Source organism: Panthera onca, chromosome B3 (genome assembly GCF_046562875.1).
Source record: "Panthera onca isolate mPanOnc1 chromosome B3, mPanOnc1 haplotype 2, whole genome shotgun sequence".
NCBI lineage: Eukaryota > Metazoa > Chordata > Mammalia > Carnivora > Felidae > Panthera > Panthera onca.
The window spans coordinates 138,074,929-138,363,286 of NC_138344.1; the positions used below are offsets into that span (position 1 = coordinate 138,074,929).

Consider the following 288,358-nt stretch of genomic DNA (forward strand, 5'->3'; position numbering starts at 1 on the left):
GGGCTTTCCCGAAGAAGCGAAGACCTGTGGAGAAAGGGGAACAAGTATCTTTAGTGTGACCCCAATAGGACCGAAGAGGGAAAAAAAATCCTGAGAAACACATTCTGGCTGAGGAAAGAGCTCTCTGATACAGCTGTCTCACGCGAGCAGGGGAGACTGAAAAGAAGAGAGGTCGTTTCTCGGTAGGAGACGTGTAATCCACAGAGTCTGCCTGGGAGGAGTTCAGGAAACAAGGGGGTAACAGAGGAGGTGAGCCCGAGCTGGGTCTTGAAGTGAAACAGGACCGTGAGGGCGTTGACCACCCCCCAACAGCCTTTGCCTCGTGTAAGATGTCAGCCAGTGAGATCAAGGGCAAGGCTCGAGATTATCGCAAGGCTCCGAGGTCGGTGCTCCCTCTCGGCCACGAGAGTCCACGGAGCCTCTAAACAGGGGAGTGTCCCGTTCAGACCCACATTCTAGAGAGATCGCTCCGCGGGAATACGTGGAATAGGGACGATGGCCTGCAGGTCGTATAAGCTATGTGTCGCCCCCCGCGAACCACCTCCGAACGTACAGAAATAGACCCACCTTAGCTCACAGTTGTGCAGTCGACCACACGGGCTCCTGCCGGGCTGGGCCGCGCTCACGCGTGCACCTGTCATCGGCAAACGGCCAGCCAGCTCTGCTTCCGGGGGTTGAGCGGAGGGCACGGCGGGCACGGAGCCGGCCTCAGGTAAATTAAACATCACCGACAGATTAGGTGCGTTGCTGCAAGGCCGAGGCCCCCAAATCTGACCTCCCCCGTCTAAGACAGAACCAGAGTCGCTGAATCGTCCACTGCTTCGACTGCCCTTACTGGGTGTTTCATACACGCCGGGGATTGTGGGAGGCGGGGGTACAGGGGACAATGAAACACTGTCCTTCTCTTAGAGAGGCCGCAGGACGCGGAAGAGACCGGCTAGGGCAGGCTGCTCGGTCTATGGACGGGAAACCTGAAGCCCAGCATGCTTTGCCCCGTCATGGGGTGACACTGGTCGGTGTGAGGTCTGGATGGAGGGCCAGCTCTCGTACCCCGTCTAGCCCCCTCGCCCCGTACAGTGGCTCCCCAGAAAACGCTTCCTGACGATCTCACGGCTCGTGGGTTCGAGCCCCACGTCGGGCTCTGTGCCGACAGCTCGGAGCCCGGAGCCTGCTTCGGATTCTTTGTCTCCCTCTCTCTCTGCCCCTCCCTTGCTCCCACTCTGTCTCTCTTTCTCTTTCTCTCAAAAATAAATAAAAATATTTTTAAAAATTAAAAAAATAAAAGAAAGAATTAAGAAGCCCACTGATACCATATATCTAGGTGACATCACCCAACCGTGCCCTCCTCAGTCAGGAAGGTGACATCGTGGCCCCCATCCCCTGACTCCGATCTGCCTCGCTTAGTTCCAAACAGGCAGGAAAACTGTCCTCAAACCCCAGCTCCTATTATCTTGCCCATCTCTTCCTCCAAGGGACTCAAATTCCAAATATCCGTTACTCCTTGGGCAAAACCATGAAAGCCCGATGGCGAAACGCCAATCCGATTCCCGAGAGAGTGTTCACAAAATCCTTAGTAATACCTTAGCAAGTTTTGATCCGGGGTTTCTTGGCGATATGGACGTTTGGGGCCACACAGTTCTTTGTGGTACGGGGGAGGGGGGTGGCTGTCGGGGGGCATCGTAGGGTGTTCAATAGCATCTCAGACCTCCAGCCTCTACCACTCGATTCCAGAAGCCCTCCCCCAGTGCGACAACCAAAATGTCTTAAGATATTAATTACCAAATGTCTTCCGGGAGCGAGATCGCCCCTACCCCGAGCTGAGAACCACATTTTAATTCGCGTGATCTAGTTATTCAGCAAGGGCCTCAAGGAAAGGCTGGTGATCTGGGGGGACTGCTCGGAGGTGGTGGGGCTTCAGCCCTCGTAGGACAGAACAAAGGGAAGGGGGGAAGCCACGGGGCCAGGTCCGCGCAAACAGGTCAGAAAGATTAAATAGCCAAGCATATGAAACCACTGAGAACCACCTCTGGCATGCATTGCACACACAGTAAATATTTGCTGGTATCATTACAGCTGTCTCTCCTCCAGCCCAAATAGTGACACGGGTTTATAGCAGCGCGTCACCGATCTGGGCATCATTCCCTGGTGCTCAACAGTAAATTCCTCCAGTCAAGCCCTGTGGCTTCTCCCAAAGTCATTTTCTCTCCATCAGCCTAGAGCCAACCTTGGGGTGGGGGGAAGGCCTGAGGCCGGAAAAGGGGAAACAAAGGAAGCAAAGAATGAGATTCAATTATAATGTGAGAAGGATCAACCCTTTAAGTAAAGACAGGATCCGACAGGACTTGGCCAAGGGTTAGGTGATGGAGAAGAGCTTAGAGATGCGGAACGTGATCTTTATTTAAAGTGCTGATATTTGGGGGATGGCTCGGTCGGTTGAGCGTCCGACTCTTGATTTCAGCTCAGGTCGTGGTGCCGGGGTCATGGGATCGAGCCTCTTGTGGGGCTCTGCACTGAGCACAGAGTCTGCTTGGGATCCTCTCTCTCCCTCTCTCTCTCTCTGCCCCTCCCCTGCTCACACACTCTCTCTCTCTCAAAATAAAAAACATGTTTAAACATAAAGTAGAATAAAATTAAAATACAGTGATGATGTTTCCGGGGGTCACCCGGATGGCTCAGTCTGTTTAAACGTCAAGACTCTTGACTCAGCTCGGGTGTTGATCTCAGAGTTGTGAGTTCCAGCCACGCCAACAGCATGGAGCCTACTTTTTAAAAGGCTAATGTTTTGAGGTGCCTGGCTGGCTCCGTTGGTGGAGGACCCCATTCCTGATCTTGAGTTCAAGCCCCATGTTGAGCACAGAGCTTACTTAAAAATATAAAGGCATTACCTGTTTAAAAACTAAAACTAAAATGTCGATGTTTTGGTGATCACGGATGTTGGTGCATTCATTTGTGCTTTTTAAAAGCATTGCACTAAATTATTATCTTGATTACTCATGCACCAGGGCCGGCGCATCCCGCCTCCCAGCCCCGAGGGGCGGGGTGACCAGGCTAGGGGGCTGCGTTTCCAGCAAAGAAATGAACCTTAAACAGGCTTCTGTTTTAGACTCACCCTTAGATACCCCTGCGGGAAAAACAACCAAAGATCTTTATCTGAATATAAAACGCATTTCCATTATTTCATGCCCTAAATATTCCCTTATCAGCCTGTGGTGACAACCACACCAAGCCCCGGGCATTGACAGTTGGCCCTGGTGTGTTCTACCACCCAGGGGAGTATTTCCAGGGAGAAATTGTGAAATAAAAAGCCATTTTCGTGTTTAATTTAAGCAGTGCCCTCCACCAAGAGGTCGCCTGCCACAGGACAAGCCTGGCGAAACGATTGGGATAGTTAGGATTTTTCCCAAACCTTCCCACGGGGCGCGGGGGTCGGACTCCGCGCAGGCTCAGATGCGCGGCCGATGCGGGCTGGCTCCGAACTCGGTAGTTGCTGAACCGAAGTTCCACTCGGGAAGGGAGCGGGCGCCCCCTGCTGGCCGAGGGGGAGGCTTGCTCTTTCCCCACAAGGGATCCTGCACAGATTTCCAAAGCCATTAAAAAAATTTTTTTTTTAATGTTTACTTATTTTTCAGAGAGAGAGAGAGAGAGAGAGAGAGAGAACCAGCAGGAGAGGGGCAGAGAGAGAGGGAGACACAGAATCCTCAGCAGGCTCCGGGCTCTGAGCTGTCAGCACAGAGCCCGACACGGGGCTCAACCTCATGAACGGACAGATCATGACCTGAGCTGAAGTCAGATGCTCAACCGACTGAGCCACTCAGGCGCCCCTCAAAGCCCTTGTTTTAAAGGGTTACTTACAACAGATCAGTTCCAAAGCGTAACAGAATATAGAAATGGGAACAGGCAATGATTTCTCTGGAACGCGGTTGTTTAAAGACGTCTTTGGAAGAAAAAGATGTTTTAATGATTAACCTTGCTAGCGGGTATGTTAGTAGGTACCACTTCAACCAGACAGCAATTGGCAAACAGACACCCAAATTTTAAATGGGTATATCATTGACTCGGTTGTTCCCCCTCGTCTGATGTGTTGAACAGATAAGTCACGGAGAATCTGAGACGCAGCAAAGTTAAATAACTTACTCAAGGTCAGTCTTTGGGATGGAGAGTGGCTAAAACCCCGATTCAGCAAGTAAGACATAAAGGCTAAGAAAATGGCTTTCAAAGTGAAAGCCCGTATGAAGATTATTAAGAAGGGTTTTGAAGGGACCTCTGGATGACTCAGTCGGTTAAGCGACCGAGTCGTGGTTTCAGCTCAGGTCATGGGCTCACGGTTTGTGAGTTCGAGCCCCACCTCGGGCTCTGCACTGACATCGACGGGGCTGCTTGGGGTTCTCTCTCTCCCTCTCTCTTTGTGCCTCCCCTGCTCGTGCTCTCTCCTCTCTCAAAATAAATCAATAAACTTAAAGAAAACAATAAAAAGGGCTTTGAAGAAAATTGTATGTGCTGAAGGGGAAAATTTTAAAAAAGTAAAACTTTGGTTCATACTGAAATGGAAAAGAGAGGTGTTTATGGGGCTCCAGGAGAGTCCCTCATAAATGAAGGGAGATTTCTCACCGTGGAGTTGTTGCCACTGATACTGAAATGAAAATAGAGTGGAGTGGAGAGGGGGATTGTGCCTAACTTGTCCCAAATATTAAAGGCATTCTGGAGTAATAGCCTTGAGGTCTCCAGCCCTCTAAAATTAATTGGGCCACATCTGGGCTGACAAATGCTCCCATTAGGGTTTTGGAAGCAGAACCAGAACCTTGCAGGGCACCCGGCTGGCTCAGTCGGTTAAGCGTCCGTCCAACTTCGGCTCAGGTCACGATCTCACAGCTTGTGAGTTCAAGCCCCTTGTCAGGCTCTGTGCTGACAGCTTGGAGCCTGGAGCCTGCTTCCAATTCTGTGTCTCCCTCTCTCTCTGCCCCTCCCCTGCTCATGCTCACTCTCTATAAACATTAAAAAAAAAACAAAAAAAGCCTAGTACCTTGCACCAAGCGGTCCTGTTTCCCTTTATACCTCAGTGGAATCTAAATTTAAAAGCATATTTTGCCCCCTGCTGAGAGCCTAGAAATTCTTCCTCTAAGGACGTGAGAGGTTTCATTTTTCTCGGCTGTCCCCAAACCCGAAAGACTTTGACTCCAGCACCCTCTTTGACTTTTATTTCCAAATGCTACCCAGGATGCACCCCTCAAGTCAAATTCCCCTGTAACCAGGCAATCCTGAACACGAGGCTAAAAAGGAAGCCGGCTCCCCGTAGCGATCCCGAGGCTTCCCCAGATCTGTGTTTAATGCCTGGAAAGCCAGGTCTCTGAACGGCTGTGGGGAGAGAGACCCGAGTGGTGTCTTCAGAAGCGGGTATTCCAATTCTAAAACCTCTCTGGGTAGCGTCTGCTCCTTTCTTTGGCTTTGTGATATATTACTTGATTTCTCAAGAGCAAAACATTGATTTCCATTTGATAAGGGGCAAATGGCTGGAATGATTGTGTCTAATCGATGTCTTCCCACTGGGTTCTGAGCTCCCCAAGAGCAAGGGGACATCTTTCATCTCTAGCCTGGGACATTGCACATAGGAGGCATTCAGGAAACATCTAATGCTCACATGATACTTACACAGTGTGTGAGACACTATTCTAAGCACTCTGCGCCTATTAACTCACACAATCCTCATAATAACCATATTATTATCGCTGTATAGGAAACTGAAGCCCAGAGAGGTCAAGCAACTTCCCCAAGGCCACACAGCTAACAAGTACTGAAGCCTGGGTTCGGCCCTAGGCAGCCTGACTCTCTAAAATCTAGATTCTTGAGGAGCCTGGGTGGCTCAGTCAGTTAAGTGTCCGACTCTTGATTTTGGCTCAGGTTAAGATCTCACGGTTTGTGAGTTCGAGCCCGGCATGGGGCTCTTTGCCCTCCGCACGGAGCCTGCTTCGGATTGTCGGTCCTGCCCCACCCTCTCTCTCTCTGCCCCTTCCCCGCACGTTCTCTCTCTCTCAAAATAAATAAACTTAAAAAATAAAATAAAATCTACAATCTTAGCCACTATACCAGTGGCTCCCAAACTTGCCTGCACACGAGTCACCCGGGAAGCGTCAAAAAAAAAAAAAAAGCCCCAGGTGTTGTGATTTTATTGGTCTTGGGTGTGGCCTGAGTTTCTTTTAAAAGTTTTAAAAGATCCTCCAGTGACGCGGACGACTCTGGAGGACGGTGACGTGACACCATCCTGCCTCGTTACTCGGCACATCTTTCTGCTGAATTCAAACTGCACCACGTGGAACCGCTTTCAGGAGTGTAAACAAGCCAGGGAGGAAAACAAAAATCCAATTCTGGTGGCGGCAAATTAACGTTGGAACGCAACGAACTGCTTATAACTCCACTCGGTAGGCGCTAACAGCACGGGTCCGCAGCCACATTCTTGCAGCGGCGTGGCCAGCACCCCCGCCCCCAGACCCCGACTTCCTTCTACCCTCCTAGGCTCACAGCAAGGCCACACTGCCAGGGTGGCTTCGTGCTGGGCGTGGTCACGTGACAGGATTCGGACCAATAGCCTGCGGGCAAACGTCCCCAGCTTCGAGGCTGGCCTCCTCAATCCCCGCCTTGGGCGGGGGGGGGGGGGGGGGGAGGGGAGGCAGAGCCACAAGATGGGGGGAACCTGGGGTCCTCCAGTACCCTAGAGGAGAGCTGCCAGACATCGGGAGCACCAGCTGGACTTGATGTGAATGAAAAGCGGTTGGGATTTGGGGGGGGTTCATCTGTCATTAGTGACCAGTGTTCCCGGACTAGCAGATGGTGTGCCTGTGGGTGGGTCACTTGTCCTAAGCATCGGTTTCATCACCTGCAGAGCACGGATACAGGTGAGAGGATGCTGGAAAGCCCGGTGGCTCACAGCTGCCCCCCACCCAGGGGCTCCGGCAGCAGATGGGAGGTGGGGGGGGGGGGGCGGGGATTTGTCCCTCTGGCCCCTCTGACTACTTGGCTGTGCGAGGCCACCGCTGTGTCGGGCACCCCCTCTCCTTCGGAGGCAGGCTCTGAGAGCCTCTCTCTCCCTCTTCCCTCCAGGCCCGCAGTGAGGCTTAATGTTGCCTCGGTGTTGCTCAAAAAGCGAGAAATCACCACCGCCTCCTGGCTGAGGCCCAGGACAGACCCAGAGCTGAAAGTGAAAGGGACACCAAGGTCCCTGTGGGTCTCCCCAGCCCCCGCCCACCTCTGCTGAGTCAGTCCCTTCCTTACAGCCTCCTGGGCGCCCTGAGTGGCCATCTGCCTCCTGCCAGGGCCCCGGCTGATGCGGAGTGTGGACGCCCCATGGTTGAGTGAACACAGTCGGCACATAGTGAATACCGAACAGAAATTGCATTTTCATCTATTTTACATATAGTTATAGATTTGTATTGCTTCTTAAATACTGCTAAAACCAGGAAAAGAGTAAAATTGCATCGAATAAAGGACTTCAAGTACTAAATCGTGTGATCCTGGGCGCCTAACTTTGCTTCTCTGGGCTTCGTTCTCAACGGCACAGTGACCGGAGGGTTATATGACCCCTAAGGTTCATTCGGTCGTTCGCTCGCTCATCCATTCACTGGGCCCTGATGCCTTGGTTCTGGGCAAGGCCTGTGCCAGGCACCAGGTGTATGCGCACCCTGCCCTCACGGAGGGGGTCAGACAATCAGGAGTGAAACAAGTCCATTTGGGTTCGTGAGAGGGACCACAAACGTTTGTTATGTTTTAAGGAGGGTGTGCGGGGACAGAGAATGAAGTAGGTAGGGTGGCTGGCCCGGTCTGAAAGTGGTAACCTTTAAGCTGTGATCAGGAGGAAGCAGGCAGAGCATTCTAGAAAGGAATGTGGGAAGGCTCTTAGGCCCTGTTCTCGCTCCAGGCTGCACATGACCTCCCCGTGGTCTGTCCCAGGCGGGTTCTGCCGCCCAGGGGACACTTGGCCATACCTGCAGACGTCTTTGGCTTTCACGACTAGGGGGCGGGTGCTACTGGCATCTACTGGGTCAGGCCAAGGATATTGCTAAACACCCTAAAATGCCCAAGAAGCCCCCTCGACGATGGATTATCCAGCCCCAAATGTCAAGATTGCTAAGGTGGAGAGACCCTGACTTAGCCCCTTTCGCAGATTTTTATTTAATTGGTGCAGAGTGGAACCCGAGCTTCAGCATTAAAAAAAAAAAAAAAAATCTCCAAGTGGCTCCAACCCCTGCAGCCAGGGATGCGACAGAACCGAATGACTAGCACGGCCGGTGCTGAGCCAGGCGAGGGGAGAGAAGCTGGCAGTGCAGGGGAGAGACGGAGAAGCAAGTTGTCCTTGCCTTGGGCTCAAGTCCTCGAAGGGTCGTGGATCTCCATCTTCTAGCAAAATTCCTTTCTTAGTTTCCTAACGAGTGACGAGTTCTCACTGACTCAGACAACTGTGCAAGTTCCCCTGCAGTGATGTCTTAGGATGGGCATGGGGTCTGGGAGTCAAGCCGTGTGACCTTGGGAAAGGTTCCCTGGACTTCTCTGAACCTGCTTCCTCCTCTGGAAACCGGGGACTGTAACAAGCGCCTCTCCGAGGGGCCCTGAGGGTGACAGAGCGCCCAGGCGCCACGAGCCCTGGGTCACAGAAAGCATCTCACAGAGGCTGCCGGCCCTCCTTCACAAGAGCCCTGTGTGGAGCATGATGGGACTTTCCCCTGGCAGCTCAAAGTGGATGGTGATGTAGTGACATCTGTCACATCAAAACCTCTTTTAAAGCGTTGCCTTTAAAAGCGTTTAACAGGACATCTGGGTGGCTCAGTCGGTTAAGTGTCGACTTCGGCTCAGGTCATGGTCTCACAGTTCATGAGTTCGAGCCCCACCGTGGGCTCTGTGCTGACAGCTCGGAGCCTGGAGCCTGCTTCAGATTCTGTCTCCCTCTCTCTCTCCCCCTCCCTGGCTTGTGCTGTGTGTGTGTGTGTGTGTGTGTGTGTGTGTGTGTCTCAAAAATAAACATATCAAAGTGTTTCTTTAAAATATCTCTTTTATAAAGCTAAAAATGTTCCTCCAAATAGAACAGATTTATCAAGTATTTAACTAGGTCCCTAAGACCAAAACAGCAAGCTATGTTTGCCACAAGTCCACATTGTAGGGATAATAGAGTGATTCATGCCCTAAAGGGGGCAGGAGTGGCACATTTTAAAATGACATGCCCTGCATATCCGAGAGCAGGTGGATACACGATTTGCTATCGCGAGGACCCAGATCATAGGAACACTGTTTCTCGTAAACAGGATCTGACACAGACCTACACCCCACCCCCAAACGTATTTTATACAGGTTTTGGGAACAGTTCTTGGCGAAAGACAATAGTGTTTAAAGCAAACTCCAAAGAGTAAATGTTTTTCTTCAAGAGTTCTCTTCATTTCATAATATTTTCAACAGTCACACTGACAAAAAGTTACATTTCCACAAAAATACTCATACAGCATCGGTATTCTTAAAGTACTCACATCCAAAATTACTTTAGGGGAAACTAGGAAACTTAGCAACGAGTACACAACATTGCGGTGAGATTAAATTCAATCTCTGAAGTCGGGATGGATTCACAGAAGAGCCGAACTTGGTGCCCCTTCCAAATTCCACCATCAAAAAGCAACCAGTCCTGGGTGATCGGCGAGTTCTATAGAAACGAGAGAAGACGAATCCAACTAGAAACTAGAAGCTGCCATTTCATATATACAAAATACGTGTCGAACAGCAAGATAAACACATTTCTTAAAGCGGGGGCTGCTACGTCAACAACGCACTGCCCTGGAGAGAGGTCACGGAGCCAGCCAGCGTCACACCTGCCACCTCCTGACCGTCAGCAGGGGGCACTCGAAACCAAGGTGCCCATGGTTGGCCCAGGAGGCAAAGATCTCGAACACCAATGTTTTTGAAAACTGCTGACATCTCGAAATGGGAATCGTTGGCACTCAAATTTCTCATCCCCAAAGCAGCCCATCGTGATGGTGTTAGAACACCTCTACCTCCGGTGTGCAGACTACAATGAAAGGAAAATACTCCCCGCGTAAGCGGGCTGATGACAGCTGTGTTTATGAAGTCTACTGAGGGGAGCGGTGTGCCTGGCTGACCCCGACGATAGGGACTTAAATTGGCATCAAAGCACTCAGCTATTGTTATATGAAAAGACTAGCAGAAATGGGCTTGCTCGACAAAAGATTTTTTTCCCCTACATTAACTCTACGCTATATACATAACCTTCCTCGTTAACACCTAAGACTCACAAATTCGTATTTGATTTATTCTACTTGATATCAGCTGGCTTGTCTAATCCACCTGCAGATACAAAGAGGGTCACGAGTTTTTGACAGTCCCTTCCTTTCGAGCTTAAAGAACTTTCTCGACCTGGTCCCTAAGGTCCCAAGCAGGTTAAGAGGATGGGAGGGGAAACAGAGTAACTGCTCACGACCCCTGCCACGCTTCCTCCCCACAATTCTGAGGGAAGACGCCCAATGCAGGTGTAAGAAAACGGAAACAAAGGCCGGTGATTCAAGTCGAGGCCCGAAGCTCTCCACAGCTGTCAACCCTGAAGCCAGTTAGCGCAAGTGTTCTCGTTGCAAACTGCCGGACTCCGACACTGCCCGCTGTCTCTGCGCTCTGGTGAGAGTGCGCACAGCGCACAGAACCCGAACCAAACACACCGGGACACGCGGCCCCCGCACGGGAGAGACAGAGTCGTCTAGACGGCTTAGAAACTGAACCGAGGCCCCAAGCCTACAGAACACAGCTTTCAAAAGGGGACGATTACAAAGTAAACAGGACTTTACTGGAAAAGTGACACACACAGCAGGAGGCAGGAAACACCGGTGTTTAGTATTTTTTGCCATTTTAGGCACACGGCTGCTTGGAAAGATTTCTTAAAGCGAGTTTTGCGTTATAAAAACATCGATGTTAAATATGTGCGCGTAAGCGGGAATCCAAATTGGACCCAAACGTGGCTAAAATGGACGTTTACTGCTCTAAAAGAAACACTCGGTCTATCCTAAAAGGCAAATCTTAAAGTGGATGTCCTACTTGTAAATAACAGCAATCTGGGGACAGAGAGGGCAACTGGGAGTGCAAGTCAGTCCCCGTTCAAGAGAAGGTACCGCCATGGACTTCGCGGTCTTAACCGAGTGGTCCTCACACGTCTCTGGAACACTGTCTGTCCTAAGACTCGCTGACGGATCTCGGTCAAGCTTGCTCGCTGGACTCCTTGGGGAGATGCCCGTTTGGCCGCCAGGCAGCACCAAGCAGACGGACGCAGTCCACTCCGTTCAGAACCGCACCTCAAAAGTCAACCACGCGGCCACCGCAGCCTCTCAAATGCAGCACTCGGGAGAGATCCCAGATCTAGGGGAGCCCACGGCTGCCGTGGGCGCTCTCTTTCGGCGCCATCAGCGCGAGGTGTCGCAGGACTGGGGCCCTCTATCAAGCGCTACATCCCACACCGCCATTCACACACACGCGCACACACACGCCCTCATCAGCCAAAAATCTGTTGGGCTCTGTCACCCAAAACCCCCTTAGTTTACAGGCAGACGCTGAGACTGAAGAGAAATCAAATGTCTTGGCCACATCACCTGCCTAGTGAGTGCGGACCTGGCAGCCCAAGGGCCCTGCCCAACGGTCTTACTGCGTCGTTGCGACATAAAAGCTGGAAGAGACATTTTTTTTTTAAGAGAAAAAATAGAAGATACTTAATAATGCAGAAGGGTTCAGATATGACCTACATAAACATCTCCAGCAAAGACCATCTGGATTAAAGAGGCAACGAACAGAACCTCGACACTGGACCTTTCTGAGGCAGGTTTCCGGTTCCCAAACAGAGGCTGTGGACAGCAGGTGCAGGAGCACAGGACACAGGCCGTGGAGAATACGTTATGGAGATGTAGGTCAAAACAGGATTTATAAACCGAATGTGTCGAAAAACCAGTCTATTTACAACTCAGTACAAAGAAGAGGATGGTTATTTCTCCCTATGCTGTATCTAACTGAACTTAAATAATCAGTGTAACTACGGAAAATGTAAAGCTCTTTTATATTTTAAGTTGAATCCAGTTTGTTTGATTCGTCATCACAGATAACATACACAGTATGCTCTGTTTTAAGGAACCTGGAACATGGTGGGGTCGGTGAGCAGGGTGGTCGGAACATGCCCCCAAAGCAGGCTGAGGCTTCGTGGTGATGAACGGGTGTGGCTAGTGTTTCCTCGGGATCCCATTTTACACAGACTGCATTTTACAGGCGCAAAGTAAAAGAAAGTTCCGTGACACTTAAACAGGCGCTTCTCTGAGTTTTTTCAACAGTACAAAGGAAAACAGAATAAAAATTAAACACTGTTTAACACAACCTTCATCAATGTTAAAGGCCCAGATTTTTGGTCTACGTTGCCCTCTTGTTCAGAGAACCTAGAGAATGAAATCAATTCCACATCATTTTTCAAACCCCTGGCTGAGAAGCAGTTCTGAAATCCAAACTCACATCCGAGACGTGAGTCTCCCCACTCTGGGAAACGAGAAGTCCCATCATGCAGCTGTAAACACTGGACAAAGTCCCCCACTTGCTTTCTGCCAGATCAACCGAAAGTCAAAAATGGAGTTCTTGCGGACAACTTCCCTCTCACTCCTAGGTAAGGATTTCCTTGCTATGAACCAAAATCAGTTTTGAGAAAGTGTCCCAGGTATCTTGGGATGGATCCTAGTACTGCATCTATAAATATGCTCTAAGACAAGCAAAATATTCATGGAAGCATAAAACAATTTTACCTTTAAATAAAAATACTTTATTCATTCCTGACAGGTTATCAAAACGTACATCGTTAACCAAGTAAAAACGGTATACTTCGAAATAGCTGATTAGGGCATATTTGGAGGATTTTTGGTTAATTTCACAAGAGTAAAAATCATTTCCAATCTCCCTCTCCACACAGTCCTAACAAGCCTGCACTGTCCCTGCTGAAAACTGAACATATAAACAATCATATGGGCCCCAGTTCATTATAGAGTGCACATTTTCATTTACACTTCAAATAAATGGAAGTCATTACGTTTGAGTTATTAGCTTCCTTCGCCAAAAACACTCAGTTTACTCCTCTTTATAGTTTGTGAAAATCTGTAAATTACATAACGAATGTATCTCGACTTGTATTAACCTAAACGCACACGCACACGCACACACACACAGAAGATAAAGTGCAACACAACAGAACACGTCTGCGACATTCACGTTCTCAAACTCCCACAGAAAGGTTTTCTGAGGAAATGGAAATCGTGTTCTCAAGTGCACGGACACTAACTCCAACCGACTAGGTTAGTTATTCCTCAGTGATATTTATATTAAGATCCTATTTGCTTTGCTCTCCCTGGAGCCTCGGTCTCTCGTTCTCCATGAAAGTCTCGAAGCTGTGGTTCTTTTTCAACCTTGAGAAAAATCAGCTCCTCGGGGCAACATAAATGGCCCTTTCAAAGCGACAGGTTTCCGAACGCTCCACTGTAACAGGCGGCTTCCAATGCTCTCTCGTCTCCAGCAAGGAGAATTGTAGCCATTTCGATAAAAGCAAGCGCTTCACTCACTCAGCAGCCAACGCTTAGGACTTCTGACGCCAGCCGCCAAACGTTTCTACAGGCAAGTACCAAACGAGCCCTGAAACGTCACAAGTTTTTGGTTGCGTGTTTTTTTGATATTAAATTATTCAACTGAGAAACGCTTTTGTTCCTGAGATGAGCACAATAAAATTAAATGAGTTCCCTCTGAAGCTGCCGACGGGACGCTATGCTCCTTGTTTCCCCCCCCCCCCCCCCCCCCCCCCCGCCCCGCGCTGTCTTCACGAAGAGTCACGTCTGAAAAATCAGTCTTCCCCGTGGCGCCATTTCTGGGACTCGTCCTGCCGAACATCTGGTCTAATTTGGTTTCTCATGCCACCTAATACATTTGATGTTGCTTCTGTGGCAACGATCAGAGGCTTCACCACCGCGGGAGGAATCTGGCGCAGGACCTCGCCCACGGCGCCGGTGACCCCTCTGCTCTCGTGTTCTCGAGCTGCAGTTTCGTAAATAGTCTGAGCCGTGTCTGTAAGTCCCTGAGAGGGAGAGAGGAGAGAAGGCCAGAAAAATCTCTAAATTTTCCCGCAGTACACAGCTTTAGCAGAGTTCATCAACAGTATGCTTGCAACTAGACCAAAAAAAATACCCACCGTGCTTTTGAGATAACCCAGGATAATTATATTAATGACAAAATTCTAAGGGAAAATAAAAGGCAATTATTATGATTTAGTATTTTGTTGTGACACGTGTGTGTAAAAAATACAGCTAAACTACAATTTCACATAGGGAAGCTTAAAGAAATATTTAATGATCCAAGAGGAGCCCTCCTGGCACTATTAATCACTCTAGTTAAATCAAACTTAGCAAACAAAGCTTCCGGAATAACATAATCTCAAAAGAAATATGGTGATAGTTCTTCCGATCCAACCATAACAAGAAAACCTAATTCTATGAAACTCCAGAAAATTACTTAATTTGTTTTAAATTATCGTCTATTTACTAGAAAATATAACCATGGAACATGCACTTAAGAGAAAAGGCGAAATACAACATCTTACTGGGTTAAACAGAAAAAAATCTGAGAACATAAAGCAGGAACATGTTTAATAATTTTCTGTAGCATGTTTTCCTCTTCTAACTGTGTAACATTAAAATATAATGACTGTTAACCTTTAAAGCTGAATATGTAAAGGTGTTGACCAAACCGAGCTGGTAAAATTCAGGCATGACTTTTGACTTGTCTAACTCCGGACCCCTCCCTGCAGGGGACACAAGTCCCTGTTCCGGTGTGGCCGTTTCAGGAGGGGCACAGCGCAAGGAACTGCGGGCTCTCCGGGGAAATCAAGGAAGCTGTCTTAACCCAGAATCCTGCCATCACTCTGACGGGCGAGCAAGAGTACCCCTCCCACCCGCCACAGCAGGCAAAAGCATGGAACACCGGAGAAGGGAAAGTACAGAAGAAGAAAAAACAAAAACAAAAAACCAACCATCTAAGTGCCATTTTTTACAACCATCTAGTACATACAAGAGAGAAAAGGCTCCGTTTATCCATTCGCCCCACCACCTCCCCGCTCCTCCCTCGGCCCCCCTCCGGGTACTAGCTGACGTCACCCGGCAAGCCCCACCAGCAAGTGTGGAGACAACAGAAGTAAATTCCATCTCAGCTCCGGCACTTAGGCGCTGCCTTCAAGTCCTTCCGATGGGGAATTTCCACGGTGTGGGGACTGTCGAGATTAAATGCCACGACGCGCCTAACGACACCAGCACGGCAGGAACCGCGTATTCACTAAGCGTGTTCCGGGTCACCACCACCACCCCCGCCCTCATCACAGCTACCTGCCTCCCGCGAGGGGGAGGTACGTAAGCCGGGGTCGGCCGACTTCCTCGGGAAAGGGCCAGAAGGCAAATGTTTGTGGGCCACACAGTCTCTACCGTACATGCTTTTTCTTTTTGTCTTCTTTTTACGATCCTTCAAAATTGTAAAAATAACCCTGAGCTAGAAGGTCCACCCAAAAACGGGCCGGGGCCAGATCTGCCCTACAGGCTATGGTGCGCAGAGCCCGGATCTAGAGGAGCAGCCTTTCTGTGAAATACACGGGGTGTGTTCTCTCAATCTTTGAGTTACTAACATCTAAAAGGGAAAAGACGCGTTTATCGCCATGTAGGTGCCTCTATTTAAAAAGTTTTTAACACAGAATTGAGATCCGTCTACAGGGTGCTCACTGTTCACACCCTCCCTCCCCCAGTCTCATCCTGACAGTTTGAGAGAAAGAAGAGGACGTGGCAGAGCCGAACACCCAGGTTCCAATCCTGACCCACTCTGACCTGCCCTGTTCCACTGGGGAGCTGTTCCCACAGAGCCGGTCCTCAGGGCTGAGCAAGGAACGCCACCTACCTTTGATGGTCGCTATACAGCTGGGACAAAGTAAGCACATAAATATTTTTTTTAATGAACACAGATTAAGTTGGTCAAGCTTTGTGTAAACTGTAAAGTGCCCCATAGCCAAGTGCCATTACATCTGGCTTTCAACGGCCCCCACTAGGCCTTGAACCCCAGAATCATTTTACAAACCTGATTTCTAACATGACTACATGTTAGATAACTAGCCCATCCTGATATCTGCAGGAACAGGTCTGACCAGTAATTCTCTCTATTCTCCCAAATGAATCTCCTCTTAAGAAAGGCAAGTGGTCTTACTTATTCCACTAATACATGTCCTGGGGGCCCTACCTCAGTGGTCATCCGACTGTTCGGGACCAGAGGCTACTTTGTCAGGGAAAAGACCGTCCTAGGCACCTGTGCCTGTCCGAATATGATGGGAAAAAAAGATCTTTAATGAAATCCTAATATATGCATCATGAGTACAACAACCTCAAACTTCATGTCATATTAAAAAGAATGTCCCCAACAAGGCCCATAAAGAACCGGGATTCACTGGTGCAACTAAACTGCAATTTGGCAATACTTAATAAGGGTCAGGATTCGAACAGCTACACATAACCTCTTGCACAAATAAAGGGACGTTTACATGAACATTCCTAAAGCAGTGTTTTATTTTTTTATTTTTATTTTTTTAACATTTATTTATTTTTGAGACAGGGAGAGAAAGCATGAACGGGGGAGGGTCAGAGAGAGAGCGAGACACAGAATCCGAAACAGGCTCCAGGCTCTGAGCTGTCAGCACAGAGCCCGACGCGGGGCTCGAACTCACGGACCGCGAGATCATGACCTGAGCCGAAGTCGGATGCTTAACCGACTGAGCCACCCAGGCGCCCCTAAAGCAGTGTTTTAGGGCAAAAATGGCAACTGTCTACCAACAGGGAAATACGGTCATACAGTAAAATGCTGTAAGACAGTTTAAATTAAATGTACACATACCAACATGGATCGATCTTGAAAGGCAGACGTTACACAGCGATACATACACGGTGATGCCATTTATGGCGACTTTCAAAATATAAACAACAGTACGTGTTGCTCAGGAATACATACATGATAAAACTGCAAAAACGTGTACAAAAAACCACGTACCGCCTTCAGGACAGTGGAGGCATGGGATCGGGACGAGAGTGAGCGGCTCACCTGAAAAGCTGTAAAAGCTGCACTTCTCAACAAAGCTGAGCAACTACAGCGCAGTGTGACTCCCGTGTCACAGCCGGCTGCGGAGGGCACGCGCTGGTCTCCGTGACCCAGCCGGCTTCTGCACGTAAGGAGAATCGGTCTTTCCTCTGGATCATGACCCCTCTTGTGAGCCCATCACTACGTGGCCCCAGTCTCTGACCTCATGCAGATATCTGCACTCGCTACTGGGAGCAATTCGAAGTCCACTCTCAGGGATTGTCAGGAACAAATCCCAACCATGGAACGCTCGTTAGACAAAAGCCAGGAAAGCATGCCAGCTGCTTCCGCCTCATCCTCTCAAATACCACTCACCTCTTTCACAACACTGTAGGCCTTGGCCACACCTTCCCGCAGGTCCACTGGCTGGTGGGCCAGGCGGTGATGAGGAAACCTTTTGATCTTCTTGGGCTCGATAGAAAGGGTCCCAGGAGACACCATGTCATAAGCAGTCTCTGCTGCTGCCTGGATCATTTTATCAGAAAGAATGAATCAGAGGAAAAGTCTGCACACGCCCCAATGATGTACTTGGCCAAAAGAACACAGGGACCCACAGGCTCTAACACAGGCACTTCTGCAGGGGCTGAGTGCTTTACAAAAAAAAACAAGAACATGAAAGGGCACATTAAGAATTAATTCCTAGGGGACGCCTGGGTGGCTCAGTCGGTTAAGCGTCCGCCTTCGGCTCAGTCATGATCTCACGGCTTGTGGGTTCAAGTCCTGCGTCAGGCTCTGCGCTGACAGCTCAGAGCCTGGAGCCTGGTTCGGACTCCGTGTCTCCCTCTGTCTCTGCCCCTCCCCTGCTCCTGCTGTCTCTCTCTCTCTCAAAAATAAACGTCAAAAAAAATTAATATCTGGATTGATCAGACTTTTTCAGTGGCTCCTCTGTCCTCGGAGAACACTCTCCATGTTACCAGGCTACTCAAGAATGCCCTGTCTGTGAACAACCAGACAAGGTCAGCTAGAGCTCAATACTTAATGCAACAAACCTTAATACATCTGCTATTTGATCTGCAATGATTTCTTTACGTTTAGCTATGATCTTTTCATATAAAGGAGGCAAAATAAATCCTCGACTAACTTAAAGGTCATAATTTAACTGAAACAGGCAAACAAATTTGACACTGCATTCCACTTCTTTATTCTACTAATTATTTAACACCGGAAAGCTAAGCAATAAAAAAATGAAAAATTAACTCATCATAAATAAAATACCTACTCCAGCATTTTGTATAGTTTCACAATATCATTTTAAAAACAAACAAAAAAGAACCCCAACCATTTTACAATAAGTCCTCCTCTCTGTACAGAGGAAGGCAGGCTGTGGGGAGATACCTGTATGGTCTGAACCATTCTGTTTGTGAGTTCCAGAGCAGCCATCGCTGTGGAAGTGCCAAAGGAGGCGGCGCCTCTCTGAAACCCTCGGACGATGCGCCCGTCCTTCCGGTACTGCTCGATGGGTAACCAGACCAAGTCCTTCAGGCCTTGCACTAGAACGACAGTCGATACAGGGAAATCAGGAGGAGTGATGGAGCCCGGGTCTCTGCCATCACTCTCACCCTGGGGTTTTTAACCTGAAACGGGAGGCCAAGTGTTCTTACAGGTGTGCATGACCACGCATGTGAATTTTCTAGAAAGATGGTCCGCACAAGGACTCTCAGAGGCATCCACGAACTCCAAGAGGGTTAAGAATCACAGATCAGGCAAAAGAAATCATCTTTTGATTAAAAAAGAAAACTCACCTAATTGTACTAGAGAGTGCATAGGCCCAACGCCTCCCAAGATCCCCGGTAGCTGGTTCTTCTTAATGTCCGTGAGCCATTCGGTGATGGCATACGAAAACAATTTGTCAACACCTAGCAAGCTAGAGCAAATGACTATTAGTGTACAGAAAAGAGATTTGCAGGTTCAGATATTGTAGACATTCAGTCTGAATATATTACACACGGATGTATGGACACACGTATAATCTGGTTTAACATCAGTAATTTCTATGAGGCCTAGGTAACCAGTAGAAGTGTGTTCTTCCACTGCTCTTATTTCTTGAGCATCCAGGGATTAATTTTATTCTGGCATCAGGTTAATTCAATGTCTATAAATTGCTACAGGGCTCCCAGCTACTAAGAGCCATCACGCTATGAATTTCCAGTCTTTTTGCTAAATAAACTGATTTACAACTTTGGGAAATTATTTAAAAATAACTATAGCTGTTTTTGAAAAATCCTCCTCTGTCCAAACTACTAGTACTCTCTCAGAATAAAAAGTAGCCCCTAACTGGGAAGCGTCCTCTAAAAACGAGCTCTCTGCAGACAATACTGGAAAGCAATTAAATTATTTAAGAAAACTCAGCATTCAATTTGTTGTACACTAACTATACTAAATCCTCATGTACCGAATCATGTACCGAATGAACCTACCCGTGCCGGTAGAAGAGGCGCTTCAGCTTCAGTTCGGAGCAGTTTAACTGGGCCAGACCGATCAGGATCCCCGCTAGCGTGCCCTTTAGGATTTAAAACGGATTGATGTGTAGATTGAGAGACCTCACATGTAAAACAGTTGCTACTGGGGAAAAGCAAAGTAACATTCATTCACGAATAAAGCTAGAACACTTAAAATATTTACGACAAAATAATACACACTTAATAGGACATATGACACAACTTACAACAACTGTACTCATGGGTTCTTAAATGACGTTTACTTTAAAACCAGAATTTTAAAATCTTGCACATCATTTCAAACACACATAAACTATGACAGGAAAGGTTTAAAAATTAACTCCTAACAAAGAAAAACAAAGAGATAATTAGAAAACAAAAAAACAAAGGAGATAATTTTGTGGAGTATATTTATACAAAGTTTCCAAACCTGATCCATTGACACGTGTTTGCCGTGATAATCAAGTCGAATAGGAACTTCTGATGTGAATCTAAATTCTCTAAAGACAGAGAAAGGGAGTTATTTATATTCGAAAGTACTAACAGCTGAAATTAGATAGAAGTTAAATTTATTCAATTGGAGAATAAAAAACGAAGCCACAAAATGATGGGGATATAATTATCTGAAAGCCTAAATAAAGGGGAATGTTTTTTAGCTCTACCTTTTCTTAAGGTAATATGTAATATAACAACTTAACTGATGTTTATCATATTCTACATTAGATTTACTTAAATTTTCCTCACAAAAATCTTTTCCTAGTTTACTAAATAATGTTCACTTTAGAAAAATTCATTCTGGCAGATATTCTCCATTTATACAGGGAACAAACTGATAAAAGCAACCTTCAAGATTAAACCAAATGATATAATCATTACCAAGAAGTAAAAAAAAGAGAAGAGGTAAGGGATTTAAGCTCCATGGTGAAGCAGAAAGTGCCAGAAAACCCAGCCACGAATTCCAGTTTTACCAGTTATATGTGATGCGGTCGTGGGCAAGGAACTTAAACTCTGAACCTAAACATCTTTGTCAGTAAATTTTTTTTTATTTTTTACTTTTTATTTTAGACAGAGCGGAGCAGGGGAAAGGGGCAGAGAGAGAATGTCAAGCAGGCTCCACGCTTGCCGAGAGCCCGACAGGGTGCTCGATCGCACGACCCTGAGATCATGACGTGAACCGAAATGAAGAGTCGGGACGCTCAACCAACCGAGCCACCCAAGCACCCCAAGTCACTAAATTTTTAAAATGCTACCTACACTGGTGGATTTTAGTGAGCATTCTTGAAATTAATGCTGATAAACAGGGTATCAACATACAGACACTGGGAGTTCTGTGACAATGAAGTCATAATTATATACCGATGGTATACCTCAAACAGAAGAAGCGGACTTCCCCAAGCTGGACTGCACATTGGACTTGAAACACAATTTTTCTACAGAGTTAATGTTTGCATTTATATCCTAAGCCATTCCACAAAAGCCCAGTTTAACCCACAGTAAAACGGGAGTGCTGTGTTTCCACCAGTCACTACAAGGAGCCTGGCACCCCAGGTCATCCCCCGTCTTCCAAATACACATCTCCATTTGGTTTTCTCGGCAACAGCCCCTTGACGCCGGCCTCCTCCGTCCGCACTTTCTTCCCCACGGCACAGAATATGACAAATCATCTATTTTATTTACTCGTAATGTCAACTGTATAGGGATTTTTCTCTACTTTGTTCACTGTGCCTAGGACAAGAGCTGGCATACACAGAGCAAGAGCTCAGTAAGTATTATGGAATGGTTGGGGGAGGGGGAGCTATTAGGCCATCACTTAGAAAACGCACTGGATTTGGGATGAAGACCTGTGTTCTGGTCTTGACTTGGCCACTAACTGTGTGGTCTTGAGCAAGTCAACTCACTTCTCTGGGCATTAACTTCCTTGTCTATGAAGGGAGAAATCTGGGTTATATCACTAACTACCACCCCAGGGTCCTAGGCCCTCTAGGAGCTTTTGAGTGTATACACAGAATTCTGTAAGCAATTTTAAATAGTCTAATGATAAAAATAAACATTTGCTTAAGTAAGTAAGGCGACACAAGCTGACTAAATAAAAAGCATCCAACCTCTTTGCTTTTAGGCCAGAACTGTTAACAATTCAATTTCTTTTGGACCGGTTATCCAGTGTTCACAAAAAACAAACCGGTATTCAAATGATTACTTCGGGTACACAATTTCTTGGTAGAAACAAAATAAAAGAGATCCTTCTTTCATGGTGAAAGGTCTGGAACCACCAGAGATCATCTCTCCCAGGATCTTTCCAATTCTCATATTCGGTTATTTTTTTCCCTAGTTCCTAGAGTACAGAAGATATATAAAACATGAAAGCACTTTAAAATAGTTACACTGCCTGCTTTGAGCCATAGCCAAAGTGTAACCTAAAGTCCATGTGGAATGACAGAACTTGGGGACCATCGATGTCAGCAGGAGTACAGAAAACGAGGGGAGTAGCTGACAGTCCCTCACAACACAGGTGGCCTGGTCATCATCCTCGCTCCTTCCAAAGAGCCAAGGCTCCACGCCCACCATCAAGGGCTGGGAAAGAAGGAAGACGGGGAGAACGAACGGGTCAGGAAGCGAAGGCCAAACTGCAACGTGCGAGCGGCTGGCTGGGCCGTGGGGCAGTAACTCCAGCAGACGGCGGCTGCGCAGGGGACCGGGCTTTCCTGACAGTGCCGACTGAGCTGGGGAGCGAAGGGTCAGGAGAGACAGGACAGTGCCGGGGAAGGGCAGACGGAAAACCGCAGAAAGTTCTCACGTGGGAGGAGGAAGCGCAGGAAGCCAGGGTGTGTAAAGGACACCATGTTTGAGGAGGTGCAAATACGCCATCACAGGGGCTGGGAAGAGGGCCGAGGAGGGGGAAGCGGCAGCTAAGAGGGAAAGGACACTCCTGCTCCAGAAAAGATCAGGAGGAAGGGCTCCTGAGCCAGGGCTGCTGTGTGTAATCAAGGGGTGCGGGATGCGCGAGGCCCGCCTGTAAATAAACACACCAGTCGACGGTCTGGCAGGCACAGAAAAGCTGGCGTAATCTCACGATTAGGGAGTGGTACACAAACACATTCGAGAACAACCTGCAGGGGCACCTGGCGGTGGTGGGGGGGGGGGGACACGGGGAGGGACGGGGCGGGTACGGGGGGAGGCGGGCGGGGCGCTCAGTCGGTTGAGCGTACGACTCTTGATTTTGGCTCAGGTCATGATCTCATGGTTCGTGGGTTTGAGCCCCATATCGGGCTCCGCACTGACAACACAGAGTTTGCTTGAGATTCTCCCTCCCTCCCTCTCTTTCTGCCGCACCCCCACCAGCCTGGCTTTCGCACCCTCTCTTGAAATAAGCATTAAAAAAAATAATAATAATAAACCTTCGAAAGTCTAAAATAGCTTTACTTGTTATCCAAATTAAGTGATTTACCTAAAAAACACAGGCTGATCACTAACTGCTGCTTCTTCAGCTGAGAAGTCCTTCTGTTCCTCCCTGTTAACCACTTCCACGGAGCTGACACTGGTGTTCTGGGAGGGCTGCTTTGGCCCAGGGAAAGAAAGAACGAGATTTGGCTCCTTTGAGGTGCTTAAATGCCTCGGCAAACTGCAGGTGACATCCGCTCCAGGAGACTTCTTAACTGCAAAGGTAACGTGCACATTGAAGATCCGTTGTGCTTCTTCAGAGCACCCGCTTAAAATCCAGGTAGCTGTAACTTGTGTTGCTATGTTTCACTTAATAAACACAATTACCGCTACAGAGAAAACGGACTTCCACCTTTTAAGATGTCACTTTCACATATACTACGTTCGCGAAATATGAAAAACACACACAAAACACACTTCTATAAATTGGAATGAAGACTGGAAATACACTCTCAAATAGGCTTCAGAACAAATCAATCCAAGCACTTGTTACAGACATTTTCAAACTACACATATTTAATACCTTCTGGATCTGGAGCCATGAGAAGCTCTACTTCTGTCGAAAGACTCGTGAAGAAATCCTTCAGGAAGAACAAGGCATCCTAAAGTGAAAAGATGCAATTATAACCAAAGGGAAGGGAAGGGAAAGGCAGATTGATTCTAAAACTAAAAAGCAAAGGGTCTTAAAGTCCCATATTTGACTTCTTATTCATCTACAATCTTTACTGTGTGAGGCGTTGCTCCTCTTCTCTCTCTCATCTAATCTTAAAATGAGAAATCTTAAATGTGAAAATTAAGACACAGAGGGGTTAAAAATTACATAGCTATTTCGGAATCAAAATGAATTTTACTTTTCTTGGAAATACAGCATTCTCGGTCTTCAACACTAGCTCTCACCGCAAACCGGCGGTGGTGGTAATACCGACACGAGCAACAGCTGGTGCCGCTCAAGTTCTCACTGTCTTAACGTTGCCTTTACCGCCATGTTATGCTGCCTTAATACGCGTTCTTCCTGGAACAGGGCACTCAGAATCAGTAAGCCCAGTCAGTACGGTCTCTTCTGAAATTACATAGGAACAAAAATGCACAGGCCTGTCTTGATGTCATCTGAATAAACCGTATTTGCCCATTATTAGCAGCCGCATTTTACCTCCCTCCCTCAAGCCAACAAATCCATTTTGGAAAATATGAAAATGAAATGCCTGAGCCTCTTCTTTCTAATTCTTCCCTTGCCTTTGGAAAAATCCTAAATAAATATAGCACGTTAATATCGCACCAGAAAAAGTGATGTGACAGTCAATTACAGGGCACAATATTTGGTGGCATACCAAAAGTTTGGTAATTCCAAGGGATCTGATCAACTAGTAACCACATTCACCAGAAGTATAAATGATGGAAGTTAGAAAGGTATTTTCCTAGGTAACATGGCATATGGGAGACTGAAGGATGGGGCTGAAGAATACGCAGCTACTTATGGAAATATTCTGGTTCTGCAGTAGGGTAGTCGGTTCATGATTTGTTCATTATTTTATTATGCTTTACACACGTATATAACTTGTTATTTACATTACATAATAATATGCAGATACACGTATGTATATATACACACATTTAATATATATGTGTATTGAGAACTAGATGTTAACAAAGTTAACCTAAATGTTACCTGTCATTATTGGACCACTAGATGGCGATATTTTAACACTATAAATGCTTTGACTCCATGACTGCCTTCAAAAAAAAAAATACTAGTGGGGCGCCTGGGTGGCGCAGTCGGTTAAGCGTCCGACTTCAGCCAGGTCACGATCTCACGGTCCGTGAGTTCGAGCCCCGCGTCAGGCTCTGGGCTGATGGCTCAGAGCCTGGAGCCTGCTTCCGATTCTGTGTCTCCCTCTCTCTGTCCCTCCCCCTTTCATGCTCTGTCTCTCTCTGTCCCACAAATAAATAAAAAAACGTTGAAAAAAAAAAAAAATACTAGTAAGAGAAAACTCTAGGTAAAAATATGCTCTAAAAGGGGCACCTGAGTGGCTCAGTCGGTGAAGCATCTGACTCTTGACCTCGACTCAGGTCACGATCTCGCAGATCCTGAGCTTGAGCCTCACGTCGTGCTCTGTGCTAACAGCACAGAGCCTGCTTGGGACTGACTCTCTCTCTCTGCCCCTCCCCTGTGCTGCGTGCTCTCTCTCTCGCTCTCTCTCAAAATAAACATTTTTTTTTAAAAAAAAGGAAGACTACAGAGACAGCGGCTTTTATCCATTTTTACTACAAATGCACAAAACAGAAAAGGGGTGCTAATCACCAGCGTTTCAATGTTCTCAGAAGTTTTGATTTTGTTATTTATGCTACTCTTTACAACTCGATAAAACCTGATTTTAAAACTAGCCAGAAACAGACCCTTCACAAATAAGTGTACAAATGTCAAAGCAGCACATGAAGAGATGCTTAGCACCATCATCAGGGGAAATCCAAACTATAACCACAATGAACACCAAATAAGACAGTTCAACACACAACACCAAGTTTGGCCAGAGTGTGAAGAAGAGGCAGCTCTCACCTGCTGCAGCGGGAGCATACGATGGTGTAACTGCTGCGGGGAACAGGCAGCTTCTCACAAGAGTCAAACACACATCTGCCTCGTGACCTGGAAATTGTTTACAATACCCAACACGAATGGAAACCCAGATCCACAAGAAGATTCGTACACTAACTTCATAACAGCTCTATTTATCAGAGCCAAAACCGAGAAAACCACGCAAATGTAAATCAGTAAGTAAACGGATACACAAACTGTGGTACAGCCGTACGGTGAGGTCCGTACTCGGCAATAAAGGGGAACAGACTGAACAGAAATGAACAGACCTGCCTCAGCACAGAGGGAGCGCGTGGCAAGGGAAGCCAAATACATTTCCACTCACACGAAGTAGTGGGACAGGAAGGCTGACCCGCGGGGACGGGAAGGAGGTCAATGGCTACTGGTGGAGACCGACTGCAAAGGGGCCCGGGGGACTCTGAAGGGAACAGAAAATGTGCTCTGTTTCAACTGGTGTAGTAGTTACTCACGTGTGTATCTTAGTCAAGCTCCAACGGTACACCTAACATCCTGGCACTTTACTGTATGCAGATTATACCTCCATACAATCAATTTCTTAAAAGTTTAAAAAAAACTTGGTTTATTATTTTTGCAAACAGACTACAGTTATTCTAGCTTTAACGTCCTATGATACAAGACATTAATAGTACAATATGACTTAAAGTGTTAAAATAATTAATTGTCATGTCATACTCAGGCAACCAAGCAATGATGCTAAAAAAACCCACCAATATGCAAACTGGCCCTGCCACGTATTCACCGTTTCCAACCTCAGCCAAGCACAAACTCACCTTACCAGAATGGCCTCACACGTCCTCTCACACCCTGAACTAGACCCTCGATGCCTTTACAAAAAGCTTCGTGTGACTAACTCCACTGCATTCCTTAAGACCCACCTCAAGTGTCACCTCCTCCAGAAAGCCTTTCCTGATTACCCTCCACACTCTTCTAAACTCCCAGACGGCTAAGGAGCCCTTTCTGCTGGGGTGTAACATGCTCTGCCTATCTTTACCACTTGTACTCACCACAGGGTGTTCAAAAAGTCCTCTGTTTTATGGTGGTCCTCCCCCCACCCCCACCGCCTCGTAGAGAGGTCTTTGAGGATGGGTGTTTGCCTAGCTTCGTATCTCCAACATCTTAGCACAGAAGCTGGGACAAGGCTGGCATCCAGCAGATGATCTGGGGTTAATAAGCATGTCTTCCCTATGCAGATTTCCAGGCAGTGAGACACTGAAATGGATCCCAGACTAGGAGAGTCAGGCAATCTGGCCTCTTCATATTTCAGATCCCAAACTGCCTACTTACACGACCGTCGTCATCTACTTACCCTCCCCCAGACGAAAACCACCCCTTCCGCCTGGTATCCTGCCGGCCCTACGGGTACACCGAGCTTTGGAAGCAATGGCACTGAACTTCAACGGCAATGCAGCTTTTTGAAAACGTGAGAAAACAGTGTGTGGCTTTCATACTTGATCCAGTTAATAAAGTCAGAGATATGTTCGCTGAGAAAAATATTACTCAAAGCACAGTCATTCAACCGATTTGTTTTCAAAAGAAAACACAGAGAATGCGAGTAATTGGTTTTCTATCCAGATGACCATTTGCTATCTCGAACTAAGGTGGGGGGGGGGGGGTCTGCGCAGTGAATCCCTCCCCAACACTTGGGAGCATGGCTGTGTTCTCCTAGGGTTCACATCTTGGGGAATTATTTCCGGCTACTCCTCAGTTACACCATAACAGTTATTTGTTTTCTCAACGGTTAATATTTTCCCATTTCAAAATCACAATGCTTTATAGCTCTGAGTAAGAAATTAAGCCCACTATTAAAGAAAAAAGCATATTAAAGGAAACCGGGCTAAGTCTGGCAAAGTCATGCTTTAAAGATGCATCTCGCACAAATTCCTGCTCAGGCTGATGAGTTCCACAGATCAAACTTCCCATAAATACTTCATCGTATTCCTATTCCAATACAGGCCAATGTATGGATGGACCAAATTAAAATACGGGCGTGCAAAGATATTCTTCTCCTAACGAGAGAACATAAATCTCAAGTGCGCATCAGCAGGACCGTCCCAGCTCAGAAGCGAACGGTATTGATGTAAAGCCGTGGGGAACTTCTGCGCTTCACGAGACTTTTCTGAGAAATGCCTGTATTTTATGATATAAATATTGATACGTTATTCCTGAGATATCTGCTACTTATTTAGATAAGTCACCATTATTCAATCCCTACTACTTAAGCAAACCAATAATGCTTCCCACATACTCTCTACTTCAAACCTGAGCTCACAGCAACGTAGGCTGGGACGGGACAGTTTTGTTATTTCAAAAGCAGGCTATTCTAACAACTCCATTTATTTTCTGTTGTCACGTGCTTTGGTTAGTAAGAACAACAGACCTTTAACACCGTGCGCCAGGCACCAAGCTAAATATTTAACGCTCACTATCTTCAATCTTCATTTTTACAACTGAGGCTACATCTATTACTTGGATTTTACCAGCAAAGAAACGGAGGCATGGAGAAAGAACCTGCCCGGAGCCACACAACCAGGACAAGAGAACCGAGATGCAAACCCCGAGCCCGGGCCCCGCACCGCCAGGCCGCACGCCTCTGAAGCACCACGTGGTCGTGCACGTTGAACGAGTGTGCCCAAGAGGTGCCGGCCAGGTTTTACACAGCCGAGTCAACGCAAAACCCGCAATAATCTGATGGGATGCTCGCTAAAACATGGCAAAGTGCATGTCTTTCTGTTTTTCCACAAATCTCTGCTGCGTGTGATCTCTTTCGGTACCAATTTCGTGATCGGCCAGTCTGCCCAGGGCAGTGGGAATTCTCTTCCAGGTGCTGCGGTTAAGACAAAACCGCTCACGGGGCGCCCGGGTGGCTCAGTCGGTTAAACGTCCCGCTTTGGCTCCGGTCATCATCTCGCCGGTTCTTGAGCTCGAGCCGCGCACGGGGCTCTGTGTCACCAGCTCAGAGCCTGGAACCGGCTTCGGATTCCGTGTCTCCTTCTCTCTGCCCCTCCCCCACTGATGCTCTATTTCTCTCTCAAAAATGAATAAACATTAAAAAAAATTTTTTAATTAAAAAAAAATAAAAAAGACACAACCGCTCTTATCTTTCAATCACAGATAGGAGGGAGTCCTTCAACACTCCCTGAAAACACCCGTGCACCTGCACGAGCGTGTGTACGTGAGGATGAGAGCGTGGGAAGCAGGTAGTCAGTGCTGCGGCACGCACGCGACGAGGAGACAGGGAATAACATCGAATGTTTACCCGCCAACAGAGCAGGTCCCAAACGCCTCACGAGTCCGCCCTGCTCCTCGCCAGCAGAACTCTGCTTCAGCTACGCGACTTCCGTAAAAGTGAAATCGTAAACATTTTAATTCTCCTAAATTGAACCTCTTCTTCCGGACGTTGGACATTTTTAAAATCCCGACTCCCTCAAGAATGTTTGCGGTACAAACCTGATCAATATTGAGGCGAAGTGGCATCAGTGACACTCTTAGGCAGCATTCCTGCGGTGACCTGCCAGACTCCGGGCGCACATGTAACGCTTTCACTGTCAACTACGAGAGGAGAAAAACATTCCCCCCCCCAATGATATTACAACCTCGTTTTCATTTAAAAAGGACAAACAGAAAAGAAAAGAAAAAAAAAATCCCATTTGTCTTTCTGACACGAGAACTAGCCGTGGAGTTGTTGACCTTTTCCCTTACAAGCCTGACTCAGACTTTTCTGGGTCACACGCTCCCTGAAGAGTCTCATGAGAGGTATGGGTTCTCCTCAGTGGACAAGACGCGGGTGACGGTGTCGTCTCCTGGGGGTCTGCTGGGCCCCTGAAGCTGACTGCAGCCATACTCCAAAGACGGCTGCTGTGACGTTTTCTTCCGGCGAGCCTGAGCGAATCATTTCTATTCCACTAAAACTTGCAAAGTGTTCGAAATCTGGAACATTTCCAGCTTCCAGCAACACTAAGTATTCTGTGTAGATCACTATGGACTTCTGGTTTTCCTCAGGCATCAATATGCTGGCAATTATAATTAACGGACCCTCCAAGTGACGTGTAAAATAATTTTTAAAACATAAAACTTTAAGCAGCATATTTAAAAGGGATTTTCATATTAAAATGAAAAAAAAAAAAAAAAAAAAAAAAACCAACCCAGCAATTTTCCCCAGTCTAAATCTTCTGCAGTTAGATATAATAAAAACACTTTTCCTTGGGGCGCCTGGGTGGCTCAGTCGGTTAAGCGTCCGACTTTGGCTCAGGTCATGATCTCACAGTCCGTGAGTTCAAAGCCCCGCGTCGGGCTCTGTGCTGACAGCTCAGAGCCTGGAGCCTGTTTCAGATTCTGTGTCTCCCTCTCTCTCTGCTCCTCCCCTGCTCATGCTCTCTGTCTCAAAAATAAATAAACATTAAAAAAATTAAAAAAAAAAAAAAACAAAAAAACACTTCCAAAACTAATATAATGACAGAAAATAGGAGGTCTTAAATCTTACCATGTTGGAATGAGCTTTTCGAGGCATCTCTTTACTGCAATACAGGTACAAAAACTTATTCATTTGTGATGTTGCCAGACGATCTCGAATTTCAAGATCCTGCACGATGAACACCTGCCGGGAGACTGGGTGCTCTAAGAGGCTGGACTCGCATTCCGGCTTGCAAGGGGGGTAGACCTCGTGCTGAAACTTCACCTTCACAGCCAAGAGGGAACACACAGCAATTTTTACTTTTTATTCAAATTAGAATTCCTCTTTCAAATGCAAAACATCCCTCACCATTTTTTGAATTCTCACTTTCGGAGAACATAACAGTTCTTTATTTGTTCACGTATTTATTGATCTATGTGTCCCCGACAAGGATAAGCTTGACTGACATTTCTTATTTGATCTTGGCAAACTCCCTATCCTTTTCAGGCAAAACCCTCAACAGGAGTAATACACACGATCAGCACCTTGCGTACCTATGAAATTGCTTGAAAGTGAATCAACGCATGCAGGGTTCAAGTCCCAAAGAGGGAGGTGGGGGGGGACGATCCTCACCACAATATTCCTATGTTAAGTACCCTAATATATGACACTGGGCACAATCCCAGACAAGCTGAAAGGATTAAATGCATATAATGTCATTGGTGGCCTGAACATACTGGTCCCTGACATTCACGAGGGACTGACAGAGGTGCCATCCAACGGCAGGCCCTCTCACATAGACAGACACTCAAAGGCAGTGGTTCCCCAAGTGTGGGCCTGGAAAAGGGAGTTATCAGAATCGCCTGGGGACTCATTAAAAATGCAAACTCGTGGGCCCCACCTCAGACCTACTGGATCAGAAACTCTGGGGCCCAGCAACCTGTGTTTTAACAAGCCCTCAAGGTGCTTCTGACCCCTGCTCAACTCTGAGAGACACTCCTCTAGGGAAAGCCTGGGAAAACACAAAACCCCTCAAACTTCTCAGAACATTTAAGAAAGAAAAAGAGGTAAAAGTTTTACAGGACCCCTTGCACTTTTCCAATCCAGAGGCGTGGGGCTGGTGGCTCAAGACCACAAGGTGGGGGCGTGACCCCGAACCCCCATTAATGCTCCCACGTCAGGCGCTTTTTTCCTTCAAACTGCCATCTCACCTTGCTTAACTGTATTTCCATTAAAAAGTCATGGTTTCTTCCTTTTCCCCCACACACCATGTTACGTCCATGCCTCGTGGGTGTGTGAGAAGGTGAGCTGTGAGGACTGCTATAAATGGAGAAAAAACAAACAACAACAACAACAACAACAAAACCTTTTATTGCAGGAATATTCAAAGAAAGGCAATGAATGACCTCAGGAAAAACAGTAAGATAACAAGAGAAAACTAAGATTATAGAACCATCAACATGTTGCCACAAACTGTATTTCTATGTGTCAAAGCCAAACACACATTTAACAAGTACTTCAGGAGCCTCGAGCCCTAGCCTAGCACCCAGCAGGATGCTGGAGAGAGTCAAGGGCACACATGGTCCCTGCCCCCTGAGGCACAGGCTTTACTGCACTGCCCTCACCTGCTCACATAATGGTCCTTCTGAATGGAGGTCAGGGCCTGGGTCTTATTCATTTTGGTGAATGTGCCTCTAACACAGGCTCTGGCACAGGGTAGGTGCCCCAAAATTGTGCTGAATGGAAATCACTTAAGTTGCCTTAGTTTGGTAAACATACAAACAATGCGAATAAGTTTACAAATGAAGAGCTTTTATATTAAAGGAGTAACTTAAATCACATAGTTTTCAATGCTACTTTATTAATACTCCTTAAAATGACAAATTCTACGTATGCTGTGAAAAGAACATAGTGGCCTGTAAAAAAAAACAAAACAAAAAACTTCTAGTAAGTTTTTGTAGAAACTTGTAGAAACAAGAAAAATTCTTGTAGAAATCAACTTACATATAACTTTTAGCTGGAGAAGTAGGAGGGACTGTTCCAAAATCCTTTCCTCCATATAGATGCCAAACAAGAGAGACTTCTTTAACAACATACCGGACGACAGGGATGGGAAAGTGCACTGGGGCTTTGCTTGTATCTGTCTTCTTAATGGGCTGACTAAAATAATTCTCTCTTATGACAATTGCATCATCAACCATTATTTTTACAATTGGTTCTTCTTCCTTCTCCTACAGCAAAGAAACGGGGAACACATCCTATCTTGTCGCAGTAGAAACCACTGATTACGCTGCTTATCTCAAGATTTCTTGATTCTGCATTCTTTTTAACAATAATTTCAATATACAAAATGGGGCTAGTTACAATGTAGTAATCACCACGTTGGATACTCTGCATTAACCATAAAATGGACTTTCTGTTCTGTGTAAATCATTCCATAAAAAATTTTTATAGTCTTCAGTTTGGCTTTTACTATTTGTTTGATAATAAAAAAGGCACAGATATAGCAAGTGTCTATCTGTGTGTATGTGGAGGGGGCTTTATAGTTCTCTAATTCAAAGTCAGTATTACATTTCAAACTTAACGTACTTCAACATGCTGACCAAATTACCATGATCCTAATGATAAACTTGTTGGGAGTTTGACTGCTTTTTAATTTTCCAGGATGTAGTAAAATAAATACACTTACCTGCCAAATCACTACCGAGCAGTTTAACACATATATACACTAAATGGTGATGCATAAAGTTCCATTTCAGCACCAATGCTTACCCATTTCAGTAAACTGTGGGTTCATTAAATCCAGACCATCCTTTTTAAGTATGAGCATGACTCTCTGGGGTACATGGGTGGCTCAGTCACTTAAGCCTATGACTCTCGATTTCGGCTCAGGTCATGATTTCACGGTTCGTGAGATCAAGCCCCACGTTAGGTTCTGAGCTAACAGTGCAGAGCCTGCTTGGGATTCTCTCTCTCTCTCTCTCTCTCTCTCTCTCTCTCTCTCTCTCTGCCCCTCCCCAACTTGTTCCCTCTCTTTCAAAATAAACAAACATTAAAAATAAATACATTAATGTGAGCATGACTCTAACATGGAAATGATACGTATCAACCATCCATCAGCCTTCACACAAACCAGATCTTATCTTTCCCAATTCTTGGACTAGCAACTCTAGATAGCACTCCTTTCTGCCACTTTAATACTCTGAAGAGCTATCTTACTACACACAACATCTGCAGCTTAATAATCTATGTAGAAAATTTTGCAAACATGGAGCGTTCTTCTCTGAGTTTCTGAGAAATGTGTCATAGAAATAGTAAAGTATAGCAAACATTTGCAAAGCCTCCATAATAAATTACAAAATGAAGTCATTCTCAACTACAAAGAGTTAAAATAAAACCTAAAGTCTCTTTTTCAGGTCCCCTTTGGTCAATTTTACTTGCAACACTACCTTAAGGCCTCAGTTACATGATCCATTTATTACCTGAAGAGTTGCTCTTGGTGCAAAAAGAATGCAAAAGTCGTCATTCTCAGTGGGAGCACCTGTCATTGCATCACTGATCAGGTGGTGTGTGAACGAGGTGTAAGCAGGGCCGGGCTCCTGAGACACGTTCCCACTCTCATCTGGAAACAGGAAGAGGTCTGAACAACACGGCTCCTGAATCTGAGATTTTTCATTCAAAACACCTAGGTAAAACAAACAAAAACCAAAAAAAAAAAAAAAAAAACCACTCAATTTTGGCACATTTTGAAACATCGACAATAATGCTTGGTAACCGTTTTAACCACATGTCAGCTGCACACTGTGTTGAACGTTTTCACCGGCCATATCTCATTTCTGTCTGACAATAACCCTCTGGCCACTACTAAGGAAACTGACAATAAGTTTGACGTTCTCCAAGCAAACAGTGAATGACGGTCTCATAAAGTCATAGAGAGTCTCCTCCTAGTTATTTGGCATCAGTGAAGCTCAGAAATTCGGCAGCAGCTGACTAGTGTTGACTGGAGGCTCCTTAAAGCCAGATTTTCATATGAACAGCTCTGTCCTGTGGGTGGAGCTCTGGAAGAAGCTTCTGGGACAATAATGCAAGGGGAGGGAAAGTGGTTACATATGGCCGTCCCTCCCCTAAAGACTACAGGAAATCTCTGCTTCTGGCGGGGGGTGGGTTGGAAACAGCGGCCAAGCGGTTTTAGGCCAGGGCGTGGTGCCGTGTGACAGATGGGCTACTTCATCTGGTGCTGGATAGCCCAATGGGACACCTGTTCTCAGGTAGCTCTGTCAATGTGAAGTTCACAAAAGACCGCACGTGCGCCAAACCTGAATGTGAACGTACGTTTCTGTGCGTTTCTCCCACGTATCTTTCCCCATTCAGTCATTCCAGCCACTGGATGGACGGAGAACGCGAAGATGGATAAAGTGCCACTTTAGCCTCAAGAGGCTCCCAGACCAGATTTTAAATTCTTCTAAGTTACTCATCCCTTGTAAGTGCCTGGTGCACCAGAATACTGAAGCTGTCCAGTAAATATTCGTGAAATATTCTTTCCCACATAAGGAGGTTAGCTGCTAATGTTTATTACAGATAATGTAGCACACACAGGAAGCTAAAAAAGTTCCTGTTTGTTTCCTGAGTTCTAATTTATTCTAAATTAGAATGAAAGCAACATTTAACGCTAAACTTTTCTAATACCCGGAGATAATCTTTTCAAATTAAGATTTTAGAATATGTAGAAATGACTACGTTCATCCAATTAGAAAACAAACACTTTTTAGATGGATGCTTCAAAGTATTTAGATGCTTCAGTCTGGCTATCAAGGCTCTCTCACCGGCTGGTTCCTCCCCGCCTCTCCACCTTTACTGGCCAATTCTTTTCAATGAGAAGGGAGCTTGTGCTCCAGTAACCGCCTGGGCTGTGAGATAATTAAGGCTTGTGCATGTTTCCGTGCCTCTGTCAACGTTCATGATCCTGCCAAGATTACCTCCTCTCCCTTCCACATACCTAAACCCCGTCCACTCTTGAAAAGCCAATTCATGTCACTTGCATTGAAGCCTAATGAGATGGTTCCCATCCCTCCTGAACAGCAGTTGGGGGATGGTGACACTTTCTGAAGCTCTTTCTCATGTCGTTTCTCAACCGTTCTAAGTAAGAGCATCAGTTTGGTTTAGTGCCGATCTGTTTTACGAAACTCTACGCCAACAGAAAAGATAAGCTCCGTTTTCCGTTTAATCTGTGTCCCCCACAACACCCCGGCCAGTGTCGTTTATCTACTAGACACTCGATAAACACAAGCTGATTGACTAATAAATATCCACCCAAACTCAGACTTGTCTTTTTGTTAATAAGTTACTTGCTGAAGAATTTATATGCGTACAAATAACGTAAGGCTCAACTACGGCCCCGAAGCTCCCGGGGGAAGAAGGCCGGGCCCATCCTACCGTTAGACTGGCCTTGTGCAGACGCAGTGGCCTGCTGCAGGTCAAGCTCCTCCATAGCATCACTCATCAAATCCCGCAGCATCTGTTGATCTGCTTCTGGAAGTACTGGGCCTCGTGAGGATGAGCGGCCACCGGAATCTACCTACAGCCAAAAAGCCTAATTAAAAATAACCGAAAATGCTCTAAGAAGCAAATGACTTAGCATCATTTTGTCCCGGAAATACACTACATTTTACAAACACACCGGAAGCAGGAACGCAGGCAGCGTTCCACATTCTGCTCGGCAGCGCTTACGTCTTACGTTTTTAGCATCATCACCATCACCCTGACAACTACTGGCAAACAGAAATAAATATGCCATCACGTCCCAGCCAGCACAGTGAACTGGGGTCGTGAAGAGACAGCACATTAGGAGAGACAGGATAAAAATACTGCAGTGAGGCTGGGGGAGAGGGAGGCTCTCTCTGCAGAGTTAAATCTGCTCAGATCTGGCAGCTACAACAAGGCTCGCCCCTTTGACACCAAAAGCCGCTGCAGATCAGAGCCTCAGGTCTCGGGATGAATGGACATCTGTCCAAGGACAGCAGGGGGCACACAGGAGGGGAAACCTACTGAATGGGGATTCTGGGGGCTCATCTCCAGCAGGGACGCTTAACCATTTTGGTCAGCAAACTGTGCATTCATTACATCCAGATCACGCTTTTCAAATGGGAGCAGAACTCTGAACTGGAAAGATCTCATTTGAAAGGGATAATTTAAAGTAACTTTTAGTAAACCGGAGAATGTTTTTAAAAAGAGAATAAACAGTAGAGAGGGAGTGTCATGAATCACCTTCTTATTGGTGGGAATATAGCAGGAGCAAGGAGTCAAAAACAGAAGTGTAACACAAATGAAGGGTAGAAGCATCCTGAACAAAAGAATGCAAGGTCCATCAGGCCCTTACTAGAGGCTCCATCACCAAAGAGACAAAATTCTGTTCACAGACCAGACGATGAAAAAGAATGAAAAAACACTGAACACTTAAAAATGCTAAACACACTCGACACTGTTCAATCTGGACATAAGAGGGGACAGAGAGGTAATGTATGGGGGCATAAGAAAGCACTGAACCGGAAATCAAAATACCTGAATCTTGTTGCCATTTTGGCTACCAGTTTGGGCAACTCACCTAATTCTCTGGGTTTTAATTTATTCACCTATGAAACAGAGGTGATAATCTTTACCCTGTCACACTGGGTTAAGGGAAATCACACAGGAGAACATAGACTGAAAACTGAACAGAATCCCACGTAACAAACATGAAGGAGAACAGAGGCCTCTGGAAACAATATGAACACCTGCATCTCCCCCTCTCAGAAGCAGTTTTACACACGACTTGCACATCACAAGCTCTTACATGCTAAGTGTTTTCTTTCTTCCTGGAGGTGAGATGAAAAGAACTCAAGTCTGGAAAAAAGTATTATGTTGGCCGAGAAGATTAAGGTTTTGAAACAAAGAGTATCAGACAGCAGAACGGTTTTCCAAAAAGGCCCCTGGAACCACCTTTCCAGACCTCATCACTCTGAAGGTAAATAATAGAGGATTTTTCAAAGTTTCTTTTCTACCTCGTGACGGTCATGAAGACCTCACCGACTACACCTGGCACTCGTGTGGCCGCAACGGGTCAGGGTGAGTTAGCTGTAATGCATGATACCGCTGGCTGTACCTTTGTCTTTCTTTCAGGGGCTCCAGGCTCCGTCTCCGCCTTGTTAGCCGCATGTAAGTCCCCATAGCTGGCGATGTACTGAATGAGATTCATCAACGCAGCACAAGAGTCCGAGCATGTTCTGATATGGACAATGTCACTCGAACAGTGTAGCTCAAAGCGCGGCTCAGTCTGGGCGCACACAAGGGAAAATGGATGAAAACATTTTCCAGGGGCGCCTGGGTGGCTCAATCAGTTGAGCGTCCAACTCTTGGTTTCAGTTCAGGTCATGATCTGACGGTTTGTGAGTTCGAGTCCCGCATAGCACAGAGCCTGCTTGGGATTCTCTCTCTCCCTCTCTCTCTGCCCCATCCCTGCTCGAGCTTATGCTCTTTCTCAAAAATAAATAAACTTAAAAAAAAAAAAAATTTAAGAAAACGTTTTCCAAACGAGATAAGAATTTCTTTTGTTGCATAGGTTTACATTAAATAAAGTAGAATATAATTATTCTTGCCACAGGAAATGTGTATTTATAATGACTAAATCCCAATTTTAAAACATTTTATCTACTTCCAACCAAAACTATTTTTACAGTAAATTCAATAGTTCTTCAGTCTCTCCTATAAAAAGGACTTAGATAAAAATTTCCATTTATTTTAATAACTTACTTGCTCTCCATCAGAATCAGATTTCACTGCAGTTATGGTTAATTCCAAAAGCCCCATATCCATCACACGAACATAATCTAAAATTTTTTAAATTAACAAAATATCTGAGCAAAGCTTTCAAAAAATGCTGATCCAACCAACATGTATTAAAACTAGCATCTCTTTAAAATTCATGGCACTTGGTGCTAAAAATATTTAAAATGCAATGGAAATATAGTTTCATCCTTTAAAAGTCCTACAATTCCCTTTATTTAGAAACAAAATTAATCTTTTACTAAGTAAATAGAGTATATATAACTTGATGCACTTAACTGACATTCTAAGGACATTACAACTTCAAACTGGTATTTAACAAGATCCTTAGTTCAGTGGCATCATTTCAGAGTTCAAATGCTTTAAAATATCCATGTACAAAAAATAAAGAGCATTCACCTAACCCCAGATTTTGTTTTTCAACTCTTACCTCTATTCAGATTTATAGTAACAGTATTACACTTGTCAGACAGATGCAAAGCAGCTTCATCCAAGATTATTCTGAGGAAAAAAGATAAAATCAACCTCTAAACACTTAACTTGGAATACCTAACACGTGATCACGGCACACTTAGGTGTATCGTTCTTCTGATACACAAGTCATCAAAGTCACATACAGTTTCTTACAAGTGCCATCTGGCATTTCTTTAAAACTCACTGCTTCTGAGTGCTAGAAATATTTAATTTGTGTAAAGAGTAAGACTGAATCATCTGCTCGAATTGTAAATTTTCAGCATGTTTTAATAGATGCCCAAATTCACAAGACCTAAATTATGAAAATAAAGTGTATTAGGTCATACGGGAAGTTTATATTCTGCTTTAAGCAGTAAACTACCAATCTCAAGAATTCATTTCCTCCCTAAAAATAAAAAACAGTGATAAACAGAAGAGATGGGATGAATCATCTGAAATCTAAAAGTCGAAAACCTGGATAGAGAGACAGGACTATGAGTAAAAGAATGCTGGTTTTAACAAAAGACTGGGACTCTAATCGAGTTTAGCTAAGTATCAGTCAGCATGTTTGGACCAGCTGAATTTAGTAGTCAGCAAAGTTCACATAGACACCTGAGTGTAGATGATGATTTATCCAAGGCCACACTACTCGATACACTGAATGTTTCCACAGTGAGAAGAGATCGGATCGGCAAATAAAGAGGCCTAATACCGAAAAGAAACAAAAAACATCAGTTGGCTACAACAACAGAAACTCCCTTAAAAGAGCAGTGTGAACCTTAATTTGAATTACGTATTTTTTCAAAACTCAGTACCTACTTTGAATAGAATTTTATTTAGTCCATCTGTGAACTAACCTATAATCAAGTGCACAGCTCCAGAGGTGAACGTGAAAAGTTGTAACTGAAGTTGGAGGATTATATCCCAGGACAGGTTCATCAGCAATATTCAAGAAGTATAAAATCTATAATCACAAAAATATTAAATGCCCTGCTTTAGAGGAAAAAAAAAAAAGTTTTGGTAGGATATCCTTAATACCAATGTAAAATAAAATATCTCACAGAAAAAGCAACCGTTTATTGGAAAAATCAAAGCTAAAAGTAGAAAATCAGCATTTTGAAGGAATTCATTTCAAAAAAGTATTTGCAAAACCAGGGCCTGAAATGAAGAGAGAGGCCCATCTGACAACTGCAATGCTACAGAAGTCTTGGAAAAATCCTATCTCATGAAACTGAAGTACGTACGATATACTTTTACATTATTTTGCCAGGGACAATTCTCGAAAAAAATAAATTTTGCTAAAGATTGCTTACGCTCCGCCTGGTTTTCTACATAATCCATTTTTGGGAAGAGTTATCTTTCCCTACATTATACCTCACTCGGTCTCAGTCTCTCTCACCGACATCCATTCTCCCATATTTCCATCTAAATAGGGTTAGACTAACCTCTCCCTTACAACCGAGTTCAGCGCTCACCCCAACTGTCTCTTTCCCCTCACCACACTGTTCTAAGACTCCGTGTGTTCCCTAAATGCTTTTATGAAAGCTCTCTGAAAACTTTCGAGTATGAACTAATTTATTATTTTCAGAGGAAAGGAAAAAGTTCCCCTTTCTAAGGAAAATGAACAAGAGTCATTGTACAATTCTCACATAGAAAAGAAATTGACCAACTGTATTTCATTAATCAAACGGTTGTTGCACTGGAAATTAATTACAAAAATCATTCTAAATGCCTCAAAGCATGTTACTGGCCTAGGGAATCACTCTGAAATCACTCCGAAATATACCTTAAGGAATACAGGGTTAGAAGTGCAAGTCAGGACGCCATTCATCTCTTCTCTATACCAGGTGCTCTAAGATTCTGGGTCACAGAATCCCTTCCGTTAAATGACATACACGATAACTCTGTCTGTGGGAGATTTAGGGTCCAAACTTTAAGGTAAAAAAATCAATTTCGTTCTGGAGTGGTGATAATATTCCACTTCCCGACCTGAGAGGTGGTTATTTGGGAGTGTTTACTCCAGGGAAAACTCAGTGAGCACTGATCCTTTATGATCTGTGACTTTACAGTGTGTGTACTACATGTCAGTACGAAGTCAGAAGGAAACCAATACGCACGTAACAACTCTCTTACCTGTTCGTGCCAGCTAAGCCCAGAAGGAAGCATCCTGTGCTGGAGTGTGGCTCCTTTCAATCCTACAGCAATGAGAAATTCCTACACACAACAACACGAAGAATTCCATTTACCACCTATGTAATCCTCTAAATCAAAACTTGAAAAGTTTTTCTAAGGGAAAAAATGTGTTGCCTTTTATGCAATCACTTGGAGCTAGGAATCAAAGGAGTGGCAAGTACATAACGGTACAAAAATACAAAAGACAAACCTTTGTATTGGACTCCGATTTATCAGACAGTATCTTAACTGCGACAGAGAGCATATTCGAAGGGTCACCTCCGACACCATCCGAAGCAGCTCTACTGAGGCCATCTTCTTCAGAGGAATAAATAGTTGGTTCCAACCAATGCGGGCGGGTTGAACTGGGCAGTCGTGTTTCTGTGGGAAGACTCACTCCATCCACTATGCCTACATCCACAACGAGATGACGACATAACGAAATGATCATCTGAAATTAGTTCAGACTTTCACAACTCAAAACAAAACTCTACATACTTCCATTGACCATAATGACCAAGAACCAGCCTGACGTTAATAATCTGTATGTCTCTGCTAATGTTGGTATGAATGACGGTACTCAAGAAAACAATTAAGATAGGAAATGCTAGGAAAATTAAATTTAAACGGAAAAATCTGATAAACTTTAAGACTGTCCAAGTACTGTTTTCTACACTTAGAAGAAAAAAAAAAAAAAGAATGCTGCAAATATCTTCTGTTCACAAGGTGACAGGGAATGTGCTCACAGGATGGTAAATTCTATATCTGTTACCACAAGGAGATACTGTTTAAGAGAGTAACGACCATAAAGTCTTATCAACTCATCGGTGGATAATAAGATACGGTATATCCGTAAAATGGAGTGTTATTCGGCAATGAAAAAGGATAAAACACCGTCACACCTGGATGAGGCTTGGAAACATCATGACAAATGAAAGAAGCCAGTCACAAAAGACCACATACTGAATGATTCCATAAACATACAGAATACATAAATCCACAAAGTAGATCAGAGGTTATTTAGTGCTGGGCAGGGTGAAGGCTATGGGAGGGGTACAGCTAAGGGGTACCTAGTTTCTTTTAGGGGTGATGAAAACATTCTAAAGTTGACTGTGATGATGGTTGCAACAATTCTGTGAAATAGTAAAAGCCAATGAAATGTGGAGTTTAAATGGGTGAAATGGATGGTACATGAATTGTATCTCAATAAAGTTGTTGCCCCAAAAAACATAAAGTCAACTCCTAATGTACAATAAGCATTACTTTGCCAATGGAATCAGAACACCCCACAGAAAATAATTTCTATTATCAGAGTTCTGTTCTCAATAGATTTTGTGAAATAAAATTTAAACCGGTCTAAACAGAAGTGAACAACACACACATGAAACGTGTCCTACCTTTGTGGTATAGACTGAAACTGCTAGAATGAAGGCAGATGTAGTGCTTCTCATCAAAACCTTCGTATTTTGTCACACAAAACAAGGAACCACTATTGAACTCTAACCAGAATTCACCATGCTTGTTCTCCAACAGATCTCCATTATCTTGCTAAAAAAAAAAAAAAAAAAAAAAAAAGATCAGAAAAACACAGAAGTCATTATTTACATGCAGAAAAGGAAGAACGACCCTTGGGTTGCTCCTTCCTGATTCAGCTTCGAAGTTCCTCCCATGTGGTGGCAAACTGGTCTGATTCTGGAACCACCCACCACAGTGGTATTAAAAACTGAATAATTAAATGCTGGTGGGGGCCTCTTCTGCCAAATGAATCCCTGTACTTCATCCGCCTTTGTAACAGATAAAATTTCTAGCGATCACTGCAGGAGCAGAACCAGCATTTTTGCCAAAAGGACCATGTAACACTTGTCTTCTGATCTGCAGTGACCGCTCGTTCCCCAAAGCTGCGGTCACCAGGTCACCGCGGAGCGAGTGCCTCACAACACTGATCTTCCCCAGGCCCGAGACAACCTCCCACTCCCTCGATGACTGCATGTATGGATCAGGGGAGATTTGAAATAAGATACACTTGAAACACTTTGCATTTGTAAATCCTCACCTTTACTTCTGTGAACACTGCCATTAATCCATGATTAACACTCAGAAGAACTGAGAGAAAACTTTGTGAGTTCTTGTTCTGAGAGTCTAGTTTTTTTTTCCTACGGGAACGATAGTTGGGATCAAGGGTAGAGAAATACTGCAACGTCTCCTCCTCAGATCCACTTTCCTCATCTGCGAGAAACAAATGTCATAATTCTACGGTTCTGACAGTTATTAAAATAAAACAGTAACTGGAACATTATCACAATTCTTGTCTTACAACCTGTTTTGTTCTTTTGTTTTTTTTACCAAGAATCTGGCCTCACAATAAGAACGTACTTACTATATTGTTCTCTTTCCCAATGAACTTAAGACAACGTGTATGGTGTCACTATAAAGGCAACACGTTTCACTGATAATATTCTCAATATGTAGATGAAAGTGGGGAAATACCGTAAGTTACTAAAAGATACTATAAAATATATTACGAGCAGAAAACAGCCAAGAAATATTTTAATGCCAATTGAGAAAGGGTTGCTAATTTACTGATAAACCAGGCATTTTAATTCCAAACAAATTTAAAATACATTACCATAGTGAACTGTAGATTTAAATTGACTACAACTATCTTTGTTGAAGGTATTAATCAGTTGACTGGCTACGGAAAGACCAATACCATATGAAATATTCTCAAATGTCTCCACTGGCGAAGGGGCAGTTGGTTCCCAGAGCAGCAAGTCGTTAAAGATCCTATTATAGACAGAAGTTGAAAAATAAGGACATCACTCGTAGTTCCACTGAAGGCACACGACAGAACATGCCTTTAAGAAGTCACGTGAATAATAATTTTTCTAAATGGTGACACAGAAATTAGACCCTACAAAAAAAAAAAGTTTTGGTTTTTGTTTTTTTGTTTTTTGTAAACATCCATTACGTTCTTTCAAAGGAAAAAGCAGTGGATGGTGCTAGCGCGGGGCCGTGAGAAAGGAATCTGTACGATGCGATAACCTAATCAGCCATCTGCCTAGTTTTACCTGTGTGGTGTGCATACATCTAAATGCACTTTAAAGGAGGCAGTTAATTTAAAAACCCATGAGGAACAAGGGAAAACTGCTCCCACAGGAGAGCACTCTGCAAGCCGCAACACAGCACGCTCTGTCTCGTGTGATGCCCCCCAATCCCACGGGGCAGCCAAGGAAGAACCATCACCCTCACTTCACGCTCGGAGAAGCTGCCTCCCACAGGCCACACAGCTGATCTGCGGGGGAACTGGGGCCACAGCCCACATCTCGTCCAGCTCTCTCCTCCATCGCTCACCGTCCCTAGATAAGTGCGTTCCCTCCCACAGAAAGAGCAGCTTCATTGGGGAGTGTGCAGGAGACCAAGAGCGCAAGTGAAACATGAGACCCTCTCACGAGCTGCGCAGCCAAGTCAAGACCGGGGACTAACGGGTTGATACGTGTCAAGCCAGGCGACCAACACATCCTCCTTTTTCAAAGAAATCTCTGTCCCTACTCTGATGCCCTTCTGTTCCTCCCCCCACCCTCATCACCCATGCTCTACATTTCCATGAAAACTCAGACTTTACAACATCCTCTCCGAAGCCTTCTGATCGATTTGGACCCCCAGCAAATCCTTCACAGATGTAACTCAATCATGGCGCCTACAACACTCTATTCTCTTGCTTCCCCTTCCTAGACTGCAGCCTCTCAGAGAGAGGGACGTAGGTCTTGGGCACCCTTCTATGGGCCTCACACAGTGACTGTCACGTAACAGGCACCAAGGGTTTGATGACTCACACGGAAGGACTGCCAAAAGCACAGACTCATCGTAAAGCCTAGTGTGAATACCAGTTAAGGTGCCAAGCCATGATGGAGCCCTGGCCCTTCCTGTGAGAAACCACTTGTCTAGGAATTTTCTGGGCCAATTCCTGAGCTTCTGCAGCCCTAGAAAGTATACACCAGGATGGAGTACTGTGACCCTCAGTAGACTGAGATCCCCACCCTGAAAGCTCTCCATCTGGGAAGCGTCATAGGTGAAGAATACCAGTGACACAGGCCAGAAATAGGTCTCATCTCAGACACAATGACAGCTGTGCCCCAAAACTGTATGGTACTCATTGGCTTGCTGGCTTCTCTTGGGTATATTACTTATAGGACAAAGAAACGAAAGAGTCTAAACCCTGACCTTACTTTGAACTCCTATGTATATAAATAACAAAGATATAAAAGGGGGAAAAAAAAACAAAATGAAGAATCTTCTCGGGAAATAACTCTTCTCTTACTTATTCCTCACAACCATTCTCTTATCTTCATAGGTTAAAGAGAAACCATTACTTTATCTAAAACCTGGAGTTCCTGGGAGGTGACCTGTAAAGATAAGTTTCATATGATTTTACATTTTCCTTAATTTACATGTTGGTCTAAACACAGTCTTGGTACCATTAATACTGCAAAACATGGGTGATGTTTCTAATACCAAGAAAGAAGACGCCTAAGATATTTAAGGACATATCACCATGGTCCTGTGGCTGTGAGCTTAAAATATAAGATGCTCAAGAAATATCTGGTCCAAAAAGCTAGTGAAAATTCTTTTTTTACATTCTATTCTAAAGGACTTTTGAAATAGAAAAAACGGTCCTGTACCTGAGACTGTGTGTCTAAACAGGGCCCGATGACCCAGGCACTGAGGGAATAAACCAAGATCTTAAATGTGTGAAGTTAAGGCAAAGTTGGTTATAACTCCTGGTCAGAGTTATGTTTTTAGATGTACAAAAATTAAAAATAAAAGTTATATATACTATATAATATATAATACACATTATATAATACATTAATTATATTATAAAATATTATATATGTATTTTATGTTATATATTATAGAATACATAACACTATAATACAGAACATATAATTATATAATCAAAAGGGCAATATTGAAACATTTAGCAAAACTCAAATGGGGTCTGAGGACTAGGTAGCGCTGAGTATCAATGTTCTCACTTTGATGGCTGAGTTACAATTATGTAGAAGAGTGTCCTTGTTTGTGGGCAGTACACACCCAAGTGCTCAGAGAGCCTCAGGCCAGCAGCTCAGTCTCAAAGGATTCAGGAGAGAAAAAAAAAAAAAAGCTCTTTGTGCCATTTTCTGTTAAGCTGGAGAATATTTGAAAACTTTGATATTAACTTCAAAATAAAAATATACATATTCACAGCCAAATAAGGAGCAAAGAATTCACAGCCCGGAGAGCCTCGATATGTGACTTATAAGATCCACAAGGTAAGGGAACACTTCAGTATTTATATAGCTGTAGGCATCTGACAGCAGGAGAAGTGGGCAGAGTGAGGCACGACAGAAATGCTCTTCGGCAACCCCCCACGTAACCCATCCTCAGAAGAACAGATACTCTCTAGCACCCCGATGGGAGCAGTCACCTGCCCCACGTGCCATGCTGACTGATGTCCCCCATATGCTGACTGCTGGCTCCTTGGGACTGCTCTCCAGCACACCGGAGAATGCCGCTCCCACCAGGCGAGCTCGACGTTCTGTGTATTCACCAAGTGTCACTGTGTCTGGCCTCAAATGTGCTCATCCCAGCTGTATTTATTGCTGTAAGTAGATTTTAATAAAATATTGTGCTAGCAGATGACTTTTAAGTATATAGACTGAAAAAATCTTAAAATCCAAGAAGGATTCTGTACTCAGATTACTTTGAAACTGTTTTTTCAGAAATTAAAAACTGCAGACAAAACCTTTTGGGTTATACTTATGTAAATCCTCCAACCAAGGACTCGTGTTAAAAAAAACAAACAAACCTGGTCTTGTATTTAAAATGTGGTAAAGGAACAGATTTATAAATTGAATTTGTTTAAGATGCATATTTCTGTTCTGATCTCCCAATTTAACCAACAGCCACCTACTTGAGCAAATGCAGAAAGTGTAAGAAATGGACTAAGCCCTCTGACCTCTGGGCTGGACTTTGAACTAATCTTTCATTTTTCTGTCTTAGCCTTACGCATCCGTGAGCTCTTAGTTATTTCACAACTATAAAAGAATGGTTGAGAGATCAGTGGTTTCCAAATCTTAGATCATGTGTAAACCCCTAAAAGCTAAAAAAAAAAAAACTGTAAAAGCCTTCTGATGTGTCTATAAATTATATGCTTCAATTTATACATTATGAATATTATAAAACAAATATATAAATTTTATGACTTTTTAAAAAGTTAAACAGAAGAACATTTTCTTCCTGCATCTCAATGGACTGTCCTACGAACCTATCTCATCATCAAGACAACTGAACTTGGTGGATCTTTCTTGAACTTAAATTTTCTAAGATCAACAGTCTTGGTCACGGGTAGGCAATAAGGAGATCCAGAGCTTGTTAGTAACAGTTAAGGAATAAAGAGCCAGGGAGATCTGATACCAAGTAAATGTACAGCAGAAACAAAGGTGGCGCTTCTGAAAATAAAATAAAATAAAATAGTAAAAATGAGAATAGCATGTTTACATATGGGAAGCTAGTGATGACAGACACTAAGAACATCTTTTTCTAGACCATCTTTCAGGTATGCTATAGAAGAGATTCCTTCAGTGTATAGGAACGAGGACAGTGACAAGAGGACTACTGAGTGCTAACTATATGCTAGGCAGTATTCTCAGAACTTTCCAAGTACTGTATCATCTAATCCTCTAAACAACGCTTTGAGACAGGTATAAGTATCACCCACTTTTTTTTTTTTTTTTTTTTTTAATAGATGAGGAAACTGAGCTTGGGGAGGCCAGGTAAGCTAGGAAGGTCTTCAGAGGCTAGGATATTTCAACTCTAGAATCCCATTTACTTCAACATATTTGCTTGATATGTTAAGGATATTTATAATTAAATTGTTACATGCAAACTGACAAGTTTGAATTGTAGAATTCTAACAAGATGCTTTTTTAAACTCTGAAAAAAGATGCTCCTTACACAAAGATTCCAGGATTCTGACTCCACCCTAGCACCTGCTGGCCTCCATCCAGGACCTCCCAACTCTTTTCATGTCACTGCACACACAGAAGACATATTTTCTCAGTACCCTGTGGTAAGGTGACAGAGAGCAGCCAGCTAACGACGGTGGAGGAAATAAACATTTCACACGCAAGTAACCGAGTTACCAGGCACACTGGTTAGGAAACTCTGCTATGACAACAGCCCACTGTAACGTTAAGTTTCATAATCAACAGCACACAAGGTACCCAGAGATGTAGATAATATTAAAGGAAAGAAAAGGGGGAAGTGGGGAAACGGGGAGGCAGTTAGGCAGAACAGTCCAATCCCAAAGACTCAAGTGAATGCGTTTCAACTCACCTATTATACAGCTTCTCATAAAAACTTTTATTAGGTAGTGTTATATGAGTGCTGGGTAATGTAAGTTCCAGCACATAGTGAGAATTGCTGATTGCTTTATCCTGAAACTCTGTCATTTCCACAGGGTCTCCTGGCATCACCATCTAAAATAGAATAGTTTGGGGCAAAAAAAGCATCAAATAACCATTTCGTATTTAGAATTAAGAGTAGCATCTTCTGACCCTATCCATAGGACTTGGTATGTGAGCAAGAAAGCAAACACATAATCACTTTTAACCAAGAAAGAAATGGGTATTATTCAGTCTTGGAGTTAAAAACCTAGTAAACGTAGTATACAAAGTACTTTTTAAAAATAAAGAATGAAAATGACTGGTACGTGACGGAGGCTAATCCCTTCATTGCCTGCTCACTTTTATTTTACCTGCTCATTCTCAAACATGACTCTGCGAGAAGAAAAGGGAGATGGGGCTGGTCTTCGCAGATCACAAACATCCTTTAGGGAATGAGCACCTCCTTCCTCTTCTTCCTGATAGCGGCCATCACTCTCTTCTTCCTCAGCTGCTATCCTCTCCAAAATGGAATGCATGGCTGGCGGATTTATTTTCAGTACAATTCTGACAGCAAAGACAATTTAAAAACTCAAGGTCTCGGTGTGAATTGCAAAGCTTTAACTTTTCTGCACACTGACACAAAAACCACTGACAATAGGATTCAGCTTCTCTACGAAGTCTAGTTATCGACACGTAACCGCTTCGGAGTGTGTTGTAACTTCGAAGTACAGAAGGAAATAAAACAGAGGCATTACCATTTTATACTTGGCTAACAGAAAAATCTGATCTTTTGAGGACACAAGGTGATCTGTAAATTTCACTAACAGCCAACGAATTTTACCTAAGAAGTCTATTTATTATCACGAAATCAAATGCTTCTGGGGTTCTGCTATCATGGAATACTTGCTTACCTAAGAGACCTTACGTTCTAGAAACTGTTCAAATGGAAAAGGAGAGGATGATAAGGGAATAAGCTAGAACTGCAACGATGAAGTAATTCTTTCCTTCAGGAATTTCAATCATGAAAGGCTTGCAGGGTTGCCGTCGTATGGAAGCTACAAACCTGGAATAAAGGAGCTGATGCCCTCGGCCCCTCCTTTCCTCCTCCCTGCTCGTCACTAGTAAAGGATCTGCAGTCTGCCCTTCGACACCGCTGTGAGGAGGCCTGATGCCCTCAAACAAAACAGCTGTCGTGCATCTATAATGGGTTTTCCCCTAAGTAGGTGGTGCCGGTTGGCTCTAGTGACGAACAGTGACCAAGGTTTCCTAATTTTGATATTCTAATATAAAATGTGCTTCCAAATTAACTGAAGTAGATCCATTTCTTATGCTGGAAACTCATACAGTAAACTGCTCATTACCAGGCACGAACTGATCACGCCTAAGAGCCTGCAAGGCCTGATATACTGGTGGCAGGTAATGGCGCTAAAGAAATACCACTTTAATGCTCAGGTTTCAAATATTCAGTTTTCAATATACTAAAAAGTCATTATTTCAAGTAAATGACATCCTTTCAAACATATCAAAGCCCACTATCAGGCCATTAAGTTAAATAATAATCTTGTTCTAATATCTACTGAGTAACGAGTGTGTTAATGAATACAGTAGCCTATAATAAATATAATTATTTTATTAATTCTAAGAAATCCTGAAGTAATTTTTGACATCCACCTGTACACTAGAATCACCTGATGTAATTTTGGACTATCCTGATGCCCACGCTCCATCCCAAAATCTCAGGGTGGAGTCCATGAATCAGTATCTTGTAAAAGCTCCCCAGATTTGTAAAACACTGTCACGGACTTTTTTTGAAAAAAAGAGATCACGGACTAGAAGATTCTTCTGACGACTAACCAAATGATGCCACATGACTCTTTGCCTGTAGCCCTGAACGATTTTTAAAACAGTTAAGGATTCTTCTGTCCCTCTACTTAAACTGGGTAACTTGAGACCAGGGAATACACTTTAAACTTCATCTCTCACAATAAAGACAGACACCTTTCATCATAGAGTAATACACTCAATAGGGATTTTTATTTTTTTTATTTTTATTTTTTTAAACATTTATTTTTGAGACAGAGAGAGACAGAGCACGAGCAGGGGATGGGCAGAGAGAGAGGGAGACACAGAATCTGAAACAGGCTCCAGGCTTTAAGCTGTCAGCACAGAGCCTGACGCGGGGCTCGAACTCACGGACCGTGAGATCATGACCTGAGCCGAAGTCGGATGCTTAACCGACCAAGCCACCCAGGCACCCCTCAATATGGATTTTTAAATTGATTTTGTCCATCGTCCTCTGAGTTCTCGCATTAAGGGTGAGTATTTTTAAATTCATAGCCAAAATGTCAATTAAAAGTACTACAGCAATTTATTCTAGAAACAATAGTCTCACTAAATGTCTATCATATACATCTGGTACTCACCGTGGCCAGTCAAAGTCATCTGATGATGCTGTATCTCCATCTACCCCACTAGACACATGGAAAAACTTAACAGATGACTCTCCTTTATCTTCCTGGAATGACCCTAATAAAACAAGACTGATTCACTAAAATGCATTTCTTTTCAAGTGCTAAGAGAAAAAGTAGTTTCCTCCTTACATAAGCAAAGGTCCTCTGGATGAGGGACACGTGCAACATTAAGTTGTACAGCACTTATTCTTCTGTCCCTGTTTCATGGGTACATGTGGGGAGACAGGATGAGCAGATGAATTAAAGATGATGTTTTCTGCCCAAACTCAAATTCTTAAGGCACCAAGTTTAATGTGTAAGGTACATAATCATGACAGTAAATACAGCAGGTGCCACTTAGTGAGTGTCACTCAATGATTATTCTACACAAAAGTTTATGCAGCTCATCTAGGAACACAGGGATAATAACTATATTTCTTAAACGCTTTGTACCAAGCATTGTAAGAATTCCCTCCGTTCACAATAACCAATGCGTGATTTTTCAGTCCATCTCACAAAGAATGACTTTCCTCCAGAATACTGAGTTTCCTACCACTGTCGATTAGATCAGATAACGCCTAAAGGCCCTTTAATGAAGTCATAATCAGCAAATCAACTGTAAATATCTGTAAAGAGGTGTAAAACTCAGAACAAGGGAAAAGAAACTTTACAACATTCCCCTGTAGAAAAGTACTTTAAGGAAGTGAATAATCATGCTTAGTAACTAAAACAAAAAAATAATTGTATCCTGTATTGGTATACAATACTGGAAAACAGCCATTCCTCTTGTTTTCTAATGGTGTCTAATGTTACTAATATTGTGGACCGTCAGACTCTTTCATGTTTGTTTCAGTAGCGGTTATTTCTGGTCTGGCTCTTACAGGCACGTTCAATCTTACCAACTAGTTCTCTAAAGGTAAGTTCCAATTTAATCTGTTCTGGGGTTGATCCTCCTATAAATTCAGTCTTAAATTCTAGATCTGTGAATGCTAAATGAAGGATCTCCTTCTGAAGCGACTTCTTGAACCACGGTCCTCTTTCCTGATCTGACCGAAGATCGGGTATTGGGAAGCGGACAGAAAGGTTTAATGCCGGTGTGGCAACCTGGACTGATATCCGACAATTTGCAGGACTATGTGAATCATCCAGAAATACTTCGGTGAAAGCCTTGTGCTAAAACACAAAACATCAAAAATATGCCAAAATGTCAAATTAAGTAAATAAGCACAAATGATGTTAGTACTCAACAATATGTATAATCACTACTTCCTCATTCAGTATAAAGCATTAAAATAAAATTCAAATTAACTACTACCATGTTAATTTCTTTATTTTTTATATTTTTTAATTTTTTTTAACGTTTATTTATTTTTGAGACAGAGAGAGACAGAGCATGAATGGGGGAGGGGCAGAGAGAGAGGGAGACACAGAATCGGAAGCAGGCTCCAGGCTCTGAGCCATCAGCCCAGAGCCCGACGCGGGGCTCGAACCCACGGACTGCAAGATCGTGACCTGAGCTGAAGTCGGACGCTTAACCAACTGAGCCACCCAGGAGCCCCAACCATGTTAATTTAGAGTAATGGAATTTTATAAGGTAACAGCTATTGACAAAATTCCAAATTACTGGCAAAAGTTAAATCCTCATATAAAACCAGTCAAAATAAAAACTGAACCAAAGGCACAGGTGCTATAGATGCATACATATATTAGTACAGACTAAAAAAGGACAGTGTGTAAAGTAGGTTATCAATAAGTCCAATACAGTTAAAAATCAACTTAACTTCCAATATGAAGAATTTGTCTACCACTATGCTACTTCAAAGACTCAATGTGAACTTAGATACATTAAGCCAAATGCAAAGGCCCATCCATCCCTGACTCAATTCTGTATTTCCAGGCCGAAGCCCAGAGCCTGGCACAGTGTAAATTCTAAATATTCACCAGATGACTCACCCTAAGCTCCCATCCAACCCAAGTGTATAAGCCCATCAGATGGCTCTTAGAAACCAAGACATGTATGCACCCTTTACTCAAAATCATGTTACAACAAAAGTATCAAAGAACATGCCCTTCAGATAAAAGTCTGTTTTGGGGTGTTTTTTTTTTCTAAAATGCATTGAAGCTTATAAAGCTTTAGTCCAGGGGTGCCTGGGTGGCTCAGTCAGTTGAGCGTCCGACTTCGGCTCAGGTCGTGACCTTGTGGTTTTTGAGTTCAAGTCCCACATCGGGCTCTGTGCTGACAGCCCAGAGCCTGGATCCCACTTCGGATTCTGTGTCTCCCTCTCTCTCTGTTCCTCCCCCACTTGCATTCTGTCTCGCTCTCAAAAATAAAGAATAAAAAAAAAAAAAAGCTTTAGCCCAGACTACACTGTAAGCGAGAACACTCCCCTCTACTTCTAGTCTGACCTCCCAGATTAGAAAGTCCCCTTCTTACCCTAGACTTGGATTTTTAACACACCTATCCTTTCTCTCCCCTATTGGACTTTGTAATACTAACCCCTATTCTCAGCAAGAATAACCCAAGAGATTAAGCCATCATCTTGGTACATCTACGGCCAACAGTAAACACGCACACTAGCCCCACAGAACTTCAAATAATTAGCAATCGGTGACAACAAAAATTAAAGAACGCTGATTTAATGCGAATGCCCACCAGTAACTGAGGGAGAAACAAGTAAGTGGAAAAATAGCTTTTCCCTTTTCTTTTTAAACCAAAGTTGTCTGTATCTGTTCCCGGTCCTTATAGCGCCCGAATTCCAGCCCCAAAATTCCTAACGGATTTCTTGCAAATCTGACTTGCTTAGAAACGACACCAAGCACCAGACAGATCTATAAGTAAAGGTGACCTAATGCGATGCCCAATAACCCAATACTATAAATTAAATTCCCACCTTCACAAGTGTGTCTTTCATCATATGGGCTACCTTTTACAGGTAGACCAAGTAGTTTGCTAAATGCGTGAATGAGTTTTGCACAGATATCGTAACTGAAATTTATAAAATTTGGACAAACACAGAAAAGGAAAGGGAATCTAATGCTACACTCTAACATAATCAATGCTACCAACTGGTTCAGTTCTATCCATTCTTTTTCTATACCTCAAGTTTATTTACACAGTTGTCACAAAAGTTTATGTGGAGTAACACGTTCCACTTTTACTACTCCTTCATGAGCTTTCTTCATGTTGCCCGTCTTCATAACCATCATTCAAAATGGCCACGAAAGTATTTGACTCCATATATTAGCAAAGCGTATTCAGCTAGTCTACCACCTAGGCATTCAAGTCTTCATTTTTCATTATTATGAATGATGCTGTTTTAATAATAGGTGCTATTTAAGCTATTAAGAATACTTAAGTCCAGAAATGATCCCAATAAGCCCATTAGCTAGCTATACTTACGATTAGTATTTGCAATGTTCTGAATACTTACCAGACTAATAGGTTTATTGTAGGACGTATACATGTGAGATGCCATCATTTCCACTGTAGTAAGTTTCTGTGGTTGAAGCAAGGAATTTAATCTGTCCACAATACTGATATCCAGCTCGCAGAACACTGGACTTAACTTAATTTGTAATTCTGCCTTCTGAGGAACAGAACTAAGTCTTGCTTGATTACCCTTAAAAAAAAAAAAAAAAAAAAAAAGGAAAACATTAATATAACCACTAATACCACAAAAGGAAGTGAAAACCTTATGACTGTGACAAAATACATATCAAATGAAAATTTACAGGTGGTAATCACATAAAAAGGCCTCTTACCTGGGGTCCTTTATTCTCAGAATGCTTATAATGAAGCTGAAGACACACAGGGAGATGGGAATCAGTCCGCTCTTTGGAATGAAACATTAAAAGCTTACAAAGAAAGACAAAGATAAATTAAATGTAAGATATTAAACTATCATTAATTTCATGAATTAACAGAGGTGCTAATATAATAGTGGGAAAAGCTTAAGCTTTTTGAAGTCAAGAAAGAGGAGTTTACATTTCATTTTGGGCTCTTACAAGCAGCGTGAATCCTAGACAAGTTAGTTCACTCCTGGGATACTTAGGATCTCATCTGCAAAATGTACCTGAGAATTCAAGTAAATTAATGCCCAAGAAAGTACTCTGAAAATAAAATAACGTACAAAGTAACAACAATAAATGTTATCATGAATAACTTTGAAAAGTTTCTCTAGAACAGGTTTCAGAATTAGAAAAAAAAATCAGACTACTAATAAATGAACAAAAGACATTTTGCTGGTATTAAACAGTGCTTCTTAGCACACTGCAGGCATTCAGTATTTGTTGAATGGCAGAAATCTTCTGAAATTAATGGTACTTGGAAAGTTAGTGAAATGAAATCATCAGTCTCATAATCTGTCTGCCACTTTAAAACAAGTCAACTCTAAATTAAAAGGTCTAACAGACTCTTACAATGACCTTGACTGCCGTACATTAAAATGTTCAACAGGGACACCTGGGTGGCTCAGTCGATGAAGCATCCGACTCTTGGTTTCAGCTCAGGTTACGATCTCACAGTTTGGGAGACTGAGTTGTCCGCATGGAGCCTGCTTCAGATGCTCTCCCTCCTCTCTCTCTGCCCCTCCCCTGCTCGTGCTCTCTCACCCTCTGTCTCAAACTTTAAGGAAAAAAAAAAAGGAAGAATCTAAAGAAAAAGTATCTAGCATTTACCTCTGTGTAGTGAGGAGGAACAGAATGAAAATCAGTTGGAAACAGGCACTCCAAAAGTTCCATTTGCCCAATGGACATATCCGTACTAAAATATCGGGAAGCTGATCTTTGTCTTTGTTCATAGGACACTTTGATGCCAGTACCTATAAATCTATTATAAAAAATGAAGCATTTAAGAGTATTCATGTACTTCTGGATTAACCAACGTGTTAAAGAAGAGTACACAAGTGTTGTTAAAGCACAATTATCCACCTATTCTGACAGGTTCAAGTTGTTAGTGATAACTAATATTCCTAAGGGTATTAACCAGCAAGACTGCTTCAAATTTCCCATTCCCTGACATAAGAAAGCAGTTCCGTCAATAGGAAATTATCCAGGATATATTTATTTCCCAACACTGACCTTTGTTCTTTGACATTTTAAAATTTACACTGCAGTGGACAAAAACTTTCATATCTGTAAAATATACGTAATAGATTCTTAAAATTGTCTAAAAGCCTCATGCAATATTTTTAAAACTTCAGTCAGTGGATCTCAAGTGTAAGCTCGTTTCCAGCTGTTGCTGCTTTTCTTATATTTCCTACTGGCATATATTTGAAACCCTGTCAGAAATGGGGGTGGGGAGAGGTTTTTACAATTTTATTATAAATACTATGGTCCTTACCATAGAGTTTCTTTTGCTATGTATAAAAACTATTCTGTATAGTAACTGTTAATACTTAAAATAAAAGGCCAAACTGTTTTCTAAAAATATTAATGTATGTGCCTAAACTATCATTTACAATATGAAAGATCACTTTGTTAAACAATATTTACATATTAAGAACATCGTACTTACAAATTTAATTGTCTCCTCACCTAGTAGGACTCAACTCATGAAAAGATCATTGGCTATTTGGACGGCTTTAATTTTTTAAAGCAGAAGTGGAAAGTGCAGGATCCAGGCTCAAGATGAGCCTGGGTGCTGTCCCCCTCCCCACGGCAGATGACTGGGGCACATCCCTTCTCATGACCTCACTCCATTCCTACCACCACTGCCATCTCTGCTGAGCCACTGACAGTAGGAACTATTTTTAGGATTATAATGGTGTCACTATTTTAACCAGCCCAATGTGGTCGAAAAAACTTGTCAAGAGCAGAGAAAACTCCAGATTATGTCAATCTTCTATGTGAATGGTTTCACGTGGCAACTAACCTGAACGAGAGATTCTATGGTAAGCATGTCTGCAGCACTGAAAGAAACCTCACTCATTCCCTCGTTTCCAAGTAAAATGGGAATCAGAAAAACAAATGGTGATGGGTAGATACAAAAGCCCACGTCATCCGGTTCTTTTCCAAGGAGCATTAATAAATATGAGAGAATTTACCTAAGGTGATCGTGTTTGCAAGCTTCGGCAAATACTGCTCGGAAAGACTTCAAATCATCTGCTGAAAATCTTGCTGGGTCAATCTTTTCTATGCAAGTGAAAAAAGCTATCGCCAAAGGTGTCAATGGATTAAGGTTCAATGACGTTTCAGGTGGAGACAAAGGATCGATGTGAAGCACACAGATGGAGAAGGTTCCCACAGCTAGTCTAAAAATAAGTTCAGGCCTGGATTCATCCACTGAAACAGATCTAGATGGGAGAGCTGGAACACATGGGTTAAAATGAGATACATAAAATACTTAAAAATAATCCATTATATCAAAATTATAAAACATTTACTCGTGTTAGTTTAAAAAATTTTTTTAATGTTTATTTATTTTTTGAGAGACAGAGCGTGGGGGAGGGGCAGAGACAGTAGGAGACACAGAATCCAAAGCAGGTTCCAGTCTCTGAACTGTCAGCACGGAGCCCGAATGCGGGGCTCGAACTCACAAACCATGAGATCATGACCTGAGCCGAAGTCGGACGCTTAACCAACTGAGCCACCCAGGCTCCCCTACTTGTGTTAGTTTTAAAAAACAGGTGATCACACGACAGTTTGAATGATATTTGATGTTAAACAAGATAAACTGTTAACTCTCTGCATTTTATATCCTGGATCCTTGATACACCTATGGAGATGCCTGGCTGGCTCAGTCGGTAGAGCACGGGACTCAATCTCAGGTTTATGAGTTCAAGCCTCACGCTGTGCAGAGATTAAATAAATAAAACTTTAAAAAACCAAAAACAATGGGGAGTCTGGGTGTCTCAGTCCGTTAAGCAGCTGGCTCTTGATCCTGGCTCAGGTTATGATCTCACGGTTGTGAGACTGAGCCTGGCATCAGGCTCAGTGGAGCCTGCTTGGGATTCTCTCTTCTCCTCTCTCTCTCTGCTCCACCCTTGCTCGTGCTCTCTCTCTCTCAAAGTAAATAAATAAATCTTTAAAACACACACACACACACACACACACACACACGGAAACAAAACTTTTGCAGTGATAAAACTGTATTGGAAAAGTCACAGATCAACCACAAGTTGCTCAAATTTTCCTGTAAGCCTCGTGTCTATTTCAAACCTGAGGTTCTCTTTCAAGAAAAGCATCAGATGGTGGGTGAGACGCCTAAGCTGCGATAATAATATGAAACTTACACACACTTTTTAATAAAAATATTTAAATACACAAAGACTACAAGTTCACATTTTCTTTCCAAATTTGGTTAAATGGCCTAGATCAAAAGAAAATCTTCTGAAGGGAAAGAAAAGCAGCGGCAGAATGGCATTTTCAAGAAAGAAACAATGTGTTTTAATTTTTAAATTTTTTAAAATTCTAGTGGCACTATCAACAAATGTCTTATGCTACGTACAAGTTTTCTGTAAAGCTGGTGGGGGCGCCAGGTTGGATGGCAATGCTGACCCTCTTACTGGCTGTTCTTTATGATGATCAAGGAAATCTCCCCACGTTGGCTGAAGCTGTAAAAGAATTTTTTTTTTAATCACATGAACAAAGCGTAGAATTTTAAATTTTTTTTTTTTTCAACGTTTTTATTTATTTTTGGGACAGAGAGAGACAGAGCATGAACGGGGGAGGGGCAGAGAGAGAGGGAGACACAGAATCGGAAACAGGCTCCAGGCTCCGAGCCATCAGCCCAGAGCCCGACGCGGGGCTCGAACTCACGGACCGCGAGATCGTGACCTGGCTGAAGTCGGACGCTTAACCGACTGCGCCACCCAGGCGCCCCAAGCGTAGAATTTTAGAAGCCACTTTTCAAGCCAAGAGTAACAATTAAATAATACTTTACCACAGTAGCACTTAATGGAGATCCTGCTGGAGTATTTGTATATGTACTAGTTAACGACAACTCAAGGTCCACATTTGGAGGGTCTCCAAGGGGTGGAAGAGAAGAGAGACTATGGGACATGTCCATATCGGCCATGGAGAAGAAAACTTCTTCTTCTAGAGAGAATTAAACCTTGTCAATTGTGTAATTCATGTCTTTATAGTAAGTTAACATGTATTAATATCATATTCTTCCTTCAGATTATCTGCAATACGGCAATGCCCTAAAGTTTACATTACTTCCAGTAGGGTACTTTATTTGGATACAAGATATAAATGGCATAATAAAAACTCGACCAAATACAAGTTAACAAAGTTATGCTATCCTACTGGGGAACTTGTTTTGTGGTTTTTTGGTTTTTTTCCAAATATATGACATGTACTACATGGTATATTTTTAGGTGTCATGTGACAGTTTAGGAGCTAAAACCCAACTTTAAAATAGTATGAAGATCTTGCGATATCTGGTTTCATATGGATACAGCTTTTTCTTTAAAAACAAACCTGAATATATCATTTAGAATTCTATTTACCTTTCACTTTCTTCTTCCTGGAGGTTGTTTCACCCTGAGGCGAATGAAGTTTGTTATGGCCAATATTGCTTGAATACGCTTTAATTTCTTAGTTTTTAATTTATTTAGTTCAACATTCTGTATTTAAAGTGATTCTTCTTAAGGTATTAGTGCTTAAACATTGTAAAACACCTGTAAATGCCAGGTTTACTTGGCATTATATTTACACATAATTGATAGAAGAGTAGAGAAAGGTTCCTAAAGGAATCTGCCATAAATCATTATACAAGTATGTAAGAATTTGACAAAATGAATAATTATCCCCAATTTATCTTTTGTGTATGCATTTTTGTGAATTGACTATCCTTAGAATAAAAAAAAAGAATAAATCATGACTTATGAAACAAGATTACACAATCAAAAAAAGGTACATGTGCCAGTGCATCACTGTAATTAATGACATGGTTAGATCAACTTACTAACTGAAATCTTCTTATAGCACAGATCTTTTGTTCTTTCGTTACTAAACTCCATTTCACAACAGCCAAATTGTTTACTCTGCTCTCTGATGACATTGTAGGAATCTAGTGTCAACGGTCTTAGTTCCTTACCACGGCTAGAAGGTGTCCGAGCAGATTCTGTCTCATAAAAGCTTTGCTCTGAAGATACACCCACGGAGAGGGAATCTTTTCTCAAATAATACCGGTTTAATTCCATCTGAATTCGATATTCGTCTTCCTGCTGCATAGGTCGGTTTTTTCTATCTTTATTACCTAATCCTATTTTGCTAGAATTTTCTGGAAGTATAGAAAGGAAAGCAAAACAGTAATTAAATCTGGAGTTAATCATCTCTCTCCCAAAACCCACTTGTTCAATACTAACAGCAACTTCATGCCAGTCAATTCAGAACTACCACTATTTAATATTAATCAGAGACCTATGCAGTAGTTTTAAGCAGCTAGCTAGAAATCATAGCATCTTTGATCTTAACTAAAAAAATTTCAAAGTTAAAAATAATAACAGAGTAACCCATTGCCATACTTGCCTGGTCCGGCAATAGCTGCTAACATATCCAAAAGCAAGTGCACCTGCCTCGGTGACAGGAATAGGTGAATAGAGTCTATCTGTCCATCAATATCCAACTTCAAAACAAAAAACAAAAACAAAACCACTCAGGATAAACACTCTTAAAACCTCATCACCACAAATCCCAGTATACTTTAATGCACGGAGATCAATACGGATTAGTCAGTCTTAAATTCTTTTACCTAAGATTCCATCCACGAATTCACACAATCTAAATAAAAAGACTTCTAAGCCATCCAACTGTTGTTCTAAGAGGGAAAATCCTCCCGAGAAATTCCATGTTGGCAAGTCCAACGTCACACTTTTTGTCTCTGTGAGCTTACTATAGAGTATTTAAGGTATTTGAGGACTTAAGACACAGCCACTAAGAAAGAATACCAAGTTAGTAGTACAGTTTTCCTTCCCAGCAGGACTTCAAGACTCAAGTCATAATCCTCAAAGCTGGAGTCACACCAATAGCAAATAAAGTTGGCTTTCCCAAGTTTGCCCACTTGCTAGCACAGCACTTGGGGACCCTTCCCTATCGGCAGCGTGCCTCTCCAGATGCGCCGTATTCCACAAAGCCCACTCCCCGCTAGGTAGGAAAGCATAAGCCACAGCAGAGATGCCAACGGAGTTGGGCGATCGGGTGAACTGCCTTGCTCTTTTCCAAGTCTTTGTCCAATTTTCCTCCTAGAAATAAGAGCCCGCCCCGTCCCATCTGGATTCCCGTGGAGTATATTCCGACAAAAACAATTACTCCACTCTCTACACCACATTCTAAAAAGTTGAATGTGCTATGGCCGCCTTACTTTTCATTCACCTCCTCTTAGTCCTAATGCTAACACTCCCATTATCCTTATGCCATTTTGCAATTTAAAAGGAATTCAATTAATAAAATACGTTTATATTTGGAAGATGGCACCTTCCCCAGGGGAAAAAACAAATTTCCTCTGATTCTAAAAACAAAAAATATCGTATTATATAGTAACTCTAAGAAATGTCCATGATCTGAGAATATAACAACATTCTCCAATAATAACAATCATCACTATCACTTTTTGGTTTTGCTTTTTTAAGTGCTGGGGCACTATGCCCCAACCAGCATGGGATTCTCTCTCTCTGCCCCTCCCCCACTCGTGCTTTTTCTCTCTCTCCGAATAAACAAACTTTAACAAAAATTAAAAAATAAAGTCAAATAATTTCAAACTCAATATGACACGGTAACTGAAATGAAATCTCTATAAATTCAATACATACAAGTCCTCTGTGTTCTTAGCACATTCCTGAAAGTACATGCTAAAACTGAGTATGTGAACCATAAGGCTTACGCTATTTGGGGTGGGTACCAGTCTCAGAGAACTAAAATAAATAAATAAATAAATAAATAAATAAATAAATAAATAAATAACATAAAATATCTTTCATAACATTTTGAGCTCACAGTTGAAAGACGTGGGTCTAATGAACATCAGAGGGACTACAGATCGGGCACTTTGAGGACCCCTAGCCAATGCCATCTTTGTCTACACTGTATCGTTTATGAGATTTACATTTCTCAACGCTAATACCTAGAACTTTGATTTCTCCACTTAGTCTTCATTTTCATTAAATAAGAACAATATGGACTCAAAAAATCAAGTTACTACCGCAAAAACAATGACCATATAGGCGAGGAGAGTAAGATCCCCAAATATCAACACTGGCTGACAATCATACCCTCGTGCAGTGATTCCAGGTGTTATTTGCCACCTAATACACAGATGTCCAAAAGCAACGTCGAAAAGGCACTTATGCAAATCAACACATAGTGTGCAAAAGTCTGGGTCTGCTCAAAGATCAAGTATATAAATGCTGAAAACTATATTTAATCAAAACAGAACTATAAAAGTTACTATGGTTCTCCCTTCTTAGAGAAACAGTAAATGCACCCCCCTACCCCTCCCAGAGGCAGGAGTGTGTTAGTTTCCCAAGGATTTTAGCACATCGGGGGATTCCCTGAGGGTTTAAACACACCTACAGCTTTCTTGTGTTATTTTATGAAGAGGCTTTTAAGAACTGGAGAAAGGAGGTCCTAGCACCTAGGGTAGGACAGAGCACTAAACGAAGGAGAGGGAGTCCTCGGAAATAGGAAGGCTGAGGTTCTGATTACCCCATTCCCCCGCCTCCACCTCTAGCCAGGAGTGCCAACCCAAGGATGGGTTGCTGGAGATCCTTCAATCCTCTGAAAATCCTACGTGCATTTACGTGCACTCAGTTGCTCCCTCTCCCATGCCCCTCCCCCCAGCAATCTCTATAGCTCTCATTATACGCTGTATTAAGGCGAAGACAGTACTCCACTCTTCTTTGCATCTCCCTGAGAAGTTGCACAGGGCCTGGCACACGGTACTCAAATACCTACAGCTAGTTAGCACAGTGAGTAAAATGACTAAATCCCGACATCTTCTTAATTTAAACTACATTTTACACAGATTATATAGCAAATTAGTTTTCAAAGTTTGAAAATAACACGCCACAAATACGTTTTTAACCAGCTACAAACACAAGCTTCCTGATTCCCCAGCAGACCGCCCAATACTGCTCCCTACAAAACAGGTGTTGTCTTTACAAGCTCTTCAAAAGCCATGAGTTACCATGGGGGGGGGAGTCAATCTCTTTTCATAAATATTCCACAACATAAAAACAGTCATTCTGTTCAAAACGCACAAAGGTGGGCATTTTTACATGCATACAATTAAGCACCTTCTACGGTCAACTTCTTGCTTTCCAAATCTCTTCTCCTAAACTTACTTTTGTGATAACAGATTCCTTAATAAATTGCTAGTTTCTGAACTAACGAATGTTTCTGAACCGCTCGAGTGTAGGAGACAGTGCTAAACCCAAGCAGCAGCAGAAGGGCAAAGGCATTCCTCACGTGAGCCTTAAGACGGGAGGACAGAGGCCCCAGCAAGAGTAAGAACGCTGACTCCAGGACAGTGGGCACCCTAGTTACAGGACAATCCACAGTGACCAATCGGTGAGAGCACTGCACAGATTAAAGAATGCTTGTACTCTGGTTTGTTTTACTATAGAAAATAAAACGAACACTTACCTTAGCTCCAGGAAGTACTTCATTCTGTTTCAACGTGAGACTCAACTCCAACCTACCGATCAGCCCTCCAACCTGCACTGGGTCAGAGGGTGCCATCTCTGGTAAATTTCTAGTTAGTTGTGGGTGTGGCTCATAGACAATTTTGGGATTCCAGCTAGGTGACAGCTTTGGCTCAGTTTCCTACAATGAGGCAGTAAGAATAAAATAATTCTTGGGAATGCAAGCTGGTGCAGCCACTCTGGAAAACAGTATGGAGGTTCCTCAAAAAACTAAATGGAGTATTACTCGGCCATCAAAAAGAATGAAATCTTGCCATTTGCAACTACGTGGATGGAACTGGAGGGTATTATGCTAAGTGAAATTAGTCAGAGAAAAACAAAAATCATACGACTTCACTAATATGAAGACTCTAAGAGACAAAAGAGATGAACATAAGGGAAGGGAAACAAAAACAATATAAAAACAGGGAGGGGGACAAAGCATAAGAGACTCATAAATATGGAGAACAAACTGAGGGTTTCTGGAGGGGTTGTGGGAGGGGGAATGGGCTAAATGGGGAAGGGGCACTAAGGAATCTACTCCTGAAATCATCGTTTCACTAGATGCTAACTAATTTGGATGTAAGTTTTAAAAAACAAAAAATAAAATTAAAAAAAAGAATAAAGTAATTCTTTAAAATACCTTAGTGTAAATAAACTGAAATGCAAAATACAAATGTCAGCATAAGAGTAAAATATTTGACATGAAAAACTTATTACGTGACCATGAATAAACCAGTATCTTATAGCTGGCATGAAACGGTAGTAATAAAGGCAAATCATGGAAAAGGACTTTATGGAAAAAAAGCACAGTATCTATTCAAATTATAGCAATAAGAAAAAATAGACATTCTGTAATCATGAAAATCTGAAATAATGCAAAAGATAAATTCTGGAAGGACTGATTTATGAAAGGACTCTCTACTCTCAGAAAGGATTAATAAAACGTTCCTAATTATAAAACCCTTTTAAGCTGTAAGTTTTCAGCACTGTTCATTATGTAAGGTAATGTGAACACTGCTTGGGATTTTATCCTAAAAAGGTATTTGCGGTCATCATACCACTTTCCCCCAAAACACAGTATCCGATGTTACACACCTCACAGGTAGGAAAGGCATCAATCGTAAATAGGAGTATTTTAAAAACCCCGAAAGGTAGGCATCGCTGAATATTTGTGTTAACTTCCAGATCAGACGGATCTGTATACCCCAGCAAAACCTAACAGCCCCCATTTAAACCTTTTACAAATCTAGGATTTAGCGTTTGGTTTTTTGTTTGGTTTTTCTTACCCCTGGTGCAGTTGAACACACTGGGGAGGATTTTGCTGACGCGGAAAACTCATCCCAGAAGAGGGCCACTCCGGAGAGCTGCAGCAACTTGTGCGCAAACGCTGTGGGCTGATGCACGTTCATTCCTGCAGACTCGTCAGCAGCTTCGTCACAGTACACGGTCCTGCACGTTCAAAACAAGAGCATTTGCACGACGCTCCGGAGAAAACCTACTGGCAAGCCTGAGAAACACACACAGCCTTTTCACTTAAAGGATTGTTCAAGTGTTAGCACAACTGAGAAAATGAGAAAAGGTAACGTGGTCAGCATTACGGTGCTTTGCTACGGGAAAACGTTTTCACCAAGAGACCTCAGCCACGGGAAGGGTAATTTTAGGGGGTCCTAAGCTGGCGGGGGGCGGGCGGTGGGGAGACGGGATTAATAACTGCCTAAAGTTCGCCTCCAGGAAAACAATCCCCGTGCTCCCTCACAAACCTATCTTGGCTCCAAGTCACGTGTCTGACATGAATGGCATTTCTTGAACCCTTCCGACTGTTCATTCCAGGAGTTCAGTTTAAACGAAATGCAGAAAGTAGTTCTACATGCGTGAGATTTCAGTAGCTTTTTAACGTACCATTTCAGGGAAATGCAACCTAATTTCAAAATTCTGTTGACAAGAACTTTCAAGGGACCCCTGGGCGGCTCGGTGGGTGAAGCGTCCAACTCCTGATTGACGGCTCAGGTCATGGACTCACAGTGGCGAGATCGAGTCCCACGTCAGGCTCTACGCTGACAGCGTGGAGCCTGCCTGGGATTCTCTCTCTGTGCCTCTCTCTCTGCCTTTCCCCTGCTCAAGCTCGCTCTCTCTCAAAAATAAATGAATATTAAAAAAAATAATAACCGTTTCACTAATACATACGATGTTTTGCGAAAGACAGAAACCGTATCTGCTCAAAATCTGGCAAACCCCCCAGCAGATCTGTATACAACAGGGCCGTATACTGAGCACTAAGTGTCTTTGGTGCTCGGTGTACATATTTCCTCCTGTGTGTTTCTGCAGGCATTCGTAGCACATCAAAACACACGCGAACAGTGACAACCTCAAATCAACACTCAAAAGTGTGTACATGAATCATCTCTGTTTCAGAGCTGTTTAGAAGGTTCCAAGCGGGCAAAAACACAAAACTAAGTGCTGGTTTCTATATTTTTAAGGAAATCACTATCACGCATATTGACTTTAAGATACTCTCACAGAATCCTCAAAGAAAACAGCAGCAGCTTTTTCATGCAAAGCAGCACTTAGACCAAGCAAAGGAAAGCAAAAAAGCCCCTCATACTAATGAGACATGCCAAAACAACACATCGCTCACATGAAAAAACTCCAACAGGAGTGCCTTAAATTCAGCAGCGCTCAACTATTCATGATTTTTATTTGATACTAACTAAAAACAGAACCATTTGCTTTGAATTCAGTATTATATACAAATTATACCCCAACTGGCATTTTAAGTTTTCAATAATGGGATTAGAACATATCTTGGACAGCAGTGCTTTACTGTGAAATCATACAATGTATTAACAGCATCACCTCTAATCTCTAAAAGCATCATAAAATCTAATGACAGACTTAGATCTTACCATTTATAAAAGAAAAGAATAGGGTCATTTATTCTCAGAGATAAGAAGTCTTACCTTTCTATTCGAATTTCAAGTGCAGTTCCAGTTTTGGAATTTTCTGGCACGTGTTCGATTCTCAAGACAGTGTCTATAAAAGTGACTTTTACTCTTCTTAGCACTAGAGGAAACAGGTCACCGTCAACATGAGACCATATGTATACTCAATAAAAACTTCTAATGAAAGGAATACAAAATAAAAAAGTTGTATTTCTTTCCTTAAAAATCCCCAAACCTTAAGTTTGGTAATAAATATTTTGTCTTACTGAGCACCTACTATGTCATATCTCAACAGACACTTGGGTAGAGCTAACGCTCTCCGCTGAATTAAAATCCCTTACACAAGCACAATAAAATAAACAGGAGAAACTAGGACACAAAGGACATGAAATTAAATCAGATACAATATTTAAAATAATCTCAATTCTAAAGTTTTGAAGTGAGAACAGTAATTCTGTTTAAAAACAAATCACTCCAACGGATTTACCTTATGTGAGACTTACTAAATAAAAGGTACTAATATACTAAAAACAAAACAAAAATCTAAAATTTTTGAAAATACTCAATAATGCCAAACCTGTTTCAATGGTTTCAGCAAACTTTTCAAGTCCTTCAAAAGGCTGGGATCCTTCTCCTTGTTCATCCGTTAATTTCTGGCTAAGACATTCTTTTGCCAACTGCATACTGCTGGTCATGAAACTTGACCAATACATAGGCTCAGAACCAGTTGCTGCAGAAAATATAGATGAATTCTAAATAACTTCTCATAGTTCCAACAAAGCCATTTCATAAAATGCCACATTTGAAATAAGTGAATTCTTAATCCTCCAAGAGATATTTAGCATCATGATGTTCCCTCGGCACAGAATACTCTAGAAATCGGGGCGCCTGGGTGGCTCAGTCGGTTGAGCGTCCGACTTCGGCTCAGGTCATGATCTCGCGGTCTGTGAGTTCGAGCCCCGCGTCGGGCTCTGTGCTGACGGCTCAGAGCCTGGAGCCTGCTTCGGATTCTGTATCTCCCTCTCTCTCTGACCCTCCCCTGCTCATGCTCTGTCTCTCTCTCTCTCTCAAAAATAAATTTAAAAAAAACATTAAAAAAAAAAATTAAAAAAAAAAAAGAATACTCTAGAAATCACTCTTGCAAGAGATTCAACCACCACCTTATAATAACTGAGAAGAAAAAATAAAAGATCACAGAACACATGTCCAGAGACCTGTGTTCTCATTAAATGATACACATCTGCCAAATGTTAATTCGCGAATTCGTTCAACAAATATTTAATGCATGCATGGTACTGTTTAAAAGTCTACAGAATAGAGGTCAGCAAACTTCTTTGGCAAGGGTCAGACGGCACAGATTTCAGGTTTTGTGGGTCCTTTGGTCTCTACCGTGATGACTCAACTCTCTCACTCTGGTGCAAAAGCAGCAGAGAGAATAAATGAATGAGTATGGTAGTGTTCCTACACCGATTTACAAAAATAAGACAGAACAAATTTGGCCTAGAGGCCAGAGTTAGCCGACCCTGCTGTAAGGGATCCAAAAAATATTAATTCTGCCCTCCCAGAGCCTACAATAGAAGAAATATGTTGCAGTTAAGATGAATTAGTAAGCAACTATGCAGGGTCAACAGAGAACACGGCTGAATCGAGAGGTTAATTCTTCTCACTGACAGAAGGTAACAGGAACTCTGGCAGGGCTGGTACTGGGCCGGGGCTTTGGAAGGGGAGCAGAAATGTAGACAAGACAGAAAAGCATCCTTGGAGGGATATATGAACTGGGAAAAATCCTTTCTAGATCTCCCCTCATCAGAGAGCTGCACCACTCTCTCTTACGTTATCCAAAACAAAGTGACAGAGATCACTAGAATTCTTGCCTTCCAAAAATGGAAGTTAAAAGCCCTTCTCATGGAATATTTTTAAAGTAAGGGAGAATATCTGACTTCCCACAGAGAAAGTATTATTATATCTAGTCATCATGGTTAAAAAAATATTATTGTTAATTAAATGCCATTATCAAGGAGGACTTCCATGCACAGACTACCACTTTTCAAACTACAGGTGCCACTATTCCAGGAAGTACACTTTAAACTTTGGTGTTCCAGACAGCACTTGGGCTTATAATTCGCCAGGTATATCTTGGTAAACATCACTTGCCACTGAAAGAATTCAAATTCAGAATTTAAGATGATTCACGTCACGACTCTATTGGTTTAGAAAATACACATACGCTACACACACACCCCGAAGTAGAAAATCTTAAGATACAACATCACACGGCGGTTCGGAACAGGGACTCCACAACTAGGTTGCCTGGGTTCAGATCCCATCTTCCCACTTAACTAGCCGTGACCTTGGACAAGTCTGGAATCTACCTCTGCTTCGATTCCCTGTTCTGTAAAATGGAGATAATAAAAAATATCTATTTCAAAGAGCTATTATAAAATAATATTTGTACAGCATTTAGAACAGTATGTGGCATCTAAGAAGCACTATACACGTTGGATACGTCGGACAACATCACGCATGTAATTAAAGCTATACCACACACACGTACTTGTAAATAATGACTTACTACCCCTTTAAAGCTTTTCCCTCCCCAAGTTTTCTTTTGAAAATTTTCAATCCTAAGAAAGAGGTGAAAGAATGGTACCATGAACACCCACACAGCCTTCACTTAGACTCATCATGACTGTGTCACACGCACACAAATACACACAAACTCTCATCCTTTTGCTGAACTATCTGAAGGTAAACCTCAGGCATCCTAACACTCACTCCTAAATACTTGAGCATACAACTCCTAAGAATACAATGAACATTCCCCAGCAAAAGCTCAGGAAGGGTAACACTCCCAAGAAACATAACCCTGGCAAAACATTATCTTCCTTACAGGCCACACCCAAATTTCCCTAGCTGTCTCAGTAACATCCTTCGTAGCAAAAGCAAAAACACACGATTAACTATTGCAGTGTCTTAGTCTTTTTCATCTGGAACAATTCCTCCACCTTTCTTGTCTTTCGTGATACGGACACTTCGAAAGACTACCAACCAGTGAGTCTGTAGAATTTCCTTATTTTGGATTTGTCTGCCTTCTTCCTTATAATCTGATTCAGATTAAGCACTTTTAACAGGAACGGTACATATATGATGTGTCCTCCTCAGCCATCACATCAGGACACACACGATGTCGGTTTGATCCACTATCAATGAGATTAAGTTTGATCACTAGCTTGTTGTGATGACTGTCAATTTCTTTCATTGTGAAAGAAACATTTTTCTCTTTGTAAATAATATGTAATCGATGGGAGGTATGCTGATACCATCTAAATATAAAGCTCCTCAACAACCTTCACCAAACGATGTTAGAATTCATTGATGATTATCACCTGTATCAAGTGCTTTTTGTTTTTTGGTTTTTGGGTTTTTTCTGCCATGGTGGCCAAAAACATGGTTATGGTCTATCATCTTTTTCTACTCTATGACCTAGGTATCCTACTGCAATAAAGAGCTTTCCCTTCTTCCTGCCTCTCTTACATACTGATTATTTATTTATAACAATATAAACTTAAAGAGAAATTTTGTTTTAATTTAGTGTGCTATAATCCATTATTGCCATTATTCTTTGTTTACTCAAGTATTCCCAGATTTGGCCAATGAGAGCCCCTAAAGCCCAATCCTGTGTCCTTTTAACATTTCTCCATCGATCTTTGAGCAATTCCTTTCTTTCTGGCACAATACTCCGAATCTTTAAAACACGAGTCACTTTAGATAATCAGTAACAAATAATTAAACCAAATCATCATTATACCAAAGTTCCTGCAGGTAAACAGGGCGAGAAGTAATCCTAAAGGTAAAATCACACACACCCAAGTCCTAATATTTTTATCTACTGAAAAGCTCACAAATACAATGCTAAGTAATAAATTAAATACTGAATTTAATACAATTAGGTTACTTTCCCAATCTCTGAGGAATACAAATAGAAACAAATCAAACAAACACAGCACACGTACCTAGGCGAGGTCTAGGCCGGAAGACCATTTCTAGCCCTTTCACTTCCAGTGCACAATTATCCTGTAGCAAGGAGCCCCATGGAACTGACAGAGAAATTGACTGTATGAATCCTTCAGTGACTTCTAAAGGCGCATCTGCCGACTCCAGGATCTCATTGAGACACTAAAGAGAAAAAACATGTACATTTTGAAATCACAGGGACAAGAATTCAAAATTGGTAACTTACTCAAAGATGCTGAATATGCTCATATAGGTGTCAGACACTAGGGATTAAGAAAGCAGAGTCGAGGGGGCACCCGGGTAGTTCAGTCGATTCAGCGTCCAACTGCGGCTGAGGTTATGATCTCACGGCTCATGAGTTCGATCCCCACATCAGGCTATGTGCTGACAGCTCAGAGCCTGGAGTCTGCTTTAGATTCTGCGTCTCCCTCTCTCTCTGCCCCTCCCCGCTCGTGCTCGCTCGCTCAAAAATAAAATTTAAAAACTATTTTTAAAAAAATGAAAAGAAAAAGAAAGCAGAGTCCAAGATAAAGACTCCCCATCCTCACGAAATTTACTAAATAGCTTACCATGGAAGACACACACAATTAAGATGTGATGAGCTACATGAAAGACGAAATACACTGTAGTATTTGAGCATATAATAGAACCCGTCCTGGCACCAGAGGAAGTACTATTGCAAAGTGAGACCAGAGAAGGCTGAGGCGTTAACCAAAGTGGTCCACACAGACTACGGCGTGTGACAGGATTCAGAGAAAGCAGAGGTCAGAGACGCAAGACTTTTTGAAAAGGAAAGGTTACTCTAGACTCTAGTGCAGTGTGCTAGGGTGAGGAGCCAAAGATAAAGCTACATAGATAAGGGAGAGGGAGTCCAAACAGCCTTGTAATTCATGTTCAGGAGTCTGACATTTATCTCAAGAGCAGAGTGAAGCCATTGAAAGATTTTAAGCAGGGGACCACGATGAGATTGGAACTTTCAGCGAGCCACTTCTGCCACCACACCGAGCATGTATTGGAGGAAAGCAAAATTCAGGCAGAAAGGTTGTTATGAGTAAGAGAAGCCAGGGAAATTGGTTTGGCGAGGACAGTGACACTGAGGGTGGTTAGAAGTGGACAGATTTTTGTAGTTTATTAGGAAGTAGAATTGGCATCATGAGAAATAAAAAAAAAAAAGGACCGAAGGATGACTCCCGGGGTGTTGACCCAGGCAACTGGTTAGACAGTGCTATTTACATTGAAAAAACCTGGAGAAGCAGGTTAGAGGAAGCGGAGAAGTTCAGTTCCCAAGAGCAGACATCTAGGTGGAGACGTCAGAGGCCGCTAGCTATTCTGGTCTCGATTATCAGGGGAGCCATCTGGGCTGAAGCCCTAGGGTGATGAGAGACAGCCTTTGGAAACTTAGGTAGAGTTAGATGACAAGAGGCCTACGACAGAATCCTGATAAGCACCCCAACATTTAAGAACTAAGAATTGGTTTATGAAAGACGCACCTGCAAACTAGAAAAAAGCAAACAGAAGTAGAAGGAAAATCAAGTCTTACGTTCCCAGAAAATCACGGAAAGACCACTATAAAAAGAGGGGTCCTGGGCAACAAAAGGTAACAAGAGGCCAAACGTTTTTAAACGTCCACCGGATTCTGTGATATTTAGGCCACCGGTGATCCCAGTGAGAGCAATTTCAATAGCGTGGTAAGGCAAACCAGATTACAACAGAAGGAAGACAGGATGGATGTAAATATAGGTAACAGAATAATTAAACGTATTTCTCGATAATGTACTTTTGACATTAAATGAAGATAACGCACGTTCACTAAATGCCAGTTTATACGTGTGGCACTTCCTGCGTGCCATGGTAACCGCAGTGTCATAATTCTTTGCTACCAGCCTAACACTGAATGTTGAGATTTGGACTGGCTCGGGTTTTGTCACTGGAGGTTACCACTTCAACAGGCTTTCTTCATGCTGGTGTTTGTGTGACCTTACAGGCTTTCTAAGAGTACGTGGGCATGGATTGTTTTAAGGGAAACACATCCAGGTGCTCACATTCCAAACATATTCTGTGCTCAAGCTGATCGATCTTCCTGAGAAGAGTACTTAACGGTGGCACCATGTTGGATCGCCTCTCCTGTACTCCCTTGTACAATCTCCCTGCCCCGACTTAGCCAGAAAGGCCTACCTTTTCCCTTCCCGATTCCTCCTTCGTGCACCGCCCAGGGTATAAAAATCTCCAGGCAGGACCAGCATTAAGTTTGCTATTGCTTCCCTATCTTATACACATTTTTGGTATGGCACTCAAAGAACTAAGCGATGTTGCTACTGCAAAATCCCTTCAAGTCTCACCTATTTCTTTATGACATCAGCATTTGTCAAGCTTATAACTATTTCAAAAACTTGGAAGGAAATTTATAATGAGCCCCATCAAATTCTAGTTAAGTATATTCATCTATAGATACATAAGCTAATCAGGGAAGAGGGGGAAAACCACCTAGCCACATCATTAAGAAAGGTATTTCCAAGAGAAATTTTTAAGTTTAATTTTTCAAACATATTCATATCGTTTTGATCAACTGCACACTTATAACACCACAATCCAGAGGAAAAATCTTAACACTTAAAGCCTAACGATTACCTGAAGGAAATACTGCTAAGATTAATATGGTAAGGCCTAGAGAACTACTAAGAAGACCACTATAAAACTCAAAAAACAGAAAGTGAAGAAATTAAAGGAATTAAAATGGGAATTAAAAGGAATTAAATTAAATTTAAAAGGAATAAGGAGGGGCACCTAGATGGCCCAGTCGGTTAGGCATCTGACTTCAGCTCAGGTCATATCGTTCTGATTCGTGAGTTCGTGAGTTCGAGCCCCACACTGGGCTCTGTGCTGACAGCTCAGAGCTCCAGCTCAGAGCCAGGAGCCTGCTTCAGATTCTGCGTCTCCCTCTCTCTCTCTGGCCCTCCTCCTCGCACGGTCTGTCTCTCTCTCCCTCTCAAAAATAAATATTTAAAAAACAGGAATAAGGAAGTATTTACTTAATGCAAAAGAAAGCTTGATAGCAAGTTTTAAAATATGATCTCTTTCAGTTTAATTACATGTTTTTATTGTAGAGAAATTACAGCATGATCAATAAAAGACTTAAGCATAAAATACATGTTATGATAAAATTTTGCAGAAGATGAACATAAGAGTTCAATGGGAAAAAAATACAATGTTAAATTTCCAACTATTAATGAAGAGCTTGTTCAAGCATTTTCAAATGCATAATGGTAGATATTTAGATCCTACTGGGTGAAAAAATATATTTTTTATATCAATATTTACAACACAGGATTACTCTCTACAACTATTTAAGCTGTTAAGAAGACGAAAGGCCAAGGTGGCGTCACTCGCCCACCAGGACAGCAAATCAAGACTTAATTGCAGTTTCAACCTCTCCAAGAGTGAAATTTTAAGCCAATCAATCTGGATTTTCTGGTTGGCACCAAGGAGGTAATCCTCTCCCCTAGAGGAAGATGAGGTAATCCACCTAAGACTCTCCCTTCTTCTCCCCTAAGGAAAGAAGTTCTGGCCTGAAACAATCTTTTCTTTTGCTAATAACTTCTTGCCCCAACCTCCTCCCTCCTTCCTATAAAAACCTTACCTTTTGCACAACTTTGGAGCTCCCCACACAAGCTAGGTGTGGTGCTGACTGATTCACGTATTGATTAAAAAAGCCAATTAGATTTTCAAATGTCCTTGGGTGAATTGCTTTTTTTTTAATCAAAATTTATAATGAAAACCTTTTAAGTCAATTTTACTTTAATATTTATTTTGAGAGTGTGCGCGCACGTGCGCGCGCGCGCACACACACACACACACACACACACACACACACACACGGAGTGGAGAGAGAGAATCCGTGCTGTCAAAACAGAGCCCAACATGGGGTTCGACCTCAGGACCATGAGATCATGACCTAAGCCAAAAATCAAAAGTCAGACGCATAACCGTTAAGTCAATTTTAATTTTTTTTAATGTTTATTTATTTTAGAGAGGGACAGAGTGCAAGCAGGGGAGGAGAGGAGAGAGAGGGAGACACAGAATCGAAAGCAGGGTCCAGGCTCAAAGCTGTCAGCACAGAGCCCGACGCGGGGCTTGAACTCTCAAGCCATGGGATCGTGACCTGAGCCGATGTCAGACAATTAACCGATAAGCCACCCAGGGGACTCAAACTGTTAGGTCAGTTTTAAAATGCACAAGGAATATGGTAATTTTTCAAAAATTTTAAGAGAAAATTGGGCAAATGTTTGAAGGACACTCCTTTAAAAGAGCATGTGTTCTGGTCCTAGCTCAATCACTTACTAGTTGGGTGGTCTTGGACAAGTTCTTGAATCTCAATTTCCTCATCCATAAAATGGGATAGTACCTATTTCATAGACTTATTGTGAGCATAAATGAGGTAATAACATGGAAAGCTACCAACACAGTTCCTGATACCAAGTACACACCTTATAAATGTTGACTATTGCTCTTTATCTTCCACAGTGCCTACCTAGCACAATGATGAGCACTCTTAGGGATTCCAAGGTGTCTGACAGTATGCAGACAGAAAAACATCAAGTTATGTTTTTCTTTAATACCATAAGACTAACTAGGAAATATATCCTTATTAGTTTAAACCAAGGCATCAGAATTCAAAGAGATAAAATAGAGCATAAAAATTAGCAAGACCCAACTTGGACCAATTAACACTTGATTAGCACTTATTACATACAGGACACTGCACTATACTATCTCATACCCACGTTATTGCATTAAATCATCACAATAGCCCTCTGAACCAGGTATTTTTGTGCCCGTTTTACAGATATGGCAACTGAGATCCGAAAAGTTAACTTTCAAAAGCTCTTCAATGAATCATTCCAGAAACTATAAAAAAGAAATACAAAATTTTCCATTGTGAAAATATGTAAGAGGCAAATCAAAACAATGTAGTAACACCAGTAAGTCTCAAAAAAACAGCACATGGGCTTAGGAGCTGGCTTATAGAACAAACTTTCTATGATAGAAAACTTCTCAATCCCTTTGTACCAGTTTTTCAAATTTCAGTCAAGGACAATATGTGTCAGACTCCCGCAGGATGCTTCCTAAAAATGCAGATTCTTGGGTTTTTAGAACAAGAATCTAAAGGCAAGGGGCCACAAGTCTGCATGTTACCAAAGATCCCAGGTGAACCCAGTGCTGCTAGTGTTTTTAGAAGCTCTGCTTTCCTGAATCTTTTGAACCAGTGTGATGTACAAAAAGCACATAGGAGTTGGAAAGACTTAGGTTTAAAATCTCGCCGCACTGCTAATCCTAAACCTGAGTAAGTTACTTAACCTCATGGTAAAATGGAAATGGTTGCACCCAACTTAGAGCAAGAAAACCTACATAAAAGCACCCACTACAGTATACAGAGATGGAAGGTGCTTAATAAACGGTCGCTATTATCTTCAGAAGCAGAATAAAATCCCCCACCTTGACTCCCTATGCCCTCTAGTCATCCTCTCTGGGTAGCCAAGGCAGCCATTTCCTCACCACCAACTACTACCTGCCTTCTAACCCTCAGCTCCTGTGACACCGCTCTTAACTCTGCCAAAAAGAACTGCCAACAACAATGAACAATACGCAGTCCTCCCCTCCCCTTGAGTTCTCAGCTCTAACTCCTACGGCCACTTCCCTTTTTGGGATTCTAACTTTACTTCGCTTCTTTACCACTCTTCATGCTTCCTCTCACTCTTCTCTCCAACCCTTCACCACTCAATGTCGGTATTCGCCTAAGTTGCATCTTCAGCCTTTTTGGTTTCTCAGTCTAGTCGACAGACTAACCACGCACCTTGTGTGCTTTCTGTCTTAGTCACTACTGATACTCTGAAAACGTCCAAATCTTTGGCCCCGGCTCTTCCTCAGCTCCATACTATCCATACTGTGAAAAGAAATAAAAGGAAACCTCATTTAAAATGGAGCCGGGAGGCCAGCAGGGAGAGTTCTCAAGTCCCTACTGCTGGTGGTCAGCTGCAGACCCAACAAGAAGAGACCTACCTTCCAGGTCCATTCGGCCTGAGCTACTAAGTCCTGTCCCAACAGGAGGTAGGAAATGTTCCTCCTTTCCCCGCCCCCACAACAGCCCAGCCAGGAAGAGACTTCACAGCTCAGCCAAAGAAGGGCCACTCCACTTTGAACTCCCAGTTTACTCCAATGGACTTTTGGTTTATAAAGGCCCTCCCAACTTCCCTCTCTCCTCTGTAAAACAGCTTACTCCTCCTTTGTTCTCCAGACTTGCCTAGGGTTTTAATGTAGCTTACTTGTCCCAGATTGCAATTCTCTGCTATAAAAAAAAACAAAAACAGAAACAATTTTTGTTGGTAAAGTAACTGGCAGTTTTATTTTTAAGGTTAACAATACACAGCTCCCACCGCCTCCTGAGCATCTCTGTCTGGATGCTCCAAAGTTCCCTTAAAATCAGTGTTAAAACTTATTCTCCCCCCAGTTTCAATTTTCTTTCCTCTCCCATTTGCTCCTCACCCCTACAGGGACAGGGTGGGAAGGAGGAACACAACCTTCTCTACTATTTCCTATTAAACCAATAAACTAGTGCAGGAAGCGATGGTCATTCAAGATTCATGCCTCTACTCATGTCTTTCATATATTCATAACAATTCTAAGAGAAAAATTTAGAATGTGTGACTCTAAAGAGGCCCATCATATAAGACCAAAAAAAGTTCAGAATGGCTTATTTCATGGGTTATTTCCATAATTAAAAGTTTGAAATTTGCGTACCATATTGTTATCTCTGGGAGAGATGAGATTAAGGGCTATTCATACTTAATATATTTTACATACATATGTATATTTCATCTTTCTTTCCCATTTGAATTTTTCACAATTAGCATGTAAGCTATATAATAAAAGTAAACAACTTAAAATATACCAAAGTGTTTTAAACTGTATACAGGCAACGACAGCCTCTGTAACATGGGCATCTGTCAACATTAGACAACTATCTAGGAAATGGATTTTGATAGAATTCTCTTCCCAATAAACACCAAGCTTTGTCTCGATTTTGTTTTAAATAGAACAGGAAGTTTTATTACAGCACTGAAGAATGGTATTAAAAGAAATCTGGTTAAGGAAATAGTTCTAGAGAGAGTAAACAGTTCAAGAATTTAAACAGTGCCACTAAGATACAAAATAATATCCCTAAAAATAAGAGGTTTTAAATAGATCACACTTCTACAGTCTTAGATGCACTTGGGCAAAATCCTCCATATCTAATATCATAAGGTACTTAGAAATTCACTCATTCTATGCAACTCCAAGGTCTACTACAGTATACAACTAGGACAAAATTCTTAGATAACGGAATCAATTTGGCCAGGTAGGCTATCTACTCAGGCAGTATTTTCCTCATTAGCCCATAGAAGTATATCCTTGAGACGGAATAATTCTTAACCTAAAAGCAGAGACCTGAAGTGCTAAGCAAGTGTCTTATAGATTACCTTAGAGTTTCTCTCATCTTAAAGGCCATTTAGCTTTTAGTTATCAATGAGTTTCATGCATATAGACAAAGGGAAGGTAACACTGGTCTACTGGACCATCTGGCAAAGAATTACTAACCAATATTGCTTGAACTGAAGATTAATTTTATTCTTTATACCAGTATAAGTAGGAAAGCAAAAGAAAGATTATTAGGTTGAAATTCAAAGGCTTCAGAGTCTTAATGTCTACCCTCCAGGACATACTGAACTTCCGTGAGGAAAGGGTCTTTATCTAGTTCACTGCTCCACCCCCAGCTCCTCATAGTGGCACATGCTAAGAACTCCAGAAGTGTAACGAACCAACTGATGAAAACACTTTAATTTAAAAAAATATGGGGCGCCTGGGTGGCTCAGTTGGTTAACCGTCGTCCAACTTTGGCTCAGGTCACGATCTCACAGTCTGTGAGTTTGAGCCCAGCATCGGGCTCTGTGCTGACAGCTCAGAGCCTGCTTGAGATTCTGTGTCTCCCTCTCTCTCTCTGCCCCTCCCCTGCTCATGTTCTCTCTCCCTCTCTCTATTAAAAAAAAATTATAGGGGCGCCTGGGTGGCTCAGTCGGTTGGGCGGCCGACTTCGGCTCAGGTCATGATCTCGCAGTCCGTGAGTTCAAGCCCCGAATCGGGCTCTGAGTCAGCACAGAGCCTGGAGCCTGTTTCGGATTCTGTGTCTCCCTCTCTCTCTGACCCTCCCCCGTTCATGCTCTGTCTCTCTCTGTCTCAAAAATAAATGTTAAAAAAATATATATTTTTTTAAATTATATATATATATATATTTATTTGTATAAATAAATAAATAAATAAATAGGGCACCTGGGTGGATCAGTCGGTTGGGTGTCTGACTCTTGATTTCGGTTCAGGTCATAATCTCATGGTTCGTGGGATCAAGCCCCAAGCCAGAACCTGCTTGGGATTCTCTCTGCCCCTCTCCCACCCAAGTACTCTCTCAAAATAAACAAACATTAAAAAAAAAAAAAAGAAGAAAGTCAGGGTTTTTTTATTTTTAATGTTTATTTTTGAGAGACAGGGTGAGAATGGGGGAGGGGCAGAGAGTGAGGGAGACACAGAATCGGAAGCAGGCTCCAGGCTAGAAGCTGTCAGCACAGAGCCTGACACAGGGCTCAAACTCACGAACCATGAGATCATGACCTGAGCCAAAGTCGACGCTCAACCAACTGAGCCACCCAGGTGCCCCAATAAAGTCAGTCTTAAAGAGTTGGAAAAGAATGAGTCATCAAATCCCAACCTCCTCCCCAAGTAGAATTTCCTTCTTTCAACATTTTACATTTCCAAACACCTCCTTGGGGAACTCATGAACTTAGGAGCACATTACAGTTGTGGAATAGATCCAAACCCCCTGCTTCTATTTCTCCCTCCCACTTCAAGCCCTTCTAAGGTCATGATCTCCCAAGTGGGATGTATGAATACCAGAGAGTATAAGAGTTGATCTATAGGTATGTTAGAAGAAAATTAGGCATTCCATATGCAATTTCTCACAGTTTTAGATTTAAAAGTTGTACCACTACTTAATACACAAATGGGCACTGGCACGCTCACTCAGGCCAGGCATCCGAATGGCACAAAGGGAAGAACAGTAGTCCCACAATGGGGAAAAGCCAAGAGTGGCGCCCTCACCTGGATATTCATTCCATGTCAGCATCCTGAAACTTATTTGGGCATACGTTCTACATAATAAAAACAGACCTAAACACAGAATCCTTTTAAAGAGAACATAACAATAACTTTCTGATTTCCTGGTTTTCTTACGGCCAAATATTGAAGAGTTGAAATTAAAGATAAGCAGTTTTCTTCTACAGAAAGGGTTCCAAATAGACTAATCATTTATGAGATGACCCATGGCTATCAGCAGTATATGCTACCTAGCAGGTATATTCCAAAAAACAAAACACGCTTTATATTTGCAAAGTAAAGACATTACTTTTTTTTTTTTTTTTTTAGAGACTTTAAGTAATCTCTACACCCAATGTGGGGCTCAGAGTCACAACCACTTGATCAAGAGTCACATGCTCCTCTGACTGAGCTAGCCAGGTGCCCCGAGGTATCGCTTTAATAATGAGAAAATAACTGATCTTGGGAACGTGAGTTCGAGCTCTGCATTGGGCTCCATGCTGGGTGTGGAGTCTACTTAAATAAAAAAAAAATTTTTAGGGGCACCTGGGTGGCTCAGTCAGTTAAGTGTCCGGTTTTGGCTCAGGTCATGATCTCGCAGTTCATGGGTTCGAGCCCTGCATCAGGCTCTGTGCTGACAGCTCAAAGCCTGGAGCCTGCTTCAGATTCTGTGTCTCTCTCTCTCTGCCCCATCCCCGCTCATTCTCCGTCTCTCAAAGGTGAATAAACGTTAAAAAAAAAAATAAACAAATTTTTAAAATAAACAAAATAGCTTTAAAAAAATTTTTATTAATATTTCTTTATGAGAGAATGAGAAATGGAACGTGAGCAGGGGAGGGGCAGAGAGCGAGGGAGATACAGAATCCAAACCAGGCTCCAGGCTCCGAGCTGTCAGCACAGAGCCCCACGTGGGGCTCGAATTCATGAACCGTGAGATTAAGGCCTGAGCTGAAGTCAGATGCTTAACCCACTGAGCCCCCCCCAGGCGCCCCAATAAAATAGCTTTTAAAGTTAATTTATATATATGTGTGTATATATATATATATATGTGCATATATGTGTATGTACATATATATAAATGCAACAACTTCAATTAACTATCAAGAAAAACTGAGATCAAGGAAGAAAGGAATGTCACAGCCCACTGCAACACAACCCTTTGCATAATTGATGGCGGAGAATTAAAACATTACTAATGTCACTAATGACATGATTCTTCCATTTGAACCTATAAATCTTCGGTGAGGCATCTTTTATTTTTTCAGAGACAAAGTCATTAAAATCAAAAGCCAAAAGCAACTGAATTTGGAATCAGAACTTTGAAGAGTTATTATCTAAGTGTCACATCAAAATTTATCCTAGTTCATACACAGCACACTATAATAAATAAATCGACAACATCAAATGTTTACTGGATGCTTTGACAAATTCTTCCCCTTCAAGGAACAGAACCATAATCTTCAGATCAAGTCTAGCCATAAATCATTTTGTCAACAATCCTGAAGTCAAACTGCAAATTCAAATACCACCACCTCTGATTTCCCATGAAGATTAAAACTACACAAATAAAGTGCCTAGCACAGTGTCTGAAATAAACAGATGCTCAATAAACATTAACGGCTCTTTCCCTGGCTTGAAGCCATGTGATTAGTGAAGAAATAGGGGCTTAAGATTTAGGTTTGAATTCTCATGGTACCACTTGCTAGCTGTGTAACTTGGGGCATATTATTTAATTCCAACTTTAAAACGGAAATAATAATACCCATCTTATAAGATCAATGTCAAAAGTCATTAAAGAATAATTCATACAGTTATTCAACCCACAAAAGACAATAAATATCCAATCCAGGGCACCTGGGTGGCTCAGTCAGTTAAGCGTCTGACTTAGGCTCAGGTCACGATCTGTTTGTGAGTTCGAGCCCCACGTGGGGCTCCTGTGCTGACAGCACAGAGTCTGAAGCCTGCTTCATATTCTGTGTCTCCATCTCTCTCTGCCCCTCACCCACTTGTGCTTGCATTCTCGCTCTCCCTCTTGCTCAAAACTAAATATTTAAAAGAATTTTAATTAAATAAGTGTCCAATACTCCTCCTTTAAGATAGCTTATTCGTATCTATACCAAAAGTATAGATTCATGGGTCACCAAACTTAAAAATATCCATCACAATCCCTACCTTCTGCTAAGCATTACAGCAATATTGTACCCTGACACAGTGCATAGCATGGATCGTATACTCCGTTAATGTTTACTAAACAGGTGAATGACCACGTCCACGGGCACTTAGCTAACTGGCAGCCTGGGCTAGCCTGATCTAGCCAGGTGTGGGGCTGGGTCTACTGAAACCAGGGCTCTTTCCACTACCGTTTGAACTCTCCCTAGTTAAGTCATCTACTCACCGAAAAAAATTATATGTTTACCCATACTAGTACAAATTAATTGAAGGGTCATAATAAGGTGTTACCCGTAATTTGAATTTTTCAGGTTTCTGTGGCTAAAGAAGTCATTACTCTATTAAAATACTTTTATATAAAAGGAAAAAAAAACCATTTGTTTTTTTTTTACACAGCTTCTATGGGGGGGGGGGGGGGGTCCTTTTGTTTTGCACAACTACCACCGGAAAGTCACCTATGTTCCTTTCTCCTAAATGTCACCTGCGTAGGATTCAAATGCTAGCAGCAAACTGTAGCGCAACAAGTAAAGGGCTGGGGGAAGGAGAAAAGCCGTCCCATTCGTGCTCGACTCCGGACTGAATACAGTGTAAGCAGACTACCATGCCCTGAACGTACAAATGCAGGCACATCTCCACGTGGGGAGTTTAACCATACGTGAAGCACCTGTAAGACACACGGAGTCAACTCACAGCCTCTGGATGACAAGCCGACAACAGGTTTTTTAAAGGGTCTGAAACTCGCAGCTTCAGCGCTCTCGCAACACCTGTTTGCGATCTGTCACGTGAAGCAAATAGGCGTAATTCAACGGCACCACCCGGGCCACACAACCACTCGCAGGGTGGCCCTGTAGACGCACCATCAGGCAAAAAAAAAACCCCAGGCAAACCGGCAAGAGGCCTTCGCCTAACTTGCCTTCCAGATAGCAAACGCCGTACCGCGGGGTTCAAGCAGCCCACCCAGAACAAATAAAGGAATACGAATTGTGACATCCCCAAAGGTCCTCCCTCATCCTTCAGCTTTCCAGAGTGTCATCCCATGAAATAGGATTTGTTTGCCACAGAACCCCGCGACCCCTGCTACCCCAGGGACAGCGCGGGTCGCCTCCTTCCAGGGACCCGTTGCGGCCAGCGTCAAAGACCCCAAAACCACTGACGCAACTGCTTCCCTCAGTGGAGACCACGTCTGTTAAGTTTCAGAAACACGTGATTTGGGGACGCAAACTTGCTAGAAACGGGCTAAACACTTGAACACGTTTCTGTGAGCCCCTGGCACACTCCACTCGGATCCCAACCATTCCCAGGGAGGGGCTGCCCGTCACCAATCCTGGGTGACACGCGTTCAAACCGCCCCAAGGAGGGCAGCGAGACCCTCCTGGCCGGCCGCCGGCGGCTCTTACCCATTTGTCCAAAGGGACTTGGGCGAGGGACCCGGTGCCCTGGTACAGGTCCAGGCTGAGCTGCTCCAGGCTCAGCTTCTCCTGAAGGAAGTGGCCCAGGTACCTCTGCAGGAGGTACCGACAGGCCCTCTTCTTGATGGACTCCGAAAACGGCCAAGGCATGACGAGGGCTGGCCGCGGGGCCCGCGGGGACTGCAGGCGGCGGCTCCGGCCCTGGGGCCCAGGCTGCGGCTCCAGGCCGCGGCGGCGGCGCCTCGGGTCCCGGCCGGCGTCCCCGGTCCGCGGCGGGGCCTAAGCCCGGGACGGCCCCTCCATGCCCGCTCGGCGCCGGGCGTCCCTCAGGGCGACCCCATCGCCGGCGCCGCGTCGCTCGCGCTAGGCCCGGCAGGGACCAGGCGCGGGGGAGCCCCCGTCGCCCCGGGCCCGGGACACCTCCGGGAGGATCCTACTCGGCACAGAGAGGGGATGCAAGAGAACACGCGGGGAGGCGGCAGGGCCCGAGGCAGGTACTTAGGCACCCTCCTCCACTGCCGCCGCCGCCGCGCGTCGAATTTGTTGTCATCCGCGGGGCGCGCTCCCGGCTCTGGGGCGCTCCCGGCTCTGGGACGCTCCCGGCGCGTTCGCGAGACCCACGCTCGCTGCGCGCCGCCGGTCGCTGGCGGAAGTGACGCCACACTAGGGCTAAGGAGGCGGGGAGAAGGGCCCTGAAGGGAGCGGTTCCGGCTCCGAGGGGGCGGGGCGAGGGCGGGAGGCGGGACGGCGCCGCGGGGCCGCTCCAGAAGCCCCGGGAGGGAGGAAGAGGAGGACGCCGGGCGCGCGCAGGTGAGCCGTCGCGGGGCCGGATGCGGACGGGCGGCCGCCGAGAGGGGCTCGGGGCCGCCCTGGGGCCCTGCGAGCGGGACGCAGCGGGCCGGGCCGTGGGGGGCGACGGCGGAAGGGGCCCGGTGGCCGCGTTGACAGGGGTCTGAGGGTGCGTTTGGCCTGGGCCGTGCGGTCACCCGGGACCCCGACCCCGGAAACGGGCGCTCCGAGCTCCGCGGGCGCCTCGCGAAGGGCTGCAGCACCTCCACGTCCTTCCCGCCCCCGGTATGGACCGGTGCCCATTGTCAGCAAGTTATGCGTCCCCCGCCTCTTTCAGGTATTGTTTCCCAAGCTTCGCCCTCGGTTCTGTTTGGCTAGCGGCTGGCAGTTTCCAGAGCGCTGCCTTCGTGCGGGGTGTGCTGCACCGGCGACCGGGAAACTTGAGTTTGGGAGGCATCTGTGGGCAGAACTGCTTTCTCTGACCGATGCCAGAGCCTCCGGACCCCGCCGAAACCTGGGCGAAGTACTTGTGCTGCTCTGGGAATCTGCGCAATCGTATTTCTGCCTTCATTTGGGGGGAAACTCCTGCAGAGGCCGAGACGGCCGTTAACTTGGTCAACCCCCCCCCCCCCTCCCCGAAAGGCCTGCGTGCGGTTGTTCGGTGTCCTGGAGGCCAGATGCCCGGGGTTAGGATCCAGACTAGCCGAGCTTGAAATTGGGGGCGAACCTAAACAGAGCCGCGATACACAACGGTTTCATTAGGGATAGCGAATGAAGACGACCGGTTTAAGGAGATTTCACTGATGTGTGGGTAAGTTCCACAAATGCCTTAGAAACACCGAGACAGCCCGGAAGTGTTGACAGATGAGAAAGCGGAAAAGCCCCTTTCCACAACCACCTTTTCATTTGAGAACCAGAGTGTTGTCTGGTATATGTAGTTGCTTGGATTGTTGGTTCCCCTCCTTCTGTGTAGACCTGTCCCAAGCATCCTCAGTAACTTCATTCCCCTTGCTCTTCATTCATTCAAAAACATTCGTTAAGGGTCCATTAAATCTAGGTCTCCGCAGTTGGTGATGTGGAGAAGGTAGAAAAGAATCCAAGGAGTCTGTGTTCTATAGTGAAAGGGCCATTAGTCTCTTCAGTAAGTATTGATTTATTGAGTGCTATGTGCCAGGGACTGTTCTCGGTGCTGGGGATACAGCAGTGAACGGATTAAGTGTCTGGCCTCATGGAGATTCACATTTCACTGAGAGGAAGGGAAACAGTAATGAAATAGTATATCATATGCCCTGTGCTGGTAAGTGCTGTAGAAAAAACATAAAGCGATATAAAGAATGAAGAGGGAAGAGATTTAACACTTTTACCTAGAGGGGTAAGAGAAGGCCTGTCTTATTTAATAAGATGGTGGGTTGTTTTTTTTTTTAATTTTTTTTTAATATTTTCTTTTTAATTTATTTTTGAAAGCAAGAGAGACAGATCATGAGCCGGGGGGAAAGGCCGAGAGAGGGAGGAAGACAGAATACAAAACAGGCTCCAGGCTCCTAGCTGTCAGCACAGAGCCCTAGGGGGGGAGGGGGCGGGGCTAGAACTCACAGAACAGGAAACCATGACCTGAGCCACCCAGGTACCCCAATAAGGTGATGCTTTAAAAGAGACAGAGAAAACTGGGAAGCAAGGCATGGGAATACCTGGAAGAGTTGTTTCCCGGGGCAGGGGAGCAGCAGGTGCAGACCCTATGGCAAGGGCATGCTTGGTGAGTTCAGAGAACATCAGCGGCGAATGAAGGGGAGTTGAAGCTGGGGGCTAGAGAGTGGGCAGTCTTACAGAGCCCCATAAGGACTTTGGCCTTTTACTCGGGGTGGGTGAATGGGTTAGAGAAGAGGAATGACATAACCTGGCCTAATTTTCCTCAGGGTCATGCTAACTGCGTTCTGGAGGTGGGAGGACCGAAGGAGAAAAAGCCAGACCAGTTAGAGAGAGGTATTGCAGTAATCCAAGCAACAGAAGGCAGTAGCTTGGACTAGAGTAGTAGTGGTAAAGGTAGTAAGTAGCAGTTGGTTTCTGGGAGTATTTTGAAGATGGTAAGTAAGATGTGTGTACGAATAATAATTATGTTTGCCATAAAAAGAGTATAAACAAAGTGATGAAAAAGTGAGATCTCATCTGGCTGGGAATCAGAATAGGCCTTGGAAGATTTGAACTGCACTTTTGACAAATGGATACAGTTGACTTCTTTCAAGTCCGAGTGATATGCGAGTTCTTTTGGAATACAGAATTGCATTCAGGCTGTCCGTGAAACACCTGAAATTTCAATCAGTAAAGAAAAATAAAAATCGGAAATTGTACAACTTACATGCTCCCTTTGAGTGTTAAGGGTGTTGCCTTGTGCATGCTATGTTTTCTAGGAGAAATTCAGCATAAATGTTAAGTCTTAGGACATAGCATTATTATACCTTTAGCTCAAATAGGCTATGAACTCACCGTAAATCCCAGTGCTATTTTCGTGTTTTCATCATCGCAAAATGTTAACACCTAGTGCTAATTAAATGAGGAAAGTGAAGAAACACCGTCAACTGAACACTGTCAACTTTTTAAGAATTCTGTAAAAGGCTTTGAAGTGACAGGTTAGAAGCTGTATACCAGAGCTACGTACATCCTTCAGAGAAATCCGTGTTAATGTGTGAAGCAAAAGGAAAGCGGATGAAATGCTCTTGGCCTTTTGAGACTTGCACTTGAGGTAGGATTATTGGCCGTAGGGCTGCCACATCGCATGGTCCTGGGAGTTGTACAAGACAGCAACGGCCACGGCACTTTACGTGGTGTAAAGAGGGCCAAACTCAGAGTTAAGTGGCTTGAGTTTCAGGGTCAGGTCTTTAGCTATCTTTTTAATATATAATAATTGACAGTATTTCCTGAGCTTAGCACCATGCTAAGCACTTTCCATAAACTCACTCAGTTAGTACTTGCGGTATCCCTCTAGGTAGGGGCTGTGGTTAGCTCTGTTTAGAGAGGAAGGACTGTGTGACTAGAGAGATTCAAGTATCTTGCCCCAAGTCTCAGAGTAAGTGGCAGAGCTCAGATTGCTGCCCTTTTCAAGACCCTTTAACCACCGCACCATAGTGGCCACTTCTTGTCCATATTGAGAGGATTTGCCAGGCTGAAAATCAACTAAAAGTAATCATGATTAAGATACTGCGTTCCAGCCCTCTGTGGACTTTTGCAATGTCAAACTCTCAAAGTGAAAATAGGAACTCTATATACTGCTCTTGAAATCATGCCGCCTCTATTCTTTTATCATGTCATATGTATGAACTGTGTTTTGTCATCAAGGACAAATCCACAGTCTTTTTGCAGCTCTTTGATGCTGTAAATTTGTGTTGAAACGCAGCAAAGCCTACTAAATTAGAGAATGAACAACTTAGTGATAAATACTTAGTGGTAACCAGTTCATAAATCCTCCAAAACACTAACATAGCACAAAGATTATACCAACGGACGAAGTAAGAGCTTGTTCCTAAATAATTGATGTATGATGTTATAACGAATGATTTTGGAAACTTTATACAAGGTGACACAATCTACCAGAATAACTGATAGCACCAGCAAGGTATTCCAATTTTTTGAAGGTGCTGGCGATGGAATATTGCTCAGAACCTGGTAAACAGCCAATTCAGAGTTGAAATGGAAAGCAGAGAGGTTTTCTATTTTATATCTCTTTGGATATTGATTTCTCTTATGTTGCTTATACTGTACTTTATATTAAGTGTAGACCAAATCCTCTGCATAACCTACAGGATTACATGGAAACAAACTAATGCTGGGGGGATTTTTATTTTAAGCGTTTGGTATTTGAGATTTTTCTTAGAATTTCATTTGTAATTTCTGGTTTTAAAGGAAAGGTTGTTTATGGGGGTATAGTGCTGATGCTTATTTACAGTTTTTTTTTTAATATGAACTTTATTGTCCAGTTGGTTTCCATACAACACCTAGTGCTCATCCCAACAGGTGCCCTCCTCAATGCCCATCACCCACCTCCCCTCCCTCCCATCCCCCATCAACCCTGTTTGTTCTCAGTTTTTTTTTAAGTTTTTTTTTAATGTTCATTTGTTTTTCAGAGAGAGAGACGGAGACAGAGTATGAGCAGGGGAAGGGCAGAGAGAGAGTGAGACAGAATCTGAAGCAGGCTCCAGGCTCTGAGCTGTCATCACAGAGCCTGACATGGGGCTCGAACTCACAAACCGTGAGATCATGCCCTGAGCCAAAGGTGGAGACTTAATGGACTGAGCCACCCAGGCACCCCTGTTCTCAGTTTTTAAGAGTCTCTTATATTTTGGCTCCCTCCCTCTCTAACCTCTTTTTTTTTTTTTCTTCTTCCCCTCCCCCATGGTCTTCTGTTAAGTTTCTCAGGATCCACATAAGAGTGAAAACATATGGTATCTGTCTTTCTCTGTATGACTTATTTCACTCAGCATAACACTCTCCAGTTCCATCCACGTTGCTACAAAAGGCCAGATTTCATTCTTTCTCATTGCCACATAGTATTCCATTGTGTATATAAACCACAATTTCTTTTTCTATTCATCAGTTGATGGACACTTAGGCTCTTTCCATAATTTGGCTATTGTTGAAAGTGCTGCTATAAACATTGGGGTGCAAGTACCCCTATGCATCAGTACTCCTGTATCCCTTGGGTAAATTCCTAGCAGTGCTATTGCTGGGTCATAGGGTAGATCTATTTATAATTTTTTGAAGAACCTCCACACTGTTTTCCAGAGCAGCTGCACCAGTCTGCATTCCCACCAACAGTGCAAGAGGGTTCCCGTTTCTCCGCATCTTCTCCAGCATCTATAGTCTCCTGATTTGTTCATCTTAGCCACTCTGACTGGCGTGAGGTGGTATCTGAGTGTGGTTTTGATTTGTATTTCCCTGATGAGGAGTGACGTTGAGCATCTTTTCATGTGCCTGTTGGCCATCCGGATGTCTTCTTTAGAGAAGTGTCTATTCATGTTTTCTGCCTATTTCTTCACTGGATTATTTGTTTTTTGGGTGTGGAGTTTGGTGAGCTCTTTATAGATTTTGGATACTAGTCCTTTGTCCGATATGTCATTTGCAAATATCTTTTCCCATTCTGTTGGCTGCCTTTTAGTTTTGTTGATTGTTTCTTTTGCAGTGCAGAAGCTTTTAATCTTCATGAGGTCCCAATAGTTCATTTTTGCTTTTAATTCCCTTGCCTTTGGAGATGTGTCAAGTAAGAAATTGCTGCGGCTGAGGTCAGAGAGGTTTTTTCCTGCTTTCTCCTCTAGGGTTTTGATGGTTTCCTGTCTCACATTCAGGTCCTTTATCCATTTTGAGTTTATTTTTGTGAATGGTGTAAGAATGTGGTCTAGTTTCATCCTTCTGCATGTTGCTGTCCAGTTCACCCAGCACCATTTGTTAAAAAGACTGTCTTTTTTCCATTGGATATTCTTTCCTGCTTTGTCAAAGATTAGTTGGCCATACTTTTGTGGATCTAGTACCAGGGTTTCTATTCTATTCCATTGGTCTATGTGTCTGTGTTTGTGCCAATACCATGCTGTCTTGATGATGACAGCTTTGTAGTAGAGGCAAAAGTCTGGGATTGTGATGCCTCCTGCTTTGGTCTTCTTCTTCAAAATTACTTTGGCTCTTCGGGGCCTTTGGTGATTCCATACAAATTTCTAGCTTTGAGGAGAATGCTGGTACAGTTTTGATTGGGATTGCATTGAATGTGTAGATAGCTTTGGGTAGTATTGACATTTTAACAATATTCTTCCAATCCATGAGCACGGAATGTTTTTCCTTTTCTTTATATCTTCTTCAGTTTCCTTCATAAGCTGTCTATAGTTTTCAGCATACAGATATTTTACATCTTTTGTTAGGTTTATTCCTAGGTATTTTATGCTTCTTGGTGCAATTGTGAATGGGATCTGTTTCTTTATTTGTCTTTCTGTTGCTTCATTATTAGTGTATAAGAATGCAACTGATTTCTGTACATTGATTTTGTATCCTGCGACTTTGCTGAATTCATGTATCAGTTCTAGCAGACTTTTGGTGGAGTCTGTCAGGTTTTCCATGTATGATATCATGTCATCTGCAAAATGAAAGCTTGACTTCATCTTTGCCAATTTTGATGGCTTTGATTTCCTTTTGTTGTCTGATTGCTGTTGCTAGAACTTCCAACACTATGTTAAACAACCGCAGTAAGAGTGGACATCCTGATCTCAGGGAGACAGCTCTCAGTTTTTCCCCATTGAGGATGATGTTAGCTGTGGGCTTTTCATAAATGGCCTTTATGATCTTTAAGTATGTTCCTTCTATCCCGACTTTCTCAAGGGTTTTTATTAAGAAAGGGTGCTGGATTTTGTCAAAGGCCTTTTCTGCATCGATTGACAGGATCATATGGTTCTTCTCTTTTTTTTTGTTAATGTGATGTATCACGTTGATCGATTTGCGAATGTTGAACCAGCCCTGCATCCCAGGAATGAATCCCACTTGATCATGGTGAATAATTCTTTTTATATGCTGTTGAATTCGATTTGCTAGTATCTTATTGAGAATTTTTGCATCCATATTCACCAGGGATATTGGCCTATAGTTCTCTTTTTTTGCTGGGTCTCTGTCTGGTTTAGGAATCAAAGTAATGCTGGCTTCATAGAATGAGTCTGGAAGTTTTCCTTCCCTTTTTATTTTTTGGAACAGCTTGAGAAGGATAGGTATTATCTCTGCTTTACATGTCTGGTAGAATTCCCCAGGGAAGCCATCTGGTCCTGGACTCTTATTTGTTGGGAGATTTTTGATAACTGATTCAATTTCTTCACTGGTTATGGGTCCATTCAAGTTTTCTATTTCTTCCTGTTTGAGTTTTGGAAGTGTGTGGGTGCTTAGGAATTTGTCCATTTCTTCCAGGTTGTCCAGTTTGTTGGCATATAATTTTTCATAGTATTCCCTGATAATTGCTTTGATTTCTGAGGGATTGGTTGTAATAATTCTATTTTCATTCATGATTTTATCTATTTGGGTCATCTCCCTTTTCTTTTTGAGAAGCCTGGCTAGAGGTTTATCAATTTTGTTTATTTTTTCAAAAAAACAACTCTTGGTTTCATTTATGTGCTCTACAGTTTTTTTAGATTCGATATTGTTTATTTCTGCTCTGATCTTTATTATTTCTCTTCTTCTGGGTTTGGGGTGTCTTTGCTGTTCTGCTTCTGTTTCCTTTATGTGTGCTGTTAGATTTTGTATTTGGGATTTTTCTTGTTTCTTGAGATAGGCCTGGATTGCAATGTATTTTCCTCTCAGGACTGCCTTCGCTGCATCCCAAGGTGGATTGTTGTATTTTCATTTTCATTTGTTTCCATATATTTTTTAATATCTTCTCAATTGCCTGGGTGACCCATTCATCCTTTAGTAGGGTGTTCTTTAACCTCCATGGTTTTGGAGGTTTTCCAGACTTTTTCCTGTGGTTGATTTCAAGCTTCATAACATTGTGGTCTGAAAGTGTACATGGTATGATCTCAATTCTGGTATACTTATGAAGGGCTGTTTTGTGACCCAGTATGTTACCTATTTTGGAAAATGTTCCATGTGCACTTGAGAAGAAAGTATATTCTGTTGCTTTGGGATGCAGAGTTCTAAATGTGTCTGTCAAGTCCATATGATCCAATGTATCATTCAGGGCCCTTGTTTCTTTATTGATCCTGTGTCTAGATGATCTATTCTTGTTGTAAGTGGAGTATTAAAGTCCCCTGCAATTACCACATTCTTATCAATAAAGTTGCTTATGTTTGTGATTAATTGTTTTATATGTTTGGGGGCTTCCGTATTCGGGGCATAGACATTTATAATTGTTAGCTCTTCCTGATGGATAGACCCTGTAATTATTATATAATGCCCTTCTTCACCTCTTGTTACAGCCTTTAATTTAAAGTCTAATTTGTCTGATATAAGTATGGCTACTCCAGCTTTCTTTTGACTTCCAGTGGCATGATAAATAGTTCTCCATCCCCTCACTTTCAATCTGAAGGTGTCCTCAGGTCTAAAATGAGTCTCTTGTAGACAGCAAATAGATGGGTCTTGTTTTTTTATCCATTCCGATACCTTATGTCTTTTGGTTGGAGCATTTAGTCTATTTACATTCGGTGTTATTATAGAAAGATATGGGTTTAGGGTCATTGTGATATATGTAGGTTTCATGCTTGTAGCGATGTCTCTGGTACTTTGTGGTCCTTGTAACATTTCACTCACAGAATCCCCCTTAGGATCTCTTGTAGGGCTGGTTTAGTGGTGACAAATTCCTTCAGTTTTTGTTTGTTTGGGAAGACCTTTATCTCTCCTTCTATTCTAAATGACAGACTTGCTGGATAAAGGATTCTCGGCTGCATATTTTTTCTGTTCATCACATTGAAGATTTCCTGCCATTCCTTTCTGGCCTGCCAAGTTTCAGTAGATAAATCCGTCACTAGTCTTATCGGTCTCCCTTTATATGTTAAAGCGTGTTTATCCCTAGCTGCTTTCAGAATTTTCTCTTTATCCTTATATTTTGCCAGTTTCACTATGCTATGTCATGCAGAAGATCGATTGAAGTTATGTCTCAAGGGAGTTCTCTGTGCCTCTTGGATTTCAATGCCTTTTTCCTTCCCCAGATCAGGGAAGTTCTCAGCTATGATTTGTTCAGCCCCTTTCTCTCTCTCTTCCTCTTCTCTCTCTTCTCTTCCTCTCTTCCTCTTCTGGAATTCCTATTATACGGATATTGCATTTCATTGCATCACTTAGTTCTCTAATTCTCCCCTCATACTCTTGGATTTTTTTCTCTCTCTTTTTCTCAGCTTCCTCTTTGTCTCCATAATTTTATCTTCTAATTCACATATTCTCTCCTCTGCCTCTTCAGTCCCAGCTGTGGTCACATCCATTTTATTTTGCACCTCATTTATAGCATTTTTTAGTTCCTCATGACTGTTTCTTAGTCCCTTGATCTCTGTAGCAATAGATTCTCTGCTGTCTATACTTTTTTCAAGCCCAGAAATTAATTTTATGACCATTATTCTAAATTCTTGTTCTGTTATATTGCTTAAATCGTTTTTGATCAATTCGTTAGCTGTTGCTACTTCCTGGAGTTTCTTTTGAGGAGAGTTCTTCTGTTTCGTCATTTTGGGTAGTCCCTGGGGTGGCGGAACCGCAAGGCACTTCCCCTGTGGTCCGGAGTAACTTGTGTTGGTGGGCGGGCCGCAGTCAGACCCGATGTCTGTCCCCAGCCCACCGCTGGGGCCACAGTCAGACTGGTGTCTACCTTATCTTCCCCTCTCCCAGGGGCAGGACTCACTGTGGAGTGGTGTGGCCCCTGTCTGGGCCACTTGCACACTGCCAGGCTTGTGGTGCTGCTTTGAATGGGATCTGGCGTATTAGCCGGGGTGGATCCGCAGGTGCACAGGGGCAGGAGGGGCAGACTCAGTTTGCTTTGCCCTCGGTGGTCCCCTGCGGGAGGGGCCCTCCAGCCCTGGGAGGGAGGCAGACCCCTCGGAGGGATGGATCCACAGAAGCAGTGTTGGGTGTTTGCGCCGTGCAAGCAAGGTCAGTGACGGGAACTGGTTCCCTTTGGGATTTCGGCTGGGGGATGGGAGGGGGAGATGGCGCTGACCAGCGTCTTTGTTCCCCGCCTAGCTGAGCTCTGTCTTCCGGGGCTCAACACCTCTCCCTCCCAGTGTCCTCTTGCCCTCCCGCTCTCTGAGTAGAGCTGTTGACTTTTAACATTTCAGATGTTAAGTCCCGCTGGCTGTCAGAACTCACTTAGGCCGGCCCCTCTGCTTTTGCAGGCCAGACTGGGGGGCTCCGCCCGGCCAGGCGGCCTGCCCCTCCACCGCCCCGGCTCCCTCCCACCAGTCCGTGGAGCACGCACCGCCTCTCCGCCCTTCCTACCCTCTTCCGTGGGCCTCTCGTCTGCGCCTGGCTCCAAAGAGTCTGTTCTGCTAGTCTTCTGCCGGTTTTCTGGGTTATTTAGGCCAATGTGGGTGGACTCTAGGGGATCAGCAGAACGCAGTGAGCCCAGCGTCCTCCTATGCCACCATCTTCTCCGCTTATTTGCAGTTTAAAAGGCCTCTCAAATTAATGCTATCTGTGTATTTCTTCACTGTTAGCTCCCTCCATAATCAGCAAAAGTACCGTACGATTCTGTTGGCTTGATTCGTTATTACTCAGTTGTGTATATGTGTCTCTGCCATTGTTGGAAATGGGGTGCAGAGTAATTTTATAAATCAGTGTACAAATGGAAAAATAGGCCATTTTCATTTGAATTGCAAATACCATGGGGGTGCCTGGGTGGCTCAGTCGGTTAAGTGTCCAACTCAGGTCATGATCTCATGGTTCTGGAATTCGAGCCCCGCTTCGGGCTCTGTGCTGACAGCTCAGAGCCTGGTGACTGCTTTAGATTCTGTGTCGCCCTCTCTCTCTCTGCCCCTCCTCTACTTGCTTTCTGTCTCTCTGTCTCTCTCAAAAATAAACAAACATTAAAAATATTTTTTAATAAAATTCTGTATATTTGTAATACTATAAGTGATTCTGATTTTAATTTCAAAACACACATATATCTTAGAAAACACACAAAGTGTTATGTGTTAACAGAAAACAAAGATTAAACTAGCTTTGGCTGATTCCTGAATGTTGCTAATTATAATGAATCAACTTTATTCATCTTTACTTTCAAAACACTTGTTTGAAGTGCAGATAAATTCAAACCTCTCAAGCTACCAGTTACTTTAACTATCTCAACAGCTTAGCTTCTCTAAGAAGAATGTTTCCGCTTCTATACCTTGTACTTCCCAATATATCATGTTTTCAAAACAGGTTTGTCTTATTGCAAACATAATATATTTCCTTTTTGCCATAGAAAAAGTAGAAGATAAAAAGTTAAGAGGTTGGGAATAAAGGCCTTAGTAATCAATATCTTGATGACCAGTTTCCTGCATCTTCCAAAAACACTACCAGAGCTCCAAAACCATACCACCAGATGGAGTAAGAGCTATCAAGAATTACCTTGGCTGTTTGCAAAACACAGTATCCTAACTGCAGTGGGAGGAGATATAAAGACTTAGAGAGGTCTAACTCGATACTAACCTGCTACCCTTCTACTAGCTTCCACCTCTGCTCATTAATTTTATACCCCTAGCTAGATCCAGTGCCTGGAATTTTAAGCCTTTTGAGTTAATGTCTAAGATTAGAGCAGTATTCTTTTATTTTTCACTAAAATATTTTTATCAGAAGCAAACTCTAGGGGTATGGAGGCATAACCTGAAGAGGATATGGCTTAAGACCTCCGTGTGCTTTAAAGTTCTAGGCAATTTTGCATCATGCTACCTAATACTGTTACTATAACAGTGACGTGTATTTGAGGGGAATGTCTACAGTGTTTATCCGGTGGCTTTGTATGCCCCTTGTCACAGGGCCAGGTATCACAGCTTGAGAAGCAGAGAGTTAGAGTTTTTTCTTTGGTTTATTCATTCGGAAGATATTCAGTGAGAAGCACCTGTCTGGCTTGGTCAGTGGAGTGTGTGACTCTTGATCTCGGGATTGTGAGTTCGAGCCCCACGTTGGGTGTAGAGATTATAAATAAATAAACTTAAGTATATATATATATATATATATATATATATATATATATATACACACACACACACACATACATATGTATGTGTGTGTGTGTGTGTGTGTGTGTGTATACATACGTGTATATAAATACATATACATCCGGTAAAGATCTGCCTTATGGGAGATGTGCCGATGATGTAGACATCACGGACCCTGATTTGCAATGAAGTATGAAAACTTGCAGCAATACTGATGCAAAGGAAGAAGGACATAGTGATTTACTCTCTCTTGAGATCAGATACATAATCCTGAAATAAATGTGTCTGAGCTGAATTTTGAAGAATTAAAAGTCTGAAAGTACAGCTCAACTTTGAAAAATGCAGGCACCAACCCCCATGTAGTTGAAAGTCCAGATATAACTTTTGACTCCCCAAACTCTGAACCAATAGCCTACTGTTGACCTGAAGTCATACCAATGATATGAACAGTTAGCATATATTTTGTATGTTGCATGCATTATGTGCTTTATTTTTAACAATCAGCAGAGAAAAGACATTACTAAATAAGTTACAAAGAAGAGAAAATAGATTTATAGTACATTATTTTAAAAATCTGCATGTAAGTGGAACTATGCATATCAAACCCATGTTGTTCAAGGGTCACCTGCAGTGTCAAAATACAATGGTTTTTAAGTTTGAAACATGAGTCTCATACAAACTTAGTAAGCATGTGTCAGAAATGTATTTAACTCCATAGAGTGAGTCATGAGAATAGAAGGCACAGTCTAAGAAATACAGTTAATGATGTTGTAATAGCTGTGTAACAGGACAGGTGGCCACACTCAGGGTGAACACGGCATAACGTATGAACTTGTCAAGTCATTAAGTTACATACCTGAGACTAACATCGTGTGTCAACTATACTCAAATTTGTGTAATGTATTTAATTCATTAATGAAGGAACTGGCAAGGTGGTAAAGCTGATCCAAAGTAATATGGGAAAGGAGTGCCTGGTTGGCTTGGTTGCTGGACAGTATGACTCTTGACCTTGGGGTCATGAGTTTGAGCCCCCATGTTTGGTGTAGAGATTACTTTAAACCTTTTATATATATATTGTCCAAAATCACTGAAAGAAAAACTGAGAAATAAGATCACAAAGTTAGCTCAAAACTGGCTACTGGGATATGCACTTGTAGCGAAGACAGAGGGACAGGGTCCAGATTTCCCCTTCTATCTGAAACAGTGAGAAAGTGGGCAAAAATATATGGGAGAAAAAGGCTTTTAAGACTTAGGGCATCAGACAATGAAGAACACTGATCCCTGAGAGACAAGATACAAATGAGATGAGCCCAGGGGCGCCTGGGTGGCTCAGTCAGTTAAGTGGCCGACTTCGGCTCAAGGTCATGATCTCGAGGTCTGTGAGTTTGAGCCCCGCATCGGGCTCTGTGCTGACAGCTCAGAGACTGGAACCTGCTTCAGATTCTGTGTCTCCTCTTCTCTGCCCCTCCCCCGCTCATACTCTGTCTCTCTGTCTCAAAAATAAATATTAAAAAAAAAAAAAAATGAGATGAGCCCATTGCCCCAGCTTATTGCCTCAAGAGAATTTCTAGCCATGGCACCAGGAGAAGAAGCCCATGTGGAGCCCAGTAGTCTCCCTTCCCTTAATTGAGGATATGGAGCTAGGAGTTCAGAAAGGCGAAGCCAGCTAGGGGGGAATACTAGAAAGTAGAGAACTTCACAGAAAGCAAGAAATACACAGGGGATCCTTCTCCGGCCTGCAGCTGAGTGCTGATCAACACGTAGGTGTGAGGAAGCTACCCAAAAGAATTCGAGGACTTTTCAGAACTCAGACGGGACCAGGGATGTTCCTGTTCCTATCACCCTTAATGGAAAACCTCATAATCCCTAGGACATCAGAATGTTCAGAAAGGTTTTTGACTCTATAGTTGTGTCAAAATTAACCAGAAGTGAAGTGTAGCTTTGATACTGCCTTGAAAAGTCTAAAAGCAAGACCCAAAAGGACCAAGCTGTTTCCAGATAACTATGCCCCAGAAGAATGCTCAATAATAATTATAGGAGTATTAAAATAGCCAAGACCATACAAGGTAAAATACACATTGTCTGGCATCCGATAAAAAATTACCAGGCATGCAAAGCAGGTTTACTCTAGGTTTACAACCTATAGTAAGAAAAATCTATAAGTTGAAATTAACCCAGAAATAGCAAATCAGTAGACAGGGACATTAAAACTCTATTTCATATGTTTAAAAAGCTAGAGAAAAGACTGAACAAATTAGGCAGAGACATGGAAAATATGTATTTTTTTAATACTCAAGTTGAAGAGATTGGATACAGCAAAAGAAAAGATTCGTGAATTTGAAGACATAGCAATAAAAGCTCTTCAAAGTGAAACACAAAGAGAAGGAGACTAAAAACATGAAAAAAGGAGTAGGACAACTTCACTTAGACTAATGTTTATTAAATTGTGGCGTCCCTGAAGAGGGGAGGAACAGATCAGTGTTTGAAGAAATAATGGCCAAGGGACACCTGGGTGGTTCATTCGGTTGAACATCCAACTCTTGGTTTTAGCTCAGGCCGTGATCTCATGATTTGTGAGTTGAAGCCCTGTGCCTGTCTCTGCCCTGATAGTGCAGAGCCTGCTTGGGATTCACTCTCTCCCTCTCTTTGCCCCTCCCCCACTCATGCATGTTCACACTCTCTCTCAAATAAATAAAAACTTAAAAAAAAAGAGTTTCCAAATTTTTCCAAATTTGTTAAAAACTATATAAACCCACAGATGCAAGAGACTCAGTGAACCCCAAGTAAAAGAAACAAGGAAAACTACACCAAGAGGAACAGAGATAACAGTGACATTAGATTTCTCATAGGAAATCACATAAGCAAGAAAATAGAGAAACATCTTTAAAGTCTTGAAAGGCAGGGAAGGGGGGGGGGGAGCCCTGTTAACCTAGGATTCTATACCCAGCAAAACTATCTTTGAAAAATGAAGGTAAAAGGAAGACTTACTTAAATAAAAGCTGAAAGAATTTATTAACAGCGGGTCTGCACTACAGGAATGTTAAAAGAAATGTTCAGGCAGAGAAATATGATACAAATCATAGACACAAATGTAGACAAACAGGAAGGAATGTGGAACACCAGAGATGTAACTATCTGGTTAAATATAAAATACTTGTTTTCTTATTATCTAAATATCTGAAAAATTATTGACTGTTTAAAACAAAAGTAGTATGTACTATCAAGTTTCTGACATGTAGAAATAAAATAAGACAAAAATAGCACAAAGGCTACATAGTATACTCTTGTAAAGTTCTTATACTGTACATGAAGTGGTATATCACTTCAAGGTTGAAAGTAGATGATGATAATTAAAGATGTATAGAGTAAAGTAACCACTAAAAACACATAAAGAGTTCTAGTTAATAAGCCACCAAACGATATAAAATAGAATCCTAAAAAGTGGTCAGTCCAAAAGTAGGCAGAAAAAGAAGGAAAAGGGAAGAGAGTATAAATCGCATAAAGAAAAAACAAGGTAAATAATAACTGTATCAATAATTATAGTAATGTTAAATATAAGTGGTCTAAACACTACGATTAAAAGGTAAAGATTGTCAGATTGGATAAAAAGGCAGGACCAAACTATATGCTGCCTAAAAGAAACCCACTTTAAATATAAAGACGTTGTTATTACCATTCTCAAAGCTTAAAACTATTATATCAAAATCAAATTTTCGTGTCTGGGTATCAGCACCCATCAAATTGGGCCATCTGTATCTATTATTACTCTCCTAACATTGTCCGTGTATTAGACTAGTTAGACTAGTCTCCTCAGAATTCCTGCCACACCCCATGCAGATTTTTGCTTATGCTGTGTTCCCTATGAAGAATTCTTCACAGCTCTAAGGTTCTTTCTGCTTTACCCATAATTTCATCTGTGCTCATTCAAGACCAGTTTTGACTGACCTGTGCCATGAGTCAAAGTCAAGCCGCATCATAAATGACAATTGCATCATAGATCACAGAATGTCAGAGCTCTCAAGAGCAGTAAAGAATTTGTCTGTTTCCCTTATTTTATAGGTGAGAAAACCATGAGTCCAGTGAGGTTACGTGACCAGCCCAAGTTCGTACAAGTTTAGTGGTAAGTTTGTAGTAGGACAAAAACATTGCTTTCTCTAATTATCTGCCACTCACGATTAAGTACATCTCTTAGGTTATAATTATGATGCATGTGCGTAGCGTTAATATTTATGTACGTATTTCATGTGCTTGTCTTATTTCCCAAACTAAGCTACCAGTAGAAACCTTTAATTAGTATTCTAATGCTTAGAAAAATGCTGGATATATAGATGCACAGTGGATTACGATATTCAATTAATAAACGTAGAGTCTAAATTGACAAGATCACAAAACGTAAAAATAATTCATGACTTTTTACCATTTGAAACAAAATGGTTAATTACCCTCCATGGGGTAGCTAAGATTCAAAATGTTTTTTCTAACATGTATTTCTAAATCTTGCTACTCCTATATAAAATAAGTTTCCTTTAGTACTTTTCTATCTACTGATTTTTTTCAACCATAGTATAAACTCAGTTAATCATGTTAATCATTTTACTCATGAGTATGCATAAAGCTCTATACCTGTGCTGTCTGCTACAGGAACCACTATTTAAACTTAGATGAGTGAAAATGAAATAAAATTTGAAATTCAGTTGCTCAGTCACTCTAACCAAGCTTGCTGGTAGCTATTCTGTGCTGATAAAGAATGTTTCTGTCATCGCACAAAATTCTGTCGGGTCTAGAATTTGTTATATGATGATAAATTGTTTTGCCTGCAGAAAGGGAAACCAGAGATTTTTACCAGGTTCTCATACTGATGAGAGAACCATTCTGGTAACCAGACTGCAGCTCCGAGGTGTCAGTAGTAATCCCAGTAGTGTCCCTTCACCGAAACGGACATGCATCCCCTCATCCTGTGTGGTGCAGGCCTCCACAGCCAGGTACACGAGATAATCCATTGAGAAGTAAGAGAAAATAGTTTACAGTTCCTATTTTACCTGCTCCTGTTTAAATTCATATTTGTGCGTTTGTAATATTTTAATTGTAGTAGAATATGTGTCTAAGTAGACACACACCAAGGTGTCGCTCAAAGTATTTTTGTTCCTGGAATGCGTAATCAGAAATGCAGAAGCCATTTCCTTAGTGTCCCGGTGATAAAGCCACCCTGTTGCTCCCTGGTCTCTCTGCTGTAGCTCCTGCACTGTCCCCACCAACCGACTGCCTGTTTTTTGGCTCTGTGTTCAATCTCCTCATGAGAGGATCTGTTTGGATAGGCCACTCACCATCCGGAGTCCAGTAGTTGGACAGAGCTCTTGACCCAGGATACTTTATAAACCCCTTGCCAGCCTCGAGATGGTACCTTTCATTGAAACACCATCCCCGGTATTTTGCTGCGATCATGGTCCCGGAGTGACAGAGTACAAAGCATGAGCCTGTAATTAAGGAACCTTTCCAAAGAAAGCACTGAGCTTGGCAGGTGCTCTGAGCCTTCTTTTAAGAGAACCATGGAAACTGCCTAGTACTTTATATCGCCCATCCAGTGTGTGTATTAAAAATAAATTATAACTTCCAAAAAAGAAAGTCAGAAAATGAAGTCTCTTTGACTATCTTCATACTCCTTTCCTGCCAATAGGGTACAGACACTGTGGTGGACAGAATAATGGCCCCCAAAGATGTCCGTGTTTTAATCACCAGAAACTGAATATGTTACCTTATATGATAAAAGGAACTTTGCAGGTTTGATTAACTCTAGGGCCGTGGGTCTGGGACGTATCCTTGATTGTCCGAGTAGGCCCAGTGTAAGTACAAGGCTCCTTGTAAGAGGGGGGCCCATGTCAAGAGTCAGGAAAGGAAGGTGTCACTGCAGAACCAGAGGGTGGAGTGATGTGTTCTGAAGGTACAGGAAGGGACCATGAGCCAAGGAATACCACCAACTTCTAGAAGCTAGAAAAGACAAGAAAACAGATTCTCCTTTGAAGGTTCCAGAAGTATTGCATCCCTGCTGATACCTGGATTTTAGATTTCACTCCTTCAGAATTATAGGAAAAGAAGCGTGTTGTTTTAAGCCACTAGATTTGCGGTAATTTGTTACATTAGAAATAGGAAGCTAATACAGATGCATACTTCTATTCACGTTTTACAGAGCTTTTATTAGGCACTTTCTGTGTGACAGGCACAAAAATATCAGAGTTTAATTTTTTTATTTTTTTAAAGTTTATTTATTTTGAGAAAGAGCACATGCATGCGCAAGGTGGGGACAAAAAGAGAGGGAGAGAGAGAATCCCAGTCTCTGTGCTGTCAGTGCGGAGCCCGATGCAAGGCTCGCAAGACTCGATCCGAAGGCCCCATTTTTAAAATCTCTTTACTTTTATAAAACCAGTGAAGAGCTAGGGACACCTGGGTGGTTCAGTCAGTTTAGCATCCAACTCTTGATTTCAGCTCAGGTCATGATCTCACGGTTCGTGGGATTGAGCCCCACATGCTTAGCATGGAGCCTGCTTGGGATTCTCTTTCTCTGTCTCTCCCTCTCGGCCCCTTCCCCCCACCCCCAAATAAATAACAAATGAATATAAAAAACCGTTGACAAGCTAGATCAGTCACTGCTTTTCATTTTGTGTAGACTTGTATATCAGTTAGGATGCTTTCAGTTGCCTGTAAAGAATGGGAAATTGTTGGATTCAGTAACTGAAAATGTGAAGGTCGGACAGCTGTCAGGACTTTGGCCCCATTTCCCTCTGTATCTCTTAGCTCTGTTCTTCCCCACTGTCAGGATCCTGCTTGGGCTAGTTTCCTGTCTCAGGATGGCCACCGGGAGCAACTGGGGCTGTGCGCTCAAACTGTTCTGGATTGAAGTGACTAGAAAGAATTCATGCATTGATTAGGACAGTCTTTAGCCAGGACTGGAGTCAGTCTCACTCATGTTGCTTGGTTACCTGACTCAGGTAGGAGAAGGAAGTGTTGTTAGGAAAAGGAAAGTGTATCGATAAAGCAAGAACCTGTTAAAAACAACAAAAGATAAAATTGTAATATCTTGAATACTGCTTCAATACTAACATGTATCGTTTTCATGTATATATATCATCACCAGCAGTTCTGAACATGTCTATTTTATGCATCATGTAAAGACATTCTAGGAAAAACTCTTCTAAAAGATTGTAGTTAGGAAAGTTGTGTCTTTTTTGTCCACTGGTGATAATTATTACAGAACAGTTGGATGACTAACTTTATTGACCTGTGAGGATGTCTTCATTCTGCTGTTGGATTCTTCATCTTTCTCCATCATTAAAGTCCTAATTACAATGATTTAGACTTTTGCTTTAAAAGCTTGTCAAGATTTCTCATATAAACATCTTTTTTATGTGATGATTATCATTTCTGACATCCACAATTGAGGTACCTGTAGAAAAAGAGCTGGAATTTTTAAGATAGTAGAAAAATTATATAAATATTCATAACAAGTTGGAGAATCAATCACACTATATTCAGGACAATGGATGCTTATTCTAGCTCAGAGAAATGAAATCTTAACTGACTTTTAAAGCCTGCGGGTAAAAAGAAACCCTATTTTCTTCTAAAGAAGCCTCCCTACGTTCCAACGCAATCTGACATTCATTATCTTTTCTCATTTGTGTATTTCAAATTTTAACAATACTCACTGCTACCCCAGTCACAGAAGAGAAGCTAGAACTACATAGCAGCCGGCAGTAATGTTGGATTGAGTTCGCCTGAGAAATAATATTTTTCAAATTATAATCTTTGGATCAGTTCAAAGAAGTGGTGAAAACATGAGTCATTCAGTAAATGTTGTTGGGACAGTAAGCCATCCATTTCAAAAATAAAGCTACACAAAATAAATTCCAGCTGGATCAGAGAATTAACTACACATACAGAGAATGAGAGCTCAGAAGAGTGCTTAAGAGGTTTTTAAAATGTGATCATCCGATGGGGAAGGCCTTCTTAAAACCCCAAATCCAAAAGTCATAAAAGGAGCTATTGAGAGTAGTGTAGTGTAGTGGGTCAGAATTTGTATTCTGATTTCAGAGACGAGCTGAGTTCATTTCCATTTCTGTTTTTTACAGCTGTATGATCTCGGAACTAAGAATACCCTGTAAATATTCAGAAAGATGTTTCATCGAAAAAGTATATACTCACTGAGGCCTCATTCTGCCTCTCAAATGGGTAAATATTAGAAAAGATTGTCAAGAGGGTAGTGAAAAAGAGTATAGTCCCTCATATTCTATTCACAGGGTATAAATGAGTACAGCCTGTTTTTTGAAGGTGAATCAGCAGTCTGTTGAAAGTTAAAATGAGCATACACTCTGACTCAGCAATTCCAATTTTAAATACCTACACTAGAAAAATTATTACACATTAGAAAGAAGAATGTACTAGGATTTTTATTGAGACATTGTTTGAAATAGCTAAAAACTAATATTCTGAATTAGTGTCACTGTGGGGGAGGAGTGGAAAACCTAGGTCTTTTTTTTTTTTTTTTTAAATCTGTACATGTCTGTGAAAAACAATCAAAAATGGTTTTAAATTTTTTTAACGTGTATTCATTTTTGAGAGACAGAGCGAGAGGGGGAGGGGCAAAGAGAGGGGAAGACACAGAATCCAAAGCAGGCTCCAAGCTCTGAGCTGTCAGCACACAGCCCCACGCGGGGCTCGAACCCACGAACCGTGAGATCGTGACCTGAGCCGAAGTCGGACACTTAACCGACTGAGCCACCCCGGCGCCCCCCAAAAATGGTTTTAGACAGTATTTTCCCTAAAAGTTGTTACTAATTCATTACCGTTTTCTATTGGGCCGTAGCTACTTTTCATCAAGCAATAATATTTAGCATGTCCATCTGTAAACACGTTTTATATCTGCTTCTTTGCAGAATGGAAACAGACTGTAATCCCATGGAGCTAAGTAGCATGTCAGGATTTGAAGAAGATGCGCAGCTTAATGGTTTTGAAGAAGCTGATATGAAAGATATGAAGCTAGAAGCTGAAGCAGTTGTCAACGATGTTCTCTTTGCTGTTAACAACATGTTTGTCTCAAAAAACTTGCGCTGTGCAGATGATGTGGCCTATATCAATGTGGAAACAAGAGAGAGGAACAGATACTGCCTGGAGCTGACTGAAGCAGGGCTCAGGGTAAGTCACCTTTCTTTTTAGGGAAAAAAAAAAAAATTTATTGCCGTCTTTACCGCTTTAGGGGTCGGGGAGCGGGAGGGGTGCTAACTGAGGACACTCAGCAGCTCCAAGATTTTTGTAAGGAAACTTTTTTCCCTACGAATTCTTACTGATTCTAAAGTCTTTGGGTCAACATGGGGAAATTGGATTTTTTGAAAAAGAAAAGCCATTTGATTTGCAGAGTGTTACTTTGCTTTGATCATCACCCCCCCAAAGTAACTTATTTCTTGTCTGTAGCTAAATATGCCCGCCAAAATCAGGCATTCTCTACACTGGATGAGTTTTGCGATCATTGTGTTAAGAGGACCTTTCCCCACCTCTCATAAAATGTCTCTTCTGGGGCACCTGGGTGGCTCAGTCTGTTGAGCATCTGACTCTTGATTTCGGCTCAGGTCATGATCCCAGGGTCGTGGGATTGAGGTCTGCATTAGGCTCTGTGCTGGGCGTGGAGCCTGCTTGGGACTCTGTCTCTCCCTCTCACTCTCTCTGCCCCTCCCCTGCTCACGTGCTCGCTTGCTCGCTCCCTCAATAAATAAACTTAAAAAAAAAAAACAACAGAAATAGGCAAATGAAGAGTAGAGATACATGACCCTGCATAAATTAATGTGATCTTACATGGATTAATTCCAAGGTGATGGTGTGAAGGTAGGAAGGATTCTGATCAGAGTGAGAACCCAGTGTGAATTTGAGTCATCTTGGGTGAGTCATTCTGCCTCTCTGAGTCCTTGCTTCTTTATAACCTAGAGACTAGAAAAGGAAGGAAGGAAGGAAGGAAAGGAAGGAAGGGAGGGAGGGAGGGAGGAAGGAAGGAAGGGAGGGAGGGGTAAGAAAACTAAAGAGGATGGGGGGATGATTATATGAATAGCTTGCAGAAAGGTCTAGATCACTTACAAACCTGGCACATAGGTATCCAAATATTTGTTTTTGCACTTTTACTCAGTTAAGTTACTGAGCATCTGTCCTGTGTCAGGAATTGAAAATCAAACCATGAGTAAGACATGATCCCCATCCACTAGGAAAACTACCATCTAGCAAGGAAGAGAGGGGCAAACGGAACTGTAATCCAAGCAGACGGTGCTGCGGCCCGGCGGTTCTGAAGAGGGGTGACTCGTGGTCTGTAGATGCCTGCCTCTGCCTTTTATTTAAAGCAAAAACAGTGCCACTTCCAACATAAACTTGCATCTTCTATGACTTGAGTAGATGCCATAAAAAATTAGAGTTCATATACGGAATTCACACGCTTTGGTCAAGTCAACAAAAACTAAATTGATTTCCCCCTACCCTGTGCTGGTGAACCCGGATTCATCTTGTTGGGGAAAAAAGCTCTCATTGTGTTTAAAGACAACGCACACAGAGAATAGCATTCCCTTTTATCTCACAGGGCTGAGCACTTGTTTCCCTGACAGATAAGTAATGTGCTTATAACGTTAAACTCGTAATGTAACTAATTGTAAAGCATGATCAATAGAGATTCTTTAAAGATAAGATCTTTTAAAAATGTTTGAAAAAGAAATAAGTGAAAAATAATTTTTGTAAATCTTTAAAATATAGACTGATATATATATTATCTATGATGTGCCTTTAATTAATGATCCTTAATATATGTGGGATTAAATAGAAGGACGGTCCAGTCTATGAAAATGAAATACTGGTTCTGTGTAGCTTTCTACATTCCTTTTTAGGATCAGGAGTAGGTAAATTAAACTTTTACATTTTGAGAAAAGAATGATAAAGAGGGCATTTTAAAGCTGGTGGTGTTCCCATGTTTCAGACTGATTAGAAATATGCATATTCTAGGGGCACCCGGGTGGCTCAGTCGGTTAAGCGTCCAACTCTTGGTTTCGGCTCAGATCGCGATCTCACGGTTTCGTGAGATCGAGCCCTGCATCGCACTCTGGTGCTGGCAGCGCGGAGCCTGCTTGAGATACTCTCCCTCCCTCTCTCTGCCCCTCCCCCATCACACGGTCTCTGTCTCTCAAATAAGATGAAATAAAACTTAAAAAAGAAATCTGCATATTCTGACTATTGATTGAGAAGTCATGTCGTTGGGGAATGACCTGTGTAAACACTTGGTTTTTGCTTTCTGTACCGAGATGAAGTCTGGTTCTTTAATTCACTGTTGCATTTCTCTTGTAGGTGGTAGGCTATGCTTTTGACCAAGTGGACGATCACTTACACACCCCCTATCATGAAACAGTCTACTCTTTGCTGGATACCCTCAGCCCTGCCTACCGGGAAGCATTTGGAAACGCACTCCTTCAAAGACTGGAAGCTTTGAAAAGGGATGGACAGTCATGACTAAGCTTTTTCCTTCTAGAGGGGGCTGCTGCTGGTACAAAATGTTGACATAAAGCTTGAAATTCTTACATATTGTCATAGTAGAAAATGCATCTTTGGTTTTAGGTCTGTCATTTCTTGCTTCAAATTTGGGCTTTTGACTCATATTATTATTGACTAATGGATTCTCTTTCTTAGTTTTGGATTCATTAAGGGAATCCTGAGGCCATTGCTGTGACACCATCATTAAGACCTTCAAATTTCTTCATATAGTATCTCTGCATTTCAAAACCTAATCAGTATTTCATTCTGTTGTTTCAGGATTTCAATGCTGCCAGCACTGTCTTTTACATAGGAAATTCTAGGTTTGCACAGTAATAGACAGGAATTAAAATGACCTAACTTCAGACTTTGATTCAGCTTGCTGAATCAGGGGTCTGCTACTAGCTTGGACTGACTTTGTAGTAATTATTTTGCTACTAGCCTTATCGGAAACAAATTATCAACTAGTTTCCCCTGCACAAATTTTGGAATTCACTGCTTCACCTAATCTATTTATATTACTAATATGGACTGATAACGATGAATTAATTATATATATTACTTCGCTAGTATTAAATGGAAAACAGGTACTGAAATGATAGTTCTGTATTCCTTGTTTGCAACAGCCAGCCAACTAAGAGGACAAACCGTTAGCAAATGAATGTAGTAATCACTTCTTTCCAAGATATTGAAGCACATAAGCAAATATAGGAACAGGCTCCATTTTTCTTAACAAAAAAACATCTTCAGTGTGTGTGTGATTGAAAAGGATGAAGATTCTGATGTCCTAGAAGACAATATTTTGGCCTGTGTTGATTCTTATTATGAATGTTTGTTTACATAATGTACAGTATATATTCAGAAAGTATTTTTGCTTCTACGTTTGCTTTCTCTAACGCAGTGCTCTGGTATCCCCGCAGCTCCCCCCACCCCCCGCCCTTTCCCAACAGATGCACAGTGTGCTGTCTCCATGCTAAATCTGAATGTAATGTGAGTGCATCGTGTGGGTTTGAAACCAAAGGATGAATGGAACATTCAGAAGCTTAATATTTAAAAGAGGGAGACTCGGTTTTTATATTTGATTACAGGTACTGATATTCATAAAAAGAAACTGTGCCATGCTGCTACATGGTTTCAAGTACACGTGGGATACGAAGGATCGGGGAGTCGACTTTGTAGTAGCAATCTAAAGCAGCAGCCGTGGAAATGTCGAACTACATTCTGCATCTGGACGCACCTCCGTAATTTGTCATCTGCGGACCTTTTTGAATCGTGATTAGGCAATAGGTACTTTTAGGCTCTGAAGGTCATGTAGACCAGATTGAAGTTTGGTTTGTATCAGTATTCATCGTCAAAGGTCACCGCAAGGCTCTAGCTACGTTCGCTAAATGCGTGTTCATTCACAACTTTATTTTCAGATGCTAACTGTTTGGGCAGTGAAGTCCAACTGCAGGTCGGATTTTCTCACGCTTACTCTCAGGCTAAATAAATGTAAAGGAGATTTGTAAAGTTTGAATAAAATTCTGTTTACTCATTCTGAGCTAAGTATGAACAAAAGTGATTGTATGTTCGAAAATTGACATTGTCCGTTTTGTGATAAGTGGCTGGTTCCAGGAGCTTGTGTGTCCATTTTTGAATTCCATATTGTTACATTTTGTTGTCAAGTGATTTGCTCTTTTTATTATTATGAAAGAGGAACAGAGAGAGAAGACATTAATAAAGCTATACAGACACTAAAACTATTTCATCTAGGTTGTTTAAAGAATTTAGTAAGACAAATAAAGTAACAAGTAAAAGATAAAGGAAGCCTTGATTTCACTCCCCCAAAAAGGGGGAGGAAAAAAAGAAAAACCTCTAAATAAGTAACTCTTACAAGTCAACAAGAAAAAAAGGGAACAGTGGGCATATAATATGATCAGACAACTCCGGAAAATATATAGATGTTCAGGAACCACTTGAAAGATATTCAACCTGACCAGTAATTCAAGAAAGGAAAATAGGGTTAGCTGTGTATTTCACCTAATAATTTGATAACTTCTCTTATTTAAATATAATCATCTCAATAAGGATTTAGTGAGGGGCACTCTTACATTCTATCAGAGGGTATATTGAAACCTTTGTGGAAAACACAGGTAATAGAGCCTTTATAAAAAGCTTTTAACTTATGGACTGGTAGTATCTTAGCTATCTAGCATAGGGAAGTGATTCAGCAGAAGATACACTACAAGGATACTCATTTTCTATAACGAAACATTGGAAAGGCTCTAAAAAGTGGTTGTTATGCTACGTCCTCCTGATGGAAAAATGTGCGGCCGTTAAAAATCATGAAGAAAGGGGTGCCTGGGTGGCTAGTCAGTGGAGCATCCCACTTCGGCTCAGGTCATGATCTCACAATCCGTGAGTTCGAGCCACACATCAGGCTCTCTGCTGTCAGCACAGAGCCCCCCTTCAGTTCCTCTGTCCACCCCTCCCCACCTCAACCCCTCCCCCTGCTCATGCGCTCTCAAAAATGAACTTCAAAAAATAATGAAAAAAAATGGCAACGGGAAAAAACTATACCACGTGAAAAAAAGATCTAAAACTATGATCTGTTTTCGAACAACTCACGGGAAGAATAAAATGTTCTGCAGTGTTAACACGAGCTATCAGTAGGTGATAAGATAGGTAATTTTCGTCGTCGTCTTCATACTTTTTCACAGTTTCTTCATTAGCTTCTAGGCGATAAGTCGGCGAGATCTGGATGGTGCTTCAGCGGCCGAAGAACCTTTTCCTCTCGAAAGCACCAAGCTGCACTGCATCGTGCTCACTCGCAGGACCCTTGAAGAGGCAGCTTGACTGCGAAGCCCGGACAGTGCCCGCCCACCCCTTGCCCAGGACGACAGCCTTCCTCCCACCTTTCCTCCAGGTCAGCAGTGAATCGGCCGCTAGTGGTGTCCTTAGCCGCCTCCATCACACCGCGCTCTTCCGTGTCTGGTGTTCAAACACCCAGGATGTGCTGTTTGTCCCGGGGAACGGGGTGAAACACAGATCCTGACGTGTGCCACACGGACCTCCGAACTGTGCCCTCGGCCCCTTTGTTTTGGGGATGGCTTGGCCGAGACGTGGACAGAGGGAGGGCCTTGCTCAGCAGTCCACCCGTGAGCACGCGTGGGGTCAGAACCCCGTCTTCCGTCTCCACCAACTGTCCCCATCCAGTGACACAGCGTCACCTGAACTCAGTCGCTGCAGGCTTACTTATTTTATTGCGCTTCACAGATAATGCAGGGGAGGGGGGAGGCGGGGCGGACACTTCCACAAATTAAAGGTATATTTGTGTGGTCACCTGTGATCAGTGATCTTTGATGTTACTATTATCATTGTTACGGGTGCCACAAAGCACACCCATACAGGACGGTGAACCTTATTGATAAACTGTGTTCTGATGGCTCCAGCGACCGGCCGTTCCCCCCCGTCTCTCTCCCTCTCCTTGCACCTCCCGATTCCCCGAGCCACAATATTGAAATTAGGCCAGTTAATAACCCTACGGTGGCCTCTTAAGTGTGCAAGTAAAAGGAAGAGTTGCACATCTCTCATTTAAATTTTTTTTTTTTTTTAACATTTATTCATTTTTGAGACAGAGCATGAACAGGGGAAGGTCAGAGAGAGAGGGAGACACAGAATCTGAAACAGGCTCCAGGCTTTGAGCTGTCAGCACGGAGCCCAACGCGGGGCTCGAACTCATGGACCGCGAGATCATGACCTGAGCCGAAGGTGGACACTCCACAACTGAGCCACCCAGACGTCCCGCACATCTCTCATTTTAAACCAAAAGCTAGAAATGTTTAGCGAGGAACACATGGAAAGCCAAGGTAGGCCAAAAGTGAGGCCTCTTGCACCAGTTAGCTGAGATGTGAACGCAAAGGGAAAGTTCTTGAAGGAAACTAATAGTGCCCTCCGGTGAACACACAAATGATAAAGCAAAACAGCCTTACTGCTCGTGTGGAGGAAGTCGTGGTCTAGATAGATCATCAGCCAACCACCACATTCCCTTATACCAGGAAACCTCAGCCAGAGCAAGGCCTTAACTCTTCAATCCTATGAAGGGTGGGAAAGGTGAGCAAGCCGCAGAAGAGAAGTTCAAAGCTGCCAGAGGTTAGTCAGGAGGTTGAAGGAAAGACGTCTCCATATCATAAAAGTCCAATTCAAAGCAAGCTATCTAGAAGATCCAGCTAAGCTAACTAATGAAGGCGGCCACACTAAACATTTTCCATGTGAATGAAACAGCCTTCTACTGGAAGAAGATGCCTTCTAGGACTGTGATAGCTAGAGAACAGTCAATGCCTGGCTTCAAAGGACAGGCTGACTTGTTAGGAGCTAATGTAGCAGTGACTTTATAATTGGAAGCCGATGCTCATTTACCATTCCCCAAATCCCAGGGCCCTTGAGAATTACGCTAAATCCACTGTGTGCTCTATAAAATGGGACAGCTAAGCCTGGGTGACGGCACATCTGTTTACAACATAATCTGCTAAATATTTTAAGCCCCTGTTGAGACCTGTTCAGGAAAAAAAATCATTTCAAAATATTACCGCTTATCGACAATGTATACCCAGTGAAGACGTGCAATGAGATGAATGTTACTTTCAGGCCTGTTAACAACAGGCAGGTCTGTTCTACAGCCCACGGATCAAGGAGTAATTTCGACTTTCGAGTCTTATTTAAGAAATACATTTTGAAAAGCTGTAGCTGTCTCATAATTCCTCTGATGGAATTGGGCAAGGTAAATTGAAAACCTAAAAAGGATTCACCATTCTAGACGCCATGAAAACATTCATGATTTACGAGAAGAGGTCAAAATACCAACATGGAGTTTGGAAGAAGTTCATTCCAGCCCTCATGGATGATGTGGGGGGTTTCAAGACATCAGTGGAGGAAGTCACTGCAGATGTGATAGAAACAGCAGGAGAGTTAGAATTGGAAGGGCAGCCTGAAGACGGGACTGATTTGCTACAATCTCACAATAAAACTTGAACGGGTGGGCAGTTGCTTCTTATGGATGAGCTAAGAAAGTGAGTTTCTCAAGATGGAACCTACTGGTGAAGATTGTTGAAATGACAAGGTTTAGAATATCTCATAAATTTAGCTCACAAAGCAGGAGTAGAGGTTGAGAGGATTCACTCCAATTTTGAAAGAAGTTCTACTGTGGGTAAAACACTACCAAACAGCATCACATGCTAGAGAAATGATTCCTGAAAGGAATGGTCAATCAATGGTGTGCAATTCATTGTTGTCTTATTTTAAGAAACTGCCCCAGCCACCCCAACCCTCAGCAAACACCACACTGATTAACCAACCAGCAGCCATCAACACTGAGGCAAGACCCTGCACCAACAAAAAGATTAAAACTCACCGAGCACTCAAATAATGGTTAGCATTTTTTAGCAATAAAGTATTTTTTAATTATGGTACATTGATTTTTTTTTTTTAGACATAATCCTATAGCACACTTAATCGACTACACTGTAGGGTAAACACAACTTTCATATGCACTGGGAAACCAAGAAATTCACTCGCTTTGTTGCAATATTTTCTTCATTGTGGTGGTCTGGAAACCAAAATTCTCCAAGGTATGCCTATATATGAAAGCTGATTCTAAAAAAGAATAACAGACAAAGAAAGGGACATTACTTGTTGACATAATAGAATCAATCAATAGACCCTCCTTCCCTCACCTACCAACATGACAGCTGTAAAATAAATGCTCTGGAAACCATCCACTTGGAACTATGGCACCGGGTCGCTTACCGGTTAGCAGGAGGAGAAACGATAAGAATGAAACAAAGCTGAGCTATTATATAGTAAGACGACCAGTTGAATCACTTTCAAAATACTCACCTGCTTAGCTGCATATCAATAGGGACGGACAAACTAAAATCGAAATGAGGCATCTAGTGAATTCTAGAATATTTGGACTAAAGTCATTTGAAAGAATGCTGAAGAATATTTACTCCATAAAGTTTTGCACTGGTCTTGCATGAATATTTTTACATCTTGTTGATAACTTTTAAAAAACTGTTGCTGTGAGCAAGCTGTTCCCAAAGTGAGTGCAAAATTTCAAGGTGTTAATTGTATCAAAACAAGTTTTAGTGAGACGTGTATAAAAAAGAAAAGGGGGTAGAGACAAGAAAAAGAAAAGAGAGAAAGAAAGAAAGAAAAAGAGAAAGAAAAAAAAATGAAAGGCTCCCATTTGCAGACCTGTACCTTAGCCCTGCAGAAAAATAAAAGGCGATTTCACCTTTGGACACCATTTCAGAAAATGCTGTCGTCTATATCTTACTTAATCCTAACAGCCCTGTTAGGCTGGTCATTTCACTCCTGTTTTACAGCCAATTTAACAGCTGAGGTAAGGTTAAAACATTATCCCAATCTCCCACAAATGGCTGCAGAGCTGGGATTCAAGGCCAAATCTGCTGAGTGCCCAGAACCTCCAAGTTGTATGAAGCTCCTGGGTCACATCCATTTTTGAGGCAATTAAATACACACACACACACACACACACACACGGCGCCTAGGTGGCTCAGTCAGCTAAGCTGCCATCTCTTGATTTCTGTTGGGGTCACGATCGCACCATTGGTGAGTTCAAGCCCCGGAGACTGGCTCTATGTTGACAGTGCAGAGCCTGCCTCGGATTCTGTCTCCCCCGCCCTCTGCCCCTCCCCTGTCTGCCCCTCCCCCATGCTCTCTCTCTAAATAAATACAGTGTGTATTAAAAAAAAAAAAATGCTGCATGGGTTAAATATCTACATTTAACAAGTTATTGTGTAGAACACAAAGCATTTCAATAGAATCAGACTGCTCCAAGACAAGGGCAGGATATATAGTCCACAAGGTCATTTGTGGTCCTGTGATAAGACAAACTGAATGTCATCTTTTAATTTGTAGGTTTAGCTGGGCACCTGCATGTATAATCTCGTTTGGAAAGGTCAAAGCCTTTCGCTGGGAATGTGGATGACACCCCTGCCAGCCCCCAGGTCTCCCGGAACTGCTACCAAACAGCCCCTAAAGCCAGCTGAGCCCCATGAATCAAGCAGCAACTGGACAGTGAGGACCACACGCGCTGTCGTTCCAGCGTCCTGGACACGAAACTCCATGGCCACAGCTGCTCTTTGCGCTGCAGGACTGTCACGTCCTGGTCAGACCATCCCACAGGGCAACGTGTGTGTGAGCTTTCCTGGATCAGCGGATTCAGCAGTATTTCCAGCGGTCCGCGTCAGGTGACCCCTGGGGGGGTGTTTCCAGTTTCGGAATCAAAGAGAGGAAAGGGAGCAGGGGTCGTCTGGCCCCTGTGTCAAGGCCTCAGGAGGCCTCGAAAGAGAACTCGCCCTGCACGAGAGAACAGGGCGCGGACGCAAGCAGAGCGGGCATACCACCCTGGCCCCACCGCCCGGCAGAGCCCGCCCCGCGCGGGAAACCGGCGGCCCCGCCCCCACCCCAGGAACGCTCCGCCCCGCGCCCTAGGCCACGCCCCTGAAGAGTTCGCTCTGGCCCCAACTCCTTGGCAACCAGAGGGACGCTTTCTCCTTAGCTACCGGTGCGGCTGCCACCAAGGGTGAGGAAGAGGAAGTTACTGCACCCATGGAGAAAGTTAGCCGGATCCAGAGGGTGTTTATAAACCTGCTGGATTCATACAGCAGCGGGAACATCGGGAAGGTGAGCAGCGGAGGGTCAGAGTGGAGTCCCAGGCCCCAGCTCCCGGTCCCCCGCCCCGGACTCCCGAACCCCCGAACCCAGCGAGGGTCTGTGCCACGGGGCGCTGTCAGAGGCTCCCCTTAAGAGAGGGTTCCTGGTCCTGGGCACCAGTCTGCATGCAGAGCTCCAGCTGGAAGCCCAGGTGTTTGCAGGAGGGAGTCCGAGGGCAGAGAGGTGAGGGTGCAGGGAACCAGGCCGCAGGGCAGCAGGCAGGGAGCCCAGGGCCAGAGAGACTTGGCGACTGACAAAAATGTTTCTTTCTTTCTTTCTTTTTTAAAATGTTGTATTTATTTTTGAGAAAGCCAGAGAGAGTGTGAGCAGGGGAGGGTGAGAGACAGAGGGAGACAGAGAATCTGAAGCAGGCTCCAGGCTTCGAGCTGTCAGCACAGAGCCTGACATGGGGCTCAAACTCACAACCTGTGAGATCATGACCTGAGCTGAAGTCGGACCCTTAACCGACTGAGCCATCCAGGCGCCCCCAGAAATGTTTCTTTTAAAATCAGAAGGAACCAAATGAAACGTTAGAGTCAAAGATTGTGGGTCTCTATGGCAATACAGTCATGAAATATAATTTTTCATTTTTGGGGGGGGGGGGGAGGAAAAGGCCCATGAAAGTCAGAAGGTGGGCCTGTTCAGCAGTTAAATGGTGCCTCAGGCGTGCTCAGCACTCCACTGATATTTGTTGCATAAATTAAAGCAGAATCCAACACAAAGGCCCACATCTGGGGGCAGGGAGGGGGTGGAGGTCAGGCTCTTGGTTTATATTCCAAATCCAATGAAAGCTACTGGATTATTGTACAAAGAGAGGTGAACCTGATTGAGATTAGGAGAGTGGGAGGGAAGAGAATTTAGCTTTTTACTTTACCCCCCTTTTGAGCTCTGATTATTTTTTTTACAGTATAATATTTTTAGAGCAAATTTTCTTTTCTTTCCATTTGTAGAGATCTTTTGCAAAAGCTTATCAGTAACAGAATTTTCAGTTCTTCCTTAATTCACCTGGACCTCTAGTTCTGGCCTTTTAGGTAATTGCTGTTCTCTGTACCAAGCACCATGTGAGTGGGAATAAGAAGTCTATAAAAGAAATGGAGGCCAGGTCTCTGGTCTTCAGGTTCCTGGCCCAGCTGGGCAACGCCACCCGCTCCCCAGAGCCCCTGCTGCCCCCTCTCTGTCCCCGGGACGGAGCAGTGTGGCGGGCGTGGTATGTGTGCAGCCTTGAGATCCCAGGGTCCAGCTGTACCCCTCCCTGCCCGTGCAATCTTGGGCAAGTTACTTCCAGCTGGGCATCTCTTTCCTCATCTGTGAAATGAGATAATAAAATGGAATATGTATGTTTGAGAGAGAAATGAAAATATACATGACATACTTGGAAGAATTATCTTCCAGTAAGAGGTTGAACCTGCTAATCTTGCATTACTAACTCAAAGTGACGTTTATCAAAATAAATGAGGTGGGACTTCCTGTTTGTTTCGTTTTGGTTTGCTTTTCCTCCCACGGTGTAATAATATCATGATTATATATGTGTTTAATATGTAAATTAAAACCATTCTTATAAAGTATACATACATATTATATATACATACATATACGTTTGTGTATACACACACACACACACACACACACAAACACACGTGTATATATGAAACTCTTTAACATTTCTTAAGCCACTCCCAAGGATAACTTGTGTAAAATAAAAAGCGAAACTTCGCCAACTTCATTCTATTTCATTACTTGTAAAGGTAGCCACTGGCCACATGTGGCTATTGAACGTTTCAATGTGGCGAATCCAAATGGAGATTAGCCTACCGTCAGTGTAAAATGCACATCGAATTTCAAAGACTTAGTGTGAACAAAAAGGAACATAAAAGATCTCATTAATAATTTTTTTCCACTGATTACATGTTAAACTGATAATATTTTGAATCTGTTGGGTAAAGAAAACACTATTTAAATTAGTTACACTGGTTTCTTTTTACTGCTGTTAATGTGGCAACTAGCCAATTTAACTTACCTGAGTTGATCACATTACACTGCTACATTTCTATTAGACAAGATCATCGTGGTGACCGCAGCCCTGCTCTGCCCGTTGCCAGAGCAGGGCAATAATCTTAACACCTTCTTTAAGTTCTCTGGGCCTGGCTTCCTCATCTATAAAAGAGAGTGCCATTGGGGCACCCGGGTGGCTCAGTCGGTTGGGCATCTGACTCTTGATTTCGGCTCAGGTCATGATCTCCAGGATGGGGAGGTCAAGCCCTGCATCAGGCTCTGCACTGACAGTGCGGAGCCTGCTTGAGATTCTCCCTCTCTCTCTGCCCCTCCCTTGCATGCACTCTCTCTTTCTCAAAAATAAATAATAAATTTTAAAAACACTTTAAAATTAGAGTGCCATAATAGTACCCACTTGGCCGTGTTACTGGGGTCATTGTTAGTTTCAGCAAACCACCAGGGTAAAACGCATCGGCTATGCACGTGGGGTACCTCTAGCAAGCCCTCAAGGATGGTCGGTGTTTAGAATCATTCCAACTGTCTACCCTTTCTCTAAGTTGTCCTTAGTATTTTCTTAGCAAGTTTGTGTTTTCTTGCAGTTCCTGTCTAACTGTGTAGTCGGGGCTTCACTTGAAGAAATCACGGAAGAAGAGGAAGAAGAAGAAAGTAAGTCAGCCATGGAAGCCTCATCCAAACTGAAGGACGGCACGTTCCAGATCGTGGGTACGCTTTCCAAGCTCGAAGGCGTTCCGCCCAACTTTGCCGTGGAGACATACAGCGTAAGTCCAGGTGGCTTTTGCTAAGAGTTGACCAAGGGCAGAGTCACCTTGCGCTCCAACACCTTCACGATATGCTGTTATTCTCTGCTTCTCCTTCTCTCTTCCGCACACATGGGGGTGCAGGAAGGTGTGGGACAGGTGGAGGCAGGTCTTTCTCCCCTGACGGAGAACAACCATTGTCTCCACTTTGAATGTGTGCCTGGAGCAAAGAATTTGAATTAGATACTCCCGGAAGGGATAGATCTAATCTGGACTTGCAGACTCATAGAATCTTCTAACCTGTGTTCAAAATGCATGCTGCCCCTCACTACCCAACTATGGTGGGCGCTTTCTGGGAGGGAGAAACCTCCTTTGGTAATAAGCCACTAGGAAAGAACATATCATTATGTTGCTGTCTCACTGAGAAACTGTGCGGCCGTTGTTGAACCCAACTCTGTGCTCGGGAGCTAAAATATAACACGGAGACGGAGTGTGGGGATAAAGAGGAACGATAGTTTTATTACTTTGCCAGGCAAAGGAGGCTACAGCGGGCTGATGCCTTCAAAACTGCAGACCCTTCCGGTTAAGAAATGGGCAGGAGACACGAACAGACATTTTTCCAACGAAGACATCCAGATGGCTGACACATGGAAAGATGCTCAACATCACTCATCATCAGGGAAATACGAATCAAAATCACATTGAGATACCACCTCACACCTGCCAGAATGGCTAAAATCAACAACACAGGGGAAAAAAATAAGATCAAATCAACAACACGGGAAACAACAGGGGTTGGCGAGGATGTGGAGAAAGGGGAGCCCTCTTACCCTGCTGGTGGGAAAGCTGATAGCACGGAGGCTGCTCGGATTCTCTCTCTCCCTCTCTCTCTGCCCCTCCCTCCTCTCTCTCTCTCTCTCTCTCTCTCAAAAATAAATAAATAACCTTAAAAAAAAAAGTTAAAAATAGAACCACCCTACAAGCCAGCAATTGCACTACTAGGTTTTTACCCACAGGATACAAAACTACTGATTCAAAGGACCCTGATGTTTATAGCAGCTTCATCAACAATAGCCAAATTATGGATAGAGCCCAAAGTCCGCTGACTGATGAATAGATAAGAAGATGTGGTGTGTGTGTGTGTGTGTGTGTGTGTGTGTATACATACATATATATATATATATATACATAAAATGGAATATTACTCGGCCACTAGAAAGAATGAAATCTTGCCATTTGCAGCGACGTGGATGGAGCTAGAGATTTTTATGCTAAGTGAAATAAGTCAGAGAAAGACAAATACCATATGATGTCACTCATATGAAAACAGATGAGGGGCACCTGGGGGGCTCAGTCGGTTGAGCGTCCGACTTTGGCTCAGGTCATAATCTCGCAGTTCAGGAGTTCAAGCCCCACATCAGACTAGCTCCTGTCAGCCTGTCAGCACAGAGCCTGCTTCAGATTCTCTGTCCCCCTCTCTGTGCTCCTCCCCCCGCTTGCACTCTCCCAAAAATAAATAATTTTTTTAAATAAAACAGATGAATATAGGGGGGAAAGAGAGAGAGAGAGAGAGAGAGAGAGAGAGAGAGAGAGAAGTAAACCAGGAAACAGACTCTTAACTATCGAGAACAAACAGTTCCCGGAGGGGTGCAGTGGGGGTGCGTGGGCTAACTGGGTGATGGGCATTAAGGAGGACGCTTGCCGTGTTGATCAACAGGTGTTGTATGTAAGTGACGAACCACTAAATTCTACGTCTGAAACTAATATTACACTGTACGTTACGTAACTGGCATTTAAACAAAAACTTGAAAACAACAGCAAACTGCAGACCCACCCTTCAAGGTGGTCTCAGGGCTGGCACCTGCCATCCAAGTCTGGTTACTAAGTGTACATTGAGGTCAGTGGGATGTCAGAATCCATACCGTGTTCCTGGAGCAAAGGATTCTACAGAGAAACAAGTGAAGAGGAGAGGGGGGCTTCAAGAACAAAGAGGAGAAGCATCTGTTCCCTTTCGAGTCAAGCCTTGCTGAACCACCAGTGTGTCCAACTTAATTTCCGACCGTCTTCACGTTTCTCTAGCAGTTTCACTGCCCCCGCATGACAAACTCTACGCACACAACCTGAGACATTTGAATGCCTCCAGTAGGGGTGTCAGCCTCTCATCGGCCTGCCTGCCGCTCTTCAGACCCTGCCATACAGCTCTGCACACGCCGTACCCTGGAACAGACTTTCCTCTGCCAACCCCACCCAGCCCTGTTCGTTCCGCAAGACTTAACTCAGGATGTCATCTCCTCCAGGAAGCCCTCGGTGATTCCCACTTCTTCCCCACTCCCAGTTTGGAATCTGAGCTCTTTTCTTGGACTCCCACAGCATCTTTACCTGCCTACATCATCCCACTTTTCCCACTCCATTGTTACTATCTGTCTGTTGTGGGTCACACTGCCCCAGATGGTTAGCCTTAAGAATAGACCGAGCCTCACTTGTTGCCCTGTTTATCTGTGCATCTTTGGCACGTAGCACATTAACTGGCTGAAAGCAGCCCTCGATAAACACTTGTGAAATGAATGAAAGAGTCCTCTCCCCCCAACCTGCCATCTTAGGGAACTTTCTCCACCACTTACCCCCTTTCACCCTCTCCTGGGTCTTCAGTCACCACTGGCTTCTTTCTTTCTGCCTATACATGTGTACAGTGCGCACATCTTTTGAACTTCATTCGGCCTTCCTGGTGGCTACCAGCCTCTTTCTCCGCCCCTGGCCCCTGCCCCCTCAGCGAGGGTCCAGCCACAGGAAATACCCTGACCCGTGTCACTGGTCTAATTCCCGGCTGGCCTAATTCCCAGAGTCCTATCTTACCTGGCTTCCCAGGAGAAAGTCTCCTTCCCTCTTCTGCAGTCTTTACCCCCTGACTTCCCTCGTGCATCTGAGCACTCCTTGTTTCACTGGCTCCTTTTCCTCGTTCTGCCCTTTAAACGCGCTTTTCCCCAGAACTCCCTCCTTTCTCGTAACGGATGTCCCTCCTCAAGCTTCTCTGGTCCTATGGCTCCAGCTCCCCCATACGGGCCAATGCCTTTCAAATCTGTCTCCAGCCCTGTTGACCAGCAAATCCAACTGCCCCCTGGTGCACTCCCCCAGATGTCCTGCTGGCACTTCTAGTTCAATGGGCCCCCAAATGAAATTTATTTCCCTCCTCTACAAAACCACTCTTTCAGCCTCCTAATTTTGATTAAGGACCTAGATCTGTTTGGGCTGTTTGGGGCTTCAAGTCATAGGGGGAAAAGGCAAGGCAAACTGGCTTAGTAAAGAAGGAAATTCTTCAGTTTATGTGGCTGGTCGTCTCAGGGAAGATGCGGCTTCAGGGCTGGCGTGATCCAGGGGCTGCAGCTCCTTTTTCTGCCCCTTCCTGGTCTCTCCCTTCCTTTAAGGGTGACGTCACTCTTGGGCTGGGAGCAAGGCGGCAACGGTCCAGGGCCTCACGTTCACACACAGCAACACCGCGGTGAAGGGAACTTCCGGAAGTGCTCAGAGAAAGGAGGATGAACAATCCCGCGGTCCCCTGCAGGCGTCTCCTTGAATCTCACGGTGTGGAAGTGAGTCACATGCCCATTCCTGAACAGATCACTGTACCCTGAGATCAATAAAGCCCAGCCCTGAAGCTAGGGAGTGGAGTTCAGATCCCCAGGCTGAGAGGGGAGCACCTGAACAAAATTGGGGTTCTGTCGGGAAAGGGGAAGAGGAAATGGACGTTTGTGTCCTCACGCACCCCCCCCCCCCCCCGCTACCTCAGCTGTGGGCTCGTGGCGCCCCCTCTTGGTCACGAGGTCCTCACCTGGGCGCCTTACAGCCTCTCCACGAGGTGCCCCCTTCCCCTTAGCGTGGCCATTTGCGTTAGTTCAGATCTTTACCAGCGCCCACCATTTACACTGGAGTTCGGATCCGTGAACGTGTCTCGAGCGTCCTAAGGATCCACAGAGGCGCGTGGAGCTCACACCTCGCAGGGACTCGCACACAAACACGCAGCCCCACGGCAGTGCAGTGGGCACGACCGCAGAGGTGTGGACACAGCAGCATCTGAAAAGGGCAGTTGATGAGCGCTCGGTCTTAGGTAGGGAGCCAGGCAGACGTAGCTGCACACCCTGCCTACCACACAGATCAGCCCCCCCTCCCCACCGGCCCCCTCAGCTCCTCTGGTCTGGAGATCCCGGAGCCTCCATCCGGGATGGAGGATGGTCCGCTACTGGGAGAAGCTGGGACTGAGGCCCGGCCTCTAGGGCTGAGTAGAGACTGCCAGGCAGATAAGGGGGCAAGGAAATGTCACACAAGACGGGAAGACATGGGGAAGTGTGTGGTATGCTTTAGAATAGGAAAAACATCAGCATAGCTAGAGCATGGGTTGCAGGGAACCAAGGAGAAGAGGCAAGGGTGGCATGAAATGTGAGAGAGAGCAGAGGATGGAAAACATTAGGCTGGTCTAGTTTGTGGAAGGTGCCTCTGCCTGGCTCAGCAAACCATCCACTATTCCAGGCTCTGCTGAATGAGCTCATATTCACTCTTCAATCCAACTTGAATGTCAACTCCCAGGAGCCTTAATCACATATTCCTCCTGGTCTGTCAAACCTCAGATGTACCTCTATGATAGCCCTTTCTATATTGGGGGCTGCCATGTAAGGCTGGGCAGGTTGCACACTGTGCAAGGGCGCCTGCCTAAGGACATGAGTAGGAGCTGTGTTCTGCTGGGTTCAGAGTGCCCCAGAGTAGGTGCCGCCTTATAATTTCCCCACAAAGAGCAGATTGCCTTTTTCTAATTTGTTCAAAGGCTTCTTATATCCTTAGATATGTCCTTGTCTGCATTAGACTATAATTTGCTATAAGTTTTCCCAACAAAACAAACAAAATTTGCTAATTTGCTATAAGTTTTCCCAACAAAACACACACACACACACACACACACACACACACACAATGCTCCTTAGTGTAAACCAGACATTATTCATTTTGCCTCTATCCTCGGGGTCAAACAAAAGGCCCCCAAATGTTGGATGGGTAAACAAATGAGTGCCAAAATGTGGTCACGCAACGTCTGATCAGGATGGCCGTCCTCTTGGAAACGTGCCTGTTTCACCCGAAATCCAGCTATGATTTCACATGCGTGTGCGTGTTTCTTTGGACGCCGCTCTCACATGCTGTCACGGGCTGGAATCATAGATGCTTTCTCTTCTTTCTCTCGGGCAGCATCTGGAGCACATGCCTTCCATTTGTCCAGTGACTTCCTTCCTTCCTTGCCCACGTCATTTCTGAATCTAGATCGGTCTCAGGTGCGTTGGGAGAGCAGGGTCGTCCTGTGTCGTCTCACTATTGAAAAATTAGAAACTGATGTTTGGATCGGCATTTTCAGAGTGTCTTCCCTTCTGCCCATTCAGCCCAGAAAAGAAACAGAATGTATTATGGATTGAACTGTGTCTCCCCGAAAAAAGATCTGTTGAAGCCCTAACCCCAGAAAGCTCACAACGTGACCTATTTGGAGATAGGTCTTCACAGAGGAAATTGAGTTAAAAGGAGGTCATTGGGAAGGACCCCTCATCCAATACGACCGACATCCTTACCAAAAGGGAAAACTTGGACCCAGACACGTATATAGGGAGAACAACTGGGAAGAGGAAGGCGGAGATGTGGTTGATGCATTAACCAGCCAAGGAATCCCAGAGATTTCCTGAGAGGCACCAGAAGCTAGGAGAGAGCCACGGACCTAAATCTCCGTCACAGCCTTCCGAAGGGACCGGCCCTGCCGACACCTCGATCTTGGACTTGTGGCCTCCAGACCGTGGGACATGAATTTCTGTGGTTTAAGCCACTCAGTTTGTGGCCAGGAAGGAACAGCTACCTAAAACACAGTGATCACCGAAGTTACTTTTGTCTAATGTAAGCACTTTTATATTTCCACCCATTAAAAGTTCCTGTGTTTTCGAAATATTCCCAACTGTCGACTGTAATAAGGCACCTTGCATGTACGAAGAGAATGGATGAATGCCATCGTGAGGGTTCTGAAACCATCCACATTCATCACTCATCAGCACTTCTGAGCGATTCAGGATATATAATGGCTCAAGTAATCTTGCATAGAGTTTGCATTAGTTTCAAATGCCTCACACATTTTTCTTCCAGTATGTTCTAATTCTTCCCTTCTGAATTGGGGTTTAAACAGCCTGCAGAAATAGTACCTAAAATCATTATGCAATTTTTTAATCATCTGTTCCCAGCTATTTTCATAAACTTATTTGTTACTTGGAAACTACACACAGAAGAGAGCCAAAATTTCGTTTTAAATAGAAACCCTGCAAATGTTTCCTGTAGGACACTTCATCTGCCGTATATCTAATTTGGAAATTGTCATTCCAGCTAAATATTAAGGTTAGCGCCTTGCAACAAATGACTGTCACATCTCTTTTTCAGAACATCTCTCGGGAGGACCTTCTCATGCGCCTCCTGGAGTGTGACATCATCATTTATAACATCACCGAGAACCCACAGCAAGCAGAGGAGGCCATCTGGGCAGTCTCTGGTCAGTGAACTTCTTTCTTTTGTCTCCAGGGATGCTGCTTTTGTGCAACTTACTTAACCCAAGAGTCATCTAATGAACACGAGGCGAATTAGGACTGTGGGAAAACTGACCTGAGACTTACCTAAAACATGAAATGAAATTAGGCTAATGAGGGGCGCCTGGGTGGCTCAGTCGGCCGAGCGTTCAACTTTTGATTTAGGCTCAGGTCATGATCCCAGAGTCGTGGGATCGAGCCCCGTGTTGGGCTCTGAGCGTGCAGCCTACTTAAGATTCTCTCTCTCTCCCTCTGCCCCTCTCCCCCGTTTGTGTGTGCGTGCTCTCTCTCTCTCTCTCTCTTTCTCTGATAAAAAAAAAAAAAGCTGATGAATATTCATCAGCCTTTGGATAGTGTTAAAAGATAAACCGAGGCATATGAGAATCTTTAAGAATTTATTTGAGCAAAACTCGATTCACGAGAGCACGCCGTGCCGGAAGTGGCTTGGAGAGGTTCACCAACAGGGGCCAGGGGAAAGACTTACAGAGCAAAGGCAGAGCAAAGTGAGGAAGTTATTTGATTGGCTATAGTGTACTCAGCTGGCTTACCTGGAAGAGGCTAGTTGACTGTGCCTGGTTGTCCTTGGGTGTTGGTTTCCGAAACTTGCAGCCCGTAACAGACTTAGGTTTTGATTTGTTCATGTGGACTACTATGGCCTTAGAGTCAGCTGAGACCTCATGGCCCCCTTGGTTGATTAAACAATGGGTGGGGCGCCTGAGGGGCTCATTTGGTTAGGCATCCCACTCTTGACTTCGGCTCAGGTCATGATCACACAGTTCGTGAGTTCAAGCCCCCACGTTGGGCTGTGCGCTGACAGTGTGGAGCCTGCTTGGGATTCTCTCTCTCCTCTCTCTGTCCCCTCACCTTAAAGTAAATAAACAAACTTGAAAAGCAGCTTTTATTAAAAAAATAAATAAATATATAAAATAAGCAATGGGTGCTTCCAAAGGATAGAACATTTTTTTTAAATGTTTATTTTTTGAGAGAGAGAGAGAGAGAGAGAGCGCAATCAGGGGCAGGACAGAGAGAGAGACAGAGAGAGAGAGGGAATCCCAAGCAGGCTCCATGCTGTCCGTACAGAGCCCAATGCGGGGCTCGAACCCAGGAGCCATGAGATCGTGACCTGAGCCGAAGTCAGACGCTTCACCAACCGGGCCACCCAGGCACCCCAAGGATAGAACATTTTTAATCATTAAAGGAAATAACTTTCAAAATTCAACGTGTATTCATTCTACAGGCACTGCTTAAGGAGGTGCGGTCGAAGGTACTGGGGAGATACAAAGACAAATAAGAAAAAGATTATACCCTCAAGGCCCCTGTAGCCCCACAGGAGAGCTAAGGCACACATGAGGAACTCTGATGCAGGACAGAGAATGGCATATTTATCAGACAGGTATCACAAGGGGGATGTGACTTTAAGAGGAGAGGAGTTATTTCTTAGGTTCCAATAAAACTTCATTTATAAACACAGGCGCTACGTTGCCAACCCTCGAATAAGATGAACAGCAAAGTGACATTTTGGCTTAAATGAAAAGAAATGGGACGGAGCCTCGCGAATGACCACATCATACTCAGAAGTACCGTCTGCGGATGTGTGAGATTCCTCAGGAGCTTAGAGCGTTTGATTTCTCTGTTTTAACTGTGCCTACATTTCATCCAGTAGGGAACAGATCAAAACCAGGACCATTGTGTCATCTTTTGAAACAGATTCTTTGAAAGCCTACTTTCTGCATTTTGTCCCTTTGCAAACATTTACAGATGGTGTATAACCGTGCCTTCTGAAATAATTGCACCACTTAAAAATCATAATTAGAGCTAACATGTAATGAATCCTTATTTTGGGTCAGGCTTTGAGAATTGATTTTTCTATATAATGTATTCTTGTAATTAATTTTTTTTTTTTTTCTGAAATGAAACCTGGACATGTTTGGGGGCGTTTGGGTGGCTCAGTTGGTTAAGCGTCTGACTTTGGCTCAGGTCATGATCTCACCGTTCGTGAGTTCAAGCCCGTGTCAGGTTCAGTGCTGACAGCTCAGAGCCTGGAGCCTGCTTTGGATTCTGTGTCTCTGTTTCCCTCTGCGTCTCGCCTGCTCTCTCTCTCTCTCTCTCTCTCTCTCTCTCTCTCTCTCTCCCAAAAATAAACAGACATTAAAAAACTAAAACAAACCTGAACATGTTTGGAAAATTAAGAAGCACAGTAGGGCTTAGAATAAAAAGTTATGATGCCCTGAATACCCTTTCAACTCTATCCCTATACCCCAAGAGAAACCTCGTTTAACCCACTGATGCTTTTTTTCATACATAAAAATACCAGCATTGATGTCCTCTGATTATGAATTTTAGACGTTAACCACTGCCCTCCAGCTGTGACAGATGGGTTTTAGCTCCTCATAGGACCCCCCACACCCTGTTCCTCAAGAGACCATAATCATTTCTCAAACATGGACACTGTATCTCCTTCCATGAGCTTTAAAATGTAGAATGTGTGTTATTGCTTCCTCCTTCATTCTCATAAAGAGATTTAATGTACATTCGTTTGTTTATTTTAAATATAATTTATTGTCAAACTGGTTTCCATACAACACCCAGTGCTCATCCCAACAGGTGCCCTCCTCATTGCCCATCACCCACTTTCCCCTCCCTCCCACCCCCCATCAACCCTCAGTTTATTCTCAGTTTTTAAGAGTCTCTTATGGTTTGGCTCTCTCCCTCTTTTTTTTTTCCCTTCCCCTCCCCCATGGTCTTCTGTTAAGCTTCTCAAGTTCCACATATGAGTGAAAACATATGGTATCTGTCTTTCTTGACTTATTTCACTTAGCATAATACCCTCCAGTTCCATCCAAGTTGTTGCAAATGGCAAGATTTCATGCTTGCTCATTGCCACATAGTATTCCATGGTATATATAAACCACATCTTCTTTATCCATTCATCAGTTGATGGACATTTAGGCTCTTTCCATAATTTGGCTATTGTTGAAAGTGCTGCTATAAACATTGGGGTCCAAGTGCCCCTATGCATCAGCACTCCTGCCTGTATCCCTCCGGTAAATTCCTAGCAGTGCTATTGCTGGGTCATAGGGTAGATCTATTTTTAATTTTTTGTGGAACCTCCACACTATTTTCCAGACCGGCTGCACCAGTTTGCATTCCCACCAACAGTGCAAGAGGGTTCCAGTTTCTCCACATCCTCGCCAGCATCTATAGTCTCCTGAGTTGTTCATTTTAGCCACTCTGACTGGCGTGAGGTGGTATCTCAGTGTAGTTTTGATTTCTATTTCCCCGATGATGAATAATGTTGAGCATCTTTTCATGTCTGTTGGCCATCTGGATGTCTTCTTTGGAAAAGTGTCTATTCGTGTCTTCTGCCCATTTCTTCACTGGATTATTTGTTTTTTGGGTGTGGAGTTTGGTGAGTTCTTTATATAGATTTTAGATACTAGTCCTTTATCCGCTATGTCACTTGCAAATATCTTTTCCCATTCCGTTGGTTGCCTTTTAGTTTTGTTGATTGTGTCCTTTGTGGTGCAGAAGCTTTTTATCTTCATGAGGTCCCAATAGTTCATTTTTGCTTTTAATTCCCTTGCCTTTGGAGATGTGTCAAGTAAGAAATTGCTGCGGCTGAGGTCAGAGAGGTTTTTTTTCCTGCTTTCTCCTTGAGGGTTTTGATGGCTTCCTGTCTAACATTCAAGTCCTTTATCCATTTGAGTTTATTTTTGTGAATGGTGTAAGAAAGTGGTCTAGTTTCATTCTTCTGCATATTGCTGTCCAGTTCTCCCAGCACCATTTGTTAAAGAGACTGTCTTTGGGGCGCCTGGGTGGCTCAGTCGGTTAAGCGGCCGACTTCGGCCATGATCTCACAGCCCGTGAGTTCGAGCCCCGCGTCGGGCTCTGTGCTGACAGCTCGGAGCCTGGAGCCTGTTTCAGATTCTGTGTCTCCCTCTCTCTGACCCTCCCCCATTCATGCTCTGTCTCTCTCTGTCTCTAAAATAAATAAACGTTAAAAAAAAAAAAAGTAAAAAAAAAAAAGAGACTGTCTTTTTTCCATTGGATATTCTTTCCTGCTTTGTCAAAGATTAGTTGGCCAAATTTGGGGGTCCAATTCTGGAGTCTCTACTCTATTCCATTGGTCTGTGTCTGTTTTTGTGCCAATACCATACTGTCTTGATGATTACAGGTTTGCAGTAGAGGCTAAAGTCCAGGATTGTGATGCCTCCCACTTTTTCTTCTTCAGTATTACTTTGGCTATTCGGGGGTCTTTTGTAGTTCCATACAAATTTTAAGATTGTTTGTTCTAGCTTTGAGAACAATGCTGGTGCAATTTTGACTGGTATTGCATTGAATGTGTAGATTGCTTTGGGTAGTATTGACATTTTAACAATGTTTATTTATTTCTGAGACAGAGACAGAGCATGAGTGGGGGAGGGGCAGAGAGAGAGGGAGACACAGAATAGGAAGCAGACTCCAGGCTCTGAGCTGTCAGCACAGAGCCTGACATGGGCTCGAACTCACCAACTGTGAGATCATGACCTGAGCCGAAGTTGGATGCTTAACCGACCGAGCTACCAGGCGCCCCAAGAGATTTAAATAATTAAGAAAATGTTACTTCTCTGTTTTCTGGAAAGGTTTTAGCTGTGCTGCCAGGCTTCTGAGATACAGAGTGTTCATGTCTGCAAGAAAGGACAGTCAGAGGCCTCCAGTCTGCCATCAACGTCACCTGGGGGGGATGGGGTCAGTGGGGCTTTGAGAATTTTGTCATTTTACCTGATGTGCATATTCTTAGATTTGGGACCTGTTTTCCACTTGGGTTTTTTTTTTTTTTTTTTTGTATGTTTGTTAGTTTTGCGTGTGTTTGCAATGAATATATATTACTTCTTAATAATGTTTTATTAAGTAATTTTAAAATGTCTCAATATAAAAAGATTCTCCTACCTTGCCTTTCAGAGGAAGGCAAAATGACACAGGAAAAGGGAATAAAGTATTAGAAATGAGAGAAAACATTTGCATATAAGGGTAAAGTGGGGGCGCCTGGGTGGTTCAGTCACCCAGAGCATCGAACTCTTGATCTCAGAGTCATGAGTTCAAGCCCCACACTGGGAGTGCAGCCTACTTAAAAAAAAGCGGGGGCGGGGGGGCGGAATAAAATGTGCTTGTTCACCAGTGAAAAAGCAGATTATTTTAGACCCATTAAAATAATCATAAATGAAAGGCTAACCCACTTCGAGGATGTCTAAGTGTGCCAGGGAGTCACAAAATAGGCCAGCCGAAAGCACAGGAGGACAGAAAGGGTAAAAGGGCAAAATTAAATTGAAGCGGCAATTTTTGTTAATAGAATGAAAATGGAAACTAAAGTGAACACTTGAGTCAGGGATTAATATGTGGACACAGTGTTCTCCTACTTAATTCTGTAACGTTGTCTCACCTCGGGCTCAGAATCCGCACGTTTATTAGATTCAGGATATCAGCACTTTATTGTTTCGCTTCTTTAGGGAATCAGCTCATGAGACTAAAAATGTACCATGACAACCGTGTCACTTAGATCCTCTGACAGTGTAACGAGACCTCCCTTTAGCAGATTTCTTTCCTTCTGGAAAATTCTACTTCACGAAAAATATTTTAGCAGCATCCCATGCTCAAAGTATTTAAGAGGTTCAATGCTTAAATGTGCAGAGAGCCCCCCTGGGGAGGGACAAAGCCTTCAGAAATCAAATGTTTACCTTTCCACCCACCACTGTTCTAAATTCGGATTCCTACAGAGCGTTCCCACTCAGCTAGTCCTGCTGAACCAAAGGCCCTCCAGCCATGGCCCACAGCACCTGCTGCATGGGCCGCCCTCCCCCCGGCCAGGTAGAGTGGGAAGGGTGGGCACACCCCAAATTGCTTCCTTCCACAAGGGCGCAAGCTACACAGGAATGCTTTGTGTGTGATCAGAAGGGGGCCTTGCCTTTTGACTGGGGGCCCTCGCAACCCTCAGACCTAACCTTGATGGGGCTTCCTGCTCCGTTCTCCACGCAGCTGGCTGGCTCTGGGACCTAGTGGGGAGAGCACAGGCCTTGCAAGCAGGCTGCTTGGATCGGACCCCGCCCAGCCCTCTTCCATGACTCTGGGCAAACCGCACCTCTGTTCCCCCATCTGTAAGACAGAGTTGATAGTAATACCTATCTCGTAATGGTAAGGATTCGGTAAAGCTCGTGAACTGTTCCAATCGAACCAGCTATGATCCTTACTACCACTGGCACTCCATGAAAGTGAAAGCACGTTGCTAGAGGCCAGGAGACAGGAACGGGGGTTCAGGTTGTAAGCTGGGCTCAGAAGAGGTCAGGTGGCTGGAGGGAGAATGCCAAGAACATGCTAGGGACATGTGGGGGCGGAGGGGGGGACAGGCCAGTGGAGCAGAGAGGTGGCACTTGTCTTAACGTGCTCCCTGAAAAAAGGAGTAATCTCAAGTCCCACACATGATTTGGAAAACCAGGTCTTTGTGGATCTGAATAACTGTCCTGCCCTTTGGCCCCACAGCACTGAATGAAGAAGTCAGCCACTTCGAGAAGCGAAAGCTATTTATTTTGGTATCCACGGTGATGACCTGGGCACGCTCCAAACTCCTGGACCCCGTAAGTAGAGCACTAGCTTTTCCTTTCTGCGACATCCCACCCTTGAGACGCCCTGATGTGTGTATGGAGAGAACTTTCTCTAGGGCACTGTGTCTTCTTACACACTCCTGAAGCCCATCCCGGAATAAGCGTTCAACGGAAATCACGGACCCCAGGCACGCTGAATTCTAAGGGGCCTTGTTGTGCTATGTGCCCCTGAGAAAGGAAAAGGAAACTCTACAAATGACACTCAACCATAACCATGCTTACGTATCGCTTACACTTCTTGTTTGAAGAAGCTCTTTCAGACTTAGACCTGTGTTTCTGCCCCATACCTTCTTGCGACGGAAAGGGGAATATAAGCAACATGCCGTTGTGATAACAACCCCCAACTTGTTCATATTCAGAGTCCAGACGTCTGACTCACGCCTCCCTTCTTTGTCCGCACGGTAACTCAGTATGAACCCTGCCTCGCGGCATTTATTTCCTTTTCTGTGAAGCCCATAGTTCTTACTTCGCAAGAAAATGTGAAGCCACAGCCACTCTCCCAGGGGCTGCTTGTTTTCTTTACAGATACCAGGTTTACATTCGCGGCTCTGCCCCAGTGCCTTTGTGGCATGAACTGCCTTTTAGTTTCAGCGCCGAATCACGACGTGATCTTTTAAAGAGACATTTAGGAAGGCAATTAAATGATCACATGCGGTACCTAATTCCATCTGGAAGGATGCTAGTATGAACAGCTGTGCTCAAGGTCACCCTCAGGCACCAGCAAGGACAGAGTCAATGTTCCTGGCTGAGAACGGCTGTAATCAGCCGTTGATCCCGAGGCGCACCCTAACGTCAGAGATGTCAGGATGTCAGGGGGAAATGCACACGTTAGAATCAGTGGGATACATTACCTATAACAAGGAGATATTTAGGGATTTATCACACGTCGCCTCAAAGGCCATTTGTTTGTTTAACTGTCTCTCCCTTGGTGAAACAGGACATGCTTGACGTAGGGCCCTGAGGGTTTCAGTCCTTTTCTGAAAAGTAAAGTTCGCTCACCCACTCCATTTGGTGGCCCCCACCTCAAGGGCCAAGCCAGTCGTTGGACCCTGTCGTGGTTCTTTCCCTCAGCATGTCCAGCGAAGGGTCTGTTACAACACAATTATTGGTCAGTCGACTGGCTGCAGGCCTGGTTGACCGTGCTCAATGAGTGAGAAACCGCTCGTACTGACTTAAGCAAAACGGAAATGTATTGACTCATAGCTGGTAAGTCCAATGGTGGACTTCAGGCACAGCTGGAACTGGAGGCTTAAACACAATGTCTTCAGACCTCGCTATGCTCTTTCTCTCTTCCGTGGCTTCTTTGGTCCTGAGTAGGCTTTGCTCTCACATAAGCTCCCCTCCCGTTGGGCCCCAGCAGCTCCCAGGCTTACGTCCCCTGGAGCTTCAATTCTCTTTTCCACTTCCGTTTTGTCTCATCCCAGGTCTTGAGCCTCAACCTGAGCCGGCCACAGTGGCCAGGGGAACACAGAACTCGGGGTGGGCAGGCCTGGGGTTCTATACTCACTTCTAGAGGTGGGGGTGACTGGCCCCCAAACTACAGGGGCTGAGAGCAGAGAAGAGATGGGTCCTCCAAAGAAAATAGGGGGAAATGGCTGCTGCGTTAGTTCCTATGCCCTGTGGCACGTCCCCATCCTCCCATTATGGCTCTAACTTATATGTCCGTAAACAGCTCATGATGGACTGACGTGAGGCTTATTAAGGTATAAGGTACATAGAGTACCCATCACCCTCTTCCTCGCACAGTTCTGTGAGTTTTGACAAATGCATATGGTTGTGTAACCACCACAGCAACCAAGATAGAGGACATCTCCATCACCCCCCAAAATTGTCTACCTTGCACCATACAAAAGCTCAGTTCCAGATGGATCTCATTTTTTGAGAAATATTAATAGAATCTACACAGGGAGTCTCTTAAACAGGACCTAGTAACGCTAAATATGAAAATAAAATGAATAAATTCAATTGCAATGAAGTGAATGAGGCATTTATGGATGAAATGATGCTATGTGTGAGATTTCCTTCGAAATCATCCAGTGGATGAAGAGGTAGATGGGGGTGGAGAGGAAACCAGTTTTGCTATGTAGGAATCTGAATCATCACACAGACCCCAATCGAAGGGTGTTCTATTCAATAACTGGCCTATATTCTTTAAAGATGGCAATGAGAGGGAAAATTGAAACACTGTTCCAAATAAAGACGATTGAGACATGGCGGCTCAGGGCCAAACGTGATCCTGGATTGGAGTCTGTACCAGAGGAAGAGTGCTATAAAGAACATTACTGGGACGGTTGACAAAGTTGGGGCATGGACTGTAGATTGGATAAAATTATCCTATCAGTATGATTTCCTGAATTTTGTCACTGTACTCCGGTTTCATAGGAGAATGTTCTTAGGAGATACACACTGAAAAGTAAAGAGAAAAGGGGTGCGGTGTATGCAATCTGCTCTCAAATGGTTCAGAAAGAAATAAATAATTTTAATAATTAAAAGCAAAATCTTCACCCAGCCCAGCAAATCCCTCCACAAGGCAGGAGAGAAAAGAAATAGCTTTATTATGGAACAAGCATTAAAATGGAAGGTCATGCTTGGCGTAGGCGATCCGCTAAGAGGTTGCAAACGTAGAAGGAAATCTCACCTTTTTCTAGAGTCAAGCAGATACAATCCATTGCATACATGTTTCCTGGTCAACAACAATTAGCTCTTGAGTGAGAGGCCTTGACATCACCATCTGTCACAAATAGTTTGTCTCAGAGTCACCTAGTAATTTGGGTGGCCATCTGTGTTAACTAATTGGCTTTATCCAGAGGAAAAACAAACCTTTCGTAGCTTTATGACAGGAGGTAGTTTCGGAGCTTAGAGCAAGGCTTCCAGCAAAGTGAGGCTCCTACCTGCCCACCAAAACTGGAAGACAGGGGTCCTCTCTCCGCTGACGTTTACGTTACAATTTTTTAAAATTTATCTATTTTGAGAGAGACAGAGACAGCATGAGTTGGGGAGGGGCAGAGAGAGAGGGAGGCAGAGAATCCCAAGCAGGCTCTGCGTTGTCAGTGTGGAGCCCGACTCAGCTGGATCCCATGACCTGAGGCAAAGTTAAGAGTCAGATGTGCTTAACCCACTGAGCCACCCAGGTGCCCCAGGGAAAGTTTCTCTCTTATTAATATAGAACATATGACAAGTGTCCCAGATGAATGAGTACGTGTCCTCCCAACTCTGATTTGAGACCCAGACTCCTTCCATTGGATGGCTTGACCATCTCCCAGAACGGCCTCTAGAGTCATAATGCAAATCTATATCAAGCCAGGGAGCCCCCCTGGGGAGAAGTCACAAAAGATCATGCTTGGGGGAACCTTTGCAAGCCAGGCCTGAAGACATGTGCGTCCCTTCTCTAAATCCCTTAGGCTAAAACCCAGTCACATGGCCACACCCAACCGCAAGAGAGCCTGGGAGGTGTAATCTCACTTTGTGCCCAGGAAAATCAGGGTGGTCTGGTCTTTGGCACAGAGAGAAGTCTGCCGGGAGACCTCTGGGAAGGGCTCATCTCTGATAAAGAGAGCCTTCAAGGAAGATGCAACCTTCTTCCCTCTGGGAATATTATTGACTGTGGATATGACACTTGGGATTGCTGTTGCCAGTGTTGCTTATAAGCCTGAAGAGGAGGGCCACACAGTGAGTAAGGTAGAGCTCAGAGGGCATCAGAGGAGCAGAGAGGCCCATCACGGGGCACCTGGAGCTACCGGGTTTTTGAATGTTATTTATCGGAGGTCATGAATCCCATCAGTGTTGGGGCCATTTTGAATTTGACTTTCTGTTACTTGTAGCCAAAAGCAACCAAACGGACATAAAACTGTATAAAGAGCATTTTTATTTATTTTATTTTTTTAATATATGAAATTTATTGTCAAATTGGTTTCCATACAACACCCAGTGCTCATCCCAAAAGGTGCCCTCCTCAATACCCATCACCCATCCTCCCCTCCCTCCCACCCCCATCAACCCTCAGTTTGTTCTCAGTTTTTAAGAGTCTCTTATGCTTTGGCTCTCTCCCACTCTAACCTCTTTTTTTTTTTTTTCCCTTCCCCTCCCCCATGGGTTTCTGTTAAGTTTCTCAGGATCCACATAAGAGTGAAACCATATGGTATCTGTCTTTCTCTGTATGGCTTATTTCACTTAGCATCACACTCTCCAGTTCCATCCACGTTGCTACAAAAGGCCATATTTCATTCTTTCTCATTGCCATGTAGTATTCCATTGTGTATATAAACCACAATTTCTTTATCCATTCATCAGTTGATGGACATTTGGGCTCTTTCCATAATTTGGCTATTGTTGAGAGTGCGGCTAGAAACATTGGGGTACAAGTGCCCCTATGCATCAGTACTCCTGTATCCCTTGGGTAAATTCCTAGCAGTGCTATTGCTGGGTCATAGGGTAGGTCTATTTTAAATTTTCTGAGGAACCTCCACACTGCTTTCCAGAGCCGCTGCACCAATTTGAATTCCCACCAACAGTGCAAGAGGGTTCCCATTTCTCCACATCCTCTCTAGCATCTATAGTCTCCTGATTTGTTCATTTTGGCCACTCTGACTGGCGTGAGGTGATATCTGAGTGTGGTTTTGATTTGTATTTCCCTGATAAGGAGCGACGTTGAACATCTTTTCATGTGCCTGTTGGCCATCCGGATGTCTTCTTTAGAGAAGTGTCTATTCATGTTTTCTGCCCATTTCTTCACTGGGTTATTTGTTTTTCGGGTGTGGAGTTTGGTGAGCTCTTTATAGATTTTGGATACTAGCCCTTTGTCCGATATGTCATTTGCAAATATCTTTTCCCATTCCGTTGGTTGCCTTTTAGTTTTGTTGGTTGTTTCCTTTGCTGTGCAGAAGCTTTTTATCTTCATAAGGTCCCAATAATTCACGTTTGCTTTTAATTCCCTTGCCTTTGGGGATGTGTCGAGTAAGAGATTGCTACAGCTGAGGTCAGAGAGATCTTTTCCTGCTTTCTCCTCTAAGGTTTTGATGGTTTCCTGTCTCACATTCAGGTCCTTTATCCATTTTGAGTTTATTTTTGTGAATGGTGTGAGAAAGTGGTCTAGTTTCAACCTTCTGCATGTTGCTGTCCCGTTCTCCCAGCACCATTTGTTAAAGAGACTGTCTTTTTTCCATTGGATGTTCTTTCCTGCTTTGTCAAAGATGAGTTGGCCATACGTTTGTGGGTCTAGTTCTGGGGTTTCTATTCTATTCCATTGGTCTATGTGTCTGTTTTTGTGCCAATACCATGCTGTCTTGATGATTACAGCTTTGTAGTAGAGGCTAAAGTCTATAAAGAACGTTTTTAATACAAAAGAATTGTAAATACAGTAGAATATTTTCATTTGTATTTATTTTGACAAGTGGGAAAATCTTAATGTTTATGGGGCTTTCTTCTTTAGTATCTATTTTATTTTATTTTATTTTATTTTATTTTATTTTATTTTATTTTGTTTTATTTTAAGTTTAGTTATTTATTTTGAGAGAGCAAGAGAGTGGGAGAGGAGCAGAGGGAGGGAAAGACAGAAACCCCAAGCAGGCTTTGCACTGTCAGCATGGAGCCCGATGCGGGGCTCGATCTCACAAACCTGAGCCAAAATCAAGAGTCCAATGGTCAACCAGCTGAGCCACCCAGGTGCCCCAGTATCTGTTTTAAAAGTATAGCTATGTGTTTGCTTTTTTTTATGTGTGAGTTAAGAGGGGTGAACTTTACTCAACCAAATAATCCAGAGGAAGAAACTGGTGCATTCTGATAGTCACACGGAATAACCAGCTGGGAAAAGGAGTCCAGCAGGTGGGTAGTCCACACAAGCAGTGAAACACAATGACCAACTAAAGAGTGGGTCCAACGCCATATTCCAAGACAACAGATTTCACCCAATATCCTATACAAAAAGGGGGAGATCACTCTGCAGAGTCAGCTTTTCACCTCCTGGAAGGACGAAGCCTCTAAACAAGCTTATTGATTGCAGTGAGATGCCCAGGAGACAGGCTACGTTTCCAGAAATGCTACCAGACATCGATATGTATCAATTATAGGATAATGGATATAATGCCAACCCAAAGTCGACTCGTCATCGATTGGAAAAGCAGAGATGCAAATAGTTGCAAGGATCTAAAACCTATATGAAAGATACAGGTTATCTATCTATATATAAAATATATAGAGATATTAAAATATATTTTACTGGTGTATTTGTAACACGTGACATTTAAGGACTAGAAGGAACACAGTCAGATGATAGTAGCAAAGGTTCATAATGTGAAAGCCAGGTCTCTGTCCCAACCAGGAATTGGGAGGACAACTCAGAAGCTGAAGCCCAGGTTGGTTGACATTCATGGGCTACCGTGCAGCTGGCCAGGGAGGGGGTGATCTTGCTTGTCCATCAGTCCCAGTCTCAGAATGTTAAGGACGAGTTTGACTGGCCATCAAAACCTGAGCACCAGGGATGTGACCGTCTCTGCGGTAGCTGTGAGGACTGAAGGAAAGACAAATTCTACTAGAAGAGGGGTGCTGGGCACTCAGTCACAGGGAGCAGGAGAGTCCATGAGGCAGGCTGGCCACCCTATCATGACAGTCTGGGGCCATAGGGATGCCGGGACTCCATTCATCCCGGAGGGAAAGCTGATAGTGAGTAGGATGGCCAGATTTAACAAATACAAGTACAGGATGCCCGGTTAAATTCCAATTTCGTGTAAATGGTGAGTAATGTTTAGCCTAAGTCTATCCCGTGAGATATCTAAGACATATTTACACTAAAAACTCTTTGGTGGTTTATCTGAAATTCAAATTTAGCTGGGTGCCCTGTAGTTCTTCTAGCGACCCTTTATGTGAGCCACTGGACATGCTTTAGAGGTCAGCTTATCCCGTAACATGCACTCATTGAGTGCCTACCATGGACCCAGAATTGTTCCCCTTGAACACTAACTCTCTCCCCGTCTTACTCCCCATGCCAAAACCCCCAATCCACCTGCCCTAGCCTCACTCCCTTCCCCCCACCCAACAACCCATCGTACATCCTGTTAACTCATCACCCAAAATGTGTCATAATCCATCTTGCTTTCTTTGTATCCATGGCGATGTCCTAGACCAAGCCTCAGCCGTTACCACCTTCCATTGTGAAAGCATCCCGGGAACTGGTGCCTCCGTCACCTCCTTCCAATGCAATCTTCAAGGGACAGCCTAAGTGATCTTAAAATATAATTCAGATCATGGCTTAGTGCTGCTTAAAATGCTCAAAACCCTTCAATGGTTCCTTATGCTCTTAGTATAAATCTAAACTCCTCCACATGGCCCACAAGCCCTGGTAAACTGCCTCACCCTCCACCAGTTCCCAGCTTGGTCCCCCATCATTTGGGCCCTTCCTCCCGTTTCTCCAACCTGCCAACAATCGGGGTCCTCAACCCTGTGTTTCTTCCGTTTCTCTGATTCATTCCTTGTAAACTCAGGGCTCAAATGTTTTGGGTTGATTATGTAACTTGGGCCACCGTGAAGTGGTTGAAAGTCTCCTATTGAACAATGTGTTTTAAAAATCCCCCTCCAGGAGTGCCTGGGTGGGTGAGTCCATTAAGCTTCAGGTCACGATCTCACGGTTCGTGAGTTCGAGCCCCGTGTCGGGCTCTGTGCTAACAGCGTGGAGCCTGCTTGGGATTCTCTCTCTCTCCTTCTCTCTGCCCCTCCTCCACTCTCCCTATCTCAAAAGTAGATAAAATAAGCATTTGAAAAAATAAAAAAATAAAATCCTCATCCAACTACTAGGACCTCTAAATCTGGATGGATTTAGAGAAGCCACTCTGTACCATGGGTCTCAGTCTCCTCCTTTGAGTCTCTGTAAGTTTCCATTTTGTGGTTCTGGAAGAATCCTTCCATGCGACTGGGCATGAGGGTGAGCTGTGGGAGGACTGGATACAATGTACAGCCCAGCAGACTGCCAAGAAATATTTTTCATCCCTGATTCGCAATGCAAATTGATATTTCACCTTATCTGATGAAGCCTGACATAGAAATTTGCACATGGAATGGTCTTATGAGGTTGATTCAAGGGGAAAGGGCAATGTGGAAGAGAAAGAAAAACCCATGATTTAGATTAAAACATGAAACTATGTAAGTTGCAAGAACTATTAAGAAATGGGTTATCGAGGGGCGCCTGGGTGGCTCAGTTGGTTAAGCATCTGACTTCGGCTCAGGTCATGATCTTGTGGTTCGTAAGTTTAAGCCCCGTGTCGGGCTCTGTGCAGACAGCTCGGAGCCTGGAACCTACTTCCGGTTCTGTGTCTCTCTCTCTGCCCCTTCCCTGCTTGCACTCTCTTTCTCTCTCTCTCTCTCTCAAAAATAAATAAACATTAAAAAATAATTTAAAAAAATCAAAGAAATGGGTTACCGAAGGTCTTGATGGAATCCCAGAGACAACCTGACGCTGTCTCTACAAAATAAAAGAAAGACATTTGAATTTTTATTTTGTTTCAATTAAGTATAAATGATAAAATTTGGCCAGCTAAAGCATTTTCAAGGAAGTCAAATCACTGTAAAAATAAGCAGTAACTTTTCAGATGCTTTATTTGAGCTCTTTGGAACATAGCCGAGCCAGCATCTGGGGCTTAGATGTTTTATGTAGCTCTTAAGTTTCACCCATCCAATCTGGATTTTTTTCTTTCACAGGATGATTCTGAGATCCCGTTTACTGAGGAGGATTATCGAAGAAGAAAGCAACATCCTAATTTTCTGGACCACATCAATGCCGAAAAAATGGTTCTCAAATTTGGAAAAAATGTAGGTCTGGAGTAGTAAGGCATTTAGGGTAAGAGAAGTCCTTTCTGAGGCAGCGCTCAACGCACGTGGCCGGGACTGTTCTCCGTGCCTTATGGACATCATTTCAGCTCGTTAAATGCCTCTTTCCTTGCCCTCTCACCCACAGGTCTCTGAGCTTCAGGCTCATCCCAAGATGAGCCTTACTTCTGGTTCTGGCTTTCGTCCAGTCCACTAAGTTGAGAGCCTTGTGTTAGGCCCCAGCAGAGCTCAAGCCCTTATCCACTAAGGTGTGGGTCCAAAGAGTCCCTGAGCCCAGAAGAGGCAAATAACTCAGAGCTGGAGTGGGGAAGAGGGGAGCCACATTTCCCCTCGTTCCAGAATCTATCTCATTTGTTTCTTATAACCGAAAAGTGCCTATTAACCTCCCCTCACAAATAAGTCGGAGAGGACATCCGGCAGTTAAATAAGTGGCCCAAGTTCACACAACTGGGATTTGCTGAGCACCGTTCTGCGCGCACGATTCTTGGCCTTGTCTGATCCACTCCTTACAACAACGGTCTTGAATCTGTACATAATTATCCCCATTTCCCAGATGCGGGCACTTCAGGAAAGAGGCGTCAAGTGGTACAGCTGTGGTTCAGAACTAGATCCATCAGACTGTGGGGTTTATTTATTTTTTCTTGATTTCAAAGCTCAGTCTTTCAGTAGAGTTGATCTTGACACAGGCCTGGCCACCAGTTATTAAGATCGACCCATAGCTGAGAAACTCTTGTAAATAATAACACTTCTTAGCCTTCTGTTGCAGCAAAATTTATCATTTGGAGATATATATATATATATATATATATATATATATATATATACTATAAAACTATTATATTTCCTATCTTTTGTCAAAATAGATGGTAGGAGTGCCTTGGTGATGAATAAGTTTACTACACCTAAGAATTATCAAGGGTTTGCTTACTATGTGCCAGGCACTGTGCTAAATGTTTTACTTCTGGTAATCCTCATGGGTTTACTTCTGGTACATCCTATATAATCCTCAACATTCTGTGAACCAGGTGCTGGTACCTTCATCCTCCTTTAACTTAGGTAGAATTTATATAGAACCCCCAAACTTCTAAAGGTTCCATCCACTATGTTTTTCCCAGGAGCAGAACACCCACAGTAGGGATATGTAACAATGGTTCCAAGGTGACACCTAGTGGGCTCAGAGGATATTACAATGGGAACTTTGTCCCCACCTTCTGTCCTATTAAAACCAAAAAAATAATAATAAAATAATTTTTTTTTTATTCTGGCAAACACCACAAGTATAAAATATTTGAAGAAAATAATATAGGATTCAAAGTTCTAGTCCCTTTTCTGCCATTAATTTATGACCTTAGCTAAGTCATTAACACTTTGGAGTTAAAATAAATGAATAAAGGCACTGGACTAGACAGGTCTAAATTTCTTCCACTTCCAAATCTTGTGAGTATATTATTTTATTGAGCTTTGAGCTTTGCCCCAGGTAGAGAATCCATGATTTCTTTTTTTTAATATTAAAACATTTTTTTAATGTTTATTTATTTTTGAGAGAGAGAGAGAGAGAGAGAGACAGAGAGTGAGTGGGGGAGGAACAGAGAGAGAGGGAGACACAGAATCCAAAACAGGCTCCAGGCTCTGAGCTGTCAGCACGTGACCTGAGCCGAAGTCTGACGCTTAACTGACTGAGCCTCCCAGGTGCCCCAAGAATCCATTATTTCTTGATTATTTATGCCAAATTATGTAGAAGAAAACACACATAAACATAATTGATGTGACTAAAAGTGTAAAATGGAGACATACTATCATTTTAATATCTGTTTTCTTATAGAAACATTAAATTTATTTCATGCTCTAAATAAAACAATCAAAACTTTATTGAAAAGATTTATTCTAGGGGCGCCCGGGTGGCTCAGCTGAGCACCCAGCTCTTGATTTCACCTCAGGTCGTGATCTCACGGTTTGCAGAATCAAGCCCCGAGTCAGGCTCTGTGCTAGGTGGCAACTGCTTGGGATTCATTCTCTCCCTCTGCCCCTCCCCCACCAGCTTGCTCTCTCTTGCTCTCTAAAAATAATTTTTTATTTTTATATAAAATATTTTTATATAAAAATATATTTTAATAGATTTATATTTTAAATATATTTATATTTTATATAAAATACATAATATATATGTATTTATAAAATATATATATAGTATTCCCAGCTTTCTTAATTAGTCTTTACTGAACAATTAATAAAATCAGGTTGATCTGGCCAACTTGGTCATCTCAATGACACTATTTAAAAAAAAATTTTTTTTTTAATTTTAGAGAGAGAAAGAGTGCATGAGCAGGGGAGGGGGAAAAGAGAGAGAGAGAGAGAGAGAGAGAGAGAGAATCTTAAGTAGGCTCCCTGTTCATCTCGGAGTCCGATGTGAGGCCCTGTCCCATGACCCCGGGATCATGACCTGAGCCAAAATCGTGAGTCAGACGCTCAACTGACTGAGCCACCCAGGCGCCTCTCAATGACCCAATTTTAAACCTAGTGCTTTGCATTGGGTCGATTGAACCTTAGAAGTAAACTTTAACCCATTCATTTAACACATGTCCTTTTAGATCCTACTGTGTACCAGGCACCGTGGCTAAGAGCTGGCCTCCCGGCCGTGAACAAGCAGTTAAGGTCTTGGCACTCCTCAGGCTGGTTGTCCGATGCTCTTCTGCTGACCACACCTGCAGCCATCACATTCATTTTTATGTACCACCTAAATATATGTAGTAATATATGTAGTCCCCCCAAAGGCGGACTCCTTTAGTTTTCTGAGACAAAGGGGGAGCCCTGATAATTATACAAGTTGCTTAAATAGTTGTGATTTGCCTAACACTAAACATGGCTTGAACTGGGTGCCTCCATCTTCAAAGGAGTCACACTGATTATTTAGAATATTTTAGGGGCACCTGGGTGGTTCAGTCGGCTCAGCATCAGACTTCGGCTCAGGTCACGATCTCATGGTTTGTGAATTTGAGCCCCGCATCCGGCTCTGTGCTGACAGCTCAGAGCCTGGAGCCTGCTTTGGATTCTGTGTCTCCCTCTCTCTCGCTCTCTCTCTCTGCCCCTCCCTGCTCATGCCTGTTTCTCTCTCAAAAATAAATACACATTAAAAATTTTTTAAAAATATTTTAAAATATTGTTAAAAATACAAGTATATTGACTTTAATTAGTATTTTAAATTAACCAGAATTGCCTATCTTGCAAATTACTTCAATCATTAAGTCGTCCCTGAATACCACTTAATTGTGGGGTATTGTGTACATAGTCCCTGAAAAAATGGTCACCTGTCAGATCTCGATGGCAGTTTATGAAATTTATTGTAATAATTTGTTTACCACACTGACTTTTGATGCTTGTATTCTCTGGCGAACCCAAGTTGCTCATGATAATTTTTTAATAAAAAATATTTCCAGGGCTGCTTGACTGACTCAGTCAGTAGAGCATGAATAACTCTTGACCTCAGGGTTGTGAGATCAAGCCCTACATTGGATGTAGAGCTCACTTAAAAAAAAAAAAAAGTTTCTGGATTTGCTTTGATAATGCCATATTGGAGATTTTTGCACTTAGATTCAAGATGATAAGTGAAAATGGCTTATAGTCTGCCTTTGTCATACTGTCTCTTTCCTGTTTTAGTTTCCTGGTTTTACTATTCCCATACAAATTGAAAACAAAATTTACTGTTCTCTTGTAATTTATATGAAATTGGGCATATCTCTTGAATATTTGGTAGAATTTGCCTATAAAACGATCTTGGACTGGGTGAAGGCAGTCGTGGGTTTTGGGGGCAAGAAACTAGCCCTATAGGCTAAGTTTTCAAATTAACTGGCAAAAGTTGCCCATAAGTCTCTCCTAAGATGTTTTTTAAATTTCTATTTGTAGTTTAGTCTCCCTTTTCAGGACGAATATTGTGAGGGGGCATCACTGCTTTCCCACTCTTTTGGTGCCCATGAGGAAGAGCCTGGGTATCCTCCCCAAAGGCTGTCTTCTTGCCGGCACCTGTTACCCCGCGGCTTGAAGCTCAATCGGGTTACGTGATTGGTGGCTGTGTCAGGGGCGTGGTCACGTCATGTTGACACCCCACCTCCCTCTCGTTGCTCTGGGCTACAGCTGTGCCTTAGCTGCATTAAGCGTTACAGAATTCAATGTTGCTGTGCCTGCATTCAGCGTTCAGCGTCTTCATGCCCTAAGTGTTGCAGGGGCAGCCCCCCAGGGGAGAACCAACCCATAGTTTTCTGGTGCTGCCTGTGCCTGGTTGGGAAAATTTGTCTTATTCTGGAGTTCAGGATTAGGAAGCCCCTCATCCCTGCTCAGCTAAGTAAGGTCCTCTAGCCTAAACCACACCAGTAATAAAGTTGTGACTTGGAGATCCATCTGCCTTTTTACAAAGTTTTAATCTCTTTAATCTTAAAAAAAAATTGTGTTTAATTTTTATTTTTGAGAGAGAGAGAGAGCAAGCAGGGGAGGTGCAGAGAGACAGGTGGGGCAGAGCATTCAAAGTGGGCTTGGTGCTGACAGCAGAGAACCTGATACAGGGCTCGAACTCACAAACCCACGAACCACGAGATCATGACCTGAGCAGAGTCTGACGCTTAACCAACTAAGCCACCCAGGCACCCCAAATATTTTTAAATGTTTATTTTTATTTATTTATTTTGAGAGAGAGAGAGAGAGAGAGAGAGAGAGAGAGAGTGCAAATCAGGGAGGGGTAGAGAGAGAGGGAGAGAATCCCAAGCAGGCTCTGAGCTATCAGTGTAGAGCCCAACAGGGGGCTTGATTCCATGAATGGGGAGTTCATGACCTGAGCTGAAATCAAGAGTTGGACACCTAACCAACTGAGCCATCCATGTGCCCTAAATCTTTTTTAAATCTTCAGAACTCCAAAAGGAAAAAAGTGTCTGTTTCAGCAACTCAAACTCCAACGTTGCTGTTTATTTGTGTCTTACCCTTCTTTTCTTCATCAATCTGAATCAATTTTTTTTTTATATTTTAATGTTTATTTATTTTTGAGAGAGAGAGAGACAGAGCATGAGCAGGGGAGGGGCAGAGAGAGAGGGAGACACAGAATTGGAAGCAGGCTCCAGGCTCCAAGCTGTCAGCACAGAGCCTGATGCAGGGCTCAAACTCACAAGCTGCAAGATCCACCTGAGTGGAAGTCAGACACTTAACCAACTGAGCCACCCAGGCACCCCTGAATCAATTTTTCAATTTTTTTTTAATGTTTATTTATTTTTGAGACAGAGAGAGACAGAGCATGAACGGGGGAGGATCAGAGAGAGGGAGACACAGAATCTGAAATAGGCTCCAGGCTCTGAGCTGTCAGCACAGAGCCCGACACGGGGCTTGAACTCACGGACCGCGAGATCATGACCTGAGCCGAAGTCGGCCACTCAACCGACTGAGCCACCCAGGCGCCCCTCAATTTTTCAATTTGATTATTCTTATCAAAGAGGTAGTTTTTGCTGTGTTCTGCTATTTCTTTGTTTTTTAAGAAATCAATTTCTCTGTCTTCATTATTCTTCTTTCTAATTTGGGTTTATGCTGTTTTGTTTTAGAAGCTAAGTTTATTAATATTCAATCTTTGTTTTTCTAATATAACCACTTAATGCCACAAATTTGCTACCAAGTATAATTTTAACAGCTTTCAAGTTTTGAAGTGCCATAAATGGTATTTGTATTATTATTAATTTCTACAAATTTTCTATAGTCTATTAGAACTTGGGAAGCAATGCTGTGAATTATTGAGAAATGGTTTCTTAAATTTCCAGATATCTAGAGAAGGTGTTATCTTTTTGTTGTTCATTTCTAACTTAATTGCTTTTTGGTCGGAGAATGTGGTCTGGGGTGGTCAGAGAATGTGGTCAGAGAATTTGGTCATGAGATTCTTCGCTACATAGTACATGGCCTGTGTTGTTTTTATTTTAAATTCCACATGGACTTGAAAAACCTGTGTATTTCAAACTGTGTGGAGTTTCTATATATGTCTACTTAGGTCAAGTTTCTTAATGGGGTTTTGCATATCTTCCTAGTTTGGGGTCTCCTGAGTTGATCAATTACTGACAGGGATATACTATGGAGTACATTTATCCATATCTCCTTGATATCATGTTAGATTTTTGGCTTGCTCATTTCAAGGCACAGTCTTGTAACCCCTTCACAGTGTTCGACGTTGCCAGAACGAAACTATAAAATCTGTTTATTTTTTCTTAATAATTGAGAGCAGGACGATATCCCCAGCCAAGTCCACAGCTTTCCAGACCATTCTCAGGCATTAATGGAGTCTTTTCTAGTTCTTACAAAGGCTCAGACAAGTTTAATACTAAAGCCATCAGTCTACCATTTAATTTTAAACTTCTCTCCTGCTAGCTCAGCCTGACTCAGGCTGTGATGAATGCAGCGGGGAGGGAGGCTAGGATGTGGTCAACTCTCTTCCTCCACCTTAAATCAGCAACCTTGACTCCTCTCTGTTCCTTACTCTACACCTGCCTGTTCTTTATCATCATCTCTGTTGTCACCATCCTCATCATCGTGTTCGTTTCCTTTGTTTCCCATGCCTTTATTTTTTCATCAGTACAAACATATTTATTCCACAGTCTCTGCTCATTTCTACTCTTTCTTTTTTTTAATGCTTATTTCTTTTTGAGAGTGAGAGAGAGACACAGAGCATGAACAGGAGAGGAGCAGAGAAAGGAAGACACAGAATCCGAAGCAGGCTCCAGGCTCCGAGCTGTCGGCACGGAGCCCGACGCGGGGCTCAAACTCAGGAACTGTGAGATCGCGACCTGAGCTGAAGTCGGACGTGTAACCGACTGAGCCACCCAGGCGCCCCTCTGCTAATTTATTTTCTGAAGGCAGTGCAAGTCTGATTTCATTTGTGGTGGATTGTTTGTTCCCTCATAAGTTTTATAATTTTGGTTTGTGAGCTCATCTTTAGTAAGGTCTTTTTCTACAAAGTCACTATTAATAAACATATTTTCTGGCAATTTATGGAACTCCAATTATAAAAATAATCCTGTAATTTGACATGGATTTTTTTTTAAATAGCATCGCTTTAAATTGTCGACATTGGTTTCTTAATAGCTCATCGCCCCTAAAAACCTCATGTAGATGAGTTCTCAGGGGAAAGGGGGCTAATGCGAAGTCTGTGTTCACCAAAAGTGCTGCTATAAAAGTCTCAAGGATGTTCATGAGTCGGGTGCCTTCAGGATTCATCATGGTCCGTGGGAAATGGGAATTCACCACGTGAACATGCTTTACAGTTTGTTATTGGCTTCACGGTCAATGCTGTGCCCTCAAACCAGCACACCTCTGCTACCATAAGTCACCACTCTTGCCCCAGCGTTGTCCCTTTACTGGGGCTTTAAGGGACAAGGGAGGTCCCTGGGTGGGGGTAGCAGGGGCTTTGTATCTGCCTCTCTGAAGTGCTCTAAAGAGTCTCACTGCCTAAAATGCTTTTTATGTTACTTTTTGGCTCTGGAATATCTGGATTAAGCAGGGAATTTCAATGTGAAAGACAAACCTTCGAACAGTACAAGGCCAAGGTTAAAATTCTCCAGGGAGCGTTTTTTCCTTCCAAAGCCTTGGCTAGGTTGGACATGATTCTTTCTCGCCGTCTTCTGTCGCAGGGAGGACTTCCTTCTAAGGTCACCCTTTTGTTGTGAACGCACCCTTCGTACTGTGGCCCAACTCTCTGCTCTCCCCACCCTTGTTTTCACTTCTGGTTGGTTTTTTTTTTAAGTTTTTATTTATTTATTTTGAGAGAGACAGAGAGAGAGAGCGCGTGCACACATGAGCAGGGGAGGCAGAGAGGGAGAGAGAGAATCCCAGGCAGGCTCCGCCCTGTCAGCTCAGAGCCCAGTGAGGGGCTTGAACCCACAAACTGTGAGACCACGACCTGAGCTGACATCAAGAGTCGGACACTCAACCCACTGAGTCACTTCTGTTTTTGGCTCCTAGCGGGTAGCTCTTATTTCCTTGAGAATTCTGCCTTGCTGGCAGGATACGAGTGGCATCTTACTGGGCATTTTTTGGTATTTGCGCTAGGAGGCTTTAGATTTCAGAGTTTCTGGACCCGGTTCCAACGTGTGTGTGCGCACACTCTGGGAGGGGTTTCCCACGAGGCAAAGACAGTCTTGGCACCAGCTGGGTGTCCTACATTTCAACTCAATTCTGACACTGTCTTCCTGGAGGTGACGTCAGATCCCGCTAGGGCTCAGCCCTGCAAGCCTGCCCCCTGCCTCTTCAGACACCAGTTGTGTTGTGGGGTCGTCGAGCACAACGGTCAAGAAAGAATTCCTGAGACGCTGTATGTAACGACTTAGTAAGTTTATTTAAGTAGCATGGGGACAGGACCCGTGGGCAGAAAGGGCTGCACTTTTTCTGTACGAAGCTGGTGGTTGTATGCTGAGTGCTCAAGGGGGTAGGGACGTGCAGGAAGTATGAGATCAGAAATGCTTCTTCGAATTTCTACTGGTGAAACTACTTTCACGAGATTTCTCTGGTGCGTATCATTCAGTTCAATATTAACTGTCAGTGAAATACACGGGCAGTCATGAGACCCTAGAAGAATGTAGCAACCCGTGTGTATTTGATCCTTATCAAAACTATGCAGGCTATAGGTCAGCCTTCTGAGCTAAAGTGAACATTTTTCTGCTTCTACCCTCTTCAGTTGCAAGCCCAAGTTGTCACCTGTGCTTCTGACCAACCCATATGGGTTGGAGGTTCCAATGACCCCACTCACCTCCCCCACCTTAGGTTTGAATAGTTTGCTAGAGTGGCTCACAGAATCCAGAGAAACATTTTACATACTAGATTACCAGTTTGCTGTAATAAAAGAATATAACTCAGGGGCACCTGGGTGGCTCAGTTGGTTAAATGCCCAACTCTGGATTTCGGCTCAGGTCACCATCCTGTGGTTCACGAATTCGAGCGCCATGTTGGACTCCGTGCTGACAACGCAGAGCTTGCTTGAGATCCTCTCTCTCCCTCTCTCTCTGCCCCTCCCCTGTTCACGCTCTTGCCCTCTCTCGCTTGCTCTCTCTTTCTTTCTCAAAAATAAATAAATACACTTTTAAGAATATAACTCCGGAAGAGCCAGATGGAAGAGATCCACAGGGCAAGGGATAGGGAAAGTCATGGGGTTTCCCTACTCTTCCCGAGTCTGCACACGTTTCACCAATCTAGAAGCTATCCAAGCCTCCTTTTGGGCTTTTATGGAGACTTCATCGTGTTTGAGTAAATCACACTCCATCGGTGATTGAACTCCTCTTCACCCCTCACCCCTCCCTGGAGGTGGTACAGGAGTTGGAAGTTCTGACCTTCTGGTCACAAGCTTGGCGCTTCAGGCAATCAACCCACATCTCCAGATTGGGTCCAAAAGTCACCTGATTGACATAACAAAAGGCACCTTGATCGCTCTATTGCTTAGGACATTCCTGTAGTTTTAGGAACTCAGTGCCAGATATGGAGGTGAAAACCGAATATATGTATCTTGTTATGAATCACAATGTCACATGTTGTAGCGTGGCCCGTTCCTAGAAACTCCATATGTGTGTCCGCCTCCCCTACTGGGTAAGTAAAGATCATCATGGGAGGACCCATTTTTATATCTCCCTTCTTCTGTAGGTGCCAGTATAGTGCATGGAGCTGTTAAGTTCTCACACATAATCGTCTCTGGCTTTTAGTTAATTAAAAGTCCCAGAGCGCCTGGGTGGCTCAGTCGGTTAAGCATCTGATTCTTGTTTTGGCTCAGGTCATGATCTCCTAGTTCGTGAGGCTCTGTGCTGACAGTGTGGAGCCTGCTTGGGATTCTCTATCTCTGTCTCTATCTCTGTCTCTGTCTCTCTCTCTCTGTCTCTCTCTCTCTCTCTTTGTTCCTCCCCTGCTCGTGCTCAATCTCTCTCTTTCTCAAAATAAATAAATCAACTTAAAAAAATGTACCAAATCAATTTTAATAGTGGCCAGAAGCATTCATATAGTACTCATTCTAACCACGAAAATAATCTGGTTTGGTATGATTAATAATATTACATTTAGCTTTTCTCCTGTACTTTATCTAATAGGTCAAAAAATTCGCGACTTACGTGGTTGCTGCTGGACTTCAGTATGGAGTGGAAGGAGGCATCTTACATTATTTTTTCAAGGTATGAGTTTGCAATGACTGAGTTTTTTTTTTTTTAAAGCATTTTACAGTAAGGTTATACAATTTGAAGATGTTTTTTTCTATTTTCCTTTCCTGTTACTAACAATTTGTATTTACCACACTCTCGACATAATAAGGAAACAAGATGGATCTCCTTTAATTCATGAGACAAACATCGATGCCTCTCATGGGCCGGAAACCATTGTAGATTCGGGGAATCCGATGCTGTAATAAAACCCCTGCGTTTGTGGGGCTTGGGTTCCAGTGGGGAAGAGGAGGAGAGTAGGAGACAAGGGCCAAATTAGCCAGTACACGTTGAGTATTTCAGCTGTTGAAAAACAAAATGGAAAGCAAAAAAGCAGAGAAAGGTAGAAAGAGAGCTGGCGGTAGGGCTAGGAGGTTGTATCTTGGATGTGATGGTCGGGGAAAGCCTTTCTCATGAGGGGACACGTGAGCAGGAAGTGAAAAGGGAGGTGGCTCCTTCGTTTTCTGGGGGAAAGGCAGCGGGAACTGTAAGCACACAGACCGGAGGCCGCAATGTGTGGGCTGTGTTAAGGGACAGCAAAAAGCTGCGTGGGGCCGAAGTGTGGGACAATGGTAGGTGACGATGTCCATTTGTAGTCTCTCCTTATCGGTTCTCAGCTACCCCTCACCCACCTGACCACTGAATGTTGGCTTTCTCAGGTTCCTGCCCCAGGCCCTCTGGTCTTCTCTGTCTACACTCTTTCCCTGGGAGGGTCTGTCCATTCCCATGACTGGGGCCAATGACTCTCAAACATAAGTTTCTCCAGCAGGGCTCTCTCCTTAGTCCTAGCTCTGTACATCTGGCTGCCTATTTATTCGACACCTCACTTTGGATGGTTCGCAAACCCAAACTCCACCTACGGTCACCCCCAAACCTGCCGTTCCTCTAGGACCTCATCTCCGAAAATGGGACCTTCTTCCACCCAGCTGCACCAACCACAACCCAACCCCTCCCTCCTTCTCATCCATCCCCCAGTACTGTAGAGCCAACCTCCCCAGTATCTCCCTTCTCTCCAACCGCGCTCCCCCAGTCCTCCACCCACGGGCTGGGGAGGGCAGACATCTCTTGTCTGCACAACTGTCCTGACCTCCGCCTTCCCGTTTCAACTCTTAATCCCCATCATTCTTTCTAGTGGCAACAAAAGAAAATCTGTTGTGAATTCTTCAGTGGTTTACTGCTTCAAATTCAACGGTCTACTGCTTAAAGTTCTTCAATGGTTTTGCAGAGTCCAAAATATCTTACAAGATCCAGTGGTTTGCTGTGGCCCCCACGCCTACCTCTTTGTTTAAAAGTCACTTAAGGGGCTCCTGGGTGGCTCAGTCGGTTAAGTGCCTGACTCTCGATTTCAGCTCAGGCCATGATCTCGGGGTCGTGAGATTGAGGCCCGCATTGGGCTCTGCAATGACAGCTTGGAGCCTGCTTTGGATTCTGTCTCTCCCTCTCTCTGTCCTTCCCCTGCTCTTTTGCTCATGTGCTCTCTCTCTCTCTTTCAAAATAAATAGACTTTAAAAAAATAAAAGCAATTTAAAATAATCTAGTACCTGACAGCTGAACAATACCCAGACTATTTACTGAAATACCTAATGCAGGGAAAAGACAAGGACTTGGACTCTGAAGATCAGGGTTCAAATCTAGGCTCCCCAACTCATCAGAAATGTAGCCTCCTGCAGAATACTTTATCAACTAAGCATTTCATCTATGAACTGATACTAATTATCCCTGGCCCTGTGGGAGGAATTTTAGACTTGAATTCACATTTTTTGGAAAGAGTGGAAGGTGTCACACATATGAAAACATTTCCTTTCTGTATAGACGCCATGCAGATGACTCCTGAAGAGAGCCAGGAAAGATAGATTTCTTGTAAAGTATTTCAGCCCTGAGGTTACACTATTTCTCTTAATAGGACTCGATCAGCAACTAAATCCCATCAGAACTGGCTTTCAGGGGCGCCTGGGTGGCTCAGTCTGTTGAGCGTCCAGCTTCGGCTCAGGTTATGATCACACAGCTTGTGACTTCGAGCCCCCATCAGGCTCCATGCTGACAGCTCGGAGCCTGGAGCCTGCTGCTTCGAATTCTGTGTCTCCCTGTCTCTCTGCCCTTCCCCTGCTCTCTCACTCTCACACTCTCTCTCTCTCTCTCTCTCTCTCTCTCTCTCTCAAAAATAAATAAACATTAAAACAATTCTTTTTAATAAAAAAACGAAAGAACCGATTTTCAAAACATCCCCTTAGGCGATGACTTCATCCGATAACTGGGTCTTTCGGATGCCCCTGACTGTGGCTGTGTGTGTGAGCCATAATAGTTATGTATAACCAGGGAAAATATGCTTTTGCTTTTCTTTTAGATGGCTTGGTTGGGTGAGGTCCCTGCGTTGCCAGTGTTTGGAGATGGAACAAATGTAATCCCAACAATCCATGTTCTTGATCTAGCAGGGTAAGTATCGTCCTAGAGATACGACTTCCCTAGAAGTAATTGACTAACGTGCTGGTGTTGGAGTGAGCCTGGAGTGAGCACTTACCCACGCCACGACCCTCACATGTGTTATTGTATTTATTCTTGGCAACGACCCTATGCAGAAGGTGTGGTTATTATCTCCAGTTTGCATCTGGTGGAATAGGGTCCACCATCTAAAAGTGCTCTACTTTGGGGGCACCTGGGTGGCTCAGTCGGTTAAGCGTCCGACTTCGGTTCAGGACGTGATCTCGTGGTCCGTGAGTTCGAGCCCCGCGTCGGGCTCTGTGCTGACAGCTCAGAGCCGGGAGCCTGTTTTGGATTCTGTGTCTCCCTCTCTCTCTCTGACCCTCCCCCATCATGGGGGGAGAACAGAGGGGATTAAGAACAGAGCTCTGTCTCTCTCCGTCTCAAAAATAAATAAACGTAAAAAAACAATTTTTAAGTGCTGCACTTTGGATGACAAGTTCAATGTCATCTTTTAGACTGTTCTCCCACAGAACAGCATGCCTTCCAATTCGGGAAAAGATAAGACTGTGTTATGTGCATTCTGGGGACCTACTGTCTTGTTCCTCTGTCTCAGGTGAGAGTGTTGTGTCCAGCCTGCCAACTTAATTAAGTTCCAGAAATCAGATCGCAAATTCTAAACCTGAAGCAGGTGTTTTTGGCAATTGTAGGCCACTGGAGCACACGTGTTTCACACTCACACTGTATCCCAGCGCTAGGCTCCAGACATGTCTGGAGAGCCTTCCTCCTTGCAGACCCTGACTTGGACACTGGGGTCAGAGAGAGGGTTCACTGTATTTATGGTTTATCACGTCTACATTTTAGGTTCCGGGGGCTTTATTCTACTGCCCTGTAGCACCCCCTCAACCCACCCCCCCCCCACCCCCCCGCCAGGAGTGAGCAGTTTCAGCCCTTCCCCGAGACTCTGGCTTCTAGATTCCAGTGGTCATTTAGGCAATTAGTCATAATCCCGGGTGGGTTTACAAATTTACTGGGAAACCATGAAGCTTAGATTTCAAGACCCCCACCGGTACGTGGGTCTCTTCCAAGGTCCTAAATTTAAGTTTTATTATTTTTCTTAAAGAAGCGTCCTCCAAATTATATAAACTCCAGACTGCATGCAAAACCTAGATCTATTCTAGCCAACATGTAACACTGGACATGGAAACGCTGAAACGTACCCTTCTTTCCAGCAGAGACTTTACATTATTACATTATTAGGTTTTAAAGATGTGAAAGAATCTTTTACATTATGAACACAAAATACCGGAGCGCCTGGGTGGCCCAGTCAGTTGAGTGTCCGACTCTTGATTTCAGCTCAGGTTATGATCCCAGGGTCGTGAGATTGAGCCCTGAGTCAGGTTCTGCGCTAAGCGTGGACCCTGCTTCAGATTCTGTGTCTCCCTCTCTCTCTGCCCCTCCCCTGCTTGCACTCTGTCTCTCTCAAAAACAAATAGACGTTAAAAAATAATAAGATGGGGATAGCAACGGTACCCGCCTGGTAGACTTGTGAGAAGTCAGGGAGGGAACACCCAGAAAGCCCACGGCACAGTCTTCGCCCAGAGGCGGGCCCTCGGATGTTGGCAATCGTGACTGACCCAGGGCAGGAAATCTTAGCCCCCGCCCTGCCTCTTAGCGCCACGCAGTTCCCCAAAGACAGCCACGGCTTCTCTGAATCTGTGTCTGACTTTGTGAAACCCCCTCTCCGGAGCACTTGAGAGACTCCCAGGAGCCCCTGGGTGAGCACACTTCACAAACTGAAGTCCTGCTGGTCGTCAGGTGCCCTTTGTTGCGCACTGGGAGAATCTGGAGGCAGACGGATGGCCCCTCAACTCCTGGCCTTTCTACTTTCCCAGCGGCTCTTCAGCCCCGGAAGTGTCACTGGACTTTACCCGCTTCCCCGTCCGTAGAGACTGCCGTCCCTCCCTCCCCCCCGCCCCCAGCCGACCACGTTAGCCATGGAGGGAGATGCTGGCTGGCCCATGGCGGCGGTGGTCGGTGAACCCTACTTGACCACATCTCTTTTGCTTTCTCCCCTCTGGCGATGGCTTCTCCTGGTGGGCGGCAGAGTGATTCAAAACATAATAGACCACGTGCCAAAGATTCACTACCTGGTTGCTGTGGACGAGTCCATTCACACCCTGGAAGACTTGGTCAAGGTACAGCTGTGTCATCCCATATTTGACGGCATTTCTTAAATTGTCTCACCCCCTGAAGTATAGCCATGGAATCGGGTACGCCGGCAAGACTGGGGGCTCCCCAAACGGAAGAGCCTTAAAACCAGAGTCACTATCTGCGTTTGCCGTGTGTGTGCTGGGAAATTTACCATCAAGATGGCCTCTCTCCAGTCTGCACGGAAGAAAGTAGGAGAGGCCACTGTGGGGACAAGACACACACGAATCACACACGGGGTCCCTAAAATGTTTCTGGGGACACTTGCCCCAAAGTACTGACATGGTCGGGTTCCTCAAACCTACTGGCAGCTTCCAGAGGCCCTAGGTCTGGGGCCGGGAGGGGTTCCCCTCTCCAAGCCAGGCCGCTTGTCAACCTGGAGCCCAGCTAGCACAGTGAGTGTGGCCTTCCTCCAACCACCCCCTGCTCATCTTTAACATTCAGCTCAGATCTCCTCCTCTGCACCCTCCCTGCCTCCTTCCCACCTCCCCCAACTGGCCAGGCACCTCTTTTCCCAGCATCCCCTCCTTCAACTGCAGACTTTCCGCATAATCTTCTGTGTACATGTTTGCCACCCCCCCGCCTCCTGCCGCCCACAGACTGAGAGCCCCTTGAGAGCAGGGATCCGGCCTTACTCACCTCTGTCTCCAGTCCCTGGCCTGTAGTGGTGAACGTTGAATACTTGAATACTTGTTAACAAATGAATCAATGAATACCCTCAGTGCACTCCCCTCTGCTTTGCAAAAAAAAAAAACAAAAAACAAAAACAAATATATATACACACACACACACACACATATACATATATATTCACTTATGTTTACATTCATTTAAGAAATTGTATATCAAAATCTTATAGGCAAGCCAAATAATATCCCTGTTTTTCTCTAACAGTGCATCAGTAAAAATACTGGCCCTGGGAAAATCCAGAGACTCCCCAAAGAAAATGCTTTCCTAACCAAGGACTTAACAGTAAGTACTGAAGAGAGTCTTTTCCAAAATGCATCGGTTCTTGGGGGATTTGGAGTCAGAACGCTTGACTTCCGGTTCCCCTTTGCCCCTCCTGCACAGCCGAACAGTGCACCCCAAAGCAACTTCCCTTTCTCTTCTTTTCCGAAAAACCCCCAGAGGTCCTGGTCAGAAAATGTATTTGAGAAATCTGATCCATAAATGCTTTACAGACGCCGACTGTCCTTTTGCTCTGGTCTCTTTGTGCAATTCACACAGGAACCTGGGATTTCTGATCCCGTCACCACAAAAACCTACACATCCTTAGTCAGCGGTGTGCTCTTGGAGCTTGCTCTAGGATATAATTCATTTTAGGAATAAATTGCATCAAAACACTACATTCGAGAATGTTTCCAAAGGGGCTGGTATCTCTGGTGGCCTCTGGGGAGCAGAGCTGGGTGGGTGGGGATGGGGGTCAAAGGGAGTGCTTTCCTCTACATTTGTTCTTTCGGATCTCGAGCCATGGGATTGCACTGTTCAAAGAATGGATCCAATTACAATTGGTGGGGGGAAAAAAACAGAAACCTTTTCCTGGGGCTTCTAGTATCTCTCTACTTCTTTGAGCTGCCAGGATGCTGCCTGTCCCTGAGGGCAGACACGGGAAGAGTTTAGAAGTGCCACAGAGGGCCACAGAGGGCACTCTGTCCACACTGAGGGCCGCCATTGATGGACATCCAGGTTTTGTGAATGTGTATATATTTTTCCTGTGATAACAGTGATTTGGGCCTGTTATGACTGTTAAAATGAAAGGCAAAGAAAAGGACAAATCTCTAATATTCCTTTATCCTGTAGCAAGAGTGTCTTGATCATTTACTGGTCAACCTGAGAATGGAAGCACTTTTTGTGAAGGAGAATTTTAACATTCGATGGCTTGCCCAAACGGGATTTGTGGAAAATATCAGCAATATCCTCAAAGAGTACAAGCAAAGTAGAGGATTATTGGTAACTATAACAATTTCCTGTTCCAACCTCTTTTTTTTTTTTTTAATGTTTATTTGATTTTGAGAGAGAGAGAGAGCGCGCATGAGCAGGGAAGGGGGCGGAGAGAGAGGGAGACACAGAATCTGAAGCAGGTTCCAGGCTCTGAGCTGTCAGTACAGAGTCTGACACGGGGCTCGAACCCACGAACTGTTAGATCATGACCTGAACTGAAGTTGAATGCTTAACCGACTGAGCCATCCAGGAGCTCCTTCCTGTTCCAACTTCTAATTTGAGCGAAGTAAATGAAACGTTTGGTATGATTACACCAGTGAAAGTATTTTCTTTCTCAGATGTCCCAATTTCTAAATTCAAGCTCTTTTTCAAATTTGACCGACTTGTCCACGTCTGACAATCTAGGTGTCTATTAATTCTTGTCAATTAAGTATTAAACAGTTTTTTGTTTTTTTTTTTTGTTTTTTTTTTTTTTTAACGTTTATTTATTTTTGAGACAGAGAGAGACAGAACATGAACAGGGGAGGGTCAGAGAGAGAGGGAGACACAGAATCTGAAACAGGCTCCAGGCTCTGAGCTGTCAGCACAGAGCCCGACGCGGGGCTCGAACTCACGGACCGTGAGATCATGACCTGAGCTGAAGTCGGACGCTTAACCGACAAGCCACCCAGGCGCCCCAAAACAGTTTAAAGTTAGATTAATGACTGTTACGCTTGACACAAATTGAACACGATAGCAAGCTCAAGACTGATGGCCACAGCACTGCCTATAAACGGAAAAATGGCAGGGGCTTCCTGGCTTGTCTGTTTCAGCCCTGGGTTACCTACGGGAGACGGTAGGAGAAATGGAAAATGGAAGAAGTCCAGTTGTTACTTTGATCTCTTCCTTTTGGCCAGGGGGTTCACTGGTCATTTTAATCACCACAGGTAGAGCTTCAAGGTAGATATTCTTATCTCCACATTAGAGATGAGGAAACTGAGGCTCAGAGAGTTTAAGCATTTCTTCAACGTCACACAGCTAGTCAGAGATTCAAACTAGCTAGGATGCAGACTTAGCTAGAGTGGCCTAACGGTGGCATCTCCACACCACCCTCCCCGAAATCGGGCGTATATGTAGCCCTTGCCCGGATCCTTGGATTTATGCCAGGGAACCATCCCAACGACGATAGTGGGTAATACATGAGAACGTGTTTTGAAAACTGTAGGGTAGCCCAGGAGGAGCAGGTGCCATCATAACCATAGTTACCACTGAGGGTGGGAACACTCCATAAAAGCAAGAGTGGTATCCCCATTGTGTCCGCAGAACCACCTTCTCCTGACAAGCATGCCCAGTTAAGAGTAAGTAGACGATGCGCGTCTTAGCGAAAGAAACGACAATCCCGTTAAGCATGTGAGACACGCACGGCGGCTGTACTGGGAGCCTATCCTGAGGCACCCAAGAACCCAGCTCAAATCGTTAAACTAGTGTCATTCTCTGGGTCAAAGGTAAAACAATGCAGTCAGAGTAGAGGTAGGACAAGACGCCTTGAAGAGATCACATGGTTCCCGATCGGCAAGACTGGACGGAACGGGATAGAGGGACCAAGCGTATCTGACACTTGAACCGTCTAGCCGGCCCTGGGGGCATCAGTCCGCGTGGCGCAGGAAACTACCGAGGGCAGCGTAGACCGTGGCAGGCCAGGGGCATCCCAAAAGGTGGAGTCTTAAGCCAAAGGCTCCCGCGATTCCAGTCCCTTTCGCAAGGCAAAGTTGTCCCTGCTGCGGACAGGTGCCTCAAGCCCCCGGGACCAGACGCCAGTAAATAGCTCATTCACCTAACTCTTCATGCTTCAAACGCTGCTCATCAACAGCCCTCCGTGCCTGTCTGCTCTGCGGGAGCAGATGCCCCAGACACGTGTACTTGGAGTTCCGAGTTCAGGGGCAGCCATACGTCTCATTATTAAACGAATAAGCTGCCGTTCTGGTTTTTCACCCGGAGGAGGTGCGCCTTCCCCAGGAGCTCTGCCGCTGGCGGGTGGGCGACACGTCAACACGCTCAGTTGACAGCTAGACCTCAGACCCACCCAGGGGAGCAGCCCTGCCCAGCAAGACTCAGCTCGAGTCGCTCCCTGGGACCCCTGCCCCTCCGCTGCCCGCCATCTTGGTTGCCACCTCTGTCCTAACAGACTTGGCCTTCTTGCCTTCTTGTCGCATAATATGATGGTATAATAACCGTGGCCAATTTTGTGGCTGCAATTACAAAACCTTTAAGCACACGGACGCTCTGCCACCGAAAATCCTCCCCATCAGCCTGACTTTGGTTACTAATCGCCTCACAAAATATGAAGCCTCGGTTGCACGAATGTTGTTTGGACCATTTTGGAAGAAACGACTGCCGCGGATATTTTGACTTCTGTTGCAAATAAACATTTACTCACTGGTTACGAATGTCACACGGCTTCTGTAGCATATTCGAGCAAGTCTCAGCAGCAGAAATTGTGAGGCTTTTTTTTCCCCCCAAATGAGCATATTTTTTAAAAACTAGAATAAGTTAACTGCGTTAAAAAGTAAAGGATACTTAGAGACCAAGCCAGTCCAGAGACAGGACTCATGAGGCGATAAACTAAGCACCTGTACAGTAGACCAGAAATTCTCTTTCTTTGTTGTCTTTTAAAAAAAAAAATGTAAAGTTTATTTATTTTGGGAGAGGGAGAGAGAGAGAAGGCCAAGCAGGCTCCGCATTGTCAGCACAGAGCCCGAGGTGGGGCTTGAAGTCACAAACCATGAGACCGTGACCTGAGCTGAAATCAAGAGGCAGACATTTAACCCACTGAACCTCCCCCCCCAGGCGCCCCAGTCTTTGTTGTCTTTAATGAGTAATATGGTAGCCTGTGACGCTCAAGTACTTTGTTCTTTAATAATTTTGAGGTGTTCCTGAGTACATCTTTGTTGAGCGCTGTGTCCCCCATGTTGGTCACATAATAATTGCTCACTAAACACTCGCTGAATGAATTAGCATGAACGGCCACTCCCATCGGAGAGCAGCGCTGTCAGGATGATGTGGCGCTGACCATAAGGCCAGCAGCGGAGGAAGTGACTCTTGAGTCTCGGCAGAGAAGAGTTAGCCTGCAGGATCCAGAGACGTTCAAAAAAAGGCACCCCCCCCCCCCCAAAATAAAAACCAAAAAACCACTCCTGTCTAGCCACGGATCGTCCAAAGCTCACCGTGTGATCCTTATTCTCCTTTTTCAGCCGATCAAGATTTGCATTCTCGGTCCCCCCGCTGTGGGAAAATCTAGTATCGCTGAAGCCTTGTCTAAACACTACAAACTGCATCACATTAAATTGAAGGATGTCATTTCTGAAGCCATAGCAAGACTGGTAACGTTTCTAACTACTTCACTGGGAATTTTCATATCTTACAAATGCTTCCCTTCATCTCGTAATAAGGAAGCCACTAATTTTACGTGGCATCCTACGGTGAGATTTGTTATTTCAATTGGATTTTGTTGTTGGCCCCAGTTATGAAAGCACAGAATCCCGCGGGACTTCCCTCTGTGAGATAGAAGCTTCTTTCATGGGGTTGCACTTGAAATCAGTCTGTCGCCAGCTGTTGCTTAAAAATATATCTTGTATTTTCTCTGTTGACTAGAACATCTTTAGGTTTTCTTATTCTTGATGTATGTTTCCCAGAGTATTACCAGACTATTTATTTATTAACTGCTCTTAAAAAAAGGACTATTTTCTTAGAGCAGTTTTTTTCATGTTTATTTATTTATTTTATGAGAGAGAGCATAAGTAGGGGAGGGGGAGAGAGAGGGAAGGAGGGGGGGGGAGAGAGAGAGAGAGAGAGAGAGAGAGAGAGAATGAATCCTAAGCAGGCTCTACACTCAGCACAGAGCCTGACACGGGGCTCGGTCCCACGACCCTGGGATCATGACCTGAGCCGAAATCAAGAGTCGGATGCTCAAGCAACTAAGCCATCAGGCGCCCCTTAGATTTTCCATATATCCCCTCCCTCTTACACGTATAGCCTCCCCCTCCCCATTACCAACATCCCCACCAGAGTGATTCCATTAGTCACAGCTGATGAACTTGTGTTAACACCTCATTACTACCCAATGTCCACTGTTGACTTTAGGGTTTGCCCTCGGTGTTGCACACCCTGCGGGTCTGAACAAACGTATAATGACATGTGTTTACCGGTGCCCTAAAAATCCTCTGTGCTCTGCCTGTTTATCCCACCTCCCCCACCGCCAACTAACTGCTTTTCATCGTTTTATTGGAAATGGTTGATGCTATGACATATCTCCTTAAACGATTACTAAAAGTCTTGATTTCTACGGAATGTGTTTCCTGAAAGTAAGATACAACCTGACACGGAGGGAAGTGTTGACTCTTAAGCGGTTCTGGCGTTAACACAGAAGTGGATTCTTCTCCTAAAACAGAGTGAGAGAAACCTCAAGGCTCTCACCCCCCTCTGTAGACACACGCATCCCAACTTCTTGCACGACGGCTGTGGGTGGGCGTGGTCCCTACTTGGGCACCAGTCTTTTCCAGGACCACCTGCCAGATGGTTTGTGAGCAGCGGGTCCGTGGAGGGCATCCTCCGACCCGAATATCCCTGTGGTCTGTAGGAGACGATCGTCACGCCTAAGGATGAAGAGGAGGAAGAGGAAGAAGGCGAAGAGGAGGAGGAGGAGGAGGAAGAGAATGTGGATGAAGCTCAGGAGCTCTTGGACGGCATCAAGGAAAGCATGGAGCAGAATGCAGGTATCGCGCACCGCACGGCACTGCTCGTGGTGACAGGTTTTGCTTCCTTGTGAGAAAAGGCTGCCTGCTTGCTATTAAAAGCAGAGTACGGAAAACATGACAACAAAGAAATCTCATTCATAATATTACCCCCCCCCCCAGAGGGAAAAATAACCATTAACATTAAAATATTTTTTTTAATGTTTGTTTATTTTTGAGAGAAAGAGAGTATGAGCAGAGGAGGGGCAGAGAGAGAGGGAGACACAGAATCCCAAGCAGGCTCCGGGCTCTGAGCCATCAGCACAGAGCCCAATGCAGGGCTTGAACTCACGAGCGGTGAGACCGTGACCTGAGCCGAAGTCGGACGCCCAACCAACTAAGCCACCCAGGTGCCCCAAAAATCACCATTAACATTTTGGTGACTCTGTGATCACAGGATGGGAAAGAACTACCTAAGATGATGATGATGATGATGATGATGATGAGATCAAATGGATAGTCATAAATATTTTATAAACATCAAAAGTCATTAATTAAAAGGCAAAGGACAGGGGCGCCTGACCAACTGATTCGGAAAAGTGTGTGACTCTTGATCTCGGGGTCGTGAGTTTGAGCCCCACATTGGGTGTAGAGATTAATTAAATAAATACAACTTTAAAAAAATGATTAAAAGGCAAAGGACAGGGGCACCTGGGTGGCTCAGTCCGTTGAGCATCCGACTTCAGCTCACGTTATGATCTCGGGTTCGTGGGTTCGAGCCCTAAATAGGGCTTTGCACCAACAGCGCGGAGCCTGCTTCGGATTCTCCGTCTCCTCTTTCTGCCTCTCTCCTGCTTGTGCACTCACTCTCTCAAAAATAAACATTTAAAAAAAAAAGCAAAGGACAAACAAGGAAAGTATATTTGCCACTAACATGATAAAGGCTTAATATCCTTAATATATAAAATGCTCAGGCAAGCCAATAAGAAAATCATTAACTCTTTAATAGAACAAAATGGATGAATAATGTGGAGCCATAATTCATGCAGGAAGAAATACAAATACATGGAAAACTATCCTTACCCACTTGGTAACCTTAAGCAATTTGCTGAACAAGCCGATCATGGTAAACCGTCACTTTGAACTCAAATTCTGGACTCATTCTTTCATCACCCCTGGACAGAGTTTCAGGCTGGTTCCATTGCAACTCCTCGATAATAAATAGGTAGAGTTTCTGTGTTTTCATGCTTTAAGAAGCCCATCCTGATCAAATAAGTGTAAGCTGGGTTTTGAGCGTAGACATCTCCAAGGGACTCAGCTATTTGGCAGAAAAGCAACCTGTAGAAGTTATCTGGAAACCAGAACCATTTCATTTTCGTACATTGATGGTCACGATCTTCCATCAGAAGATCTGGTATCATTTATAGACCAGTCCAATGTGTGGCCATTGGGCGCTTACCCAACAGCGTCTCTCCCCTCACCACCTCTCAAGCACATTTGGCTTCTTTCCTCTTACCTCCTGCTCTCATCTTGCTGGTCTGATCCTCCCAGGGTTGGGCCGGGCAGCTGGGAAGCAGGGAAGAAGGACGGAGGCGTCAGCCCCTGGTGACAGACAGCTCTTTCCTAGGGTTGCCCTTCCCAGACCCTCCCACTGAGGACCGCCCACTGCATCCCTTGGGGCACCTCTCTTGACTGGCCTCCCCACCTCTGGTCTTCCGGCACCCCCTTTTGCCCCTGCAGGGGGGTCCTCTCCCCAGACACTTCAAGGATTCTAGTCCTTCCACACCTTCCTCTGAAGTCAGAGTACCCCCCTCCCTCCTCCCCTTCCCCCAGGCCACTCAAGTCTGTTTTTTTTAAGGCGTGGAGGACGTGGTCTTATGTACACACACTGGATGCCCGCTTAGCGCAGGTAGCTGATTATCTGTGTGTTGGTTTCTGCTTTGGTGTCAGCCAGGCCGGGAGGAAATGGAATTTAGAATCCCAGGGCTGTCCCGGAGGAAAAGGAAGGTACACGGAGAGCCCAGTTTGATACTTTGAGAGAAAACACTGCCCCTTCCTCGCCGGTGAGACGCTTGGGAGTCAACATGCTGGTGTTAGAGAGACTTACCGACATCCTGGTGCCCACCACTTGGGAGAGAGGAAACAACCCGAACTAAGACGTTCCGTTGTGAGGATACCCGCGGAAGGAAATCTGGCAAGGCACATTAGAGGGCGCAGGGCTGGGATTTTAAAGGATCTACAGGGGTACGTGACCACATGCACATGCACTGTATGCCTGGGGTGTAAGGCCGGAGCAGGGCGCTGGGAGCAGTGAACAGCGCCACCCCAGGAGGGGAGGGAGGATCCGGGCTAACGGGAGGCGACAGACCCTAGACAATACTTATCGGACAGAGACTTACGAATTGGTCTTTGCAAGAACCCAAAAATCGTAGCCAAAATGTGTAACAGGACGGGGGGAGGTACCGACTGGGTTCTCTTCATGCCCAGGGGGGAGACCCCGCCCAGCAAGAATGTCAGGGAGGAGCTAAGAACAGTCAGTGCATTGCTCAAGGGCCTGTCCTTGGCGGGGACTCAGTTCTTTCCCCAGATGTCAAGAGAGGCCAAACTGGGTCAGTGGCCTCTGTGTAGAGGGGCACTGGAAGGGAGCAGAGGACGTGGTCTTTAGCCAGCCACCTACTCACTTCCTACAAGACTGGAATAGTTCATTCAATCCTCTTTGACCTTAGGAAGGTGTTTTCGGTGTTTGTTTGTTTGTTCGTTTTTTTCCCTTCCTGAAGTGTGTCCCCGAATCCTTCCTATTCATATTTAGCTGAAACTAGGACATGGACCTTGATTATGTTTGGACAAAACAAGACCTTTGAGCTCATTGCACAGACCTACATAGAAATTTCCCAGCACGAGCAAGGGCACAGAGGTTAGCTGACTCTTCCCTTACATGACCTAATTTGTTATTATGTGATTCTAACGATTCCCGTGAGGCAAATTTCACAGTCCTGCAGTGGTCACCTCTGTGTCCTGCTAATTCCACTCCAGTTGGCCCCTGATGGTGCAGCCAGAATAGGGGCTTAGTTAAACCAGAATAGACTGGCTACAGATTCTTAGTGCTTGCTTTGGGTATTTCAAAAGCATTGTGGGACTATTGAATCTAGTTGGTGGGATTCCGGGTGATCACTGGACTAGTCTTTCAACTTTTCTGTGAGTTTGAAAATAAATATTGGGGGCGGGGTGGGGTGGAAAGGATGTATGGAAATGTGTCAACTTCCTAGTGTCTATCCCGTGCATGGATTATTTTTTTTTTTTAACGTTTATTTATTTTTGAGACAGAGAGAGACAGAGCATGAACGGGGGAGGGTCAGAGAGAGAGGGAGACACAGAATCTGAAGCAGGCTCCAGGCTCCGAGCAGTCAGCACAGAGCCCGACGCGGGGCTCGAAATCACAGACCGCGAGATCATGACCTGAGCTGAAGTCGGACGCTTAACCGACTGAGCCACCCAGGCGCCCCTGGATTATTTTTTTTTTAACATTTATTTTTGAGAAAGAGAGAGAGAGTGAGCACAAGTTGGGGGGGGGGGCAGAGAGAGAGACAGAGGATCCAAAGTAGTCTCTGTGCTGACAGCAAAGAGCCCAATGTGGGACTCGAACCCACGAACCGTCATGACCTGAGCCAAAGTCAGATGCTTAACCGACTGAGCCACCCATGGGCCCCTGCATGGATTCTTTAAAGCCCTGGATGCAGCTATCTATTTTTGAACCGTGTTTTAGTAGTTATGAATATGGATTAATACGAACATTTTAAATATTACGTGAATGTGAAAGATACTTACAATTAAAAAAAAAAAAAAAGCAGGTGGTGTTTTAAAGGCTGTCCAGTAGGCTGTGTTCATTCCTTTCAAAGCGGAAGTGATAATCCTCTGACAAGGAGCTCCACACTGCCAAGGTCGTGGGTGTATCTCTAGGAGGTGACAGTTCTCTAGAGAGAGGCACTGGGGCTTGGCCCTTTGTGTCCTCACATTGCACAATTATCAGAAACTGCTGCGAGAGGTCCCTTCTTGCATACTGAACACTCCTGGTTCTGAAACAAACAGACATGAATGGCAAGGCTCACTGCCTGAAGCAAACCCAGGCATGCACGGAGGGGACTGAAGCCAGGTTTCTGAGGTACGTATGTGCCCCTGCCTGAGCAACAAAGCCTTTGAAAACCAGGAATAGACCGCTCAGATAAAGCTCGTCTTTGAATTTTGCTGAGTCCCTCAACATTTTTTTATTTGGCTTTATTTCTTGGCACCAGTGTGAACCTTACTGGGAAATAATGTCAAATCATTTCGAGGAATTTCATTACGCAAAATAACGCCTTTCATTTTTTTTTTTTTTTTTTTTTTGGTGTCAGCCCTAACACTGAAATTTCTGGGAGACCCAATTAGTTTTGAATCAGTTACTGCCTAATGAGTCGTGCGGCGATGAAAGGCAGAAGAAAGAAGGGGTGTCTTAAGTACATCATTTCACTGTCATTAATACGGTGATTAACAGAGACCAAAAACTATTTTGTATTGTAGACCCACTGATAAACTCAGAGTATGGGAGAAAGAGCTTTGGAGATCAAGGACTCAAACTTGCCAAACTCACGGTACTGAAATGCATACATTAAGCAATGTAAGGGCAGGGCCATGTCTCAGAAATGGTAGCTGTTCTATAATTAACAATAGAATAATAAACGAATATCGCAGTAAAGCTGCATCAAATTGTCCCTTAACTATTGGACAGCTACGCCACGCGATCACAATCGTAGGAACCCAGCATCCGAGGCTTGAGAGGGAATTGTTCAGCGGGGCCAAGGTCAGGAATGCCAATTGGAGAGATGGGTGGGGAGGGCGTTCTTTCCTTTCCTAAATCCTGCAGATTTAAAGAGAATAATGCCTTTAAGAGTCAGATCAAACTCGATTTTGATTTTTATTTATTTATTTTTAAAGTAATCTCTACGCCCAACGTGGGGCTCGAACTCACAACCCCAAGATCAAGAGTCGCACTCTCTACCAACTGAGCCAGCCAGGAGCCCAAGCTTGATGTTTATTCCAGTGCAGCAGATAGTTACCGATCACCTGTTATTAATAAGTCATGTGTCAACAGCACACGTGGATACTATCTCACTTAAATCTCACAACAGAAACCTTTATTACTATGTATCAAGGCTATAAGGCTATGTATTAAGGAACAATATCAAAACAGAATTGAGGGAACCCTGCTGGCAAGTGGGAGCACTCTGAATGTCTCCACTTCTCCTTCAGCTTCACCCACACGCTGTCGCTGCGGAAGAACATTTGGGAAATGCAGACGTAGCCTTTGCTTCTGTTCTTTATTGCAGCCAAGCTCATTGGGTTCTCCTATTTTATTGTGCGTTAAAATGCACATCATGTTGAAAATACAAAACCACCTATTTTTACCTGTAAGGGAACTTTGACTACACAACAATTTTTTTTAAGTTTATTTATCTTGAGAGAGAGAGAGAGAATACGAGCAGGGGAGAGGCAGGGAGAGAGGGAGAGAATCCCAAGCAGGCTCGGAGCCTGACATGGGGCTCGAACTCATGAACATGAGATCATGACCTGAGCCGAAATCAAGAGTCCATCGCTTAACTGACCGAGCCACCCAGGCGTCCCCTATACAACAGTTTGTGAGATGACTTTGGAATGTAACCCCCATGTAGAATGTGACTCCCCTAGTAATATTTTTTTTCTTTTCACCAGGCCGACTAGAAGATCAATATGTAATTCGATTTGTCAAAGAAAAGTTGAAATCTATGCCTTGCAGGAATCAAGGTTATATTTTGGATGGGTTCCCGGAGACCTATGATCAAGCTAAAGACCTATTCAACCGTAAGTTTGAATGTTCCCTGTATCTTTTTTTCAAAGCTTTTCTTTCTTACTTTATATAAACTCTACCCCTAATGTGGGGCTCGAACTCACGACCCTGAGATCAAGAGCCACGTGCACTGCAGACTGAGCCAGCCAGGTGCCCCTCCTTCATTTATTCTGAGTGTTTATATTCAGGTAAGTTGCAACATATCATAATAATAGTCGCTTCGTTAAAATTTAAAATTCAGACAGACTATGTCTAAAATACACACTTTTCTATTTATGGTTAGTTTTCATTAGTGACTTCTAGTTAAAATATTTTTAATTTTCTTGCCAAGCTGTCCATAGTAGTAATATGTAATAAACACAACAATGTATATTTTGTTTTATTAGAAGAAGATGAGGAGGAAGAAGAAGAAGTCAGAGGCAAAATGTTGCCCTTTGATAAATTAATCATACCTGGTAAGTTTATTTATTTATTTATTAATTATTAAAAATTTTTTAAATGTTTATTTATTTTTGAGAGAGAGAGAGAGAGACACACGGAGTGCAAGTGGGGGAGGGGCAGAGAAAGAGGGAGACAACAGAATCCGAAACAGGCTCCAGGCTCTGAGCTGTCAGCACAGAGCCCGACACAGGGGTCAAACTCATGAACCACAAGATTATGACCTGAGCAGAAGTCAGATGCTCAACCGAATGAGCCACCCAGGCACCCCCTGGTAAGTTTAAAACAATTCTCCAAGGTCATATTTAAAGGAATGCCATTCAAGATCTCTTTTGTACCCAAACCATCTTTTTGATGTTAATAAAGCAGATCTCTCTATGTCTCTCTCTTGTTTGTTTGTTTGTTTGTTTGTTTGTTTGTTTGTTTCTTTCTTTTCAGGATAAAAGGTAAAATGATACACTTAAACTCTCAAACTAAAGACTGTATGGGAGGCAGACATCAGGAAAATCAAGTTCTGATTTTCCTGGGGGGCACCTGGGGGGCTCGGTCGGTTGAGCGTCTGACTCTTGATTTAGGTTCGGGTCATGATCTCAAGGTTCTGGGATCAAGCCCCTTGTTGGGCTCTGTGCCGAATGTGGAACCGGCTTGGGATTCTCCCCCTCTCTCTCTTTCTCTCTCTCTCTGTCCCTCTGCCCCTCTCTCCCACTTGTGCTCTTTTTCTCTCTCAAATGAAAAAAAAAGGGACTATCGAGTTCTGAAATGGACAGAAGTCCCTTTGAGAATGTTTGTCTGCTGCTCCCTCTGGGAACAAAGCCCAAGGTGGCCAGTCCACTGATGCCTTGACTTCTGAGTCAGCTGGCAAGACCCCCAGGGACTGGACCCTTCCTACCCTCCTAAGTGCCAGCCGTGCCGTCATCTTTCCTGTCTTTTCCAAATCCAGAACTGAGCCTGGGGAAGGCACAGAGCTTTTCAGTTCACTGTTCACACATTGGCACAGAAGTTTCACGATGTACTCTTGGAAGTAAAGCGTAAACAACTTATTCCACGAAAAAAAAAAAAGATTTGTTGAGTACCCAGCAGGCCTTTCTCGGGACCTTGCCCTGAACTTTTAAACTTGTTATTTTTAATCAATTTGCATGCAGTGTCATCATAGGAAATAATTTTAGGTCATGTGGTAACCACAAGAACAGCTATTTTCAGCAACTGGGCCCGAGGCTGGAACTCAAGGAGCCCTGCTCACTTGTGTCAAAGCCCCCACGGGAGTCAGTTTGTGGCTGTAACCCTCTCCTCTAGGTCCAGGCACAGTTTGCATGCGATGAAGCTTCTGGAACCACTAGGGCCACCAGAATGCAGTCGTCCTCAGGGCTGGGTGTTCACCGTTTCCCCGAGGGCCCTGAAACCTGGGGCAGGAATCCGCAAGGCCAAAGGGGTGGGTGGTCTGGGATTTTCCATGAATGTGGGTCTCCCGATCAGAAAAGTTAAAAAGTAAAATCGATTAAATAACCACGTCTGTCTAGTTTATGGGAGTTTATCACTTCTGGGCAATATTTTTTATTATTATTATTATTTTTTAATGTTTTACTTATTTTTGAGAGACAGAGAGAAACAGAGCACGAGCAGGGGAGGGGCAGGGGGAGAGGGAGACACAGAATCGGAAACAGGCTCCAGGCTCTGAGCTGTCAGCACAGAGCCCGATGCGGGGCTCGAATTCACAGACTGCGATATCATAAGCTGAGCCGAAGTCTGAGGCTAAACCGACTAAGCCACCCAGGAGCCCCACTTCTGGGCAATATTTATTCATTGCACACCCCATTGTAAATCCTCACGTTCTCTCTTGGGCAGTGCAACGAACCATTCGTCATGTGCTTGGGCCCCGCACAAGATGGGAGCCCGTTGAACCTTTGCACAATCCTGCCAGGCTGGAATTCCTCCCGTGTTTACCTGAACCAGAAGCTAAAACCCAGAGACTCACCCAAGAGCACTTCGCTGGTCAACGGAATGGCTTAAATTCAAACTCTGTTTTCTCACCCACTGCCTTCAAAAGACAGATTTAATGAAACCCCTCCAGGAAATGCAATCATAGACATGAAACAGTGAAAGATTCATTTTTTTTTAAAGCTACTCTTTTTTTAAATGTTTTATTTATTTAATTTTTTTTTTAACGTTTATTTATTTTTGAGAGACAGAGAGAGAGCATGAGCAGGGGAGGGGCAGAGAGAGAGGGAGACACAGAATCCGAAGCAGGCTCCAGGCTCTGAGCTGTCAGCACACAGCCCCAATGCAGGGCTCAAACCCATAAACCGCGAGAACTTGAGCTAAGCTGAAGTCGGATGCTTAACCCACTGAGCCACCCAGGTACCCCAATGTTTTATTTATTTTTGAGAGAAAGAGAGAGAGACAGAGTGTGAGCAAGGGAGGGGCAGAGAGAGAGGGAGACACAGAATCTGAAGCAGGCTCCAAGCTCTGAGCTGTCAGCACCGAGCCCGACACGGGGCTCGAACTCATGAACCGTGAGATCATGACCTGAGCTGAAGTCGGACACTTAACCGACTGAGCCACCCAGGCGCCCCCGGTGAAAGAGTCTTAACCATGCACCACTGGGCTGCCCTCTCTCTGCTGGACGTAGTCCAAATGCGTCAAACATGTAATCTATTTGGAATGTTTAGTCTGTTCTTAGTAAACCATCTTTCTGGAAATTGTGTCATTTGTATCTAGGGGATTTTAATGCAGGGAGGTGGTTGAGTGAGGACACGAGAGGTTAATGCCATCGAAAGAAGAGTACCCAGAGCAGGGGGTGTGCCTCACCACGCTGGGTCGCATGGGGAAGCACCAGGCTTGGTCAGGAGGCAGGAAGGAGCGAGGGGGATGTCTAGGCCACAGCCTCAATTGGGGTTTACATGGGAAAGGGCGAGGCAGGGTCAGGCAAACAGCTGCTTTTAGAGGATTGGCTAGTTTGAGCCAATTCCAATGGGTTTTGCTCCCTAGTGGCCTCGTACCTGGCTGTGGGATGAATTAAGGCAAGGGGAATATCGGCTCGGTGTGCGAAAGTTATAAAAAGGCTGTGGTCACGTATATGTATATGGCGGCATGCTCCCAAGCAAGCGGTTGACTGTCTTTAGGAATTAGCCAGCCCTGAAAGAGGCTGTCTCTCTCCAGGTCGGTAAGGCCTCCCAGAGATGTCAAAACATCATTAGATGCAGAAAACAACAAACATGATAAATACAAGTCTCCGTGCCTGATTTGGGCGATAAAACATTTGAGCCTGTCGTGATCCAGTCAAATGTGGTATTCTCTCTCCTTGGTAAATCATTGCATTTTACAGCTGCTGCGGGCAGATCTTTTCAGATCTCCTCATTGAAGGAGACACGTTTAAAGTTGCATCTGCTTGAGAAATATAGAAACATGTTTTTGTTTTTTATCTTTTTTTTTAAATGTATGTTTATTTTGGGAGCAAGAGCATGAGTTGGGGAGGGGCAGAGAGAGATTCCCAAGCAGGTTGACAGTGGGGAGCCCGACCTGGGGCTCGAACTCATAAACCACAAGATTATGACCTGAGCTGAGATCGAGTCAGAGCTTGACCAGCTGAGCCACCCAGGTGCCCCTGGAAATTTTTTTTTTAAATACAGGTTTTCATATGACTCAAGATAACCAAACACAGTAACCTCCTTGTTAGTACAATCTTTTTTTTTCTTTTTAAAAATTTTAACTTGTTTCATTTTATTTTTTTAAAATTTACATCCAAATTAGTTAGCATCTAGTGCAACAATGATTTCAGGAGTAGATTCCTTAGTGCCCCTTACCCATTTAGCCCATCCCCCCTCCCACCACCCCTCCCGTAACCCTCAATTTGTTCTCCATATTTATGAGTCTCTTGTTTTGTCCCCCTCCCTGTTTTTATATTATTTTTGTTTCCCTTCCCTCATGTTCATGATATTTGTCTTTCTCTGACTAATTTCACTTAGTATAATACCCTCCAGTTCCATCCACATAGTTGCAAATGGCAAGATTTCATTCTTTTTGATGGCCGAGTAATACTCCATTGTGTGTGTGTGTGTGTGTGTGTGTGTGTATACACCACATCTTTATCCATTCATCCATCGATGGACATTTGGGCTCTTTCCATACTTTGGCTATTGCTGATAGTGCTGCTAAAAACATGGGGGTGCATGTGTCCCTTTGAAACAGCACACCTGTGTCCCTTGGATAAATGCCTAGTAGTGCCATTGCTGGGTCGTAGGGTAGTTCTATTTTTAGTTTTTTGAGGAACCTCCAAACTGTTTTCCAGAGTGGCTGCAACAGCTTGCATTCCCATTGTTAGTACAATCTTAAGCAAGCAGAAATCGATTACTTGCTATCCACAGTGAAGCCAGTACAAGGACAGCAGAAGTTCTGAATAGTTATCTCAAGACACTGCAAAATCCTGAAGTTCTATCTGACTCATCACAAGAGAAGGGACTTTAAAAAATATCATCTGGGGGCGCCTGCCTGGTGAAGTCAGTAGAGCATGTATGTGACTCAGGGTTGTGAGTTCAAGCCCTAGTTTGGGTGTAGAGTTCACTAAAAAAAAAAAAAAAATCATCTTGTGGGAAATATATTTCATCACACTAAAATTCTTTGAAAGTTTGTAGTCAAGTGTATCACTCACTGTTCATGGTATTTGATTAACTGGAATCTTCCTTTTCCCGGTCACTGGGAAAAAAGATACAGCATCATATTTAAAGATTCTTACATTACTAACAGAATTATTAACTTTTCATCTAGATGCCTAACGTATGGAGCTTAACAAGATTCAACCTCCAGTGAATTTATTGACGTACTTTTGATTTAAGTACTATACCAGCATTTGGAGGTCCAACTGTCTCCTCTCCTTTCTTTCAATATATTTTTAAGTTTGTTTGTTTGTTTGTTTACTTATTTATTTGAGTTTGTTTATTTGTTTGTTTATTTATTTAGAGAGGGAGAGAGAGAATCCCAAGCAGACTCCGCACTGTCAGCACAGACCCCAGTGTGGGGTTTGATCTCACGAACTGTGTGAGATCATGACATAAGCCGAAACCAAGAATCGGACGCTTAACCGACTGAGCCACCCAGGTGCCACCTCTTTTAACATATAGCCACTAATGTAAATCAAATGATCAAAGATGAGCACCTGAGCTAAATTAGAATCGGTCAGAATCGAGGCAGTCTCAGACCTCAGCCTTTCTTTTCACTGTTAACGCCCGAAGCGGACGATGTTCAAAGGGGTTCCGCTGCCCCGCTGCTGAGCACACTTACCTTGCTCTCGCTCGGGAAGCCCGATCAGAATGCAGTTAGGTGCCAGTGGCATGATTACGCGGCAAACCAATACAATGAGTCACTTAGTTAATTAATTTTTAAAAGTTCCAATAAAACTTTCACTACAAAATCAGGTGATGGGCCGGATTTGGCCCACAGGGCGGCAATACAAGTTTAGAATGCAAATTTAACCATTTCCAGGCTTTGCCAGGCTCTTACAGGGAGCGAGTTGTTGGCAATGCACCTGGCTAATGATCTGGGCACCTATGTGCTCTGACCGCGTTGAGAACATCTGAGAACAGTAACTCACCTAGAAAGTCCATTTCACTGATATGCATTTTAATCATTCATTCACTCAACAAATATCTACTGAACTTATACTAGGAGCTGGAGGAACAGCTGTTTTCATAGTTTAAAAGAAAATCCCAGGGGGGCGAAATGATTTCCCCATCATTAATATAACTCAAACATGAGATGAGCACCGTGTTGTAGTGGACCCAATTGTTTCCCAGCCGATCGCATTGAGAAAAGAACTGCATCCTTGGGAAATTAAAGTCCCAAAGCAGGGCGTCTCGGTGGCTCAGTCTGTTGAGCATCTGAGACTCTTAATTTTGGCTCAGGTCACGACCTCGCTGTTCTGGAGTTCGAGCCCGGGGTCCAGCTCCACACCGACAGTGTAGAGTCAGCCTGAGATTCTCTCTGTCAATCTCTCTCTGTCCCTCCCCTGCTCTCACTCACTCTCTCTCAAAATAAATAAATACACTTTAAAAAATCAAAAATAAAATCCCAAGGGGTGTCCACGTTTTTATTAATTTGCTAAATTGGCCATCATTTCAGTCAGCTGCTTAGCCTCTTTGGGAGCCCGTGACGCCCTTGCTGGGAAAGAGGCAGGGGGCAGGGGGGCGGCTGGGAGCCTAACGATGTCTCAGGGTCATCAGAGATGCGCTCATTCCAATTCTGCTGCTTTTAGTCATCGGTTTTGTTTTTAGCCCATGATTAGATTTGCTGCTCTTTGCTATCAGATTTGCTATTATTTATTATTAGAGATTTTCTGTTTCCAATTTCGGCTGCTTTTATTAAAAGGAGAAGGAAGGAAAGAAAGAAGAAGGGAGAAGGGGGGGAAATAGGAAAATAACAGCTCTCACAAAAGACCAGCTGGTTGGGCCTCGTAGGGTGGTCTCTGGAAATGCCAGTGATTTGTAACTATTTGTCCTCGAGAGAGGCGGCGAGAAGGCCAGTCTTGTCAAGCGGTCCAGGCTGGTCACCGGACACCACGGTGAGGCGTTGGCTCAGCCTCCAGTGCCCTCCACTCAGCCCTTTCGTCCTTGGGTTGACTCAGGAGGCTCCTTGTCTCCCCAGAATTCGTTTGTGCGCTGGACGCGTCAGATGAGTTCCTGAAAGAGCGGGTGATGAACCTTCCCGAGAGCGTCGTGGCGGGGACCCACTACAGCCAGGACCGCTTCCTCCGGTCTCTGGGCAGCTACCGCAACATCAATACGGAAGACGAGACCGTCTTCAACTACTTTGATGAAATTGAGATCCACCCGACCCACATCGGTATGACGTGGGCTCCAGACGAATGGGAACACGGAGAACCACCACCAAGGCTCAGGACCCCTGGGCAACCCCGGTGCCTGTCTCTCACGGGGCCGTGGGAGGACAGGGGAGCACCGCTATGTCCCTGGGCCGGGAAGTCACAGGATAAACAGGGCCATCCTCCTGGGGAGTCTTACGCTCGCGGATTTGGTCAGGAGAGGGAGGTGTTATATGAAAACATGTGGATATATTATGAAATCGAATACCGAATCGGCACTTTTTAAAACTAAAAAACATTTTTGTAATGTTTTTATTTATTAATTTACTTTGAGAGAGAGAGAGAGAGAGAGAGAGAGAGAGAGAGCTTACGCATGCGTGAGCAGGGAAGGAGCAGAGAGGGAGGGAGAGAATCCCAAGCAGGCTCTGTGCTCTCACCGCAGGTACCTCGGTTACTTAAGCATCTGACTCTTGCTTTCGGCTCAGGTCATGATCTCACAGTCCAAGAGTTGGAGCCCCGTGTCGGGCTCTGTGCTCACAGTGGGGAGCCTCCTTGGGATTCTCTCTTTCCCTCTCTCTCTCTGCCCACTCCCCTCCTTCACACGGCACACACTCTATCTCTCTCTCAAAATAAATAAACAAACATTTAAAGGACACTTCAAAGGTATGTGTATTTGCTGCCGGCTGCTCTGGGCCATCTTCTTCCTTGGGGCAGCGTTTTGTCCCCATAGCACCGCAGGCATGCCGTTAACTAGGACCTGCCATCCACCTCATCATCATCACCATCATCATCTTCGTTTCTGGCTCCAAATCCCTGCTGTCATAGGTGTTTCTACTGCCCTTGGCTTGCTGAACCCCTGACCTTCCTGTCTGGTTGCCTGGATGTTGACATTTCTTCTGCCCCTGGGTTTGGTGAGAAACCCCTAGCCTGGTGGCAGCTTGGTGGCCAGGCTGACCGCGGGGGTCAGTCTCCCAGGGCCTCTCTTCACCCCCAGGAGCCCAATGGGACAGCACGTGGACCCTGCTGTACGGGGCGGTATAGAGCTAAGGAACGATGTCAGCATGAGACAGGAGAGCTGATTATCAGGTCTGGCTCTGCTTCCGTTTACTCACCTGTGAAACAGAGAGCTGATCCGTGGCTCATAGAGTTGTTACACACAGACAGATAAGAGACAGGAAGTGCCCGGTGTGCCCAAAAGTTCACCAAGCGGCCACTAATTTTGTTATTACCACCAACACGAAGGCAAAAAATAATGTGCTGTGAAGCCATGAAAAGAGAGCACAGTTTATAAAGCTGCAAAATCTGTTCTGCGCCCACGGAAGTGATGGGGTTTTGTTCTCACCTGGATGTGTCTGTATATACTGGAGACATGTTTTACATTTAAAAGCCCAGGGTTTGAACCTACTGATGTGGAAAAGAGTTTACCCTGTTTGGTTGGAGAACCAGGAAGGAGCAGTGGGCACGTTTCAAAAACCTAAACGGTGATTGTCATCTTTTCAGTAAAGCTCGAAAAGTTATTTACAGAAAACTCTGGAGAGCCCGGGGTGGGGTGGGGGGGGGGGGAGAAATGTTGAGAAACAAACGAGTGGGAGGAATGGACGAGCGGGTCACTGCGTTCCTGTCTCATTCTGTGCCCACACATTTGGCCTGGTCCCCACCCTGACCCGCAGGAGATGACGTCAAAGCAAAGGGAGGAATGGATCTTAGGGATGGGTGTGGGGGAGGGTGTCCAGGTCAGGAATGCAGACCGGCCTCAGAAGGATCCAGAAGGGGGCCGACACCTGCGTTCTCTCTCTGCACCTCTGGACTCCTCTTCTCCCTTGGAGTCTCTTTCTCTCTGGCTCTTTGGACCAGAATGTCTCCTCCCTCGCCCCCCGGGGGTGAGCTGCGGCTGCCCTGCAGCCTGGGAGTTGCCGCATTACCTGGGAGCTAGACTTTCGGGCCTAGCTGCACAGCCCTGGAAGGGCAAATCCAAGGTCCCGGGTTGGGCAGGTGCCCCCTCCCCCCCCCCCCACAAGTTCCCCTGGTTCAGGGTCAGGGCAGAAGTACTGCTTTGGGCAGCACTGGTCTCCAAAAGTCAGCCTCTTCAAAAGTGTTTCAGGGGCGCCTGGGTGTCTCCGTGGGTTAAGCATCCGACTGGATTTGGGCTCAGGTCATGATCTCACAGTTTGTGAGTTCGAGCCCCACATCAGGCTTGTGCTGATAGTGTGGAGCCTGCTTGGGATTTTCTCTCTCTTTCCCTCTCTCTCTGCCCCCCCTCTGCCCCAAAATAAATAAATAAGCATTTTTTTAAAAAAAGTGTTTCAGAGCACTTTCAAGTGCGTCAAGTTGCAATTACTCTGTTCGAGAAATCTGGGAGAAATACTCTTTTTAAAAATGTTTACTTATTTTTGAGGGGGGGAGGGGCAAAGAGAGGGGGCCAAAGGACCGAAGCAGAGCTTCAGGGCCGCAGGGCTCGAACTCACGAACCCTGAGATCAGAACCCGAGCTGCAAGCGGACACTTAACCGACTGAGCCTCCCGGGCGCCCCGGGGAGAAACACTTCTAAATGTCAGCGCTCAGGCCACACGTGGAATACAGGAGTTTGGTTTTATTTTGGTTTTGATTGTTGTGTGTTGGGGGGCGGGGCTTGCTTCCGCCAACTGATACATTGGGCCCCGTTCTTCCCCTGCTCCCCCCGTGCCGCACAGGGCGGCGCCTCTAGTCTGCGTCAAGGTCATACTGCCTGAACCGAGAGAGGGGGGCGCAGCAGTGGTCGTGCCTGGGGCCAGGGTGAGAGGAAGGTCCTCAGCCCTGGGAAGGCCTGCGGGCGCTCAGGCCCCAAATCGCCCGCCGCACACCCCCCTACGCAGGTACCTTCCAGGCAAACCCAAGAGACGGGTATAGAACTCATTACTATTCGGGGACTTTGTGGAGAAACTCCTCTTTTACCAAAAGCTGCTGCGGCTGCTTTTTTTTTTTTTTTTTTTCTTTTTCTTTTTTTTCTTTCCGGTCTTGAGATTAACAGTAGTCAGACATTCTGGACTTTGCGCTTTTCTCCCTATTCGGGTGGGCTCACTGAAATGGTTCGTTTTTCTTATGAATTGAAAACTGTATCCCAGAACCCTTGGTTCTCCGAAGCAGAACACAGAGGGAACCAAGCGCGGGGCTGCCTTCCGGGGGGGACCCCGCGGCGTCCCGGTCTCTGCCCGGAGGCTTCCGGGGAACCCTTTCCGGAGAAGTCCGGTCCTCCCCTCCCCCCCCCCCCCCCCCCCCCCGCCCCAAACTCGGGGCGGTCGGAACTCAGAGCGGGCCCCTCCCCCCTCCCCCCCCCCCGGGGCTCCCGGACCCCACGCCGCTACTTACCAGCGACACGGGACATTCCGGTTCCGGCCGGTGCCGGCCCGGGGAGGAAAAGCCCGGCGCGGCCCTTCAGGCCGGCCGCCATCGCACGCTTGGGGCAACGAGGAATTTTCCCGAACAGCGTCTCGGGAACGCGGTGCGGGCGGGCCCCGGAACGGAAGTGGGCGCCGACCTTCCTCTCTCCCGGTGTCTCCAGATGTGGGAAAACTCGAGGACCCGCAGAACAGACTTGCCATCAAGCAGCTGGTCAAAGAGATCGGGGGGCCTCGAAACTACGGCCTGACGGACGAAGAAAAGGCGGCAGCGGAGCGGAAGGCCGCGGAGGAGCGGCTGGCCCGGGAGGCTCGGGAGCAAGCGGAACGTGAGCGCAGGGAGGCGGCGGAGACGGCAGAGAAGATGGCACGCTGGGAGGAGTGGGTGAGTGTGGCTGAGTGTGGCTGAGTGCGTGAGCGTGCGAGCGGGTGCGCGACGGCGAGTGCGCGTGCGTGTGAATGTGAGTGTGAGTGCGTGGGTGTGGGTGAGTGCGCGCGCGTGAGTGTGTAAGGGCAAGTGTGTGCGTGTGAATGTGTGTGAGGGTGTGCGTGAGGGAGTGTGAGAGTGAGTAGGGCTGTGAGGGTGTGTGAGGGTATGTGAACGAGTGTGTGTCTGAGTGTGAGCGAGTGTGTGTGAGTGTGAGCGAGTGTGTATGTGTGTGAGTGTGGGTGTGTGAGCAAGTATGTGTGTGTACATGAGTGTGAATGTGGGTGAGGGAGTGTGAGTGTGAGTGGTGGTGTGAGGGTGTGTGTGTGAGGGTATGTGAGCGACTGTGTGTGTGTGTGAGCAAATATGTGTGTAACCGGGTGTGTGTGTTAGCGAGTATGTGTGTGTGAGCGTGTATACGTGTGAGTGTGTGTGAGTGTGAGCGAGTGTGTGTGTGAGCGAGTGTGTGTGAAAGTGTGTGTGAGTGTGTGAGCGAGTATGTGTGTGTGAGCGAGTATGTGTGTGAGTGTGGGTGTGTGAGCAAGTATGTGTGTGTGCGTGAGTGTGTGAATGTGGGTGAGGGAGTGTGAGAGTGAGTGTGAGTGAGTGGTGGTGTGAGGGGGTGTGTGTGAGGGTCTGTGAGCGACTGTGTGTGTGTGTGTGAGCAAGTATGTGTGTAACAGGGTGTGAGTGTTAGCGAGTATGTGTGTGTGAGTGTGTGAGCGAGTATACGTGTGAGTGGGTGTGAGTGTGAGCGAGTGTGTGTGAAAGTGTGTGTGTGTGTGAGCGAGTATGTGTGTGTGGGCGTGTGAGCAAGTATGTGTGTGTGTACGTGAGTGTGTGAATGTGGGTGAGGGAGTGTGAGCGTGAGTGTGAGTGAGTGGTGGTGTGAGGGTGTGTGTGAGGGTATGTGAGCGACTGTGTGTGTGTGAGCAAGTATGTGTGAGTGTGTGTACGTGAGTGTGTGAATGTGGGTGAGGGAGTGTGAGCGTGAGTGTGAGTGAGTGGTGGTGTGAGGGTGTGTGTGAGGGTATGTGAGCGACTGTGTGTGTGTGAGCAAGTATGTGTGAGTGTGTGTACGTGAGTGTGTGAATGTGGGTGAGGGAGTGTGAGCGTGAGTGTGAGTGAGTGGTGGTGTGAGGGTGTGTGTGAGGGTATGTGAGCGACTGTGTGTGTGTGTGTGAGCAAGTATGTGTGAGTGTGTGTACGTGAGTGTGTGAATGTGGGTGAGGGAGCGTGAGCGTGAGTGTGAGTGAGTGTGTGTGCGTGTGTGCGTGTGCGCGCGTGTGTGCGTCTGGGGGTGGAGGCGGCCAGCCATTTAGGCCAGCGCCATCTCCAGTCCTGCGCCCAGAGCATTGTCATGGAAATACACCTTCTGCGGTTGGTTTTTTTTTGGTTTTGGTGTGTTTTGTCATATGACCATTTAAACAGTTTTTTCTAACGTTGATTTATTTTTGAGGGACAGACAGAGACAGAGGGCGAGTGGGGCGGGGACTGAGGGAGAGAGAGAGAGAGAGACGGGGGAGGACACGGAATCCGAAACGGCCTGCGGGGTCTAAGCCGTCCGCACAGAGCGCGACGCGGGGCTCGAACCCGCGAGCCGAGAGCTCGTGACCCGAGCCGAAGTCGGACGCTAACCCGCCCGAGCCGATTTTTGGAAGGTGCCCAGGGTCTTTTGCTTGGTGTAAATAATACCGGTAACAAAACCCAGCCGTCGCCAGTAGTAGTGATGATACGCAGCCCTGCCAGCGTGTGACAGTGAGCCACGCACGCGCCAGCCTTGGGATTACATTGGACTTCGCTCCGCTTACCCACGTGACCCGCTGGTCGGCCTCCTTCGCCCTCCCGACTCCCCAGATCACCGAGTCCTCCCTATTCTGCCTCCTAAAATCGCGCGCACATCCGTCCACAGCTCCTCACTCGCTCACTTACCCTCACGCACTCGCCCTCACACACACCCTCACACTCACACACACCCTCACACCCCCACTCACACTCCCTCTCACACATAACTCTCACATGCAAACACTCACGTACACATGCGCACACTTGCCCTCACACACGTGCGCACTGTCACATTCACACACTCACGCACACACTCACACCCCCACTCACTCACACTCCCTCTCACACTCCCTCACACACTCCCATACACCCTCACACGCATTCACACTCACGTACACATGCGCACACTTGCCCTCACACACACACACACACACACCCTCACACACACCCTCACACCCCCACTCACACTCCCTCTCACACTCACATAACCCCCGCATGCATTCACACACTCACGTACACATGCGCACACTTGCCCTCACACACGTGCGCGCTCACCGTCACATGCACACACTCACGCACACACACCACTCACCTTCACACTCACGCACACTCGCACTCCCTCACACACTCATGCACACCCTCACCCTCACACACTGGCCCCTACACGCTCATGTGCACACACCCACACACACACACACACACACCCTCACACTCACGCATACTCACTCTCATACTCAGTCACACACTCACACCCCCACTCACACTCTCTCACACTCCCATACACCCTCACACGCATTCACACTCACGTACACATGCGCACACTTGCCCTCACACACGTGAGCGCTCACTGTCACATGCACACACTGACGCGCACACACACACACCCTCACACCCCCACTCACACTCCCTCTCACACTCACATAACCCTCGCATGCATTCACACACTCACGTACACATGCGCACACTTGCCCTCACACACGTGCGCGCTCACCGTCACATGCACACACGCACACACTCACACTCCCACTCACACTCCCTCTCACACATAACCCTCACATGCAAACACTCACGTACACATGCGCACAATTGCCCTCACACACGTGTGCGCTCACCGTCACATGCACACACTCGCGCACTCACGCACACACTTACACCCACTCACACCACACGCACACTCGCACTCCCTCACACACTCATGCACACCCTCACCCTCACACACTGACGCACACACTTGCCCCTACATGCTCATGCGCACACACCCACACACTCACGCACACACCCCCTCACACTCACCCATACTCACACTCTCACACTCAGTCACACACTCACACCCTCACCCTCACACACATTCACACACTGACGCACACACTTGCCCTTACACGCTCACACACACCCTCACACCCCCACTCACACTCACATAACCCTCACATGCATTCACACACTCACGTACACATGTGCACACTTGCCCCCCCCACACACCCTCACACCCCCACTCACACTCCCTCTCACACTCACATAACCCTCGCATGCATTCACACACTCACGTACACATGCACACACTTGCCCTCACACACGTGCGCACTCACCGTCACATGCACACACTCACGCACACACTCACACCCCCACTCACACTCCCTCTCACACATAACCCTCACATGCAAACACGTACACATGCGCACACTTGCCCTCACACACGTGCGCACTCACCGTCACATGCACACACTCACGCACACCCTCACACCCCCACTCACACTCCCTCTCACACATAACCCTCACATGCAAACACGTACACATGCGCACACTTGCCCTCACACACGTGCGCACTGTCACATTCACACACTCACGCACACACTCACACCCCCACTCACTCACACTCCCTCTCACACATAACCCTCACATGCAAACACTCACGTACACATGCGCACACTTGCCCTCACACACGTGCGCGCTCAGCATCACATGCACACACGCACACACTTACACCCCCACTCACACTCCCTCTCACACTCCCATACACCCTCACACGCATTCACACTCACGTACACATGCGCACACTTGCCTCACACACACACACACACCCTCACACACACCCTCACACCCCCACTCACACTCCCTCTCACACTCACATAACCCTCACATGCATTCACACACTCACGTACACATGCGCACAATTGCCCTCACACACGTGCGCGCTCACTGTCACATGCACACACTCACGCACACACTCACACCCCCACTCACTCACACCCCCTCTCACACTCTCTCACACACTCCCATACACCCTCACACGCATTCACACTCACGTACACATGCGCACACTTGCCCTCACACACTCACGTGCGCACTCACCGTCACATTCGCACACTCACGCACACACACCCACTCACACCTTCACACTCACGCACACTCGCACTCCCTCACATACTCATGCACACCCTCACCCTCACACACTGACGCACACACTTGCCCCTACACGCTTATGAGCACACACCCTCACACTCACACATACTCACACTCTCACACTTCGTCACACACTCACACCCTCACCCTCACATACTGACACACACACTTGCCCCTACACGCTCATGCGCACACACCCACTCACGCACACACACCCTCACACTCACGCATACTCACACTCTCACACTCCGTCACACCCTCACCCTCACATTCACACACTGACGCACACACTTGCCCTTACTCGCTCACGCGCACACACCCTCATCCACACACACGCACACGCTCTCACACTCACACTCCCTCACACTCACACACATTCACACACACACACGCACACTCCCTTGCGCACACGCTCGCACACTCTGCTCGGACACATCTGCTATTCCCCGATGTGTTTAACCAACGCATCATCAGGCGTCTGGGCGGCTCAGTCAGTAGAACGTCTGACTTCAGCTTGAGGTTCGGGAGTTCGAGCCCCGACACCGGCTTGCCGCTGCCAGCCTGTCTGCGCAGAGCCTGCTTCGGGGCCTCTGCCCCCCTCTCTCTGCCCCTCCCCACTTGCGCTCTCCCCCAAATAAATAAATATTAAAACAACAAACAACGCATCATCCGAGTCAGTAACCTCCTCACTTGCTTGGAGTCTTTCCTAAAAGTCATCTTTCCCCTGAGGACTTTCCTGGGCACCATAGCTGAAGTGTCAACCCCCTGGGGCGCCTGGGCGGCTCAGTCGGTTAAGCGTCCGACTTCCGCTCGGCTCGTGATCTCACCGTCCGTGAGTTCGAGCCCCGCGTGGTCGGGCTCTGTGCCGACGGCTCGGAGCCCGGAACCTGCTTGGGATTCTGTGTCTCCCTCTCCCTCTGCCTCTCCCCCACTTGTGCGCTCACTCTCTCTCTCTTTCAAAAATAAATACACATTAAAAAAAAACAAAATAAAATAAAATTTCAACCCTGCCACTCCCCACACATGTCATATCCCCTCTTACACTTTTGCTTTTAAAGACTTTCTTTTTCAGTAACCTCTACACCCAATGTGGGGCTCGAACTCACAACCCCGAGATCAAGAGTCTCACGCTCCACGGACTGAACCAGCCAGGCGCTCCCCCCCCCCTTCCCTTTTATACCTTTTAACTTCCTTCTTTGCACGTATTCTAATGGACTATATATTTTACACATTTATCTTGTTTATGTTCTTCTCCCTGCGTAGAATTTAAATTACATGAGGACAAGGATTTTGGTCTATGTTGTTCGCTACTCTATTTCCATAGCAGACACTCAACAAATATTTGTGGAAGGAAGGGGCAGCGGGAGGAAGGATGTCCTTATGGACACGTGCTTGGGTGCCTGATTATCTCCTCAGCTTGAACGCCCGAATTTTGGTAGGCGAGACTATACCTGGTCCAATTGTTGATACTTCTAAACTACCTTCCAGCAAGGGTAAAGCAGGGCACACGTTGTCTACCAGCCTGCTTTCCTACACCTCTTCCAGCTCTGCTTTCTCAATTTTGCTCCCAAAGTATCAATCTGATAAACAAAGCCCCCGGCTCCCGGCTCTCACGTCCATTTCTGTGATCAGAGCTTTACCAGCTTTTCCGAGGCAGCTGGCATCGGTCTCTCCTAAGTCGCGTGTCTTCTCTGCCCACGTTGGGGCTGTGTGTCCCTTTCTGAGTGTTTTGCAGTGACAGCTGGCGAGAAGGCAGTGTGATGGGAGCAGGAACGGCCTCGGGAGACAACGGTGTATGTCCCGAGCTGTGTGCTGCGAGAGCCCACATTCCGCTCCTTCTCCTGGTACCTATGTGACTCTGCACAAGCCACTCTGTGCCTCAGTGTCTCCATCTGTAAGACGGGGGTGAGGACAGTGCCGGCTTCATACAGCCGCGGGGGTGACGAAAGAGTCCGTTTATGTAGAAGAACACGGCCAATGCCTGGCAAATTCCATGCATCTCACGATAGCCTACCTTTTTTTTTTTTTTTTTTTTTTAGGTTTATTTGTTTTGAGAGACATGCATGTGTATGTGTGAGTGTGCATGCGTGAGCCAGGGAAGGGCAGAGAGGAGGAGACAGAGACGCCCAAGCAGGCTCCACGCTGTCAGCACAGAGCCTGACTCGAGGCTCGATCCCACGGACTGTGAGATCGTGACCTGAGCCGAAATCAAGAGTTGGACGCTTAACTGACTGAGCCCCCCAGGCTCCCCTCATGATAGCCTAGCTTTTTATGCTACGTTGCAAATAGTTTTGCTCATCATTTATCTTTTGACAGATTGCATGGTGTTTCTTCTGGACATAAGGAAGTTTTATGTTTGCATGTAGTCAAATCCATCAATCTTTTTCCCGTGTTGGTTTCTGGATTTGCTGTCTTGCTGGGAAAGACTCTTTTTGAACAAATAATATCAGTTAGGACTCTTTATCTTGCAAGTGACAGAAAAGCAAACTGAAAATGGCTTAGAAACTAAAAAAAAAACAAAAAACAAAAAAAAACTTATGGAAAAAAAAGAAATAAAAAAACGTACGGGTTTACCTAACAGAAAAGTCCAGGGGTAGGGCTGGCTTCAGGCAAGGCTTGATAGAGCTGCTCAGATGATGTCACCAGGGACCTGGGGTCCTTGTCTCTGCTCTGCCTTCCACATTGCTGATGTGTTTATCCTTAATTAAGGCTCATAACCAGGAGGCGGGCTGGACTGATGGGCTTAAGTCCCACTGAAACCACCAGGCTAAGACGGGACGTTTCTCAAAGGAAACCTGGAATTACTATTCCCAAGAGAGGGGGGAACGGTATGGTGAGTGAGGAATAACGGGCGTCCACCAGACGAGTACCTTCTAGACCTATTAGCACTCCTGTGATTCTTTCCTTCGTCCCTTCCTTCCTACCCTCCCACGCTTATCTAGGCATCTAGGAATTACCTTGATCTAAGAAGTGGCTTAAGGATCCGGTTTATTATTTTCTGGATTACTAAGCGGTTGTGGTAACACCAGTTACATCTTCTCTGCTGTTTCAAATGCCATCTTTATGATAACGTGGTGAACACTTACAGCAATATCTATCGTGTTCTAAAGTACTCCAGGACGAGTTGGGTGGAAATGCTCTCCCCTTTCTGTTTACCCCAACCCCCCAATGTTCTGTTTGTAGAATAAACGACTAGAGGAAGTCAAAAGAGAAGAAAGAGAATTATTAGAGGCCCAGTCGATTCCCCTGAGAAACTATTTAATGACCCACGTGATGCCAACACTTATGCAGGGTCTGAATGAATGTTGTAAGGTCCGACCGGATGATCCTGTTGATTTTCTGGTAAGAGATTTTTTTTATAAGCTTTTTAAAAATGTTTATTATTTTTTTATTTTTTTAAATGTCAGCACGGAGCCCGGTTTGGGGCTCGAACCCACAAACTGTGAGATCATGACCTGAGCCAAAGTCGGACACTTAATTGACTAAACCACCCAGGCGCCCTTTTCTTTATTTATTTTTGAGAAAGCGAGAGAGAGCAAGGGGGGGACAGAGAGGGGATGGGGAGAGAATCCCAAGCAGACCTCTCACTGTCAGCACAGAGCCCGACATGGAGCTTGATCTCACAAACTGTGAGATCATGATCTGAGCTAAAACCAAGAGTCAGACACTTAACTGACTGAGCCACCCAGGAGCCCCTATAGTAAGATTTTATTACTCATTTGAGAGTAAAGATTTAGGTACTTTTATTTTTATTATTATTTTTATGTTTTATTTATTTTTGAGAGAGAGAGAGAGAGAGAGAGAGAGAGAAACGGAGTGCGAGCAGGGGAAGGGCAGAGAGAGAGGGAGACACAGAATTCGAAGCAGGCTCCAGGCTCTGAGCTGTCAGCACAGAGCCCGATACAGGGCTCGAACTCACGATCCGTGAATCATGACCTGAGCCGAAGTCGATGCTTAACCGACTGAGCCACCCAGGCGCCCCTTTGTACTTTTATTTTTAAATTGTAATCATTACTAGCAATGTCTTCCAAATTGTTGACTTGTCTTTTTTTCTTTCAATTATAGGCAGAGTATCTCTTCAAGAACAATCCTGAAATACAGTGAAACTTTACAGATCGCGTATGATATACCTTTATGGAGTTAGAGTTTAACATTGTAATTTGAAAAATTTGCTTTAAAAAAAAAATGCGTTTCGTTTTTGGAAAGTTCCTTGTCTTCCCCACAAGCAAATACTTTATTACGTAGAAGCATTATAAAAAGCTGTATGGCAACGAGTGACATCATTAAAGAACTTTATTTGAAAGGTAAATGATAAAGTCTGCATAGCTCATGGGACAAATACTGATTTTATATTGTATTCATAGTCAAGGTATTCTGCACACTTGGATGTACGGTATGCTTTGTTGACTCACACTTTGTCAGATGTGATTGGTTTCCACTGGGTTAATTTCTGAGTTCGGGGTCAGTTTCCCAGGCAATGAGTCAGAGAGAGAATGATAAGCCTCTTGGTAGAAAAATTCCCGTAACAGAATGAATAATCCTAATATTTGTGGTAATTATAAGCCGCCGAGTATGTTCAACAAACTTTACAATGCAGGCATAGGCAATCAAGCCCTATGGTCTTTTCCAGCTTGAAAAGCCCTGTAATTTCCAGAATGACACGGAATGAGAAAATTAAACTAATCAACTAGGTTTATTTTAATGGAGTATATTTCGTCTCTTTAAATAACGTAACCTGGGGGCGCCTGGGTGGCTCAGTCGGTTGAGCATCTGACTTCGGCTCGGGTCATGATCTCACGGTTCGTGGTTTGAGTCCTTCCTGCATTTGGTTCCATGCTGTCAACACAGAGCCCTCTTCAGATCTTCTGTCCCCCGTTCTCTCTGTGCTCCTCCCCCGCTCATTCTCTCCCTCTCTCTCTCTCTCTGAAAAGAAAGAAACTGAAATAGATCTACATATATAATGTAGTCTGAATATAACTGCACTTTTTTTTTATTGAGGTAAAATACAACATAAAATATACCATCGTGACCACTTAAAAGTGTACAATTCGGGGGCGCCCGAGTGGCTCAGTTGGTTAAGCCTCCCGACTCTTGATTTCGGCTCGGGTCGGGATCTCTCGGTCGGTCGTGAGATCGAGCCCCGCCTCAGGCTTTGCGCTGAGAGTGTGGCGCCTGTTGGGATTCTCTCCCTCTGCCTCTCCCCACCCCTCTCAAAGATAAATAAATAAACTTTAAAGCATACAGTTCAGTGGCACTAAGCACATTCACTATGTCTGTTCCATGAAAGGGAGGTGTGTGCAAAACGACCTCCGAAGCCCAAAGGGCCAGTAAGACAGAAGAAAAAGGCTGACAAATCGAGCTTGATAAGAAATGGCTTATTAAGGGGACTTGCCAGACTCCAGCTCCAGCAGGTCCAGGGGTTCCCCAAGGATGAACGGGCGTCGGCAAAAAAGTGAAAAAAAATAAATAAAACAAAAATAAAAACGGACACAGACCACAGCAGTGCGTGGAACTGGCCGCTTTATTGTGGCAAACGTGGCATTATGTTTGTTCGCAATTTCCTTGTAGCGTCATCTATGTTTTCTGGCATTACCTGATTCTAAAAATGTTCCTACGTGTAATCACCCTTTAAGGAATAACATGGTTATTTTTTCACAACGTTCCCTCCTGCCCGTTGCTGATTGATTAATTTCTGACATTATTTTCATGATGTATCTACGTTTATCATCTATGAAGCATTTGCTCTGCTGCTTTCATGAAAGGTCATCTATCTCTCAACCCCTCAGGCGGAACAGTTACAGGGACATGACCTCTTAGTTGTTTCCCTGAACCATTTGTGGTTTGAGGAACAACTGTTTGCCTCGGTCCGAGGTGCCAGGAGGGGGCCAAGAGGGCCTTAGGAACCCACGCCTTACACATTCTCAGAGAGACAATGCACCTAGGAACGAATGAACCATTCTGTACTTTAGCCGACTAGGTTCAGTCATCATCTGGAATGCCTCCGGGGGGCCAAGTGGGCCTAGGGGTTGGGGTAACTTGTGCCCATAGATACGCTCCTTAGTTACCCGAGTGGGGCTTTCAAATCCATTTGTTCCTTCCTTGGCTGGGAAATGTATGAGGCCATCCTTCCTCTGGGTAGAGGAGTCTTTATAGGGGGTGGCAAGGGCTAAATGTAGGGCCGCACGATTTCCTCGCGGAACCTTCTTTCTCTCCCCGATGGTTCTTTTCCCAGGGGGCCTGTCGAGGGCAATTTCCCAACAGACGATTCCCCAGGTACTTTTATTAAGGCCAAATTACATAAAAGCGGGAGTACGAGAAGCTTCGCTGTCGCTGGGCCGCCCGCCTGTATAGCCCTAGGGGCTGGGAGTCCACCCAGTGGGAGAATGGTTAAAAATAAGTGTGTGTAATAGTCCGATTTTGGGGACAGATCAAGAACGGTTACGCCCCGAGGGTGCATTTAAGGGTGTGGTTGAACAAAAGGAGAGAATGTGAGGGGAGGGCTGTGCTCGTGAAAGCTTCGGGTCACCGAGCTGTCATCAGGGCACATTTGCCCCAGATGGGGTTAGTCTGTTCCAGCCGATGTTGGATACTCGTCACCACTACCCGGCCTCAGAACCTTTCCATCGCTCCAAATGGAACTCCTGTACCCTGTACTAGCCCTTCAACCCAGCTCCTGGCGGCCACCAATCTGCTGTCTCTCTGGATTGGTTTCTTCTGGATATTTTATGTAAATGGAATCCTACAGCGTGTGGCCTTTTGTGTCTTCTCTCACTGGCACGTGTTCGAAGCTCACGTCGTGGCACGGGTTCCTTTTTGTGGCTGAATACCATTCCCACGTATGGACACGCCACCGGTCTAATCGTTCATTCGCTGATGGACAATTTGGGTTGTCTCCACCTTTCAGGTAATTGTGAACAGTGCTGCTGTGAACATTTGTGTACAAGTTCTTGCCTGAACAACCGTTGTCAGTTTTGGTGGGGGGCTTGCTCCCTTCGTACTTGGGTTGACTGTCTTTTTGCCATTGAATTGTAAGAGTCCTCTCTATATTCTGGATGTAAGACCCTTATCAGATAGAGGATTTGCAAATATTTCCCCTATTCTGTGGCTGGTGTTTTCTTTTTTTTCTAAAATTTTTTTAATGTTTTTATTTATTTTTGAGACAGAGAGAGACAGAGCATGAGCAGGGGAGGGGCAGAGGGAGACACAGAATCTGAAGCAGGCTCCAGGCTCTGAGCTGTCAGCACAGAGCCCGACGCGGGGCTCGAACTCAGACTGTGAGATCATGACCTGAGCTGAAGTCGGATGCTCAACCGACTGAGCCACCCAGGTGCCCCCGTGGCTGGTGTTTTCACTCTCTTGATGGTGCCCTTTTGTGCCAAAAAAGCTCGCCATTTTGATGACATCCAATTTACCTATATTTTTCTTTTGCTTCACTGCACTATTTTTGACCCTTATACTTCAAGTTGCAAGTCATGAGCCCTCGTGACAGTTACCTTAATCCTAGAGCCTTAATCCTAGTCACCTTTTCATGCCTTCCCACGATGGTTACATTTCGGGACCTTGCTTCTTAGTTCGCTGAGAAAACCCAAGCAATCAAAAGGGCTGTTCTCTTCTCCCTTCTGCAAACTGGCTGTTTTGCTTCCGTGCTCCCATCCGAGACCAACTCCTGACTCCCTGGGTGCATCCCTGCTCACGTCATCAGATTCTGTTCCTAGGGTGGTCTCTTCTCTCCCACAGCCTGACTCTCCCCTCCTTTCTGGATCATCACTCTTAGCTTTGAACTTAATGTACTAGCTCCCACGCTTCCAAACAAAACAGGACAGGGGTACTGTCTGTGGGTTCGAACCCCACGTTGGGCTCTGCGCCGACAGCGTGGAGCCCGCTTGGGATTCTCCCTCTCCCTCTCTCTCTCTGCCCCTCCCCCACTCATGTGCATACACGCGCGCTCTCTCTCTAATAAATAAATAAGCATTAAAAAACCCCACACAGGACAGAAGCTGATTAAAATGCAAAAGCCTTCCTAGACTTTGGTGTCCCCCTCCAGCCAGGGTCCCAAGATCCTGCTCCCCTTTAGGTCAAGGTTACAGTGACCTCCACATTTCTAAATCCCTTGGCCAGATCTGGGTCCTCATCTTACTTGACCTCTGCGAGCATCTTATCATTTCCTCCCTGAAACCCCCTCTTCCTTCCACCCGAGTGTCTAAAGCAGGGCCAGTCCAATTCCTATCGCTCTGCCCCCTCCTCCCCACCACTGCTCCCCGCCCCCTGCCCACCATCTCAGGGACCCCCAATTCCATCCTTCCAAAGCCTGGTGTCACCTGCAACTCTTATCTACAGTCAGTTCACCAGCGCATCCTATGGGCCCGGCTTCTGCCACATGTTCCAAGTCCCCTGCTCCTCACCCCTCCTGCCCCAGACACCCACATGCCCTGCCCCAGACACCTCCATCTCCCACCTGGCTGGCTGCTGTCACCCATGACCGGGCTGCTACTTCCTGTGACTGCTCTCCACGTACCGGCAGGGGGATCCTGTTCAAACAGAAGTCCGATCCGCTCCGAGCCCTCCGGGGCCTGGCAATCCCACATCGGGCGGGGGGGAGGCGAAGTCCCGACCTTGCCTAGGAGGCCCGACACAGCCTGACCCCTCGTGCCCTCACTGCCCCCTCACTTCACTCTTCACTGCCAAGTACGGTCTGCTCTGGGGCTGTCGCCTGGAATCCTCGGCCCACACGTCTCCCTGTGGCTCACTGTCACTTTGTCCTTGGCTTGGATCCAATAGGTCCCTGGAGGGGCCTCCTCGGCCCGTCTTGTCCACGGCGCCCCACTCCGTTCTCGTTCTCTGCTTATGTTGACGTTCTGTTTCTCGTCTCTCTCCCCCACTAAAATGTAAGCTCCGCAGAGGTGGGGGTTTCGGTTTTTTCCTGGGTCTTCAGAGATGAAGAAAGTACATAGCTTCATGGTAGACGTGTAATAAATATGAGTGAATGAAAGCTTTGCAGCTGAAATTTTGTTACAGCTATTGTGATTTTTTTATGTATAACCGATTCCAGTCTCCAGTCCTTTGCGGAAGTCCATAATATACATTTCCATACGGCTGTGATGGGTTTACTCAAGTAACTCTGGGGGTCACTACGAGGCTTCACTAATGGCACCGATTTTGGTGAATTCACCATGGAGTCCAGCCCTCAGCCATGCCCTCAGGATAGGTAGGACCCTGAGACGCTGACTTACCTTAAGTCTCCTAGGAGACAAGAGAGGTCAGGGTACCGACTTACTTAAACCGGGACACCATAGTTGTTGTTTTCTTTTAAAAAAATTTTTTTTTTAACGTTTTTTTATTATTGAGAGACAGAGCATGAGCAGGGGAAGGGCAGAGAGAGGAGGAGACACAGAATCCGAAGCAGGCTCCGGGCTCTGAGCTGTCAGCACAGAGCCCGGCACGGGGCTCGAACTCATGAACTGGGAGATCACGACCTGAGCCAAAGTCAGACACTTAACTGACTGAGCCACCCAGGTGCCCCACGGCAGGACACCATAGTTGTTGGGTGGGAAGGTGCTCACACCCATTCTGCCAAGGCATTCTCTTCCTGGAAGCAGATTTTCTGAGTAGCCAGACGGTCACAACTGCTTGGTGAACGCAAAACCAGGACGAGGCATTGGCCTCAGCTGGTGTGGTCTGTCCACCCCCGCCAGACCTGTCACGTGTTCTGGTTCTTCCTGACAAGGTGCACTTGCCAGGACTTTTGGATGGGCGGTGAATTTTTACCTCTGTGATTCTCCTTGACACATTCGCACTTCAGAGATATTAATATATTCATCCTTTCAGGTCTAAGGTTGGGAGGCGCTCTAAGGTGACTTTTCACTTTTCTGTCACTTTATAATTAAAGTCTCTGAAGGCAATTTTCCCTAAAATCTGAGCAGGCCAGCTCGTCACTGCTAAGCATCCTCTCTCTATAGCTGTAATTTGGATAGACATATACACCTATAGTTTGGATAGACATATTTCCGTATTACTTAAAAGAGCTGGTGCCATTTACAATAAAATGCCCAGGTACAATCTAAAAAAGATGTGTAAAACCTCTACACTGAAAATTATAAAACACTGCTGATAGTATTTAAAAATGAAATAAATGGAGGGATAAACTATGTCAATGGCTTGCGAAGCTCAATATTGTTAATATTTCAATTCTTTCCCCAGTAATGATATAGAGAGTCAATGCAATCCTAATCAAATTCCCAGTTTTTTTTTTTTTGTTTGTTTGTTTGTTTCATGGGAATTGATCATCTGATTCTGAAAAGTATTTGGTAATGCAAGGGACCTGGAATCATCAGAGCAGTCTTTTTTTTTAAATTTTTTTTTAATGTTTATTTATTTCTGAGACAGAGAGAGACTGAGCATGAGTGGGGGAGGGGCAGAGAGAGGGGGACACAGAATCCGAAGCAGGCTCCAGGCTTCGAGCTGTCAGCACAGAGCCCAACGCGGGGCTCAAACTCACAGACTGCAAGATCTTGACCTGAGCCGAAGTCGGACGCTCAACCGATTGAGCTACTACCCCCCCTTTTTTTTTTTTTTGAGAGAGAGAAAGAACAAGTGCACACACCTGTGAGTGGGGGAGGGGCAGAGAGAGAGGGAGAGGGAGAGAGAATCCCAAGCAGGCTCCATACTGTCAGCACGGACCCCAACATGACAGGGGCCAAAATCAAGAGTCGGGTGCTTACCTGCTTAACCCGCTGAGCCACCCAGGTGCCCCCAGAGCAGGCTTAAAGAATGACAAGGAACCTGAAGGACTTCACTCTCCAGGTATCAAGGCTTATTATAAAACTACAGTAATTAAGATCAATGGAACAGAAAATATGGTCTTTCCTATAAATGGGGCAGGTCGTTTTAGAGGGTCATACGTTTAAAAAATCAACCAAAAAACCCCTCCCAAACCCAAAAAAACCCAAACCCTTGACCTCTAACTCACACTATATGTAACATTATTTTAGGATGCCTTGTGGACCTAAACAGGAAAGTCAAAGCAATAAAGCTTCTACAATAGAATAAAACATGAGAGGAGTTCTTCATAACCCAGGGGTGGGTGAAGATTTCTCAAGGAAATATTAAAAGAGTAAAAAGGGGGTGCCTGGGTGGCTCAGTTGGTTAAACATCCGACTTCGGCTCAGGTCAGGATCTCACAGTTTGTGAGTTTGAGCCCCACATCGGGCTCTGTGCTGACAGCTCAGAGCCTGGAGCCTGTTTCGGATTCTCATTCTCTTTCTGCCCCTCCCCTACTTGTGCTCTGTCTCTCTCTGTCTCTCAAAAATAAATAAAAATGTAAAAAAAAAAATTAAAAAAAAGAGTAAAAAGTCATGCTTCAGAATTAGGAAGATACTTGCAATGGATATACATCGATATGCACTGAAGATATAGGCCAGAGGACTTGTACTCAGAATATATTAAAAATTCCTTCCAAGTCAATAAAACTGACAGCCCAGTGTATTTATTTATTGACAATCCAATTTAAAAAAAAGAAGAGGGGCGCATGGGTGGCTCAGCTGGTTAAGCCACCAAGTCTTGGTTTCGGCTCAGGTCACGATCTCGCTGTTCGTGAGTTCGAGCCCTGCCTCGGGCTCCACACTGGGAGTGCGGAGCCTGCTTGGGATCTCTCCCTCCTTCTGTCTCTCTGCCCCTCCCCTGCTCACTGTCGGTCTCTCTCACTCTAATTAAATTAATTTTAATTCAAATTAAGAATAAAATAAAAACAGGCAGGTGACTTGAGAAACCACTTCATCAAGAGGATATGTGAATGGACAATTAGCATATTAACAAGTGCTCAAAGCCATTACTCATGACTCATCAGAGAAAGACAAATGCAAACCGCAGGGGGATTCCACCCCAATGCCGCCAGATGGCTGAAATCAAGTGGACTGTTTCCATCAAGGGTCGAGGGGGGATGTGGAGCCACTGAAACACTCACATACCGCTGGTGGGAGTACAGACTGATGCTGTCCCTGTGAAAACCTTTGGGAGCACTTACTAAAGCGGAGTACGGGCACACACATGGCCCAGCAATGCCGTTCTTGGGTATATACCCAAGAAGGAGGAGTACTTACGTCTACAAAAAGGCACGTACCAGAATGTTCAAGCAACGTTACTCATAAAAGCCCCAAACTGGAAAACAAACAAACAAACAAACAAACCCCAAATGCCCATCAATAGGAGAAAGATCTATGGTGATATTTACAATAGGAGAAAGATACTGTGATAGCAGAGAATACCACACAGCAATGAAAAAGAATGAACTGTCAGTCTGACAAAGTCTCACAGACATAATGTCGCATGAAAGAAGTTATAAACGAGGGGGAAGACTCTGTGATTCCCTATGTGGGAAGCTGAAAAATAAATATAACTGGTCCATGGCGATAGAGGTTAAAATAGCGGTTACCTGGCAATGGTGGTGGTAATGATAGAGGGTTATTCGCTGGGAGGGAGTCTGCCGGGGCATGGAACATTTTCTGTATCTTGATTTAAGTGATAGTTATATGGGAGCGTACACAGGATAAAACTTCATACAGCTTGGGGCGTCTGGGTGGCTTAGTCGGTTGAGCATCGGAGTCTTGATTTCGGCTCGGGTTCGTGATCTCACGTTTTGCGAGATCGAGCCTTGTGTCAGGCTCCGTGCTGACAGTGCAGAGCCTGCTTGGGATTTTCTCTCTCTCTCTCTCTCTCTCTCTCTCTCTGCCCCTCCCCCACTGGTGCTCTGTCTCTCTCTCAAAATAAATAAACTTAAAAAAAATTCATACGGGTCAATAGGGAGTCTTACAGAGAGGGAAAGCATAAAAGGCTTCATACTGGTACAGATTACCATATAATCGGAATTTAATAATCTTTTAAAAAGGAACCGGTGCTCTACCTTGAAAAAATACTGAAGTGGGGGCCTGGGTGGCTCAGTCAGTTAAGCATCTAACTTCAGCTCATGTCATGATCTCACCGTTTGTGAGTTCAAACCCCACGTTGGGCTCTGTGCTGACAGCTCAGAACCTGGAGCCTGCTTCAGATTCTGTGTCCCCCTCTCTCTCTGCTCCTCCCCCACCCACTCATGCTGTCTCTCAAAAATAAATAAATGTTAAAAAAAATTTTTTTTTAAAGTGAAGTATAGCATGTGTCCTTAAAAGCTAAAAACAAAACGAAACAACTCCTTAAAATGCAGACCTGTTCATTGTCATAGAATTCCTTACAGCCCCTTCAGGAAAAAAAAAAATACTATTTGAATTCCCAGTAAGGAATTTAGTCTTTTATATTTAAAAACATTTTTTGGGGCGCCTGGGTGGCGCAGTCGGTTGAGCGTCCGACTTCAGCCAGGTCACGATCTCGCGGTCCGTGAGTTCGAGCCCCGCGTCAGGCTCTGGGCTGATGGCTCGGAGCCTGGAGCCTGTTTCCGATTCTGTGTCTCCCTCTCTCTCTGCCCCTCCCCCGTTCATGCTCTGTCTCTCTCTGTCCCAAAAATAAATAAAAAACGTTGAAAAAAAAAAATTTAAAAACATTTTTTTTTAATATTTATTTTTGAGAGAGAGAGAGAGAGAGGCAGAGTGTGAGTGGGGGAGGGGCAGAGAGAGAAGGAGACACAGAACCTGAAGCAGGCCCCAGGCTCTGAGCTGTCAGCACAGAGCCCGATGCAGGGCTTGAACCCATGAACCATGAGATCAAGAGAGCGAGCAGGGGAGAGGCAGAGAGAGGGAGACAGGGGATCCGAAGCAGGCTCCATGCTGACAGCAGAGAGCCTGATCGTGGGGCTTGAACTCACGAACTGTGAGATCATGACCTGAGCCAAAGACAGATGCTTAACCGACTGAGCCACCCAGGTGCCCCCAGAAAGAATCTGATTCTTAAGTACCAATATTCACCAGGCACTGTTTTAATGCTTTGGGCTTAGGGTAGTTTGAACAACACAGTCAGGGCTGCTATCTTCATGGAGCTTAGATTTTAGTGACAATGACAGAATACATAATAATAAAGAAATTAGATGGGGCGCCTGGGTGGCTCAGTCGGTTAAGCGTCCGACTTAGGCTCAGGTCATGATCTCAGGGTTTGTGGGTTCGAGCCCCGCATCTCACTCTGTGCTGAGAGCTCAGAGCCTGGAGCCTGCTTCGGATTCTGTGTCTCCCTCTCTCTCTGCCCCTCCCCCACTCGCACTCTGTCTCCCTCTGTCTCAAAAATAAATAAACATTAAAAAAAAAAAATAAAGAAATTAGCAAGGAAGTGCCGGTTATGCAAGAAGGATGATAATGCAAGGAAGCAGTTTAGACGAGGTGGTCCGGGAAGGCGTCCAGGAGGCAGTGACACTGGGCTTTGACAGGCTGAGCACAAGCCAGCTGTGGGAAGGGCCAGGACTGCAGTGCAGAGGGTCAAGCACGGAGGCTCCGAGGCAGCAAGGCGCTGAGCATGTTTAAGGAAAGAATAGAGGCCGGTAGGGTTGAGGCACAGTGAGGAAAGGGGTGGGGCCTGAGATGAGGTTAGAGGGAAAAATTAAAAATTAAGAGCCAGATCACGAAAGGCCTTGTAAACCACTTTGGCTTGACTTTCCATTTTGTTTTGTTTTTTTAAATTTTATTTGAGAGGGGGGGAGGGAGGGAGGGGGGGGGGTGGGGAGAGGCCGAAAGAGAAGGAGAGAGAATCTCAAGCAGGCTCAGCACCGTCAGCATGGAGCCCACGAACCAGAACATCATGACTCGATCTGAAATCAAGAGTCAGATGCTTAACCGCCTGGGCCATCCAGGCGCCCCTTGACTTTGTAAGTCAAGTTTGGTTTTATTCTAAGAGCAATGGGAAGCCATTAAACTGGGTTTCCTGTGGGAGCGTCATAAAAGCTGAGTTATGCTTTCAAAGCCCAGCTGCTGTCTGGAGAAGGACCGGAAGGAAAGCGCTGCCACAATCGTCCAAGCCAGACGAGACAGTGGCGGAGGGGACGGAGCAGGGGGTGATTTCTGATGGATTCGATGGATAGGAGTTGATGACGGGTTGGCGATTTTGCTTCAGTGTGGAAGACCATCGTGCTGCTGACCAAAGGCAGGGACTCCAGGAGGCACAGGTCTGGGGCCAGTTATAATCAACATGCTACTGTGGTTCTTCCTTTCATGCAAATGGTGGGGGACATGGTCTCTAAAACATAAACTAATGGGGGCACCTGGGTGACCCACTCCTGCTTTCAGCTCAGGTCATGATCTCAGGATTTGTGGGTTCGAGCCCCATTTCGGGCTCTGCGCTGAGAGCGGGGAGCCTACTTGGGACTCTGTCTCCCCCCTCTCTGCCCCTCCCCCGCTCACTTGGGAGGGCACGCGCTCTCACGCTCTCTCTCTCTCTCTCTAAAAATAAAGAGACATGTAGAAAACACATAAACTAGGGGGTGTCTGGGTGGCTCAGTCGGTTAAGCGTCCGACTTCGGCTCAGGCCGTGATCTTGTAGTTTGTGAGTTTGAGCCCTGCATTGGACTCTGTGCTGACAGCTCGGAGCCTGGAGCCTGCTTCTTTGGATTCCGTGTCTCCCTCTCTCTGCCCCTCCCCTGCTTGTGCTCTCTCTCTGTCTCTCAAAAATGAATAAATGTGGGGCGCCTGGGTGGCGCAGTCGGTTAAGCGTCCGACTTCAGCCAGGTCACGATCTCGCGGTCTGTGAGTTCGAGCCCCGCGTCGGGCTTTGGGCTGATGGCTCGGAGCCTGGAGCCTGTTTCCGATTCTGTGTCTCCCTCTCTCTCTGCCCCTCCCCCGTTCATGCTCTGTCTCTCTCTGTCCCAAAAATAAATAAAAAACGTTGAAAAAAAAAATTAAAAAAAAAATGAATAAATGTAAATAAATAAATAAATAAATAATACATAAACTAATTAACACCTACAGGAAATTTTAAAAAGAATTTAAACAAAATACAGCTCAAGTGTACAATACTCATTAGATGAAAGTGTTTATGTTACTACTTTTACTTTAGTGACTCATAAATCTGGTTTATCTTGGTTAAAAAAATTTAAAACTTATGCACCATTAGTAGCCAAATGAATCATTGTAGTTTGTTAATGGGATAAAAAAACCTCCATATCAACATAGCATCTCCAATTGCCACCTCCTAAATGACACTGAAAAAAAAAAAATCTAGCTAGTTTCAACAGGTCAAGAGGCTCTGCTCTCAAAAACATTTTTTGAGCATTTTTTTTTTAGGTTTCCTTATTTATTTATTATTATGAGACAGAGCGCGCGCGCGAGAGAGAGAATGCAGGAGGGCAGAGAGAGGGGGCGAGAGAGAGAATCCCAAGCAAGCTCTGCACCCGATGCGGGGCTCGAACTCATGAACCGTGAGATCATGATCTGGGGTGAAATCAAGAGCCGGCCACTTAACCCCATGAGCCACCTAGGCGTTCCCCCCTCCCATTTCTGTGCATTTCTTAAACTGGAAAGTACTGTGGACCTAGGAGAACCAGAAGACGTCTTCCCCCATCTGAGTAGCCAGTGGAAACAGGCACTGTGGTAGGGCGAGGGCCGCAGCCACAGGGTGGCAGCTGGAGGACCGGGCAGGGCTCGGAGGACAAGGCAAAGACGAACAGCAGGGTTACTGCCTCCACCAGCACACTGGAGACTGGTTCTATCCGACTGTCCCCTCTGCTTGGCTCAAGTTACGTCCTTAAGTGGGTCCTAAACATTGGGGATATGGGAGCACCTAGCTCATCACACACGTGTGAACTTTCGGGTGGATTAGACTGTAGTTGCTGGGTGTGTGTAGGGCGCTTCCTAACATGCTGAGCTGAAACAGAACTCCAAGATCCAATTCTTGCTTTCAGAGTTTAAAATCTTTATCTCCAGCCCTGGCTTCTCTCCTCAGCTCCTGAGACGTGTTTTCCATCTCCTGGTAGACATTTCTAAAGGTCCCACCGGCGTTTCAAAAAACTCCTACCAAAGTACTCTCGTGACCTTGTGCAGTCTCCCAATCATCCTCCTGTTTCTCCCACCTTCCCTAGAACCTCTGAAATCATGTGTCTTCCCCTCCCTCACCTTTCACATTCAGGATTAACTACATCTCCTGAATCTCTCTGAAATCAGTCCCTTCTTTACCTTTTTTTAAAAAAACTTATCTTGAGAGAGAGATAGAGTGAGCAGGGGAGGGGCAGAGAGAGGAACACACAAAGAATCCCAAGCATGCTCTGCACTGTCAGCACAGAGCCTGACGCGGGGCTAGAACTCGTGAACCAGGAGATCATGACCTGAGCTGAAACCAAGAGTTGGATGCTTAACTGACTGAGCCACCCAGGTGCCCCTAACCTTTTTTCTTAAAAGTTTACTTATTTATTTTGAGGGGGGGGGGGGAGGGACAGAGAGAGAGGGAGTCACAGAATCCGAAGCAGGCTCCAGGCTCCGAGTTGTCAGCAACAGAGCCCGATGCGGGGCTCGAACTCACCAAGTGTGAGATCATGACCTGAGCCAAAGTCAAAGTCGGACGGTTAACCGACTGAGCCACCCAGGCGCCCATGGATCTCAAATTTTCAAGCTTTAAAGGACGGGTGTGCTACTGGGCCCTCAACCCAAACCACCTTGATGACAAGAGGGTAAGGGAGTAAGTAGAATTGAGAATCAAGTTCAAGTCCGTCTCCCCATCAGCCCTGTTCAATAGAAATGAGGGCCACGTATAGAATTTAAAATGTCCTGGTAGCCACATTTTAAAAACAAACAGATGAAATTCATTTTAAACGATTTTTTTTATATATATCCAAAGTACTATTTCAGTATGTAATGAATATAATAAGTATCAGGTATCTCATTATTTTGTTCCCAGTAAGACCCCTGAAATCTGTATTTTGCACTTACAGAACATCTTAAATGAACTAGCCTCATTCCCAGGGCTCAAAAGTCACAGGTGACAAACGACTATAGTGTCGGAGATTGCAGGTTTAGGTCCTGGGCTTCTCCCATTGAGCCTTTAGTCCTAGATGGTTCCTCCTGCTAGACAGATGTCCTGTGAAAACAGGGAAGTCCTTTGCCAAATTTCCCCAGGCTCCACGAGTCCATTACTAATCTACTTAAATAATTTAGAACTTCATCTTCCCCGTATTTATTTCCTTCCCGACCCTCCATAAGCCTTCGGTGGGACACTTTCGATAGCATTCTAATTCGAAGAGGGAAGGAGTATCAGATCGGCTTCAGGCACTTTTCTTTCAACCGTTGCTCCGGGGGAGGAGGGTGGGGTACGCTCCCGGGTCCCACCCCCAGGGATAGATCAGGGCCGCACAACACAGTCCTTGCTCAAATCCCAACGGTTACTGCCAGCGATCTTTCCACGTAAGTGCAGCAGCTTTATCGGTAAGTTCCAGGGCACCACTTGTTTGTAAAGATGAGCTCGTGCTCCAGAACTCGCCGTCATCACAGTCCTGCCCCGCAAACGGATTCATTCCACAAAGACTTCTAGAGCGCCTGCGTGCACACACACTAGTGGCCAGAGGAGCCGAAAAGCTCGCCTAGGGGGACCCCGGTCTAGTAGGGGAGGGGAGTGTCCCAACAAGCAGCCCGAGCCAAGCACCCCTCCGGCGCCAACACACGCAGCAATCGCCACAAGCCTCGGGGGCAGATCTTACTGTCGCTTGGCAGAACAGTACGAAGAGGCCGAGCAACTTGCGGCCACCCAAGGCACCGACCCGAGCGGCCCCGTCCCGAGCCCCGCGCGCTCGGGCGGCCCACGGCACACCCGTGGGCGCCTCGGTCCCCGCCAAGCGCGACCTCGGGCGGCGAGAACGGCGGCACCTCACAATGCGCTGGAAGCGGAGCCTCGCGCTCGGGCCCTTCCTCAGTCGTCGGGCCCGCGTCCGCGTCGTGCCCTCCGGCGTCCTCGCTCGAGGAACGGCCCGCGGCCCGGAGCCTCCCGCACCGCTCCCACCAGACCCCCGACCCTCGCCGCGGAAGCGCGGCGGCCCCGGGGCGGAAATTGCCGGACCGCCGGCCGCCTCACGAACTACAGTTCCCGTGAGGCTGCGCGGGGCCGGGCGGCCTCGGCGCAGGCGCGCGCACGGCGTGCGTGGCGGCGTCAGCAGTTCTAGAACGTTGCTGTGGTAGCGCTCGGGCGCCATGTTAGGACGAAGGGGAAGGAGGAGAAGCGCTTAAAGCGGCGGGAGCGGTGCGGGAGTGGGGTTGGACCCAGGGCTGAGGCAGGCCCCCCCCTCCCTCCCGCCTCAGTGGATCATGCCCAGGGCGGCAGCGGCGGCGGTTGCGGGGGGGAAGTGACTGGGCGGTGCCGGCGCAGGAGACGATGCCGTTGTAAGTGATTTGTATTCTGTTTTCTCTAGCACGCCGGCGGGGCCTTGGGGGCGTCGGGGGGGAGGGGGAGGGGGAGGGGGTGGCGCGAGAGCCGGGCCCTCGGCCCGGGGAGGGGGGGCGGGAGGCAGGCGGGAACGGGGCTCTTCCTGTTTCCTCACCCGCTCGCCGCCGCACTTCCCCTAGCGCTCGGTTCCCGCTTCCCCCCACCCCTTCCTGGCTCCGCGGCCGTCGGGCCGGGGGGCCTTCCCCTTCCGGGACGGCCGGGGGAACCCGGGCCTTACTGCGCCCGCTTCTCCGCCCCGTCCGAAAAAAGGAAAAGAGAAAACAAAACAAAACAAAAAAGCCAATGCCTGGCGGCGGGGAAGGAAGGCCCTGCTGGTCGCGGGGTCGGCACACGGGGTTCAGGTTCGCTCTCGGCGTCTCCCAGGCGCGTTTCGATGCTCTCTTCCTGGTCTGCCTCCGCCGCGTCCCTCTCTTCCTCCCGTTTCCAGGATGCCCAAATCGTGCGCCAGAGTTAACCCACTTCCACGTCCCAGCTTGCAGGAGCACTAGCTCAAAGCGCAGTTTCGAGCGTCGAGCCTTGCTCCGTGTTTGGACCCCCCCCCCCCCCCCCCCGCCCCCAGGCTTTCCCCCACTCAGCGAAGGGGCACTTGCCAGGGTGTGTGTCCTCCGCAGCGCGTTTTGTTGGGTGTTGCTCTGTTTTGTTTTGATAGGGCAGTCGGATGCATTCTGCTTGCCTTCTCCCTCCGTCTCTAGCGGTGCTTTACATTTTTCTCATTGTGGACTTAAAGCTGGTCCATCCCCGCCTCTCTGGTCTCTCTAGGGCTGCGTCTTCTCCCTTGCTTCCCTTGTCGGGCGTTTTAAAAAAGTTTCTATTTTCTTTCTCTTTCAAAGAATGAGATGTAATTTGCGAGCTCATTGTTGGGATCGGAAGTAGCTTACAGTTGTTTTGTTTTGTTTGTTTTTCCTTTCTGCGTATATGCAGCAGTGTCGAGGCCTAAATAGTGAGACTGCATTTCTTCCATTTATGAAGGTTCAAGTGTAAGAGTGCTCCTCTGAGACTAGACTGAATTTTCTTCTTTGTGGTCCCCCAATGAACCATGTAATTGACACTGGAAGTTTTACTTAAATGCAAAATAAAGGTCTTCTGATTTCTAGACACCTAATACAGCACCACAGGTTTATTTCTTTCTTTCTTTTTTTAAGTAAAGACCATTTCTTTTTCGCAAATATCACTGATTACAGTTTTACAAGTTTATAGGTCTGTGTACTTGTGTGCGTGTGTGTGTCTTTACAGCCGAGGCCCTAACTTTGACACAGGCTTTAAGACGTCTATTGCTTTTTATACAGTATTTTTAAAAAGAATTTCATGCTCCTTCTCACCCGCTCCTGTCATTTTTAAAGGACCTGTCAACATTTCTGTAATGAGAATATTTGCTAGTTTTAATTAAATATGCAGACCTAAAATCTTGGAATCTGCAAGATCCCTGTTAATTGATTCATTCATCCTTTTAATGAAATGGTGGAAAGAGGCACTAGGAGCACTGATTTTTGTGGTATTTTCCAGTTCAGCAATTAAATGTTTTTAGTGATGCCATGTGACTTCTTTGTGTTAGCTCACGTCTTATTGCTGTGCTTGAAAAGCAACTTTATGATAATCATGGCAGTGTTACAAATTGGTCAGTGATAGGAAATGTATGCCTTGAAAGGTTTTAATTAGAAATAACATAGCTGTGTCTTTCTCTTTAGAAAATAAAAATACTTTTACACCTACTTTTTCCCAGCATTGTTTGAGGAAGGGAGGTGTACGTTTTCTGTAAAGACCTCAGAGCAAAAATTTTTTTGGAAGTAAGTTCAAATGTATAAAATGGAAGACAGAGTTAAGGCAGCAGATTCATACATGGATAATTAGCTTTCCAGTGTGTTTTTTGAAATGTTAACAATATGGCCAGCTTTTCATTAGCTGTCCCTTTCATTTTTAACCATAAGCATAGTATACATTTAAGTAAACAACAGAAAGACCAGACTGCTTAGTTAAATACGCCTTTTTCCACATTGATTGGCTTTCTTTGTTTTTCATGTTCTGGTGTCACACTGTCTTTCATTTCATTTCTTTGAAGCTATGAATTGTGATTTCGGACTAGATCTTGTTTGATTTCCACTTGCAGTTTAGGGATGCCTGTCCTGTTAAATTTGGGTGGGTGGGAGTGTGTATAGACCTTACGTGAGTTGTCAGAATGGGTTAAATCAAAGAGTATTGAAGTTCGTTATAAAGCATTGTGAACAAGTGTTCCTGTTTTGTCTAAAAAGCATATGTAATAGCATGTGTAATTTTGAAAGGCTGGTCCAATTTAAGAGTCATAGTGATGGGGCACCTGGGTGGCTGAGTCGGTTAAGCGTCCGACTTCGGCTCAGGTCATGATCTCATGGTTCCTGGATGTTAGGGCTCTGGTCTGACAGAGCAGAGCTTGCTTGGGATTCTTCTCTCTCTGCCCCTCCCCTGCTTGAGTGCACTTGTTCGCTCACTCTCTCTCTCTCGAAACAAATAAATAAATTAAAAAAAAAAAAAAGCCATGGTGATGAAGCTTCCAGAAATTTTGGTAATCTTAGGATCCATCAGTACAGTGTTTCTCTGGTAGGTATTGTTGACATTTATGGCCAGATAATTCTTTGGAGGGGTCTGTCTTATGTGTTGTAAGGTGTTTGTTTGCTTATTCATTTATTTATTTTTAAATGTTTTTATTCATTTTTGAGAGAGAGAGAGAGAGAGAGAGAATGTGAGTGGGGGAGGAGCAGGGAGACGGAGACACAGGATCTCCCAGGCTCTGAGCTGTCAGCACAGAGCCCTACACGGGGCTCAAAATCACGAACTGTGAGATCATGACCTGAGCTGAAGTCGGACGCTCAACCGACTGAACCACCCAGGCGCCCCCCAATTTTTTTTTTTTTTTTTTTTTTTTTACAATAAATTTTTGAGAGACAGAGCCACAAGCGGGGGATGGGCAGAGAGAGAAGGAGTCGAAGAATCCGAAGCAGGCTCCAGGCTCTGAGCTGTCAGCACAGAACCCTTCGCGGGGCTCAAACTGACGAACCATGAGATCTTGACTTGAGCCGAAATGGGACGCTCAACTGACTGAACCACCCAGGCGCCCCTGTTGTAAGGTGTTTAACAGCATCCCTGGCTTCAACCTGCTGGATTTCGGGAGCCCCACCCCCCATCTCTCCAGTAGTGACAACCGAAAATGTCTCTAGATGTTGCAGATGTACCCTGGCAAGGTTCTTCCATTGCATTAATAGAATATAATGCCCTTCTGGAAACTATATTTTGATTTCTGCCCTACCCTGTGATGGGCGGATCATTATTTGCATGAGCTCAGTTCTGGCTATCACACTTACAATAAAAAGATTTTGAGGAGAGTAACCATTGTCAGTGGCCTAGCATTCATATAACATTTAGAGAATGTTGTTGAAGTTACTGGAGGAGATATTTAACAAGATTTGGGGGAGACCATAGCTTTTCTCCCACCTATTGGGGGCTGTCCAAAAGTTTCATGAAGTTCTAATGGATAGAACGGGGGCCGCCTGGTGGATGGTAGTACCAGCGATTCTCACAGTGGGAGCTGGGGGAAGGGGTGTCTCTGAGATCCTTTTAGGGAGTACATAAGATTCAAATTATTTTCATAATAGTGCTGGAATGTTATGTCTCTTACTCTATTGACATTTGCATTGACGGTGCGAAAGCTCTAGTGGGGAATGTTGTTCGTGCCTTAGGAAGAATCAAGGCAGAGAGAGGCACCATATTGTACTGGGAGTTCTTATATTTCTTCATCACACACGTACATTTCAAAATTTCTTGATGAAACAGTAAAACACGTTCATTTTAATCTTGACTCAAGTTTATGTCTCATATATGCCGTGGTAACAGAGGAAGTACACATGTATACTAAAAAGTTGCACACGTATGATTGATTTGTGAACTGCACTAGTGTTTTTCCTCACAGAGCTTTTTTATCTGAAAAAACAGATGATGAACCATGGGTTTTGACGTTTAACTTGACCGTGAAGTGATCCTGTCTCTTTAAGGAAAACAACTGACAGCTTTGGTGGCCAAATGATAAATTTGAACTTTGTGACAAAAGCTAGAATTTTGGAAATCTTGTTTGTGTCATCGTGAGCTTGACAGTTTCCCCAAAATTAAAAAAAATGTTTGTGACTAGATTGGTGGTGATATTAACGATAGTTTTTTTAATTTTGTGTAATAATGTGTCGACGTTTGGAAGATCTGCATAATTTTGTTGTAATAAAATTATACATTGGTAAAAAGTTCATTCAAAGGACAGGGTAGACCAATGGATTTTTTTTTGTTAAGATTTTATTTTTAAGTAATCTCTACACCCAACAGAGCGCTCGAACTCACAACCCTGAGATCAAGAGTGGCACACTGCAAGGACTGAGCCAGCCAGGCACCCCTAGACTCATGGATTTTAATACAGCAGAGTACAGGTGGTTTATTGATAATAGTTTGAGCTTTCATACCGTAATCTTTCATAAGTTACCACTTGTGGAGTTTTGGTGTAGTATCAAAGAAGAATATCCACAATTATTTAAAAAAGCTGTTAAAATACTCTTCTCCAGTGAGGATGGTGTGATGCCAGGTTTTCTTCATAGGTGTGTTACCAGCACAACCTGTCAAAGGGATTAAATGAAGAAGCAGATAGGCGAATCCAGCTGTCTTTGATTGAGCCAGAATTAAAGAGTCTTGCTAAAATATAAAATAGTGGGATTGTCTCACTAAATTTTTTGTGTTGGAGAACAGTTTTAAACAATTATGTTAATGTGTAATAGGTTTCTTGCTACTTAAATACATAAACATTAAAAAACATATCCCAGTTATAATTCCAGTGCAGTAAATATTGGCAGACATAATCCATATAAGCAAAAGTTCTTTGGGGTCCTCAGTAAATCTTAAGACTTGTAAAAGAAGTCTGTAACCAAAAAGTTTGAGAACTTACAAATTGCTGCTGTACAGCAACAGCTAATAGCTTCCCGTCTGCTGTTTCCAGTGGCGGTGCCATTGTAGCATCTCTGGGTGGCTTTTGGGCAGTCTGGAGGGATGGACACACAGTGGTTTAAAGACTTTTTTGTTGTCCTGGGAAACAATGCATAGATAACCTTTAGGGAAGATAACTTAAAAAAATTTTTTTTTTAATGTTTATTTTTGAGAGACCGAGAGAGTGTGAGCGGGGGTGGGGCAGAGAGAGAGGGAGACACACAATCTGAAGCAGGCTCCAGGATCCAGGCTGTCAGCACAGAGCCCGATGCAGGGTTCCAGCCCATGAACCGTGAGATTATGACCTGAGCTGAAGTTGGACACTTAACCGGCTGAGCCACCCAGGCACCCCTAGGGAAGATAACTTCTAACTTGGAGAGATTTTGGGTTTCAGATTTTAGGATTTAGAGATTTTTCTAATGAATTGCTTGCTGCCTAATAAATGTTGACTGTGGTTTTGAAATGTGGTATTTTACCTTAGGCCTGTTTTCAGTTCATGCTTTTTGATGGGGAAGTTAGGAGATAAGGTGTGGGAATTGAGTAAATCAGTTCCTATTCACTGATCATTCCCACCTCCAGAGGTGAAAGTCTTCTGGCCAGAATGAAGCCATTTGGATTCCTAGCTATTTCCCATTTTGATGGGGTGGGAGGCATGTTTTTTATTCTGTATGTTCATTGTTCTGATTATTCGGTAGCTTTTAAATAATTGCACATTCTCAGTTTATGATTCACAAAACAGCAACGTTACAGGAGGTATTAATTCCCTATAAATAAATTGAGGCTTGAAGTAGTTACTTATCCAAGGTCTTAAGGGTGCTTACATTGTAAATTGGGGCTTAATTCAACTTTGGGTTCCGTGTTCTGTTCTCATTCTGGTACTATACCATCTCCTCAGAAGCTGTTTGATCAGCTCAGTTGGGATCTATTCAGATGTCTTAAGTAGAGTTAATTTTCAAGATCATATTTCTTGCGTGTAGAATATTTGAACCTCAAATTTTTTTTACTGCCGACATGTATTTATTGTATTTGTGTATTATACATAAACTATAATATACTACAGAACCTAAGATCTTAGTATGTATTTTTAGTGTTATTTATTTAAAGCTACGTACAGCTTTACCAGTCTACAGGCTCCTATTTTGTGACGACTGCCTTCTGTGGAAAGTGTTACTTATTTTTTTTTATGTTTGTTTATTTTTGAGACACACAGAGCATGAGCAGGGGAGGGACAGAGAGAGAGAAGGAGACACAGAATCTGAAGAAGGCTCAAGGCTCTGAGCTGTCAGCCCAGAGCCTGACACAGGGCTCGAACCCATGAACTGTGAGATCTTAACTTGCCCGAATTGGGATGCTTAGCTGACTTTCTAGGTGTTACTTTTTAATCCTTGAGTTGTAGGTCTTCAGAATTATATAACATTCTCAATTGTGGAAATTTAAGGATTTGGGAAAGGGAAAAGTGTAGGGATTTTGCTAGGTAACTTTATTTTCTTTCTCTTCTGTCACAGAATTATCTTTCAAATTTATATTCCATCTATACTTTGTCCAGAAATCAGCTCTGGCATTTTATGATGGCTTTTACAGTTTATGGGTTAAGAATAGTATTCCTGTCATTTTGGTCATCAAAAACATTTTGTATTTCCTGCAGTTAATGTTTTATGCTATGACTATACACACACATACACTTCTATGTATAAGTACCTATGTGTGTTATAATACTGTTATAATACTATATATTATATAGTGTGTACTATAAAACTATGATTATATATATGAACGTATATGTATATATGTTTAAGTTTATTTATTTTGAGAGAGAGAGAATCCCAAGCAGGCCCTGTGCTGTTGGCATAGAGCACAGTGCAGGGCTCCATCCCTCCAACCGGGAGACCATGACCTGAGCTGAGATCAAGAGTCAGAAGCTTAACCAACTGAGCCACACAGGCACCCCAACAGTATATTTTTGACTATTCTTTTCTAATACATCTTTATGCTTTCTCAAATTCTGTTATATTTACATTGTCTTCATTTTCAAGTTGTACTTGGAAAACTGATGCATGAGTACTGTGGTCTGGCTATTTAAAAAAACATTTTTTTTAATATTTATTTTTGAGAGAGAGGGACAGGAGATGGAATGTGAGCATGGGAGGGGCAGAGAGGGGGGGAGACACAGAGTCTGAAGCAGGCTCCAGGCTCTGAGCTGTCAGCACAGAGCCCGATGTAGGGCTCAAACTCACAAACTGTGAGATCGTGACCTGAGCCAAAGTTGGATGTTCAACCGACTGAGCCATGCAGGCGCCCCAGGTCTGGCTATTTTTTTTCACTGCTCCTAGTCTGTTGGGAGAGGGGGCAAGAAGGCAGTTGGAGGTGTCCTTAGGAAGGAAGAATAACTTGGCTATTATAATTGAGTGACAAGTACCTGCATAATCAGCCTTGCATTTCCAAAGTTTGCCTTTGGGATTCATCATAATTTAGTCCCTTGAGCATGAACTTACTGGACCCTGTGCTTACTAAATATTGGCTGATTCACTTGGAATACATATTTTAAGAACATAACAAGTAGTTCTAGATAATGTTTGGTACCGCTTAACAAAGAACACATGGCAGATAAATTAGTGATTCTTAGTCTAATTTCTTAGTGATCAAATACATTGTCTTGTCTGTATGCTTGACTAAGCTACTACTAAAATCAAAACACTCAATGTTAGGGGCGCCTGGGTGGCTTAGTCGGTTAAGCATCTGATTTTGACTCAGATCATGATCTCATGGTTCATGAGTTGGAGCCCCGCGTCGGGCTCTGTGCTGACAGCTCAGAGCCTGGAGCCTGCTTCGGATTTTGTGTCGATCCCTCTCTCTGCCTCTCCCATGCTCTCTCTCTCTTTCTCTCTGTCTCTCTGTCTCTCTCTGTCTCTCTCTCTAAAAAAAAATAAATAAATAAAATAAAATAAAATTTAAAAAAGCGTTCCACGTTAGACTTCTTGTGAAAGTAATTGTAATGTTTCTGCTAAGGATTAATATTGAGTGCACATTGAGACATTTTAGAAAGATCCCTTATTCCTTTTCTGTCTGGTGTCCTTTTCTTCCTGTGTAATCCGGATGGGCACATTATGTTATGTTTAAGGCTAAAGCCTCTTTACTGCAAATCAGACTGTGGTGAAATGTTACGTTGAGTAAGTTTTTGTGATTTACCGATTGCTTCCAAAGAAGACTATTAAACAAGTTAAGCTTTCGATTTTAGCTCAAATAACTAAAACTAGGAAGAAATGCTAAAGTGTTTTCTATTGGCTAGTAGCTTTGGATTTGGAGGCAGTTGGCTTTGTTGGTACCATACACCACGACATATTCCACATGCTCAGTATGAGGAAGCAGGGATTCATCAGTAGTATGAGCTTTGTTTAAAATTGGGATGCAGTCATTACACATTAACCGTTTGGGAAAACACCATTGGTGACTTGTCCTTTCCTTTTCTGTGTTCGTCATCTGCCTAGACTGCCTCCCCCCACCCCATCAAAGTCATTCAGAGTGCACACACCTCCTTAACGATTTTCTTTGGCATAGCTTCGATTCTTTGTTTCTGTAGTATTTATTTTAAGCTTTTACTTTGCACTTGTTTTTTAAGGATCCCAGACCAAATTTGAGATTGTCACCCAGAGCAGAGACAATTTTTATATTCCTGATTTTAGTGTTGTCTTTCATAACATATTTAGGAATTCAGTAAATTCAGCCTAATAAATACTATGCTTTCTGGCAAAATTAAGGTAAATGAGAAAAAGAAGCTTTTAGAAAAACTGGATTGGTACAAAGTTTTATAAACTTGAACGCTTTAGCAGTTTTCTGGAGCAAGAAAATGGAGCGTGATTTTCTTTGTATTTACTATTTCTAATCACAGTATTGCACTGAAAAATCCATTTTTTAAAATGTTATTTATTTTTGAGAGAGAGATGAAGCGCAGTGGGAGAGGGGCAGAGAGAGAGGGAGACACAGAATCCAAAGCAGGCTCCAGGCTCCGAGCTGTCAGCACAGAGCCGGATGTAGGGGTGTGAACCATTGAACCCCGAGATCATGACTGGAACCAAAGTCCGACTAACTGACTGAGGCACCCACTTGCCCTATGAAAAATCCGTTTTTTGAAACTTTGTTTATTTCACTTTAAAAGAATGTGCTTTGGTTAGCATAAACTGATTTTAAAAATCTAATAATCAAAATGCTAATTATTGTTTTCAATTAAACATTTGTTTGGTGTTCCTTGCTGCCAGGGAAAAATTTTAGGGGATGATTTTGGCCTTCTTACTATCACTAACTTAATTTTATGGTGAATAGTAGAATTAGATGATTTTGCCTTTTGTAGGACATCATTAAGTTTGTTTTTAAAAATAATTTCACCGTGCTGAAACAAACCTTTAGAAAGTGCAAAGTGAAATTCTATCTTAGTTCTTTTTGGTGTGTTTTTATGCGTTTATAGACATAATAAATTTTTCAATATATAAAACTGTTTTGTGAAAGATGTATAAAGACAACTCAGCATAAAGGTTACAATTATAGTTAAATGCCTGGGTTCTTATTCTGGCCCAGTGAATTTAGGTAAGCCGGTGTATTTGTTTGTTTCTTCTTTCCTTTCCTTTATGTTTATGTATTTTGAGAGAGAGAGAGAGAGAAAGAGAGAGACCGACTGTGAGCAGGGAAGGGGCAGAGAGAGGGAGAGAGAGAATCCCAAGCAAGCTCATTGTCAGCGCTATCTCACGAATTGAATCACTGAGGTCAGGATCTGAGTCAAAATCAAGAGTCTGACACTTAACCAACTAAGCCACCTGGGCGCCCCTACTTTCTTCCTCTGTAATATGGAGACAGATACAGTAGAGTTGCTAGGAATGATTGGGAATATTGCAAAGTGCTTGACCCGCTACCTGGAATATATTGAGGTTTCAATAAATCCTATTGTCATAATTATATTCCACAGTTTATTTCACCTGATATAGTGTGACCATTTTTGCACGCTACTACGTGTAATAATCACCTTTTTCTTTTTATATGGCATTGTATTACATTGTAAGAATGTAGTGCAATTAATCAGTCCTATATTACGTTAGTAGATATTTAGGTGGTTTCCAGTTAGTGCATTGTATACAGTGCTCCACCGAACAGCCTTGGATATCTTTTTGTATTATTCCTATGAGGAAGGTCAAATTCCGGAAGCTGTGGGGTCAAGGAGGTATTTAGATACCAAGCATTCCCCCCCCCCCCCCCCATAGGGTATAACCCTGGGATAGACACTGTTCATTTCAAGTTTATTGTTGCTGTACAGGAGTTTGGATCCATATTTGGCCTGTCTTATAATCCATTGTACCCCTATCCTAAAGTGGGTGGAAATTTGGATTTTTATGTTCTATTTCATATACTAAAACTGTGTGGTGAGTTAAAGAGAACATGTCTCACAATTTCAGGGCCTTTTCTTTGAGTCTTGTGTCCTGGTATCTCTAGTATTGCTAAAGGTGAAGTTTCTGGATACAAACTTTTTTTTATTTTTTTATTTTTTTTAATTTATTATTTTTTTAATGTTTATTTATTTTTGAGACAGAGAGAGACAGAGCATGAACGGGGGAGGGCCAGAGAGAGAGGGGATCACAGAATCTGAAGCGGGCTCCAGGCTCCGGGCTGTCAGCACAGAGCCCGACGTGGGGCTCGAACTCACGGACCGTGAGATCATGACCTGAGCCGAAGTCGGATGCTTAACCGACTGAGCCACCCAGGCGCCCCTGGATACAAACTTTTAAAGTTGATACATGCATCTTTTATTTTAATGAACATTGCCATATTGCTTTTTAAGATGATGTTCACTTCTTCTGTGATTGCGAGGAGTGCTCATTTTCTTACAACATTACCAATATTGTAGGTTTATAATAAGTCTTTCATTTTTACCAGATGTATATCGTTGTTTTTCTGCAGTCTGACAGAAAAGTGTTTGTCCTGATTTACTTGCCTGATTTGCAGTGAAACTTTCTAGTTGATTTAAAAAAAAAAAAACTCTTGGGGCGCCTGGGTGGCTCGGTCCGTTAAGCGTCTGACTTCGGCTCAGGTCATGATCTCACGGTCCGTGAGTTCGAGCCCCGCGTCGGGCTCTGTGCTGACAGCTCAGAGCCTGGAGCCTGTTTCAGATTCTGTGTCTCCCTCTCTCTCTGCTCCTCCCCTGTTCATGCTCTGTCTCTCCCTGTCTCAAAAATAAATAAACGTTAAAAAAATTAAAAAAAAAACCTCTTTATGCATTATGACTCAGCATAGGTTGCATGTATTTTCCTCACTTGTTTTAACTTTGATACATTTTTGTTACATAAAAGCTAGAATATTTTTACGTAGGTAAATCTTTTTGTGTATGATTTTTGAGTTTTGTGTATCTTAAACATGTCTCTGAAAATAGTGTTCTTAATTTTTTTTAACTTTGAAATATCTCTAATTTTTCAATATTTTGAAATAATGGCATCTGAAATATACATTTTACAATGAGTAACTGAACCCATTTGAATATTCCATACTTTTCTCACTGACTTGAAATGGTTATTCGTATGATTTGTACAAAGATTGATCAGACTTCGGATATATGGGCACAAAACAAGTTAACAAATCATACTATATTATATACTTACACTATTTGAGTTAGCTTTACAATCATGTACCCTAGTGGTTCTTGATATTTCAGTGTGTACTGATTAAATCAGATGTCTAAACTTTAGAAATAAATATATAGCTGAAATAAGCAACCTATAGTCCTATGCTAGTTTCACAAAAATGTTGATATTCTTTCTAAGTACCTAAATATTCTACTTAGAACCCTGTCTTGGATAGCCTAGCATTGGGAAAGGATGGACTTTTGAGTATTGGTTTGAAACTTCCTATGCTTGGAAACCGTTCTTTAGTGTTGTGGGTGTGTTACAGTTTTTAAATTCTAGTTTGCCATCCAATGTAGAGAAGAGAGGTCCAGCTTACTGGTAATATAACTAGTGGCAGAAGTGAGACTAGAGTGATCTGTAACTAGTAGCTGTGAAGTCAGCCCTGCTTCTTTCTATTTATCAGATTGCTTCTGAGTTGAGAGCAGACTTTGTAGACAGAGTTTTGGATTCTGTTGTCTGGGATTCTATTGTCTGAAGTCCTAGAGGTTTTTAAGCAAGCTGTGTTTTAGGAAGATACGCTTGGTAACCGTATGGATGGTGGACTGGCATGGCAAGGGAGAAAGGGGCAGGACAAGGTGCCAAGAGTCAGAACTAGAATAGTTGGAGTGGAATTGTTACACAGAATGTTAGAACAAAACAAAGTCAAAAGGAAAGGTGGGCGTGTGTCCTGTGTAAGCTTTGCCTCGATGAAAAGATTTTAACTATGGTAAAGGAAATATCCCGTGTCCTAAGGGAGAAAAAAATTGTGAACATACTTAACCGCTGTGCTCCCCCACGCCCTCAGTGTGCCGCTCTGGTGTTCACCAAAACAAGCGGGGTAGGGGAAGTAATGTTTTGTTGTCTTTTGTGATTTTGAAAGGGGTCAAAATTTGTAAATGTACTGTAAGTACATATACAAGTATGACTTTATACCTTGCTCCGATCCAGAAAGGATTAAGACGGAATGCTTTAGTTACATGTGAAAAACCAGCAAGATGTTTGCATTAAAGATTGGGTGAAAAGCGGGGTGCCTGGGGTCATGATCTCATGGTTCGTGAGTTCGAGCTCCATGTTCGGCTCTGAGAGCTTGGAGCCTCCTTCAGATTCTGTGTCTCCCTGTCTCTGCCCCTCCCCTGCTTGGGCTGTCTCTCTCTGTCTCTCAAAAATAAACAAACATTAAAAAAAAAAAAAAAAAAAGATTGGGTAAAAAGGCAAAGTAAGGATAGAGATCTAAAACAGCAAGAAATTAGGATAAACTTCTTACAAACAGTGATACTTGGCTCATTGTAGAGAACTTGCTGAATGGCCACCAGTTTCACTCTCAGAATTCAGAGTGTCCTAAAGGCAAAGATAAATCACGTTCCTGAGATGAAAATAAACTGCTCTTTAGGAAAAGCATAAGTGTTCTTGATAGTAAAAACCTGAAAGAAATATTAATGAATCACAAATACTGTGGCTCTGTATCTAATGTGGTTTTTTTCCTCTTTGTTTTCATAATTGTAGAATTTTTATTTTTTAAATTTTATTTATTTTGAGAGAGCACACACGCACGCACTCAGGCATATGCAGGGGAGGGGCAGAGAGAGGAGAGAGAGGATCCCCAAAAGCAGGCTCCACCTGTTGGTGCCGACCTGATGTGGGGCTCCATCCTGTGAACTGTGAGATCATGACCTGAACCGAAATCAAGAGTCGGATGCTTAACTGACTGAGTTGCGCCCCTAGAATTTTATTTTTAAAATAGAATAATGTCTGAAGAAAATTAAGTACCGGCAAAAATGTCTCTAGAAAGTGATAGATAATGGGCAGATGTCTAATGTGTTCGAGAATGGTAGGAAGAGCTTTGTGTTCTGGGGATTGGTAGCTGTCCGGTGAATTGTTCCAGCAGAGTGTGTATTTTAGTTTTGTTAGAAACAGAACAGCAAATAAAGGATCCTTTAAATTGTTTTATCAGTCTACTTGATTTCTAATTTAAAATTGAATGGCAAACTCGACTTTCTCCATTTACAGTACAGTCAAGGCTAATGTTTCTGCTTGGGACATTTTGGACATTCAAAGCATATGGCAGCCTGGAACTCCCTAGTCTAGCTACTTAAGCTAAGATTAAGTCATTTTTATTGGAGGCACAGGTGTCTTGTAACTTTCATAACATATATTTCTTCTTTTCCTTTTATTTGGTTGTGATTTATTTTTATTTATGTGTTCTTGAATTAGTATTATGTTCTATATGTATACATGTATAGATATGTACGTTTTTTCCTGAATTAGATGGGATAAATAAATGTGATTTTATTTTAGATGATGCGAGTATATTTTGAATAGAGTAAATAGAAAGTCATAATTTGCATCTGATATGTTTCCCTATCAAAGTGTTAATGTGGAAACTAATATAGAAATCAACTTTTTTTTTCAAATTAGGGTGAGCAAACTTGATGTGAACTTAGAAATATGAGTCCATATCCTAATGTTCTGGTGATATTGTTGATGTAGACAGGGCCTTTCCAAGCATTGTTTTTTTGTATGAGAATGAAAAACCTTAATATTGAGAAAGAAAAACATGGGAAAGATAAGTGAGCCTTAACCTCACAGAGAGTGGGTACTCATAGTTTGTTGATGATCCCAAACTCTTCAGACAGGAATGAATGCAAGAATCCTATTACTTGCTCAAAACAAAAAACAATACAATAGAGGCTTATTACCTGAAGTTGTGAAAACATGAATTCAGTTCAGACTTGACGCGAAATCTCTCCTTACTTGAATCAAGTCTAGCTAAAATGAACTTTATACTTATTTTCATTTCTGGCTCTACTCATGTTAAAATCTTTTTTTTTTTTTTAATTTCTATTTTTATTTTATTTTTTTAATTTACATCCAAGTGAGTTAGCATCTAGTGCAATAATGATTTCAGGAGTAGATTCCAGTGATTCATCCTCTATGTATAACACCCGGTGCTCATCCCTACAAGTGTCTTCCTTAATGCCCCTTGTGCGTTTAGCCCATCCCCCCACCTACAACCCCTACAGCAACCCTGTTTTGTTTTCTATATTTAAGAGTCTCTTATGTTTTGTCCCCTCCCTGTTTTTGTATTATTTTTACTTCCCTTCTAAAATCATTTATAAAAGTATTTTTGATCCTGGGGTAGTCATGAAGGGTGCTAGTTTGCTTGGAGAAACTCCTAGGAAGCAAGAAAAATATGAGAGTGAATATATATAATCTCTTCGGGATATGTGGTTAAGTGTGCTGTTTTTTCATTTAATATGTAATTTACCGGAAATCAGAGTAGTGTGTGAAGGAGAATTCTCAAATGGTTACACAGTTTTGAGGGTTACCTTTTTGTTGTCAGTTTTGTGGAATCTGATGATAACAATTTGTTTATTGACAAAAACACGCACTAACCAGGACATGATGAATGCATTTATTGGGTTAATTTTGTATATTTTAATCATATGAGATGCTACATAAATTTGGAAAATAGAACATTAATGTAAGGTATAAGTGCTTGGTACTCACGTGAATCCCCAGCTCTGTGAATTAACATGGCTTTTGCATAGGTCTGCAGTTTAGGTTACAGGAGTAGAAAGAAGGATCTGACATGAATTAATTGCTCTAACAGGTATTATATCTGACATACTTATTTAGTAAATGTTACTATAAAACCTGAGTTAAAATGGAGACAGTGCATAACTGGACCAGGAAACATTGACTAGATGATACACAGACCAATGGCTAACTTAGAAACAATCAGGATGGCTGTCCTGGCATCCTTAGGTCTGTGTTGGTATCAGAAGATAAAGTATAGAACACAGCCCAGCGTTCACAGTATAAACCAGAACCCAGTGGACAAGTATTAAATGCATAATGGAGCTTCCGGCATGGGACTCTTGCATTTGGCATGTTGCTGCTTAAGCATAGTACTTCAATTTTTCTTTTTTGAACTTCAATTTTTTTTTTTTTGAATTTCAATTTAAAATATACATATTTAGAACTTGGAAAGAAAAGGAGAGGTGTGTATGTGTGTAAAACGAACACTTAATTTTTTAGTGAACAGAGTTGGGAAAAATAATTGATCCAGATGTTATGTTCTTTCCTTAGCCCTTTCCTCATTTTGTATGTTACTCGATTTTTTCCCCCCTAAGGTTTATTTATTTATTTTGAAAGTGAGCGAGCTCTTACATGCAAGCCGGGGAGGAGCAGAGAGAGTGGGAGAGAGGGAATCCCAAGCAGGCTCCTTACTGCCAGCACAGAGCCTGATGGAGGGGTCGGGGGGAGGGCCCAAACCCACGAACTGTGAGATCGTGACCTGAGCCGAAGTCGGACACTGAGCGGTCTGAAGTCAGCACTTAACTGACTGAGCCACCCAGGTGCCCTGGACTTGTTAGTTTTTAAATGATAATTGTGTTACTTACCTTTAGAGCTGTTGTCCATTGACTTAGAATTATTTTAACAAAAAATAAAAAACCACTGGTTTCATTGAAAAATTACTGGAGTCGAATTAATTTCTGAAAGCATTTCAAGCATGCCATGCCTTTTTTTTTAAGCCAGTTATATTAAAATCCTACTGATTGTAAAAATTGGGAATTCCTCTTAAACTGGAAAAAACTTTTAGACTAGCATCACTGTGGAAGTGTGAACCTCTTATCACAGATGTGTAAGGTTTAGTGTGAATATAGTGCCTCCCACTCTACAAGTTATGTTTGTTATTTGCCCTGTATTTTCTGAATTTTATTCATTGTGAGTCAGGTACTAAGTTCTATTTGTGGGGAGTCTCTTGCATTGGTTAAATGGTGTTTTTGTAGCTTGTTAATCGTTGCTTTAGAAATAACTATGTAACAGATTTTGGCTCCTTCCCCCCCCCCCCCCCCCCGAAGTAAAATTTTTTTCAGAAATTCACTATACTCCAGATTGTATTTTCTCTACCAGTATGTTTGATCTGGATTTTTCCAGCTTATTTAGATACTTAGGTAGTGGCAAAGTTAAACTCTTTGGAGTGGGAAGAGAAATAAAGTTTTCTTTTTTGCTCACTTGCTTTTGGTTGGTTACTTTTTGTGGTAAGATGTCTTTGAGAGGAAGCTTTTCGGGTGGGCAGGGAACCATCTATGTTTAGCAATGCGTTTTATGAAAGCGGTTCTAGTCCAGGATTTGTTTCAAATTGTAGAACTTCTTTGGCAGTAATTGTATCCAATTTTGTTTGCAGTCCAGTTACAACGCAGGGATCACAACAAACACAGCCGCCACAGAAGCACTATGGCATTACCTCTCCTATCAGCTTAGCAGCCCCCAAGGAGACTGACTGCCTCCTTACACAGAAACTCATCGAGACTCTCAAGCCCTTTGGGGTGTTTGAAGAGGAAGAGGAACTGCAGCGCAGGTGAACTCACCCGCCCGCATGTGTTTCTTGTCGTGTATAATTTTTTTATTACTGTAATAAACTAGTTTTGAGGCCTTAACCTACTCAGAAAGCCAGAATTCTCCTCTGAAATTGGTCTTTTTCAGACAGCAGCAATACTTAGCAAAACCTCTTTTTTCTACATAGAATTTTATTCCCTTAATTTTGAATTTTGATCCTTTTGGGTTATTACAGTACAGATTTGTCAGAAGGGGAGTGGCTGCCTCAGCTGAAGGAACGTCTTGGCCAGAGTGACGTTGCCTGCCTGCATGTCGATCCCTACCGTGTGCTTACTTTCTGGAACTTAAAAACTGGTTACAGTCTGGGGAGCCGCCTATTGAGCACCGATTCTCATTTGAGTTAGTAATGAAACAGCTTGATACTTGATTGATATTTGCTCTTTTCAACAGGATTTTAATTTTGGGAAAATTAAATAACCTGGTAAAAGAGTGGATACGAGAAATCAGTGAAAGCAAGGTAAGGTGACGTATTCGTATGTGAAATAATTTGCCAGCTGAACACAGCGGTAGTCTTAAGTAACCCCGTTCTTCCTAGAATGGACTTAGTCTTCACTGCAGAGTTTGTTTTAGACCATTGGTTTGATATTTTGTTTCTAGTTATTTTGAAAGCTGGGAAAACAACTGAATTCAGTGACTTATAAGTACTGTCTGGTTGCCATATTTATAAAACTGAAACTCAGTAATTACTTATGCTTCACAGAAATAATAGATGTTTCCCTGAAGAGGTGCTTTAAAAATGTATATTAAGTATTTGAGAATCTTGTTACCTTTTAAGCAATCTTACAGCAACGAACAGTTTTTAGGTTTTTGGATAGTATACTCTCAAACTGAGTATGTTTAGTTTTTTATAACATTCTCTGAGTTCCTAAAACTTCATTATGAAAAATCATATATATATATATATATATATATATATATATGGTTGTTGTATCCATGATGGGGCTTCTGGTAAAGGAAATAAATATATTCTCAGAGTTGTGTGGGGAATTCATTTGACCCATTTTTACAAGTTGCATAGGGGTGCCTGGCTGGCTTAGTCAGTGAAGTGTGTGACTCTTGATCTCAGGGTTGTGAGTCTGAGCCCCACATTGGGGGTAAAGATTATTAAAAAAATTGCATAGATAGTGGTAATTTTCCCAGGGCAGTACAAAATGCATATTTAATGTATAACACAACTGAAAAATTGATGGAAAGAGAACCAAGGGTAAAGAAAACCTGAGAGAGATGTTAACATAGAAGAAAGTCTTGGTTTTAGTCAAGTTTATAATATTGTTTTCTTGAAACCATGTGTATATATTTCAAGTAACTGATTAAAACTTCAGCACTGGGAGTATTGTAAATTGGAGATTCCGTGTAGTACATGTTTCTCATTGATTGAATTCCTGATACGAATGAGATTTTTTTTTTTTAATCAAAAAACTTTTTTTAGAATATTTACTTTTGAGAGAGGGAGACAGACAGAGCGTGAGCAGGGGAGGGGCAGAGAGAGGGAGAGAGACACAGAATCGGAAGCAGGCTCCAGGCTCTGAGCTGTCAGCACAGAGCCCGATGAGGGGCTCAAACTCACAAACTGTGAATTCGTGACCTGAGCCGAAGGCGGACGCTTAACCGACTGAGCCACCCAGGTGACACCCCACGAAGGAGATTTTTAAAAGGAAGTTCTTTTTGAGCTGAGCAGAAGATGTCCAAACTTAAGTATTTTTTCCTCCTTTATCGAACTTCGTGTTTCCTTAACCTTCTGAGGGAAACAGCTATGTTTTAATGGCATTGTCTTAGATGTTTAAGTTTAAAACCGCAGCCAAGTAGACAAAGCCAGGACTTAGATTTATTTGATGTGAAAAATGCATATTGCTTCATTGATAGTTTTGTTTACCTACTTCCTCAAGTGCCTCCTCGTAAGTTTCTTTAACCAGTAATTCTTGATAGAGTTCTTCCTGCTGGTTTTTCTGAGGGTAGAACTTTTGTTTGGATTAATGAAAGTAATGCTCATTCCTGTTCAAATTTATTGGCGTCCTTTTCTGTATAGCTTAACTGCAAGTATTAAGTTGGTTAGAGAATGGGACTGAGGTTAGGCTTCATAAATTTTGATCTTTTGTGTTTGCCTTTTGTAGAGAGAATTTCTTCCTCAGTTTTAAGACTTGATATAGGATTTCTTGATGTTGACACTGTTGGTATTTTTGGATCAGATAGTTCTTTTTTAAGGTTGCTATCTATCCCTGGCCCCATTTTTACTAGATAAACCGCCCCTGTCTCCCCCCTCCCCCCATCTCTCCAAATTATGACCCAAAATATTTCCAGATGTTGCCATATGTTCCTTGAGGAGCAGAATCATCCCTGGTTGAGAAACAGTGATTTAATATATAGTTCCAAATCATTTTTAGTCTTTTGGGAGGGGGGGACTTATATAAAATTTTAATTTTACTTCAGTTGTCTTGTTTGCCGTCTATATCCTAAGACTTAAAAAAAAAAAAAAAAAAAGACTTGCAACTTAAAATACTTTTCTGTGCCCCGAATTAAGGAATCTTCATTCTTCATTTCTGGGTAACAATTATTATTTTTTAAATTACTATTATTATTATTTTTAATGTTTATTTATTTTTGAGAGAGACAGAGACAGAATGCGAGTGGGTTGGGGCAGAGAGAGGGGGAGGCACAGAATCTGAAGCAGGCTTCGAGCTGTCAGCACAGAGCCCAATGTGGGGCTCGAACTCACAAGCTGTGAGACCATGACCTGAGCTGAAGTCGGATGCTCACCCGACTGAGCCACCCAGGTGCCCCATGGGTAACGATTATTGAAATAGCTATAAACATGTTAATGACTAAATGTGTACTAATACAGTAGCCACTAGCCACGTGTGGGTATTTCAGTTTAAATGAAGTAGAATTAAATATTCAGTTCCTCAGCCAAGCTAGCTGTGTTTTCAGGTGCTTAATAGTGAAGGGAAGCTGATGGCTACTATATTGGACAGTTCTTTAGAGCTTGCTCGTCCAGAAGATTTGTGTTTTACTAGGAAGTCAGTGTTCTCAGGTAGCTTCTTCCTAACTCCCTTTGTAGACCTATTTCAGCAGCATCTTACTGGATTCATTTAAATAACCAGGCCACCTTTGCACGTGAGGTTTTTAGTTTTCGAAATATAGGAAGACAAAAAATGTAATATTTTACATACAGATCGTCTGTTTTCTGTAGGTGATGATTAAAAGTGTCCTTAAAAAACAAGGGAGTCCCTGAATCTTTATGATTGATTGTTAGGGTTTTGGAGTATGAAGTAACACTGTTTATGTTGTTTGGGGGAGGTGAGGAATGATTTGGGGTTTGGTAGTGAATCAGACTTGACTGAGGAATTAGAAAGTGAAGAGAAACATTGACCTGGCGCACGTTAAAATTGTTTTTTGTTTGGGCATGTATTATCCTTACTTCCAGTGGCATTAAATACTCACCATAGTGAGTACTGTGGGTCAGGAAGATGAGTACCAGAGTCAGGAAGATGATTTTTAAATGCTTTCCTTTCCTTTTTCTGGGTGTTTCTCCTCTAAGAAACTGTCAGTAAGTTTTCTGTTCAGTCATCCCACCAAAACCTTTTGAGAATCTGAACTATTATGTAGCCGTATTGGCCTTAAAGTCACTTTTGATATGGTAAAATTATACTGTGATGTACTATGGGGTATTCAATATGATCATTGAATGTAATCTTTTAAGCAGTCAGAATATGTGTTTTTTTTAATATTCTAACATTCATGATGGGTGCAACATCTTAGTCATGAATAAAAATGAGTAAAAATCTGCTTCTGACACGGCTCCTATGGAATTACACACTCTCAGTCCTCTTTTATAGCAGTTTCCAGAAATGTGGCAAAATTCTAAAGTGGTTTGGGTCACTAAAGAATGCTCATTAAAAGTTGGAAATTGCCTGAATTTTAAAATTGGTTGATATATGAAGGTCTGGTATTTTGTAGAGCTTATAGAGTTTGTTTTGCCTCCATAAATGTGCACTGAATTCTTACTTGGAGTTGTTTTTGTTTTTTTTTTTTTTCTTTTTTCATATATAGTGCTCTTTGCAATAATTTCCTTTGTACTCCCCTGACAAAATACCCATTTTTTTTGTTTCTTTAAACAGAATCTTCCACAATCTGTAATTGAAAATGTTGGAGGAAAAATTTTTACATTTGGATCTTACAGATTAGGAGTACATACAAAAGGTAAGTACTGTTTTAATTATCTTGAGACGGAGTACTTGTTTGAGTTCTTAAACATAATGACTCATTCATGTCAGTTACCTCTGTATCCTACAGCTTAGGTTTGCGTGGGAGATAGAGTACTTCAAGGGGCCTAAAGTTGGTTAGGAAGATAAAGATGCCTTCTAAACCTGCACTGTCCAATACAGTATTAAGGAAATGAAAAAATTCAGTTCTGTACAGCATAGGGAATATAGTCAGTGGTATTGCAGTGACCTTGTATAGCAATATGGTAACTGAGAGTGGTGAGCACAGCATAACGTATATAGAATGTTGTTGAATCACTATGTTGTACACCTGAAACTAATACGAGATTGTGTGTCAACTGTACTTCAATTAAAAAAAAAATGTAGTGCCTCCCGTGTTGCAGAGTGCGGATATAGAACACTTCTCTCATTGGAGAGTTCTTTTTTGGACGGTGCTGTTCTCTATGTCATTTCCTCTACCTGAAGAAAATGAAGTTGAGAGATCAGAACAAAAATGAATTAAAGCTTTTAAAAAAGACCTGTGGATTTTCTTTTCTGCTTGCTTTTTTTTTTCTCTTCCCCATGCTTTTTTTTTCCCCCCACAGTTGTAAAATACAGTTAAGCAAAAAAGCGAACCAAAACAGTGTGTATCTGCAGCCACTGGTAATCACTGGCAATATTTTCTCATTTGCACTTGTAGTTTTTTCCTCTGTGCCAATAAATACCCAGTGAAAGTGTTGTCATGGCAGAGAACATTTATTGGGCTCCTTAATAATAAGCTCTCGTCTTCATGATCTTATTTATTCCTCAGTACTCTTATTCTCAGCTAACAAATAGAAGTCTGAGACTTAAAGAGGCAACAGGCTTGGACAGTTTCTCCCAGTCATGTCTTGGCGGAACTAGGATTCTTTAGCCATTAACCACAGGCTTCTGTGTTAAAAGCGTCTGCCAGTATAGTGTTCTCTTTGTTCTGGCCTCCTTCCTCCCCATCTCCCGCTGCTCCGTGCCAGTGGTAGTTAGTGCATTTGCTTCTGATGTGTCCTGTACGGGTACGCTTTTCTCTCTTTCATGTATGTGCTAAATATACAGCCTTCAGAGTAATGCCTTAGCTATTGAGTCTTCTAGGAGAATGACTATGTTGACCTGATTCCACATTGATCTCTCCCTTTTAGGATCCTAGTTCTTGATTTAAGTCATCCCTTTTGTGTTTCCCCTATGTACTCTGTGCTGGCCTACTATCAGGCACTGAATTTGTAACAGATATCTTAACATTGGTCTGCCTCTTTGATTCTTGCCAGTGATCCTTTTTGAAGTTTATTCTATAGGTCCCATTTAGGGTCCAGACAGAGGCCTGTAAGTACCAGTCACAGAATGTGTAGAAGAAAATCGTGTGTGTGTGTGTGTGTGTGTGTGTGTGTGTGTGGTTTGCTAATGAACATGGCTATGACTAGCAACATCAGGATGTTGGTTGTATTCTTGAATAGTTCCCCCTCTTCACCATCAAAGTCCTATCTGAGTCCCCTTTGTTTGACTCCCAGGCCACCTGGGCCGCTATAAATAGGATGCTGTAGGAAAAAAGATATCCCATCAATTAAGATGACGTTTTCCCTATATGGACCAGTACTTTCTTTAAGGGGAAGGGCACATTTTTAGAGGCTCACCGGTATAATGTTAACAGATTCGCAACATCAAGTACTGCCATGATAAGATGTAAAATAATTTTCTTGTAATAGTAATTAGTGGTTGATGGGCTTAATTTTTTTTAGGTGCCGATATTGATGCGTTGTGTGTTGCACCAAGACATGTTGATCGAAGTGACTTTTTCACCTCATTCTATGATAAGTTGAAATTACAGGAAGAAGTAAAAGATTTAAGAGTGCGTAAATGTTTGGGGTGAAAGGGGAGGAGTTGTAAACATCAGTGAATTGAGTGAATTTTATGGTGTAGCCATCATTTATTGAGCTCTTGCAGTTTGCCAGACCCTTTCAAGTGCTTAACATGTATGCTTGCATTTTACTCTTTACAACAAGTCTGAAATCATAAATTTAATCCCATGTACAGAGTAGGAAATAAGGCAAACAAAACAAACATTAAGCGATGTAGCCACAATGACGTATCTGAGTGGCAGAAATCAAGGATTTGAACCTAGGTTTGTCTGATTCAAGAGCCTAGTGTCTTAAAGCTAGTTGCTGAGAACCTAGTCTATGTCAGGCATTTTGCTAAATTATGTATAAGCAGTTTCAAATAATCCCATTCACTTACAAGTGCTAAAACTAGCATAGGTCTAATCTGTACTTGCAGAGACACTGAGTTTATTTAATTTTCTTACAGGCTGTTGAAGAGGCATTTGTACCAGTTATCAAACTGTGTTTTGATGGGATAGAGGTAAGGCAGTTCTTGCTGTGTGTAATTTTGATTGGGGTAGGCTGAAAGTTTATTTTAATTGCTGAGTTGGTGTGATACTAAAATTTTTTGGGGGGGGGTGGTGCCTAGGTGGCTCAGTCGGTTAAGCGTCCGACTTCAGCTCAGGTCATGATCTCACAGTTCGTGAGTTTGGGCCCCGCATTGGGCTCTGTGCTGACAGCTTAGAGCCTGGAGCCTGCCTCGAATTCTGTGACTCCCTCTCTCTCTGTTCCTCCCCCGCCCATGCTCTGTCACTCTCTCTCCTTCAAAAATAAATAAAAACATAAAAATTAAAAATTTTTTAACGGAATTGACTCCCTGTTCTTTGTACAATATCAGTTTTAGTCTTTTAAAAAGAGCCTCATGAAATTGAGAGCTAAAATATAGGCAGCAATAATGCAACATTGACTTTGAAATGCTTCTGTGGAACCATTTACTTGGTAGGTTCTCCACATGCAAATTTTATAGACTTTTAGTCTCATTAAGGCAATAACAGAATCTATTTTTGCAGATAGAACTTTGCCTTGACCTCATTTAAATGAAATATTTAAGAAGTTTAGAGAAAACTGTGACCTGATATTGTGTATGCAGAGATATTTTCTGGGAGGGGAGGATTTAGGAGTTCAAATTCTTGAGATGACACTCATTTCTGTCTGCTACTTTCCACATTTGTAGAGAAGGCAGTTGGAACAAAGCTGATAAGACAGTGAAGCGCCTTCAGTTACCTGTGTCACTCCTGCCGTATGTAATGGTGCTGGGAAGCCACTGGTAGTCATAGTGCAGATTGTAAAATTCTGAAAACTGGAAGGGTAATACTTTATTGTTTACCAAAAAAGCGACTTCTGTAATTGCTACATAAGATGCCCAGCTCCATCGTCCTTGAAAAGTAGATATAAAATGAGTACACGTTCAATGTTAAATTTAGGAAAGGTCCTTAATAAGTTGACATAAAATGTTAAATTGAGTAAAGGTCTGTCAGGTTTAGATAGATTTGTTGTCAATGTTTAAATAAATATAAAACCGTCTGTAACGTATAGCAGTGCCCTGTTTTCCCCAAAGGAACGTTATCAAAAGATAGGAGGTTGTGTTTTGGTGGAAGACCCAACTCAATTGTGTAAACTTTTCAAGATGGAGATGAAAATCAAATAGTTACTCGAAATATTTAATGTATTCGTTTTCTGTCCATACGTTATATAAAAAAAACCGTTTTAGGGAATGTGTTTACATTGCAACATTTTAAAAATCATTTTATCCTAACTTTTTTTTTTTAAGTTTATTTTTATTAGAGAGAGTGAGAGCGCGCGTGCGCCATGCACCAGTCGCGGAGGGGCAGAGAAGTGAGAGAGACAGTCCCAAGTAGGGTCCACGCTCAGCGCAGAGCCCAACACGGGGCTTAATCCCATGATCGGGAGATCATCTTAATGGACTGAGCCAGCCGGCCACCCCCATTTTATCCTAACTTTAATTGGCAGTCTCCTTGAGTTGCTTTTTGAGGTATCTGTTTTTGTAAGCACATGATCATTATTTCTGTCTATATTGGAAGAGCTATTTGGATGTTGGAATTTGTTTCAATGGAACTTTTTTTTTAATTGCTTTTAATGTTTTTTTATTCTTGAGAGAGAGAGCATGAGCAGGGGAGGGGCAGAGAAAGAGAGAGAGAGGGAGACACAGAATCTGAAGCAGGTTCCAGGCTCTGAGCTGTCAGCCTAGAGCCCGAAGCGGGGCTTGAACTCACAAGCCGTGAGATCATAACTTGAGCTGAAGGTTGTACGCCTAACCGACTCAGCCACCCAGGCACCCCTCATTGGAACTTTTATCCTGTGCCACGAGGAATTATTTATAAAAGTGTACAGCTGTTTTTCTGGTCTATAGGTGCATGTTTGAGTGATTTTTCACAATAAGCTCTTAAAATACTGCTTTTTAAATTGATACTCTAAGAGGCTTATTTTAGACATAGACAGCATCCGAAGTTTTAGAACCATGAAATCATGCCCTCAGGAATAACAACCAAATCCATGCTGTTTCTTCGTGCTCTCACCTCTTCTTGAGGAAAAGGGAAAAAGTGTTGTCCGTTTCATTCTCTAAGCCTTCAGAATTAGCTAGTGGTTTTTTTTTGGGTTGTTTCTATTTAGTCAAAACTAAGTTGGGGAAACATAGTGTAATGTTACAGATATGTAAGTTCTTAAACATACGGAGCCCCCTTTTTACTGGCAGCTGTATTTGGGCTAAATGTAGGGATACTGGCCTTGTATTTGGGCACTGTATTGGTTCATATATGATCAATTCACAGTTCATATAGAGGGAGAACTAAACAGTTAATTTTTGCGTTAATGAACTTTAGTAAATAAAACTTAGTAAGCATGACTAAAATGACAAATAGGTATTTATTCAAGTTCTCTTTCATAGTGCTATGTTTTAACATCTGATTAAAATCCCTGCGGTACAGGGGCGCCTGGGTGGCTCAGTCGGTTAAGCGTCTGATTTCGGCTCAGGTCATGATCTCGCAGTTCGTGAGTTCAAGCCCCGCGTCAGGCTCTGTGCTGATGGCTCAGAGCCTGGAGCCTGTTTCAGATTCTGTGTCTCCCTCTCTCTCTTACCTTCTCCCTGTTCATGCTCTGTCTCTCTCTGTCTCAAAAATAAGTAAACGTTAAAAAAAAATTAAAAAAAAAACAAAAAACCTGTGGTACAGATTCATGTTGTTTGGCCTTTTGGAGGCATTGTCATGTTTATAGTTGATGAGAAGATCCTGGGTTTAAAGAGTATTAAGTGTTTTGTTTTTTTAAAGAAATGCCTTAAAAATAGTTTGATGTATATGGAACGTTGAGTTTTGTTTTTGTTCTAGATTGATATTTTGTTTGCAAGATTAGCACTGCAGACTATTCCGGAAGACTTGGACTTACGAGACGACAGTCTGCTTAAGAATTTAGACATAAGATGCATAAGAAGTCTTAACGGTATGTTAAAACCCACTTCCATTTGTGTAGTAGCTGTTCTTGTCAAATATGAAATCGTTTTTAACTCAGATTTTATAATGGAGCTTTTTATAGCCATGCTATTTACCCATAGCGAGTCAGATAAAATACACGTTACTTAATAGCTAGACTGCCAGAGGGAATTTATTTTATTCACTGGTATCTTGAACTGTCAACGTGTTTTCTTTCTGGGACATTTAAAGACTGACATCTGTACTCTGTTGCTAGTGGTGTAGGTTTCACTGTATAACCGAATTAGTTGTGATGATGATGATCCTTTGTAACCTTTTCAGATGTTGTGTTTAAAGGGGTTAATTTTGAACACTGTTGTATTTACGTTGCTTGTTGCCTTGCTCTCAAAGAGTAATTCTTGGAAACTTAAGGGGATGAAACCCTTCTCAGCATATCTGGACTGGAAGACGTTCTAATTTATCTGATGAAAGTTTGAGATTAGGTAGATTATAGTTCAGACTCTTTGGTTTATGGTAATACTTGTGATAGGAGATACAAGTTTTCGGTTTTTTATTTGCTTTTTAAATCAGTTAATGTGACTGCTTCTGTGAAATGTTTTTATTTAAGTTTGACATCAGTCTTAGAAAATTGAAAAGAAATATGGTCATTAAACTTTTGATGATTTAATGTTCTGTTTTTTCACTCCCTGTTAATCAGGTTGCAGGGTAACCGATGAAATTTTACATCTAGTACCAAACATTGACAACTTCAGGTTAACTCTGAGAGCTATCAAACTGTGGGCCAAACGTGAGTTCAGAATTTGTTGGCTAGCTTATTAAAAATGTTTAAACTTTTGTTCAACACTAACTTTTCTTTTTGCTTTTCCCTTATCAACAGGCCACAACATCTATTCCAATATATTAGGTTTCCTCGGTGGTGTTTCCTGGGCTATGCTAGTAGCAAGAACTTGCCAGCTTTATCCAAATGCAATAGCGTCAACTCTTGTACATAAATTTTTCTTGGTATTTTCTAAATGGTATGTGTTTAGATTATATTAAAATAAAATTGATTGTAGACACTGAAGTTTAGTCTTATTTCTATGACATTTCTGCAGCTGGTTTCAGATTGAAATTTTAGTTCATGATGTAGCCGTTTAGGTAGTCTTGGGGAGATCATATTGTGTAGAAAATGGCAAGCCTAAATTCCATTCCTTTTCCCTGGCTTTCCCAGGATAGTAAGGCAGGTGCTTTTTGTGCTTCCTTATCTTGCAAATAAACCCTGAATTTTAGCTGTCAGGTCTGCTAAAATCCAATGAATGGTATCCGTTTCAGGAACTTTGGATAAAATTTATATATACCACTTCTTTTACTCTTTGGATTCTTCTAAACCTATAGGTCATTAGTTTTGGGAATTGTTTTTTGTTTCAGTTGCCCACTTATCTTTGGCAAAGCATTAAAAATGTAATTGTATATAAAAAGCTTTTAAGAATATCTATAAATGTGTAAAAAATGGCAATTTGTCATCCCTCGGAGATTAGTCATTGACCCGGGAGAGTTTTTTTTTTCCCCTTAAAGCTTCCTCATTTCATTATGTTCACATTTGTCAACCATTATTTCTTTTAGAAAAGTAAGATAAAAAATTATTGCCAATTCATATTAGTTGCTTTGGCCTAAAAGATTCAGTTTCTTGATTTTTAATCAAATTGGTATCAGAGATTTGTCTTCCCACTCTATACCTACGAACCCCTGTACCTACTCCCTCTGCAAAAACAGTTCTTTTTAGTTACTTTTATAAAAATTTGAGTTATTGGGAATATAATTTAGAACTATGCCACACTTTTCAGTACACATTCTGTTATTTACAGATTTGATAGCACTTAATCACATATAATCAATTTTGAGGAGATTGACTACAGGATGTCAGGATTTCTGTAATGTTACACATGCATAGCAAACAATATTTCTAAAAAGCTAAGCTTGATACTAAGGGTGGCAAATGTTTTCCAGTTTTCAAACACTTCCATAAAGGACTGAGGTAGCTAACTCATAGAATGCGTCTTGAAAACAACGTATTTGCGTCACAAGGTTTCATTACACATACTCATGTTAACAACTTTTAAGTCGTGAGATAGAGAAAAATTTTCCAAATCAATTTCTGTAATTATTCATATTCCTTTGCCTAAATGAGTGAACTTTTTCATCCTCACTTGTCTTTGGACATAGCTAGTATAAAGAGAGGATTTTTATCTTTCAAGAGGGATTGATCCTGTTGAAGGTTGAGGTGAACACATCAAATGTCCTGGGATAGTACTAAAAAAAAGAGAATAGCACTTTATCAGTTCTTGGAGAGTCAGAGAAGATGTTTTGACTTCAGCCTAAGAAAGCTACCAAATGGTTTAAGTTAATTTCATAGAGGAAAAGTATTTTGAGTGGTGTTAACATCAACAGAAAGGAGTAAGAGATTATATATATCAAGAGGGCAAAATGAATGAAGAAGGATCACATTCACAAATGCTGTATGTTTAACAAAATACGTTTAGATGGTAATATCCAATAGTCTTATCAAGTGCTACAATCTTTTTAAACAGGGAATGGCCAAATCCAGTGCTATTGAAACAGCCTGAAGAATGCAATCTTAATTTGCCTGTATGGGACCCAAGGGTTAGTGTATTATTTTTTCCCCTACAAATTCGCACTGTGCAATAACAAGTAAAAATCATCTGCATAATCTTCAGGGAGACTTCCCATCCTTTTACGTATGAGTGGACATGTCCGTATTACACTTTTTTTTTTTTTTTTTAGATAACATCAACTATAATTGTCCTCTGATGTGAGAAGCATAATTATGTACCCTGTAAACTCCATTTAATTGTACATAGTTGATAATATCAAGTTCACTAACATTTTAATTTATTCTATATAGAACTACCTTGTAAGTCAAAGTTGTGTGGGCATTTGTGCTTAAAAAAAAAAAAATAAAAGATACTCAAAATCCCTGTATTTTTTTATTTGATCTAAATGTTAAAATTGGGTTGTGGTAGGAGAACTGTCTAATGTTTACGTGTGGCAGATAACTTCTAAGCAGTATCGCTCTGATTATGATGTAATTTTAAAAATTGGTTGGGATATTTCAGATTACAAAAACCTGGTTGGGCTAAAAGAAGAGCTTCTTTCTGCTTTATGGGAAATTACGACCTTTATCGCTTACTCAGTTTAAATGTTAACAAGCAATTTTTTAATTGATAAAAGAAACATAGGTTTCAATAAGACTTTAAGGTCTATAGATTCGATTTTCTACATTAATTTGCTGTCTTATTGCAGTATTGAAAATAATGTCAGTTTTAAATTCTGTTAATTACATCAAGCTATGTATTTTCAAGTTTTCCAAACCCCAAGCATTTAATTCTGGAAGGATGTGAGTTTACCATTTCCTTTGTGGAAATATGTCACGTATCATTAGTATACAGATTAAGTTATTAAGTCATTTCATTTTTTTCTTAAAATGGTACCACCATGGGTAACCTAGTCTCCGCATGTGTTAATAAGTTTATACTTCCTTTAAGTTAACGGTACATTAAAAACTACGTTTCCATCTTGTTTAAAATTTGTTTTGCACAGAACACTGTTAGGACGTTTCCGAAAAGTATAATTATGTGTGCATCCCCATTTCTGTTGTTGAAAAAAGAAAAACTAAACATCAGTAGATGCCCAACTAGAACTTTTTTTGCTCGACAGGTACACTGTTTAAGGTTGCCAGAATAGTCATGCCCAAATGATTGAAGCAAACCTTTAGTTTAGACCAAATCTCTGATTCTAGAAAGAAATTCTGTAAAAACAATGTCTCCTTACATGGTTTTTCTTTCTCAACTCCAGCTATGAGTGAAATAAAATTTAATCATTGGTTCAGTTTAACAAGGGGTAAAAAGTCCAAGTATCTGTTGCATATGTACTTGAAGAAACTGATTGGCTGTTGTTGTATGTAGGTAAACCCCAGTGATAGGTACCATCTTATGCCTATAATTACACCAGCATACCCACAACAGAACTCCACGTACAATGTGTCCGTTTCAACACGGATGGTCATGGTTGAGGAGTTTAAACAAGGTAAGTGTTTATCCTTATGCTCTCCTTTATACACGAAGGATTTGCATACCATTGTAGACCCAGTTATACAGTTGAAATTGAAGAAAGCATTCACTGCAGTGGGTTTTGGTGTTTATTGATTGATTACGGTATATATTTGAGAAGTGACTTGAAAAGCTCCATTCAATTCCTTTGAGGCAAATTATGTTTGATTATATACTGGAAAGTTAACCAGTTTAAAGCTGTCTCCTTGGCTGTGCCTTTACGGGCTGCTTTAGTGCCATACCATTGCCATGTACAATTTTAAATGCTACCAGTTTGTCTCCACTGGGTGACGTGAGAGATGCTTTTTAGCAGGCACTGTATATACTTGGAAAGAGCTTTGAGCGGGATTGGGCCAAAGTGCCTATTATTTTGCAAAAACCTCTAAACTTCCATTCGCAGCAGTACTGTTAATTTCATTGCCTGAAAAGGTCTTTGAGGGAAGTAGCTCAAACAGGATTGTTTGATTTGCTTGATAATAGTCAAGGAAACAGAATTAGCTGTACCACTACCTGCTTCAAACTCAGAAGTGTAAGATTCTTTTCTGTAGTCTGAAGAGGCTCTTCATGGGAGGATGTCGCTTAGGAACATCAGGAAGCTTGTTTTTAGAAAGGCAAGAATCAGAGCTTTGGGGAAATCTTTCTTTCTTGGTTAACGACAGTGCTTCAGTTTTTGGAGAGAGTCATCCTATGAGCATGGCATTTAGAGTAATGGTAATTTACCAGAAACCTGGCTCTCAAAAAATCCTCCAGCTTTTTGAGAAGTGTGTATGTATGTAAGAATCTCTGTGCTGTAAAGTCGATAGACCAGAATTGCTATTTGTTAAAGTTATGATTTTAGGATTATAGTGAATGCATGTGGTATGTTTAAGATCTTTAAAATTTTAGATTGTTAGACCGAAGCATGCCAACATTTTAATATGTTTTTAATTTAGGTCTTGCTATCACAGATGAAATTTTGCTGAGTAAGGCAGAGTGGTCCAAACTTTTTGAAGCTCCAAACTTCTTTCAAAAGTACAAGTATGTATTTTAAGGCATGTCAGACATGTTACTCTCTTAAGTAATGGTTTAATGGTAGCATATGTGACCTCTCTTCTTGCTAGGCTAATGTAGTTTAAATTTTCCTTCCTGTCACAAAGGTTGTACTGATTTTAGTAAACCCCTTAGTTTTTCTTTGTTGAGGTGAAGTGTAGCCCCTACCATTTGCTACCTGGTGTAACCCAACTCCCACGGATGTAGCAACATCCATTCTGTAGGCGTCTCAGTCGTCACCTGAGCTCTCAATCTGTATGCTTTGGCAAAGGAATGAGCAGTTGAAATCTGTAGTTACTGTTCTCTCTTAGGAAACTATTTCCAGCCAGCTCTGGAAACTTACCATTGAGATCCTATATAAACATAGGCAGAGCTGGTAAAATGTCAACATAGAGTCAGGAAAGGGTTTCCAGTAGGTAAAGCACACGATTGGCCTACCGTTTCCCCCTAGTGTTAATAAAGCCCCTTCTGACATTGCTACAAATAATTTTCTTGGGATCTAAGTGGGTGTAATATTTTTTACTAATGGTTTTAATATAATGATAATACCATAGTACAGGTTAAAAGCCTGATTGTGTTGGTTTTGATGAAAATTGTAAGTTATAATAAATCTTACTTTTTAAAACAAAAAAAACGGACTTGCACTTTTATTTGCCCTGAGCTGAAAACTTGCCAAAGTCCCACTTAAAAATTTTTTTTTCTTTAATGCTTGAAACTTTCCTGACCATTTGATCTTGTGTTGGATTGTGTTTTGTAATAATCTAAGCAAGGTTGCTTTATGCTATTTCCCCAATTAAAAACAAGAATGATGACCTTCATGATGTCTCTGTGTTTTGTTTCTGTATCTTTTGCATGAAAAAGCAATATGGAGCCAGCTTAATTGTTGTGTTCTGGGAGCACTGCGTTGTCAGTAAAAAACTTAAATAGCATAACATTGAATGCTCATGTTTATTATTCCCCGTAAGTTTGTGCTTTTCCATTTGGCAGATTTTTTTTTTTGTTTTTTTTTGTTTTTGTTTTTATTTTAACCAATGTTGAGGAAGTACCTTTTGAACATTTAAACTAATAAACATATATTCTGATACTTTAAAAACTACAACATCAAAGTACTTAATTACTTGTATGGAGAATAAGGAAGAAACTGGTTTTGTAGAAAAGTATCAGCATCTCTTAATCCCTGAGAATCAAAGACGAAATTAGATTCATTCTTCCTATCACTTCCTGGTAGAACTCGAGGTGGGTAGAATGAGATTTCTGAAATGGCTTCCTTCACTTGAAGAAAGATTAATTGTTGAAATTGAAACCTTGATAGTGTCATCTATTTGAATAAATTTGCATTACTAGAGCTTTGAAGGTTTTTTTTTTTTTAAACCTTGCTTAATCTTTTTTCTTTTAAAAGTTTTGAGCTGTCCTTTAACTGACACCAAATGGTCCCTATAAGGTCTTCAATGGACTGATTAAAAGGTTACAGATTATTTACTGAATTCTCTTGAAACAGATCATTTTAGGTGATCAAAAATGACTTCAAGCATGATGAGATATGAGGAAGTAGCAACAAATAGAGGGCATTCTATCAGAAAAATTTAAATTTTAGCTGTGAGTCCTGGGAAAACAGATTTGAAAGCATGACAATAATGGGCTGGTTTCATCTTCCAAATCCTATTTGTATTTTTATCTTCTCCCAAATGTTCTTCTTTAGAATAGTCTAGTGCTTACTATCATTAGAACGTGCAGGTAGTCACAGGTTTGAAGTTTTTCTTTTAACGTATCACGTGTAATACCCCCCAAGTGGGCTGTACAACTGAATCGAAATCCTTAGTTGTCTCTTGAGTCAGAGTTGGCTTAGTGTGTCCTGAAACCAGGGCCGTTGGTTATGTATTGGATCTTAGGTTGTAATACCCCTGCCTGTCGTTCTTGGAAGGGTGGGAACCATGGGGGAGATTTCATTTGTCTTATAAAGCAGACGAGTCCATCTTCCAGATGATCTCAGTGTTCTTTGAGAAAAAGGGATAACCTCACTCTGTTCAATTTTAAATAGCTACAAGAAGATAATTCTCATGTTTTTCCTTTAAGATAATTCAGGTTGACACATAGCAATAAAGGTAATCATCGTTGACATAGGAAATGTGAATACTTCATTCAGGTGTTCCATTTCAATTGGAAAAAGGAGGAGGGGTAACAGGGAGGGGCCAACATGTTCTCTAGGGCGTAGGATTATAATTTCAAGGTGTATGTGTGAATAGAATAATCAGCCTTAAAATGTTTTAAAAACTTAAAATACTAAACTGTAAACTTCTGTTTCTGAATTAAAGATGGAATTGTGAGGAGTTTTCTCTAAGATGATTATATTTTTCAGTGCACATATCTGAGCTGTAGTTTACCTAAGTACAATATTCTGATGAAATGGCCAGGAAACCTACTTACATACTATATTTTGGTTGGAAATAGTTATTAGGTAATAAAAGCAACTAAATTGTTCTTAGGAATTTTTAAGTAGGTTTCAGTTCATATGGGATACATTTTGATAGTGAAAAAAAAATTTTTGGGGGGGGGAAACATACTTTAAGTTTGGGTCAAGTTAATGACCATTGCATTAAGGCTTCAAAAGTGTCTCCTGAAAGCATTTGAACATCTTAAGCAAATTATAGTAGCAGTTGGAAATAGGGCATCACATTCTTTAGGACAGCAATAAGAAGATATATGTAGTCTAAATTTTGAAATACTTCTTGGTTTTTCTATTGTCTGGTACAGATCTTAGGAATTGAATACCAGTTTTGGTTTTTAAAACTTTGTTAACAAACTCGGTTGGGATTTGGTTTCTGTTTCTTAGTTGGATGAGTCTTTGTTTTATAAATGGATTCCTAATGGCAGGTTATTTCTGTTGAATGTAATTACTGTATTTAATATCTTCTACTTTAAATTTGCTTAAATGTGGCTGAGTGAAGGATGTAACAAGAGTAGATTACCACGCCCCACCCCCCCCCCCCACATTGCAATAAGAACCAGTTTGAACTCTTTAAACTTTGAAATTTTAAACTTTAAATTGCCAACAAAATTATGTTCCAATGGATTGTATGTTTTGCCTCTGTAAATAGAGAACATTTGTTGTACTGAAGACTAAGGCGGTGATTAAGAACATCCATTTTAATAGTGTTGTAAGAGTAGTTTAGAGACTGAGAGTTTTGTCCCCTGTACTAGGTGAATGCAGACATCTTTGCTTTTTTTGTTTTTGTGTACATGCCTGCTTTTATAGTTTGTTGTCTCCTGTTGTAAGTTGTTAGACTTCTGTGAGCTCTTTCTCCATCTTCTCTCCCCACCCCCCACCCCCCCAAAAAAAAAACAACTGTTGCCCATTTCCAATCTCCCAGGGACTGGAAATAAGGTGACTGAGCTTGTTAGGATTTTAGTGCACTTAAGAGCATTTAAGGGCTCTGAGTGAGTTTCTGTGTTCGTAAGATGCATGAGCTTTTAGTGCTTTTATGTGACTTTTATTAACTTATTTACTTAGGCCGTCTGTGTTTGTCCTGTTTGGTTTGATCCAAATAATGCAGAACAAAGTAAACTGGTGGTGAAGGAAGTACTGGTCTGTATGGTTTGAGCTGCATATTCACGTACCTGTCTCCGTGTTTCCACATTTAATATGCTGCCTGTGTTCCCTTAAGTTTATAAGTACTTGAAGCCAATTCATTTGGACCTCACAGTTCCCCTGCCAGTAAGAGGTGTTATTTTTCAGAGGACGCACACAAGTCTCGCACCTGGGTTACATAGCCATGAAGAATCGTGACTACTTTTTAAATACTTAATGAGCGTAAATAATAAGCAAACAAATGGAATATTTTAAGGAAGAATGGTTAAAAAATGTTTTTTAACTTGCCAAATTTTCTCTATCCCCTGCCTAAATGTTTTTTCTCTCTCCCTCTCTTTTTTTTTTTTTTTCCAGATGACTAATTTGAAGTGGGGTTAGTAGTTTTTTTTTCCTGGCCTAGGTCAGGCCCGAAAACCTCATTCGTCAGATGTGAATGATAAGGGGTTCAGCCTTTTAAAAGAGTAAACTAATTTAAAAATTTTCATCATACCCCAGCTTTCCAAACTAGTAACTATCCTTGGTAATGGTGTGAGTTTGCTTTTTGTGAGGTAGTTTCTGGTGAGAAGTTTGGCTTCTAGCACCTCTGAGATGGGTTCTGTAGAAGAGTATATTGGATGAAAGTTTTTTGGTATTATAAAATTATATGGATTATACTCTAGTTGTAAATAGTTTGATTTAAAAAGATTAAAAATAGGTATTTAGTTCCGATGGTATTTTGTGAAATGAAAACTTGCCTTTTCTCTGATGGAATTGGACTCCGCATAAAAATCAGATTTCTGTGTTGATCTCACGTTTGTGAAGTCTGCTTTTTTTTTTTAATAGAAGTTTTACACTCTTCCTTGAAAAAAATCCCGAGGCCTACCTTCAGTATTCAGTTTAATTTTTGCTACCTTTTAATTTGAGTTAAAAAGCATGATGTGTTTGAACTGTTTTGAACTTACTGGTAGAATATGTGTATTTAGTGATCCTGTTTTTGTGTCCAAAGCCATGGTGCGTTACTTCAATTAAAACAATTTTGTCTTAATATATTTTAGTGAGCAGCTTATAGACAGAAAGTACTCCATCGGAGTCTTTGGACCAAACCCATCAGTTCATGTTTATTCATTGTCCTTGAATTAAGCTGCTTTGGGGTAATTATTTATAAAATCACTCTTTTTTTTTTTTTTTTTTTTTAGAAGAATTAAACTCACCAATAGTTAGAAACTTGTGAAAATTAGCTTTTATGATTTTATGGACATACTGAGATTGCGATCCCCCCTTGCTAAATTGATGCTGATCTGTAACTGTCGCAAAGCTATTACATTATGGTATTAATATCCAGCACAAAGCAGTTAAATAAAATAAATAGCATGTTGTCTTTATCTCCAAAGGCATTATATTGTACTTCTAGCAAGTGCGCCAACAGAAAAACAGCGCCTAGAATGGTGAGTATAAGATTAGACTTTACAGAAAAAATAAGCAAAAATCAGATAGCTACAGAGCACAGTAGGAGATGGGAGAAGGTTGTCCTCCCATCCAGTTTGGTTTGATTCACAAGCCGAGCTTTACTACTTGAAATGGAAGTAGAGGAATTTGGGGATCCATACACCATTTCCGCTTTTATTTCCCTTATGGATCCACGTATCATTAACTGTATATTTAAGGTGCTTTGTTTTAGTGTCCTGATTTTTATCCTTTAAATATTTGCGGGGATGTCTTTTGTAGCCTTCTTAGTTTGAAATGTGGCTTGGTTCTCCTTCCTCAGTTTTTGCATCAGCATTTTTGGTTAGAGCATGAGACTGGTTTTATCTGTGGACGTTCAGATGGTTGAACTGCTCTCACATGTGTTTAAGTGTGAACTTCCTATTACTGCCTTGCATAAACATACTTGACTTTGTGCATTTTATTTTATTTTTTAAATTAACCAGAATTTTCATTAATACTAAGTGACATTTGTTCAGGGTGGGCTTGGTGGAATCAAAAATCCGAATCCTGGTTGGAAGTTTGGAGAAGAATGAATTTATTACACTGGCTCATGTGAATCCCCAGTCATTTCCAGCACCCAAAGAAAATCCTGACAAGTAAGCAGTCTTCTACCTTCATCTAGTTTCCTCCTCTCCCTTTCAGCTTTTACTCACAGAAGCTTTTTATAGTCGATTTTTAATAACTAGTGTCCTTATTCCGTTGATCAGATAAGGCACAAAACCAATTTGAGATTTATAGTTTAGGTTTTCCGCATCAGAAACCTTGAAGAGAAAAACTGTTTCTTGAGAAAAATCAATGCTCAAATAAATTTTCTCTGATAATAGTCTAATGATGAGGTACCTATGAACTAATTAGAGTTCAAATTATGCAGATCTGCCTTTTAGCATTTCTTTACATTTCTCCCCCCCACCCCCACCCCCACCCCCACCTTACTGTGCGGTGCTTGTTAGAATAGCTGCTATACTAAATATGTCTTGCTGTTTATCTTAATTTTTTAAAAAAGAACATGCTTTCATTTGACCTCGCAAAAATCCGATTTGTGATGGATTCTGGAACATTGAGAAGATCTGTTAATAAAAGGCTCATGTTTTTCTTTTAAGAGTCTTTTATAGGTCAGTTTCTGGTTCAGTGGTTGCTGTATTATTACTCATACAAAATCTACTTTGCTTTATACTTTGTTGCATTTGGAACGTGAAGGGAGTTTGAGTAGCGAGCTTTAAAAAAATAAAGTAGCATTAAAGAAAGATTGAAAAATAGAAGTAATTGATCATTTGAGATTATGCTGCAGTGGTTTAGCTGTTATTCTGATTTGTTTATACAGGTTATTTCCTGTTGCAATCCTGTAAATGAGTTGTATATTTGAGCTTTTTATAATTTTTTGTGGCTGTAATCTAAATTACTAAAAGACTGATATTTTCAGTAGATTATTAAGTCTACTGATAGAGATTCAAAAGTAGCTGAATCACCCATTGTTCCTGTTATGCTGTAGTCACATTATTGTCCGTGCCACATTTTTGATTGAGTTGTAACATTTTAAGGAATGTATGTTAAGTTCTAGTTAAATTTTTATATCTAGAATCACCTTTTTTGTTTCAGATTTTTCTAAAATGCATTATTCCTTTTCCCTCTTCAGTTTGAACATAGTTTTTGTACTTTGGTACTTTCGGGTCATTTTTTTGTACTTTGGTACTTTCGGGTCATTAACGTTGGTCATCAGCACCCTGTTTATATAGGGTCAGGGTTAGGGGTGGGAATGACAGGCATGGGGGGGGCTTGGAGTAGTGATCGGGTTCGGGTTTAGAACTTAGTTTGCTCATACATTTGTATCCTGTTTTCTCACGTACCTCAGATTGTAACCACATTGATAACATTTTCATGAAATAAACTAGTAACGCTTTTCTTACTTTGCAGGGAAGAATTTCGCACGATGTGGGTGATTGGGTTAGTGTTTAAAAAAACAGAAAACTCTGAAAATCTCAGTGTTGATCTCACCTATGATATTCAGTCTTTCACAGATACAGGTATATCTCTACTTGGATGATCAAAACCCATAACTTGCATATTTGAATTTGTCTTCATGTATACCATAGCGATATTTGCAGTAACTGTTAATTTACTTGGGAATATTGAACAGTGGTTATCAAAATAATCTTAATGTTTTGGGATTAGCTATTAGTTTTGGTCATGTCTAAGATAAAAATGATTTTTTTTGTATTGTAGATTTAAAGTTAAGGAGGACCATTTAAAATTTGTTCACAATTACTTATAAAATTGGATGCCACTTGAGTATTGATTGTGTGAAGGACTGAGTCTGTGTCTGACTGCCTCAGTGATGTTGAACTTTAGACATTTTCAAAGCTAGACATCTGGTAACTTGAGGAAATTTTATTCTCTGTGTCAAATAATCGACTCCAGTGTTGATTCATGGGTAGAGAATAGGGTGATTAGAGCTACATTTCACATTAACCTATACCCCGAGATAGAAGGTAGTCCAGTTTAACTAAAGTGCACATGGTGGGTGTAGTTCACAGAACCTAAGGCTGTTCTGTGTATGTGTGTGTGTGTGTGTGTGTATGTATAGGTGCACAACTTTCCAAGAGGATGGTGAATACACATGGAGAGAGTGATGAATAGGGACTCTTTTTTTCCTCTTACACATCTCCTTTTCTCCCCGTTAAAAAAAAAAAAAAATTTAGTGTATGTCATTTTCACCTGTCCCCAATAAGGAGTTTTTCCCCTAAGAACCTTCAGCTGTAACAGTAAACATTTTGTACCTCCTTAGAGGAGAGACAGAAATCGGTCCAGTTTGTTAAAAAGTCAGTATCGTACACTAAGTGTGAAGAAATGAAAGGAAAAGAGTGTGTCTTTCGGTGTGTAAATGCTCAGGTGCGGTGACTAGGAGGCAGACGCAAGTAGTCAGGTGATTACACGTATGTGTAGAGTCGCCAGCAGCGTGACATCTGTGAGTTCCTGCAGGTGCTCTCTGTTGTGACCCAAGAGACCGCCAGCGGCAGGATTGCCATTGGTGACACAGCGGCTAAAGTTTCCAGTAAATTGAAAGGTGAACTCTAAATGAGACACCTGGTAGTTGCCTTCTTGAAAAGTTCAGATTAAAAACACTCTGTTTCTTATGTAAAATTGAGCTGATTTCTTGGTTCAAATAATTGGTAAGCAAGTTTTTCATTTCTAGGGATGTAAGTGGGATGTGGCATGTTTCTTTATTGTGGGGAACATTGAAGGGTATTTAGTGTCCCTGGCAGTGGTAACCCTTAATTGCTGTGACAACGAAAACATTCCTACACATTTCTTAGCATGTGCTTTGGAGGGTGATAACTTCACTTGCTGAACACCGCAGAATGTTTTTTTCCAAAGTAAAAATTCTGATGTCGACTTAAACTATTTATAAACTAACAAATCATGTAGAGACACTTGAATTAGAAAATTGGTTTTGTGCATTTCATCTAAGTTTAGCTGTTTATCAAAGATTGTGCTAATGAACCATCAAGATTTTAAAGGACTTGTAGTTATTTTGGGAAGGAAGTGTTTAGTTTTCCTGTGTCTTGAAACATTTTAATGGAATACTTGGTGAGATTTTCTCAGAAAACAAGTTTAATATGTTCAGTACTCCAATTCTTAACTTCCAGTCTCTTCCACCTTCTCTTCAGATCTTTTTAATCTCAGGTATTGGCAACTATATCCCTGTATTTGTGCAAGCTAGAAATCTTGAAGTCCTCCTGGGCTCCTGTTTTTCTCATACTTGATACTGATGCATTAAAAAATCCTTTTGCCTCTACTTGTAGTATTCATTGAGATTCCTGCTACTAATTGCTATCTCTGTTGCCGTCACATCAGTCCAGGCCCTTTGTCATTGCTCTGTTGTATTACTGCCGTTACTACAGTTTCCCCGGCCTGACCTCGCCCAGCTATTAATAGAATAATAGCTATTTTCAGTCAGCGTCCAAAATGATACTAAGCCAGATCATGTCTCACCAGCTTAAAACCTATAATGGCTACCCGTCTAATTTGGAATAAAAGTCTCAGGCCTTCCTTTCTGTGGTTTGCAAGCTTTTACCTGATCTGGCCTTCTCACTATGTCTCTGGCCTCGTTTCCTGTTGTAAGTTCAGAATCCTTTATCCATATATCTCAGGGCCAGGAAGGTAATCAAGTTAGTAAGTAAGATTCCTAGCGGGGACTGGACGATGCCTGGTATTTGGTAGTCCGAGACAGGAACATTTCTGCAGGGAACTGTTCGGTATTTGCATTAAGTAAGCAAAGGTAGAGACCAAATAGCCACCCGTTGGTAGTTTAGATCAGGGTGTGTTGTTGCCACGTGACTTCTGATGCCCATTTTAGGAAAAACTTCTGTGTTGGGCGCTTTGGGGATTTTAGAACTGCTGTTAAAGGACTTTCACTTTTCCTTTACTTTTCCTTCCCTCCAGTGGCCTTTTTGTGGTTCCTCAGACATTCCCAAAGTGAGTCCTTGACATTAGCTCTTCCTGGAATGAATGCTGTTCCGCCCGTTACTTCTTTACTTTCACTTAGGTTTCCAGGCTCATGTCCTCTCACTTTCCAGGCCCAGCTTCTCTCCTCGTCTTCCCTACTCAGTTTCCCTCTGTAGCACTACCATCATCTGATACGAAATATTTGTTACTTGCTTTTTTTCCTATTTATTGTATTGTCACGATGAGAATGTAGACTCCATAAAGTTCTTTTGGTCTCTTAACTCTTTTCTATGTCCCCCATGTCCAGAACAGTGTGATACAGTGTAGGTGCTCAGTAAATACTCGTTGTATGACTGAGTGAATTGATTTTTCCATTTTGGGATTCTCTGGAACTTAGGTGGATTAATTTATTTGTAGCATCTTGTTTTTGTTCCTGTGACCTCTATTCAGTTATTTCTATAACAGAACATGTTGCTACTTAAAGTCTTTTTTTCTGCAGATTCTTGAAACGGTGTGTTTAGGTGTAGTTAATAAGCTTGACTTTTGCTACATTTGTTACATAATTGGGCTAGAGTTGTAAATTATACTGGTAGCACAAAAGGGTATGGGTTTTAGAAACTCCTTTTGTCCAGTTCTGCTGTTTCTTAGAGTTACTCTTTAAAGTTACTATTTTAAGGGGCACCTGGGTGGCTCAGTCTGTTAAGCGTCCGATTTCGGCTCAGGTCACGATCTCGTGGCTCGTGGGTTCCAGCCCCGCATCAGGCTCTGTGCTGACAGCTCAGAGCCTGGAGCCTGCTTCGGATTCCGTGTCTCCCTCCCTCTCGGCCCCTCCCCCACTCATGCACTCACTCTCTCTCAAAAATAAACAAACATAGGGGCGCCTGGGTGGCTCAGTCGGTTAAGCATCTGACTTTGGCTCAGGTCATGATCTTGTGGTTCGTGGGTTCGAGTCCCGTGTCGGGCGCTGTGCTGACAGCTCAGAACCTGGAGCCTGTTTTGGATTCTGTGTCTCCCTCTCTCTCTGCCCCTCCCCTGCTCCCACTCTGTTGTGCGCTCGCTCGCTCTCTCGCTCGCTCTCTCAAAAATAAATAAACATTAAAAAAATTTTAAAAATAAACATAAAAATAAAATTATTTGAAGAGTTATTGCACTGGAAGAATTAGTATACTTTGTGCTTTTATTCATTATATACACCTTGTGGTGATAGAGTTTGCTCAGGCAATGGAATTTGTCAGATCATTTTTTTGCCTGATGGTTTTGAAGTTTTATGTACAGTATTGGTAGAAGAAGATCCCTACTTAGAATAGCTTCTGCTGGGTGAGTTTAACTGCCTTTATTAAAATGTTGCTATTTCTTGTAACAATTTCCTAATTGTGTAGTTTATAGGCAAGCAATAAACAGCAAGATGTTTGAGGTGGACATGAAAATTGCTGCAATGCATGTAAAAAGAAAGCAACTCCATCAACTACTACCTAATCATGTTCTTCAGAAAAAGAAAAAGGTAAATTTAGCAAGTACTTAACAAAAGCGTTACTGACATAATGTTTTTACTGTATTCAGCCTATCAGTTACTCAGCGTTTAGACTCAGTAAGTCACACACATGAAGTAGATCACAGCAGGTGAAAAATCTGTTCTAGGGAGCAGCTCCATTATGTGAAACCTTGCTTCCGGTCAAGTTTCTTGCATGTACTTGATTCAGACCTCACACAGACATGGAGATGCTTCTTTACCCTTATTTGATATAAACGTATATTCTCTTTTCAGAATTTTCTACTGTCCATTTACTATCCCACCTATATCAGTACCTGATTTCTTTTCCTTTAAAAAGTAGACAAATTAGGTAAATTGTGGATCAAGTAAATTCTGTGGCTTGTTATAAAAATGGCTTTATTTTGTTAAGAATTATATATGTATATTGCTTAAAAATTAAGTTGTGGAGTATGAAAATCACAAGCAGAGCTGACCAGAATTAATGTTTTGTAGTTTATTGTTCTAGGAATCGTGCTTCCTGTTGAATAACTTATAGCTGTGTTTTTCTCGTTTGGACTTCTAGAGAATATATTAGAATTTTAGTGCAGAGATGACAATTAGATTTTTAACGTTATATGATTTCAAAAATAGACGGCTTATTTCTGTAACAGAATACTTAACACACTGCCGTGAAAATAATTGGACTAGAGCTGTATGATATTAATATGTTTAGTTAGAAAGATGCAGATGAATATGTACTATTTAATAATTTTATCTAAAGTTTGCAAGTTTAAAAATGTAAAATGACATATTTTTTGAGAGAATAGGAAAGAAAAGTCTGTTAGAGAACGATGGCCACCACTTTTCAGGGTGATGGTTGGTCATCTGGGGCTGGGGCTGGGACAGAGGACGAAGCTAACACACAAAGGGCTTCAGCATCATAAGGTTTTTGTCTTAGAGCATAGCGTTTATTATGGTACAAGCATCTGAGCCAAGGACGAGACTTTGTGGGTCAGCTGGCTCGATTTCAGGTTTCACGGCCTCCCAGCTGTGAGACTCGGGCCAATTCTGGAACAAACATCATGTTCTTGATTCGCTTTTTCTCTAAAATGGAGATAATATTTTTATCTACCTCGTTAGGTATTTTGTAAGGATATTATAGGTACTCTGTGCTTGGCACATAGTGCTCATACTTGTTTCTGTTGTTATCATCATAACTTTGGGGGCAGAGGTACTTACTTGCCTTTTTATTTTGGTCTAAAATGCAGGTGTAAAAGACATTTCCATTTTTAAAATGGCTTACCACAGTAAAGCCTTTATACGGCTTGTCATTCTCTTCTCAACCTGATGCTTTTTTATGAGTTAACTAAGTAATATCTAGAAAGTGATAAAATGTACTGCTGTTATTTCAAGCCATTTTATTTGTTTAATTGTTATAAAGCATACATAAAGTTTACCAGTGAATAATTTTATTTTTAAACTAAAGTGTCAAGTCAGACATTTGTCTTCTAATTGTCCCTTGGTGTTATTAATGAGTTAAAACAACTGCACTTAAATATGTATTTACTGCATGTAAAAATATGTAAACATTTTACGCATTTTCAGAAGTGAATGTGAATATAAATAGATTGTTCTTTAACACTTACATCCATTAAAACAGCTATTTATAACTGAGGTAATTAGATTTTCCAGGACCCTTGGTTCAGATTACCTTTTAAATTAAAATTCCTATCTAGGGGTGCCTGGGTGGCTCAGTTCGTTGAGTGTCGGACCCTTGATCTCAGCTCAGGTCTTGCTGTTAGTATCGTAATAGGTTCAGGCCCATGTTGGGCTCTGGGCTGGGCATGAAGCCTACTTTAAAAAAAAAAAAACAAAAACAAACCAAAAACCAAAAACCCTCCTACATTGATATTTGGAGCAACTGAAGTATAGTTTAAGTAAATTTTTTTCTACTTCTTCAAGTTGTATCTACTTACACATAATCATGTGGAATTTGAAAAGACTTATGAATGATCAGAAATGTATTGTTTAGTCCAGACATTGTATTTATCAAATAAAGCTTAACTATAATCTTATCACCCAGTAACAGCTACTCTTCAGCATTTCAGTTTTATTTCTATATAGACCTTTCAGTGCACATATGTAACCTGTACATATGTATTTTGAAAAGGTTTTTGGTGATACTTGCCTTCTGTGACCTCCTCTTTGGGTGCTTATTATGTATCCAGATTACGTTACATTACAAATACTATGTGGCTGCTTAGTATTTCTTTGTATAGCTATGGTATGCTTATATCTGTCCTTGATTTGACATCATTTGGATTATTTCTAGCCACTAGTAAAATAGTATTTTCTTGTTTTTAGAAGTATCTAGAAATCTAGATCCATGAAGCGTTTCTTTTAGACTCTTATTAATACCATCCTTTTATAAACTGCTATTTGCAAAGCACTGTACAAGTGTTTTTCTGTATTGAATACTACAACAGTCTACAAGTATGTCTTTTATAGGGGAAACAGAGTGGCTAAAAAACTTGCCCAAGGCTGTAGAGTTAGCAACATGACTTGAACCTAGGTTTCTCTCTTTAGTATGTTCTGTCTTTATCTTTTATTGGAAAGTTTCTATAGAATCTTTATGATTTCTTGGCATTGAAGTCTCTTGCCAAATTTGGTATAGACACAGAGGCAAAGCAGAGCAGCTGTTTTGTGTTCAGACCAACCAGTTAAAACCTCCACGTTCACAGATCATCCTCAGCAGTGGCCTGTTGTCTCATAGGTATTTTGATCACCTGGTCAGGCAAGTAACTGTAGAATTGAGTGTAATTTTCTTCCTGTACACATCTTTGGTGGAGAGTGAAATTGGTAGCATTTTTGTGTAGGAAGGATGTTCACTAGAAGATTTGTTTCACAACGCAACTGACTACGTGAACAAGTGGCATTACTTTCTCTTCCTCTCCCTTCTGCCAAATCTCATCTTCCCCGTTTGATCAGTAACTAGAGAGCACACGCACATGTGCACATACACGTAAATGGGGTATGGGTTTTTGTCAACAGTGCACTCCTTTCCATTAAAATGTTTCTGTAGAGGGCGCCTTGGGTGGCACAGTCTGTTAAGCATCCGACTGTTGAGTTTGGCTCAGGTCATGGTCTCGTGGTTTGTGAGCTCAAGCCCTGCATCAGGCTCTGTGCTAATAGCTCATAGATTTTTCTGTCTGTCTCTCGCTCTGTCCCTGTCCTGCTTGCCCGTGTTCTCTCAAAATAAATAAATAATACCTTTTTAAAAAAGAAGGAAAGGAAAAACAATTTAATAAAATGTTCCTGTAGGTAAATGAGCACCAAGGTTAAAAAGTATTCTGGAAAAAAAAAGAAGCTGAAGAAACTCAATTTGATATTGCAATACTATTGATTGTAGAAAGAGCAACCTACGTTGTTTAGAAATCAACTTTCATCCCATAGAACCATTCATAGTTTAAGTTTTATTTGGGCTTTCCTATATTAAATAACCTTTTTGAGCGCTTTGATTTTTGAGAAGCAAGACTAGCATTAGGATTTACATGTGGATATTAGGTTTCACTTTCACAAAATTTATTTTCACAGGAAAATGTATACTAGTGGATGTGTCATGTTAAAATTCTAAGTTGGCGGTCAGAGCACCAGAACTTCTTGCTTTGAGAGAAGCTCATTTATTTACAAATGTTTAGAAGTGGCGCTACACTGTACTTAGTTGATAACTTTTTTGAAATTACACGATTTTATATTCATTTCAGAATAATTAAAAATTGATTTAAAAATTGCTCATAAACCCAATAACCAGAGATCCTTGTTGCTAGTATTGTGTTTATCATTAAGACTGTTTTCCTAATACACATGTCTGTGTGTCTGTGTATATTCATAGTCCTCTGATTTAAGGTCCATCTGTTTCCACACGAGAGTGCTTTTTAGTGCGCAGCGTGTCTTAAGGACAGCGTGTACGTTTAGTTTTGCACCGTTTCTCCTGTTTTCTCCCGTGGAGGAACTATCTTGTGGTCCGAGGCCTCTTGGAAGCCAGCAAGTGTACGTCTCCCAAATGTTTGCCTTATAAGTCAGCATGACACTTCTGGTTTTTCCGGACCTCATTCCTTTGTACTTTCTAATAGAAATCATTTATCAGAGTAAAAGATGTTGGTGTTTCAGAGATCTGGCTAAAATAAAGATACATTTGAAATATATTTCAAATATTTAATTTATCTAATATTTAATTTAAAGTAAAATTAAAAATATTTAATTTTATTAATTGCAGCATTCGACGGAAGGTGTCAGATTGACACCTCTCAATGACAGCAGCCTCGACTTGTCTATGGACAGTGACAACAGCATGTCTGTGCCTTCACCTACTAGTGCTATGAAGACCAGTCCATTGAACAGTTCTGGCAGCTCTCAGGGGTAAGGCAGACGAGGGGATGAAGTGGAGTGGCTGTTGACTAAACACGTTTGATGGATTCTCTCGTTAAAGTCATCTGTTTATTTTTCCCCATCTTCTGACTTTTTTAAAAACAGCAATTAAACTTATTTTGGGGAGGAAGTAATTATTTTTGTCCTGTTGTGTCGTACTTGTATTCCGTTTTTGGAACAGGTATGTCTTCATTCAGATGTGAATGAATGTTAGCGCCGTAATCCCTCAAGTTTCCGACACAGATAGTTCCTGACTTTCGTGGTTCGACATTTTTTGACTTTATAATGGTGCCAAAGCAGGACAAAGTCAGGAAACACCATGCGTCGCGTTTTGAATTTTGACCCTTTCTGGGACTAGCAACATACTGTGTACGATAATCCCCGATGCCTGGCACCGGCAGAGAGCCCTGAGTCACAGGGTCAGCGGCCGGTACCCAGACAGCCATTCTGCACCCATGCAACCATTCCGTTTTCCCTTTGGTACAGTATTCAGTAAATTACAAGAGATATTCAGCACTTTATTATAAAGTAGGCTTTGTGTTAGGTGGTTTTGTCCAATTACAGGCTAACGTAAGTGTCCCGAGCATGTTTAAGGTAGGCTAGGCTAAGCTATGACGTTTGGTAGTTGGTTATGTGTATTAAATAGATTTTCGACTTAAGATATTTTCAACTTATGATGGCTTTAGTGGGATGTAATCCCAACTTAATCCAGAAAGAGCTGTATTGAGATACCTGCTAACCTTCAGTGAACTGTGTGGTGTGCTAAGGAGAATGGACAAGAGAGAGAAAACCACCTTTCTGTCCTGGAGCTGCTTCTATATGTGCAGCAGGAGAACATATCTATGAAAATATTAGGGGTCTCCTGAAGGAGGTGAAGATCTCTGTGGGCTGGTTTTAGTTACAGGAAACTTTTTTTTTATATATAAGTGGGAGAGGGGCAGAGAGAGAGAGAGAGAGAGAGAGAGAGAGAGAGAGAAAATCTCAAGCAGGCTGTGCTCTGTGAGCACAGAGCCCAGCACAGGACTTGATCCCACTAACTGAGATCATGACCTGAGCTGAAATCAAGAGTCTGGTGCTCAACCAACTGAGCCACCCATGCACCCCTAAATACTTTTCTTACGAAAGAAAGACATGGCTATGGTGGCAAAAATTAGAACACAAAAAGCCATATTTATTTTTACTTCTGTAAATTCTTACGGTATATGCTTGCAGAGTCTTTTTTTGTTTGTTTTAATAACTAGGGTATCTTCGAAGTGAGCTGTTTATGGTAGACTTCTCAGGTGCTGCTAATATTTTTAGTTGTGCCGATCATTTTGTTAATTAATGAGTTGATACTTAAAACTTGAGCAGTTTTGTGAATGCGTGTTATATTTCATATTTCGTATTTTAAGAAGCAGTTTTAAATATCGGATTGCTAGTTAAAATAGAACCAATGGCAGAGGTGGAGGTTAGGATGATTCTTTGGACAAATACGCAGTAGGGGAGATGTAGGCGTGCAGTCAGATAGGGTCACTTTTCTTCTCTTGGCCTTTGAATGCGTGCTGTGTTTTTAGGGTAATTGTGCACAGTCTGAAGACTTCAGGCACGAACATGGATTCTAAATCTTGTCGTTTTAAAAGCACTTCCCCATTTGTAGAGTCTTAATTTCCAGGGATTTTTTTTTTCTTAAGTTTGAGTGTTCTTCCCCGCCCCCCCTCCCTCTGCCACAAAGAAGCAGACATTTTAATAAGAGGTTTGGGGTTTGTATAGAAGCTTTTGTACTTTGAGTTTGTGCACATGTATGTAAATAGGCATATATACTAAGTAACTTCAGAAGTTTTAGTATTAGTTTCTTACATAATAGTAATCTTCTGTAAGTAACTTCTGGATTTTAAGTTTATAATTGTATATTTGCTTAGCAAACTTGGAGTATTTATTATACACTAGCCATTTTGCTAGCTATTTCTGGGTTTCTCCTGCATCTGTGGTGCTTCTCTGGCCAGCTGTCCCTTTCTGTTTAAGACAGTAGATGTGTGTGCCCACTCCACAGTCCTGTGTCCTTGTCGTCTTCCTCGGTGGGGGGAGGGGGGACGGGGAACCCCTGTGCTTGTTGATGTCTGGGCTTCCCTGTACCGGTGAACTCTCCAGAGCTTTAGTGAGCTGACTGCTCTGGTTGCACCTGAATGTCATGTAGGCACTGAAACACAAAGTCCTTTTGTGTTGCCGCCTTGTCCTGGCGTCATTGTTCCACAGTTGGCAGAGACAGTGACAGTCTTTACAGAGGACTTTGTGCTTTGGTTTTTCTTCGGGGGGGTGGGGAGGGGGGAAGTAATTAAAATGAGATTATTTAACTACGATAGGATTGATTTGAGACAGAAAAGTTGAAGAGATAGGAAAGTAAAGGATGAAGGGTTTGAGTTTGCTGAGATGACAGGAGGCAGTGGGATCCAGAACCTAGAAGAGGAGGGATGGCTTTGAAAGCCTTTGTTGTGTATCTGGGTCACTGGGTGGTCTTTTAGGGTGTTATGAACCCTTAGATTTTGTAGGCAGAAACTACAGAGTTTCTACCTTTGTAGAAAGGTAAATAAGAAATTTCTTATTTCTTATTTATAGCGTTTGACAGAGTTTTCTTATACCCCACATCAGTTAAGTCTGTTTCCCCAAATCAGATACAATCAGGTTGTTTTTGTTGTTGTTGTTGTTGTTTTTTAAAACTACCCTGTCTAGGGGCACCTGGGTGGCTTAGTTGGTTAAGGGTCCGACTTCGGCTCAGGTCATGATCCCGAAGTTTGCTAAGTGTGAGCCCGTGTCAGGTTTTGTGCTGGCAGCTTGGGGCCCGGAGCCTGCTTCAGATTCTGTGTCTCCTCTCTCTGCCCCTCCCCCACTCTCGCTCTTGCGCTCTCTCTCTCTGTCTCTCTCAAAAATAAACATTAAAAAAAGAACTGTCCTATCTAATATGCTAGTCACTAGCCACAAGTAGAGATTTAAATTTATTAAAATCATATAAAATTATTCCTTGTTTTGCCAGCCATATTTCAAGTGCAGAGTAGCTACATGTGAACAGTGACTACCATAATGGACAGCACAGCTCTAAGAGTTCTGTGGGACAGCACTGCTCAAGAATGTCTGTGTGCTTTTGGTTGTTGGCTACATTTTATCAAAGTCAGTTACTGATGTATATGTAGAAGTAAAACTAAAGAATCATTTCCTTTAGAAAACAACTTCGCATATTAAATTTTGTTATGGAATTTTATATTTCACTGTTTTGTTTCTTTTCTTTTTTTCTTTCTTTCCTTTCTTTTCTTTCTTTTCTTTCTTTTCTTTCTTTTCTTTCTTTCTTTTAGCAGAAACAGTCCTGCTCCAGCTGTAACAGCAGCATCTGTGACCAACATACAGGCTACTGAAGTTTCTGTGCCACAAGTAAATTCCAGTGAAAGCTCAGGGGGTAAGGTGATGGGGTTGACAGGCTTGAGAATATTTACACTGTATTTGGTTTTATCCTTCGTTTTGCAAGATGGCTTTATTTGTTGATTAAGTTGCCTGAATTCAGTTGTTTGACACTGTCGTATAATAATCAGTGAAGTAAAATTCAGAGACCTAAATAAAGCTTTACTTGTAACTTGCTGTTAATATGATTTATTGTAATTTTTGTGTGTTCATGTACTTGACCTTCTTAGGTACATCGAGTGAAAGCATTCCTCAAACTGCCACACAGCCAGCCATTTCACCACCACCAAAGCCTACGGTCTCCAGAGTTGTTTCCTCAACACGTCTGGTAAACCCACCACCTAGACCTTCAGGAAATGCAGCAACAAAAATACCTAATCCTATAGTAGGAGTCAAGAGGACATCCTCACCTCATAAAGAAGAGAGCCCCAAGAAAACCAAAACAGAAGAGGTATCTATATATTAGTTAGCCATGGGAATACCAGCCTGCGTATTTTAAAATCCAGTGGAAGAAAATCTTTGTGAGCCCAAATTGAGAAGCAGCAAGGAAGAATGCTTTAGAAAATCTTTACGTAGCACTTTAGGGCCATAGTCTCTCTTCACCCTTCCTACTCCTCCCAGTGACAGCCTCTTCCATAAAGCCGTGCCTCTCATTTACAAGTAGCTTGTCTCGTCCATAATACAGCGTAGCATGGGCTTCCACGTCAGTCATCCTAATTTATTATTCTCTTGTAACTCTATCTTTTATGTGCGCTGATCCTTCGATAGCGCCTTTGGACACAGTTCTGTGATTGAAATGGGTTTTGGAGATTCTTACACTGTACTCGGGATTATAGGGTTACTAAATTTGAGAGGTTTTCAGGGAATTCTTAGTGAATGAGTAACCAAAAGTTGCCAAGTCCGATTAACTTTGAGACCTTGGATGACTGCTTCCTCCAACCTTCAGGAAATCTTCTAGCAGTGCTCTCCTTTTTTTATAAGCGGCCAGTTTACCTTGTCAGGGTCTCCGTTTAGGAAAACCATCGAAGTGCACATTGTTTTGGTGTGGGTCTGAAAACATGAAATAGAAGTAAGTAGCCTTGTTACACAGTCTTGTTGCTCCCTGGAGTCACTCTCGTGTTGTTTTGCTATTAGCGAGACAGTCCTCAGTGCCCCAGAGGTGACACCCCAGAAACTCCCAATTTCATTGTGACTTTTGGCTGATAAGTTGTTACTTAGGAGTTTACTCATTTCACCGAAGTTTCTTTAGAAGGAGGAGCGGGGGGGGAGGGGGGAATCTGGATTTTCTCAAGGGAATGTTTTAATCTGTACTAGTGAAAAATGATTGTCTCTAATTTGTAAGTGTTCTATTCCCCAGCTTACTCTGAAACCTTTTGTTTTAGGTTTTTGTTTTTTTTTTTCTTTTTGAAATAGTCGTTATTAAGTAAATGTGAATAATGTGATGACTTGTGTCACCCTAACGATGCTAAATGAAGAGTGAACATATTATATCCTGTCTTACAACACGCATTCTGAAAACCCATCTGCGTAGTTACTTCTTAAGGCAGTGATTTTCAGTGTTGGTTGTACATCAGAATTTTTCAGCGTTTCCCCCCCCCTCCTGGTAGAGATTTTATGGAGGCCTCCAGATACCCCGAATCAGAGATTCCGGGGGTTAGGCCCTGGAATCTTTTCAGGAAAGCCCGAGTGCTCCAGGACTGTCGTGCAGCAACCTGAAAACGTGCCAGTTCTGGTCGCTCCACATTCTGTCTGGTGGTGCTTGTTTGCAGTTGGCAGAGCATTTCAGAATTCATATTTCTTTTTATCTTAGTAGAGTATATTAAGCATAACTCTAGATGCCTGCTCATTCTGTGCCCTTACTGTTAATGGCTTAATTCTTTTAATGGCTCCCTGAGAGCTCTGACTCCCTGTGTCTTGGCACAGTGTTTGTACCTCGGTTTGCACTTACCTTGGTAGAAAACACTCATGTTTCCTGTCTAGTTAGAGAGGCAGTAGGAATATAGAATTATCGCACTTAGTATGGAAAATTCTAAATACATACACAAGAGAATCATTTCGTGTACCCATTATGTGGCTTCACGTATAAGGGACTCTGCCAGTTCCTATACCCTTAATTCTTCATCCTTTTCCATTTCCCTTTGTACTTGGGTTATTTAGATTCAAAACCCAGACATCATGTCATTTCAGTAGTATTTTTAAAGTCCTCTAAAAGGTAAGGATTACAAAAAACAGCTTAAACAAAATAAACCTAACCCGCTTAGAAAAATGAAATTCATTAATACCGTATATCTAGTCAGTGCTCACATGCCCCTGATTGCATCGTCATTGATTTTTTTTTTTTTTTCTTTAAAAGTCTTTATTTGTTCCAGTCTGGAGCTAAGTAAGATCTCTGTGTAGCTATTGAATGATGTCCCTTAAGTATTCTTTAAAATACAGATTTCCCTCCCTTTTTTCCTTGCAGTTTTTTGTTTTTGTTTTTGTTTTGTTTTCTTAGGTTTTCTCACAGTCTAGGTTTTGCTTATGGAAACTCCATGGAGTTGACTAACAAAAACAATTTTACAATATAAAAGAGATCTTAGGTTATCTCCTAGACTGATCTCATTTCCTGGAAGAGGAACTTGAGTTTCAGTGGCTTTTCCGTTTATAAAGCTAATTAAAGTCAGAGTTGGGATTAGAACCCAGGGCTAAGTCTCATGGTGCTAAAGCAGAGGACTGTTATGAATATACTAATTTTGAAGCTCTCCTAAACCGGGTGTTTTATGCTCTGTTAGTGAGTACTTGATATTAGAAATTTTAGCAAACCAGAAAGAAACCACAGGTCTTAATAATATACTAACATGCATTGAGACGGGAGGGTTTCAGGAATTGTCAGGGAGTTTATGTCTGCTTAATTTACATCATATGCAAAGGCTTTACAAATACATATAAATGGTAAGAATGGAAGGTAAGATAAAAATAGAAAAATGTTTGACCCAGATTATATGGTTCAGTGATGCTATATATGTATTTTTAAACTTACGGAAAATTTCAAACATGAACAAAATTACAGTGAACACTCCTGTTTATATCACTTAGCTTCAGCAGTTGAGCACCTCATGGCCAGCCCTCTTCATCCACACATCTGATTCCTTTCCCATTGTTATGAAGCAAATCCCAGGCATATCATTTCAGCCAGAAATATTTCTGTGTATAGTAAAGGTCAAGACTTCTAAAAACACAACTACAGTATATTATTACCACATGTGTGCGTGTATTTGTATGTGCGCGCGCGCGCGCGCACACACACACACACACACACACACACACACACACACACACCAGTATAGTTGCCAATATGAGCAATAATTCTGAAGTGTTAACATATCCAGTCAGTGTTGAAATTTGCCCAGTTGTGACACATTACTGTTCTTTAAGTTTGTAATGCTTGCAGGATGCAGATAAGGTCCTTATTGGAATTGGTTTATATTGTTGTTAAATCTCTCCCACTCATAGAAACTCCGTGGTTTCTATGTCTTGTTTTAAAGCCACATTTAAAATTAAAAGTTCGGCCAGTAAATACATAGCAGAGAAGTTAGTGTTAAAAGATAGTTTTTCTTAAGAAAGTGACATTAATTGCAAGTGACTGCAGGAACGGGAAAGTACAGTAACTTTTGACTCCTCCTTTCCCTCCTTTACCAAAAACGAGTTGGTTTTGAATAGAATTATAATAAATTAAAAAATTAAGATCAGAAGAGAGCACTCTTCTTCAGGATGTTAATAAGTTTTACTAAGCCAGGGGGATTGTGTGGTTAATTAAGTTTGGGAAAGCTAAAGAGGTATTCCTTCTTGAACTTCTCAGAATCTTTTATGTGCCAATATATGCGTGAATCTCCTAAAAAGGGGGCGGAGGTGGTGTGATAGTGTTCAAGTTTGTTAATTATTTGATCAAAGAACTCTTTTTTTTCTCTTCCTTACAAAAAATATTTTCTGAAACTCGTGGTTTTGGGGAATGTACTTAGGTGGTATTGATCAACAGTAACAGTTTTCTTCATATTCTTTTTAAGTTTGGAAGATACTGAAGCCAAATTAAATATGTTACATTAAAATTTTTTTTCAAGTGAGCGAGTAATCTATTTTAAGGCCATAATTGATCTTACAGGTTAAATTATTTTATAATTTATTTTATAATTTATAATTTACTTGAATTTTAAAAAATTAATTTTTTTTTTATCAATTAAAGCATTGATTGGCAAGTAATCTAAATTTTTCATTTTAGAGAATAAAGCTTTTTTTTTCAAAAACAGGATGAAACAAGCGAAGATGCTAACTGTCTTGCTTTGAGTGGACATGATAAAACAGAAACAAAGGTATATTAATTTAGCCTTGGAATACATACACGATTAAGAGTACAGAAGATGTGCTAAAAATGTCTCTAGAATATTGTACTGTCTTTTGTTCTGTAGGCTTTAGGTTGTTTGCAGTATTGTTTTTAGAGAAGTGTTTGTCCCTTTTGAATGTTAATTTATAGTGCTGAAATTGAATTTCTCAAATGTGTGAGCTCCTTACTGAAGGCCCAGTAATCTGGGTGGACCCTGAGTGGAACGGCGGGACGAGTGAGACATGTTCGGTACCTTTAAAAGAACTTGTAATCAAGCAGAGAAGATAGGAGGTAGATGCAACTAATCACATTACCAGAGAAGATCAAAGTAATGGAGGCTGCAGGCGTGGTGAGGGCAGGAGGGCAGGAACGCTGGGCAAGAAGCTTCGTAGAAGGACCATGTATGAAGTGTTTGAGGCGGTTCTTGAAGGGTATATAGGATTGGGGGCATGACGAGAAGTGAGAAGGTCATTTCACGATTGGGGTGTGTGCGTTTAGAGAATGTCTTTGGCAGAACGTTTTGGCCTGAGCCTTCTGGGGTGCGTGGGGCTTGAGGCGAGGTAGATGAGGTGAGAGAGAGTGGTTTAGCCAAGCCACGTTAGACTTCGAACGTCTTTTTTTTTTTGAAATTGGAATGTACTGAAGGCTTTTAACTTTTTCCTTGCATTGTAGAAAATTTGGAAATACTTTCCCCAGATTATTCCCATAATTGATATTTTAGCGTGTGTTCTTTTGATGTCTTTATAGAATTTATTTGGGCATACGTGCCAGTGCCTTCTACCTTCCAACCTTTACTCTGTAAACCAGGAGAAACTGTTCCTGTGATTACATAATTCACAAAATATTAACGGCTATTTAGAATGCTGTCTCAAGGCCATTACTGTATTTTATTCAACCAGTTCCCTATTTTTAGCAATTGTTTCTGTTTTAAAAAAAAAGTTGCTCTTTTCTATTGTCCTATTGACTGTAGCTAAATACCTGGCATCCGTTTATGTTTATTAGAATAAATTAACGAAAGGAATTGCTGAGGCAGATCATACACTTACTTTTAAGACTTGATAACATTTTGCCAGTTTGTCCTTCAGAAAGCCTGCACCTCTTCCATTTCTGTTACCTACACCCTGTTTACCCCTTTCTGTTTCGTAAGAGAAAATTGCCATTTCATTGTTTTTTTGTATATGTTGTTTTGTAGAAATTCAAATGTTTATGTTTATTTTCATCTTTGTGTGTATGTATTATTTTGCTTTGTGCACACCTTTAAAAAAGTTCAGAGGAATGACATGGTTCGCCCTGTCTTTTCTGATAATAGAGTAGATCAGTGCATTGATTATTGAGGAGGGGAGGAGAAACCAAAAAAAAAAAAAAAAAAGAGAGAGAGAGAGAAATGTTTCAGGGACTTTTTTTTACTTTTAATTAAAGGTGTGGGAGCAGTTTTTGTCCTTTTGGGTAATTTTATTTAATAATAGTAACTGGGTTTTTTTCACATAGCTAAGAGCTTGGGTTTGTATCGTGTTAATTACTGTCTGGGCAACATTTCTTAATGTGCCTGTGTGCATCTTTAGTGATTATTTTCTTCAGATGTCCAAGTTGGAGGTAGTTGGAAAGTCATGAGAGATTTTGACCATGCCTATAGAATTTAAGTAGGCAAGTAGAAATTTATGTGTATCTGAAATGATGAAAGAGCCTACGGTGAGGCTTACTAGATGAGTTTGTGATGTAGTCCCATCTTTCTCTTGACCCTCTTGTCTTCCAATTTGTCTTCTTTATTAGCCACCAAACCCAGTTATGTTCTTTTATTCTTTTTTAAGTCTCTTTCCTCCCCCGTCCTCTTTGTCTCACAGGAACAACTTGATACAGAGACAAGTACAACTCAATCAGAAACTATTCAGACAGCGGCTTCTCTGTTGGCCTCTCAGGTACTAAGTGCAAAAAGCAAGGAGAGTTTTATAAATGTTGTTAAGATTAGTGGGGTATAATGAACTAAAATGAGCATATGCCAAAGACCCTTAAAATTATCTTTGTGACAGTAACTACTTGTATCGTAGTATAAAGCTAGAACATTGGATTTAATGGGACCGTTCTTTGCACTGTCCAGATGCCGACTCCTCCCTGAGTATATTATTTGATACCGCAAATCATTTAAATCCTCAGTAGTCACAAGATGCAGTATTCTTACAGAGGTTTTCTTTATAGGTCAGAGTGAATTTTAAATTATGGTAGAACCAAAAACCATTCTTTGTGGATCTTTTTGTGAGGTTGATAAGTTTTTTTTTTTTAATTTTTTTTTATTTTTAAAATGTGTTTCTGTCTCACATTTTACTTCTGAGTTTCAATTATTAATTTAATGTAACCCATAATTCTTTAAAATTATTTTTTCATTTGTCCTAGAAATTCTCTCTGTGGCAGTCCCTTGCATACAGTAGGCACCTGGAATCTTTTTTTAAATAGTGATTTGGGAACCTTCATTTGTTTGTGAAACAATTGTTCAGATTGATTCTACTTCAACGTCTAGGTCACACTCTGACACGAAGTAAATATTTTCTTTACGTGCACATTGAGCTGGTGACCCTCGGGAGGTCGGTGTTGCTCACAGCAAAGCTGCTGAGCTGAGGCAGTGGTATTTCGCTGCTTTGTAAGGTTCAGGGTTATTTTAACGTGATAATGTTAAAATGTGTTTTTGCTGACCATCAGCCCTCATAGCCTCTAAAGAGAGAACCGTCGTGTTCACTTTCTGGAATGTCTTTTATTTCCATAACTTTTATCTAATAAAAATTCGGGGTGGAGGAAGTAACTAAAACAGCATTAGGAAATGTGCCCGGTATTGATACGTGGACAAAGCTGTTCAGCAGTCGTGAATTCCTGGGATGCGATTGCATGGCTTTTGGCCTCTGCCGCACTACTCTGGAGAACGGTTCTCATACTTTTGCCTTACTAATAAGTTCATCCCTATTGTGGTCAGTACTCATGGGTGTTTGCCTTTTTGGGTATATTTATGAGGGAGTAAAACTTATATTCTAATGTAAGCATTCCTAGAGCCATTGAGAGAGAAAACACCCAGTTATAAAAAGAGTGATTATGTAGATGACAAGGAAGTACATCCCTTTATTTGGTAATAGCAGCGGTGTCTGTGTTTCTGGGGAGAGGATTATAATGTCGTAGCTGTGTGTAACAAAGAGTCCTTACTGCTTTGAGATAAACTTGAAATACAGACAACATGTTAGGATCTCTGGGATCTGCTTCCAAGTAAGCTGGGGGTGAAGGTGAGAGAGGGGTGGGTGGTTGGCTGTCGTTGGGCCGCCGGCGAAGGTAACGGCCAAGTGGGGATTCATCAGCCAACGTGCTCTGCTTGTGTGGATGCCTGGAATTTCCCATAATAAAACACTTAAAAATTTATCTCTGTTTTTGAATGTTAACAGAGGCTTGTGATTTAGTCCTTTTTTGACATGGAACTTTGCTAAAATTTAGAGGAATTAAATTCTGGCTCAGCTGTATCGATTTTTACAATTTGTACGGTCAGAAAATGATAAATTGACCGGTAACTGCTGCTCCTGTGTAGAAGGTGAATTTTAAGTGTTCTCCCACATGGGGGTGCTCCAATACCAGTTAATGCTACAGCTCTTAGTGCTGTTTCGAGTAAATATAGTGCAACGTGAATTGAATAACTATATGACAGGTCATCCTTAGAGCAGCGTGTTTATAAATCTGTGTTTTAAATTACTTAGGAGTTTTCTGTGTATTGCTAAAATATGCCTCCTTTATTATTTGAAAATTTCTACAAGTGTGGAGCAAATCATTTCACAGTAATAGTCGTGTTTATTTGCACCTCATTTTTGTTTTTCTTAAAATTTTTAATACGTCTATGGTAAGGTCCCATCCATTTCTTAGAAAGTAAAGCAGTGGAAAGTAAATCTCGTTTTTAAGTTACAGTGCTTTGAACAATGTTGTGTTCTTTGCTTTCGTTCTCAGAAAACATCCAGTACAGACCTTTCTGATATCCCTGCTCTCCCTGCAAATCCTATTCCTGTTATCAAGAATTCAATAAAACTGAGATTGAATCGGTAAAAACAACCTCAGGGGTCCATAAACAATATCTGCCAACTCAACCTGTTGTCTTCAAATGCTAAAAAAGGAGAATGGAGGGTACAAGACTAGACATGACTGAAAATGGATTTAGGTTTTTTTTGTGGCCTCCCTTACTGGGCTAATCAGCACTTGATCGGAAGAGTCCAGGTTAGTATGTGAAGCCAGGAGTACTGTTATTATTGTGTTAGCAACAGTTGCATTAACGATTTCAAAAAATTAAAAAAATTACTGCCTTTAAAACAAAGAAAAAAAAACACCTCAAGCTATATTTGTATCCATAATTGACATCTGGATCGGGTTTATGTTTGATGCATTGTTTGGAAAATTTGCAATACAAACTGGCATAAGAATTCCTTGTTCGATGATGCACTTTTATGTAATTTTTTTATTAGAAAGGAGAACTAATTTTAGATTTTCGGCTTGATGGATTTTCGTTTTTTTCCTGAAAACTTTCCTTTACCATCAGTCTGCAAACTGGATACTGTCGTGCAGCGGTATCCTGTTCTACTTGAGGGAAAGGGTAAGAGTACATCTCGTTCAGTCCCTGTGCGGGAGCTCGAACCCTTACAAATGAAATGTCAATCCTAGGGTATATATTTGACATGGAGAGAATAATTAGGAAATAGTTGGTTTTGATGGGGTCATGATTAAGAAATGATATATTGGTTTTATTTATAGAATTGTTCAGAGTGCATACAAATCAGCGATCAGCCAGCGACTGTGTTTCTTTGAGCTTGTTAAAGCTCCACGTTTCTTTTGCCTTCAACCTGTTTGTCTTTGAAACAAAGCTTTTTGCTCCCCGCCCCTTTTCTTTTCCCTTTCTGCTTGTACGCAGTAAGGTAGAACTTGATTTCATAAAAAACAAAATGCCAGTATTTTCTTAAGCCATGATGTGAAACCAATGATCCTGTGGCCACATGGCACAGAACACTAAATTTTGGTCCCGTGGCTGAGACTTGAGGGTGACTAGAAGTCACGCCCGTGGACTGTGACGACCTGTCTCGGAAGGCCATTTGATCTCTGAGTATGCGGAATTTTGTACACTCCACGGAACTCTTCTCTGTAGTGAAGTTGATTTTCAATTTTAGACATGTGGGCAAAAAGGCATTTTCTCCAAGAATTTTAAACTAATTTTTATTTTTAAATGGTTGACCGAAATTTGTCAGTAAATTTTACATGTAGAAACATTTTAAAAATCATTTCTAGCAAGCACTTGGCATCTAGTCAGCCCTCTACTCCTTTTTCATTTTGTCTCATCCGATCAGTAGATTAGGAACTCCTTTCTTTAAAGAAAACAAATCCTCATAATTAAGCAGCAGAATATCCGTCTTCACGAAGTACGAGGGATGCCAGATGTTGATAAACTTAGTTACACTTTTCTTAATCTGGACAAAGCAAACCTAACAGATTTTTCTGATGAGCATGTTTTATGAATCTTCCATTGTGCTCCATTCTATCACATGTGCATTTTTCATGTTAAACTGCAGTTACTTAAACTCTTCCCCTATCCTTCCAAATTAATTTTCCAAAGTTGGAGTGTAGTCTTTCCCCTTAGGCTATGCATTAATGGAGGCTTTCTTTTCACCGTACCTTATAACGTCTAGTAGACCGTGTTTCCGCTTCCCACATCTTCGCTCCGCACAGTCACCTTGCCCTTCCTCCCGCCACCTAAGGAAAAAAAAAAAAAAAAAAAAGATGGTCATGCTAACAGGTGAAGTGTACAAGGTGTCTGTGTGTTTTGTGTAGCTTCAGAGTTAGACTGAAATTGCCAGGCACAGATTTAGTCTTGTCATTTTGTTTACACATCGGGGGAAAACAATTCAGTTTATTAAACGTTTCATGTAACTGCACCCAAGTTTTGCCAAGCTGGAAACTTGGACCTTTTCTGTGTAGTGACTTTTTAATTCTAGTTTTCATAACCTGGAGATCAGACTGTTGCTTTCGCATGATGTATGTAGTGTCTCATGACTGGAGTTTGCTTTGTTTTATAGTATCTGTACTCCTTGTATTTTTCAAGAGCTATTTTGTAAACAGATGATGTATTTCTCCATTGAAAACACAATAAAAAAAAAAACAGCACAATCCCACAGTTGGCTGGTTTCTTCGGACTGACTTGATTTCTTTTGTTTTTTCAGCGATACATTGGTTATACTTACAACTTTATGGGACGGCTGTCAGCGAAGATTGGCAAAGGAGTTTACTTAGGTTACCTTGACAAAGGATTTGCTTCTTGTTAACGTATGCTTAGCAGTGGCAGTCTAGTAATGATCGGTACCTTATATAATCGGTATTTTTCATATACATGATCATTATAAGGAGGAAAATGTGAATATAGTTACCATTAATTCACTCTCAGCTGCCCCTCTGGCTACAGTATTTGTGTACGTAGACACTATACCTCTTCTGCATATTTGTCTCAGTCGTGTGGACCGTGTACTGCTGATGCGTTTCTTTTCCAAAGCTGTTGGTGTTCCATGCGATTGGTCCTCTGTCTCTCGTGTCAGCAGGTGGCGCTGTTGTTTTTCAGTGAGTTGAGGATTCTAGACCACAACCAGCTGAGATCTCCTGTTTCTCATTTTACTAAACCCCAACCAGATACTGCTTCTCTTAACCCCCCCAAATGCTCAACGTTGCATACTAAAGTCGTGGGGTAAGAGGGAACTGCTTCGTATGTTTGTAGTGGCCCGCTCTTGAGTGTGGCCATCTTAAGTGCTTCTAGGGGAGGGGCGGACCTCCCGAGGTAAAAGCCGTTGTTCTCCCGGACACGCGTTTGTGTGTATTTCGTTCCTGAAATGCCAAATCCTTATACCTTTATTGTATACATCTATACATCTTATGTGTGTGTATAACAATTTACGACTGCAACACGGGATGACTTCTTATTAAGCTTCCGGGGCTGTTCAGTAAAAGGGAAAATATTGTAAAAATTATCCTTGACTCCGTTGTTCACACCTACAGACCTGAACTTGCCGGACTTCTTCTACCTATACAGACACTTAAACATGGGACTGAATATCACACTTTCTGACTTTGGTCACCTACGTGGTCTTTGGGCTTTTCGTGCATCTTGCTGAATTAGCAGAATACTTGAAAGTTGTGTGTTTTGTGGCTCTGGGTATATTCTGGAATAAAGTTTGTATTTTTCTAATTAACACCTCTGTGTTTTTCTCCACACACAAAAATGTTTTGGAGCTCTCTGCGTAGCATTAGTTCTGGCTGCAGTCAAGGTGGCAAAAAGTGATCAGCAGCTCGAAGTAGCAATGGGTGTACGAAAGGGTAAATCATTAATATACACAAGCTTGGAGACCGAGCCCTGGGAGTACTAACTGCCTGTGCACTTAAATGCATTTGCCCAAAAACAGAAACGGTTTCTCTAAAAAGGCATTGAATTGTGGATAGATTTTTGCCTATTTTGATTCTAATAAAAGAACAGCACAGGGAAAATTAGTTGCTTTTAGCCTGAATTGCGTGTTTTGTTTCAAATTCTCCACCTTACTCCTTTCCTGGTAGTTTTTCTTCAAACCAGAATCACAAATGGAGGCTGTCTTCACTTAGACTTGAACTTGGTACCTGAGGTGTTGAGTGTGCTCTGTAATAAACGTGACTTTCAGTCATACCGTGACAAGTGGCCTGTTTAATTGTGCGCAGTGTGTTTTTTGTATTGGCACGATCCATTTATTCATCCTTTCTCTGTACGTACCAGTTGAAACATTCTCGTGACATTTTATGTGGCTTTATTGGCATCAGTATTTCTGAGCCGTGTATTTTACAAGTGCTTGTCTATACTTCATCCTAGAAGTGATTTCTTGTACTTGGGAGTCTTCAGCTTCTGTTCCTCTTCCTCAGAGACACACTGTTGTCTCCGGGGCCTGTGGACATCACTGCGGCTGATCGGCGACCGAGCGTATACGATTTTATCGAAAGGGATGGAGTTTGAAGCACACTCCCCCCCCCCCCCCCCCCCCCCCCGCCATCTCCTAGTTCACAGGCCTTTCCTTGAAAATGTAGAATTGAGGCTCTGCTCAGGTTCACATTTCAGAAAGATCACATGCGTGTGAAAGGTGGTAATTTTGGCTCCTGTGCTTTTTTCCCACAGTTAACCTTCTTTAAAGGCTTCCCGTTCTCAGAAAGCGAAAAATCCTATCGACAGGGCAGAGTGTTGTTGAGGGCTTAGAGTTTAACCAGCTGTTTAAAATGTGAACTTTTAAATGAGGCACTGCCTTCCCTTTCCTTCTGTTCTGGGTATCTATATGCTGCACTCATAGGATGGGAAATGGGTCATCTTTCGAAATGAAAAAGAGAAATCTGTTGTGTGCTTGAATAGAAGCTTTACCTTTTTTGCTATATTTCTCAGGTACAGGATAATCCCTTAATCAAAAATTGTTTTCTCCTTGCCACCCCACTTAGAGTTTCTGTTTACCTGTGTTATTTTTCAGTCGGGGCAATGGATTTATGCTGCACCTTCCACACTCCCGCTTTATGAGGTGCCAGAATAGACCAGGGGAAGCCTCCGAATGTGTGGGTTTTGTTTTACATTGTGAAATAAACAGCCAGGAGCTAGAAGCCCCTGAGCTGATTGACCCTGGGCTTGAACTTGCCACTGATGCTTGGACTTAGCAGAGTTCTTTTTCCCAGCTGAGCACAGACCCCACAGCCATAAGGCCTACCTGAGACCTACCACAGCAAAAACACATTATTTGGAACAGTATAGATTCAGTTACATAGTATCCTAGCCCTTTGGTACATTTCATACCCATTGTTTCATCTGTAGTTGAATATTTTTCAAACTGCTGCATCAATGGTTTGAAATAGAAACAGATTAACGAGAAAGCCATTAAGTTTAAGGTTTAAGTCTCAGGCTGAGTATAATGTAATTAACAGTTAAAGTGACAACGCATCACCTCGTGTAAGTCTCCTGCATCTCAGTATTTGGAAGTATCCAGACCGTATACTCTGTTTTCACCTAACGTGGATGTTTTTAATTTCATGTCAGTCACGTGATTATGACCTGATTTTTTTTTTTTTTAAAATCTCTTTCTCAGAAATACTTTGTAAGCCCTTTAGAAGCATTTCTTTTAATTAATTTGTATGATGCTATTTTCTGATTCAACAGATTTCAATCTGAAAATACGTATTTTGAATAATTCAAGAATTTTAGTTTTATGGGTTTCTTACAGCTCATTGCAGTTAGTTCAGTCTTGTGTGTTTTCTAATAATGTCAGAGTCCCTAAGATCGTTAAAACATTTTTTTAAAACAATTTTTCCTTTAAGAAGACTTATGTCAGTGCAAAATAACAGTTATTTCTGGGGAGTAAAATGATCTCGTGCCACGGCTGTTGCCCTCTGCATCCCCATATATACATGCATATGTGGGTGTCTGGGTTCTTTTCAAATTTCAGGCATAAGAAAGTAGGTGTATGTATTTTACTGTAATAATGCAAAATGTCCCAACTTTGTGCCTGTTCCTTGTGGATGCTGTCTCTCTCTTGGCACGACACCCTCCTTACAAACTTTCACACTGTGTGGTGCCTGGTGCTATGTGATTTCCAGAAATCTGGCATGAGAATTGGTCCTTGTTTGCGTTTTCTGACTGCAGTGGAGCTGTTAATAAAGAGATTGATGATAAAGTTGTTGAAAAGAGACAGTTGGGCAGAACTGCTCCCCATGAGTGACAGAGGGCATGATCCGCCTTCACAGCCAAGAAAGCTGCCCCCAGCAGAGAACCGACCGTGCCTGCACACTGTGCCAACACTATTAGAAGAGCTTTGCTGTACGATTAGGCTACTACGTCTTTTTAATTTAGACTTGCCTCCCATTCCCACTTTCATCCTAAAGTTCGTGGAATGAGTGCTCAGGATGTATTCTTTGCAAATAGGACACACATACTTCCCACTGTAAAGTAATTATCTTTGCGGATTCTTAAGAACACTTAATCATCCATCCGAATTTGGCTTTGTAAAATTAAGTTTTATTTAGAAACTAGGACTACAGTTTTTACAGAAAGCCTGTTTTCTTCCAGACAGCAGCCTCCTCAAAATCTTTAGTTTGACAGTCTCAAGAATGAGCTTTGGCTGGAGTTAGTATTGATTAGTTTATGGGTTGTTAAATGCCTTAGTCAATAATGATTATAATTGTGTGTGTGTTTCACCTATCACTGTTAGGAAGCTTAGGTTGCTGGCATTCAAGTAAGCTGTTGCGTTTTGTGTGGTCTCCTTGATAGTCCACTCGAATTTTTGACACTCTTAATATTGATCTGAAAGGTACAGATTTTGCCTAAAATTTTTTAGCTGTCCTAGGTTACGTGAGCATTATTTTACTGGTCCGATGCCTTTTAAGGAAACTACTATATCATTGTGGCTTTTGTCTTATAAAGTGGCCCAGATGTGGACACTTAAGTTTCTTGACGATGAAAGTTCTTGCATAATTTTGCATGTATGTTTTTTGCCATCTGCCAAGACTGTTGGGTCGATGGACATACACACGCACACAGACGCACACATTTCGCAAGCTTTTTTTTTTTTTTTAACTTTAAAAATCTGTTCCTGAGATTTCAGAGTTAGAAGGTACCCATTGAAACATCTAGTTCATTGTATCCATGACCACCTCAGCCATTCCCATTGATGGGGTTGGCTGGGTGGGGGGGTGGGGATCCAACAAATCTCATGGTTTCCTCGATTACAATAGTTTCACTGTTCTTTTAGAAATAAGTTCTATTCCTTTAACATGAGCTTTAAAACAGATTTCTGAATTTTTACTCCTTGTTTTTCTTATCAGCAGTAAAACTACATGCTGGCAGGTGTTTTATGGCTAGAGTGCATTAAGACTGAAGCCAGACCAGACCACAGGACATTAGCACGTCACTCGATCCCTGTACTTTGAGTATTGGTGATCTAACCTCTAACATGCATTCTCCAAGAACTGGACAACCGGAGGGGAATTAGATCAAACTCCTACCTTTGAGTGTATACTTTGAGAACAGGTCCTCCCAGTGAAGCAGTACTTTGGGGAGTAATGGGGCAACTTGTCGTTAGATCAGGTTCTTGTAAGTAGGCATTTTTTGAGGTTAATGGTAAGCATGAGCTGTTGCTAAGTTGGGAATCCGTTGATAACAGGGATAATGAAGAGCATGGATATACACCAGTAATTTACAATTAGATAAATTAGCTTAAGTAATTTGTCAAAGATCATGCGATTTCTCTCCGCATCTGTCTGACTCTAAAGGGTTTTTTTCCTGCCATTCTACATTGTTTGTTCTCAACTTACCTTAGATTTAGGAGGGAATAAAATGGAACATTTGCAGGATTGTCGTGTAGTGAGCCTTCCTGGTTGTCACGGAGTTGTATAGCATGTTTCAGAGCCTGTTTTCTGCTGGTTGGTTGTCCTCTTCCCAAGAAGATTTATTGGACACACTCCCCAGGTTGGTTTCCCAGGGTTGATTCTAATCACAGACCTGTAAATTGTAATCCCTACAAAACGGGCTTGGGTACTGTGGTGGGTGGAAGAGAGGTGAGCTGCCACGACTCCTGGTGTTTTCCATCCGCTCCCTCTCACCCTTGCGGTACTTTCAATGAAGAGTTTTGGAATTGGCGATTGTCCAGCAACGTTGGAAAGCGTGAAAGTTCTCCCTTTCCAGAAGGGTTTGAAATGGCTTAGATTTGAAATGGGCTGAGGATGAACTAAAGTGTCGCTGACACACAATGTTACATTAGGTTCAGCTGTGCAGCATAGGGATTCAACATCTCTAGTTGTGCCGTGCTCACGGGAAGTGCCACCGCCACCTGTCACGACACCACACTGTTCCATGGCGCTGGCTGTACACCTGTGTTGTAGCTTTTATCCCCACGACTGACTTAGTAACGGACCTCCCATCTCTCGCTCCCCTTCACCCATTTTGCCCGTTCTCCCTCCCCGCTGGCAACCATCAGTTTGTTGTCTGTATTGACAGGTCTGCCTCTGCTTTTTGTTTACTCTTTTTTTAGATTCCACCATGTAAGTGAAATTGTATAGTATTTATCTTTCTCTGACTTTGTCACAGCATAGTACCCTACAGGGGTAGGGTATTTGAAACATTGGGAACATTGGAAACATTTAGCAACATCCATGCTGTTGCAAACGTAAAAAATCTCATCCTTTTACTGTTGCTGTGTAATATTCCTCACGTACGTGTATACACATCTTAAGAATGAAGTTTCTAAAAAGAGTCACGCAGACGGTGCGTGGCTGGCTTAGTCAGTAGGGTGTGCGACTCTTGATCTCGGGGTTTTAGACTTGAGCCCCACGTTGGGTGTAGAGATTAAAATCTTAAAAAAAAAAAAAAAATAATGTAGTTGGGATAAAGGGGAAATGTTGTAACGTGAGGCCAGAAACCTAGAGAAAATAATGCCGACCTCCCCTTGTTTACTCGACCAAGTGTTTTCAAAATCTGCATCACCACTTCCAAATCTAGTTGATGGCTTCATGGGATTTACATTCCAGTGGAAGTTGTTTGTTGTTGTTGTTTTTTTCCATTACCTTTTTACTAGTAATGGCTAATTGCTAAACTGTAAGAGATGATGAAAACTTTTAAATTCAGAATCATTTGGGAATTCTCATTTGTAGCTTTTGGTCACCACTCAAGATTATAACATCCAAAACCATGGAGTTTCCATGAATGAAGGATTTGAAGTAAAAGCATTTTTAAGGGGCTCTGACTCGTGTGGTGTTTTACTTGAAACATGCCATATTGGTTACCAGGAGGAAAAGACGGGAAGGAGAATCCCATCTGAGTGTCTAAGGCGTGAACAGACACGCGCCAACTGGAAGGTTGGGGCTCTCTGGAGAGTAAGAGATGACTGCTAGGCTTTTTGTTCAGTGAAAGACTTGAGCTGCCACTTTCGGGGGCGGTGGCATCAGGGTAGGGGCGCCTTGTCCCTCGTGTAAGAGTTCCATGGGTTCCTGGGGCATCTGTGTCAGGCTTGGCACATGCTAGACTCGGTAGTGAGCAACATTGCCCATTAAGCCTTCCATGTTGACTGCCATTTTATCACGTTAGCCAATTGGAAACATTTAGCAAACACCTTTTCTGTGCGGTAGTGGAGAAGAGTGCCTGTTTTTATGTCACTGCTGCTTTCAGACCTAGGCTTCAGCACGTCAACATTCACTCTGGAAAGCTCATCAGCCTGAAAAGTTTTGACTAACAATTTCTAACAATTTTGCATTCTTAGTTGGCTTAGCCAAAATGGTGGAAGGCAATTTGAGCGTTGGTCCAAGCTAGGATTTAGGAAATCCAACATTGGAAGGCGGTTGAATGTTTGAGATTCCACTCAAGTGTAAAGTTTGTGTCAGATCAACTTGATGGTGAATGTTGTTTGTAAATAATTACTTCAGCTGAATATTGTCACCAGTTTCTTGAAATTATGTATGTAGTTGGTGTGAGTGGCCACCAACTGAAGGTCCCTCGATAAGATGAGGGAAACCCCCAAAACTGGTACGTCATTTTTTCTGATTTCTAAGTTGAATATTGCCAAACCTCGCCCTTGGCCTTTTAGTTCAGTTATGCTCCATTTTGCATCAGGTTTTGTGCCTTAGGCTTCTGAGGCCGCCGTCAGTGTGTGTGATGTTTAATTAGCACTAAGAAGTGAAGCTGGTCAGTGCTGAGAGGAAAAAGCCCAGGTCGCCGGAAGGACAGATCCCCTCTCTTCGCCCACCAGGGCCTGGGGACCATGGGTAGGTTGTTTAACGCTGAGTTTCTGAGCAAAACATAACATGTTTTTTTACTTCTGTGGGTTTTATTTTTTAATCATGGGTTCAGATGTTATTTTTTTCATGTTTAAAATTTTGTTATACACATAAAATATTTGAGTCTCAACAATCAAATTTATATTAAAATACATACTCAGAATCGCTACTCCAATTCTGCCTTATCTATTTCCTGCTTCTAATCAGGAACTATTTGTGTTCTTTACAGTTATTTATTTGTTTATTTATTTTCTAATTTTTTAATTTTTTATTAAAATTTTTTTATGTTTGTTTATTTCTGAAAGAGAGGTAGAGTGCAGGTGGGGGAAGGGGCAGAGAGAGAGGGAGACACAGAATCCGAAGCAGGCTCCAGGCTCCGAGCTGTCAGCACAGAGCCTGACGCAGGGCTGGAACTCACAAGCCGTGAGATCATGACCTGAGCTGAAGTCAGTTGCTGAACTGACCGAGCCACTAATTAATTTTCCTTTAATTCCAGCATAGCTAACATGTAGTGTTAATTTAGGTTCAGATTTACAATATAGTGATTCAGCAATTCCATTTATTACTCAGTGCTCATCAGGGTAAGTGTGCTTTTATTAACCCCATCCCCCTTTCCCCCACCACCCACCCCACCTCCCCTCTGGTGACCCATCAGTGTGTTCTCTAGAGTTAAGAGTCTGGTTTTTGGTTTGTCTCTTTTTTTCCTTTGTTTTGTTTCTTTTTTCTTTTCTTTTTTTTTTTTTTAATATAATTTATTGTCCAGTTGGCTAACATACAGTGTATACAGCATGCTCTTGGTTTCGGGGGTAGATTCCCGTGATTTATCGCGTACATACAACACCCAGTGCTCATCCCAACAAGTGCCCTCCTCAAGGCCCATCCCCCATTTTCCCCTCTCCCCTATTGTGCCCCACCCCCCCATCAACTCTCAGTTTGTTCTCTGTATTTAAGAGTGTTTTATGGTTTGCCTCCCTCCCTCTCTGTAACTTTTTTTCCCCCTTCCCCTCCCCCATGGGCTTCTGTTAAGTTTCCCAGGATCCACATATGAGTGGAAACATACGGTATCTGTCTTTCTCCGCCTGACTTATTTCACTCAGCATAACACCCTCCAGTTCCATCCACGTTGCTGCAAATGGCGGGATTTCATTCTTTCTCATTGCCACATAGTATTCCATTGTGTATATAAACCACATCTTCTTTCTCCATTTGTCAGTTGATGGACATTTAGGCTCTTTCCATCATTTGGCTATTGTTGAATAATAATCCTGCTGTAGACATCGGGGTACATGTGCCCCTATGAAAAAACACTCCTGTACCTTGTTTTGTTTCTGAAATTCCACGTATGCGTGAGATCATATGGTATCTTTCTCTGCCTGACTTATTTCACTCAGCATAATACTCTCTAACTCCATCCATGTTGTTGCAAATGACAAGATTTCATTCTTTTTTTTATGGCTGAGTAATATTCCCTTGTATATTTATACCACATGTTCTTTATCCATTCATCTGTCGATGGACACTTGGGCTGCTTCCATAATTTGGCTGTTGCAAATAACGCTGCAATAAACATAGGAGTGCATATATCTTTTTGAATTAGTGTTTTCGTATTCTGTGGGTAAATACCCAGTAGAGGAATTACTGGATCATATGGCAATCCTGTTTCTAATTTTTTGAGGAACCTTCCATACCGTTTGCCACAGTGAATGCACCAGTCTGCATTCACACCAAGAGTGTGCGAGGCTTCCTTTTTCTCCGCGTCCTCGCCAACACTTGTTTCTCGTGTTGTTCATTTTAGCCATTCTGACAGGTGTGATTTGCATCTCATTGTGGTTTTGATTTGCATTTCCCTGATGATGAGTGATGTTGAGCATCTTTTCATGTGTCTGTTGGCCATCTGGATGTCTCTGGAGAAATGTCTGTTCATGTCTAATGCCCAGTTTTAATTGGATTATTTATTTTTGGGGGGTGGGTGTTGAGCTGTATAAATTTTTTATATGTTCTGTATACTCTTTATCACATGTCATTTGCAAATATCTTTTCCCATCCCGTAGGTTCTGGTTTTGTTTTCTGGGTTTTTTTGGTGTTCTCCTTTACTGTGCAGAAGCTTTTCATTTTGATGTCCCAATAGTTTGTTTTTGCTTTTGTTTCCTTCACCTCAGGAGACACATCTAGAAAAGTGTTGCGATGACTGATGTCAGAGAAATTACTGCCTGTGCTCTCTTCTAGGATTTTTATGATTTCAGGTCTCACACTTAGGTCCTCAATTCATTTTGAGTTTATTTGTGTGTGTGGTGTAAGAAAATGGTCTGGTTTCATTCTGCGTGTTGCTGGCCAGTTTCCCCGACACCGTTTGTTGAAGAGACTGTGTTCTTTTCCATTGCATATTCTTTCCTCCTTTGTCAAGGATTCATTGATCGTGTAATTGTGGGTTTCTTTCTGGGCTCTCTCTTCTGTTCCTCTGATCTGTGTGCCTGTTTTTTTTTGCCAGTACCACACTGTTCTGATCACTACAGCTTTGTAGTATATCTGGAAATCCAGGATTGTGATACCTCCAGTTTTGTTCTTCTTTTGCAAGATTGCTTTGGCTATTTGGGGTATTTCGTGGTTCCGGACGAATTTTGGGATTGTTTGTTTATTTCTTTGTTTTGTGTTGGAACCTTAAATAGGTTAGCAAGTAAGTAACGTGTAAAGAGAATCATAGATTTTTCCTTGTTTAAGTGCTGGGTCGAATATAATTTGGATTTGTTAAGAGGGTGGACACGTAGGCCTCTTGCAGATTGTACAGGAGTATCTGTCTGCAGACCCCTTCTCCTGAGTCCCAAAGCTGTCTTCCAGATAGGAACTTTGGGCAGGACCAGAGTAAGGGAACAAAATCTGGACCCAGGCAAAGTCCTTGTTATTTTTCAAACTACTGTGGGGTGGGGCAGACTGATCTCTCCTTCAGAAAAGTTCCTCTGCCTTAGCGCCAACACAAATGCAGTGCACAGCTTCTGGCGGGGGTGGGCAGTGAGGGGGCTCAGACACTGAGGTGAGGGGGAGAATTCCTCACGGAGCTGGTGTAAGCCTAAGGATACAGCTGGTGCCCACAGGGTAAATGGTGTCCCCATTCACAGAGGAGAAAAACCGGTTAGCTTGTGAAACACCTTGCCCGAGGTCACGCAGGAAATTGGAACTTGAACCTGCTTTACTCCAAAACGTAGTCTTGAAATGTCGCCTTGCGTTTTCCCCCTCTACAGTGTTACTTTTTTTAGTATTTCTGTTTGGAAATCAGCACTGGGAAGGACAGAGTTATTCGCTCTTTTTTGCACAGGCTTCTAGTTTCAGAATAGCTGAGTGGCCTTTGTGCTGTTGGGATGCCCGGAGAGCTGGCTGGGCTTCAGTGAGGCTGCAGGACAAGCATGTGTGTTCCGTCATGTTGGGAAGGCTCGGCTGTGGCCAGTTCGGGTGAACAGACCCATTCGCACTCCATCAGTTTGCCTAAAATTTGGATTTTTAAAATATGTTAATTTTTCATATCGGTTAGGATATTTACTTTTGTATCAATAGTTTTCTTTTTTAAATTATTTTTATTGATATTTTTTAACATTTATTCATTTTTTGAGAGACCAAGAGACCGCACGAGGAGGGGCAGAGAGAGAGGGAGACACAGAATCCGAAGCAGGCTCCAGGCTCTGAGCCGTCAGCACAGAGCCCGACGCGGGGCTCGAACTCACAGACCGTGAGATCATGACCTGAGCTGAAGTCGGACGCTTAACCGACTGAGCCACCCAGGCGCCCCTAAATATTTTTCTTTTTAAACCAATTACGACAAGAATACCTAGAAGGAAAGGTTAAAATGTTTAAAAAAAATTTTTTTTTTAACATTTATTTATTTTTGAGACAAAGAGAGACAGAGCATGAACGGGGGAGGGTCAGAGAGAGAGGGAGACACAGAATCTGAAACAGGCTCCAGGCTCTGAGCAGTCAGCACAGAGCCCGACGCGGGGCTCGAACTCACATACCGCGAGATCGTGACCTGAGCCGAAGTCGGACGCTTAACCGACTGAGCCACCCAGGCGCCCCTAAAATGTTTAAACTCATCAGTAGGGCAAGTAGAAATATCAACACTGATACCTTCCTGATAGATTACCCAGGGGGTGCTATAACTACTTTATCTTATCTGAAGATACTTGTTTGAAAACATCTTACTGAAAACACAAAATTAAGGCAGAAGTACCCTTGGAAGAATGAGATAAAAACGATAATTTTCTTTTAAATAAAGGAGGTAAAAATAAAAATCAGTATCTAAAAATGAATGTTTTGTGCCGAGTACATTGTATATAAGATGCCACACATTGTTTTCAGAGTGGATGGTGTGTGAACATGTCACTTAGCAAATTCATTATTAGGTGAACTGGATTTTAGGCAGACTTGATGCCTGATCTAGAATTTGTTAATGTCCGTTTTTTTCCTTATCATGATAGGAATATATATGCATTGTAACACTTGAAAGGTAAAAGAAAGTATAAAGAAGAAAATAAAAATCATCCATAATCCTATGGATTTTCCATAATCCATAATCAGTGTTTTAAATCTCTTATGTTCATATATATGTATATATGTATGTGTGTATATGTATATACACACATACATATATACATATATATACACACACACACACACACACACACACACACACGTTTTTTAACATAGCCCAGCTCCCACTAGGTAAGCACTTCTGTGTTCTAAGCGTCTTCCCTCCACACTGTCCCGGCTGTTGCACAGGCTGAGTGAAGAACCCAGGACCATCTCCCGAACGCATCCCCAGGAACCACCCTCTGGAGTGTGGCTTGAAGCCCTGGAGAAATGGGTGGTGTCTAGACCCAGGAGGGGGGCAGAGAGGAGGGCAGGCTGTGCAGGGGTGAGGGACTCCGGAATTCTTCGGGATAGGACTGGATCTTGGCAGCTCCCCCTGGAGACAGACATCATGCTGAGACGAATACCCTTATCAGATAGTTGGAAAAACCAAATAAACACATTCAGAAAGTCTTCTGGACTTAGGCTCTGCCCTCACGGCCCCCTCCCTGCTTTATCTTTGCCACCTGGTAATGTACTTCTGCTTCCTGGGAACTGGTCCCCCTGATGTAGGGTGTTGTTACAGGGAGGGAATCAGGCCAGCAGGGGCTCCGCTGGGACTCAGTGTCCACAGTGCTAGACCCTTTGGGGCCCTGGGTGACATCACACTTGGCTGCCGTGACAAGTCGTGGTAGCTGAGGAGCCACTGAGCCGGTCCTAGATCAAACCTGTTGGGTTCCAAAGCCAAGGTCCTTTCGGTGTTGAGACCCCAGCTCATGTGTTCGGCGGTTCCTCCGCATTTGACCCTCCGTCATCCCCACGAAGGCAGACGAAGACCCCCGTCCGTTCAGGGAGCTGGAGCGCAGGGCTCAGTGTGGGGCCACGGCACGTGCAGTGACGGCTCCCCCTACCCCCTTTCTGAGCCCTTTGGCTCTGGCCCCCGGGATTGTCCTAGTAGCACCTCACCCCCGGCTGCTGTGGGCCCCGGGTCCCTGAAACACAAGTTCATCTGGCTTGCAGAGCGAGAAGGAGCAGTTCGTCACTGAAGCCAGTGGAGGCCGTGAGTAATGTGCCCTTTCCTTTCCGGCACGTGTGTGGGGGCCACGATGTGCCCTTTTAGGGTGGGGGCCTGTGTCTCTGCAGAGTCCTCCCCCAGAAAACCTTCTAGTCCTTGACATCCATCACTGGGGGTGGGTGGGGTGGGGCTCAGCTTTGCTAGGCTGAATGCGGATGAGTCTTTATTTAATGAAGGCTAGAAACAGCTCTATGTTCATAGAGATTACAGCAGGCACCCCTCACCCTCGCCACCTCCACCCAGCCACCGGCCCACAGGGCTTGCGGCCCAGGCTCCGCTGCTGCCCGCTGCCCTCCAGCCCCCCTCGCCCACCCACTCTGTATTCCAAGAGATCAAGGCTGGATTCTTCTCAGTGCCTCTGAGTCGGCGGTGGGGGAGAGGGGGGGCGGGGAGCTCAGGAGAGACGTTCGCCCTCACTACTGATGGGAGATGCTGCAGTCTGACCAAAGGCCACCCCCGTCCCCAGGCATTTGGCAACTTGTGACCTGAATGGAAGACCCTGGAAAAACAACCTAACAGGCGTCTGGGGACAAGCCCGTCCTCTTGACGCTGCTTGTCTGTCTGCTGGTTCTAATTACAGCCTTCACTGGAGGCTGAAGCGGAGGGTACAGCAGCGAACAATGAACATCTCAGCCTGGAGAGGAGCTTTTGAGGGGGTGTAGCCGTGGGGGGCTGGGGCAGGGCCCGCGGGAAGGGGAGAAGTGAGGACAAAGTGCTGGGCACCTTTGCCGGAAAGAGGTGATGGGAGTGTGGCCAAAGGCAAGAGCCTGCACCTGCTGGCCCCTGATTGCCCAAGTACGTGCCTCCCCCGTTACCCCCGCCCCCCCCCAAACAAGCCGGCCACGACCTGGGCTCTTTTACCCCTTGGATGTGAGGCAGACTGGGGGGGGGGGAGGGGGGTGGGCACCGACCATGTGCATCAGGCTGGCTACTTGCCCTCCTGAGCACTGCTGAGCCCCGGATGCCTGGTGAGGGTTCTGGGTGGGTCAGAGGAGGGAGACCGAGAGCACCCCCTTGTGTGGCTTCCTTAGGCTCGGAGACTCTTGTCCATCTGCTCACTGCCCATCCCCCTTTGTGCCTGGCACCTGCCACTCACCGTGCAGACTGTAGCTGAGAGAGAGAGCATCTTCTCCTCGGGCTGGCATAGACTGCCCCCCCCCAACCTCACCCCCAGCCCCAGCCCCAAAGCACTGCAGTAAGTCTCCCTTAGCACCTGCTCTATTGCCCTGTCGCCCCACCTGGAAACCGAGCTCTTCAAAGCCGGGGCCACGTCCTGACGCCTGTCTATGGCCGCGGCCCCTGATGAGTGGTCGTGCTTGTCAGTGTAAGTTCTGGGAGTGAGGGACTGATCGAGTCCCGGCCTGAGGAGCTCCCGATGTTCTTGGGGGCGGGGCGGGGGGGATTCTAGCTAACACTTAGGAAGACTTGATGTGTCTGGGTGCTACCGAGTGCCTTACGTGGATGAGCTCGCTGAATCCTGTAAGCAGAGAATATCGTTCCCATTTGATCGACAATGAAACTGAGGCACGGGGCGCCTAAACACGTGTCTGAGGTCCCACACCTTCTAGATGATGGAGCCCATCGCTATGGAGTGTTTAGGGCAATGCAGCTTTCATTCAGTTCTCAAAACACCCCCGTGGGGGTGGTGTCGTTGCCTGGAACCTAAGTGTTCGGGGAAATTCAGTGTCTTGTTCAAAGGGCACCAGCAAGGAAGCATTCGGGTCAGAATTCAAACCCTCTGACCAGTCCTGAGCAGACAGACTCCGAAGAGAGGACCCTGAAGGCCAAGGGGGCCCCTCCAGGCAGGAGCCGTTTCCGCCCATGGTCTGTCCCACCTGACTGGGAAGAGACCCCGACGTGACAGCTCTTACTGTCATTTAGTGAATAAACCATGCCAGGGAGCCCAGCTAATGGGGACGTGGTTGGTAACTAGAAGGTCCTCATAGATCACAGGGGTCACCGTCAAAACCCTTTCCTTGGACCAGGACTAACTGCCGGTTACCCGAAGTCTTCTGGTTCAGCCCCTCACTGGCCATGGCAGGTTTTTTGGAACAAAGGGACGGGCTAGACAGGTTTGCAAGTATGGCCAAGGCCAGCGCGGCACAGGACTTGCCCGGTGCGGTAAAGGAAATTACGCTGTGATTTATGTGATGGTAAACAACCGATCTTGGCCTGTGATTCATTTTTAGGCAAAAAGATGAATGTGATATCACTGCCCCAATGCTCATTTCTTTACCTAGATGCTAAGCGCGTTCAAGAGAGAGCCCTGCCAAGATTCACGTTCAGCCTTAGCGGTTTGTCCTTCCCGGGAGCACAGGCTGACTCGAGAGTAATTCCTGGGATCGTCCCAAGTGGAGTTGGCGGAAGAGGGTGTAGGGCAGACTCGGGAGGGAGGGAGGGCAGAGCATCTTTGCTACCGCTAGAGCCTGGGCACCCGGGCCTCTGGCTGGCAGACACTCTCTCCCTCTGGAGCCGCCTGGAATCTCTGAACAGAGCCATGAGCAGAAAAGCCTTCTGGGCTCTGGGAAGGAAAGTTGCACGGCCCACGCGCCAAGGGGCCCTGTCGAGTATCGAGGGCTCTCAGGTGGCATTCACGGCTGACACCCGCCCTGACAACACCTGTTTTCACAGCTCACCCCGGGTTACCCTAGATGCCCGTACCTGCAGCTAACTTCAGTCCACCGGGTCCTGGACTCAGGCAGAACCTGCGAAATAGACTCTGTTAGCTGCATGTTACAGACTAACTAGGAAACCGGTTGAGAAAAGAGGTGTTGTCTAGCTCGTAATTGCGTGTACCCAGCACAGATAGCTGCTCTGCCAATCGATTAGCCAATTGTGTGGGGGGAGGAGGGGAGAGCGGCTTTTTGGCCTCAGTTGCCTCTTTAAGAGCGTCGTCTCTGCTCTGCATCCATCCGTGTGGGCCGGTGAGCTTTCTGCACATCTCTTTCTTCCGGAAACCCCGACGAAGGGGACTTGGGTCGAGGAGCCAGAGCAGGGCTCAGAGGGGAGTGGGAGGAAGGCGGAGGTTGGCGTGTAGCTACGGGGTGACTGCCAAGTCCTCCCTGGGCCCCGAGATGATGCGGACCAGACGGACCCTCCTCGGGCATGCCGCGAACCCTGCACGAGCCCGTGTTCATGTCACTTTTCCTGAGAACACTCAGAGCGTTCCAGACTTTAAGTTCTTCCAGTTTGCTTTGTGTTGTTCTGAACAGGAGCCGGCCTTTTTATTCCCAAACAGTACGTACGCGTCTTGAGGGCAAGGACCACGTTCTAGACTTCATTTTTTTTTTTTTCCCCTCCTCAACCCAGGGTGTAGCAGAAAAAGCCTGGCTTTGACATGATTGACCTTCTAGGGATCTCCTGGATCTTTCTGTACCCGTACGAACAAAAGTTAGGGTAAACGCAAATGTATTCGCATATATACTAAATAAATAAACAAATAAATAAAACTGGCTGTGTGCCTCTCGGAAAAGTATTTCTCTTCTCTGGGCCTCAGTTTTTCCATCGATAAAATGAGATCATTTGACTGGGGTTCTTGGGGGAGATTCTGGTTCCAAGCTCCGTTGGGCTCCGAGTCTCCTCTTGGATCACGAATGTTTTTCCTCCGAAAACCGTGATTTGATGAAGATTTGGTCTCTCCTCCCGAAGCAATGGCCTCTTCTCTCCCACCTGGCTCTTGCCTGCCAGCCTGACCCCCTGGCATTCCCCCCGCTCTCTTTGTTTGCTGGGCCCTGGAACTGGAGAAGGAGCCTGCCCCTCCTGGCTTCTCAGAGGGAGTCCTGATGAATACAGATATCGCCTCTTTTGCATATTAGCACCGGTGCCAGTCTGAACCCAGCTGTGTGCAGCGTAAGGTGAAATATAGATTCTCCAACCCGGCCACGGCTTCTCCACGCGGCTAATCGAAAAGCTTTCTGAGTGGGCCCACGATGCATATGCATAAGCTCTCCTTTGGCTGCAGGGTGGGCGGAGGGTGATTTCACTCTCTTTTCCACTGGCACTCTCTGTGCCTCTTCGGGTTTCCTTCAAGAGCAGCAGGCCGTCTGGGCTGAACACTGACTTGAAGTGAACTGGCCGGGCCCTGGACAGGCCTCTCGGGATCTCTGGGACTCGTGTCTGGAACGGGATCCGCCCTCCGGCCCACCCACTCGGCCTGGCGGCAGGAGCCCTGGTTTGTCGGCAGTACCCTGAGGGAACAGGCCTGGATCTTCTGTAGGACACAGCTCAACTCCTTTCCTGGTGCCGGAGGCCCTTCCCCAGCTGCCTTCCGGACTTACCTGCCGGCTCCAGACAGAACAGCTCCTCCTGTGTCTCTGAGCCTCTGCACTGGCTTTTCCTCTGCCTTCTCCCTGGCCTGGGGGAGGGTGGGGGCGGAGGGTCCGTGTCCCTGTGGCCCAGGGTCTGCCTCTGCCACACATCTGCACTTGGAGCTCATGTCTGTCCCCACTGGCCCCTGAGGCGTCCCTGGCCCCTTCACACAGTGAAGAAGGCCCAGGGCCAGTGCTCTTGGAACTCCCTTGGTCAAGGATTCAGTTTTTATTTTTTAACTAAAAATCCTTGTCTTTCTTAACGTTTATTTTTTGGAGAGTGGGAGAGAGGGAAAGCGCCCAAGTGGGGGAGGGGCAGAGAGAGAGGGAGACGGAATCCGAAGCAGGCTCCGGGCTCCGAGCCGTCAGCACAGAGCCCGACGCGGGGCTCGAACCCACGAACCGCGAGGTCATGTCCTGAGCCGAAGTCGGACGCTCAACCGACTGAGCCACCCGGGCGCCCCACGAATTCGGTTTTAATACCTTGCTGGATCTTGCCACAGGTGTATATCTTGCAGAGGCCGAGATGAGGAAGAAAAGCCAACCTGAGGGGATCATCTCGGCACCTTTAACGGGAAACAAATCAACGGCGAGGATTTTGGCTGGTGCGGGATGTTACCGCTTTTGCTGTAGACACCAGCGAAGCTCCTTTCCGGGGAAACCCGTCAGATCCCTCTGTGGACACGGCCGGGAAGTCGGGCCGCTGGTCACCCGGAGGAGGCGGTGGGCGCCGCGGCTCGTGCGCTGCCCTCCATCCGCGCCCCTGCCAGGTCTCCTGGGTGGCCACTCTCCCTCCACTCCTCAGTTCGGATAGCTAGAAGAGCGGAGGGGCTAATGGAGTTTATATAGCTTCCCCTGTATATATTTAGAGATAAGAAGTTCATTTAGGGATTAGGGGCTGCTTCTTGTCTATGCATCATTAAGCATACCACATCTGCTACTGAGCTAGCAATCAGCAGAATATTGAGAAAAGTTATAAAGAAATCTTTGCGACGCTTCATTTTCATTCCCAGCTCCCCGGGTCCTGGCTCAGACTCTTGCGAAGGCGCGGACCGGCGGCAGTAGAGCCGGGCGCTGGATCCAGAGAAGCAGAAGCGATTCACCTTTGGCCCGCCGCCCTCACGCAGCGTGTGCGTGTGCGTGTGCGTGCGCGTGTGCGCGCGGAGGGGCGGGGGGCAGCGGGTGATGGCAGAGGGGTGACACCCCTGACAAGGCTCCATGTGCGTTTTCCCGCGGTGGCCACATCAGAAGTCGGGGGGCCCACGGGAGTCCCGAGCGCTGCTCTGTGGTCAGAGGCTGGAGACCAGACTTAGATACCATTTGTCTGGGTGACCTTGACCAAGCCGTTTCCCCCTGCGGTCCTCAGTCTCCTTATCTGTGAAATGGGTGTTTGGCGGCGGCTGCTGCCCGGCCCAGCAAGTACCTCTGGCCTTGGCTTGCCAGATGGGTGGCGGAGGGCGGCCTGCTGGGGCGCTGGTCGTGGGGGAGACCAGAAGCGCCATCCTGGGTTCTGGAGGCTCAGAGCTGAGAAGTGGGGGGGCAGCAGGTGGGTGTCCAGCCTCCCTGGCTCCTTCAGCAGGCCTGGAGAACTGAGTCACCTCGCCCCCTCCCTGGGGATCCCTGGCCAGCCTGGCCGGTTTGCGGGCCCCCCGGGGGTGGTGATGTGGTGGCCAGAGGCCTCTCCCAGGCGCCTGTCGGCCAGCGTGACATGCGGCGCGTTAAACTGCAGGTGTCACTGTTAGCCCTGTAATGGGGGCTGGCTCTCCAGCCCCAGGGCGGCCACAAAGGAACCTGCTCCTCCTGGCCGGCGGGCTCCGCCACCAGCGGCTCGGCCAGGGGCCCAGAAGTGCGTTGTCCCCTCCTACCGCCGCCCCTCGGGCCGCAGCCCCCCCGGAAGTGACGGGCCCCCAGAGAGTCCTGGGGGGGGGAGGGGGAGCAGTCCCCCGCGGGGCTCGTGGGCTGGGCCTCGCTCGGCCTCCGCGACCTCCCGGGAAAGAGGGGCGGCAACGGGCGGGGAGCTGCACGCAGTCGCGTCCACGCGGTCAGCCGGAAGGTCGGGGACCGCGTCCACGCCGCCAGCTGAGCGCCCGGAGGCCTCGCGGACCCGGGGTCCAGGCTGGGCGGGGACCCTGAACAGAAGTCACCGAGCGAGTTTCCCTTTATAGAGCAGCCAGCAAGGGAGGAGAGACCCGAGTATAGAGGGGTGGCCCCGCCGAGGGGGTGGGGGTGGGGGCTGTAGCTCAGATGGTGACCCCTCCCCCCGCACGTGCCACCAACTTCGTGCTTCTGGATGTAAAAGGCCCCTTCTTAGAGGTCTGTTTTTCAGAAATGACCAGGTGGGTGCTGTTTTTCTGGGGAATTCACGCCAGAAACCATATCCTGGCCTGCCCTGGCCTGTCTGGTCCCTGCAGGTGCCCAGCGAAGCCCCCCCTACCCCTACGTCTCTGGGGTCTGCTGAGCCCCCCACATACCCTCTCCCATTTATTTTTGCTCCCCTTCTTTTTCATTCTGCATTTCGTCCTGGACACAAAAATGACTGCTGGAACCAGGTTTTTGGGGGGGTCTCTACCTGGGAGCTGGAGGTCCCCCATGTCCACAAGCTGGAGGGAAGAGGCTTCCGGGGGCTCTGGGCTCCCTTAATTTCTGTTTAAAGAAAACATAGAAAAAAGGACATGTGTGTGTGTGTGTGTGTGTGTGTGTGTGTGTGTGTGTTGGTGGGGAGTGAGGGCACAGAATATTTCCAGGCCTTAAAAAACGAAGAAAAATAAATTTTTGAATAAGAATGGTCCATGTACTGTGACCGCAGGGCAAATGCAAATGTCTGTTTTCAAACACAGACTCGTGAATTCTTATTACGAGTTCGTGACTGCGCCTCCAAGCAGGACATTACATATTCATAAGTGTGAGGCACCTCACTCCCCTCTTCAGGTGTGGCCTTCCCAGCACCCATGTCCCTTTAATCATGGGTGGGGTTGGGGGAGAAAAAGAAGGAGAAAACAAGGAAGACCGTGACCGGCCGCATTTGGTCTGTTTCCTTCAGTTCCTAAAGCGTTAAGGGAATAGGAGATAAAAAGAAGCGTGCGGAAAAAGAAGCAGCCACAGCGATCCTCCACAAAGATCTTTTTAGTGTCAACTTAAATGTACACAAATAGCAGATGATGATCTCTTTTATTGGGCTAACATTTATCCAGTAATATCCACACACTTTTAAAACCATTGAGGCCTCCTCTCAGGTGTTCATTTGAATAGAAATAGCTGAATGAGTGTTTTTATAATTGATCCCCTGAGAACTGAACGTCTAGAGCTGCATAACTAACATTTTCCCATGGCTGGGGTTTTTTTTTTTTTCCCCCAAATTGCCACTCTGCAAAATTAGGATTTTGTACAGTTTCGATAAGAGAATTAACCTCCCGCGTGCCGAGCTCCCTGAGTGTGAGAGGGTCCCAGGGAGTCGGCCTGTGCAGGGGGGCGTCAGCTCCCACGCCAGCTCGCTGCTGGGGGTTCTGTTGCTTCTTGGTGTCAGCGAGAAAACTTCCAGGATCGGGTGGGAGGTGGTCTGGGCCCAGGAATGCGGACTTCCTGCTTCCACCTGCTCTTTCGGCAGGATAAGCTCTGCGCTCCCGGGCCACTCCCGAATGGCCGCGTTGGCCCCGTGTGGCCCCGGTGGGTGCCTGGAGCCCCCCGCACCTTGCGGAGGACAGAAGACTTTTCTCTCCTTCCGGTGCTTGCTTAGAGTACTGCCAGGGACTTCTGTGTTCCACTTAGTTTGGGGGTTATAGTCCAACAAATGTATGCTCATTGTAGAAAACTTGAAAACTATGTAGGGATATAAAGTTTGAAAAAAAAAGCATCATCCTCGATTCTACCACCCAGGGCTAGACATTGTTGGATTTCCTGCCAGCCCTTTCCTACGTGTGTGTATTATATATACGTATGTGAAATTGGGATCACACTGTACATACAGTTTTGTGTCCTTTTTTTCCCTTTGGGTGGTTCGTACAAAGCATCTCCTGTGCATTTATGTATGTATGTATTCATTTTTTTTAATGTTTGTTTTTGTGAGAGAGAGAGAGAGAGAGACAGAGCGCAAGCAGGGGAGGGGCAGAGAGAGAAAGGGAGACGCAGAATCTGAAGCAGGCTCCAGGATCCGAGCTGTCAGCACAGAGCCGGACACGGGGCTCGAACCCACAAACCACAAGATCGTGACCTGAGCCGAAGTCGGACGCCCAACCAACTGAGCACCCCCGACGCCCCTCTCCTGTGTCTTTAACACATTTGTCAGCATCAGCATCAGTTTTGTAGTTGAATGAATTTAATTGCCCCTGTTGATAGGTGAGAGCTTTTTTTTTTTTTTTTTTTTTTTTTGAGCGCGTATAAAAGAAGCATCCGTGGCCCTTCTAGGGAAGCTTTATTTAAAGCGGAGCAAGAAAGTTACGTAGGAAAAAAAATTTCCCTTTTGTGGCCCAGAGGTGACGGAAAATGCAGATTCTTCACCTGAGCGGTGAAAGGTGTCTCCAAGAAGACGAGCCCCCGGTGATCAGAGCGCGTGGCAGTGGCCAGGACGCTGTCCTGGGGTGGCCAGGGTCCTGGGGTCACCCCCTCCCTCCTGGGCTGTGCTGCTCTCAGCCTCGCACGTCCCTTCCGGCTCTGAGTAAAGTGGCCGTCAGCCCCGTATTCGGTGGGCTGCTTTACCCTGCAGGGAACAAACCCCAGCTCAGCTAGCTTCAAGTGCAGGGACACCGACCCTGTCACATGACAGATTCCCCGAGGTGGCGGCTCCAGGTTGGCGGATTCAGCCACTTGTGCCACATCGCCCAAGACCCACGACCCTCCTCGGCCGCCCTCAGTGTGGCAGCTCCCGCCCCAGTCCAGGCAGGCCATCCGCACATGATGAAGTCCAGTGCTGGAAAAGGGACTTCAAAGGGGATTCTTTGTGTTTGTTTGCAGCAAGGACAACCTTTTCCAGAAGGCCGGACCTCATTCCATATCCAGCCTCCCTCGCCTCCCATTGGCTAGAACCACATGCCCAGGCCTAAGCCAGCCATTGGCAGGAAGGGGATTCATCCTTCCCGAGGCTGAGACTAACAGACACTGGGAAGGGGGGGGGGGGGGCTGTGGGTGTCTTGGGATGTGCATTTTGCCCTTCTGGGCTTAGAATCCCGAGCCCCTGAGCCCCGCCTTCCCCAGGCCCCTCCAGGCTTCCGGCATTGACCTCTTCAAGCTGCAGATTCACTCAGAACCCAAGGCAGCCTCACCAAGTGACTAGAGTGTTAACTGTCCCAGCCTCAGCGTTTGGGGTGGGGGGGGACACTTGGGATCCTGCAGTCCACGGTGAGACTTGGGGCGGCCTCAGTGGCGGTGTCCCCGAATCCCAGTGTGCCCCAGGAGCCTCCGCGGTGGCCCTGCTTGGGTGGGCCCTAAGAGACAGCCTCACTGTCGTGGATCCCCTCCCCTGCCCTCTCTGTCTGCCACCCCACTGTGTTGTTCTGCCTTCTCAGTTCCACCCCTCCCACTTCTAGAAACAGAATGTTAATTGTTCTACGGAGAATACCTCCTCTACGGGCAGCCCATCTGGATTGAGAAAGGGCCAACCCCACTCCAACCCAGTGCCTCGATGGCTTCAGGGTGCTGGATAGCCAGCCATAGCATTACACCCCCAGCTCAGTCTGATTGGTTAGTATGGGGATGGGCACATGATCCAAAATTGTTTCAGTAAGAGTGGCTCTCAGGATGTCTGATGAGATTTATGGGAAAGAAGTGTGCTTCCTTCTTTTGAGGTCTCTAGGATGTGAGATCAGAGCTCTGGTCATCCCCAACTCACTACCACGGCGGGGAGTCTACTTGACAATGAACCCAACATAGAAGGAAGCAGAGTTAGGAGGTGGAGAGAGACTAGGTCCTGATGGCATCCGTTGAACCCCTAGATCCAGCCATACCTGAAGCAGTACTACCCCTGAAACGATCATTTACGGAAGCCAGTAATTTTTCTTTCCACGTGAACCGGATTGAGTTGGGTTTTTGTTACAACTGAAAAGAGTCTTGATTAAAACACCTACCCAACAGGCTATTCTTCCAAAACCAGGATCCCGTGGCCATGTTTTGGTAACCAGCCCAGATCCTGGGACAGACCGGACCCCAGTGATCCTGACTGGGCCATTTCCTTTGGGTGCTAAAGACTGAAGCTAAATCCTGGTGATCCCTCCCGGGCCCACTTCCTCCAGGTTCCAGAGCGTCTCTGAAGGAAGGCTGCCTCCCCTGTGCCCGCTGAAAGGCCTGATGTCCGCTTTTGAGGAGAAGTCAGGCAGGAACAGGAAAGGCATTTCCTTCCATCTCCAAAGCCCAGGCTTTGACAGCTCCGGGGATGGTTTCCTGATAATTCAGCTGAAAATTCCCGTCGCTCAGTTTCTGCCTCGCTGGGTTGTCCCCTCAGGCTCCTCTAAGGACTCGGCTCCCTCCTGAGGCCCGTGGTCGGAGCGCATCTCTGGCCACGTCACTGTTCAGCCAAGCTCGGCACGTTTCCTGTGGTCACCCTTCTTCATAAATCATGTCTCCGGCCTGCTAATCACCACATACACATTTCAAGGGATGCTTTGCAATTTTTATCAGCTCTCGTGTCCTAAGGGGCAAGGGACGTCCTCTCCAAAAGGCGGCACGTCCCTGTGTCCGAGTGCTTGTGAGGCCAGAAGGGAAAGGAAATGGGGAGAAGGAGACCCGGGATATTTGGGGGGACCCGGAAAAGTAGGGTCTGTGACCCTGCCCAGATGGGGCGTCTGCCTCTCAGGGCCAGCCGGCTGTCACCATGTAGGAATCAGGCTCAGCATTTGTAGAGGTTATGATTTCTCGGGGGGGAAGGTGGAAATCTTTGTGATTTTTTGTAAATGTTTCTTTATTCTGAGAGAGAGTGAGACAGGGTGAGTGGGGGGGAGGGGCAGAGAGAGAGAATCCCAAGCAGGTTCCGTGCTGTCAGCGCAGAGCCCGACGCAGGGCTCGATCCCACAGCCCTGGGGTCATGACCTGAGCCAACATCAAGTCAGATGCTTTACGGACTGAGCTACCCAGGCGCCCCGGAGATCTATGCTGTTAGGTGAAATTTCCCATTTTTTTTAAACCACTGGCAACAAAATGAAATAATTTCAATGCTGTGAAGGCAGTCTCTTAGACCACCAGTTTGTGACTCCTGTCTCAGCGGACAAAGCGACAGGGTGCCCGAGAGCAGGGCGGCCCGGTGGACAGACACAGGCTGGGGATGGGAGGCCTGAGTTCTGGTCCTACCCCGCGTACTATGTAAGCTTGGGCACTTTATTTAGTCTCTAAGAACTTCTAGCTGTTTTTCTAACCTGTGCCCCCACGGTCCTATACGATGGGTTCCATTTTTTCTCATTTTGCCGAAGAGAAAACCCAGCTCAGGCTGGTGAAACATCCCATCCAAGGGCGCAGCTGGAAAGGGGCGGAGGCTGTGCTCTGGGGGGTGCTGGGCCCACTGGGTCACATAGCCAGCTCAGGGGTCCAGCCCCGGCACATCCCCGGGACACCCAGGAACCTGCCATCTGGGTGAGGAAGAGCCCGGAATGTCTTCAGCAGGCTCAGGCTGGTTGTGGAGTCTGGAACCTTCCAGGATCATAGGCAGCTTCCACTGCTGTGGACGTGACATTTTCCGCCCTCTCTCCCCTCCCCTCCGGGCTGTCCTATCCCTCCACGTCCTCGGCACACTTTATTCTGTGGCCCCATTTTCTTGTCACGTGCTTGGTTCTGGGTGACGTTTCAAAGACCCTTCGTACTGGGTTAGGATGTCATTATCTCGGTCGGGAAAACTCTAGGAGGAGCGCTGTGTGTGAGCGTGTCCTCCCGGGAGCTCACCTCCGGCTTGTGCCTGGGGCCGTGGTGGCCGGGTCCTCGCTGCCTTCTGGTCCTCAACGGCCCCTCCTCCACCCAGGACGACAGTTTCTGAGAGGAGGGAGATTCCGAACACCGAGGCCAAGCTTGCTTGTATTTACTGGCTCAGTAAGACTACAGAGCAAAGCAGCTGGTCAAAGGCACCTGGTCTACAGGGACGCCCCCAGTGGCTCAGTCTGTAGAGAGCGTGTGGCTCTTGATCTCAGGCTCGTGAGTTCAAGCCCACCCCCGCCCCTCATTGGGCTTGGAGCCTACTTAAAATAAACTTTAAAAATTAAAAAAACAAAACGCACCCGGTCTGCATTTCTGACCTCAAGGTCTAAGGCGGTGCCGTCCCCGGCCCAACCCTCCGGCCCTTGTCTGTGTCGGGCACGTGGCTTCAGAAGCAGAGCCGGTATGTTCCCAGAACTTATTTAGTCCCTGTTCGCCTTCGTTCTCTCTTCCCCATCTCCTCTCCGGGAGCTGCTCTCACTGGAGTATTAATGTCAGCAGTGGGCTAGGGAGACAGCCTGTCTTTGGGCGGCCCCCGCCGCGTGCCTCGGACTGGGCACCCGAAACAGTTTATAACGTACGCTTAATAGCATGGCGACACTAGCCTTTCCTACGAGTCCCTAAGGCTACCCAGTGTGGTGGGCACCAAGCGCTCCCCGCGGGCCAGCCGCCGTCCCCCTCACTTGGAGCGGAGCCCCTTCTGCGCTCACGACCGCCTCTGAGGTGGACCTCACCGCCATCCCCGTCTTCCGGATGAGGAAACTGAGGCACGTGCA

General features: G+C 43.7%; 4 protein-coding genes across 20 annotated transcripts; 3 read left to right on the forward strand and 1 right to left on the reverse strand.

Moving 5' to 3' along the window:
* Positions 1–9,016: 9,016 nt before the first annotated feature.
* ATG2B (autophagy related 2B) lies at positions 9,017–83,359 on the reverse strand. 3 transcript variants are annotated; one of them, XM_060620696.3, is made up of 42 exons: positions 82,722–83,357; positions 69,978–70,140; positions 66,542–66,694; positions 65,983–66,085; positions 64,312–64,474; positions 62,985–63,164; positions 59,874–59,970; positions 59,440–59,625; positions 58,279–58,430; positions 57,844–57,949; positions 56,441–56,702; positions 55,074–55,224; positions 54,159–54,251; positions 53,828–54,016; positions 51,296–51,569; positions 50,370–50,472; positions 48,318–48,510; positions 47,897–48,039; positions 43,146–43,303; positions 42,573–42,745; positions 41,917–42,067; positions 40,731–40,930; positions 40,481–40,561; positions 39,205–39,311; positions 38,960–39,052; positions 38,325–38,395; positions 37,862–37,938; positions 37,215–37,385; positions 35,510–35,651; positions 33,559–33,761; positions 32,081–32,307; positions 31,288–31,396; positions 30,167–30,361; positions 29,134–29,235; positions 23,599–23,677; positions 23,083–23,290; positions 20,068–20,137; positions 19,617–19,699; positions 18,942–19,063; positions 18,535–18,689; positions 17,515–17,664; positions 9,017–14,116 (listed from the first exon to the last, which is right to left on the reverse strand). In XM_060620696.3, exons 1-42 carry the CDS (start codon positions 82,881–82,883, stop codon positions 13,886–13,888), a joined length of 6,231 nt encoding a protein of 2,076 aa, XP_060476679.3. In that variant the 5' UTR covers positions 82,884–83,357; the 3' UTR covers positions 9,017–13,885. The 3 variants fall into 3 exon arrangements, 2 of the variants coding, with proteins under 2 accessions (XP_060476679.3, XP_060476678.3); XM_060620695.3 differs by having other exon boundaries at positions 58,279–58,433; XR_014137853.1 differs by lacking the exons at positions 9,017–14,116; positions 17,515–17,664; positions 18,535–18,689; ... (3 more) ...; positions 23,083–23,290; positions 23,599–23,677 and adding exons at positions 24,184–24,823; positions 25,051–26,083 and having other exon boundaries at positions 58,279–58,433; positions 82,722–83,359.
* An 87-nt stretch (positions 83,360–83,446) lies between these two features.
* On the forward strand, positions 83,447–108,233 carry GSKIP (GSK3B interacting protein). 8 transcript variants are annotated; one of them, XM_078447871.2, is made up of 5 exons: positions 83,447–83,543; positions 99,212–99,272; positions 99,973–100,158; positions 104,077–104,335; positions 106,511–108,233. In XM_078447871.2, exons 4-5 carry the CDS (start codon positions 104,078–104,080, stop codon positions 106,670–106,672), a joined length of 420 nt encoding a protein of 139 aa, XP_078303997.1. In that variant the 5' UTR covers positions 83,447–83,543; positions 99,212–99,272; positions 99,973–100,158; position 104,077; the 3' UTR covers positions 106,673–108,233. The 8 variants fall into 8 exon arrangements, with proteins under 8 accessions (XP_078303997.1, XP_078303996.1, XP_060476688.1 ...); XM_078447870.2 differs by having other exon boundaries at positions 99,973–100,134; XM_060620705.3 differs by lacking the exon at positions 99,973–100,158 and adding an exon at positions 103,273–103,372.
* Positions 108,234–113,674: 5,441 nt separating this feature from the next.
* On the forward strand, positions 113,675–186,455 carry AK7 (adenylate kinase 7). The gene is made up of 19 exons (XM_078447655.2): positions 113,675–113,773; positions 114,191–114,382; positions 117,004–117,183; positions 123,610–123,718; positions 130,266–130,360; positions 139,073–139,183; positions 149,281–149,361; positions 151,730–151,818; positions 153,911–154,001; positions 154,909–154,986; positions 155,815–155,964; positions 159,186–159,314; positions 160,571–160,706; positions 166,407–166,535; positions 166,908–166,976; positions 173,593–173,790; positions 177,306–177,526; positions 184,937–185,095; positions 185,819–186,455. The coding sequence occupies exons 1-19, from the start codon at positions 113,675–113,677 to the stop codon at positions 185,855–185,857; spliced, it is 2,355 nt and encodes a 784-aa protein (XP_078303781.2). The 3' UTR covers positions 185,858–186,455.
* Positions 186,456–200,786: 14,331 nt separating this feature from the next.
* PAPOLA (poly(A) polymerase alpha) lies at positions 200,787–262,132 on the forward strand. Of its 8 annotated transcripts, none has more exons than XM_060620710.3 (22): positions 200,787–201,015; positions 217,895–218,068; positions 218,497–218,563; positions 222,222–222,303; positions 224,072–224,181; positions 224,637–224,690; positions 227,551–227,662; positions 228,350–228,439; positions 228,530–228,668; positions 230,220–230,292; positions 231,615–231,735; positions 232,691–232,775; positions 237,744–237,797; positions 238,314–238,433; positions 239,749–239,858; positions 243,660–243,781; positions 248,028–248,170; positions 251,503–251,603; positions 251,836–252,056; positions 255,889–255,951; positions 257,804–257,878; positions 259,929–262,132. In XM_060620710.3, the coding sequence occupies exons 1-22, from the start codon at positions 201,008–201,010 to the stop codon at positions 260,022–260,024; spliced, it is 2,220 nt and encodes a 739-aa protein (XP_060476693.1). In that variant the 5' UTR covers positions 200,787–201,007; the 3' UTR covers positions 260,025–262,132. The 8 variants fall into 8 exon arrangements, with proteins under 8 accessions (XP_060476693.1, XP_060476692.1, XP_060476695.1 ...); XM_060620709.3 differs by lacking the exon at positions 200,787–201,015 and adding an exon at positions 201,196–201,420 and having other exon boundaries at positions 251,506–251,603; XM_060620708.3 differs by lacking the exon at positions 200,787–201,015 and adding an exon at positions 201,198–201,420.
* The last annotated feature ends 26,226 nt before the right edge of the window (positions 262,133–288,358 follow it).

Excerpts from the sequence above, each read along its gene's own strand:
- ATG2B (XM_060620695.3), bottom strand. The coding sequence starts at position 82,883 with ATGCCTTGGCCGTTTTCGGAGTCCATCAAGAAGAGGGCCTGTCGGTAC. Across the intron at positions 42,068-42,572 it reads CAGTGTTCACAGAAGTAAAG|CAAGATAATGGAGATCTGTT; the intron begins GTGAGGATTTAC and ends TTTTTTTTTTAG. Across the intron at positions 14,117-17,514 it reads CCTACAGTGTTGTGAAAGAG|GGACTTACAGACACGGCTCA; the intron begins GTGAGTGGTATT and ends TCTCCCTCTCAG.
- GSKIP (XM_078447871.2), top strand. The coding sequence starts at position 104,078 with ATGGAAACAGACTGTAATCCCATGGAGCTAAGTAGCATGTCAGGATTT. Across the intron at positions 104,336-106,510 it reads TGACTGAAGCAGGGCTCAGG|GTGGTAGGCTATGCTTTTGA; the intron begins GTAAGTCACCTT and ends TTTCTCTTGTAG.
- AK7 (XM_078447655.2), top strand. The coding sequence starts at position 113,675 with ATGTGGATGACACCCCTGCCAGCCCCCAGGTCTCCCGGAACTGCTACC. Across the intron at positions 139,184-149,280 it reads TTCTCAAATTTGGAAAAAAT|GTCAAAAAATTCGCGACTTA; the intron begins GTAGGTCTGGAG and ends TTTATCTAATAG. Across the intron at positions 177,527-184,936 it reads TGGCACGCTGGGAGGAGTGG|AATAAACGACTAGAGGAAGT; the intron begins GTGAGTGTGGCT and ends TTCTGTTTGTAG.
- PAPOLA (XM_060620708.3), top strand. The coding sequence starts at position 201,362 with ATGCCTGGCGGCGGGGAAGGAAGGCCCTGCTGGTCGCGGGGTCGGCAC. Across the intron at positions 218,069-218,496 it reads GAAGAGGAACTGCAGCGCAG|GATTTTAATTTTGGGAAAAT; the intron begins GTGAACTCACCC and ends TCTTTTCAACAG. Across the intron at positions 218,564-222,221 it reads GAGAAATCAGTGAAAGCAAG|AATCTTCCACAATCTGTAAT; the intron begins GTAAGGTGACGT and ends TTCTTTAAACAG.